The 255,244-nt window shown below is 35.6% G+C and overlaps 13 protein-coding genes across 15 annotated transcripts; 3 read left to right on the plus strand and 10 right to left on the minus strand.

Moving 5' to 3' along the window:
* Positions 1–2,682: 2,682 nt before the first annotated feature.
* Positions 2,683–16,466, minus strand: LOC102809355 (uncharacterized). Its single transcript, XM_006812155.3, has 12 exons — positions 16,199–16,466; positions 15,474–15,530; positions 14,493–14,633; positions 12,460–12,761; positions 9,303–10,165; positions 8,722–8,854; positions 8,129–8,194; positions 7,677–7,773; positions 7,227–7,269; positions 6,760–6,839; positions 4,897–5,052; positions 2,683–3,887 (listed from the first exon to the last, which is right to left on the minus strand). The coding sequence occupies exons 1-12, from the start codon at positions 16,337–16,339 to the stop codon at positions 3,777–3,779; spliced, it is 2,190 nt and encodes a 729-aa protein (XP_006812218.1). The 5' UTR covers positions 16,340–16,466; the 3' UTR covers positions 2,683–3,776.
* Positions 16,467–16,717: 251 nt separating this feature from the next.
* Positions 16,718–42,639, plus strand: LOC100372504 (cleavage and polyadenylation specificity factor subunit 2-like). Its single transcript, XM_006812140.3, has 19 exons — positions 16,718–16,813; positions 18,459–18,653; positions 22,724–22,883; positions 23,697–23,802; positions 24,026–24,271; positions 24,522–24,610; positions 24,873–25,094; positions 26,116–26,280; positions 26,582–26,682; positions 26,799–26,901; positions 27,324–27,482; positions 27,819–27,861; positions 28,048–28,102; positions 28,488–28,575; positions 28,723–28,857; positions 29,013–29,202; positions 34,280–34,353; positions 35,083–35,217; positions 41,202–42,639. Exons 2-19 carry the CDS (start codon positions 18,502–18,504, stop codon positions 41,292–41,294), a joined length of 2,316 nt encoding a protein of 771 aa, XP_006812203.2. The 5' UTR covers positions 16,718–16,813; positions 18,459–18,501; the 3' UTR covers positions 41,295–42,639.
* Positions 42,640–43,594: 955 nt separating this feature from the next.
* Positions 43,595–67,339, plus strand: LOC102809464 (dimethyladenosine transferase 2, mitochondrial-like). 2 transcript variants are annotated; one of them, XM_085490934.1, is made up of 9 exons: positions 43,595–43,724; positions 46,374–46,823; positions 47,236–47,481; positions 48,283–48,434; positions 48,864–48,959; positions 50,944–51,015; positions 52,731–52,867; positions 53,104–53,337; positions 66,418–67,339. In XM_085490934.1, exons 2-8 carry the CDS (start codon positions 46,394–46,396, stop codon positions 53,333–53,335), a joined length of 1,365 nt encoding a protein of 454 aa, XP_085347060.1. In that variant the 5' UTR covers positions 43,595–43,724; positions 46,374–46,393; the 3' UTR covers positions 53,336–53,337; positions 66,418–67,339. The 2 variants fall into 2 exon arrangements, with proteins under 2 accessions (XP_085347060.1, XP_085347061.1); XM_085490935.1 differs by lacking the exon at positions 43,595–43,724 and adding an exon at positions 43,733–44,151.
* LOC102809577 (uncharacterized) lies at positions 53,584–69,035 on the minus strand. Its single transcript, XM_085504656.1, has 12 exons — positions 68,984–69,035; positions 67,153–67,308; positions 66,444–66,611; positions 65,227–65,483; positions 64,909–65,095; positions 64,511–64,735; positions 63,401–63,631; positions 62,481–62,668; positions 61,426–61,664; positions 60,056–60,369; positions 57,049–58,614; positions 53,584–56,235 (listed from the first exon to the last, which is right to left on the minus strand). Exons 1-12 carry the CDS (start codon positions 69,033–69,035, stop codon positions 55,910–55,912), a joined length of 3,909 nt encoding a protein of 1,302 aa, XP_085360782.1. The 3' UTR covers positions 53,584–55,909.
* Positions 69,036–72,875: 3,840 nt separating this feature from the next.
* LOC100370002 (mediator of RNA polymerase II transcription subunit 6-like) lies at positions 72,876–79,129 on the plus strand. 2 transcript variants are annotated; one of them, XM_002731256.4, is made up of 6 exons: positions 72,876–72,982; positions 74,069–74,228; positions 75,333–75,507; positions 75,926–76,034; positions 77,673–77,788; positions 78,848–79,129. In XM_002731256.4, the coding sequence occupies exons 1-6, from the start codon at positions 72,919–72,921 to the stop codon at positions 79,049–79,051; spliced, it is 828 nt and encodes a 275-aa protein (XP_002731302.1). In that variant the 5' UTR covers positions 72,876–72,918; the 3' UTR covers positions 79,052–79,129. The 2 variants fall into 2 exon arrangements, with proteins under 2 accessions (XP_002731302.1, XP_077868481.1); XM_078012355.2 differs by lacking the exon at positions 72,876–72,982 and adding an exon at positions 73,150–73,289.
* A 3,010-nt stretch (positions 79,130–82,139) lies between these two features.
* Positions 82,140–86,282, minus strand: LOC102809817 (uncharacterized). The gene is made up of 4 exons (XM_006812158.3): positions 85,893–86,282; positions 85,139–85,340; positions 84,642–84,772; positions 82,140–82,940 (listed from the first exon to the last, which is right to left on the minus strand). The coding sequence occupies exons 1-4, from the start codon at positions 85,942–85,944 to the stop codon at positions 82,726–82,728; spliced, it is 600 nt and encodes a 199-aa protein (XP_006812221.1). The 5' UTR covers positions 85,945–86,282; the 3' UTR covers positions 82,140–82,725.
* Positions 86,283–86,976: 694 nt separating this feature from the next.
* LOC100372652 (uncharacterized) lies at positions 86,977–89,085 on the minus strand. The gene is made up of 4 exons (XM_002731273.3): positions 88,963–89,085; positions 88,020–88,311; positions 87,786–87,919; positions 86,977–87,557 (listed from the first exon to the last, which is right to left on the minus strand). Exons 1-4 carry the CDS (start codon positions 89,024–89,026, stop codon positions 87,235–87,237), a joined length of 813 nt encoding a protein of 270 aa, XP_002731319.3. The 5' UTR covers positions 89,027–89,085; the 3' UTR covers positions 86,977–87,234.
* Positions 89,086–91,110: 2,025 nt separating this feature from the next.
* LOC100370146 (uncharacterized) lies at positions 91,111–95,726 on the minus strand. The gene is made up of 5 exons (XM_002731257.3): positions 95,654–95,726; positions 93,369–93,407; positions 92,832–93,090; positions 92,307–92,434; positions 91,111–91,955 (listed from the first exon to the last, which is right to left on the minus strand). The coding sequence occupies exons 1-5, from the start codon at positions 95,709–95,711 to the stop codon at positions 91,768–91,770; spliced, it is 672 nt and encodes a 223-aa protein (XP_002731303.2). The 5' UTR covers positions 95,712–95,726; the 3' UTR covers positions 91,111–91,767.
* Positions 95,727–98,295: 2,569 nt separating this feature from the next.
* On the minus strand, positions 98,296–100,674 carry LOC100372802 (uncharacterized). The gene is made up of 4 exons (XM_002731274.3): positions 100,534–100,674; positions 99,486–99,681; positions 99,000–99,142; positions 98,296–98,884 (listed from the first exon to the last, which is right to left on the minus strand). Exons 1-4 carry the CDS (start codon positions 100,592–100,594, stop codon positions 98,763–98,765), a joined length of 522 nt encoding a protein of 173 aa, XP_002731320.1. The 5' UTR covers positions 100,595–100,674; the 3' UTR covers positions 98,296–98,762.
* Positions 100,675–104,354: 3,680 nt separating this feature from the next.
* LOC144359013 (uncharacterized) lies at positions 104,355–113,804 on the minus strand. The gene is made up of 4 exons (XM_078012295.2): positions 113,668–113,804; positions 106,791–106,971; positions 104,717–104,859; positions 104,355–104,622 (listed from the first exon to the last, which is right to left on the minus strand). Exons 1-4 carry the CDS (start codon positions 113,726–113,728, stop codon positions 104,501–104,503), a joined length of 507 nt encoding a protein of 168 aa, XP_077868421.1. The 5' UTR covers positions 113,729–113,804; the 3' UTR covers positions 104,355–104,500.
* A 4,451-nt stretch (positions 113,805–118,255) lies between these two features.
* On the minus strand, positions 118,256–132,110 carry LOC102807589 (uncharacterized). Its single transcript, XM_085504660.1, has 8 exons — positions 132,034–132,110; positions 131,364–131,547; positions 129,748–129,875; positions 129,005–129,131; positions 120,102–120,211; positions 119,163–119,361; positions 118,670–118,797; positions 118,256–118,495 (listed from the first exon to the last, which is right to left on the minus strand). Exons 1-8 carry the CDS (start codon positions 132,092–132,094, stop codon positions 118,281–118,283), a joined length of 1,152 nt encoding a protein of 383 aa, XP_085360786.1. The 5' UTR covers positions 132,095–132,110; the 3' UTR covers positions 118,256–118,280.
* LOC100373098 (uncharacterized) lies at positions 123,877–126,191 on the minus strand. The gene is made up of 4 exons (XM_006812141.3): positions 126,038–126,191; positions 124,632–124,827; positions 124,314–124,450; positions 123,877–124,208 (listed from the first exon to the last, which is right to left on the minus strand). The coding sequence occupies exons 1-4, from the start codon at positions 126,093–126,095 to the stop codon at positions 124,126–124,128; spliced, it is 474 nt and encodes a 157-aa protein (XP_006812204.1). The 5' UTR covers positions 126,096–126,191; the 3' UTR covers positions 123,877–124,125.
* A 22,124-nt stretch (positions 132,111–154,234) lies between the features above and the next one.
* Positions 154,235–233,426, minus strand: LOC144359168 (uncharacterized). Its single transcript, XM_085490967.1, has 4 exons — positions 233,300–233,426; positions 221,558–221,747; positions 157,862–157,998; positions 154,235–156,106 (listed from the first exon to the last, which is right to left on the minus strand). The coding sequence occupies exons 1-4, from the start codon at positions 233,358–233,360 to the stop codon at positions 155,940–155,942; spliced, it is 555 nt and encodes a 184-aa protein (XP_085347093.1). The 5' UTR covers positions 233,361–233,426; the 3' UTR covers positions 154,235–155,939.
* Positions 233,427–255,244: the final 21,818 nt, after the last annotated feature.

Below are 255,244 nucleotides of genomic sequence, written 5' to 3' on the forward strand. Positions count from 1 at the left end.
TCAATTCAGTCAGTAAACTCACAAGTCAGTAATTTAACTCATGCCATTGATTCAGTCAGTAAACTCACAAGTCAGTAATTTAACTCATGTCATCAAATCAGTCAGTAAACTCACAAGTCAGTAATTTAACTCGTGCTATCAATTCAGTCAGTAAACTCACAAGTCAGTAATTTAACTCATGTCATCGATTCAGTCAGTAAACTCACAAGTCAGTTATTTAACTCGTGCCATCAATTCAGTCAATAAACTCAAGTCAGTAATTTAACTCGTGCTATCAATTCAGTCAGTAAACTCACAAGTCAGTAATTTAACTCATGCCATTGATTCAGTCAGTAAACTCACAAGTCAGTAATTTAACTCATGTCATCAAATCAGTCAGTAAGCTCACAAGTCAGTAATTTAACTCGTGCCATCAATTCAGTCAGTAAACTCACAAGTCAGTAATTTATCTCGTGCTATCAATTCAGTCAGTAAACTCACAAGTCAGTAATTTAACTCATGCCATCAATTCAGTCAATAAACTCAAGTCAGTAATTTAACTCGTGCTATCAATTCAGTCAGTAAACTCACAAGTCAGTAATTTAACTCATGCCATTGATTCAGTCAGTAGACTCACAAGTCAGTAATTTATCTCGTGCTATCAATTCAGTCAGTAAACTCACAAGTCAGTAATTTAACTCATGCCATCAATTCAGTCAATAAACTCAAGTCAGTAATTTAACTCGTGCTATCAATTCAGTCAGTAAGCTCACAAGTCAGTAATTTAACTCATGTCATCGATTCAGTCAGTAAACTCACAAATCAGTAATTTAACTCGTGCCATCAATTCAGTCAATAAACTCACAAGTCAGTAATTTAACTCATGCCATTGATTCAGTCAGTAGACTCGTAAGTCAGTAATTTAACTCGTGCCATCAATTCAGTCAGTAAACTCACAAGTCAGTAATTTAACTCATGCCATTGATTCAGTCAGTAAACTCACAAGTCAGTAATTTAACTCATGTCATCGATTCAGTCAGTAAACTCACAAGTTAGTAATTTAACTCGTGCCATCAATTCAGTCAATAAACTCAAGTCAGTAATTTAACTCGTGCTATCAATTCAGTCAGTAAACTCACAAGTCAGTAATTTAACTCATGTCATCGATTCAGTCAGTAAACTCACAAGTCAGTAATTTAACTCGTGCCATCAATTCAGTCAATAAACTCAAGTCAGTGATTTAACTCGTGCTATCAATTCAGTCAGTAAACTCACAAGTCAGTAATTTAACTCATGCCATTGATTCAGTCAGTAAACTCACAAGTCAGTAATTTAACTCATGTCATCAAATCAGTCAGTAAGCTCACAAGTCAGTAATTTAACTCGTGCTATCAATTCCGTCAGTAAACTCACAAGTCAGTAATTTAACTCGTGCCATCAATTCAGTCAGTAAACTCACAAGTCAGTAATTTAACTCGTGCTATCAATTCAGTCAGTAAACTCACAAGTCAGTAATTTAACTCATGCCATCAATTCAGTCAATAAACTCAAGTCAGTAATTTAACTCGTGCTATCAATTCAGTCAGTAAACTCACAAGTCAGTAATTTAACTCATGCCATTGATTCAGTCAGTAGACTCACAAGTCAGTAATTTAACTCATGTCATCGATTCAGTCAGTAAACTCACAAGTCAGTAATTTAACTCATGTCATCGATTCAGTCAGTAAACTCACAAGTCAGTAATTTAACTCGTGCCATCAATTCAGTCAGTAAACTCACAAGTCAGTAATTTAACTCGTGCTATCAATTCAGTCAGTAAACTCACAAGTCAGTAATTTAACTCATGTCATCGATTCAGTCAGTAAACTCACAAGTCAGTAATTTAACTCGTGCCATCAATTCAGTCAATAAACTCAAGTCAGTGATTTAACTCGTGCTATCAATTCAGTCAGTAAACTCACAAGTCAGTAATTTAACTCATGCCATTGATTCAGTCAGTAAACTCACAAGTCAGTAATTTAACTCATGTCATCAAATCAGTCAGTAAGCTCACAAGTCAGTAATTTAACTCGTGCTATCAATTCCGTCAGTAAACTCACAAGTCAGTAATTTAACTCGTGCCATCAATTCAGTCAGTAAACTCACAAGTCAGTAATTTAACTCGTGCTATCAATTCAGTCAGTAAACTCACAAGTCAGTAATTTAACTCATGCCATCAATTCAGTCAATAAACTCAAGTCAGTAATTTAACTCGTGCTATCAATTCAGTCAGTAAACTCACAAGTCAGTAATTTAACTCATGCCATTGATTCAGTCAGTAGACTCACAAGTCAGTAATTTAACTCATGTCATCGATTCAGTCAGTAAACTCACAAGTCAGTAATTTAACTCGTGCCATCAATTCAGTCAATAAACTCACAAGTCAGTAATTTAACTCGTGCCATTAATTCAGTCAGTAAACTCAAGTCAATTATTTAACTCATGCCATCAATTCAGTCAGTAAGCTCACAAGTCAGTAATTTAACTCATGCCATCAATTCAGTCAGTAAGCTCACAAGTCAGTAATTTAACGCATGCCATCAATTCAGTTAATAGGCTCACAAGTCAATAATTTAGCTCATGCCATCAATTCAGTCAGTAAGCTCACAGGTCAGTAATTTAATGCATGCCATCCATTCAATAAGAATTCATCAAACCAATAAAAACAACTTTGATGATTATATTTTAGTAGAAACTAAATCAGATATAATCAGTCAACAAATAGTTTTCTACTGTGAAAATCGGACAACCTGTCAAAACACTTTCATTGAAAATATAATTGCACAAATGTCATATTCACTATTACTGTAAAACATGATATATGAAAGAAACAAGTGATTGTAATCTTTATACATACATAGCTATCACTATCAGTATATTTGAACATATCAATTTGAGAACCTTTGAGGTTTAATACGATTCATTTGATATTATATTTTCATAACCAACATATTCAAACTAGATCAAGCACACTTGCTGGTATGAAAATACATAGTGCATGATACATGCATCTCTACACTGTTCTCAAATACATTTTCATTTATAATATTTCAAATTATTACTTTATAAAATTTAAATGACCCATTAATCAGTGATATTGAATCACATAATACCAATTATAACTTTGAAAAATGTTTTCAACAGCATAATTGCTAATAAGTCTACAGTACATACAAATGAATGAAGAAAAGTTTAAATATGCACATTCTTGGAAGACTTGTATCAAAGCATACTGCAGTATTTTATCAAGTGTATATGTATATATTTGGTAAAATAAACATGCATAAAACTATATTGCAGCGTATTATTGGAATTCATAGTGTTATAACGAAATAACTGATTAGCTGGTGTCAAGAACATAAATCCTGTTTTCCTGACTGTCGTCAAATTAATCTTCATAAATTTATGAAGTCATTCATAAACATAGTTATAAACCTGAAAATTAAATATTTACCCCAAAAATGACAATGTTTGATTTCATAATTGCATTCAAGGAGAAGGTAGTATCATGTGTAAATGGAATATTTATTAGTGTTTAGTGACAATACATTGCAGTAATTTTCATAAAAATAATAGTGTCAGTAGACAGCTGTCAACAATTTAATTTATACATCAAATCAATTTAGAATGTTTTTATATTTGTTCAATAAAAGTGCTCAAATATACATGAATACAAAAACAGAATAAATAGAATGGAAGACCAAATATTTTATTGTAAACCAGAAAATGAATAAAATAATGTATTATTGCACAGTGACTCAAGGCAGACCAGACTGTAAATACTGACGCAGATATGCTATACTCAGCGGGATTCTTTTGGAGAGGAAATTAAAGAAACTTGTTGGTACATCTTTACCTCCAATGTCAATCTGGAAAAGATACAAAGACGATATGAAATGTTCGAGATTACACGATGACTGGTAGTAAATTGAGATATGCTAATGTGTCTCAAAAGTCGTAATCTCATGATTTGTTTTGTTTTGTTTTCTATACTGTTTATTCGTATATTTTGTTTATTGAAATTAAAGCCAACTTGTGTGCATCCCATATATGGGAATTCATCGACACTGAGACATGGATGTCTGCACACCAATGGTAGTGGTATTCATTATGTCTAATAAAAAATCATAAAGATGCTGCGCTGCGATTTCAATTTTTAAACAAGCAGCCTCTCGGCTGAGATAGCTCCACTGTTAGCAATGCACATTTCAATTAAAGAACAAAAGATATCATCAGAAAATGAACAATATGTATAGTATCAAAGCAATCAGACTTGCTGTTTTCAACAAGAAGTCGAAAATATCACTTTTTACCAAAAATGACAAAAATATTCACCAAAATTAGAGAATTAAAGATATCATTACAAAAGGAACAAATCTGAGAGAGGGCCACATGTAGTACCTATATATGTAATATCAAAGCAATTGGACTTGCGGTTTTTAACAAGAAGTCAAAAATATCACTTTTTACCAAAAATGACAAAAATATTCACCAAAATTAGAGAATTAAAGATATGATCACGAAATGAACAAATCTGAGAGAGGTCTACCCAAGGTACATATACACCAAGTATCAAATCATTCAGGCTTGTAGTTTTCAAGAAGAAGTCGAAAAAGTAAAACATTGACACGGACGACGACAGCGGACAACGACGGACAATCACTCATATGATAAGCTCCGCTTGACAAAGTCGACAGCGAAGCTAAAAAAGGAATGTCACTGTTGTCCTCTCCTGTAATGTGTAAATTGTAAGCGCAGGCACATAGTGCGATGTGACACAGAAACAATATACTATGTTTGAGAGTATGACAGCATGACAATTTAATGTTCTACGATGTCTGACATTTCGAACACAGCAGCAAACTGTACTGTACTTACCTGTACCATATATGTGACCATAGACTGTACTTTTCGATTCCTAAATGCTGGTTCTATCACCCACCCACTGGGTTGAATAGAAGAACGAAAGCAACCCTCCTGAGTTTGATAGTCCTCACAATCAACAGAGGTCAAAGCAACAATGTACAGATCACCCTATTGACAAACAAATAAAAAATATATTTGTATGCATTACTATTAATATACTTAATTGCAAATCAGAGGAATTGCAAATCAAAGCATTCAGATCTAATTTCTGTCATATTCGTTATGTAGTTGCTATTACTCAATGAAACCAGAGTCGTATCTGGTATGAAGTACAACCGAAAACCTGACATGTACTTCCCGGTCATGATATTAGTTGTAGTGTATATTTCAGTGTTATTGGTAGGTTCAGCAAACCAATACAAATGTATAATTCATAATAATTCATTCATAATTGAAGATATCATCGAGAAATGAACAAATCTGAGAGAGGCCTACCTGAGGTACCTATATGTATAGTGTATTACCAGTAGCTATCATGCAATGGGGGGGTCTATATATTTTAGTAAAAACTCAAACAAGCAGCCTGTCGGCTGAGATAACTCCGCTGTTAGCAATGCACATTTCAATTAAAGAACTAAAGATATCATTAGAAAATGAACAATATGTATAGTATCAAAGCAATTGGACTTGCTGTTTTCAACAAGAATTCAAAAATATAACTTTTTACTAAAAATATTCATCAAAATTACATAATTGAAGATATCATCGAGAAATGAACAAATCTGAGAGAGGCCTACCTGAGGTACCTATATGTATAGTATCAAAGCAATCAGACTTGCGGTTTTTTACAAGAAGTCGAAAATATCACTTTTTACCAAAAAAGACAAACAATCAGCCTCTTGGCTGAGATAGCTCCGCAGTTAGCAATGCACATTTCAATTAAAAAACAGAAGATATCATTAGAAAATGAACAATATGCATAGTATCAATGCAATGGGACTTGCTGTTTTTAACAAGAAGTCGAAAATATCACTTTTTACCAAAAATGACAAAAATATTCACCAAAATTAGAGAATTAAAGATATGATCACGAAATGAACAAATCTGAGAGAGGTCTACCCAAGGTACATATACACCAAGTATCAAATCATTCAGGCTTGTAGTTTTCAAGAAGAAGTCGAAAAAGTAAAACATTGACACAGACGACGACGACAGACAATCACTCATATGATAAGCTTCGCTTGACAAAGTTGACAGCGGAGCTAAAAGTATTCATTAAAATTAGAGAATTGAAGATATCATCACGAAATGAACAAATCTGAGAGGTCTACCTGTAGTACATATTATATACATGTATAATATCAAAGCAATCAGACTTGCGGTTCTCAACAAGAAGTAGAAAATATCACTTTTTACCAAAAATTACAAAAATGTTCACCAAAATAGAATTAAAGATATCATCACAAAATGAACAAATCTGAGAGAGGTCCATATGTAGTACCTATATATGTAATTTAAAAGAAAAATGACTTGCGGTTTTTAACAAGAAGTCGAAAATATTACTTTTTACCAAAAAAATATTCACCAAACAGAATTTGAGATTTTGACATGAAATTAACAAATCTGAGAAAGAACCATCCAAGGTACTTTCGAGGTTCTGCAGTTTCGAAGAAGAAGTTTAAATTGTAAAGTTGGCGACGATGATGACAGACGACGACAGACGATCCGTAATATGAACAGCTGCGTTGACTTTGACGACTAAAAAAGGGTTCATGTTCATTGCTAAGGATTTAGATGAACTCAAGTTTGCCTAGAGTGGAAAGTCAGGATCTGGTGGGGCAACCTGACTGATTTTTTATATCACTAAATACTCACATCAATTCTACTCGTCTGCAGTACAAAAAAATCTCTGGAATCTTTACGAAATAATTGAGTAGTTTCATGAACCATGTGTACTAGTAAGAAAAGAACACAGAACAATTACATTTAGGATAATTTAAAGAAATTTATATATCAGTGTATATATCAACTTTAAAATCGTGATGCCCTGAGCAAATTTCCTGGTACAAAAAATGGATTTTTTAAGAGGGTACTTGTGCACAAAGTGAGGTGTTAAATACGCTTAGGGGCAAAAAACTGTATTCATAGACCACAACAGCACATGAATATGATTAATTGAACTAGAACACAATAAACATGACAAGTGGGATTTCATTGAAAGCAGATAAACAGGAATTAAATCTCAGTTATATGTAACAGAATACTATGCACATGAACAGTAAATCAAATCAACATATGGTGGAAAAGAAAACATTATTGCAAACAATGAAATAAAAACTTACAAATCTGTAATCCAGTACCAAGGTTAGATACAACATCCAGTTTCTTTAAAAAGACAAAAATGACATTATTAAAATAGATGACAGGTTTCTAGCCTTCATGAATTAACATGTCAGAGTTTGTATAGAACAATTAAATGACAGGTAGAGTATATATGCAAACAAAGCATGACAGACTTTCACAATACTGTGAAGGGGTTAATTATTCACTGGGTTTTAATTTTGTTTATTTCGCTGACTGGAAAATGCGCTAAAGCAAGACCCAGTGAATATGTAAAATTTAGCATAGAACACAGTATCTAAATGATAAAACTGAATATGTGAATTTTAAACCCAGTGAAAATTTATAATAGTCATTTTACAGTAACATATCTTCAAGCATTTTTTGATTCAGTAGAAATAAATGAAAAATAGAATCAGAATTCACGCCACAATATTGAATAGTAATATTACCTTAAGCATGTTGTCATATGTAAATCTCGTTAATGGGTTCTTAACAGCCTCATAGACAGCTTTAGGTGAAGCTTTGATTAAACCTTTACCAAGGAAACTAAAATAAAACAAAATTTATTGTTACTATCATACTCTTCACCTTTGTGTTAACATTAGGTCGTGAATTAATTGGAAGATTTCTTCTACTGTAATTACAACCATAATGTACCTTGGTGAATTCATTAGGTCGTGAATTAATTGGAAGATTCCTTCTACTGAAGTTACAACCATAATGTACCTTGGTGAATTCTAATAAAATTGGATTTGAAAAGTGAAGTAAAATAAAAATCATGAATGTTGAGAAAATCATTGTTTTCCTCAGGTCTGGATTTTCGGTATGTTAATTTTGATGTATTATCGGTAGCATTGTATATACTGTGCATGTCATCAGGGATTGAGTTGCGTGTACTTACCAATGATATGGTGTGGAATCAGCATGTTTTCTTAAAATAACCACCTCTTTTTCAAGTCCTTGGAATCTACAATATAATATGAGGTTATTATGAGAATATTGCAGAATGTGCACGAACACAGTACAGGGAGGTTGGTGCAATCCGGTACTGCCTGAGTGCATACTTTACAGCATTCGATAGGGTAAATTGGAGTGGACCAAAAGGAGAAAAACAAAATGGTCAACCTAGTTTACCCTACCTCAAATGTTTGCTTCTACACACAGCTTTAGCTATTGTATAAAGCACATAATAATGTGTATATGGACATACAGGTACTAACAAACAATAAAAATACATTATTCCAATTATTTCATTAGACCAATAGATTTTCCAAAACAAAAACCATGTTTGAAGTTGTTATATGAAATGGTACAAATATACAAGTATTTTTAATCAGAATATTAAAATTGAACAAAAATATAATATTTGTCTACAGTATATTTTATTCATAGAAAAATAAAATTGTGCAACTATCACAGCATCAAATTACTCTGACCAGCTAGGCTGCAATCCAGCTTAGTAATCAGATCCTGCATTGATTTTTTTTTACTTACTGCCATCCTCCGGTTTGTCTTCGTTGGTCTGCTTCACTACTAGAGACATCGATAGCCGCTGCTTTCAATGCTTCCGCTAACACCTCAGCAGCTGATTGGTTAGCTAATGTTCTGTAATATTTCACCTCTACGGCTGAACATAAATTAAATGTAAAATAATGCACAGATTATCACATGACCATGGTAAATAACATTTAAAGATGTAATGTTTTGCTGAACACGATATTCGCAATATGTGTTATTCAAACAGTATGTGACGTGTATATGAAATTTTTATCATAGTGAAAAGATTTTCAGATTACTCATATTATATAACCCTATTATTAATAATATTGACTACCAAATGTTTATTCGAAAATTTTTTTGTAAGATAGCATAATTGTCTACAGAATATAGAGACTATAGCTCAGTACGATAATTGGTTAGTGGTTAATACAAGTTTATCATTTATATCACCAGACCTGAACACGCGATATGAATCGTTTACCTCTTATAAGTATATAGAATAAGAATACTGTCAAAACCATAGTGACATGGTGACAAGGGTAAATAGGTTGGTAGCTGAGAATAAGACAGCTTACCTGGAGATAATGTAGAACTAGTATCTCTTGAAAGTGGCTCATCTAAACTTTGCGTTTTTCTTAGCTGTGCAGCCTTAATGCTCTGTGTATCACTTGCTGTACAGTCACTGTTACTTCTAACAGTACGAATATTTGTAGACTCGGCCTTTTCCATTGATGACCTCCGATTTTTAAACCTCTCTGCAAACTCTCGGAATTTATTCCCAGTACTTTCTTTTTTGGGTTCTTCTTTCTCTACAATTTTAGTTTCTTTCTCCTGACTTTTGTTGATTTCGTGTTCTGAATCTTGACTGTTTTCCTCTTCTATTGTCTGGACAAGGGAACTCTCCCCACTGTCAGTTTCCAACAAGATCTCTGCTGCTTTATTGGCAGCTCTTTCTTTTGTCATGGATTTGTAGAAATCAAAACTGATCTTTCTGCCAAACTTCTTTGGTTCATCCGGCTTCTTACCAGTATCCTGCGTCTGTTCCTGTTTTGATTCAACATTTGTGGCCTTTGACTCAACATGTGCAGCCTGCAAATCAGACACATCAATCTGATCCTTTTTAAAACTGAAAGTTTGTGCTTTCTTTCTCAGTGATCCAGCAAATGCTTTTAGTTTGTTCCCGATATTTTCTTGCTGAGGAGGTTGGACTTTCACTTTCTGCATCATAAAATAATCTCTCAAAGTAGCTAACTGTGTAACTGCCATTTGTGCGGTGTGATTATCAATTATCTCTGGGCAAACAATAATAGTGAGAAGACTCCCGGGACTATCCTGCAAGGGTCTGGCTTGTACATAAGTCCATGATATATTGCTGAGAACTGTACTCGGGCATTCAGAGAACATCCAAATAGATTCATCATGTTCTAGTTGCCAGCATCTAGTAAAAAATTAGCAGTATACTATATTATTATTGGTTAGAAGATTACATGTGACTTCATACAATGCATCATGGGAATGCCTTTAAATAATTCCTACACCGTATTTGCTCTATTATAAGTGCATCTTCAATAGAAGTACATATAAACCAAAGATTATATTTCTTGTAGACTGAATCATTAAAAATATGACTTCATTTTGACGATAGAAACACCTCTGTAATTTGTGTAAGCACATGCACTATTAGTTGAGCAAATACAGTGCATGGTATCTTTATCAAAGTAATGCTTTTGCTGTCAAAATTATCATACAAGAAATTATAAATTTGTCTATATTAGGTCTTATGAAATTACGCATTTGACACAGAATTGAGCATGTGAATGTAAAACTGATTGTTCAAAACAAATGAAATCAACAGGTGTCCAAAAATTTGACATATTAGTTTTCATTTTGTATTTAGATGTTAACAAGTCTGAATGAATTAATAATTAAAATAATGAGGGTATATTCATAATTAGTGAGCATAGATTTTTGTTTGTTTTATCTTTGTTTTTAAATTATTTTTTCTTTATTGTGATGTATCGCCAAGTTAACCTTACCAAACGTGTATATTTACTATACATGTACAATGTATGTATATCTATATGTACATCAGATTTCTGTGTCAATATAGGAATCTTTTCATTATTTTTATCATTACAATGAGTCACACACACAGCCACTCATATATTACTCTAGGTCAGTTAATAGTTAATTCAAAGCTATTTTTATATGTTAATATCACATTGTGACAATAAAATAATAAATATATATATATTCATTTTTTGATATATTGTTTAGCATTTAATGGTATATTGAATTGTAAGTAAATTTAAAACATAATATGTATGCAAAAACTAAATCAATTAAATGATATTACAGATAACTAATAATAAATTATATACAGTCTAACATAAATTAATCTATAAGAGGGGTTTCAAGGTAATTAAAACATTAGGTGACAGTTTAATATAATTTTTACAAATTACAAAATGGTGACTTGTGTATTCTAAATCGATTAACAAACACCATGTGTGCTTATATCCTGCAATCAACATATGTGATGGTTATTATTACATGACCTACCCCCTGCACCCAATCTCATTATCTGGTTATTGTCTGTCTTTGTACATAATGCTGTTGAACAGATCCAAACAATGTGCTCATTCAACCCAAATCTGGTACATTGGGCAGGCAGGATAAGGAATATCATGACAGTTTCCAAACCAACAAATAACTCAGTACATGCACTGAACATTTTTATAATGTTTTACCATTTGTGTATTGGTACTTTTTGTAGAGGTGAATTTTAATTTATATTAATTGCTATCATTCCATGGGGAGTGTAATAAATGAACCACTACAAGAAAGATTTTTTCTGAAAATTACAAGTAATTGCAAAATACATAGTCCCTGTGAGTTATCAAGTTTAAAGCTTATATAAAGCTTGAACAAAGTGCAGGAAGGTAACATTATGTTCAATATACGTGAGAAATGTGTCCATGCACATCCTGCTTCAAAATGGCAGAACTGCTTGATTTGGATGCATTTTTAACATTAAAATGGCTGCCATTCGGCCATCTTGAATCAAATCATCAAACAAATTTACAGTATGATGTATGTATAAAATTTAAATGTGGTAAAGGCAAGTCAGATAAGGTTCTGGAATAGCATTCACAACATGGCCACCAGTCAGACATTTTGAATGAAGTCTGATAAACAAAATCAAGCTCCCATGATGCCTAATGTATATACCAAGTTTAAATGAAATGCATCTATAGATGGAAAAAGATCCAGTCCCGAAATAGCAGAACAACAGTATTGCAAATACCGTATTTCATGTTCACCCTTATACTCGGGATATAATTGTTGAGCAAATCTAGAAGTACTGTCGGTAACCAAAAACAGTTTAGTTAGAATGACAATCAATTTGCATGTGTAAACAGTTTTCCTGTGTATAACTAAGTTTGAGTCTCAAGTTTTTCAGTTCCACATTTCAACAGCTTAGGACAAGTAAAAATTATGCCTACTAATAATAAACCTTATATCCAGCAAAATATACCCTGGTAAACTATATTGTTAGAATATTTTGACAAACTGTAACATCACCCTTGTAGGCAAATTCAGTATTTAGCAGTAGTGTAGGTACTTGAATTAATGTCATATCAAAACAGTTGACAGTCTTAAGATGGCACATTACATATATTTTATGAGAATTAAATAATAAAATTAACATGAAATCATGATGATAATTACCTCATTACATTGATTGACAGGTTTTCATGTTCAATCACTTTAACTCCTGGGATACAATTTGACAGTTTAACTATCATCTTTCTCCACTGGTATTTAGCATTGTATTTAGGAACCACACATATAGTATCAAACATCATAATATGTTGCATTTGCTGAAGTTGATGTTGTGATGTCTGACCCTGAATATCAGATAATTCCAGTCCACCATTACTACTACAAGGACTTAACACATTCTCACTGTGTTCAATGTATGGGTTCCATTCCTTCATTTGTTTCACATCTTTCAATGTATTAAGAATCTCCTACCAAAAGAAACAAATATCAGCAAAATTGACTTCTAACAAGTGATTCACTATTACTTCAACATGATTATTTACTTGTCATAAAATAAAGTTGTTACCAGTTACCATTATCACTATTGTGTATCTCTAAAAGAAGTTCACATAAACCCAAAATTGCATTTATTGTATATTGTATCATTAAAATATAATTATTTTGACCATAGCTACCCTTCTGTTATTTACACAAGTACATATGCTACTGGAGGAATATGGTATTAGTAATTCAAGATACATAATTTTCTATCCATTCTAATTTTAGCGAAAATCAGCTAGTCTTGAAATGGCAGACTGTTACAGGTACAGTGAGTAGTCAGCTGAGTCAACTTTTCAAATATTACCAATACTAATGTACATTTAGTTGAATCAGCTTCATTTTTAGCATTTACTATTTCATTTTAAAAACTAGACAACTCACTCTTTAATTTTTTTAAATTGTAGGTGTGTTAAATAGGCCTGTTTTGAATCTATTTAAATTGTCATATGGGTGGTTTAATTATAGTAAGAGACCTACAAGTCACAACTTAATATATGCTTCGCTATAAATAATGGCATATTGAAATATGAGCATAAACAAATAGTGTACAATTTATTCAATTACTTGAATTGATATTTTAAATAAAAATTAACATTATGTTGTGTAACGAGACAGTAACTCACAATGAAATGCAAGTCCTAAAATGACAATAACAAATTAACAAAATAAAATGGCATTGCCAACAAAAATACTCAAACTGAATTGTAATTCCTAAATACAATTAGTTATTTCCAAAGAACTGTAATTTTCAATGAATTTAAAAAATCTAATAGTGTAATATTTTCGCTTGGAATTAATTTTCGCTGAAGGAATGATTCAGTAAAAATACAATCCAGCGAATATACCCTTTTTCCTATATTTTACATTCAACTTCAGTAAAAATAAATTTTATACAAAACACCCCAAAAGTCTTTTCAGCGAAAATTAATACCAGCTAAAATAAAGTATTCTACAGTATTGATTGGTACATTATACAATTTTTAAATAAAAATATTAATTATTATTGATCACTAAATTGTCATACTTGTTTTTGACAAGAAAAAATATTTGCCAATGAATTGGCTATAAATTGAAAAAAAATATTAACCAACATATTAAACTATATCAGTTTTAAATTATCACATCTATAAAAGAAAAAGAATTTAAGTTTGAAGAATGTTAGACTATGTTCTATCAATAACAAAGATAACCCAGGGCAGTGTTTGAAGTTAGAAAAATTAATACAAATACTTATCAAAATGGAATTTAATAATAAACTGTTTTATGATCACTTATTTTTAAGGTAAATAATGTAAAATGGACTGATCTGATTTGTGTGTGTGTCAACTCCCAAATGAGAATAGAAATACTGTAAAAGGGTTAATTATTCACTGGGTTTTAATTTTGCTGACTGGAAAATGCGCTAAATTAAAACCCAGTGAATAGGTAAAATTTAGCATAGAACACATTATCTAAATGATAAAACCGTGAATTTAAAACCCACTGAATATGCCTGAAATGGTAAATCAGCGAAATTTAAACCCAGTGAAAATTGAAAATACAGTTGGGAATATATACATCCCTCTCAAATTATTTCATTACAGCTGTGTACAATTATTAAGTAATTGTCTTTAATCAGTGTTATGAAACATAATGACTAGACAATATTATTATTTTACCTGTGTTGTTGCCTGGACAACAGTATTGCATCCATATATGAAATGATCAACTGATAATATTACAAAATTATGTTTCCATAAACGTATTCCATGTTGGATACCTTCCAGCGTCCATCCAGTGTCAGAACTGATGGGGAAAACCTGTATGGCAAAAAGTCATATTTTTATTAGCTATAATTCAAAAGTACCATACATTAAAAAAAAATCACACTATGTGTGTGGTTTTGAGGTTCAGAAAAATGATTTCAAGATTTTTAATCCAACTCTTTGTATTCTATGAATACAATTTACATATCTATAAATCTAATGTTTCTGTCAACATTTGCAACATGGCTGCATTCCACAATTACCATAAGCCTCTATCTATCATACCACAGTGGAGTAATGAACAACAGACAATTCTCCAATATATTATTTTCTCAGACACACATACATTTAATTTCATATAGTTTTACTTGATTTGTGAAAAAACGTCTGTTATTTTTACACCTGAAAAATTAGAATAGTGTAAACCCTGCTGATACACTCAGCATTTGACAAAATTGAAAAATAGAATATGTATCGATTGACTTGCACCTGTCTTATGAAAAAGAGAATGAAATGATTGAAGTGTTGCACTTCTTACCTGACTGAGAAGATTATACAGTTATTGGCCTTGTCTGATGCAAAGTTTTAATAATTATTGTCCCCAAGTGGCTGTTATTGGTCAAGAACAATAACTGCCAAAACACAAACTTTTAAAATCAAAATAAAAATTTCAGGAGAGAATTCATTCGAAAATGCCATTCATGCATTCTTTTATCATCTGCAACAATGTACTAAAAGTGTTCTGAATGTTCCAACATCCAAGGAGAATAAAACATAAAGTGACTTCAGATGCAAAAAATATGATGGGAGATTTAAATATCAATATTTATCAAATGATTATGTGATAGCTTTTGAACAATAATATTGACTTAAATATTGATAAAAATCACCAACCTTATCCTGTTGAAGGACTTGATGAAGAGCTGATCCTGATGTCCTACCCCTCTTTCTCTGCAATAAAAAGTAAACATCGATTTAAAGCTCATACCTTATGGTTTATGTTCAATAAAAATAACTGTCATGACTCAGTTCATATAAAAACATAAACATGTTCATGAACCTATTCTCTTCGGGCAAATTCACGCTAGATCTTGCAACCATTTCCTGGGGCCTACTTGATGTTAGTGCACACTTGGTTAAAACTATACATTATTAATACAAAAATTGAAAGATTGTAGATAAGACTAGTTCTGGGTTTATTGCTGTAATATATGCTTGTTCGAATACCAGCATATTTCGTAGTTACTCTGTGTGTACATTCTTAAAATAGCAATGACATCACCGTTTAGTATAATAATTAATGCTGAGGTTTTCAGGAATATTTATTTGAATAAAATGCATAAAAAAAGAGGATGAATTGAGAAGCTGATCAACTAGTGGCAACAGTAAACACGGATATACCATGTCGTGATCAAAAGCATCCAGCTACTTGTGTCACGGTGCTTCAATGTATGTCCCCGCCCATAAACGTAATCTGTCGCGTACGTGATCTCGCAATTTATTTTCAACCAGGAAGTCGATATAAAAATGAAACAAAAAAGTGCTTTTATACTAATAGTACGAGTTCTGTCTTGCAGTTGAAGCGAATGTGAACATCACATTTATTGCCCTTCACCTACCTTCCCTCGTATGAGGCTTGTGAACAGAAACAATAATGCAACTGTCGATGCGAAAACTAGGCATATTACGGACCATAAATACGACATGATAACATGGCATGTTACCATCGAATTTCGCCTGGTTTTAGTGATGGCCGTCATTCATTTAACCAATCTTACGTACAGCATTGTGCAAAATGGCATGAATACTTCTAATACAAGGCACAGTCACAAAAGCTGTTCCGTGGCAACATATGGTACGCAGTTATCTTTAGGAGCAAAAACTGTATGCAAATTTTCAAACAGTGAAAGCAAATCGTAAAACGTTCTGCAACAAATCAGGTGACTTGAGGTCATACAAAGGTCGTGTGGTACGAAACGTTTGCTTATACGTAAATGATTTTGTAGCACATTTTTCATAATTTGTGTTATCATATACATGTATCTTGACAAGTTTGATGACTTTAGAATATTTGCTTGTAAAATCACATGAAACTTAGTAAATATACATATTTTTACGAACACATTTCCCATGAGACTTTGCGAATATAAGATGGCGACTATGTGCAGAAAAGTCTTGAAGTAAATTATCATTGATGATTTGGTCTGTCATTCACACATTTTAATAATGAAAAGGTAATGTTACTTTTTGTATCTAAAATGTCTACATTTATTAAAATGAGAAGAGCGACTAACTTTCTTTTAACAGTTTACTGTTATGTAAAAGCTTGTGAAAAGTGTTCGCATCATTCACCAAATATCAACAACTGGCTCTGTCACACATGTCTATTGTTATGCCGGTAACATGGCCGTGAACACAGTCGACTGGCGGTGCATAGAGTTAGTGCGAAGTTGTGAAATCAGTTGTATGAAACAAAACACAACGATCGTACACAATTATAAAAAGAAAGAACAACAATTCTGTCAACAGTCGTGTCACACAGGGCACTGCTCTAATCACATTTACCAGCAGTCATCATTGCATATTTTGGCGCATTTTTCGCTGATCGGTGATTATCAGCGAACTGGGGGCACTTTGTAAACAAACATTTACAAATATGACACACCCCCTCCTTAAGCTTGAGCTTGTAATTGCATAAAGAAACTGCTTCGTTGGAACATGAAGCTCTATTCTTAGCTCCATGGTTAGGAGATGTACCAATGCCAGAAGTTAGAACAGACATCTCGACCCAAAAAAATCTCGACCCATTTTTTATTGGACAACTCGACCCAGGACCCCTAGACATCTCGACCCACCTATTTCAGACGACCCGCTGCCTTGACCCGATCCCAATAGTCGTACTTTTCCCAATAGCGTTGTACTTTTCCCAGTGCGCGTAGACCACAGTGTTTATTTCACTGATTTGTTATTTTTTGCTGCTTTCGCTGTTCATTTCACAAAGATGCATACGGTACTGATGTACGCTGTATATCCTTTCAATTGGAAAAGTACTATGCCGTACTGTGTAAGGAGACATGGCGTACTTATATATATTTTTGCTGTACAAAATAAAAAATGCCGTACTGAGGAAATGTATTCGTGCCGTGTCGACGTGTGTCACATCGATGTTACGTTATATACACCTACCCACCGCGTTAAATGGTAGAACCAAAAATGGCGGTCAATTTGCGTTTAAGGTTCGGTTCGATCATGTTCCCTGTTTTCAATGTTTCGAATCAATAGATGTCGTTCATTCAAACACAGCATTCATATACAGCACGAAACGCAATATCGCGAGAATTTTAAGTTATCAAAGGGCAACATTATCAACGTTGAACTAGATAGAGGTTTGCGTCGCCACACTTAGATAGGGTCGGATCGGGTCGGGTTGATGCGGTGGGTCAAGATGCCCAGGGTGTCTGGGTCGAGATGTCCAATTTGGGTCGAGAAATTTTTGGGTCGAGATGTCTAGAAATCGAACAGAGGTTATCACAGTTCATTAGTAAAAGCTTTGAAGTCAGGAAGCAGGGATTTACTTGACATCTTAATGCCTGCTGTCAATTTAGTAATTTTATATAGTTAGTATTTTAGAGATATTGTATTATTTAGTAATTTAGTGATTGTATTTGTTATTTAGTATATTGTTTTTTTATATATATATTTTTTTCTCCTTGTACTTTGTGACCATTTGTTTTCCTCTGGGGATTGTGTAAGAGTCAATAAGTAAATAAATAAATAAAAAAATCAAGTTTTTTTGACCACATTGCTTTTACTTGTAAAAATAACTTGTCTCTCAAACATCAGGGAGAGGCCATAAAATCAACTATTATTTTTTTTTAGGATTTGATGACTTTTACCTGATATCTGTCCATCACTAGCCAGAATGACGTCCATTATAAAGTTAACAGCCTTGTCTGGGGCATATAGTGAAGGTCCACTGTGCTATCTACTACAGGTTGATGAATTCAAATTCTTATTGGACTGTGGTTGGGATGAAAATTTCACCATGGGTGAATATATGGAAAGCTTAAAGAAGTAAGATTTGTTTTTCAAAATTTGTTAATTCTTCTTATGTCTTCATACAACTGTAGATAGCCGCCAGCTATTATAGAACCATATGTCATGCTAACATATCTGGTTAGCTCCAGTATGTGCGAATATGTTTGTACTGGTAATGTAACAATATTCTTTGTCTCTTTCTGAGTGAAAACACCACAAGTGTATTTGGATGCAATTAAATTCTGTTCAAATAAAGAAAATGTATTCTCAAAGTATGGGGAGATAATAGGCACTAATATCTATACCTTGCTTGTGTCATCAGATATCTTTACTGACTGTTATAGATTTAAATTTTTAAAGATTGCATAATTCTGTATTCACTCACGGTGTATGAAACATGTACGCTGTGAGAGGCTTTGGGTTTACTTCGTATGTATGTGTATGTGCGTGTGTTGTGTGTGTGTCTCAAGACCTGCAAAAAGAGTTCTATGAAACTAAAGCTTATATAGTGTCAGGGTAGAGACTATAAGTTTACTTGTATGTGGGATGGTTCCTCACCTCTGTTGATATGACCTATACTGAATATCCTATTTACTTAAACCATTTAATTTTTGTGATATGACAACTTGATGACATTCTTTGGGACAAAATTACAATTGTCCCTGACTTGTTCACTGCTACAAAATTCACTGTAACTCACTTTTTTAAAAGATCCAAACTAAATGTTAAGTGCTACAAAAGTTACTGTAACTCACTTTTTTAAAAGATCCAAACTGAATGTTAAGTGCTACAAAAGTTACTGTAACTCACTGTTTTAAAAGATCCAAACTGAATGTTAAGTGCTACAAAAGTTACTGTGACTCGCTGTTTTAAAAGATCCAAACTAAATATTCACTGCTACAAAAGTTACTGTGACTCACTGTTTTAAAAGATCCAAACTAAATGTTAAGTGCTACAAAAGTTACTGTGACTCGCTGTTTTAAAAGATCCAAACTGAATGTTAAGTGCTACAAAAGTTACTGTGACTCGCTGTTTTAAAAGATCCAAACTAAATATTCACTGCTACAAAAGTTACTGTAACTCACTGTTTTAAAAGATCCAAACTAAATGTTAAGTGCTACAAAAGTTACTGTGACTCGCTGTTTTAAAATATCCAAACTAAATATTCACTGCTACAAAAGTTACTGTGACTCACTGTTTTAAAAGATCCAAACTAAATGTTAAGTGCTACAAAAGTTACTGTGACTCGCTGTTTTAAAAGATCCAAACTAAATATTCACTGCTACAAAAGTTACTGTAACTCACTGTTTTAAAAGATCCAAACTGAATGTTAAGTGCTACAAAAGTTACTGTGACTCGCTGTTTTAAAAGATCCAAACTAAATATTCACTGCTACAAAAGTTACTGTAACTCACTGTTTTAAAAGATCCAAACTAAATGTTAAGTGCTACAAAAGTTACTGTAACTCACTGTTTTAAAAGATCCAAACTAAATATTCACTGCTACAAAAGTTACTGTAACTCACTGTTTTAAAAGATCCAAACTAAATGTTAAGTGCTACAAAAGTTACTGTGACTCGCTGTTTTAAAAGATCCAAACTAAATATTCACTGCTACAAAAGTTACTGTGACTCACTGTTTTAAAAGATCCAAACTAAATGTTAAGTGCTACAAAAGTTACTGTGACTCGCTGTTTTAAAAGATCCAAACTAAATATTCACTGCTACAAAAGTTACTGTAACTCACTGTTTTAAAAGATCCAAACTGAATGTTAAGTGCTACAAAAGTTACTGTGACTCGCTGTTTTAAAAGATCCAAACTAAATATTCACTGCTACAAAAGTTACTGTAACTCACTGTTTTAAAAGATCCAAACTAAATGTTAAGTGCTACAAAAGTTACTGTAACTCACTGTTTTAAAAGATCCAAACTGAATGTTAAGTGCTACAAAAGTTACTGTAACTCGCTGTTTTAAAAGATCCAAACTGAATGTTAAGTGCTACAAAAGTTACTGTGACTCGCTGTTTTAAAAGATCCAAACTGAATGTTAAGTGCTACAAAAGTTACTGTAACTCACTGTTTTAAAAGATCCAAACTGAATGTTAAGTGCTACAAAAGTTACTGTAACTCACTGTTTTAAAAGATCCAAACTGAATGTTAAGTGCTACAAAAGTTACTGTGACTCGCTGTTTTAAAAGATCCAAACTAAATATTCACTGCTACAAAAGTTACTGTAACTCACTGTTTTAAAAGATCCAAACTAAATGTTAAGTGCTACAAAAGTTACTGTGACTCGCTGTTTTAAAAGATCCAAACTAAATATTCACTGCTACAAAAGTTACTGTGACTCACTGTTTTAAAAGATCCAAACTGAATGTTAAGTGCTACAAAAGTTACTGTGACTCGCTGTTTTAAAAGATCCAAACTGAATGTTAAGTGCTACAAAAGTTACTGTAACTCACTGTTTTAAAAGATCCAAACTGAATGTTAAGTGCTACAAAAGTTACTGTGACTCGCTGTTTTAAAAGATCCAAACTAAATATTCACTGCTACAAAAGTTACTGTAATTCACTGTTTTAAAAGATCCAAACTGAATGTTAAGTGCTACAAAAGTTACTGTGACTCGCTGTTTTAAAAGATCCAAACTAAATATTCACTGCTACAAAAGTTACTGTAACTCACTGTTTTAAAAGATCCAAACTAAATGTTAAGTGCTACAAAAGTTACTGTAACTCACTGTTTTAAAAGATCCAAACTGAATGTTAAGTGCTACAAAAGTTACTGTAACTCGCTGTTTTAAAAGATCCAAACTGAATGTTAAGTGCTACAAAAGTTACTGTGACTCGCTGTTTTAAAAGATCCAAACTGAATGTTAAGTGCTACAAAAGTTACTGTAACTCACTGTTTTAAAAGATCCAAACTGAATGTTAAGTGCTACAAAAGTTACTGTGACTCGCTGTTTTAAAAGATCCAAACTGAATGTTAAGTGCTACAAAAGTTACTGTAACTCACTGTTTTAAATGATCCAAACTGAATGTTAAGTGCTACAAAAGATACTGTGACTCGCTGTTTTAAAAGATCCAAACTGAATGTTAAGTGCTACAAAAGTTACTGTAACTCACTGTTTTAAAAGATCCAAACTGAATGTTAAGTGCTACAAAAGTTACTGTAACTCGCTGTTTTAAAAGATCCAAACTGAATGTTCACTGCTACAAAAGTTACTGTAACTCACTGTTTTAAAAGATCCAAACTAAATATTCACTGCTACAAAAGTTACTATGACTCGCTGTTTTAAAAGATCCAAACTAAATATTCACTGCTACAAAAGTTACTGTGACTCGCTGTTTTAAAAGATCCAAATTAAATGTTAAGTGCTACAAAAGTTACTGTAACTCACTGTTTTAAAAGATCCAAACTAAATATTCACTGCTACAAAAGTTACTGTAACTCACTGTTTTAAAAGATCCAAACTAAATATTCACTGCTACAAAAGTTACTGTAACTCACTGTTTTAAAAGATCCAAACTGAATGTTAAGTGCTACAAAAGTTACTGTGACTCGCTGTTTTAAAAGATCCAAACTAAATGTTAAGTGCTACAAAAGTTACTGTAACTCACTGTTTTAAAAGATTCAAACTAAATATTCACTGCTACAAAAGTTACTGTAACTCACTGTTTTAAAAGATCCAAACTAAATATTCACTGCTACAAAAGTTACTGTAACTCGCTGTTTTAAAAGATCCAAACTGAATGTTAAGTGCTACAAAAGTTACTGTGACTCGCTGTTTTAAAAGATCCAAACTAAATGTTAAGTGCTACAAAAGTTACTATGACTCGCTGTTTTAAAAGATCCAAACTAAATATTCACTGCTACAAAAGTTACTGTAACTCACTGTTTTAAAAGATCCAAACTAAATATTAAGTGCTACAAAAGTTACTGTAACTCGCTGTTTTAAACATCCCAATTTTCACTGCTACAAAAGTTACTATGACTCGCTGGTTTAAACATCCCAATGTTCACTGCTACATAATTTTGTGGTTTCCTGCTTCGTTGAAATGTGTCTGTAGTGAAAATACCTCATTGTGTTTTGTTTTATTACATATTTCAGACATATCGGCCAGATTGATGCAGTCCTGTTATCCTATCCAGATGGCTACCACATAGGAGCATTACCATACATAGTTGGTAAATGTGCTTTAAACTGCCCAATCTATGCTACCATTCCTGTATATAAAATGGGACAGATGTTTATGTATGATTTATTTCAGGTAATGTAGTGCATTATATATGTATCATAGTTTTTACCTGTGCATATGAAATCAGTTGGTTGTTGTATTTGCTCTAATGCCTAAAAACTGACATATTTATGCATACTCTATTTGCTCTAGATATTAAAAGCACATTTCAAATAGCTCACATACACCAAAAATTACATTATGTATGTTGGATCATTAAAATCTGACTTATTTTTGCCTCTGTCATTTATTGATAAAGTAAATGTGCTTCCAGTGGTACTACAGTATCAATAGTTCCTGAGACATGCATGTACTTGTATTGCTGTATTTGCTATATTTGTAGAATATCCACTTTGTATGCTTGATATGACAAATAAGCAAGTGACTAAGATTGGGTAGATAAACTTGCTTGTGTCTAAAACACATCAATGCATCAGTGCAATCTATTATTAGCCAAATTTTTATCAATTTATAAAATATCAACCAAATATCGATGCGACTTTCCAAGATATACATGACAATTTGGCTAAAATAAAACATTTTTCAAGACAAAGGAATAAGTGCAGAGAACGAAAACATTATAACTGCTGATCAGAAGAGATCTGTTACTTAGTATAGTCACTGAACATGTTGTTTCTTATTATGTCGTATGAATCAAAACAATTTGTATAGATATCTATACAAATTAATTTGTATTATTAATGGTATAAAATGTCATAATCACCAGTGTGATAAAAACATACCATTCAGTCTATCTTGTATCTATCTTGAAATCTGTTGTTATTCAATAATCTAGATTCTCAATAAGAAAGGTCGTAATAGTGGTGTTATATTATTTGTTTTCAGTCCCGACACAACACAGAAGAGTTTGATTTGTTTACACTTGATGACGTGGATGCAGCATTTGATAAAATTATTCAATTAAAATATTCCCAGATTATAGAAATGAAAGGTCAGTAATAACTTATTTCAGCTTTACATCCTGTTGTGGTGAGATAAATGTGAAACATCATGGAATGTCTTGTTTGCAGGATGAATATGGGATATCAACAACTGTGTTTTGTTGTGAAGTTGTTTGGCTAATTATAATAAAACAGTGAGGTATATGGGTATATGGTACCTTTCAATAATTGTAATTGTAATTGCCAATTTATTTATCGTGATTATATTTGTAGGGAAAGGTCATGGTTTGACAATCATGCCCGTACCAGCGGGTCATATGATAGGAGGAACGATATGGAGGATACTGAAAGAAGGAGAAGAAGATATTATATATGCTGTTGATTATAATCATAAAAAGGAAAGACATTTAAATGGTGGTATCTTAGAATCTATTAATAGACCAGCACTTCTCATTACTGATGCATTTAATAGTACATACTTTCAAGCAAAACGGAAAACCAGAGATGAACAACTCATGAGTAAGTTTACATTGATACTCTACTGTTGTCATATTATGTATCAGCGAGTTTAGTCCCACCTGTTGATCTTGTAAATTAACTAAAGTACCATTATGTGATCTTCAGAAATACGTTACATATGAAAAAAAGAAACAGGCACATTAAGTGTTAGGAGAAATTTCATGAGTTATAAAAAAAAAAAGTAAACCAAAATAAGTAATGTTTGTATTGACATCATTTGATTGTTTTTGTTTTTGTTTTTTTCACTCAGCAAATATTTTACGTACAATGAGGAAAGGTGGTAATGTTTTGGTTGCCGTGGATACAGCTGGTCGAGTGTTAGAGTTGTGTCAACTCTTGGTATGTCATTGCAGTAAAAATTGTAGTAATGTCTGTCATTTTATAGAATGTTGTTATTCGCTAAAAATGAAAATGATCACATCTCAATGCATGAGAGCGCTTTATCAGTGTGGTGGGAGTGTTTCATTTTTTGGTTACTTGCTAGTGAATAGTATTCGACTTGCTGTTTGTTTGAAAGATAAAATTCATTATTACTGTGTCTTTTAATTTTGAATTATGATATACATATGGAATAATACTGATATTTATTCTGGTTTCATAGGACCAAATGTGGAGAACTCAGGAATCTGGTTTAGGCACCTACTCTCTAGCATTGCTAAACAATGTCAGTTACAATGTGGTAGAGTTTGCAAAGTCTCAAGTAGAGTGGATGAGTGAGAAAATTATGCGATCTTTTGAAGATCGACGGAATAATCCATTTCAGTTCAAACATCTACAGTTATGTCACAGTTTGAAAGAACTCAGTAAAATACCTGATCCAAAGGTAAGATTGCTCACAGAGAACTCAGTAAGATGCCTGATCCAAAAGTAAGATTGCTCACAGAGAACTCAGTAAAATACCTGATCCAATGGTAAGATTGCTCACAGAGAACTCAGTAAAATACCTGATCCAAAAGTAAGATTGCTCACAGAGAACTCAGTAAAATACCTGATCCAATGGGAAGATTGCTCACAGAGAACTTAGTAAAATACCTGATCCAATGGTAAGATTGCTCACAGAGAACTCAGTAAAATACCTGATTCAATGGTAAGATTGCTCACAGAGAACTCAGTAAAATACCTGATCCAATGGTAAGATTGCTCACAGAGAACTCAGTAAAATCCCTGATCCAATGGTAAGATTGCTCACAGAGAACTCAGTAAAATACCTGATCCAAAAGTAAGATTGTTCACAGAGAACTCAGTAAAATACCTGATCCAAAAGTAAGATTGCTCACAGAGAACTCAGTAAAATACCTGATCCAATGGTAAGATTGCTCACAGAGAACTTAGTAAAATACCTGATCCAATGGTAAGATTGCTCACAGAGAACTTAGTAAAATACCTGATCCAATGGTAAGATTGCTCACAGAGAACTCAGTAAAATACCTGATCCAATGGTAAGATTGCTCACAGAGAACTCAGTAAAATACCTGATCCAATGGTAAGATTGCTCACAGAGAACTCAGTAAAATACCTGATCCAATGGTAAGATTGCTCACAGAGAACTCAGTAAAATACCTGATCCAATGATAAGATTGCTCAGAGAACTCAACTGATCCAAAGCATAATCATACCTAGTGTATAACATAACATAAGCCTACCTAGTGTACTTGAAAAACAACTGAAACATAATATAAGCCTACCTAGTGTACTTGAAAAACAACCGAAACATAATATAAACCTACCTAGTGTACTTGAAAAATACCTGATCCTAAGACTGGGTGTACTTGATCCAAATGGTAACTGCATTTACCGGTACAGAGGGAATTATGTCATTGACTTGTGTTTATGTTGATTTGCAGACTGTGTTAGCCAGTGTACCAGATTTAGAATGTGGTTATTCAAGAAGTCTGTTTCTAGATTGGTGTGGTAATCCTAATAATTGTATCATACTTACAACGAGATCATCACCAGGTACATTAGCGAGAAATCTTATTGAACAATCCCCAAAGGCAGTATCTTTAACAGTAAGTATTCTTCAATTTTATGATGCAAGATAACATTTCATAGACACATTATTATAGGTCTCTATTTTTGTTGACATAACAATTGCATTTTTTTAAGCTCCACTGTCTTTGAAGATGACACAGTGAAGTTGTCTCCTCATAGCTTTCAGTTTAGCAGAGCTGCCTGACAGATTTACGTTTATCAGTGTCACTCCTTAGATCCCAGTTTAGCAGCGTCTCCTTATAGCTTTCAGTGTAATAGTGTTGTCGCTTCTTTTCTATTTAGCAGTACACATCCTTATTCTATGTATTATGTCTACAGGTGAGGAAGAGAGTCAGGCTAGAAGGAAGTGAATTAGAAGAATATTTGAAAAAAGAAAAAGAAAAGGAACATGAAGCCAAAATGAAAGACAGAGAAGCAGGGTAATTTCTGTTATTGTTTAAGTGACAAACTACTGTGTATATTTCAGATTGAATGCTTGGTCAGATTCCTTGTAATTAAGCTTCATAATGTAAATAATAATATGTGTTAATTTTAGTTTGTTGTCGGGTGAGTCAAGTGATGAGAGTGAAGATGAGATGGAAGTGGATGGAGTCTCTTTAGGTGCCAAGGCTAAACATGATCTCATGATGAAAAGTGAAGTAAGTAGTCATGTAATATTATGAAATTGATAAGCTGTTTTAACTATGAGTACATTCCATATTGGTTGTATGTTTGAAGTGCATCTCCCCTGTGAAGCTGCTGTGTACTCTACAGAAGCTTGTGTTGCAACCTGCACTGTCGCACGTTATGCAAATAAATATGTAAAAGCTGTTATAGTAAAGTCATTAAGTTTATGTATCCCTCCCAAATTTGACATAAACATTTGGTACACCTGTGTTGAATTCAGAACAACCATGTTAGATGCGCCAATACACATGTACAGTAATTTTGCACTACATAAAATTCATATAATGTTCAATGTAATAACAATATTCATATAAACTTTGTTATTAAAGTGACAATCTGATTTTAACATGTTCTTAACACTATAAAGCTTATTGTAATTGTTTCATCATTTCAGGGAAGTAGAAAGGCTGGTTTCTTCAAGCAAGCCAAAAAAGCTTATCCAATGTTTCCTACCCACGAAGAAAGAATAAAGTGGGATGATTATGGTGAGATTATAAAAGCAGAAGATTACATGGTATCCGATTTAATGGCAGTAGATGATGACAAGAAACTGGTATGAATAATAATATTTATAATATTATGTTATTGTCAGTGGTATATAAGCCACACCCACTGTCGTCGTGATGTTTTAGTGACACCCACTGACTTAGTGATGTTTTAGCCACACCCACTGACTTAGTGATATTTTAGCCACACCCACTGACTTAGTGATATTTTAGCCACACCCACTGACTTAGTGATGTCTTAGCCACACCCACTGACTTAGTGATGTCTTAGCCACACCCACTGACTTAGTGATATTTTAGCCACACTCACTGATTGTCTGTTGATAATGGTAAAATTATAAGATTAATGTAGTGGATTTACTATTTTTAAAATGTATCCACAGGATAAAGAGCTTGGATTGAATGGAGATGCTGAAATGGAACCTGGTAACGTATTATGATTTATTTATTCGATTTTATGATTTCATTTTTGTTATCAAGTGTACATGTGTTCGTATTTACTGTATTGAAATGATGCAAATTAAATACGAAATTAAAATGACACTATTAAAATACAGTGACATCACTATTAATATTATAATGTGTTATGTTAATTATTGATTAATCTTTCAGATATCAGTGATGTACCTACAAAGTGTATCTCAAAAGATGTTACCCTGGACATCTTGTGAGTTTAAAACTTGTCTGTTCTTTATAAAAGATATTTTATTTGGAGGTCCACAGTGAATAACATAATGCCTTCAATAATATCATATAAAAAATTTATATTGTTAGAAATGAAAAAAGCATCAAATATAAAAGCATGTTCCTGTTGTTGTGGATGTTGTACTGGATTTATCGCTTTGCATTTTTACCATAAGTTGTGATTTCATGTTTTAAATCTTACTGATTTGGGGAAAAAAATCAATTTCAATAAATAAATATTTCACAGACAAGGAAGGCATTGTTAGTTGTGTGTCACGAAAAATCTTAAAACATTGTACTTGGTAAATAGGTACCCAACCATCATGCAATGATGCTGTTTAACTGTATACACTCTACTGTTCTATTAGGTGTCCTGTTATTTTTATTGATTTTGAAGGCCGTTCAGATGGAGAGTCTATCAGAAAGATTATTTCAATTATGAAACCAAAACAAGTGGTAAGTCAATATTAATACACCATATATATTTGACTTGTCACTCACATGTGGTAAGTTGATATACCGTATATCTTTGATTACAATTTAGTAGTTTAATTTGAGTTCAATTAAAAAAAATAATTACAGCAATTGATTTCTCTTCTCCAGATTATTGTTCATGGTACAGAGGAAGCTACTGAATCATTTGGTGAATACTGCCGTGTTACTGCTGGTATTAGTAAAGTATTACTGCCACGTGTTGATGAAACTGTTGATGCTACCATGGAAAGTCACATATTCCAGGCAAGTTGCTGTTGCTGTTGTCATATTGCAAACACACATACCATGATAGGTGTCATGTGACAAACACACATATCATAGCTAATGTCATGTGGCAAACAAACCCATATCACAGTCCATTTTGTCATAGTCAGTTTAAATTGTCTTTACATTTTTAGGTGAAGCTTAAAGATGCCCTTGTCAGTTCATTAGAGTTTGCTAAGGCTAAGGATGCTGAGTTAGCTTGGGTCGATGGTCAGTTAGATCTTATGGTAAGTGCAACTGATACTGGTATTTTGTTGGAAGAAGGAGAACTCACAGAAGAAAATGAAGATACCGTTATTACTACTGGGCCAAAACCTATCACAGGTAATAACTCACTTCATACTTTATTAGTCCCCGTTCGGACGAAGTCCGAAAACGGGGACTTATAATTCGGTCTCCGTCCATGCGTTCATCCGGAGTCATATCTCAGAATCCCTCGGACCAATTCCGTTCATTCTTTGCATGTGCCTAGTACTTTATGTGGGACATATGCACATGCAGTGGTTTAGCGATTTGATTCAAAATGGCCAACTGGCAGCCATCTTGTTTTTTGAAAATGTTGTATTTTGGACAGGATTTGTCAGTTGTCATTCAAACTTGGTACATAAATTATACATGTTAGGATACATGTCAATGGCGATTTATTTCGCAATTGGATCAAAGATGGTCGACTGGCAGGCATCTTGTTTTTGTTTTTTTATGCAGTATCTTGGACGTGCTCTGTCAGTTTTCATTCAAATTTGGCACATACATGTACTTTATACATGTTAGGATGCATGTCCATGACAATTTGTTTCAAAATTTGGTCAAGGATGGCCGATTGCCAGCCATCTGACTTTTTGGCCTTACTACTATATTTCCACAATTTATGTACCATTTTCATTCGTATTTGGCACATACATCATACAGTGTGTTTCATAATCAGATCAAAGATGGCTGAATAACGGCTGTTTTTATTTTTGGCTATATTACTACTACACGGAACACGTGTTTTGATGTAAATGAACAATCTGTTGTATACGCCACTTTGAACTCAAGTTTCAAGGACACGCTCGCGACAACCCCTCCGCTTTAATATGACGAGCACAAAGAGAACTTTCAAAAATTTAAGGGGGAGGGGGTCGTGCATTGAAAACACATAAAAAGCACATATAAACCCCTGGTTTAGTTAATTGAAAGATTAGAAACATATTTACAAATTGTGTGTCAGGCAGTATTCAAATAAGATCATGATTATGTTTGCTGTAAACATTGCAGTGATACGTTGTTTATTTTGTTTGTGTCCAATATTATATGGGTCGTATGCTGTTGCTTGCGACTTCGACAGTAACAGCTTCCAAAATTATAAACTTGTTCGTCGGAATAACTACCTTCATAGATAATTTCTCTCAGTTTTCGGAAAAAGTTCTGACAGCGTCCATGTTCGCAGATCGAGCTTCGCTTTGGATTGAGACTTTGTTTATAGCGTGTCTTCTTCCATCACAAGAACCACCCTGAACTGGCCCCAAATTCAAAGTCGTCATATCTGAGTTCTGCGCTTTGCATTGGGTGATGGGACCAGAGAGTGGAGTTCCGGCAGACCGTTCTTCAAGAAACGTAAACAGCTTTATCGATGTCAACATTGTCGGACAATTTCACACGTTTTTCTGTTCAGTCCCGCCTCTTGGTCAACTTTGAAAACAAATTCCCTCTTCACTTTTTACCCACCCACGAATAGTGGGCTCACCCACTGCTAGATCACATGCAACCCTTCACTTGGTTTCACCTCTTCTTGACACAGTCGATCGCTGTGAGTTTATGGCGTACGAACAGGCTGGATAGCTTTCACTTTGACATACTGCTCAGTTGAGAAATAGAGATCAGGTAATGAATTTAACTCATTGTAGCGAGTTTTATAGAGGTATACCAAAATGGGACCGGCCGAGAAGCACGTACGATCACTACTCGACACCTCTGTTGACACCTTGAGTAAGGCCTCTGTCGCCCATTGCATCTCAGCAATTGACGGACAGTAGGTGTTAAGTTGTCTCTTTAACGGTTAGTTAAAAACACTATGCCTCGAAACATTAGTCTTTGTACTTCAGAACTGCTGTTAAATAACAATAGAAATTTTAGGAGCCATCCATGTACCCGCGACTTAGCCGTATCACAACTTACCGAGGCGCGACTTAGCAAGGGGTCACTGTACTATGTCTTGTATGTAAAGTGTTGCTGTCCACTCATTTTTGACTCCCATGTGCGAAGCACAAAATGGGAGTCTTTGCAGTTAGTGTGTCTGTATGTGTGTATGTGTGTATGTGTGTATGTGGGTATGTGGGTATGTGTGTATGTGTGTATGTGTGTATGTGTGTGTGTATGTGTGTATGTGTGTCCGACTGTTCCACTGCTATCTCAAGAACCATACATCGGTTTTTGATGAAACTTGGTGCATAGATGCTCTGGGCCAATGCGCAGATTTGATTAGGTTTTGGTAAAAATCCATGCTCGTTAATTACCTAATTTGCATGATAATTAGCTAATTTTTAGCTGTTCTATGACTGTTCCACTGATATCTAAAGAACCACTCATTGGATTCTGATGAAACTTGGTACATAGATGCTCTGAACATATGCGCAGATTTGATTAATTTTTGGTAAAAATCCGTGCATATTAATTACCTAATTTGCATGATAATTAGCTATTTTTTAGTGGTTCCATGACTGTTCCACTGATATCTAAACAACCACTCATTGGATTTTGATGAAACTTGGTACATAGATGCTCTGAACTAATGCTAGGTTTTGATTAGTTTTTGGTAATAATCTGTGGATACTAATTACCTAATTTGCATAATGATTAGTCAATTTTCGGTTTTTCCACTGATATCTCAAGTACTAATCATCACATTTTAATGAAACTTGGTACATAGATGTCATACGACACTGCACAGACCTGATAGTTTTTATGGTAATATCAGTACATATTAATTACCTAATTTGCATAATTAATTAATTTTCAGCATTTGATATAAGTAGTTAGCATTACATTTCAATGAAACTTGGTACTTACATACTCAAGGACTATGCAGAGATTGATTGTTTTCGATAAATATTTGTGCATATTAATCACCTAATTTGCATAATTAGTTAATTTTCAGCTTTTCCATGGGTATCTCAAGTACTAATCATCGCATTTCAATGAAACTTGGTACATAGATCCTTTAGGACTATGCAGAGACCTGATTAGTTTTAGGGTAAATAATTGTGCATATTAATTACCTAATTTGCATAATTAATTTTCAGCTTTTCTACTGATATCTAAAGTATTAATCATCACATTTCAATGAATCTAGAATTATGCAGACCCAATTAGTTTCCGGTAAATATTTGTGCATATTGATCACCTAATTTGCATAATTAACCAACTTTCACACTGATATCTCAGGTACTATACATCACATATCAATGAATGTACATGGATGCTGTAGGACAATAGACAGACCTGAATAATTGTGGGTTACAATCTGTACATATTAATTACCTAATTTGCATAATTAACCAATTTTAAGCTTTCACACTGATATCTAAAGTACCGTAAAAACTCCAAAATTTCGACCGGTTTTAAATAATTGGTGTTAGAAATGTGACGTGTTTTTAGAGTCAAAATTAAGGTGCATTTTCGGACGGTCGAATTTTTCAGAATAGAAATCAGCAAATGAAAAAATGGGGATGATAGACAGTGTGCTTCATTAGTTTTTAAAAAATGCAATGTCCGTCAATTGACGTAAACTTCCTCATGTTTCACGGTAAAAGCAAAGGTCGTGGCCGAGTTGTAACTCAAAATCTAAACAAAGTCATCAATCAGTGAGTATTATGACAAGCAAAACAAAACATCAAGGCGGAGAAGAGGTCAGCACAAAACTAATAGGTCAAAAGACAAAGCTGTCTCGCACTACCTAGGAAAACTTGCGAATGTTTGAAGTACAGGTACCCATTGGACAAAAGATACATGGAAGTTTAGCAAACTATCTCCCCGACCCAGTGCACTGTATCCGGTTAGAATCAAAGCTCACGTGTCCCTTATTTGAGGGACCAAATTCTGCGGTAAATTCGCCCTTGGATTAAAAAATAAAATGGGATTTAAGAAAATAAAATGGGACTTTTAAGGTGTATTTTGGCGTCATTTTTCGGACATTTCAATCAATCCTGCCGGCTAAAATAGAGTAAGTTTTACCGTAGTCATTGACGTCTGTCTATTCAAGAGTACACGTGTATGATTTTTATCGTGACTAGCGTGAGCGGGTAAGCTTCCTTTCGAGAATGAGCTGTTATCACTGTGAACAATGTTAAATTATTCTTCAGATGACCAGTTTATTTTTTAAAAACAACTAATTTTTTGATTTAAAAAAAATCATGCCGTTTTCGCATCAAAATCCAAGCCAAAATATCGTACTACAACATCAATCTCTTCCACATTGCGTTCAATAACATTAACATATTTAAATAAGCTATGGTAATTTGAACACGTTGGCATCATCCAGCTTTTTGATTGGTTAATTAGCGATTTGACCTATTTGACCTAAGAGAACATGGCGGATATCCTACAGCATCAAACGTTTATACGAGACCGGAATCATTCGCTTACGATGAAACTAAGTTGACTTTTATTTGTATTTCATAACCATTCAACAAATTTATTTTGTGTACATTATTATAATCACTACTGAGTACAGTAATAATCAACAATTCAGAAACGCAGCATGCCGAGATTTTTGTGTTCGTTTTTATTTGAAACTTCGTTTATTTAGAATATATTTTCGTTACCAATAAAATAAAAATCTCTCAGTCAATCAGAAACCCGGATTCATGCCTTCGAGGAAGGTCCCGTTTGAATGCTCACATCGGGTTTTTTTTTTCGTTTGGGGGAAAACTAAAACTGGTCGCAATTTTCGAATAAGAATGAGTCGGCAATTTTTAGTGGAGTCGAAAATTTGGAGGTAAATAAAACACCGAAACCCGGCAAACAAATAGGCGATCGAATTTTTAGAGGGGTCGAAATTTTGGAGTTTTCACGGTACTAATTATTCCATTTCAATGATACTTAGTACAAAGATGCTCTAGGACAATGTACAAACCTAATTAGTTTGGGGTAAAAATCTGTTCATATTAATTCCCTAATAAGCATAATAATTCATAATTTTTTGGTTCTAATCACATTTCAATTAAACTTGGAGACATAGATTTTCTGTTACATTGCGCAGACCTCATTAGTTTTACACTCAAATCTGGTCATATTAATTTTCTGATTTGTATAATTAGTTTTCAGCTAAGTAATTTCGAATTATATTTAATGTGTCTCCAATACTCTCAGCACATGGGAGTTCTTTCTAAGCTTTCTTTGATTTCTTTGTTTGTGTTAATAGAAACTGCTGCCAAAAGAAGAGAAACTAAAAGTGGTGAGGGTGTACCTATATTGGAAGGATTACCACCAAATGAGGTAAGTGAAATACACATTGTTATCAATACCTCTGTACATTCTGGCATAGTTCAGACTCAATGATATTTCATGCTGTTCACTTTACCCCTGATTTTGAAAGTGATTTGTCCACTGGCATCAAATCTGTAATTAAACAACAGATTGCCATTTCAAAAGTTTTATATTTTTAGTCAATAATTTGTTAAAACAATGTAATTATATATAATCCCAGGATATTTGCTTTTACTTTCATGTCAACAGACACAAGTGATTACTGCTGGAGTTTTGTATTAATTCAAGCTGCTTTTGCCACATTTTGCTTGAATTTCTTTACAATTTCAACCAATTTTTGGAGAGACTGAATAATTCAGAAAATACAAACATGAGCTCACGGAAATTAACCATTGTTACCACAATCCATAGTTATTGTATTACATCCATAAGTTACAGCATGCAATATCTGCATCCTACTTTAAGCGAGTTCCAAATATGTGACGATTATTCAATATTTTCAAGTTAGATGTTTTTGAAACAAAGTTCATAACAAGAAAGTTCCAATAATTTACACTGTTTTCATTGGAGTGTGTAATAATAAGGTTATTATGAAGATATCACATATCAGATATCGCCCCCATTGATTGATAATCGCACTGTGCTGTGCTTGTTCATATTTTGTGGTATCTTCCTAATAACCTTATAATATTTATTGTATAAAGAAAGATAAATAAATTACATAATTGTAATATTCAGGCACCAGGTCATCAAGAAGTTTTCATCAATGAACCAAGACTGATGGAGTTTAAACAGATACTGCTACGAAATGGAATACAGGCAGAGTTTGTTGGTGGAGTTATTATATGTAATAATATGGTGGCAGTTAAGAGAGTAAGTATATCTTCTAGAGTTGAACATTATTTTGTTGTGTAGCCCATCTCAATAGATCCAAACAGTTTTGTCACTGTGAGTAACGTGCCTCACCCATTTATAATTTATAGAAATGTTTAAAAAAGTTTATTTTCACTATTAATAAAATGTACTGAGAATACTTGGTTCTTGTGGTTTACATGTAAGTTCTCCAATAGAATTGTGCATGTGTACAATCACCGTACTGTTCTATCATTGTACCATTCACTGGTTTGTATATACCAAGACTTTTTTTTTTTTTTTGTGTTTACAACATTTTTTTATTGGGCTTCTTTAATGAAGTTACATAGCATATAAAACTTATGAAACCTTAGTATTTTCTAAGTGTACATTATGTGATACAAGGAATCAAGGGGGACCACTTCTTGTAATGTGCCTCTTGTTTATCATTTTGTCTTGCAATTTGTCTTTCAATTTCAAAATATCTTTTCAGCAAATGCTTGAAATTTAGGTAGTTTGGCACTGTTTTTTTGAATTTTGAGAAATAGATATGTTTTCTAGCAAGTAGACTTATAAAGTTCACTTGCCAACTATATTCAGGATTCCCCAATAACAAACAAAGTTTATTTGGCACACTACTGAGCTGAAGTGCTTCCCCTAGATTTACAAAGATATCTTGCCATAGGGACACCACATACTTACATAACATAAAGAGGTGTTCAAGCGTTTCTGGGTGATAATTGCAAAAGGTACATTTTTCTTCTGTGAAGCGTTGTGGGTTAATTTTGTGCAGTTGATAATTAGTGTACAGAATATTGTGTAACAGTTTGAATTGAAATTCTCTGGTTTTCGTGTCTGTTGTTAACTTGATGACCATTTTATACATTTGGTTCCATTCTATTACATCAGTGAATCTATTTTCAATTATTGACTGACTTCTGGGTTTCATAAAAATTCTGTTGATTAGCTCTCCTTTTAAAGATTTTCTTGTTATATTTTCTAGGTGAATTTGTTTATTTTCAACTCTAATTGTTATTTCTTTACGTTCCAGATTACTTGCCAGTTTTAATTCTTCTGGGATAGTGTTACACAATCCAATCCATTTTAGTTTGTCAATCATTGTTAGACCTCTCCTCTGAAAATCAACCCAAGGTTTCATTCTTTTACCACTGTATAGATCAGATATGTATCTAATTCCTAGTTCATCAAACTTGCGGTAATATATTGATTTTCCCCCAATTTTGATTAATTTATTGTTCCATAAAATCTGATCTATTCCTCTATGCTCGTTTATTTCTTGCCATATGTTTAAACAATCTAAAATAAATTCCGTAAATTTCACTGAGAGCAGTCTGGCTGAGAAGTTGCATTTTAATAATATGTACCCTCCAATTTTATTAATTTTGTCTTGTACAAAGAATTTCCAGGGATGGTGTATTTCGTCATTTATTAAACATTTTATCCAAAGAATCCTTTGAGTTTTCTTTGTGATGAATATATCTAACATTCCTATGCCCCCACTGCCCACCTCCCCTATCATAGTTTTTCTTGCTATTCGGTCTGTACCTTCCCATATAAAATTGTATATTAGTTTTTGAACTTGTTTCAAAACATTATTTTGCACGTATGTATTAGATAGAATATATGTAAATTGAGATAACCCAAATGTTTTGATTATTTGAATCTTCCCAAACAGGGAGAGTTTTCTACACTTCCATAGATTAAGGATTGTTTTCAGATTTCTTAGGGGTTTTTCTATATTTTTTTCTCTCATTTCCACTCTATCGTATGAATAGTATACTCCTACAATCTTAATAGGCGAGGTGGGCCACTTTACCCCGAATTTCTCATCTTTTTTGTTTCTCCATTTTCCCAGCCAGACCGCTTCCGTTTTTTCTTTGTTTATTTTCAACCCAGAGCATGTCTGAAATTTTTTCATCTTGCATAATAGAACTTCCACAGATTTACAGTCAGAGAGACAGCATGTCATATCATCCGCAAATGCGGATTCCTTAACATGCTGCCCTGCCACTGAAATACCAATAATATTTTTGTCTTCCCTTATTGCAATAAGTAATGTTTCCAGTACCAATATAAATAAAGCTGGCGACAAAGGGTCCCCTTGTCTCACCCCTCTTTGGACTTCAAAATATCCCGTGCTATAACCATTATTCATTATGCTGCTTTGAATGTTTGTGTACATTACTTTGACCCATCTACAGAAATTTTCCCCAAATCCAAATTTTTCTAAAACATGTAAAAGAAATTTCCAATTGACAAAGTCTATTGCCAACAAGATGCCAGGCAAACCCTGCTCCAGTGTATAGTTGTAAATTTCGTCTATCAGTCTTATATAATCTCCTGCAATTCTTCCCTTCACAAAAGCAACCTGAGATAAACCAATTATCTCCGGCAAGATTTGTTCAACTCTTTTTGCTAAACATTTTGATGCAAGTTTCATGTCCACGTTTAAAAGTGTGATTGGCCGCCAGTTTTTAAGTTGCTGTTGGTCTCTCCCTTGTTTTTCGATTAAAGTTATTATACCTTGACGTTGTGAGACTGAGAATTCCCCTTTATGGTACCCAGAATTTAGGGAATCAACAACCATTTTTCCCACTATGGGCCAAAAGGTCTTGTAGAACTCTGAAGTCAATCCATCATTTCCCGGGCTCTTATTTTTTGGAAGTGATTTCAACACATTGAATACCTCCCCAATGGATAGTAGTCCCTCACAAACATTTTTTGATTTTTCCTCCAGTTTGGGTATTTTGTCATTTAAAAATTCCTGCAGGTTTGGGTTCTCTTTAGTGATTGCCCTATAGAGATCTTCATAAAATGATTTTATTTCCAGAAGTACCTCTTTATGATTTTCTATAGTTCTATTGTTCTTTTTAAGTCGCGTTATAACCGATCTACTTTTTTTTGTTTTTAATAAACCCAGGAAGTATTTATTATTCTTTTCGCCTTTTTCATACCAGCTTGCTCTAGATCTAATTATTTGCCCTTCTGTGATGTAGTTGTATTCTTTTTCTAGTTCATGTCTGGCTTCCTCTAAATTATTTAAATTATTTTCAGTTGGGGTGTTGCAACATAATTTTTCCAGGAGTATAATTTCCTTTTCACATTCTCTAATTTTATCTTTACGGCTTTTGGCCTTTTTTTTACAGTATTTTATAGAGAATTCTCTTGTTTTATATTTTATGTAGTCCCAAATAAGTCCCTTGTCCTTGTTTTCTACTTCCATTTTCCACACTGAAATTTTTTCTGTTAAACTTTTTACAAAGACTTCGTCATTTACAAGGCTAGCATTGAATTTCCAGTGTGATGGACCTCGATTTAATTCGACTAAGTTAAGTATAAGTTGAACTGCAGAATGGTCTGATTGCACTCCTGGAATAATCTCAACTTTATTCACCAGGCTTTGCAGGTCATTCGATATGAAAATGTAATCTAGCCTACTTTGTATTACATAAGGTTTACCTCTCCGCCATGTGAATCGCTGTACCTCTGGGTTCAATAGACGCCAGATATCTACTACATTGTATTTTTCCATAATGTCGTTCATTTGGTTTGCTGATTTTTGCCAAAATTTGGGGTTACCTCCTCCTCTATCTAATTTTAAGTTCATTGCAAAATTTAGATCCCCTCCCCAAATTATCTCGCTTTGTGGTTCAAAGGGATTGTCCAACAGCAACTGGTCAATTTGTGACAAAAAGTGGTTATGTTCTATTTCTCTGTTAGGAGCATATGTGTTTAAAATTATAAAGGATCTTCCACCACATACAGCATGGAGCAGAACATACCTACCATCCTCCCGGTCAATAATGCATTTTTTAATGGATAAATTCAAATCTTTAGCTATCACCATCACCCCCCTGCTAGCGCTTGTACCATGGGCGAACCAGCACTGGCCTTTGAATTGTAATGACCAAAACTGTTCATCTGATGGGGTGCTATGTGTTTCTTGTAACAAAATTAGGTTAGCTTTTTTCTTGTTCAGCCAGATTGAAATCTTTTTCCTTTTCTTGTAATCCCGCAACCCCCTGGCATTGAAGGTTAAAATACTAAGTTCCATCAATCACATAATTATACATATAATCAGGTTTCAAGTTGAAATATTTTGCCCATTTTTGAAGTATAACAACAACATAACTTAAATAAAAACATATAAAAGCTAAAACAAATAATCCACACATAAATACATAACAAGAGATTGAGTTAACCAAAAGGTGGAGTGCAGGTGATACCATGTCGGTAGAAACAAATTACTTACAAAAAAACACCTATCTTACCTCCGGCCCCAAAATGACAGTTACTCACATGTAAACCTCATCGAAGCTCAAATCAATTTTAGTTCCATTTAATGTAGTATTACTCATTTAATGTCCTTAACTGTCATCTGCTTCATCTTGCCGTCGTCCCCTTCGACCATTAATGTAGCGGGTACACGCCAAGCCACAAAACATCGTTTTTGGGGTTGTTCAGCCTTCAACTGCTTCTTGTACTCGAGTAGACGTCTTCGTTCGGCTTGCACTGTTAAGCTGACGTCATCAGTGATAAATATATGATTACCTTTATATGGGTGATTTCTCAGAATGCGTGGTGCCGACATAAGTATATTTCTGGCCTCGCCTGCATTTACAAATGCCACTTTTATTGGTCTGTTGTTTGTTGTTTTTCCTTTCGACGGGTTCAAAAATGGCGGGTCTCTGTGCGCCCTCTGTAGCGCTATGTTCTTTACTGATTCTAACCCCATGTGTTGTTCCATAAATGTTCGTATAAATTCTATACATCCCTTGCTTCCTTGTTCTGACCCCTCTGGTATGTTTCTGAAATTAATATTCATCCGTCTTCCTCTATTTTCTTGATCGTCTTGTTTCCATTTTAGTCTTTCTATTTCTTTTTCGGCTTCTCGTAGTTTTTCTTCTAATTCAGTCAATTCATGTTTGGTGGCTGTGTCTTTCGTAATTTCTTCCATTTTCTCGTAGACATTTTCGATCGATGTTTCTATATCTTTCACTCTTCCTTCCATCTCTTCTATTTTCTTAGTTAATGGTGCGATCTGCTCGACATCAGACTTTATTTCGAAGATTTTCTTTAGGATTATCGTTATTTTTTGTTCTGTAGGCAGGTTCACGAGTGTTTTAAGATCTTGCTGGCTATTGCCGCTTTCCGTACCGCCATCTTGTTCCTCTCCTCGGTCCGGTGTTGTTCGCCTTGTATTTCTGGTCGATCCTGATATCATTTGGTCTACTCTTCTATCTTTGTTCTTGTAGCTGGTCTTATTACTTGCCATGGTGTATTACATTTTTCTGGTTGATGAGGTTTTCGATAGATTTTTTCTTATTTTGGTGGAGCAGATCGGTACCGATGTTTCTACTACTCACGCATGCGCACTCTCTCCATATACCAAGACTTAACACACCTCTGCATTATAAATTGTACACATTTCAAAACATAAAAAACCTACAACCAAGCACAACGCGTAATTGTTAGAATTTACAGCTCGCTTTTAAATGCCGACTGGCTATACAAGATCTCTAAAAACTGTTCACCATCAACATTGGTTGTGTGAGCCCTCCCTGTGCACATGTGAAGTTCTGACAACAGTAGTGATTTAAAATATTTTTAGAGAAAATTACTTGCAGCTATAATGAAGCAATTCTCTGTAATATCTTTTATAACTAAATAAAGTAAATGATTTCTATCTAGTGGTTATTATCTAAATGCTATGTTTAAAGCATCATTTTCAATAACATAGTGTTTCACATGCTCACTGGACATCAGTGATTTAATTGTATTTTTTCAAAATGTCCTAAATATGTTAAATAAGTTTTTCTGTTAAATTTAATGTTTTGCACCTAAAATATTGCAAATAATTCTCATGACGCTAGGTGCCACTTGAGACAACTTAATGCGATATTGGACACATTCATCATGTACATGGTGAAAAGATTTTTGCTTTTCTACAATGGAGACCTCAATTAATCTTCTTTTTTTTTCAGAGCGAAGCTGGACTAATTTTATTGGAAGGCTCCCTTTGTGAAGACTATTTTAAAATACGAGAACTTTTGTATGAACAGTATGCAGTTGTGTAATTTATGCAAGTGTGAATCAGAATATTGTGTTTCTTTGATTTGATCACAAACCAATAGTTTAGATTTGTTAAAGAGTCAATATTATATATCTGGCTGTATAAACTCTATACACGTGTTTGGGACCGAGGATTTATAAGATTCATTCTGTGTGATTTTGATTTTTGTGCGCGACAGTCAAACACATTTTCAGAGAGATTTCAGTGAATGCTTGGAAAGGTTTGATTGAGTAACTATAAATAAGTGTGATTATTGCTGTATTAAAAATGCAATACATCACAAATTCATGCTTTGTGAATATGCAAAACAGCCTGAGATGAACACAAGTACAGATGTTTTTCATGCAATTTTGTGATCATCTGTCAATATGCGTGACTCTTCAATTCATGTGATATCTTCATTGCATATCATTCCACTAGCATATATCTATCTTATAAATTGTTGTCGAGTCGTGTATGAATGTGTTGACGAGGTCTTCCTTATTTGGAAAATTTGCATCACATTTATGCCGCAACAGTGTAGCATGCTATTGCAATTGTTCAAATCATGTAAAATGTGATTTTGCTTGTAAAATTAAGACTACAAGGAGGAAAAAAATCAGGATATCACTGAGGGTGTTCAGTATACATTAAATATACTACCTGTCTGTCGATATGATAAACATCTTCATGTGTATTTTGTGTTATTCTTGAAATAAATTCATAGTATCAGGAGTATACACAGTAATTTTGTAATAATTTTTATACAGTTACCTGCAATTGTTTTGTTAACTTTTTGTTGAAAGCATGTGCGGGGTGGAGTACATGTAGAGGTGGAAGTTATGGGATGGTTCACCATAAAGATGGTGGATGTAGTTATGTACAGTAGGGTGTAGGATACATGTAGAGGTTGGGGTAGGGTGGAATACACATTTCAGTGTTGTGTACATTTAAATATACTTACACCAGTAATTATTAGGATTCAACACATTTATGTTTAATTTTTATGTGCCGAAATTTATTCTAAAGCAATTAATGCTTAAATCAGATTATTTGATTGGCTTAGAGGCATGAACACACTACTGTTGTCACCATTATATACCATTCATATTAGCTACTCTTGGAGGCTTTTAGTAGGTGATGTGTTAATCAGACAGCCTGTGACAATTTGTGATAGAGCGATACTTCCATCTCGCATACTGTTTTCAATTCAACACAGCTATCATATAAATATTTCGGTTTATAAATAATTTATATCATATTTAGCTTGTTTGAATCCATTGTATTGAAGCTATCTTCACTTTGTTACATTTTAAGTTTCAAAACTGTTGTCTTGTATTTCTTATTAATAAAAACATAAATAAACTTAATACTGCTGTTTTTTTTGTTCTTTTTATGTCGCCAAAGTATTTTCAACAATACTAGGCTTTGCAATACCAGGCACTTTAATAATAATATTTTCTTTTAATAAGAGGACAAGAATCTAGATTTGACACGTGTTCTGAACATTAGCACACATGTATACAACAGAGAATCAATAAAAATGTCTTATTGTCAAGCTATTGAGAAGTCGCGTCTGCTGTCTGGTGTAAAACAACTTTCTATGCAGGCAACAAAAGAGAAAATTTCAGACTTGTATAAATTGTACCGTGTAACCTATAATTTTTTGTGTGACGCGTAGTCTTCAATGATAAAACCGTTGCAATACATGTACTAACAGAATGACTTCCATTTACTAATATACACATCAAAAATAAGCTAGTGGCTCCTAACCTTTTTCCCCCAAGTAATACCTTTGCATTGGCTGAAATACAATTTATTCCAAAATGAATAATTTCTGGAGTTTTTTTTCCTTCTCGTATAAACCAAGCAAGGTATGTCCTCATTGTTGACTGCAGTTAGTTTATATCCAATCTATTTTTAAGGCCTAGGTCAATTTTGGCATATCTTGCAAGATATTTGTAAAAATTAACTAATTAATTGTTCTCTTCATGTGATTACAGCAAGTCAATTTTTATCTTTGCACACTTTGCAAACTTATCAATCACCATAAAATATCCAAGTTCAATTTTGGTGTAACTAGCATGTTCATGTATATCGGGGGGTAATTTTAAGATATGTACGAAAATTTGAAAAAGAAATTACTTCAGAGAATTAATTTTACACTGCTGATCCCAAAAACTAGATGTTGGTAAATATACTAAGTATGTGTCAAATAATAATTTATCCAAAAACTCTCTGCAAATCTAATTGGTGGTTTGAGGCCTGACACTAGCCTGTTAGGACTCCCTAGAATTGTCTAAAAGCAGTCCTTCAACTCTCGCGAGATTAATATAGAGCAACGAGATAATGGCTACATGTGTTCGTAATCGTGTGCATATCGTAAAGATGCACATTTTGATTTGTTAAAGATTATTACGACAGGATACATGCTACTGTCCCATCACTTTATTTGGTGAGTTATTATTTCATTTCACGTTGGTATAACGAAGTGCATTACGATCGAGAATCGCCCTTCGTCTCGCTGATCGCTCGAGTCCCGAATTTAAATCACCGTCACGATCGTGACGATCTCCTGTAATGTACGTACTCAAAGTTTCATGTATCACAACCTCCAAATTACAAGCCGTCAGCGTCTGTGTGTGCCGAAATTACCCGTTGTGAGACAAAACAAACGTCTTCTGTAAATGGGCAGCTATATTACGTAACAGTAACTATGAAGACCGAACTCTGAGTATGAAGACTCGTGCTAGTGTTTGCGGTGCCGCTATAAACATCAAAGAGTTCATGTCCGGAAAGTGGAACAAGTTGTTGACACTGCTTGAAAGTTACTAGTGTTGCCCAAAATAAAAATATACTGAATTCAACAACAAATTCAAATGGTAAGACAGATCTTGGCTTTTGATAATGACCTAAAACAAGTTGGTTGCTATGAAATGCAAGTCGTATCGAACAATCAACTAGTAATGCTTTACTTTACATAATATGACATTCAGTTTTGTTTGGATTAAGATAAAATTATGTCATACTACTCAATTCAATAATGTACAAAATATGTTTTGTCGGTTTTAGAGCCTATTAGTATTATGTTTTCTAATATGCTAGGATATGCATTTATTTCAGTATCTCAAAAATTGATGACATGTGTTCATGTGTAATCTTAAAGGGGAAACTTCCAATCCCAGGGATTGCACCAAAGAATCATGGGACACTATTGTTTATGTTGTTTACAAAGTTAATCTATCTTTTGTTATCCATTGTCATTTTAATCCAAAAAGTAAATTTTTTGTGAGATTAGGCTTAACTTAAAGTGTCCCTTTAAACTCAAAATTGATATTTGGTGGGTTTTTAATGACAATATGTGTTTTCATTGGAGTCTATGGAAACCGCTGATAAATTGTCATTTTATGTATATATAATATTTAAAGAAGAGATGCAGTTTACCTGACAGGTATTTTAATTAGCTAATTAGGAAACCAAGATGACCTCCCTTGTCCACAAAACTATATATTTTCGGAAAGCTTATTGTATGAATTTTAATATTTTGTTTTGTATTTTTTTTATGGACACTGTAGTTTGAAATATGCACAAAAATGTGCTTTTTTGGTCAAAAGTGATTTAAAAAAAATTAGCTTCTAAACCATGCTTCTGTTTCCTGTCAAAATTGGTATATGGGTACATCTGTTTACTATGAAAAAAGTGCCGTCTTGAAAACTTTTTTTTAAAGTTCTGGGATGTGCACTAAAAAGAAGCTGAGATAACTGCTAATTTGCATAACAATTCACTCAGTAAGAAGTTTGCTAATGCTCATAATTAAAATGACTGTAACAGTTCCAAATTTAAATGTATTATCATTTTGTATAAAGTTAAATATAGTGCATAATATGGAGATCCCGTAATTTCTTTTTTTCACCATGTTTCTTTTTTATTATTTATGTACAGCCTTGCTAAATCTTGCAAAGCATTCAAAAGAGAGAATGTTTGCACCTGTTATCTATATTTTAAAATCGTTTTTTGAGTATGTTCACTATTCACAATTCTACACAATTTTAACAGTCTATAGCCAAGACTGTTTGAATAATAAAAAGCAAAAAAAAAAAATTCACTCCCAAGTGACCACGAACCTGCATCTCTACCGAAAGAGTTTTCTCGAAAACAGATTGACAGAGAATTTAGTTATAGACAGATTTTGACACAAAATATTGTTACTGCCATATGCGTTGAATAGTCCTGTGTAGTTTTTTTGGCAGATCCAACTGTGCGAGTGCTACACTGAGTCATCCCAGGACATCGCAAAATATTGAACAACAAAAGTTTGCGCAGAAAATAGTAATTAATGACAGAAGCATCAATTTTATGTTATCTGCATATTATGCAAAATTAGGACCTATAGATTCTGAATGGCTTAATCTGATTGTTCCAGGAATACATGTAGTATACGTCACTTGTTAGAAATTTCAGTGGTGATGGTGCATGCAAGGGCCATAAGTTATTTGTTTTTTTCCACATTATTCCTTTATTTAACATTTTTTTTGATTTCCAAAACATTTGAACACCTGATGCAAAATATTCCTATGTTTGAATATACCAAGATAAGTTATACCACTCACACATAAACTCCAAGTTATTGTTAATATTTTTCATTGTGCAAAGGGGTTGTAGGCTAATGATTATCGACCTTGATTCCATATAGTCTCGTGCTCTTCCTCATCCAGTTTCAATGTTTATCTAGCTATGTTTCTTGATACTAAACAATTGTAGTATTTCTATGTTCTCATCATGTATTCAGTTATTTTTATCACCTATGGTGTCTTTGACATTGTATCTTGGATGGTTTTTAACACATTTAAGATTTTAAAGGGTGGTGCATGTAAACAAATGTATTTTACACATGACATGTTCTGTACATCTCTATGAGTCCCATATTGAGCAGAACACTGCACGATGACCACTGCCCTTTAACTTTTGGTGGGTTGGCTTTTTAGAAAATCTACATGTACATGGATTGCAAATGCATAGCACACAAGTAAAAAAAAATTACTTCATACATGTTATAATGTATCCTACTAGTATTATTCTGGTTCTTTTTTTTTGCTTTCTTTAGGCTCCATCTCAACTGTAACTATGAGTGGTGTTTTGTGTCAGATGTCACTGAGGACAATACATGCAAACCAAAGTGTGTGCAGATGTGGAAAATATTCAGGCTTGCGTTTCTTATCTCTACAATTGCCAAGTAGACATTTGAGGACAGTTATTCTAAATGGTGGATTAATCAACAAATATGTATTGAACAGTGTTACACAACATTATGCCATTCCACAAAGGTGTATGGCTTCTTATGCACGGAAAAAGAAGCAAATTGAGTTTGTATTTGAGGATAGAGAAGACACTGAAAAATTATTCAAAAAATATTCATTACTACGGCCAAAAAAAAGCCCACTTGCCAAACAAATTTATGTGTTGGACAGGGAATTAGCAAGGACACTTGTTGACAAGATGTGGCCAAATGGATCCTTGGCTCATGAAAAATCATTCATTCTTGACTGCTGTCCGGGTAAGTCTTATTTTCATACCTTGCTAAGTTATTATTCAGGGATTAATAGTCATGTCCATAATTGTGGGATACTGTAAAATACTTTATTTTAGCTGGAATTAATTTTCGCTGAAATACTTTTTGCGTATTTTGTATGGAATTTATTTTCACTGATTTTTGACAAGTTTAATGCAAAATAGGAAACAAATTATATTTACTGGATTTTATTTTCACAATCATTCCTTCAGCGAAAATGGCAAAAATGAATTCCAAGTGAAAATAAAGTATTCTACAGTAGCTAAGCAATCTAGAATAAGACGATTCAGATTATTATGTAACATTACGCCATGTAGTTAAATCAAAAATAAGATAAATTGCTCTGATGACAATTTACCATACTTGATGGAAACCTTTTTTTTTGTTGAATTTTTAGGTCCAGGGATTTTAACTGAAGAGTTATTGAAATCTGGTGCTCCACGTGTTGTAGCTCTTGAAAATCAAGAATATTTTCTGCCATTTATTGGAAAACTAAGTCAGCAATATCCTAATAGATTACAGTGTGTTTATGCTGATGTTAATAGATTAGATCCTGTTGGAGATGGTGATGTTTTTCCTCCTGCTAGAACATCTATAGATTTATTTCAAATAATTGGTGCTAAACCGACTGAATGGGAGTCAGGTATGTTTATATTATGCATTCCAAGCTTTTACAAGCTATTAAAGTGTGTGAGAATTATTTTTGAACAACCTTCATGGGAGATCTTGTTCAACTCCCACAAGCTTTAATAACAGTCATGGAAGGCTTTATATACATCCATGGTTGGACTTTGCCACTTTCCCACAAATGGCATAATCACTGTATACAAGGCCTTCTCTGATTGGTTGACTAATATAATTATCACACAAACAATATCTCCTATAGAGTTTGTTAAGATCTTTGAGCATTTGCAGTCAGAAAATTAAAAAATAGTGAGAAAGTAAATTTAAAAATGAACAATTAGAAGAATATTAAAGAATGAAAGAAAGCCCAATAAAATTCAATTTTAATCAGATTGGACCAGAACCTGGCAGAAGATTGGATCTTTATGCAAACGTAACTGATTTTGATAGTGATTCTTTGTAATCATTTTGAAATAAAATCTGATACACAAGTGTTATGAATCAGTTTATAATTAAATACTTCAGAAACTAATTAATATAATGCAAAATTATCTTGAAAAATTGTCTATGAATTTGAATTTTGTTTCTGTTACAACAAATATTATATTGCCTGTGTAAATTTGTTGAGCTTTCATGTGAATTTCTTCAATTAGATTCACATTCAAAAGTAATAGTTAAAATAGAAAGTATGTGCAATGAATCCCCATGAATAGGACCAAACCTTTTGATCTCTGTACTCATTTTAAACCAATTCACATTGTGCAGGTCATATGGATTGTGAATGTGCATCGTCTTACACTAATCATGCATCTGTTTGTAGATCCTGTGGTGAAAGTGATACATATGGTAGCTAATAAATACAATGAAAGAGCCTTACTCTTGAGGAATATATTCAACTTAGTCAATAGATTTTCATGGTTTCAATATGGAAGGATAGAGAATTATTTTCTTATCAGTCACAAAGATTACAAGGTAAGAACATAATGTCAGTAATATTTAATACCGGTAGGTGTGTACAGTATGCATTGGTTTGCCACTCTTATTATCGTATATATATTATTATAGTTGAAATATACTGTATAAACTGTTTTTTTGAAATGAAATTTTTGTGGCTTTCGGTTTTTATGACACTTGTGAAGACAACGTTTTGCACTACTCACTGACACTCCATGCCAGAGAACACCAGAAAAATAAGTGTTTTGGAAATGGTTTAAATCTTAATCTAGTAATATTTCATTACCTCGTCAGGTTTATGTGAATGTCTGTGGGGACTCTATAAGCATCTCAATGGCCAGTTTTAAATGAATGAATGGCATACAATAGACAGTTACTGCAGTGTGGAGTGGTACATAACTAGTGACTAAAATGAAGGTGACATTTGTATTTCTTTTTGGTCTGTAGGCTATAACACACACACCAAAACAGAAGTATCGCAGTCAATATTTACCTCTAGCAGTATTACATGATATGGCGTGTCATGTTGAGTTATTACATACAGTAAGTATTTTTACCTCTAGCAGTAATACATGATATGACGTGTCATGTTGAGTTATTACATACAGTAAGTATTTTTACCTCTAGCAGTATTACATGATATGACATGTCATGTTGAGTTGTTACATACAGTAAGTATTTTTACCTCTAGCAGTAATACATGATATGACGTGTCATGTTGAGTTATTACATATAGTAAGTATTTTTACCTCTAGCAGTATTACATGATATGACGTGTTATGTTGAGTTGTTACATACAGTAAGTATTTTTACCTCTAGCAGTATTACATGATATGACATGTCATGTTGAGTTATTACATACAGTAAGTATTTTTACCTCTAGCAGTTTTACATGATATGACGTGTTATGTTGAGTTGTTACATACAGTAAGTATTTTTACCTCTAGCAGTTTTACATGATATGACGTGTCATGTTGAGTTGTTACATACAGTAAGTATTTTTACCTCTAGCAGTTTTACATGATATGACGTGTTATGTTGAGTTGTTACATACAGTAAGTATTTTTACCTCTAGCAGTAATATATGATATGACGTGTCATGTTGAGTTATTACATATAGTAAGTATTTTTACCTCTAGCAGTATTACATGATATGACGTGTTATGTTGAGTTGTTACATACAGTAAGTATTTTTACCTCTAGCAGTATTACATGATATGACATGTCATGTTGAGTTATTACACACAGTACCGGTAAGTATTTTTACCTCTAGCAGTATTACATGATATGACGTGTCATGTTGAGTTATTACATACATGTACAGTAAGTATTTTTACCTTTAGTAGTATTACATGATATGACGTGTCATGTTGAGTTGTTACATACAGTAAGTATTTTTACCTCTAGTAGTATTACATGATATGACGTGTCATGTTGAGTTATTACATACAGTAAGTATTTTTACCTCTAGCAGTATTACATGATATGACATGTCATGTTGAGTTATTACATACAGTAAGTATTTTTACCTCTAGCAGTTTTACATGATATGACGTGTTATGTTGAGTTGTTACATACAGTAAGTATTTTTACCTCTAGCAGTAATATATGATATGACGTGTCATGTTGAGTTATTACATATAGTAAGTATTTTTACCTCTAGCAGTATTACATGATATGACGTGTTATGTTGAGTTGTTACATACAGTAAGTATTTTTACCTCTAGCAGTATTACATGATATGACATGTCATGTTGAGTTATTACACACAGTACCGGTAAGTATTTTTACCTCTAGCAGTATTACATGATATGACGTGTCATGTTGAGTTATTACATACATGTACAGTAAGTATTTTTACCTTTAGTAGTATTACATGATATGACGTGTCATGTTGAGTTGTTACATACAGTAAGTATTTTTACCTCTAGTAGTATTACATGATATGACGTGTCATGTTGAGTTATTACATACAGTAAGTATTTTTACCTCTAGCAGTTTTACATGATATGACGTGTCATGTTGAGTTGTTACATACAGTAAGTATTTTTACCTCTAGCAGTATTACATGATATGACGTGTCATGTTGAGTTGTTACATACAGTAAGTATTTTTACCTCTAGCAGTATTACATGATATGACGTGTCATGTTGAGTTATTACATACAGTAAGTATTTTTACCTCTAGCAGTAATACATGATATGACGTGTCATGTTGAGTTATTACATACAGTAAGTATTTTTACCTCTAGTAGTATTACATGATGTGACGTGTCATGTTGAGGTATTACAATGTTGGTTTTATTTTTATGTGACTTTAAGCATATCTCAAACATGCCTTAACAGATTTGGTTCAAAATTACAAATACACAACATAATTTTGTGTTCTCAGTTCTTAATTTAGCCAAATACTTACACAGTGACTTCATATGATTTCAAAATGTCAGGCACTTAAAATATTGACAGGGATTATGTCAATTACAATGACATGCTCATTTATGGATTTTTAATAACTATGCTTCTTTCAGGAACCAAGGACTTCATTTCATCCTTTCCCCAAAATGAGTATGGACCCCCCAACACAGCCTTCCCAAATACCTGTAAGTTTATCTCTGATTGCTTCATGTGTCAACTGTTTATCTTCTGTATTACAGTTACCTTTTTTGGGTGACATAATAGCTGACTGCTTATCATGGCTGACCACCAGATGACATAATAGCTGACTGCTTATCATGGCTGGTCACCAGATGACATGATAGCTGACTGCTTATCATGGCTGACCACCAGATGACATATTAGCTGACTGCTTATCATGGCTGACCACCAGATGACACAATAGCTGACTGCTTATCATGGCTGGTCACCGGGTATCATGGCTGGTCACCGGGTAACATAATAGCTGAATGCGTATCATGGCTGGTCACCAGGTGACATAATAGTTGACTGCTTTATATGGCTGGTCACCAGGTGACATAATAGCTGTATGCTTATCATGGCTGGTCACCAGGTGACATAATAGTTGACTGTTTATCATGGCTGGTCACCAGGTGACATAATAGCTGAATGCTTATCATGGCTGGTCACCAGGTGACATAATAGCTGAATGCTTATCATGGCTGGTCACCAGGTGACATAATAGTTGACTGTTTATCATGGCTGGTCACCAGGTGACATAATAGCTGAATGCTTATCATTGCTGGTCACCAGGTGACATAATAGCTGAATGCTTATCATGGCTGGTCACCAGGTGACATAATAGCTGAATGCTTATCATGGCTGGTCACCAGGTGACATAATAGCTGAATGCTTATCATGGCTGGTCACCAGGTGACAAAATAGCTGAATGCTTATCATGGCTGGTCACCAGGTGTCATATTAGCTGACTGCTTATCATGGCTGGTCACCTAGTGTCATGGCTTGTGACCAAGTGACATAATAGCTGACTGCTTATCATGGCTGGTCACCTAGTGTCATGGCTTGTGACCATGTGACATAATAGTTGACTGTTTATCATGGCTGGTCACCAGGTGACATAATAGCTGAATGCTTATCATGGCTGGTCACCAGGTGACATAATAGTTGACTGTTTATCATGGCTGGTCACCAGGTGACATAATAGTTGACTGTTTATCATGGCTGGTCACCAGGTGACATAATAGCTGAATGCTTATCATTGCTGGTCACCAGGTGACATAATAGCTGAATGCTTATCATGGCTGGTCACCAGGTGACATAATAGCTGAATGCTTATCATGGCTGGTCACCAGGTGACATAATAGCTGAATGCTTATCATGGCTGGTCACCAGGTGTCATATTAGCTGACTGCTTATCATGGCTGGTCACCTAGTGTCGTGGCTTGTGACCAAGTGACATAATAGCTGACTGCTTATCATGGCTGGTCACCTAGTGTCATGGCTTGTGACCATGTGACATAATAGCTGACTGCTTATCATAGCTTGTGACCATGTGACATAATAGCTGACTGCTTATCATAGCTTGTGACCACGTGACATAATAGCTGACTGCTTATCATGGCTGGCCATCATCATACACAAATCAAGTGACATTTTCATCTTTGAATTTGTGCAAAAGGTAAATTTTGACTTATGTTAGTCAGATTTTAATGCAGTTGCAGTGACACTGAATCTATGTCATTGTTGTTTACCAGCGTGCAATTTCAGTTCCACACTGGATTGATTGATAGGAATCACCCATTGAGTGTCACCAACCTAACTTGCTATGTTATGTACTGACTGCAGTGTATAGTTGTATGCTACTATTCTGATAATGTCATCAATAATTCTGTAATTTCAGGATGTTCATTTGATCAAAGTTACACCAAGGAGGGATTTCTTCAGCTACAATCTATGTAGAACTGACTATGGTCTGTTGTGTTTTATGGTAAAGCAGTTTATGAGTAAGAAATCTACCCATTTGATGACTGCTGTTGAGTAAGTTTATTGCCTAAAGCTACTTAAGATTTCTGAAAAGAATTTAAAAAACCTAAAATTTGATAAAAGTGGTCATTAACTTTTTTACCACCAGTTCCCTCTTTTCATCACAAATTCACAAAATAGTCCTGTTACAGTGTGCACTTTCCTTCAGAATATTCCACCAATAACTCTCTTAGTTATTAAGTCGCTGGCTCTTTATAATCTGATCTAACATGTGCCCGTTTTTGCTGTAGAAATTGGGCACCTGGATGTGGACATGTGGTGACCTCCCTTGGCTTGGATTCAAAGACTTTAACTGGGGACATTACTGGTAAACAGTACTTTCAGCTTTTTCTGGAAATCTGTAAGAACAATGGATTTGATGGATCATGGTTAAAAGAGGAAGCCCTCGATTTTGTAGATGGTGGTTTACTTTTATCAGATCATCCTTCAAGTTCACGCTCAAGATATCGATATGCATTTTGAAGGTATAAACACAATCTGTTCTTACAGGGAAACTATTGAAATTATGGTTATTACATTCCAATGGTGCATGACTTCCCCCAGCACATTGTCTGAGTGCTGTGTTAGTGGAATGAAATCGGTTTGAGATCAAATAAACAACAGTGTTCCATGATTTGTTTTGTGTTTCTGCTCACTCACACACAATTGTGATAAAATGAACCAATTATTGTTTTGTTCAGTATAAACTTTGAGTTTAAAAAAACACTAGATTTTCATGTTGTAATAAAAGTAAACTTTAATCAAACAAGATGTTTAAATGATGTTTAAATGCTAGTACTCAATTGTGAGATCATAGAATATTACTGAAATACCTACGGGTAGATCAATAACACTTCATGAAATGAATAACAATCATTGAACGCGTCAAAGAATGCCCATGTGCTATATGAAAGGTGTTAGAGGCTTATGGAGTAGAAGTAAGATTAACCTTTTGAACAAGACGTAATATCAGGTATAGCTCCACTCTGCTTTTGAGATGCCCAATGTGAAATGTCACAGTGTTGGAATTTATAATACTAACAGAAAACTATTAAAGAAATGTTAACACAAAAATAAATTTGATTGTATGTCATAATAAACAGTTTGGTTTATTCCAGAGTGCTTGTGAACCAAGTTTAATTTTAATCTGATAAATGGTTATTTTGATGTCAGAAAATTGTGAATTGGGTAATTAATATGCATAGCTTTCAGCCCTAAACCAATCAGGTCTGTGGATTATCCCAGAGCATTTCATGTGCTATTAAAGTTTCATTGAAATCTGATGAGTGTTTTTTTTTTAGATATCAAAAAAAAGACAGGCAGGCAGGGAAATGTAACTTGGCACAAATCCTTTGATTCCCGCAATGAAAAATATATAATGGTAACTAAATTGGAAGTACTTTATTGGAATAACATCTTGGGCTCTGTTTTCAGGAAGCCTACTACAGTATTATTGTAAAGTTACTAAAACATTGACATGAATAACAACTTATTGACCCATAACAAGTGGCCTAAAATTCACACAACAGTTGGCTATATAAGGTATACTGAATTACAATGCAAACATTGCCTCATATATTCTCTATAAGAACTTTGTAAAAAAGTTGGTGGTTGGTAGAAACTAGATAAATCAATGTATACTATCTATAAAATTTTAATTCGAAGCACGGGTAATAATTGAATATAACATGTTTCAATATCAAAAAAATAAAGGATTTCTAAAAATAAAAAAATAATTCTATAGAAAACTAAACACTAAAAAAAAAATTTTTTTGTGAAACTAAACATAATATTTGTATTTAGTTTGGGAGAGTTTTCTTTCATATCTTACCATCAGATGAGTCAGGTATGTAGTAGTTACAAATGTTATAACCATTAATTGTTACTAACAAATTGCATTGTAAACTGCCACAAAGTTAAATGTTAACTGCCACTGAGGTTAAATAATTTTGTAATCAAAATGAATTGACATGCATTTGTGTCACATATAATGCACCAACTCATGTCAATATATCAGTAGTAGCAGTATATTTGCGGCAAATTACAAAACATAATAGACATTTCTAGCATTTTTCTGTGATTATTATTACAAAATGAGAAGCACATAATTACATAACTGGGTAGGCTTTACATAGTATAGACAATTGTCTGAAACTAGTATGTAGCATACTATGATAAATATTATCCTTTAATGGGTGTCTAACCAAATATCTGTATGCAAGACATACATCATTTTATTATGAAACTGATACAGTTATCAATACAACATTTGGTCATAATCTCTTGGTTATATCTATGACATTCCTATTCAACCAAATGCTTGTTCCGAATCTTTGACAACTGACAAAATTTGGGAGATGCGCCCTTGATTGTTTAAGGTAGTTTACATGAACCAAGGTTGAGCTGAACTTACACAGCAAGATTCAGACTATCGTTATACACTTAAACCTTGCAATAAAAACCACCCACCCATTCAGACGCATCTGTAATATATGAGCTAAAATACCCCTCACATAGTGAGAATCAAATCACCATTATGGTGCCAAGCCAAGATATAAAAATAGTTAAATCTGCATTAATACATATGTTATTTTAAATGCTGTATCTCCTATGCAACATCCAGTGTGGATATCCATCTAGCGGTAACACCGGTAATACTGGGCCACTCGGGTATGAGTTGGGTACCTTGAAAAATGGGGTTTTTAATTAACTCATGCATTCAAATGAAAGTATATCTATAATATTCGTTATTGCATGCAGCATGAAAGTAAATTATATACTAAACAACGTGCTCCGCAGATTTTAAGAAGCAAAATCCCGGGGTGCCAAAGCTAAAAGCTAATCTATTATGAACAACAAACAAATTTGTGCAAGTGGCAATCTGCAGAGTAAAAAGTTAGATTTTGTTTTCTGAGGAGATTTCTGGTTTGATTGCAAATTTTACTCCTAAATGTACAAATTACCAAATGTGCTAGGTCATATTATGTTCTACTTATTCAAGCATGCATACCCAATGTTTACCCGAGTGGTCTACTTGGCTATTTAATATTCAATATTTCAATAATTCTCGTCTGTTTTTACATGACTCTTGATGAAATCTGATGATTTGAATTGTAGTACCCCCTCTTTGATCTGATTCTCACTGCATATGAGATAAAACTCTCCCACCACAATGCTCACTGATTTTTTCAGTGGCAGTACTATTTTTATACTGGCCGCTGTCTCACTTTGAACAGTTTTATTAGTCAAATTCACAATGCTTTGAGTGTCAAAGGTAATGTTGATGTTCAGGTCCTTCCCTTCTTCACACTTTTTCTCCACTTTGCCCCATATTAGTGTTGTCCATTTGGGAATGATGTTAGGCCCAGACGCTGGACACGAATCTAAAAACAAGACAATATGAATAAAAAAAATAGTGTAAATATATTGGTATTTAAGGAGGTGATAATGTTTTAATTACTCTGTGTGGTGTCTAGTATGCATTTTATTTTGTTGTACGAGAAGTTTTTAGCATGTCTGAAGTCAGTTTCAAATTTATTTTTGAAAGCATACAGATTTTCGCAACAGTAGTTGCACGGCTATTTGCCATATAACATTAATATGTTTATATGAACGCTACTTTCTAAGTTATCAAGCCGTTTTCAAAAGGCAATTCTCAAATTAATAAAATACTGAAATCCGTATTTTGGATTACTGGTTGATACTAAACATGTAAGTCCTGCTCTGTTATAGCGAATGCAAATTCTATTAATCCCCTCATTGTAGTGTAATAGTTGTATAAAAAGGTGCATATATGTTGATCTTTAACCTGTTAATGTTATATGAAACTTTTGTTAGCATTTAATTGCTTATTCTGTCACACAATAATATACAATTAAATTATCACTTAGAGGTTTAATAAATTGATCAGTCCTACAGACAAAACCTTCTAAGTGCTTGCATTGCAAATGTAGTTGTGCAGACTAGACGTTCTACCAAGTAATTGCATTGCAAATGCAGACAGACTCGTACTCAGATTGAGGTAACCAGTATTTGAGCTAGACAGTAAAAGAAAGCAGTAGATACTAGTAGTAAACCCATGTGCTGCACAGTGTGAGCAAAAAAAATGCATCATTCTGACACTGGAACCAAAGAAAATGTGATGTTGGTGATAAAGTATGAATCGAATTGAAAGAAAGATGACTACTACAAATTACTTTTATCAATTGGCACCTTCTCTGGGCGACTGTCACATCCACCAGTCATTTTATTGTACTTCTCATCATCTCCACAACACTTCTCATTAATATTGATGTCCTTGCCCTTGCAGCAGGTTTCTCTGGTAGGATCATATATGCCTCTTCCACAACATCTCATTTTGTGGTCTTCTCTGGACATTAATCGATTTAGCTTTTGATTGCAGCAAACATATTTTGTGGTGTTGTAAAGTTTGTCTCCACAGCATCCTATATTCTCTGTTTTCAACTTAAGTCTGTTTCTGCAGCAGATATGAGTTTCTGGGTTGTAGCTGCTTCTCTTGCAGCACTCAGTCATACCATCCTTTATACGAGTTAATTTGTTACTGCAACAAATCTTGCGTTTGGGATTGTACACTCTGCCTGAACAACATGCATGGGTTGAGTCATTCAAATTAAGGATGGTCTTGTCGCAGCATGTCTGACTCCTTGAATCGAATATAGTGTTTGAACAGCACTGTGAATTGTTCTTTGGGTGAAGTTCCATACCACAACAGAGATGTGTATTAATCCAAAACAGAGTACCATTGCATTGCTTGACTTCCTTCTTTGGTACAACTTGATTCTGTAGACAGGTATCAATGTGTATATTAAATTGCTTTTCATTGTTACAGCATCCCATTGTTTCGTCATCTAGTTTATAGATCTTTCCACCACAGCATCCTTCTTTGGAGGTATCATATGGTTGCTGATTACATAACTGCATAGTCAGGCGTTCATACAGCATACTGTTGCGACACTGATGTACATCAGGATCATAAAGCACATCATTACAGCACATTTGGTTGTAGTCCTTGATACAGAGTCTACTATTGTTGCAGCATTTGTACTCATCCTTATGAATTCTTTGACCATCACAGCATTCTTCGTAATTGTTGTCAATTATTATATCCCCATTGCAGCAAGATTTTCTGCTAGAATCAATCACTTGAAAACCACAACACTGAGAGGCTTCACCGAACCGCTTCCATCTTTTTTCCATGTCACAACACATGTAGTTATCATGATCAGTTATCATGTGTGAACCACAACATGTATGCTTGTCAGGATCATGATAGATGTGGTTGCAACATTTGTGTCCATGTTTTCGTGGATAAGCATGTGCCCAATCTGGATCATCTTGTGGCATACAGCATTCTTGCATCGTGGAGTTGATTAGAAAATTACCACAACATTTTAACTCTTGAGAGCCAATATTGAGTCTGTTATTGCAGCAATGCTGCGTTGGATCTGAAGGGCGATACACTAGATTTCCACAACACTCTCCATCATTTTTCTTTTGGTAAACCTGTCCTTCACAGCACAGTTCTTTATCAGGGTTATACATCTGACTAGCACAACAATTGGCATATGGGTATGGATATATCTGACCATCACATATTGTTTGTTGATTTGGTGTGTATGCCATAGTACCCTGGCAAACTTGGTTAGTGCCATACTTCCTACCATGCAGCACACCATCACAGCAAATCATGTAGTTTTCATCATATACTCGATAGGAGTATTGACCTTCACAACATGAAAGCTCTGTAATAGGAAGAAACAAGAATTAGGTACTGTTTTCACAATTTCGGAATCTACTGAATCTAATCTATTGCACACTGTCAACTTATATGTATTCACATTTGTCTAAATTTGTACAATCAACAGAACATTACCAGGAGTTCATGTTTTTTTTTTGTTTTGTTTTTTTGTTTTTTTTATATTTTATTTTATTTTTACATTAACCACATATATAAATATATAAAATCATCCCATCAAAAGAGTACAATTTCCACACGAAAACCATGGTAATGAGATAATTATAAGAATACGAGTATAAAGTAAAGAGAGAAAAGAAAAGGGGGTACCGGTATGTCAATGTCACAGCATATTAAAGGACTCCCATTTGTCAGTGTGCTTCGCTAATTTGCCTCTCCCTATTGCTATCTCTTTTTCTATATTATAAATTTGCCTGGAGATATAGACATCCATGGAAAAAAGGTTTTTTATTTCTCATTTTAGAAAAGTAGATATGGCGTTTAGCTAGAAGAATAATATGATTTGTTATATTCGAAAAATCCTTATTTCCAATAATAATATTTTGGTTGGACATATTACTAAGGGCGGGCAGATGAGCGAAACGCCCCGAAATAGTTTGCCAGAAAGTCTTCACAACTATACACTCACAGAATAGATGAATCAGTAAATCAATAGATGAATCACAGAAACTGCATTTTGGTGATGTAACCAGGCTACAGGAGTTGATGTTGCTCTAATACAAACGTTTTCCTGCAGACACTTAGTATTATGTCAAAGAAATACTCAGGGGAAGATTTAGTTGCATCCTAACAACCAATTACAAACAAGGATGACAAAATGATGGACACTTATGATGTATTCAAACAAAAATACCACATGATATGAAACCCCGCAAATGGTCTATTTCAAATTATACAATTTGTGTAACACTGGGATAATTTAGACTGATGGGCACCAATATAATTCAATACAATTACTGGTATAAATTCATATATAAATATAAACAAGAATGCATACTGGTCAATCTTACACATGTAAAGTAAATGTATACATGAAACTATAGAGGTACAACATTGCACCCCACACATCATTACTTAAATTATTCTGTTGATTGATATCTTAATGATTCAAATATACCGGTACCTGGTATCATCTCTGTGTACATGTACAATTCTACCCATCCTAAATTTCTGTTTTATTAGTAAGCATCATTTTCCATATGTCAGATTTATTTAGTTAAAATCTAGTTAGTAGCATGTTAATAGATATGTCGCTTAAAAATAGTTGGCCATATAATCATCAAGTTATGTAAGTCTTGCACCTACGCCCTGCCCGCTTTGCTCTTAACTTAGTTGCCACATCCCATGACAACAAAATCGACATATTTCAAGTGATAAATGTCTGTATGTCAATTCTGCATGGATTAATTAATTGTTATTAGACATACCTGTTCCATTTTTAGGAAACACCTCTCTACCACAGCAAATATGAGTATTGGGATTGTAACCAATATTATTGATTCCACAACATTCACCACTGTCTATGGTTGTTCCTGGTGTAGTGTAGACACGGCGATGACAACAAGTTTGTCCGTCTCCATAAATCTCTCCATTTTTACAGCATTTCTGAGTCCGTGTATCATAGAAATTATTATTTCCACACACATCTAAAAACGAATGATATTTATCTTTGGCTATCAAACCAGTTCTTCTTACACAAATGTGAGTACGCGTGTCAAAGCCATCCCTTCCATTACAACAACTGTCAAAGAAAATAATCAATTAGAGTGTTTGGATATATGTAAGCTAACTGAAGAAAAGACTAGAGGTTGGTTTCAACAGATTTCCAGTTTATATAATATTGTTAGAACAGTTTAGACAAATTTCCAGTTTATATATTGTTAGGCTAGTTTAGACAGACTTCCAGTTTATATATTGTTAGGCCAGTTTAGACAGATTTCCAGTTTATATATTGTTTGGCCAGTTTAGACAGATTTCCAGTTTATATATTGTTTGGCCAGTTTAGACAAATTTCCAGTTTATATATTGTTGGACCAGTTTAGACAGATTTCCAGTTTATATATTGTTTGGCCAGTTTAGACAGATTTCCAGTTTATATATTGTTTGGCCAGTTTAGACAGATTTCCAGTTTATATACTGTTAGGCCAGTTTAGACAGACTTCCAGTTTATATATTGTTAGGCCAGTTTAGACAGATTTCCAGTTTATATATTGTTTGGCCAGTTTAGAAAGATTTCCAGTTTATATATTGTTAGGCTAGTTTAGACAGACTTCCAGTTTATATATTGTTAGGCCAGTTTAGACAGATTTCCAGTTTATATATATTGTTAGGCTAGTTTAGACAGATTTCCAGTTTATATATTGTTAGGCCAGTTTAGACAGATGTCCAGTTTATATATTGTTGGACCAGTTTAGACAGATTTCCAGTTTATATATTGTTAGGCCAGTTTAGACAGATTTCCAGTTTATATATTGTTAGGCCAGTTTAGACAGATTTCCAGTTTATATATTGTTAGGCCAGTTAGTTTATATATTGTTGGACCAGTTTAGACAGATTTCCAGTTTATATATTGTTAGGCCAGTTTAGACAGATTTACAGGTTATAAAGATTCTAGTTTGTTTTGAGATGATGCTTATTAGCAGAGAAATCAACATTATTTGAAAATGATAAAAAACTAAGCAGGTCAATGTTCATATATGGTAAAATAGATTTCTTGATAACAACAAATCCTAACAATTGAACAACTTCAAGATGTCAATATCAATAATGTACTTTCAAACTAATTTATCTGATTTACCTGCCGTGTTGATTAGCTTGTTCAATCGGACCAGTTACTTTGCCATGACAGCAGACTTCATGCTCTGGCGTAAATACTTGATTTGGACTACAACAAACCCTTTCATGCTTATCATCATCAAATCTATCATGAATCGTCAAACTTTCATGGCAGCAGATTTTATTTTTTGGGTTGTAGACATCTGCTCCACATCTCTTATCTTCTGGTTGTATGTTTCTGAGAGCACCATCACGGCAGACCTGAATAAAATTTATTACCAACTTTAATATCATATTGACTTCGCTAATGTAGCAATACATATATATTTTATAAATTTATAAGACTTTATAAATACTTCTACAAAACTGGTGTAAAATGCAATAAAGGTGATCAGATCAATAAGAATGCAAGTTTTTCTCTTGTTTGGATTTATTTTCACTCAAACACAAATAAAATATTAAAATTTACTCTAATAGAAGAGTATTTATATAAATTATGCAATTACCAAATTTTATTATATATTTAAATTTAGCTATCTATTTAGCTAAGGAAACACAGATAATGTAGCAATTATAAATAAACTATTATCTGATGTAATATATCAGTAAAAATAGAAGTAGCAATCCAGGCAGTCAAAATAACAAGCGATGCGCTCTGGTTGTCAAAGCAGTTTGTGCCCATGCTTGACTACTGGCTCTTCCCCAACTTTGGGACATTTCTGTTTTTGTGATCCCATTCCCCCTGGTATGTTCCAAATATGACTGGCTGGGGCATAAAACCTGGTATTTGGACTTTGTTTGATTTTTCTGATTATAAATGATAAAATTACTACGATATCGATTGCGGTTTGCCAATGACATGTTAAATATTTCTTTACACATTCAATTTACACTATGTGCAGTATTCCCCGTAACCTGGCATGTGGTGAACTATAATTTTTGTTTGTATAATTTTTCGAGGGGGATATTAACCAACCCCCTTAAGTAGCTGTGTATAAAATTGAACATGGTAATCTCCTTTGCCCAAAACAGAACAGTGTGATATTGAAAGGCATACAGATGCCTGTATTTTCTTACCTGAAATCTATCGTTATAGGTCTGTGCATTCTCATACTGGCCATATCTTACAGGACACACCCTATTATCTTTGGTATGTATTTTCACAATAGGATATGCATTGTCCATACATATTGTCCTATGATTGTCAATTACGTATGAACCACAGCATTTTTTGGGTTTATCTATTTCTTGACTCTCTAGTGTGCCTGTAATCAAAATATAGTCTGTATTTCAGCGATGGCCTTGAATTTCAACTTATGTTTCCACGTTTACCATGACAGGTGTATAAAATCAGTTTGTTAACACTGGTCTCATTTACATGGTACTTATTTTTTTGTACCATGATAGGCACAGATTGGTTTACGTATTATCAGATCACATTATGTAATATCAGGTGATTTACTGTAAAATACTTTATTTTAGCTGGAATTAATTTTTCACTGATTTTTAACAAGTTCAATGTAAAATATAGAAAAAACAGTATATTCCCTTCAGCGAAAATAGCAAAAATAAATTCCAAGCGAAAATAAAGTATTTTACATTATATTGTCCAAGGTTTATAATGCATCTGTCAATGCATTTTTTGTAAGTTACAACATGGAGTAAGGTTGTATGTATTGTTTGCATCCTAGTAAATTTTGTGTTTTTCATGCAGTAACATTTTATTACTAATAAAACTTGACATGGGTTGCAACTGGTTTTATTTTGATCTTGATGACAATTGCAATGTACAACTATTTTTTACAATTGCATCAATAGATTTCTATTCCACAGAATTACAAACCTTGTTTCCAGTTGTAATTTCGCTTTGTGTGTGTCTACCTGTTTCAATTTCAAACAATGGTTCCCTAATGGAATTTTGTTCATATAGTTCAACATTTTCTAGTGTTTTCAGATAGTATTGAATTTCTAGTTCTATGTCATAAAACACTACTTACCATCACAGCATATTTCCTGATCAGAATGATAAGGTTTAATAATTATTCCATGACTGCTGTTAACTTGACAACAAGCATCACCATCATTCAATGAAAACGGTTGTTGTGAATGACCACAGCAGAACGTTTCATTCATGTTGTAAGGGGTATTTCCACAACACCCCAGAAAATCCAATGTCTTTGTATACTTTGTTCCATTGCAACAGATTTCTGTGCTGATGTTGTATGTATCTGTAAGAATCATTATGTTACATAGTTTAGTAAATTACTTCAATCAATTGATTGTTTGACCTAATTAGTAAAAATCTTAATCTCAGGTTTGTAGCTCATTAGGGAATGACCATTTATTATTCCTGAGGGGATCGGGCAAAACAGGAGGGGTCAGCATATTTTTGAAAGCCATATTTTCTTTTAAAGATTGAGACACAATTTTTTTTTTTACATTACGCCTTTTTTGAACAAAAAAAATATATATAGAGGGGGTAACAAATTTTTCATTTTTTCTAAAGGGGTGCACCCTCTTTTACGAAATGAATAAAAGGGGTCCATTAATTTTTTTGAAAAAGCACAGAGAATTGCCCCCCTAGGAATAATAAATGGTCATTCCCTTAGTACCAGTCAGATTAAGTCTGAAACGAGACTTATGTTTTGTTTATATTCTATATAAAAACAGGAAAAATTGAGATATAATATAAAAACAATAGCAATAATTTAATAATGGCGAGTGAAACTACAAATGGTCATAAACAAGAATAACAATAAAAAAAATTATATAAAAAAAATTATGTTCTATACCTACATCTGATTTTAATCAGATTGACTGATGACCATTTTGGTTTTATCATTTTTCAGATGTACTTTGATCAATTTTGTTCAAGAAAGTTGTCTGTAGTCTTTAAGTCAGTGGTTAGCATGTTTTCATGCTGTGAATACATTTAATTATAATTTATATTTTTCTCCATCCTCTGTGAATACACAGTAACTTGTTATTGACAACGACTTGTTGACAAAATGTTTTTTCTGGTTCTGGTATTTCTAACTTGATAAATTGACTTAACATATATCATTTATAAATATGCCACTAATCTTAGAAGTTGATATTGTTCTTACCTTCACCGCAACATTGTATAAATGGAGCTTTGTTGTGAAGCTTTGTAGCAGCACAACATAGTTGTTCATTGTTGAGATAAGACTCTAAACCACAGCATCGTGTAGTGCCATCTATTGATGGTAAGTAGTGATTGATATGAGACGATAGTGATGACTTTGTTGATGCAACACAACATGACGCCTGTCTAGGATTATATGCTTCACCACGGCAACATTCACCATCAGCTAAAGAAATACAAGATTTGCTATAATTACTCCTATAATATTCCTTTTAGTATATATAAAAACTTAACGTGTAGTAAAATGATAATGCGTGCCCAGCATTATGGAGATTGCCGATTGTGAATTATTGTGTGTCCAGGATCCAAGAGATTGTGAATTTTTGTATGCTTACTTACGTATGGAAAAAATTTGATTGCCACAGCAAGTTTCAGTCTGTTGGTTGTAAGACATTTTACCACAGCATGCAGTTCTACCATTTGAGTTTGATACAATCTTGTCTTCACAGCATATTTGTAGGTTTTCATTGTATTTGCTTGATCCACAACATCCTTCTCTTGAGTTTCGATCTTTCTGAATTACTATCTGAAATGTGGATAATAATATTATAACAGTTTTTGAATACATACTATAATAATACTGTATTTATTATTGGTTTGGCTTGAAATATAGCAGCAGCTTTCATTAGTTATAGTACAGTGGAAACATACACATACCCCATTGCAGCAGAGCTCATCATCCATATTGTACTCTTCCAAATAGCAACATTGTCTATGTATTTGTTCTTGTTTTGGAACTGTATGTAATCTTGTATTGTTATTGGGATCAGAACAACACATCTGGTCGGCTGGATTGTAAGAAATATTGCCACAGCAGCTTCCACCAGGGCCCTCCACTGCCTTGAGTTTACTGCCAATTCTACAGCAAGTTTGCAATTTTGTGTTGTATGTAGAAACCCCACAGCATTCAAAATCTGTGTATTGCAAAATGAAATCTCATTTTTTGTTGTTAATCTTTTGAGTGCCATCATTTTTTCCACCCAAATTTTTGTACGACATTTTGCTCATTACCGTATGTATTTTTCTACAATTTTTCACTTAAGTTTAGACCAAAGGCATATCATTTCCCATTGCTGCAGATCTTGATCATCATCATATATGTTTTGTATTTTAATAAATTTTAATATTTAGTAGTTCAACAATGTTAAACATTCATTAAATACATGTTTGAGGTATGTGTGAGGCTCGAAATTGGTACTCTGCGCCACCGGAATGCGCCAGCGCATTTCCCAAAATAAGCATTGTGCGCCACCATTCTGCGTCGTATTCTGCACCAACGAGAAAATTCATACTGTGCACCATTCTGAGTTCAAGCTTTTTAAAAATGTAAAATCATAGACGGCAATGATTTTCAAGCCATTCTAGTGGCTTGATAGTACCGATTTTGATCCCCTCACATACCTCCATGTTTTGAATACATGCATAAAAGAATTAACATATCTACTGGGATTTGCAAAGTACCGGTATTGCTCAAGAAGAACACATGTTTTCTGAATACATGCCCTATAAACATTTGCTCATTGTACCGCCCACGTGTGGTGCAAATTGTTGGACATACGTGATGACGAAAAGAAAAACTGATGACATTGTGTTTCATCTCATTATATGCCTGCTTATTGAATAGTGACATAAGCCAGGGACAAAACAAAATGTTTCATAGAAATAAATGTTATCTGCTAATTGCAAGATCTGACCATGTCCAAAGTCAGAAGTAAATGTAATCTGTAATTGCCAGGAAAATGTGATCATTATTCACATGACACATGTGTCTTTCTGTACTGCCAGTTGATTATCAAATGTAACAGGGGATGAATGTAAATATTAAAACATTTTTCTGTTCATTTTCAGAACTGTTTGAAGAATGAAGAAAATACCTTTTTGTTTTTCCACTACTATGTTGGCACAACATTGGTGTGTGTTAGGATTGTAAAAAGAACCAGTATCACCATAGTAATCAAAACAACACTCATCAACAGAATTGACATCTTGTAGTTGTCCTCCACAGCATTTGTGGGTAGTAACATCATAGGTTGAGTTGTTGCCTGCAATAGAGATTATACTAAGGTTTACTGTCAGAATAAATTTACCTTGCTCAGCATGCAGTTCGAGTTTCATTTTGTCTATATTAATGCTAGCAGGTGGTTGTAAACAATTTTACTGAATTGTCAGAAAAAGCGTGTATCAGCAGCTGTTTTTTTTTCAAGTTAGTTTCCAGGAATGGTTGTTGATTTTCTGTCCATGAATCTGGTGTGACCATTTCATACATGTATTTAAGAGATATTTGCGTCAAATTATCAGGATTGTGTGCTAATGTGCATATGAGATAATTGGTGATTTACATATTAGTAATCCTTATTCATTATTGTAGAAGTAATAAAACATGCTAACACGTCAGATCAGTGTTGTTTGTGTAATACTTGAACAGAACAATATATTAGTATACTATGCATGTTTAACAAATTATGCAAAAATGGATGTCCATATTGTAGTGAGTACCAATTTTAGAATTAAGCTAATTAATGTTACTTTGGAATGCACTCAAAATAAAGTGAAATGAATGTATACAGAGACTCTTGTACTTACAGCATTCAATGTTGCTTTCTGCAACATATAGTACACCACAACAGCACAACTCATCATTAGGGTTATAGCACACTAGTGTTTCAATTGGTAAACATGTGCCTGGCCTTGTTTTATAGCACCTTCTCTCATTATTACTGCAGGAAGTAGCCAAGGAACCTTTAAGAAAAATAAATGTGAAATACAAGTCCTCCTTTGTGTATTTACTTTATTTGTTAGGAAATTGTTAAGATTGATAATACAGAATGTAGGTGGGTTTATGGAAGACGCTTTGTCACCCATGGATTGGTATACAGTAAAGTATATTACTGAAGATACAAAGAGGTCATCTCATGAGTGACCCTACAATATCAGATTTATTAAACTCTTGCATACATAGTAAATTTCAAAATGACCACAAAAGACTTTATTAATTCTGATATTGTAGAATCACAAATTTTACATCCCATGTATACCCATATTGTAGTTAGCAAAAGCTAAAAACAAGGATTTGTTAGCGTGTATTTAATACATTGTGGTGCAACCTGGCTCATTTGCAGGAAAGATCATCATTTATAAACGCTGGTTTCTCCGATTGCCCTATTGTGATTAAGAAGGTTTTTTTTAGAGCCATCACTATATTGAGGGATTTGGGGATGCATTGTTAACATAATTACTAATTTTGGAATAAATTCAAACAAGCAGGAAAGTAAAGGTAAAGATTTCTCAAATGTATACATCTTGTTATCACATATGTGTAGCTGACATCTGAAACTACCAAATATAATATTTAATAATTATCTAAGAAATATTTTGTAAAACCACCAACATATTGAAATAATGCTGTATTTTGCAATAGTCGGCTATAATGTCTAAAGTTCAATCTGCATGAACCAATCAGACGACTAGGATTTTCATTACACAATATGAATATAGAACTTTATTACTCTGAGCTTACATATATGGGATGAAAAATGTAAGTATACAAGTATTAATAGAAACCCTTGGCATATCTCCTGACAGGAGCAGCAACCAGTCTGTTTTGTGTTAATCAAAAATCCATGCTTGTTACTTTACATACTGGGTAAGGTTGTAATAGTTAAACTATGTTATTTTTGTTTCAAATATACAAAGTTGTATGGTTCGACATAATTAAAATGATAATAATAATTAGAATAATAATGCACATTGGCTGAGTTATAGTACAGTGATTTTGTCATGTGACGAAAGTGCAAAGAACCCTGGGACAAAGAATGAGTCTAATGTCGTCAGTTTGTATTGTGTTGTGAAACTGGTTGTAACTAGTCCTAACAAAATACAACAAATTGAAACGCACTACGTATTAAAATTACGATTGTTTGTTTCCTCCACTTAATAGTGCGTTTAAAACCTAGTGAATATTCCTCTAACATCAAATCTGTTAAAATAAACCAGTGAGTATTTCTACTTTTACATTGCTGAATATCTGAGCAACCAATACTATTGTATATTATTGACCTTTGACACGGAAATGGTCAAACGAGCCGCAAAATTTCCCAATGACGGCATCGTGGACTATTTCCGGAACGTCGTTACCTTAGTAACTGGTAATGAATGCAACAATTGCCGTTAATGTTCGCTTTAAATGGCCGTATATACATTTGCATCTTATTCAAAGTAAAAAAAAAGTCACTTTCGTGGTAATCGAATATTTGTATCTTACAATCGCGGATTTACTATCGTATCGGGATCAAAGTGGAAATCAGGTTATTAGGGGATGAAGTTGGTACAAAGTTGATATCGTGTTGTGTAACAAACAAAAGACACCTGTTGTATCACAATATTTAGTAAAAAAATACGACTGGAGTATACTAACCTTGGAAAACAGTGACTACTAATGCTACCAGTGCAATGAAACATTTTTCCATCTTTGAGATAAATAGTGAGATATAATTAAAGTCCCTAAAACTACGGGAGTTTAGAGTCTGCGCGAATCAACGAATGAAGCTGTCCTACGTACGGCGCAATTAGAAACTCTGCAGTAAAGTGTCATTTACTAGTATATCAGGCTCTGATTTATATATAGCATAAGGAAATAACATTTGGGATTCCCATGACAAGGCATTCGACATCGTCATATTCATAACAACTACGATGACGACATTGTAAACAACTTTCACTTTGAAATGGTACATTCTGAGGCACCATGTCAAGGTCAACGTATGGGTCACCTACGATTGTGCCACTCATAGAAATAATTATCGTAATTTGTTGCGTCTCGTCACGTATTGTATTACATTACTAGCGCGTTTCAGTCATTGTATGCCCGTGGCTCTGTGATAATTGCGGTTTGTGGTTACAGTTATAATTAAGTCTTTAAAGCACAAACACCCACATTCAAATGCCCATAATGGTGAAATGATCGCCGTTAACGTTTAACTCTTTTAAACGCATCACCCAGAAGTATATTTGTATTGTGTAGAAATTGATAAATTAAAAAGGGTTCTTGCTTGTATCAGGTGCTCTAGTCATAGGCTAGAAATAGAACAGGGTAGATTTGTGAGACTGGAGGTAGAAGAGAGAATATGTAAAATATGTGAATCCCTTGAAATAGAGAATGAATTCCACCTCGTTTTAAAATGCCCTATGTATGAAAACATTAGAAAAACATGATTACCCTCATGATCATATACTTATCCAACATTAGAATTGTTTTTCAATTATGTCAAATAAATCTGACCAAATAATCACAAAACTAGCAATGTTTGTACATAAAAGAATGTATTAACATGAGGTGACTTTTGACCTCAGAAAAGAATTGTTATGTATTTATTTTGTGAAATGGGCCGGTGGCCATTAAGAACAAATAAAGATTCATACTGTTTAAACGCTTCAGTTGGCACTAGAGACAAAATAGAAATGATTCTATTCTATTCTATTCTATTCTATTCTATTCTATTCTATTCTATTCTATTCTATTCTATTCTATTCTATTCTATTCTATTCTATTCTATTCTATTCTATTGAAATAAATGTTGCTCTATAAAAATATGCCATGCACACCTTTCCAACCTACTTCAAGTTCCGTCTATTTCGTAAAACTGAATAAGTAAATTTATTGTATTTTATTTTATTTTGTTTAGTTTAATTTCTGTTTAATTTCTGTTTAGTTTTATGTATGTTTTTTTTAATTAAATTCTGTATTAGTGGGCAGTTAAACGGTGTCGCTTGTGAGTATAGATCATATGAATAATTTCATTTGCTCCAAACTAACATAAAAAATCTACACGTTTGGGTACTACTAGTTATAGTAGTTTTCCTTGAGTCAAATGCTACGCAACAATATACAATTGGCATTCTCTCCGTATCAGATATTTGCAAATACAACAAAACAATTAACTGGCATGAACTTGTCACTTGTTGGGCGGCTCGTTTATTATGTAGAAAGAAGTACAAGCCATGTAAGTCATAAACACATCAGAATAGTCTATATGCTAGTACAATGTCGGGTACATTTGTTTAATACACATATACTGCAGTTAAATTATTTTTTATACATATAGTAAGTGAGCACCCCAGTTCATCGAGCTACTCCGACCACATACTAGTACAGTATTTTATGTTCACCTCCTTGTGTTCTCAAATGGGAAATCCGTTACGAACGTATTTGTTTCTAGTACGCCCACCAGCCTATTTTTATCCATGTTTACTGCTCTGTCCTATCATATAGTGACGTTGAGTTATACAATCGTCTTTGCAATTGATTTTCGGTTTCTTTTTACTGTTGTCACAGTATTCTCCGTGAGTCAGTGATTGTTTACAATACCGCATGACAGTGTACTCTTATATACACTTATAACGTGACTAGTGGTAGTGGTAATATTATTACAAAACCTTATTCCCGAAAATCTGGATTACATTAGCAGAATATAAAAGCAATTAAATTATGAAAACTGATCAAGGGTTGACCATTTGAAATTGAGAGGGCTATTTTTTTCATCAAATTCACATATATCCAAAACTGTTTGTTTACATTTTATTTTTTCAGTACAAAGTGGGCAGACACGTGGGTACGTTATAACAGCTTTATAAGTTTATATAAATCAAAATGGCTGCTATATTTTAAATTGACCAATCCAGAAATAGTATTGAAATATCATCGTGATATTTACGAGATAGTTAAAATACATCCAATCAGCAATATTTGTACGAGGAGCTAGCAAAGGAAAAGCCCTATGAATATTGCAATATAGCGAGGGCCTTTATTTATTGGCGCTATCAAATGATCTATGTTATGAAAACGATTTGCTACATTTTGTGACAGTCTTACTTGCAATTAATGTTTGTCTAGGTACTTACTATAGCTAAGCTGGTGTCTGTTTTGTATATATATTGCTATGGAGGTAAGACTATAGTAGGTTATTGTAAGTTATCCGTACGAATCTTATTTGCGGTATGGGGGAAGTTGGTAAGGTTATTGGAACATGAAGTCTTTCCAAGGTAATTTACATGTTACCCGTACGAATCTCGTTTGCGTCCGCTGTAAATATCAGCTGGCTCTTACTACCCACCCCTTTATGCTATACACAAATGAAGCTTGTGCCACATCCCCTCCACCCGTTGCATTAAATATTAACAATGTATACCTTGTCATGAATAAAATAAAATGTTGAATATTAAAATCCTTTAAGTTTATAACGTGAGTCGTCCAATTGTAACTGCCGAAGAATGTTACTTACATTCAAGTTGAATACTAGTAACGAGTACTAATCCTAACGTGGTAACCAGTATCTTCATCGCTTCAGTTCAGCCTGGGTATAGCTGGGGTAGTTTGGAGATGAGCTGGCATCGATGTCTCAGGTTTAAATGAGGTTCTACACTGTTATAAAGACTTTAGTAATATATGTTTGGGAATTCCACGCCTACGCCGGGCCGCTGGACCCCGGACCATGTGTCGTGATCGTATAAGTCACGTGGTTTATTTTATGTTCAATTCTATGTAAATAGTAATCATTGCTTTATGCCAATGTTTCAGTATCTGCGAACTCGTGCACTTGTCACATAAAATCAACTTTTTATATCCGCCACGAATCTGCAAGTATTTCCGTTGCGATGATTGCATCCGGGCAATGCATTTTATTCAGCCTTTTCCAGCATCTGGCTTTGAATATAAGGATCTGTGAAAAAGTAAATAAATGCTACACATTTCTAAACCAAACCATTGATAAACGGCTACCCACTTCTAAACTAAATAACGTGAAATGACACCCCAGTCGGGCGGCACATACCCGTATTGCACTTCTATGGAAGTAGCCCCCCCCCCCCGGGGGAGGGTTCTAGCTGTCGACAATCTATATTCTATGCGTTTATAAAGTGCAAAAATGGAAACCAACGTATTTTTTATTGAATTTCCGTGTATTCTCAGCAAATATTGGATATCCCCGAGCAGACAAGTCTTCATGTTATCGGTTTGCATATTTTTACAGGTACAGACAATACACTTTTCACTTTGATGAATCATTTATTTCAAATGGATTCCGAGGAATTATAACTCTTGAATAAAAAATATGTTCACACTATTACACATTCCACGAAACATGTAATACATTACAGTTAACAGCTATCAATTAGACCCTAGACGCAGCCTGCAGCCCTCTTGGATGGGCCGTGGAGCTAAGTTTTTAGCTCCATGTATGGACTTATTTATGATGTCACAGTGTCACAGGCGTTGACGTGTAGGGAATTCCTAAAGTGACGTCATAGCTCCGGGGGAAACCCCTAACAATTATAGAGTGTTGTCGTAAATTCAAAATGGCGTCGGCGAGTAATACAACAACAGGACAAGGACAGGCTTCAATACAGAACCAAGACAAGGGTTGGTTATTTTTATATACACGCATATTATGCAATTTTAAGGATTTTCTGGACGACCATAGTTAACTTACAATTATTCGAATGGCACCAATGCCATAGGATAACCAGAGCAAATTTGTTTGCCATCAATTGTCTTTGATTCACAGCCTTGCGTAGTCAGCGCCTGTATGGACAATGTGTCGGGGGGGGGGGGGTAGTATCTAAATACGGCCAGGCGATGTGTCTGGAGGCATTATCCAGTAGTTCGCCCGATCAGCACATCGCTACATGGATACGTAGGGCATGTGATCGACGAGTGCTACCATACGGTACCGCATGACTGTCTTCTTACCGCCTTGGCAATGATGGTTTAATCACTATAGTTTTGTATCCACGCCATTATTTGCATTGATTATTCACTTAGTTTTAATACATTTAATACAATGTATTCAACGTCCATTTGAAGATTTACTAGTACCGGGGTACTATTATACATTTGTATTCATAATCTGTTATTTCGATATGCCAGATTCATTAGTCTTGAAAAAAGTGGACTGATTCACGTTTTTTTTTTATCCCAATAGCAGTAATAGTAGTGCATTCGTTTTCATGATAACTTGACATTGATTGCAGCCTCTATGTGGTTTACAGAAGTGTGATGTGGGAGGTCAGTTCTGACACACTGTTGGTACTTAGGTCCATGGTTCTGATATAAATCTCATGGACATTCGTGGGCTGACAATGAGTTCAACATTAATGGCTTTACTTGCCCCTGTGTTTAAACATGGTGAAATTTACTCAAATTTACTTTGAAATCTTGTGAATTTTTTTCTTGTTTGACTACAAAAATTTTAAGGTAGGCAATAAACACATATTTTCTTAGTTGGCCTAATCTAGAAAGATCCATTTGAAGATTGACAAGCACATGTTTGTGTCCAATGAATTACCGGTATATGTATTTTACTTGTAAAGTTTCATTCATTGTTTTGTTTAATGTGATGATTTCTCATATTCCACATATTATGAGCATTCATTTATCTACACCTCTGTCATCGTCATGGTGAATCCTTATTATGGGTGTCTAAATACAAACAATGTTTTATTTCAGATAATCCACTACATTTATCGTGGTATGATAGTGCCTGGATTCCAGTATTGAATCCAAGTAATGTCATGGATTATTTCTCAGAGCGTAGTAATCCTTTTTATGACAGAACATGTAATAATGAAGTAGTAAAAATGCAGAGGTTAAATCCAGAGCAGCTAAAGTGAGTATTATCAGAGATATATCGCTAAATAAATTGACATTTCTAATGTGGGTGGGTATAAAAAAACAAAAAAAAACACATTTGATTTCTATGTTGTAATTTGCTGTAGCCTCCTGTGTGTGAGCAAGGTGACCAGCTAAAAATGTGTTTTTTTTTTTTTTTAGCTAATAGACACCTGTTTGCATTTTAAACACATGTGGTAGTTTGTCATATTGTAAACAAATTTATCAGAATGATTCACAACTGGTGTTCATGCTACATTTTAGTATATCTTGTATGTTTGCATATCGGATAGACCGAATTGCGTCCATGCACGGGAAGGAACAGTACTTAGCATGGGCTAAGGAACGCCCAAACTTATTAAAAATATACAAAATCTTCAGTTTTTTATTTTTTCTCAAGAATTATGTCCGTAGATGTGCTCGCGTTGATTGTCATGTCGGGAATGGCATGCCAAAATCAATAGTTAATCATCCAAATGGACATTGAATATAATGGCGTTTTTGGTGCTTAGCCCGAGCTAAGTGTTCACACACACTTTGTAGCCCATGCTAAGGGTCTGGACTGGGTCTTAAAAACATGCCAGATTTAATCCGTACATTTCTTGGCCTGTGCTAAGCGTTCACGCACGTTTTCTTATCACGGGTTAGGGTATTTGACCTCTTAGCCCATGCTAAGGAGCTGTATGTGAACGCTACTAATGAAGTAAAATTAGGATTATCCTTTGTAAGTCTGTAAATCATTTCATTGTGCCGTGAGCAGTCCATAATGTAATGAGTTTTTATCGCATCTTGTACAAATTCTGTGTTCAACTATATTTCCTATAATTTGAATTACTCACATCCATCAAATAGTTTTTCATTGTAAAATTTGTTTTAAATTTCCTGTGTGGAGTTTATTAATCTCTCCTAAGAGGAATATTCTGCTTGATAATTTAGTGTGGTTTTCATCATGTTTACCTTATTCAGCTTCACTAGTTATCTCTTTACTGCTATGCAATTGTTTCCTTGTATTATACATTTGACCTTGTACATGTAATTGTTTAGAACTGTGACAATGTGTCATTTTGTTGTATACTCAAACTGTGTATTGTTTCATTTTCAGTCAGATGACAGGTATAGAGTACATATTACTCCATGTTCAAGAACCGATATTATATGTCATCCGTAAACAACTTAGACATTCACCTCAAAATGTGACACCATTAGCCAATTATTATATTATAGCAGGTATTGTGCATCAAGCACCAGATTTGTGTTCAGTATTAAATGCTAGAATGGTAAGATTTCTATCAATTATTATCATATTACGTCATATTATTGACTGTTATTGGTATGGTAAAATGCCTAATTTAGACTGCAGTCTGAAGTAGCCACTATATTTGAAAGTTGAGTAGAGATATAACAAACAACTGCACATTACCATGAACTTTTGCTTTTGAGCATTCTCAATTCAATCAAAGTTGGCCATTTTGAAAAAGTGTGAATATAAAACCTGCTGGTTTCTGAAGATAAATGTTTTTGTTGGTCTTTTTTTTGAGATGCTTTGAAAAAAAACAGGCTTACAAGTTTTATTCTGAAACAATGTTCAATAAAACCGTTATGTCCACTCTCAAAAACATTAAAAAGTCATGTCATTTCATGATCTTATTTTGTCGCTATGATTGATAGTATAGTCTATGTTATATTTGTTTTCAGTTGACTGCCACTCACAACATCCAGTCATCATTCAATGAAGCACGGTCATACTCCAGGTACTATCCCTCAAAAGGTTATTGGTGGGAATTTAAAGAATCAGAACAAGCAGGTTGGTATTTATTGTTTTTTTTCACTGTGAATATAGCAGTATAGTATTACAAAGAAGCATTGAAATACACAACTATTAATTAATCTAAATTCAATAGGGATTTCAACAAAGTTATGTATAAAATATACAAGTTATCAGTGAAGAAAATGTCTATTTCCACAGGTGATCTGCAACATTTGACAATATGTAAACTAGTGTGTGACATAATCTGTCATACATATATCTGCCCATGAGCAGTTCCTGATCATGTCAGTTTACAAAGCTAGTTGGTCTGTTAACTACTACAGTATTACATACTAGTTCAAAAACACCAATATAATACCATCACATATATCACATACTAGTTCAAAAACACCAATATATCGACCCTTAGATATATCACATTGTAGTTCCGAACACCAATATATCTACCTTTATATATAAAACATACTAGTCCCAAAACACTAATATATCTAGTTATATATATATATCACATAGTAGTTCCAAAACACCAATATATCTCCCTTCACATATATCACAATTTATTGTCAAAACAACAATATATCTACCTTTAGATATATCACAAAGCAGTTCCAAAACACCAAGATATCTACCTTTACATATATTACATAGTAGTTCCAAAACACCAATATAATACCATCAAATATATCACATACTAGTTCAAAAACACCAATATATCGACCCTTAGATATATCACATTGTAGTTCCGAACACCAATATATCTACCTTTAGATATATCACAAAGCAGTTCCAAAACACCAAGATATCTACCTTTACATATATTACATAGTAGTTCCAAAACACCAAGATATCTAGCTTCCCGTATATCACATAGTAGTTCCAAAACACTACCGTAATATATCTAGTTATATATATATATCACATAGTAGTTCCAAAACACCAAGATATCTAGCTTCCCGTATATCACATAGTAGTTCCAAAACACCAAGATATCTAGCTTCCCGTATATCACATAGTAGTTCCAAAACACTAATATATCTAGTTATATATATATATCACATAGTAGTTCCAAAACACCAAGATATCTAGCTTCTGGTATATCACATAGTAGTTCCAAAACACCAATATATCTACACTTAGATATATCACATTGTAGTTCCAAAACACCAATATATCTACACTTAGATATATCACATTGTAGTTCCAAAACACCAATATATCTACTTAGATATATCACATTGTAGTTCCAAAACACCAATATATCTACACTTAGATATATCACATAGTAGTTCCAAAACACCAATATATCTACCTTCAAATATATCACATAGTAGTTCCAAAACACCAATATATCTACACTTAGATATATCACATAGTACATAGTTCCAAAACACCAATATATCTGTGCTTACATATATCACATAGTAGTTCCAAAACACCAATATATCTACACTTAGATATATCACAAAGTAGTTCCAAAACACCAATATATCGACCATCACATATATACTAGTGCAATTTTTGATTTGCAAACCTGTGTAATGTCACCTGCTAAGTTCATTGTCACTGTCAATATTACTTAGTATGCCTGCATCATGTAAAAAAATATATACACCATGCATGCAAACTCATTAAATTGCATAGTTTCATTATATGAATTTATTTTTCATTTCACAGACAAAGCAAAGAAAAAAAATAAAACTAAGGAAGAACCCAGTTCGTTTTTTCAAAGACAAAGAGTAGATGTTTTACTTGGTGAACTTGCCAAGAAATACCCACCCAAAGTAGTACAGGTAATGTTTTAATATTTTTTTTATTTTCCACATGATAATATCATAATAGTTCACAGATACAAAATCGTACACAAACTGAAAAGAAAACCTGGCTGTGATGTGGGAATTTGTGGCGATTTTTATTTTGAACCCTTTGATGCCAGCTGTCATGTTTTGTTTGTACTATATAAACTCAAACATTTTTTATCAGTTTAATACTTTAACATTTTCAACACCAGACTTTCTGTCCCAAATTTCTCCACAGATTTTTCTTATATCCTTCAATATTTCGGGAAATGAACCTCAATTTTGGAGGCAACAGACACAATTGGGGCAATTTTTAAGTTTTCACTCAAAAAATTTGGCAAGGAAAGAGCAGATTATAAACAGGACTATTTGGTGAATTTGTGATGACAAGAGGGAGCTGGTGGTGAAACGATTGATATTTATAAAAAATGAGCAGCCTTGACTGCTGGCATTAAATGGGTTGCAGCTTCACCTTATCATGAACAGACATATCTGACAAAAAATGTCATGAAAAGAACACCATAAAGGACAAAGAACATTTTCTGTTAACATGTGATCTTTACGTGGGAGAAAGAAAAACAATTTATCAGCTGTTATCACCCCCACATTAACAAAAAATAAAGAAAAACTAAAATATGTTTTAAATAATAAAAATGAGAAGACAATAATACAAATAGCAAAATACATAAAGAACTGTTTCAAAACAAGAAAGGAAAAACTGAAAACATTATAGTCAGCTATCTCAAGATAAGGTCATGTACATGCATTAGTAAACCAAACATTCACCAACACAACTATGGAAAACATTCCAATTTACTTTTAAATTACCATTTTTTTTCCCCTACTTTTATTCGCTTGTCATTTTTATTCTCACTTTAATTGTTTGTTTGTCTTTATTCACATCTGTATTGCATTTTATTCAAAATCCTAATAGGGATACAAATGCAATAAAGATAATTATTATTATAACAATTAAATTATTAGTATAGTTTTTCTGGTCTTTCAGATCACCAACATGATTTTTCAATTAGTTTTAAAATTATTGATTTATAGATGAAGCCAGGTGAGAAGCCAGTTTCGTTGGAGAACAAAGAAAGCACAGAACAAATCGCTGAAGCTGTGAGAGAAGAAAAGAATGGAGAAAGTCAGTCATCTCAGTCGAATACTTCTACCAGTATTCGTAGTTCACTTTCAATTCCACGCAGTGCTTTCCCATCAAGTATGCAACCTCCTGGCAAGAAGAGAAAACTCAAATGAAATAATAGTTAATAATATCGTTTATTTGTTATTTTATATATTTTTGAGTTTGAAGAATACATTTTTTTGAAACTATAATTTTGTGAAGGTGTCTTCTTATTATGGCAGTTAACAATACAAATATATACATCTTGTATAAACCACAGCATTGTTAGCACAATATAGTTGCGTTCACGCACAGCTCCTTAGCACGGGCTAAGAGGTCAAATTCCTTAGCCCGTGCTAAGAAAACGTGCGTGAACGCTTAGCACGGGCTAAGGAATGCTAAGTACGGGTTAAATCTGATCCGAATTTAAGACGCGGTCTAGACCTTAGCACGGGCTAACGAAGTATGCGCGAACGCTTAGCCCAGGGCTAAGCGCCCTCTGCGGCGACCTTTGGGTGTGAAAATTGTCCCATGTTCGTATAATGACACTATTCCACCAGTCATTACTCCTCGCTCACTTCCACACTAATTGGGTCACTGTAGTAGAGCGTACAGCAGCTCCAATCGTAGACAAAATAAATTTGGTTCGCTGTCTACGACATGCATTAATAAAACGCTGTATTCTGTTACGCCCGTTGTATACTGTTTATGTGCATCCAAATAAGTGGTCCATCTTCTCTCACGTTCCTGTGCCTGTCGCTTCAAAATTAGAATGAAACATGCCAGCAGCAGAAATAGAACCTCGCGTGTGTCATCCATTTTTCGTTCGTAAATAGCGGCTTACCAAAGGTCACCGACTAATGGCACCCCTTAGCCCGTGCTAACGACTGGCCCTCCCTGTGCGTGGACGCAATTGGGTCTAGCCGAAATGCAAATATGCTAGATAAGCCTAAATCAGCTTAAATCTTAGCCCGTACTTTGTGTAACGTGAACACAACTTATCTGTAGTCCGTATTATGTACAACATTGCAACCCTGGTTTTTCGACATATCAAATATTATGAATACGAGGTTAGTACGAGGATACTGCAAAGTATTCACCAAGACAGTACAGAGTATCAACCGACACGCACCATTTCCTAATATGGTTGAATGCAAATACCCAGTGCAATACCACAAAATTACGGCATGCTGTAACTTATGGCGTTACGCTGACAGATGTATATTAATAATAAATACTTAATATAAGCAAACATTCATTGCTGATTATCAAATAATTGAATCCCAGTGTTTTTGTTGTCAAACTATACTGTGATGGCATCTACCTAAGTGTGCAACTATTTACTCGTCATATATGCAACAATTATTTCCAAAAATTGCTTTCCATTATAGAGAAATAAATAATATGTTGATAATAATTATTCTGACCAGCTATGTTAGTATAAAAATAACAAATAATTTTGTTTTCACATAATGGCGGAATAATATCAAAATCTTGTTTTTACCGAAGTATGAATAAAAAAACATGCAATTTCAATCAATGGTCAGGAAAACAAACAAAAAATAGATTAGTTACAGTGTTCCTCATTATATTATTGCAGTGAAAGGTGTATCAGATATATAGAGAGACAGAGAAATCGGTTGTCAGATTGTACCATATTTTACCCAATTTCAAGTTGATTATTGTTGTGCGTACAATACTTAGCGATAAAATTAATTGTCCCAAGCAATTGACAATGAGGCAATATTTAGTGCCTGGAAAACACTCAAGAAATTCATGAATTACTAATTCAGCTTGATGTACCGTAGTTGTCCGAGTATAAACCCCTCCGAGAAAATGGCAAATTGACGAAAAAAATTTTTTTTTCTTATAAAAGGATAAAAGGTAAAACTTCTCCGGAGCGATAATTTGTTCTAATTTATTCATAAACACATAGTCTTGTGTAAAATACTTTAGTGTCTTCATCAAATTTATAGTATGGCCTTGTACATACTGACTATTTTTTTACATGCAATAAAACATGATAGAAATAGTTTGTTCATTACATAGAAAACAAAACCTTTGCTCTGTAGGTACACGTATGACAATGAGAAGAAATGCAAACTTTAATGAAGCCGACTCTGTTGCACATTTTTGATGTTCCAAAATATGAAATTTAGTTTATATTTATAACCATGGCTACGAGTGCATAGCTTGTTATCTTGTTTAAAAACCGCTGGCAACCTGACTTTATTTTGAATTCTATAGTTAGATTTACATTAGTTAATGTGAATAATCTTAACAAATGCTGTCAATAAAAACATTTTTATTGTCAGAATGGAAAGCGTAGTCCAGAAAATGACCATTTTAGATTGATTTTAGGCTTTCATAATTCTCGCTATCGCTAATACGTAAAGGTTACATAGATGGCGCTATCACATTTAATGAGTGCTACTAAGTTCAGCTCTAGTCATTGCATTGCACGCCTTATCAACACATAAAATCTGTTTGCAAATTTTAGTGTGGAGTTATTCAAAGTGTGTTTTGTCATTAAACAAGTTTTGGATTAAATCTTCTTCAGTTACTATTTATTTTGTTTTACCAAGTTTGAAGGTGAAAGCTCTCACATTCGATCCATCACAGTATTAAAATGGGTAAGATTGTAATGCACACAGTAGTCTGGTCTTGTACTGACAGGCTCTGAATTCTTGTATCACTGATGTATTATGCTGAACCTACAACACGATCACTCAAGATTTTTCAGGAATGTACCCATATACTAGTATCTTTGTTCTCAACGCAATGCCTGTTTACTAGCAAGTACCACAGTCTATGATAGAGGGACTGTGGAATTACCCTTTCTTTGTTCCAACCTGTAACGGCTGTTTACGAGGAAAAGATTGTTATTCAGAACGAATTTGTTCTCTCAGCTCAGATAGCAAAAGATTTATACACACTCTTATCATGTCATACTCTGTGATATGCAACTAAAATTCAGTTTTTTCTGGGTTGAATACGTAGACGAATCGGACGCGATTTTCATTTCCAAGGCCATTGTCCTTCTATACAAAAGACATAACACGTACACAAAACCAGTGATGGGGCTGCAGAAAAACTACCCACAATTCCCCAAATTCGCAATACAACTTTGTTACAGTTTTCCTACTATGTCGCTATCGATGGACGGCTGTGGCTTAACGTTGAAGTATCCAGCCAACATATTGAATCACATGTACTCAAAACTGAATTGTGCTGTTGAAGGTCGTATTTCACAGATGTACTTGTACATCGTCTGTATCATTCTTTGACAAATATTCGACTAAATTTACAGTTCTCTTCTTCAAATACATGTACATGTATATGTATATGTATATGTACATGTATTTTAATTAACATATACTAGGAGCGTACATAAACTAACAAGACACTATAGTACGAATAATCTGGTGGTGTTCAACATTTCATAATGATATAATGTTCACATCTCCACAATTGTGTATACGCTTTGTCTTGTTGGTACGCACCGATAATTCAACTCAATTCAAATTATGTATTATATTGTCATGCTCACACTTTTAGTTGGCGATCACAATAAACTGTCGTACAGTGTGTCTTATCCTGACAAGGTCGCGTGAGTTGCGCCCTCCGCGGTGCTCAAAAGCCAACATAGTGGGGACTGATGCCGGCCGGCGAGGGCGCCACTTACGCCAACATGTCAGGCTAAGTATGTCTTTGTTCAAATGTTTATATGCCATTATATAAAGTACATTATCAAATCTAAGTCTGTTATACGTATACGATGTCCATCTTCCTTCACACATTGCCGACTTTAATTCATCTCCTCAATAATTATGTCCGACTGCCCCGGATATGACGTATCGTTGGAGCTGGTCTGGTTCGTGAAGTATGAATGTCTCGTGGTACGCTTTGGTTGTATGTATGCTGCATTACAAGGTTGTTTACACGGGGAATAACTAGGTGGTTCGGGTTGTGATACTGGTGTATACGTAATGGTAGCAGTGTATGCTGGTGGCTTGGCTGAAGCTGAAATTAACCATAAATACCAGTTAGAAAAACTTGTATGCACTGAATAAATAAACTGGAGAACATTATTCTTCCAAGATGGTTGATAAATTTATGATATGAAATATGATCCAATTTCCTAGCCAACACTTTTATTAACACACGTATACATAATATACGCAGTATTGTATTGTATTGTATTCTAATTACTGTATTCTAATATAATAATAATTTCACTGCAACTTAGAAATACAATGTTTCTATCAGTTAGTAGCAATACATCTAACTGAAAAAGAAACAATTTGAAAGCGCCAAGTTATTGTACATGTTAGCACAGGGAGTTGTACAAACTTATGTATTTTAATAAATTATTAAATAATAAAATGTTATATAACTTTTCTTTTACCCCCCCCCCTCCTGGCCTTTTACCCCCCTTGTTTATACCACTCTTTCCTTTATCACAACTTTAAAAAAAATTGTTACGCGCTAATATTATATGCAAATTTTAACGCGCGTTGTAGACACGCCCTAATCTAAAATAGGGTGTGTCTACATCGCGCGTTAAAATTTACATATAAAATTAGCGCGTAACAAAATTGTGATGAAGGAAAGAGTGGTATAAACAAAGATCAGTGATTACTTGAAATCGATACCAGGAAAGGGGTAAAAAAAAAGTTATATAACATTTTATTATTTAATAATTTATTAAAATACACAAGTTTGTTCAACTCCCTGTGATGTTAGATAAGATTTTCATTCATTCATTTATGTATTGACCGAAACACCAAAGTTTGTAGTATGACTTCAATCGGGAACCGCTCAATCCCATGGATTGCACCAAAGAATCATGGGACACTATTGTTTATGTTGTTTACAAAGTTAATCTATCTTTTGTTATCCATGGTAATTTTAATCTAGGAAGTAAATTTGTTGTGAGAATAGGCTTAACTGAAAGTGCCCCTTTAAGTGTATGTACCGTTACGTGTATTAAATACGCATTATCATCCACAAGATGTATACTCGTAACGTACATTGAATACGGTTTTGTAACCTTACGTGATGTATACTCGTTACGTGTATTAAATACGCATTATCCCCCACGAGATGAATACTCGTAACGTATATTGAATACGGTTTTGTAACCTTACGTGATGTATACTCGTGACGTGTATTAAATACGCATTATCCCCCACGAGATGAATACTCGTAACGTATATTGAATACGGTTTTGTAACCTTACGTGATGTATACTCGTGACGTGTATTAAATACGCATTATCCCCCACGAGATGTATACTCGTAACGTATATTGAATACGGTTTTGTAACCTTACGTGATGTATACTCGTTACGTGTATTAAATACGCATTATCCCCCACGAGATGAATACTCGTAACGTATATTGAATACGGTTTTGTAACCTTACGTGATGTATACTCGTTACGTGTATTAAATACGCATTATCCCCCACGAGATGAATACTCGTAACGTATATTGAATACGGATGTGTAACCTTACATGATGTATACTCGTTACGTGTATTAAATACGCATTATCCCCCACGAGATGTATACTCGTAACGTATATTGAATACGGTTTTGTAACCTTACGTGATGTATACTCGCAACAATACGTATTGTTACCTTACGCGATGTATACTCGTAACAATACGTATTGTAACCTTACGTGATGTATACTCGTAACAATACATATTGTAAACTTACGTGAAGTTATAATATCAACTCTTTTTCTCTTCTGCGACCTTTTTGTGCTGCTAGCACACATGATGATAACAATAATAACCACGACAACAATTATTAACACACCAATCAGTATTCCAACCATTATACTGGACCTTCAAATATAAATATTAAGCATATTGAGTTAATTTTGCCATATTTAATGTTATTTTTTTGTTCGTAAGAGAACGCGTATTTTGTCCAGTATTTGTGTTCATTTCAGCTTGTTTTGACAAGCACAAATAAAGTAATTTACAATATACAAGTGGCTTTAACAAATAAAATCACAATTTATATAGTCAAGTGAACTTTAACCCCTCCAAATATTAAATAAGCTACTGATTTGACATGTCCAGCAGACACTATCAAAAGTACGCACCAAAAGCTTTCAAAAGATAACGTCTTGTTGGTGCCAGTATGTTGCACGGCTCATTTACAAGTGACAGCGACACCAAGCCATATCTTATGTTTGCCATACTTACATTGGCGATGGCAATATCACGTCGTCATCTTGGAATTTGGCAGTTAGCCAAGTAATGTAATCACAACAATATTTATAATTATAAGTACCACAGCAGTATTTATCATCGTCCCAATCATCCTGAATAATGCTGGGACAGTCAAAGCCATTCTTTTGGTTTCCCAAGATATCAACGTAACCAGTACAGCGGTCGTTTTTTGCCTCTGTTGAATAGACAATTGTACGAGTAAATAGTTCATTTATGAATTTAAAGTGAAACTGTAGATCACGTGGGGTCCCTGAAAGTATATTATGATGGCGTAATAACAAACCGCACTATTCGTAAATAGATTCGAAATTATAGCCAAACAGTGTGACCAACCTCGTAAACATGTTTAAAAAGCTACATGCAATTTTGGCGAATTTGACTCGTGCATGAATTAACCAAATTTTGATTTAGATAAAGTGTCAACAATCTCATTGTGAGAATATACTTTATTTTAAATTAGTGACATCTTGAATTAGCGAAATTACAGATTAGCTAAATTAACATGTTTTACAGTATACTGTCCTTATTTAGACTGTAAAATTGTAAATTTAAAAATTAGGAGATATCTACCCACTAGGTATTTATTCAGTAACTACTACAATAAAGCAGCATCAAGCGAATGATTATATTAGGGAGTAGCTGACCTATTCATTGCAATCTACTACTGTAACGGGTTAAATATATTCGCTCTGAGCGAAGTTGGACCTAAATTCGATGTATGACTTACCTTTTACGACAACTAAGATGCAGACCATCGCCACAAACAATATATTAGTCATCTTTTGGACTTGACTGTGTCGTTGCCTCCGAAGAGAGACCACCAAAACAACAGTTTTTCTACGCACAAAATACGCCAATCAACATCTGTGTCACGACATGTAATTGGCTAACAACTTGCATTCACGTGCGTATAGACCAATTACTGGAACTGTATTCACACCGCTGCAAACCCACCTGGTTTACAAAGGAACATTTTATGTTGGTATCCAATGTCGCTTGAGAATACTTAACCATAAAAATAACCGTCAATAAAATCACCTTAATGAGTGCATATATTGGACAAACTGAGAAAGACGTGATCAAAGTTGCTATCAGTCCGAGACACTTGAATCATTCGTTCCCGTTATGTAGAATGATATGCCAAACATAAATACAATCCAGATTGTTCTATTTTATCTATGGGTAAGTATGTATTTTAATTTACCGAAATGTACTGAAGTTGACCCAGGTTTCAAACCTTTTTTATGCTTAAACCGATCGGGCAATTGTTAGGTCATATTTAATATATTTTACTTCTTATAGACATGATGTACATTTAAAAAAAATGTGGGATGAACATCAGATTATATAATGGTGAATGAGTTGCCCCACCTCTTCCAAAATGGAGCTGTCTAGAATATTTGTATTGATTATAGCTGGTCGGAATTTATAGGCGGTCACCGTGACTGTAAGTGTGAATTATTTAACGAACAGCCGTTATTTGGTTTAAATTGTTTTTATTTTGTACAAAAATGTAAATGAGTCAGCGTGTAACAGTAATTATATGGTTACATGAATACAAATGTATAAATAAGTTCGTTAAATATGCAAAATAGTCCGCGTTTTATTTACGCTTAAAGCAGAGATATATATTTCATAGTCTAGTATTTTGACGAACCAGCATATTTGTGTGAAATTGAGCACATCGCAACAATGCAAGAAGAAACGCCGCAATGTTTTTATGCAAGTCCATTTATATTCCCCCCCTGTCCATTATATTCACTACAGTGGAACCGGGCGGCATTGTGTCTAGTTATCATATTCCAGTAGCCTTTGCAACTAATAATAGTTATATTAATGATGAAATTACCATGTCAAAACGACAGAAGGCTGAACAACGTCAATCAATTAATTCGGTTCAAGTGAAAATAATACTGTAAATGTGCTGATTATTGCGTCACACCTTGAATAATAAGCTTTTATATTGATGAAATATCGAAGCAGTATAAAAGGGGTTCATGTCCATACTTAATTTACAATGTTTAGACAAGTGCATCGACACAGCGTGAACACTATACCCCGGATGTGGACTAAACAATACGCATTGGTCTGGTTGTATATGGCGGAGGTAATTGCGCATGGAAAAAGTCGGTTTGTAGTTGTTCTTCTTGCTGTTGCCTTTCATGTTGTTGTTGCAATGGCGGTGGTGACGGCAATGGCGCAGTTGGTGGAATCGGTGACGTATGTTGCTGATGTTGTTGTTGCTGTGGCGACGGGGATATATGTTTCTCTTGTTGCTGTTCACACATTGGTGAACTTAAAGTTGACACATGCAGTTGTCGGTAAGGAGATCCTTGTAGCTGTTCCATCGTGATGTTGGCCGTACAACCAGATGCTGGTGAGGCTTCATGTTCTAGGGAAAAAACATCACGAACGTGAAATGATGGCTAGAATGTAACTAACGAACGAAACAGTTGTTTACAGTTGCATTGTGGTCATCAGAAATTAACATCTATTGTGATAATAAATTAAATGAATTTTCAAAGAATTCAAAATCGTTATGAAATAACAGGCTTGTCCCAAGATGTTTTGAAACGAATCGTAGAGGATGTAGAAACAATATTCTATTTTTTTTACTTACGGATAATTGCAGACGTGTCGGACGAGGATGAAGAACAGCAGATCCCGGTGTAGATAAGGACACCCGCAATTGTAATAGTAATGACAACGATGAATCCAAAAACACCACATATTATACCAATTATAACTCCAACGCTATACAATATAAAACATACAAAAAATTACAGACTGTAATAAAATAGATTATAATAGTATGTAATTCATCATTAAACATTGGAGTAATTAGAATACATACTCAACAACCCCTTCTTCTTCCTCTGTAGAACCATGGAAGCCATTAAACATGTGCGTGGAAGTTATGTTATCAGCGATATTGTTCCCCGTCAGACCGTTGCCATAGATCCCCTGTGTCGCTTTATTGCTTGTATCTTGTTCACGTTGATGGTCATCGTAATCACAGCAGTACCGAGTATATGTTTGTCCGCAACAATACATATAATTGGGAGAGTTGTACTCTAGAGGACAAAAGAAACCACTCCGCCATACTCCCGCGTTGTCAAGGAAACCAGGACAGTAATACGCATGTACTATGTGAAAAAAACATGGTATGTAGTTGATATATCTCATCGTTATATACATACTACACAATCCGATACTAGTATTCTCAAAACACTCGTATAGCGTATTTCTTCTTCTAATGTGTCACATTTTGCTGGCGTTCGGTCCCCGAATCTATAATGTCGTCAAATAGTTTTGTGATTTGAAACTTGTACTTTAATTATAATTAAGCTTACGGTGTAACTGAGCTGTGAGTACCATTGTACACATCAACCGTACCGTACCGGATAGAGAAGCTCACGCAAACAAACAAAACAATACATCACCGTGGATAGAATACACCTCATTAGATTTGCGACGTTTGACCTCATTTCAACTCCATATATTTGAGGTAAATTGTGACTCTTCCCGCCCCGCACATTTCGCCATATTTTACAGACATGCCATGTACTATTAAAAATTTTGAGGGGATCATGTATGGGATTAATTGCCATGATCAATCCCCGAAATAACTACAATCCACACTAGTAAAGCCGATAGTTCCATACACGCATGTTAAGCGTCAGTCTTGTCGTTACTAATAGACCACAATCATCGGCCTCCGCCATTGTTGGTATTTTTTATGTGATCAACCTAAAGTCTCAGATCGGAAGAAAAATAAAAACACGTTGTTTACTTACCCGTCACAGCAAAAAATAATAGTATGCAAACGATCGACATGTTGCCTGAAACCTCAGTGGCCATTTTGGGAAAATGCGTTACAGCACTGGCAGCTTATTTATATATACATGTATTACTCTCACTTCTATACATTCACCGACCATTGGACAATCAGCATCACGTGACATATGTCACCTGGACTTCCTTCTTGTTTTATTCGCTCTAAATCACCTGCATTTATGGCAAGGTTCGTTTTATTCAAAAGAACAAGACTGATTGTGTACCGATACTAGTAATTATCAAATACGTGAAGTACATTAAAATACGGAAACAAATTCGCGATGAATGTTTTTATGTTTGTGTTTTACTCGCCAACGTATGGCAGGGAGAAGAATGCGCCAGTCTCTTCCATTCAATTCAGGCTTTGGTGGAGACGATTTATAACCTTTCCCAGCATGCACTTATTCCCCAGGGAAAAATAAGTGACAGATAGTGTTTAAATTTAAGTATACATTTTATTTAACGGCTTGGGTTGACATACATTTGATGTACAGGCTCTGGATTTCAACACCAGCACAGAAGTACGAAACGAGCTGATAGACAGACGTATTTATTGTCAGGAAAACAAACGAGTAATATCAATCTTAATTTTAAAACCCATTTAAAAAGACATATATTAAGTAAAACATTTCAATGACACATTTGATGTTACCATGACGATGTGTTAAACTTACAACTGTAATAATACACAACTAACTGTAGATTTGAATTATTTGACATTCAGTCGTGTAGCTGTGCGTTCGTGTTCGTGTGAACCCTTTCCATCCACACGTGTATTATTGTAGTTTTGCCTGGATATCGCCCTCTCGTGGCAATATAAGTCAACCCTTGAAATCATCCCCAACTGGCGACATTGAAGATATGAGTTAGCTACACATCCATATCATGCAGAATGGAGCAAGATTGACGATTATAGAACTCTTAACTGTAATTATAGCGGTGCTCCCCTGCGAGACAGGAGAGGGCGCCAAAACTCACATACTGCTAATTAATTTGCATATATGACATATTCTAACATACACACCGAAATAGAACATGTCCTATATGCAATACAAACTCATTAGAAGACGAGGAGCATTTTCTTATCAGATGCAAACAATAAAAATAAAGGCTGGATTTATTTAATGAGCCAAGTATGCAAAATTATCAGACAAAATGATTATCTTACCAACAAACTAAAATAATAAGCTAATCAGAGAAATCTGTAAATTGATAACTGATATCATATACGAAAATGTGTCAATTCTTATTCTGTTGAGATTTTCCTTTATCTTTCTGTCGTTCTGTATTGTCATGTAATCAAAATCCCACTGAGGATACGAGTTCAATTAACAATATATTATTACGTGTGCTGTACAATATATATATACCTTATACTGTACAATATACCTTATACTGTACAATATACCTTATACTGTACAATATACCTTATACTGTACAATATACCTTATAATGTACAATATACCTTATACTGTACAATATACATTATACTGTACAATATACCTTATAATGTACAATATACCTTATACTGTACAATATACCTTATACTGTACAATATACCTTATAATGTACAATATACCTTATACTGTACAATATACCTTATAATGTACAATATATCTTATAATGCACCTGAAATTTCACTCATGATTCATCGACTCAAATCCAGACCTCTAAAAACCTGGTACTTTTATTGGGGGTATTATTAGAATCGCATTCTAATTTGCGGGTGACTCTGATAATACGCAGTTGCTAAGATACTCACTATGCAATGCAGGCCCACAAAACATATCTCTCTGTGTGATCTCGCGAGAATCCAACAATCATGAGAATACGCTGCGAGAACAAAGAGTTAGATGATTTTGCTTCATGGTTTTAGATCACGGGCAGTGCTATACATATTTATAGAAAATACCAAATGTTGATATGTTCCGAAAAGTAACGCCTCTGGCATCTTGTCATTTGATCTACCAGGAATTCAATGTCAGTTACCATGTACTCGTGTTTGTGGTCTCATATTGGCCAATATCCGAACGAACACTACTCAGTCGGACATTATGGTATACATACTACACAAGCGTTAATAAAGATCACAAATACAAACATTGGAATAGACATAAAACAGATTTACAAGAACAGAATGAGATTTTGTAAGTAATAAAAATAATAAAATGCAACTGATAAGTATCTTAGATTACCTGACGACATGAACAGTATCACTACATTGAAACACTAAACAACTTGTCTATGAAATAGTAAATACAACAACGTCATGAAGCCTTGTGTACGAAAGAGGTATGAACACACACAGAACTGCCAAAAGTCTCGTAATATATCGGACCATATCATTTACATGAATTATTCATAGGAAATAAAAATATTTCATGCTATACAATCAAATATAACGTTCATAATCCACATCTCTGTAAAGTTCCACGATACCGCAGACATTGGTAGTTCTCATTCAGGGACTATATTGTGTTATGTCAACAAGAAAGTTCAAATGCAAGCAGAGCTAGTAATGTTAATATGAAAATATGGTCAAGAACACGGCATATCGATAAATGAAATAAAAAATCAGCGTTTTCAGCAACTTATTATATATATACATATATATATAGGCCAGTCATTAAACGACATAATTTCATTCATTAATATAGAAAACAGTCTTTTACTACATCAAATCCGCCTCCCGAGAGGAGGGTTGTCACCACATCAACCCTGCCTCCCAGGGGAAGGATTGTCACTGCAGCAATATGACAGCTTATCTAAACTTTTACAGTGTAAGCAGTCGATGAGGGCGCCTGTGAATACGAAGTATAAACCATATGTTGTTGCTGTGGTGGATAATATGCTGGTAGTGGTTGTTGATACACCATAGTTTGAGCCTGAGGCGTCCCCGCTGCGTACATTTGAGATGATGTTACAACTGCCGTCGGTGGTGGAGCTGAATTACCTGCAGCGTAAAACACAATATACTGATTCAAATACCGTTTGTAATTGACAAACATTTATTCTATGAATAAATAATTTACTCTAATACTTATAACAAGGTACTGAAATAGTACTTTAATAATTTATTCCAATATTATAATAATGTGCTCTAATACTGTAACAATAACAAGTTGTAAAACACTGTTTTGAAAAAGGTTACGTAACTACCAATCAAGCCACAAACAAGTTTGCAGAACTACTCATCAAGCCACAAAGGTTATGTAACCAATAGCCAAGCCAGCTACCGAGCAATGAAGTTGCATGACCACCAAAGAGAATATTTATACTACAAACACATGAATTATATACTTACGTATAATTGTGGTATCATGGGTTGATGTTCGACAACATACGCCAGTGCAGATCAATACTCCCACGATCACGACAATTATAATAATAATAGCAATTATGCCACATATTACACCCACGATAGTCAATATGCTACAAAAAAAAGAAATAACAATATATTGGCATATACATTACCGCCATATAACGAAGAACGGAATTGATTGATTGATTGATTTATTGGTTTATTTATTTATTTATTTATTTATTTATTTATTTATTTATTTATTTATTTATTTATTTATTTATTTATTTATTTATTTATTTATTTATTTATTTATCTACGTATTTATTTACAACAGCGATTTCAGCAACATTTCAGTAGATATATTTGGATGACAATTCCACGACATGAATTATTTTTAGTCACGAGATAGATTAAAATCAGATTAAGATCGATTTAACATGGTCTTACCGCCAGAAGTTGCAAAGATGTAAAAACAGTACATTCAGAATGTGTGGCGATATTTGTATTGGGAAATTGTCTACATACCTTGTAGCCATCACATTTCCCATTTCAGTGAAATCATTGACCAAATCATTCAATGAATTATTGTTATTGTTCCAATTGAAATCCAAGTTGACTTTGCTGCTTGATTGATAAGTATCATAGTCACAGCAATATCGGAAACCTTCTCCACAACAATACGTTTCAGATGGCAGGTCGTATTCCTGTGGGCAATAGAAACCCTGCTGCTCTACACCGTAAATGTTGTAATAACTCTCACAATAGCCTTGATCTGAACTTGACACTGAAATACATACGTGGTAAGTATAACATATACATAACATAGAACAATGGATAGTTGAAATAGTAGTACAGAAGAGCTATGGTTCCTCCCCTAGACTTGCGTATAAACACAAATGCCATGGGAGGGACCATAGCTCTTTTGTGTCGATACAAATTCTGCCTGAAAATAGTAGTGTATGAGAAATGAGTAAAATACCAACACAAGAAGAGTTATGGACCCACAGCTGAATGACTTCATGACGGATAATCGTGACACGTGACATTTATTATGATACGTACCTGAAACGTTCCTTTGTCCATTGCTGATTTGAAGATGACCTAAAGCAAGATGAAATGATTGCTTGATTTGAGGATCATTTTACAAATATTTATATTACATATATTCCAAGTGCTATATTACACATCATCTTCAACGAACATACACCTTCCCCAGCTCTCATCCTGGCCATGGTGATCCAGTATTATGATGAGTTATTAAATTTCTGAATACACCTTTTTTATGCATCTTATTTCTGTCATGGGGATCGATTATTACAATTTGTGAGTAAACATGTCCAAACCTATTCACGATGTCGCCCATGTAGATATGCAATTTGTGAACACACACATCCTCTACCCCACTATGATCTCGATCATAAGGATAATAAAATTCAGTTGTTTCAGTTTGTGAACACACACATCTTCTACCCCACTATGATCTCGATCATAACGATATTAAAATTCAGTTGTTTCAATTTGCGAGCACACACATCCTCTACCCCACTATGATCTCTATCATAACGATATTAAAATTCAGTTGTTTCAATTTGAGAACACACACATCCTCTACCCCACTATGATCTCGATCATAACGATATTAAAATTAAGTTGTTGCAATCTGTGAACACACACATCCTCTACCCCACTATGATCTCGATCATAAGGATAATAAAATTCAGTTGTTTCAATTTGTGAACACACACATCTTCTACCCCACTATGATCTCGATCATAACGATATTAAAATTCAGTTGTTTCAATTTGCGAACACACACATCCTCTACCCCACTATGATCACGATCACAACGATATTAAAATTCAGTTGTTTCAATTAGCGAACACACACATCCTCTACCTCACTATGATCTCGATCATAACGATATTAAAATTAAGTTGTTTTAATTTGTGAACACACACATCCTCTACCCCACTATGATCTCGATCACAAGGGTAATAAAATTCAGTTGTTTCAATTTGTGAACACACACATCCTGTACCCCACTATGATCTCGATCATAAGGATAATAAAATTCAGTTGTTTCAATTTGTGAACACACACATCCTGTACCCCACTATGATCTCGATCATAAGGATAATAAAATTCAGTTGTTTCAATTTGTGAACACACACATCCTCTACCCCACTATGATCTCGATCATAAGGATAATAAAATTCAGTTGTTTCAATTTGTGAACACACACATCCTCTACCCCACTATGATCTCGATCATAACGATATTAAAATTCAGTTGTTTCAATTTGCGAACACACATCCTCTACCCCATTATGATCTCGATCATAACGATATTAAAATTCAGTTGTTTCAATTTGTGAACACACACATCCTCTACCCCACTATGATCTCGATCAAAACGATATTAAAATTCAGTTGTTTCAATTTGTGAACACACCCATCCTCTACCCCCACTATGATCTCGATCATAACGATATTAAAATTCAGTTGTTTCAATTTGTGAACACACACATCCTCTACCCCACTATGATCTCGATCGTAACGATATTAAAATTCAGTTGTTTCAATTTGTGAACACACCCACCCTCTACCCCCACTATGATCTCGATCATAACAATATTAAAATTCAGTTGTTTCAATTTGTGAACACACACATCCTCTACCCCACTATGATCTCGATCGTAACGATATTAAAATTCAGTTTTGCAATTTGCGAACACACACGTACTCTACCCCACTATGATCTCGATCATAAGGATATTAAAATTCAGTTGTTGCAATTTGTGAACACACCCATCCACTACCCCCACTATGATCTCGATCATAACGATATTAAAATTCAGTTGTTTCAATTTGTGAACACACACATCCTCTACCCCACTATGATCTCGATCGTAACGATATTAAAATTCAGTTGTTTCAATTTGTGAACACACCCATCCTCTACCCCCACTATGATCTCGATCATAACAATATTAAAATTCAGTTGTTTCAATTTGTGAACACACACATCCTCTACCCCACTATGATCTCGATCATAAGGATATTAAAATTCAGTTGTTGCAATTTGTTAATACACACCCTTCCCCAATCCATGATATAGAATGATCAGTGTATGGTAGTTTGTTCTCTCTCTCTCGTAGAACATACCTTGCTGTCATAGTCGCTCATTAGAAAGTCAACCAGTGAGTGACTCTCCGACGCCACTGCTAATAGGTAACGATTTTCGCGTTGTATCGCCGTTAGAGATGCGACGTATTATTTGGCTATACTAGTATTCTATTTGTGGCAATGTTAAAAACATGTTTTTAGCTATGAACAAGCAATACTCACCTAAAAAGAAAATAACCACACAACCAAGCTGCATGGCAACCATTTTTGCTGCCGCCATCTTGTATGTTTGACCTCAATTGTATTGTGAGAGTTATTATTATTCAGTACGTGTATTGAACGTGCAATTTCAAAAGCGTTTTCTATACAAATGACGTATGACGTCAATCTACCTGTCTACGCATGCCCACAATCGACAAAGACAGACGACCATAGCAAGTCATTGTCGTATAATGAAGGGTATTCAGATACGGGTTTCAATTACCGTCATTTAATAAGCACTGAAAAAAACATTCCACTTACAATCTACAACACATTCTACGTAGGTAAAGGGAGCGTTATGCTTATTTACATCAACATTCTTGGTATCCACGGAAAGTCTTTCATGTTTTCATGTATTTAAATGGCCTTTACGGAACAGTTTCGAGTCGCACCCAGTTCGGCCAAGTTTAAAATGACCGCATTCATGTTAATTGACAATATAAGGTTATTCGATCATCTTTATATGAAAATTTGTGTACCGAAAACTCTGTATAATGTTGTGTACGACGAAGAACCAGTAAACATGTTGACACTCATATTCAAATAAATATAAATAGATTTATTTATTATATATTTGGAGAAAAAACAACATTTTTTCGATGCAGTTGGCGTAATATTTTTATTTTGTCTTTTTTATATTGAAAATGCTTTCTCACTCAATATTAGTGTCGTGTTGTCTTTAGTTGTCAAAATCAGGTTCTTCAAATATGTAATTCATACACAATAAATTTTGAAACTGTTTTTTTGTTTATATGATATATTTACACTGAATTAGGATTGAGTATACTTCACCCTGCCCCAGTCTAAGCCTAATATGAGCTTGTTTAGTCTTAGTTTAACATTCACGTTATCATATCTCCGTGTACCAACTGTTTTTAATAATCTAGCATAAAATATTTAAAGAAATGTCGGCGGTATTATTAGCAACGATTTTTGTTCTTTTGCATACAGATTGTTAATTTCTAAAGTTAATCACCACATTCTAAGGCAAACAAGCTAATGTTTATTTTTTTATTTTGAGAAGATACGTACAAAGACATTGTCATTGTGCGTTTTCCATTTGGGATACTGAAGACGTGAACTTGATCAGATTGATTTCATTAAGCAACAACAACAACAACAAAAATAAAATATATTTATACTTTAAAAATTTTTTTTAATGAAATTTATATATAAATTACACATCTCCTCACATCATTAACAAATACGACTCTACTTTGCCGCGCCCTTTTTGGTTTTGTGTTTGCTACGGCGATGGGAAAGTAATTCAACAGAAGTCTTTGTGATTTACCCAATAGAATAAAATAGAATAGAATACAATAAAGTAGAATATAATACAATATACTACAATAGAGTAGAATCTGATATATACGGAATATAGCATTTGCGATCAATTGCATAAAAAGACAAAAATACTAGACACAAAATTAAGAAGGAAAGATAAAACTCTCTTTTGAGAACACATTTTTGTTAGGGGTTCAGACCACTTTATAGGTCCGATGGTGGGTATGACATTTTAATGACTAAAATATGTTTTATAGATTCAAGTTAATTATTTCATCTCTAATGTGCTGCGCTGGAAAAGATGCACAGTGAGGGAGGGTCACGTGACGTCCACTGCTAAAGCACCAAACTGTAAGTAGAACCTTGAAGCTTGTGTTTTAGCTCCATCGTGGGAAGATGACACAATTTACCAATGATTGATGATCAGCAGGATCAACTTTGTTTACACTACAGGGCGTAATACACACCCCGTACAATGCATTTGTGTTCAGTCAAAACGTTGAGACAACAATGTCATTGCATTCAGCCATTGGGTTGGGCGATAAAGGTAAACGAACTATCAAGGTACTGCAGTACTCAGAATTACCTAAGTTATATATACCTTGGTATATGTTTCTGGCCGAATGTTCTCGAGGACGAGAAGAACCTGTTCGAGTATTTAGCCCGGGGTACTTAGTTACTTTACGTAGAATTTTCTCTTCAAATCAAACACTGAAATCAACGCGGTTAGGCGAAAATTAACGATGAACTCACACTCTGTCTATGATACAAGTGCCAACGGTACGTACACTCAAACACACAGGTGTCCCATGAATTGTGGAGCCACCATTGGATTAACTTTTAATATCGTTGAATTAACTTTTAATATAGTTGCGATATGAACTCGATTAAAACGCGTTCCTATATAGGGTTGCGTTTTAATTGGAGTTTAATTAAACTCAATTACAATGCAATACAATGGAGAATTGCACTTTAATTAAGTTTAATTAAACTAGAGTTGAAGATCCCGTCGCTGAACATAGAAATGTTTGCGAAGCTTAGGTTTAGTATCGGGGTAAGGTATGGTACAATTATATTAATAGTATATATAAACTGTACCATACTTTCCCCGATACTAAACCTAAGCTTCGCAAACCTGACTTAAATTCGATTAAATATTACTATAAATTATGAAACATTGTGGAGCCCCATGTTTGGGGCTCCACTTGTACAAAGTGCTCCACTTCTACGTCTATAATTACAAGTGGCAACGGTACGTACACTCACACACTCTATAATACAAGTGGCAACGGTACGTACACTCACACACTACAGCACAGTTTTTCATGAAAAATAATAAAAGATATATATTCTTTAATATGTGAATTCAAACCATATACAAAAACTATTTTACACAACCACATGTAAATCTTTTTATAATTAATGTATGCTAAACAAGCAATGATTGTCATTGTAGAATATGAAATCCTTTCTTCAAACATGACATCGGTGATCAAGAGACATTGACACGTCGTTATTCTCGGATGTACGCGGAATTACTGGATTCCAGGTTAGGTTACATGGCGTCATGGCTAAATAAAGTAAATGTGGCCACCGTAACGTCAACATTTTGAAAATCGGATCATGCTATTGACTTGACAATAATCAATCATTTTTTAAAAATCGAACGTACAATCATCCGTGCGTTAAAAGTGAGCTGCCAATTGTATGTGATTAAAAAAAGATATACTAGAAACTAAAGAAGAGTTGGACGGAATCGCTACGTGGTTCAACCCCGTTCATCCGATCACACCGGGGAGGTCTCAGTTGCCGGAGGTTGTTGATATGCCGGTTGAGCTGGCGGTGGTTGTTGATATGTTGGGGGCGGCGCCTCGCTATACACAGGAGTTGGTTGAACTGCGTTTCCTTCTGCAACGTACAAAAAGAATAATTTTAATAATTACGTTATTTTTGATAAATTCAACATTATTTGTTCGATAAAAAAAACAAGAATTAATATGAACACACAAAGTCTTGAACTTACGGACGACGGTTGTAGTAGTGGCACTTTTGCTGCCTGCAGATGCAGCTGCTCCAACACAACAGCAACAACATATTACAATGCACACAATAATGAGAACAATGAGTCCAATTACACCACAGACGATACCAATGATAATACTAGTACTATAATAAAACAACGTAAATTGGTCAGTAAATGCACGATATACTTTCATACATACTTATATAGAAATATATTCACTAAAAAAATAAATATCAGTTTATAAAACATTTTCTCGCCCATTGGCTATTATGATACGTATACAGGTGAATATAACAACCCGAAGTGTCAAGTTTGCGAGAATCTACTTTGAAGTAAGTCAAATTGTGGCATTCAAGCTCAGTTCAAAACGCTAATGCAATTCAACACGACAGTACAACAATGCTGATCATTCCACATGTCAGATCTTTTACCTTCGCATAAAGAAACACACAAAAGTAATGTGAACACTAATAAGTAAATACTCACGCTAATCCTGCCGCTTCCTCCAAATCGTCCCCCCAATCGACCCAATCCTGGGCATCATAAGAAGCCTGGTCACAGCAATAGTAGTACGTAGTACCAGTGTTGCAACAGTAAGTTAATGTTAGGGTATTACACTCCTGCGCAGGCTGAGTTGTTCCCCAGGCGTCGACATAAGAATCACAAGATCCGCCATATGCTCCTAAAATTTAAAAATACAATCATAAGTTAATATGCGCTGGTGTATGGAGACTGTGAAAGATATGAGAATTACAATTTCATTTTGATGGTCATGTTACGGCTCAGAATAATAAGCAGCTTACGGCGTGACCTTGAATCTTCGGTTACCGCAACGACCTTCGTTTGGGGAATCCTTACCTATCATCACGCGTAAATTTATATATGAGATGTATCAAGTTGCCATAGCAACGGTAAAATATCTATTTTTATTGAGTCCACCACTCGTAAAATAATTGGTGGCCACTTTTTTTCAGTGCCAAAGATTTGTATATAGTAAAACATCGTCGAGAAAAAGTGAGGAATTTCATGACACGGATTGGTTAAATGGTATGACCACAATTGCCAGCGACTAATAAACGTACACGATGCAAGCATAGATAGGGAGAAAGGCTTTATAGTTAACTATATGAGATTAAGATTATTAACTGAATCTAACTGACAGGCAATCACTCATATTTCTTACACATAGAATGATTAATAAGCGTTACTAATATACGCTACATTTCCAGCGTTGGACTTGTACTATGTTTAGCGTAGGCTGCGACCATGTGTCTCAGTGGTACGTCGTTACAGACTATATTTTACAACATCCAACCATCGCGGTAACCGACCCATGAAAAATAATTTATATAAATAACTGATAGTTGAGACTGGTATCTGAAATATAGTACTTTCTCATTTACAGTATATTTGTTTTTGTTTTTTCGTAATCCCACCTAGCAACGGCACAACTTTACACACACATACCTAATACGGTGAGAGCTATTTTTAAGGTGATATTTAATTTAGAGGATAAAACCCAAAGAATACTTGCCTCCAATATAGATGAGCATAAGACAGCATAAACTGGAACCTAGCATCTTAGCAGCACTCATTTTACCTGTTGCGCCTTGTGTACCTTGCGTAGGTCTGTCAACAAACCTGAGCTCGGTGAAACCCCCAAGGTGAAAAACCCAAAGTGAAAACGAGGTTTAGCCATTGTTTTCTTTCAATACCAGTCACAATACTCCTCTCGTTCCTACTGGGCAATCACAACCAAACAAATAGTCGTTTCCATGCAAGAGTTATAGTCATGCGCATAGCCCCTAAATTTTTTCATGTAAAATTGTTCCTATATACTCTCTTGTTAGTCTTGCATATTTTATGTTCATGTAGCTTACATTCTCCTCTTTAAAACCAGGTTACTTGTTCTTATTGAGGTTTTATGAATGTACATGAAACACTTCCACTTAGATTTGGTTGGTTTACGTTCATTTTTCAAGCTAGGACGAAGCGGCATTGGCGACGAAACAGCCTGGGACGAAATGACATTAGAACGAAACTTCGTTGAGACGACAGATCATTGGGACGAATCACCATTGGCACGAGATAGCGCTGGGACAAAACGGCATTGGGACGAAACAGCGTTGGGTTGACACCGAATCTTTCTAATCAATATAAATGTATTAGACGAATACGATTCGATCTACTTTGTTAAGCTATAGACAGATACGAGACATTACACAGAGTATGACATTATTAGTATGCTAGACCAACAGGCGATGAATGTGCGACAGAATACCCGGTGTGATTGGTAACTTGCGACAATGCTGATGCGAAGTTATCCGCTGTATCTCCTGAGACCAAGGCGTAGCTCGCAGATGAAAAGATGAGCAAGCGGATACCATTGAGGTGGTTGCGAATAGATATCGTGCATGTGAATGAGTGACCGAGAAATTTAGTGTAGCAAACAGTAGTTTGTGTTGTAGCTAGAACTGGCTGAATGCAAAAGAAACGCCAGAAAAGGAGGATTTCAGAAGCAAAGGATGAGCGAAGTGAGCAAGAAGCAAACCAAAACAGTAAGCGGAGCTGACCTACCTGCAGCAGTGAAAAAGAAAAATACCACGAATAAGAAAGAATGAGTGAACTGGAACACATCCTTAGATACATATTTTCTTAAATGCCGAAATGTGGATGGACAGCTCAGAGATTGAATTCGAAGCGTGTTTGTAGTACTGAGTCACTTAAGTGTAATAATGTGTAATTGTAATAGTTTAATTCATTAAATTCAAGTTTAAGTATATTTTTTCCTCATTTGTAGTTCATTTTTTTAATTTTCGTTTATTGTCATATATCGATTTTTATCCATTCCAATGGATGTTAAGTGATTAAATATTATTATTATTATAGCATTATTATAGAGATTATTTGTATGCGGAGACATTGCCAATTATGGGACAATTGTTTGAGTGCAACAAAGACTACAAGTAGTTCCAAAGCATTAACCCATGTTGGTAATGTGACACCCCACAGCGTGAGAGGCTTGCATCTGTATAGACAACAGTGTCTTGCGTGACCTTGATTGTGTGTGTACGAACGAAACACCTTTATAGTCCAGTAGAAAGGTCCTTAGCCATAAGAGGTCTTTAAGAATATCTGAATGTTCAAAACGTGCAGAACACACAGAAATAAACAATTAGCCCAGACGAAAAAAAATTATGACAACAGACCAATGTGTTTCTGTTTTTCTGCGTGAGAACAAGTTGACCTATTCACCCAGTTAGATAGCTCTTGATGAATTTGTGAGTCTCAACTTTAGTTTATTTTTTTCTCATGATCAAAGGCCGTAGATGTTCTCGCGTTGATTGTAATGTCGGAAATGGCATGCCGAAATGGATATAGCCGGGTCTTAAAAACAGCCCAGATTTAATCCGTACATAGCATCATTTCTTAGCTGTGCGTGAACGCTACTAATAGGGGAAATAGGGAAACTACTTCCATATACTCTCATTACACAATCAACCCCTAAATAAATAAAGGTAATTGTTTTTGAGAACTGAATAACCGTGGTGACTACAACTATAAACCATTTACCACATACTATATTCGTTTTATTTCATTTCTGCTGACTATGGTGCAGTTACCCGGAGAAAACATTTACTACATTTAGGAGAAAACATTCAGGAGAAAACATACTGCACAAACAATTCATACATGAAAACTTACACCAGAAAAATGTAAACGGAACCCGTAAACATATTATGAAAGGAAATAATTCAATCTGCTGGGAAAAATTATCTCGGATCACTAATTTTATTAAACGTTAATACACGAAAGCACTACCAACTAGTCGTACTCAGTTCCATACATGACGGCATTCAATATATATACTATTGTTGTGATTTTCGTTAGTGAGTTTATGCGTATGTATGCAACATTTTTAATCACTTCCTCGGCGAGGAGTTTTAAGCGTTTTTAAAATAAAACTAAACAGTACAACAATCATTCCAAAACACTTCTTGACAGCTTTACACAATTGGAGACTGAAACCATCCAATAATACAGACAGAATGAAATACTGAGTACTCAATATTGTCATAATTTGTAAATTGATTGTATAAGTATTAGTCACCTTCATACGTCATAGCACACCACATTTTGAGGTGTATAATTCTCAAATAAACGTGGGCATGTAGGATAGTTGAGTTGGACCTAACTCGATGTTCACGCAATGCTAACTACACCAAAACTCTATTCACAATACGTTGCGTTGTTTGGGCTGTAAAGTGTCATCAAACGAATTTTGTCTCAAAGTATATCAAAACCAAATATTCACACAATTTATCAAAATACGTCCATTCACTAATAAACTGTCAACTTTTCAATACACAAAACAAACGGAAACAAATAATAAATAACGAACTTATTTGCTAGATTATGCGTTCTAAAACAGGGGTGATCGACGTATAATCTGAGTTTATTATCCGATTTAAGACACTGCGTGATTGGTTAAGGAAGAAATATTTGCAACATTTTGTCAAAATTCCCCAACGACAACTTCAGAGTCTAATTCAGAAAATCATTGTTGTCTGTGTGCCAATGCAACCGTTATTCTCCACTCCAATCTTTAAGAGCACATAATAAAACATTTTTTATTATTTTAACAACTATCTACAAACTACACGCCTTCTTGAATAAAGACGTTTTTCAATGAATTTTAAATAAAGAAAAGTTAGAACTGTTTGTAACATTATTTGGCAACTCTATCCAAAAACGCAGTGCACAGAAAGCAATGTCTCCACATGTAGTTAATCTCGATCTAGGAATAACCAGTCTGAAAATGACATAAATTCAACTCTATATCTACCAGGAAATCTCATCAAATATTGCGTAATACGGTCATACTTCCTGCAATGTGTAGTCTGGCTGCAAAATTGTGTACTTTTTGAAGTTTTGACTTTTGTGAATTTGTTATACCAAAAAATAATTTCAATAATTTATTTGGACAAATATTTCCTGATCTCAGACCCTGAGCAGTCATGAAATGACAATATTCGCTAAAATGGTTAATCATAATAACAATCATACGAAATTCAAAATTAAAAAGTGAATTTAAATTCAATACAGAGTCTATGATACAAGCGGTAACGTGTCAATAACAAAGCCTTTACGGAATCGCAAAATTGAATATTCAAAATGTCTCTATTCTAAACAACGTAAACTATTAAAATTTTGAACAGATTCTATACTTATAGAATGAACTGCGGTAATATGTATCATCTGCTCAATTGGATATCATATCTCACAACTATAAACTTATTTTTAGTCATCTGAGTGCAAACTAAATGAAGGATTATTTGAACAATTACTGGCAATTTGTCCAAACAAGCAATGATTCTTATTGATAAATACGGTTTGGCCGTAACATATTATCATCTGCTGGACTATGTCTATATGTACGGACTATATCATATTACATTGAATGTAATACACCTTGAACAGAAATGCAACGTGGTTCAACCCTAAACTGGGGAGGTCTCGATTGCTGGGGATTGTTCATATGCCGGTTGAGGTGATGGTGGTTGTTGATATGTTGGGGGTGTAGCGTTGCTATACACAGGAGTTGGTTGAACTGCATTTCCGTCTGCAAAGTACAAAAAGAACATTGTTTTGAATAATTACGATATTACATTATTACATACAGGAATTATTATGAACACACAAAGTCTTAGACTTACGGACGACGGTTGTAGTAGTGGCACTTTTTCTGCCTGCAGATGCAGCTGCTCCAACACAGCAACAACGCCATATTACAACGCACACAATAATAAGAACAGTCAGTCCAATGACACCAAAGACGATACCAATGATACTACCGGTACTGTAACACAACAACACACATTGTCAGTAAATGATTCACATGTCTCCTTATTGCTCTACACTCACTGGACAGTATTGCTCTCTGTATACAACACGTTTAGGAAATGCACTTCCTTATCCTAATAGCTACGTAGTTTTAGCTCTCTGTTCTATACGAAAAGACAATGGTTAGTCACCGACACAGTCACTTTAGAAGATCGCCATCAATAAATGACAGTCACATGTACCTAAATATAATTACACCCATTCCACTATTGTGTATGTATAGAAATAAATAATTACTCGACATAAAATTCGCAACTCAGAATTAAACATGAATCATATAAACATTAATTGGAAACAAATGTATAGCTTTATGATAAAAATGACAACAGACACTAAAACAAGGGAATTCCAAGTTTTAAATTCTTCACAATATTTTATACAAAAATCTTTTATGAGTGTCGTTATACAATATCATACTGGAATGACTTGTTATTTTGTTAGGGGCATCCAAGCAAGCTCTCTATGGTTATTTCTGATCCAGAGGAATCACTGCTAGTGAACTTCATTTGTTTGATGGTAAGGAAACATGTATACATCAATGATGGATGGTGGAAAGCCAAATTTAATGTTTTTTGTTTTATCTTTTATTTAAATCAATTTATCAGTGTAAAAATATCAATACAGGAAACAATAACAAGTAGGAACTGTACTTTAAAAAAATGGGTTCCTATAATAACATATGTGTGATAAATCTTTGTATTTAACATGGCAACTACGGGTTTGTACTTTCAGGTTTTGTTTAATTTCTGTACGATAAACTTTATACAGAACATGTAATTTCCCAGATAATCTGTAATGTACTTATCAGAAATTATCGAAATTTACCCAATAAAACTTCTCTAAAAACAAAAAAGTACAACTAGAAATCAAGACACATGGTGAATTAAGTACCTCGTGGCCTGACGGATTTTGATAATCCGCATTTAATGAACGGTAGTAGTATTTCCAATCACATCTGAGCACTTTCATATGTAATTTAAACAATTTTCAGAAGACTGTTTTGAAACACTTCAGAAAGCAAAGTCATCGACGATGTTTCAACCCAAACCACCAGACTATAAGTGTTTTGCAAAGTGTTAATATATAAGGCACATTTGTGTTCATAAAAGTAACTAAAATACTTTTCTTCTAAATTGTTTTATCTTGAAGTACTTCCTAAAAAAACAAACAAACAAACAAACATACAATGTATCAAGGTAAAACACCCAACTATGCATGTTTTATAAGTGTTTATGTATAGGACATGTAAAAAGTTCATAAGAGTAACCAAAACACTTTTCTTCCAAACTGTTATATTTTGAAGCAATTCTAAACACACATATAACATTTCAATGTTCGAGTTAGTAAGCTGGATGACGCAGCGCTAAACTGGCGTTAATTCCATGTGATCTAATCATTATATCCATTTACTTTACAGCACAGCTCTTATTCTATTGGTGGAGCCTTAGTGTCTCTGTTACAAGCACTTGTCAATATTCAGTCTGTGTTTTGCGGAAAGTACTTTTCAAAATGTTGCGATGATAAACACATATTTCAATACATATTTCTGGTGGGAACTCTTTTCAAAATGTGTGTCTAGTGAAATCACTTTTCAAAGACTTGTGATAGTAAACACCTCATTAAAACATGTCTTCGGTTGAGACACTTTTCTACGTGTCGTGGGGACAAAAATGTGTCATATTTTAAAACACCTAGATTTACAGTGTAGAGTTAGTCAATCGAGGTGACTGGTTTCGCATATCGTAGTCTAGAGTTAATAACTCGAAGTGAGTGGTTTCGTAACCTAGAGTTAATAACTCGAAGTTAGTGTTTTCGCGTATTGTTTTAGGAGTGTTTTTAGGAGTTTTTCCACATTATGAACACCTATTATGAATTAAATTTACTTACGCTAAACCTGTATCAGCTTCAAGACTGGTGCCCTGGGCATCATAAGTTGCTTGTGAACAGCAATAGTAGAATGTGGTACCAGTGTTACAGCAGTATGTTAAAGTTTCGATATTGCAATCAAATCCAGCCACAGTATTTCCAAAGCCATCCGTATAAGAGCTACATGACCCGCCATATGCTCCTGAAAATACAAACAAAATATAAGTTGGTATTTGAGGATGTTGAGATATGCTAGAATTATAATTCTATTATGATTAAATCATGTCTTGTATCGTTTCAGACTACTAATACTGCAAATTATCAACGCGACATTATTTTTCATATAATATGTACCACGTTTGTTTATGTGATTACGATTAACAGCCGCACAAATTAACGCTATTATTATGGGATGTTCACAAAGAAAGATCAACGGTGCACAATATTATAGGCATACTCTAGGCACTCTAGGCTATGCACTGTTTCTCGTGTTTGGGTGAAATATCCCTAGAAATGCAGAAAATGCCCAAGAAAAACACGCATCCCCATACTAGAAAAAGGTATAAAATGTCTGGCAAAATTCAGGTTAAATATATTACTTTACTTTAGTTAATTATGTATTTATACTCGCCGAGTACGAGCATTGGCAGACACCAATAGCGACGTAACTCACACAAATCATACAAATTCAGTGATTTGCGATCAAAGGTTTGATAAACACATGATAGAAATTCCAGAATGTAAACGAATATTATACAAGTAATTGATATGTTCGGCAATATTCGACTGAGCTTGAAATAATGGGACGAAAAAAAGTGCAAGGGTGACACGCATTTGACCTATGTAAGCCAGACTAACCTTTATAAGATAAGTAGTCTGAGCTCTAAGATAAGCCAGACTAACCTTTATAAGATAAGTAGTCTGAGCTCTAAGATAAGTCAGACTTACCTTTATAAGTAGTCTGAGCTCTAAGATAAGCCAGACTTACCTTTATAAGATAAGTAGTCTGAGCTCTAAGATAAGCCAGATTAACCTTTATAAGTAGTCTGAGCTCTAAGATAAGTCAGACTTACCTTTATAAGTAGTCTGAGCTCTAAGATAAGCCAGACTTACCTTTATAAGATAAGTAGTCTGAGCTCTAAGATAAGCCAGATTAACCTTTATAAGTAGTCTGAGCTCTAAGATAAGCCAGACTAACCTTTATAAGTAGTCTGAGCTCTAAGATAAGCCAGACTTACCTTTATAAGATAAGTAGTCTGAGCTCTAAGATAAGCCAGATTAACCTTTATAAGTAGTCTGAGCTCTAAGATAAGCCAGACTAACCTTTATAAGTAGTCTGAGCTCTAAGATAAGCCAGACTTACCTTTATAAGATAAGTAGTCTGAGCTCTAAGATAAGCCAGATTAACCTTTATAAGTAGTCTGAGCTCTAAGATAAGCCAGACTTACCTTTATAAGATAAGTAGTCTGAGCTCTAAGATAAGCCAGATTAACCTTTATAAGTAGTCTGAGCTCTAAGATAAGCCAGACTAACCTTTATAAGTAGTCTGAGCTCTAAGATAAGCCAGACTTACCTTTATAAGATAAGTAGTCTGAGCTCTAAGATAAGCCAGATTAACCTTTATAAGTAGTCTGAGCTCTAAGATAAGCCAGACTTACCTTTATAAGATAAGTAGTCTGAGCTCTAAGATAAGCCAGATTAACCTTTATAAGTAGTCTGAGCTCTAAGATAAGCCAGACTAACCTTTATAAGTAGTCTGAGCTCTAAGATAAGCCAGACTTACCTTTATAAGATAAGTAGTCTGAGCTCTAAGATAAGCCAGATTAACCTTTATAAGTAGTCTGAGCTCTAAGATAAGCCAGATTAACCTTTATAAGTAGTCTGAGCTCTAAGATAAGCCAGACTAACCTTTATAAGTAGTCTGAGCTCTAAGATAAGCCAGACTTACCTTTATAAGATAAGTAGTCTGAGCTCTAAGATAAGCCAGATTAACCTTTATAAGTAGTCTGAGCTCTAAGATAAGCCAGACTAACCTTTATAAGTAGTCTGAGCTCTAAGATAAGCCAGACTAACCTTTATAAGTAGTCTGAGCTCTAAGATAAGCCAGACTTACCTTTATAAGATAAGTAGTCTGAGCTCTAAGATAAGCCAGATTAACCTTTATAAGTAGTCTGAGCTCTAAGATAAGCCAGACTTACCTTTATAAGATAAGTAGTCTGAGCTCTAAGATAAGCCAGATTAACCTTTATAAGTAGTCTGAGCTCTAAGATAAGCCAGACTAACCTTTATAAGTAGTCTGAGCTCTAAGATAAGCCAGACTTACCTTTATAAGATAAGTAGTCTGAGCTCTAAGATAAGCCAGATTAACCTTTATAAGTAGTCTGAGCTCTAAGATAAGCCAGACTTACCTTTATAAGTAGTCTGAGCTCTAAGATAAGCCAGACTTACCTTTATAAGATAAGTAGTCTGAGCTCTAAGATAAGCCAGATTAACCTTTATAAGTAGTCTGAGCTCTAAGATAAGCCAGACTTACCTTTATAAGATAAGTAGTCTGAGCTCTAAGATAAGCCAGATTAACCTTTATAAGTAGTCTGAGCTCTAAGATAAGCCAGACTAACCTTTATAAGTAGTCTGAGCTCTAAGATAAGCCAGACTTACCTTTATAAGATAAGTAGTCTGAGCTCTAAGATAAGCCAGATTAACCTTTATAAGTAGTCTGAGCTCTAAGATAAGCCAGACTAACCTTTATAAGTAGTCTGAGCTCTAAGATAAGCCAGACTTACCTTTATAAGTAGTCTGAGCTCTAAGATAAGCCAGACTAACCTTTATAAGATAAGTAGTCTGAGCTCTAAGATAAGTCAGACTTACCTTTATAAGTAGTCTGAGCTCTAAGATAAGCCAGACTAACCTTTATAAGTAGTCTGAGCTCTAAGATAAGCCAGACTTACCTTTATAAGATAAGTAGTCTGAGCTCTAAGATAAGCCAGATTAACCTTTATAAGTAGTCTGATCTCTAAGATAAGCCAGACTAACCTTTATAAGTAGTCTGAGCTCTAAGATAAGCCAGACTTACCTTTATAAGATAAGTAGTCTGAGCTCTAAGATAAGCCAGATTAACCTTTATAAGTAGTCTGAGCTCTAAGATAAGCCAGACTTACCTTTATAAGATAAGTAGTCTGAGCTCTAAGATAAGCCAGATTAACCTTTATAAGTAGTCTGAGCTCTAAGATAAGCCAGACTAACCATTATAAGTAGTCTGAGCTCTAAGATAAGCCAGACTTACCTTTATAAGATAAGTAGTCTGAGCTCTAAGATAAGCCAGATTAACCTTTATAAGTAGTCTGAGCTCTAAGATAAGTCAGACTTACCTTTATAAGTAGTCTGAGCTCTAAGCTAAGCCAGACTAACCTTTATAAGTAGTCTGAGCTCTAAGATAAGTCAGACTTACCTTTATAAGTAGTCTGAGCTCTAAGATAAGCCAGATTAACCTTTATAAGTAGTCTGAGCTCTAAGATAAGCCAGACTTACCTTTATAAGATAAGTAGTCTGAGCTCTAAGATAAGCCAGATTAACCTTTATAAGTAGTCTGAGCTCTAAGATAAGCCAGATTAACCTTTATAAGTAGTCTGAGCTCTAAAATAAGCCAGATTAACCTTTATAAGTAGTCTGAGCTCTAAGATAAGCCAGACTAACCTTTATAAGTAGTCTGAGCTCTAAGATAAGCCAGACTAACCTTTATAAGTAGTCTGAGCTCTAAGATAAGCCAGACTAACCTTTATAAGTAGTCTGAGCTCTAAGATAAGCCAGATTAACCTTTATAAGTAGTCTGAGCTCTAAAATAAGCCAGACTAACCTTTATAAGTAGTCTGAGCTCTAAGATAAGCCAGACTAACCTTTATAAGATAAGTAGTCTGAGCTCTAAGCTAAGCCAGACTAACCTTTATAAGCAGTCTGAGCTCTAAGATAAGCCAGACTAACCTTTATAAGATAAGTAGTCTGAGCTCTAAGATAAGCCAGACTAACCTTTATAAGTAGTCTGAGCTCTAAGATAAGCCAGACTAACCTTTATAAGATAAGTAGTCTGAGCTCTAAGATAAGCCAGACTAACCTTTATAAGTAGGCTGAGCTCTAAGATAAGCCAGACTAACCTTTATAAGATAAGTAGTCTGAGCTCTAAGATAAGCCAGACTAACCTTTATAAGTAGTCTGAGCTCTAAGATAAGTCAGACTTACCTTTATAAGTAGTCTGAGCTCTAAGATAAGCCAGATTAACCTTTATAAGTAGTCTGAGCTCTAACATAGGCCAGACTAACCTTTATAAGTAGTCTGAGCTCTAAGATAAGCCAGACTAACCTTTATAAGTAGTCTGAGCTCTAAGATAAGTCAGACTTACCTTTATAAGTAGTCTGAGCTCTAAGATAAGCCAGATTAACCTTTATAAGTAGTCTGAGCTCTAACATAGGCCAGACTAACCTTTATAAGTAGTCTGAGCTCTAAGATAAGCCAGATTAACCTTTATAAGTAGTCTGAGCTCTAAGATAAGCCAGACTAACCTTTATAAGTAGTCTGAGCTCTAAGATAAGCCAGACTTACCTTTATAAGATAAGTAGTCTGAGCTCTAAGCTAAGCCAGACTAACCTTTATAAGTAGTCTGAGCTCTAAGATAAGTCAGACTTACCTTTATAAGTAGTCTGAGCTCTAAGATAAGCCAGATTAACCTTTATAAGTAGTCTGAGCTCTAACATAGGCCAGACTAACCTTTATAAGTAGTCTGAGCTCTAAGATAAGCCAGATTAACCTTTATAAGTAGTCTGAGCTCTAAGATAAGCCAGACTTACCTTTATAAGATAAGTAGTCTGAGCTCTAAGCTAAGCCAGACTAACCTTTATAAGTAGTCTGAGCTCTAAGATAAGTCAGACTTACCTTTATAATATAAGTAGTCTGAGCTCTAAGCTAAGCCAGACTAACCTTTATAAGTAGTCTGGGCTCTAAGATAAGTCAGACTTACCTTTATAAGTAGTCTGAGCTCTAAGATAAGCCAGATTAACCTTTATAAGTAGTCTGAGCTCTAACATAGGCCAGACTAACCTTTATAAGTAGTCTGAGCTCTAAGATAAGCCAGATTAACCTTTATAAGTAGTCTGAGCTCTAAGATAAGCCAGACTAACCTTTATAAGTAGTCTGAGCTATCACCTTTTTCGTATCATGACTCTGTTACGGTGTGACCTCGAATTTCATGTTACCGTAATGACCATTGTTTGGGGAGAAGGACACTCGTGCATATTAAAGCGGCACCGTCGTAGGAACTGCGCATGACTATCCACGGTTCTATTAGAGATGGACCACTAAATTTTGAAAGGGAGGTCAAATCTTCAACCAAATGCTGTATTAAAGTTGGCACCACGAATTGAGTTCAAAGCGTCACAGTTGTCACATCTTTGTATGATTTTTGTATGAACAATGCATTGTACACACAATTTGTAACACGAATGTGACTCCTTGCGTTGGATCCATGTTGAACTTAACACAATGCAACGATTGTTGTGTTGATTGAAGGTACTTTAACCATAGCTTCCTCATAAATTCATATTAGAAATAATGTACCATTTTGGAACCAAATTGTTTGATTGGCTCCTATAGTAAATTATTTATTAAGACTTGATATATCATTATGTTAAGACTACTAGTATTACATGAAGTAATAATAATATTGGCTCATCATACATGCTATATAGTGACTATAATGATGACGACGTTACAGACCAGAAAAAGCAATAAAAAATTCAAATAATAAGATAAGGTAAAACAAATCGAAATGCAAGATCAGAAAGTAAATATATAATAGTTATAAATATTGATCTGCCATGTGAAATATGGTCAGTAGGCAGTGCGAGAATAAAGTCATACAATTTTCTGAATTCGCACAATGAGTTCTTCAGTGTTTTGAAACATAATGCTATACCGTGTGAAGAAATATATATTGACCATTTCAAGTTACATAGTTACCTTATTTATGTCACGGCATTAAAAGCAAATTTTTAAAAAGCAGTGAAGTATAACATATAAGAATGCTCAAAAATGTTATAATCCGATTGCACGTGTATATCGCAATCAATAGTTATGTCACAATTTGTTCACTGTGATAATCTTTAAGGTGATAAATACATTCAGAATTGTCCTAAATCGTGATGATTAACAATAATACTTTGACCATTTTTGCAAAATATTGACCATAATATATAAACACAAGTCACGTCATGAGTCCCCGTTGATTCAGTAGTAAACTAAACTGAAATTGGTCAGCCATTTTGAGTCAGGCCATCGAACAAATGACATGATGTCTAATGTAGTTGTAAATTTTGGTTACGATAGTTGTCCATAGAAATATCTCAAACTGTAAGAATGTCCACTTTCTAATATTCAGTGTCTGTACAACTACCCGAGTATACTAGACAACGCTGAACTATTTGAACGACTGAGCAAATTTCAATCAGGCAACCATTGTTTTGAAATAGGAACAGACAAATGAAAAATGAAAGACATGGGTGAGAGCAAGGCTAAATTATTATTTTTGTTATTATTTGACATGTTTATATTCTTATACATTTTTATGTCATTGAGTAATATTTTATATTTTGTTTTTTTAATGAATCTTTTTTCATGTTTACATGTTTATACTTTTATACTACTTTACTTAATTCATTCTTAAGCATTTTCAAAGTAGGTCAAAGATCACCCCGATGAACATGAAATGAAAGACACTGTAAGCGAAATACTATAACACAAAGTCATGCAACTGAAAAGATATAATTCAATAAATCATCAGAGTCACTGTCACCCCTGTCGGCGTTTACAGCAGCACGTTTTTACAGAGAAGAATAAAAACCCAAATACTTGCCTCTAATGCAGATGAGCAGAAGACAGTATAAACTGGAACTTAATATCTTAGCAGTACCCATCGTTTCTGTTGCGCAGGGTTTATCTTGCGTAAGTTTATCAACAAACCCAATCCTGGTATAACACCCAAGGTTAAAACAGTGTAAAGCTATTGATACCGTTTAACGGTATTAACAATACCTTTCTAATCTAAACGGACAATACCAAACAAATAGGCATACAACAGTTTTAGTTACGCTTAATCAAAATAAATATTATAAAGATTATTACAATGCTTTCTCATAAGCAATTAAAATGTTTATTTATTTCATATTTTGTTATTGAAAATATATCGTGGGTTTCATAATGTCAAAATGGCAATATTTCTGACAGTGTAGGGCACGGTAAGCTAAAGGTTGGTAATCTTTCCTATAGAGTACAATGATAATACCAACAATGGGTGAGCGCTTGATTGGCCTAGAATATAATCGTCGGACGGCACGCCCGTTAAATATAATAAAGTGTTGATGAATTAGCAGAAATAAAACGTATACGTAGAATTTTTCTATCCCAAAACAGTTCGATCAAATAACCCCCTTGCCTAAATAACATCATAATATTAAGTAATTGTATATATATATGCCTTTGCTGTGACACATATCTGATTCATTTGCAAATGGATCTCATTACAAGGACAATGACAAAGAAAGGCGGTTGACAGGGTCCAATATCATTCTTAATGGACAGCACTGAAAACATGGTAAACAGATTGCTATGACAACAATTGTTATATGGAAATCAATTGACATCGCCGCTCGTATAAGGTGCGTTCTGTTTATACCATCAAACACACTGCTCAATTGAAAGAATATCCTCTTGTAGAAATGTCCTTATTCATGTACGCAATGTCCAGTGAGTAGTGTATAGCAAATTGCAGTACTTAATTTTAGTCCTTGGTAATTAATCAATCAGTACAACCTGAGTAGATTCGGTCAGATTCCTTACACGTTGATAGTAAACCCAAGCAAAGAATACATACGATGGTTGATACATATGATTAATATGCAGTTTTTGAAAAAAATATTAAATTTGTGTCGCGTTTTTGTTGTTAAATAAATCTACAAATGTAGTCTGCCAAAGTGATCTTATTAATACTAAGCAATCTATGGACGATATTAAGTCATAATATATATAAATTGTCGTGCATGTGTGTGAGTGAGTTAATGTTTTTTCTAGGTTCTAGCATCTATGCAAGTCGATTTTTAAGAAAAGAAACCCCAACCGCATCGACATTGTTAAACACGTTACATGTTTGGTAATTTCCTTCATCTGCATTCAGTCATACTTCAAATATAATGCAAAGATATTGAGAATGTACCAAATTATGTTTTGCTGGCATTATTCAAGTATAATCGGCGATTCTGAAAATTATTAATGGTGTGCATACGGAATACATTTCGTTATAAAATATTTTTGATTTTAATTTTTTTCAAAACAATGAAAGAATTCGCAATTCCACAACGTCGAAAACGGAAAGTCTTTATCATAGTGCTGCACAGTTGTCCAAGCGAGAACAGTCAAATAATATTCGTTACAGATGCTTAAATTGTAAGCGAATATATATACTAACTATAATATAACTATACTATATATATACTAACTATAATTATACCTCATAGCCTATTGGCCAATCGGATTCGCGCATTTAGCTGGGAATGTATTTGCATATTGACTTCTCGTTGGCCACTTGCAACGAGTTATGTTCTATGTGAATATTTGTAACCGGGAGATAATCATCAAACAACACGACTACATCTGTCGGTCACTCCGACCGTAGTCGCCGCACCGTGTACCTATGTATAGCTGACAACCTGAACTTTGCACGGTATTCCTGGATTTGTTGACGTCGTATACTGACGTATAGTGCTCCTATTTATTTCATCAAGGTAATTTGATTACATACATCTGTGTTTCATTAAACTGTTCATTTAACTGGAAATGTGTTGTTATATTTCGTTTTAATTATGTCCGAGTGGGCCGAGTGCAGTGTGATGTTTTGTCTATGTGTATTTGAGTTATGTGTAAAGATCGCAGTTTCTGAAATATCAGAAGCCGCTCATAGCAAGTTGATGCCTACAAAAATCTTAAATGTGACAGTAATTTCGGAAGGGGTTATGGAATATAAATAAATACGAACTATTGGAAGTGTAGTGAAACAAGTACTTGTGAATGGAGAACATTCTGGATATTGTCATTGAAAACCTGATCAGAAGAGACACAGTCTAATACTAACAAATTGTTTGTTTTGTTCGGTATAATAAAACAAATATTGATCCAACCCTCGGTCGATATTTACGTGTGTCGATGAGGTATTGGTATTACGCATTGCAAACTCAGCTCAAAAACTGTTTAGGGCTACTGATCGGCAACTGTATATGCTATGTAGTTGGCATGGTAACGAGTAATCAAACAGAAAACAACAGTTTGCGGAGCTTTAAAATTTATCAGTGCAAACTTGCATCTACTTTCACCCATACATAAATCGACATGAGAGTTACTTTATTTCAGATAAAATTTAGCACAACTTTTCAAAATCGTTACTAAAATAATTTAATTGAGCGTATGTAGTACATCACGGTTGCCAGGTTTATCAAGTTTTCACAACCTTCGACCAAGAGCTTGAGTATCTGCATGTGTGTCATTCACAGTACGCTTTCTGTGCATCTAGTTCCAAAGGAAATAACAAAATCTGATTGAAATAATCTGCATTTGTTCCACAACACATATCGTAAAACCAAGTATGATAACACGACCGTGATATCGCAAGTCTCGTCGCGTCTCGTTAATATAACAAGATTGCTCGTAAATACCACAATGGCATCGCGATACCGGCGAAAATAGTTTTGGCAATGAACTCTAAGTACACTCATTCATAGGTTACCCGTATGCACGCCATACTTGAGTAATACAAATATGCCTTAGACCGGGTCATCGGTAAAGCGATCTGTCAGACTGCAATGATAAGCACAGATAGAAATCTCAACAATTTTGAAAAAGAGATTAGAAAGTTTAAGATTTAGTCAATAAGTTTGCATTAGAATTATGGCGAAGAGTTAGGTAGGTATACTGCGTATCATTTTAAACCCCAACTTAAATCATGCTAATACACGTATTTTTTATAATAATTTATTTTAAGAATTGCCCAAAACTATTTTTTTTAAGAATTGCTGGTGTATAGTGAATATGAGCCCAATGAGCCGAACCTTCAACATTAACGTTCGTGGGCCGGTTATAACTGGCCGGCTTTAGCGAAACCGTGCGATTCAGACGATGCATTTTAATGGATAAAGGGTTGTTGAAAACGATTGTCGCACACCCATATCGGTTAAACATTAAACAGTGTGATCAATTTCGTTTATCAATCTTTTGTGGCTTACATCATTATCTTCCTAGTTTTACCTTGGATTTATTTTTGTTCGAATAAATATTTGAACAAATTCGAACAAGTTTATTTCTAGATCATCAAATACCCAACACATGTATACAGAAGATACCAACAAACTATAAATACTAGTATACAATTGTTGTACGGTTGTTGTTATTTTTGTTGTTGTTGTTGTTGGGAGGGGTCTCAATAACAAATAACAGGTATATATATAATAATCGAAAAGAAAAATATATATTTATATGTAAGTAAATAACACCAAATAAACGGCATGGTAATCTCTGTTATTCGGAGTTATTATACTTGCTTTACTTTCTATGTCAGAAACTTCTGATTTTACAGGAGTTTCCAATGGTCCGCCTCTTATTTGCGTCGGTCCTCCGAAAACGTTTTACTCAAGTGTGCAAAGAATAACACCCAAAACTGGAAAACATCATCTGACTGTGCTTTTCAAGGTATACATGACACATATGTGCCGGTATTGTACATGTAAATAAATGGGACTAGTATCCAGAAAAAACGAGAAACAATCTCTCCGATCCAATCACACATTATCATTATCACACAGATCTTTCATTTTATGCCCCGCCAGTCACAGTGTGGAGATAGTTGAGAGGGTATACAATGCTTACAATGCACTATAGATATTGATATATGCGTTTTGAGGGCACACAAACTACACTAAACTGGTTTAAAGCGGTTTTTATTTCTGTGTATATGTGGAATGTGCAGGTAAATGTAAATGTAAAATACGTCCTGTATTTATCGAAACTAAAATAATTCTCTACAATCTAAGTACACACACATTCTGAAAGACGCGTTGTCTCTTCAACTATTGTTAGAACTCAGACAACCAATTTACTAGTATTAGTTAATTATAAATAATTCGATGCGATATTTACATATGCTGGTCTAACGGTTGTACTGGTTCAAAACTGTTTATTTATTCTGTGTTTTTGCTTATTGTTATCATTTCTGCCCCAATAAAGAGGAGTCTGTATTGCTATTTGCCGTCGCATTGTAGCGACTTTGTTTACATTTTTGCAAATAAGCAATCTGTGACAACGTTGCCCGAACGTTGTTTTATATCAGCGAACAACGTTATTATTTTATCTTCGGTTATGACGCAAAATGAAAATAAGTGCGACGGTCATGGCTATTTTACAGGTTTTAAGGTGAAAGTGTCCTTCTCATACAGGGCATGAAGTAGGGGGTGGGTACGCAGGGTCGTTTATTGGTGCTGGTTGTGTTTGGTCTGGTTGAAATCCATATGCTGGTTGACCATACATTGGTGGTGGTTGACCATACATTGGAGGAGGTCCTGTCTGCATGTAAACAGGGGAAGCAACAGGCGCTGCATTGTAGGAGACGACCGCTGCCTGAGGACTCTGAGCAACTTGGTTGTCTAGGAGAAAGCACATGTTCACAGAGTTTAGTTTTGCCTAATATGTATATGTTATAATGCACGAGTGAGGGAAATGAGATTGAAGATAGGCGACGAAGACATATATATCTTACCACCGAGTTATTGTGGTATATTGGGTACACGGGCAAACACGCAATAAATGAACACACTTACGAACAACGGTCCTACTACTTGGAGATGATGACGATGAAATACAGCATACACATGCTACGACGGCGATAATAACGATTAGTACAATCAAACCAATTATACCACAAACAACACCAATGATTATCTTGGTTCTATGAAATAAAAAAAAATAAAAAAAAAGTTCAAATGAATGTATATACTGTACAATACATTTTTATAAATGTAGTAACATAAGATTTGAATTGGAGGTCAATCATTTGAGACTCCGACAACCAGTTTGAAATAAGGCTGGAGTTGCTGGAAGAATATGAGTGCAATTTTTGTCGCAGTGTCTTTTCTGTATATTTATATTTATTTTAATTTTTCGTGAATGTGTTATCCATTTTTTTTATCTTATCCTGATGTCTTGCCTAAATATTTTTCTTTCGGCCATCCCCCATGATTTCAAATGATCGACCTGTAACGTGTTGTTTCGCGAATCACAGTTTTCACGTATTTACGGACACAAATTGCTTACATGTGTTCTGCGGTATCTCCGATGTCTTCATTCAGGTTGTTCCAATCACTATTGAATAGGTCATCAATACCGTCTGGGTCAATGCTACAACAATATTTGTCTGTATCTGAACCGCAACAGTATGAATCACACAAAAATCCGAACTGGTATGTATTGTAGTCGTCCCAATAACCGCTACAATAATCACTGACCGAAACACCTGAAATACAGCATAGTTAGTATTATAATGATGACGTCAACTGACCATACACTTAACATCACATCACATCACGTGACCGGTCATGTCGCGTCTGCTTGCACCTCATTCACTGCTTCACGAACGTCACACTCATTGTTCCCGTTCATTATACGACGTCGAAAACATTGTTTACACAATGAAATGTAGTTAGGCCCGAAAAAAAGTATACCGACTGATAACGAATAATAGCGACAAATATATAACTTTATATAGCGTTACATTGCGGTATTCCAGTGCGAGGAGCGGGTAATAACAGCGACGGTGCTGTATTTCAACATTATTTGTGATCAGTGAACTATAACATGCAATAGTTTGTTAAACTCCCCCTTTGTCAGGTCGACCACTAGTTTGCAAAGGACGTCAATTCTACACGTATAGTAGGTGGACGATGCAAAGACAAACAATAGGCGTGAACACAGAGGCGTTGAAGTTTATTATATGTGACCTTTATTATTGTATGTCGAAATTTGAATTAAAACGGCTATAGACAAGTAGCTTGTGATGCAAGCGACTCACTAAATTAATTTTCTCATATGAGCCAATCAAAGTGCTTGTAGGCCATTCTATTTATAACTTGTATAACTATGTGAGAATCCAAACGAATAAGTTTGAAACGTAGTTTCTATTAAGTTTAATTTGACGAGTCGAGTGTCTTGAGGAATGAACAGAAGGAAATCGATTCGAAGAAAACAAATTCTCACCTGCTAATAGCAGTAAAAGTAGAAAACACGTCAACTGGGCAGGTGAACTGTGTACAGGCGCCATGTTTACAAGATTATGTTTGCTTGCATACCATGGAAACAGCTGTAGTCTTTAGAAATGAAAGCGAGGCCAGCAAGCAAGTTACCTGCAAGTGGTTTTACACACGTTTTGATTCAATCAAAGTTGTTTGGCCAATCAGATGGAATGTAGTTGGGCCAAGTATGGGGTCACAGTTAAACTAAGAAAGTCGTCCACGGCAGAATTTGCTATAGATGCTTTAGTTACAATTCTTCAAGATCAGTTAATATTAGACACATTCACAGTGTTATACCCATTAATGACTGGCCCCACGCGCTCCCAACTAAAACAACACTTGTAACGTCATACTATTACATTGTGCGGTCGTTATCTTGGGGGCGCCTGTACTCCCGGAGAGGAGAACTCCTCTTACAATTCAAACAGGGATCACCTATTATGAAGGTTTGAGTGCAACTTCCTCCTCCATATTGAAGGAGAATTATTCAGCGGAGAGTAAGACCAGGAACTGGAACCAAACAAAGATACGGAGGAGATTAGTAAATAATCTGAATAAAAACAAAGCGGGCACAGATATGATTATACATGTACGTATTAATTTTGAAACAACGTATTGCGTCTTTGGGGCTGTATCGTGAAAAATATGTGGGTTTAATTTTGCCAAGTAAATGTTCATGGCCATTAATAATAAAAAAAACTTGGCTACTAACTGAAAGCCAGCAAAAAACTAGATATTTATTTTAAGACCTTTGACAGAATTATGTTATATATCATGTCATATGGATATGAAATTTGGGATTACGAACCTCATCCCCAACTAAAAAGTATACATTCACGATATATAGGCTTTGATTCGATTATGAGACAACTACAGCGTGGAGATCACGAACCTGTTTTTCTGCTGGAATTTACAAATCGGTCTAATAATAAAAACGATTGGGGAATGGTACTCAAAGGTATGTTTTCTAGAGAAAACCGCCTGTTATAGTAAGTTTAAACTTGGTTTTGGGCGGGAAAATTACCAGAATAAATAGGTAGACACAATGACACTGGCATATATTCAAAACTATTGAGCCAGACTGAAGTGAAGTTCGTTTGCTGTTAAAATGCCCTGGTTATGATCATCTGAGATTTGTACGGGAAACAAGTGTGAGAATTTCATTCATATTATGGTATCATTAGAGTATAGAAATTAAATCACTTGCATTATTCAGTTATCATGCTTTATTACTCAGAGAGCAACTTTAATATAATTGGTGTTTATTGGCAAACTTACAATTATTTATATAAATTGTACATGTGTATTATTTATGTATATAGGCGGGTGTCTAAATACGAAGAAAATATAAAGTTGACTGAACCAAGGTGTTTGTTGAGAGATTGTAAACGAGTGACCCGTGATTAATAAATGAGTGTATCTGGTGTGCCAGATATGTACATCCGGGTAATTTTTGTTCCACTCTTCCTTACATCTACACACACAAAAAATGCACAACACATAACATGAGTTTTATATGTGTATATATCTGTGTTTGTTTGTTTGTTTGTTTGTGGGGGCTGCGTGTGTGTGTGTGTATGTGGGAGGATGTTAAGTTAGAACCCTTTTCTGACTTCATAATTACAGTGGGCCACTAAACTAGAGGTTTACCTGTTTCGTGGTTTCCCCTGTTACTTAGATCAAGATGTACACATGACAGTGGACGCAAAGGAATTAAAAGTGCAACTATCTTCCACATTGCCCATTGAAATTAATACACCATGGCTGGACGGCGTGAATAAAAGGTCAATATTTGGATCAAAATGTCTATCTTATATACGACGTTATTCAATACACATACTTATTTAATATTCCGGGTGTGATTTAATTTTTAGATTTCGAAAGGTCTTCGACAGTAGAACACAGCGTTTTTGTACACTCACTCAATAAGTTTAACTTTATTGAACAGTTCATAAAATACACCTTAACGATATACAATGACGATTGGGTTACAATTAATATACGGAGAGATATACGTTAAGCCTGCCCTCTATCGGCATTGCTATTTCATCCTGGTAATTACAACGAACGACCGTATAAACCCAGCAATGTTTTAATTAGGTGCCTCAAGTGGACACAACCGGCTTTTAATTTTCTACAAATAATGAAATTCGTTAAACGATTGACCTAATCAACGAATTTAGAAGACATGTGCTAAAAAACAAAACAGAACATGTCTGTTGCTCTCGGCGTCTGGAACGATGGGAACGAAAAAGGAAACAAATTCAGTCCTCAGCTGACAAGACAAACCAATCAAAGCACATGTATAGGTTTGTTCTGCTACAATCAGCTTATACCATAAAACTATTAAAAATATTAAAACCTTGCTGTAATATGAAAGGTAGTAAATTAACTCAACACGGAAAGGCACGGAATACCGATGAGTGATGTATACATACACAATTAAGATTAAAAGAGATATGTTATTTGGTATGTACACATCGTATAAGCTGTGGGTCCATAGCTCTTGTGTCGGTATTCAGTCTTTGTGATGGTATTTAAGTCATTTCTGATATATTTTGTGTCATTACATTTGTTATTATCAGATAATAGGGTTTTTATCGACACAGAAGATCCATGGCGTAACACAAACGCGTGACGCCAAATGACCAAGGCTTTTCTTCACAAGTTAGCAACGCCGCCATACGGACATCCCAACTATTGGCTTCATCAATCTGAGACTCGCCTATAAAAATCTGAATGAATACTTGATGATCTTAAGTTTTTGACATTTGACATCAAAATATCCACAGTACCTTCGATATTTTGGTCCATGTAATATTCAGAAGTATTTAGAGCAAATCTGGTCAAAAAAACCTTAGATTTGCACTTTTCAAAGAAAACTTTCAATTATATGGAGAAATAACAAAAAATGTGAATACAAAAAAAAAAAAAAAAACTCGCGGGAAATATGCAGATATCGGTTTAAACGGTTCATGTGGGAAATGTTCAATTACAAAATTTACTTGAAAATATTTGTTAGGCCATTGTCCCTCTCATACGAGGCCTCACCTTTCAAAGTTTACTGATTATTTTGTACGATAATTTGACAAAATCTTGATTTTCAGTTGACATCGAGATTGAACGCCTGTATAACGTACACTTTCCGAAAAGACCCTCAAAATGACCAAAAATGATTGGTCTGGCACATTTCTTTACTGGACGATCCCTTTCTCCCTTTTACATGGGATTGACTGAATTGAGATTGAACGCACCTGTAAACGTCTTTATAACATTTTCGGAATAGACACCCTCGAATTGACTTACAAAAGTCGGTCTGGCACATTTCTTTACCAAGTGACCCCTTCCCTCTTTCATAGGAGATGTTTGACATTGTGTAACCAGTATTTCCAAAATCATCACCCTAAGACTGGCCTGGCAAACCTAACGTACCTATAACAGTTGTCATTTTAAAGAAAAATAGGTATGTAGTATGCAAATCGAGAACAGTAAACACGGCTCAGACTTAGACGGCGGATTTTTGCTCCCATGCTGGTATATTCAATAATTAAAAATTCATGTCATGGGAATTGACTATGTGTTATATTTTGGGCTATTGTTTATTACACGTGAACAAAAGTCGTGTTAATTTGCTTACTTAATTTCTTTCCACTTTGTTTTTGGTAATCGTAGTGAATTAGTATCATCGTGCGACTAAATATGGGGGGGGGGGTGTAGGTTAGTATCACATTGCAGTATGATGCAGTTTGGTGAGTGCAAGTTTATTATTCTAGCAATTAAAACAAACAATACATTTATGAATTCTTGGGTAAATATGAATCTGAATTTTCATGTATTAATACAGCTTTCCACATTAAATTTCAAATAATATTTGAAGTTGATAATATAATGTGTATAATTCATGCATGGTTTAGACGATACACTGTTAGGATGCATTCAATACGAAAAACGTTTTTGCTGATTAACACCTGTCCACTTGTATAGTTTAGTTAGACGGCATACGACGGACCTTTTCCTGGCTCTGAATAGTTAGGCGGAGGCGCGTTGCTGTAGGCCGGTGCAGGGGCAGTTTCTGAAAGAAAAAAAAACAGAAACATAACAATAACATCATTCTAGTTGCGTTATCCCATCTAATAAATTTGCAATAAAGTAATATTTTCCATCAAAATTAACTTACGATGTACCACGGTGGTTGTAGCCTGGCTGCTTGATGTAGCCCCCTTGATACAGCAATACACACATACAACTATGCATACTATTATGAGGACCACAAGTGCAATGACACCACATATTATTCCAATAATGACCGCCGTACTGAAAAATAAATATTTGTTAATTATTATTACACGAGTCCCTTGAATAACTGATACCATGTCAGACAATGCGTGTACAAAGAAACCTTCCGATGTACTCGTACTTTCAATTAATTACTTATGTATTCGACAACAAGTAAAGATAACACATTGAGAAAGATGTACAAAATAATTATACATACGCTAATCCGACAGCCGTGTCGACAGCATCGTCTAAATCGTTACCGAAATCAAAAGCTGATTGATCACAGCAGTATCTGTATGAATCATCTCCACAGCAGTAGGTCTCGTCCTCAGTGTAAAGCAAGGTTGGACATTCGAATCCTTCATAATATATACCGTAACTGGTATAGCCTTCGCATGTATCACTCGATACACCTGGAAAAGACGCAAACATTCACTGTTGAAACATTCACTGATGAAAACGCAGTGCGTATACGCATCTAGTGCAATTCGAATAATTCATTATCTAAATGTATGAACAATAATTAAGTGGAAACAGAAGTGAAATTAATATCTTAATTACAATTTTAATTAAAGTGGAAGTTTTAGTTGAAGTCAAAATGGGACCATGACAGAACGGAGCCATATAAGTAACTAATTATGGTACGTTCTATCGGTTCTGGTCGTGTCCGAAAAACTGGGTGGCCTGGGTGCGTTGTTTAGACAGCGCTTGTTCCGCCCAGAGAACTACTTCATCAATAATGTAACTTGTACAGCGCGAAATGACTGTCTTCATGATTTTGGCAATAGTTTAGCTTTTTAGAGCAACTATCCAATTGTTCCCGGGAAGTCACCATGACGGTTCTCACAACCCTGGCTGACCAAGTTACAGGATAGACTCTCGCTAGTAACACTTTAACAGATCGGACACGGCTGTGAACAGTTCTTATAAAACGGAGAAAGAATTCCTTGACTACAAAGTTCTCCATTCAGTACATATTTACATTTATTTATTGACACAGTAATGACGTTGCACTAAAAAAACACAAAACAATAAAAAGAATTTAACAACAGGAGTGTAAACAAGCATTGGGAAAGAGTTTCTGTCATACCACCACCACCCCTAACACTAATCCTACCCCTACCCTCCAGCTCTCCCCAATTTAATTTTGTATTCTCTTTCTAAAAAAATTTACTAAACTAAAATCATGGAGATCCCAGGTCGTATTTTCACTGTCACTTCTATATAAAATAGCATGAGCCATACACAGCACAGCAAAACCGTTCTAATCTGAGTTATTCTGAGTTCTAATGTGACCATTCCCACGTTATAAATTGATAACCATTACTGAATACAGCTCTCATCGATTGTGACGACCTTTCTGTCGACGATTATTGAAATTTCACTCGTATAACAATTTGGGAAGCTTCACTTTTACCCCTGTTAAATTATGGGCAAAGAATTGTGAAATGTGATTTGGTGCGTTTATCTTATCCCAATCTTTGCTGTAATTTTAGCTGCACCGTCGCGTATTTAAGAACAGTAGCCTAGTAGGTCACTTATAGCTGCCTACACTTTTGAAAAACTCAGCCAATGTTTAAAAGTTTTACATTTTTGAAACTCACGTTGAATACGGGGTCTTACCTGCAATACTGATACACACCAAACACCAAATGATTGCGTACATGTTTGTGGCTGCCATTCTTCACTCGACGCAAGCTTCAATTGATTGGGGCACGGCTGTCAGCAGTTCCAATGAAAGCGAAGCCGAATTCCTTAGACTTGACAAATAGTCCACAAAGTTCACTACTCCGTCAGGCATCATTTAGAGTGACAGGTGCGTACATACCTTGTTCATTGTAATGTGCATTGTAATGTAAAATACCAAAGCAATTGACCTTCCATCAATAACAATCACCATAATTTGAAGATTCAAAGCAACAATCACCATAATTTGAAGATCCAAATCAACAATCACCATAATTTGAAGATTCAAATCAACAATCACCATAATTTGTAGATTCAAATCAACAATCATCAGGAATTAATATTAACCAATCACCAACAAATAAAACCTATACAAAAATAACCACAACTCTCCAATTTTGTTTAAAATATTAGTACACACAGACCATTTTCTACCAGTACAAAGTAAGTTTACTTCAGGTAAGGTGTGGTTCATTTGAACTCCTTAAAGGGGTTATCATTTTTGGAAAACAATTTCAATTTATGGATAGTTAAGTACAAATTATCAGTAAGTAGTATCTTCCGTCGTCCTAAAGATGGTTCATTCCATGGCAGATCTCAAACAATTTAGGTCAAATGAAAACCCTCAAATAGGAGAAAATATATGGGCGAACAGCACCATAAATATAAAATGTATTTTTTTGAAGTGATCCACAGACCAAAAGATATTTGTTGGAATATAATACAAACGTAGAAGAATTCAATCGACAGGTTTACGGTACAGTCACAAAGATTACATTTATGAGCTTTCGTGTACGGTGAGATGTAAATGTGTCACTTGTTTCCTGGTTTGTTCAGTCAAATTTATAACTATTAGCAAACCGATTCTCATATCGAACAAAATTGTATAACCCACATGTAAGCCAGTTGGACATTTTGACATAACATGTGTGCTGTTCGAATCAAGTTTAAATTCAATCATACTAATCCACAGCTGACGTAATTGAAGTTCTCCCTCAAACATCGCGTTTTAGATAAAATGTGGTGGAGGGAAACAAATAATGGCTAAAGAACGCTGATAGGCTAATTGGTGGTGTGAACCCTGTAAGCAAATTCTCATGGAATAAGGCACGAACCTAGATCATTGGGCAACTACATTAGATGGACAGCCACGGTGTATTATTATAGTGTGCCCTTCAACGTCCGATAGGCAGCAATATAACATCGATACCCGGTGTATCCAAGCCACAGTGCTGTATACTATGCATGTAATAATTCAGGGTTAAATATATACAGCACACTTAATGGGTTACTATTGTACATTATGCTTTCTGTTAACTATTTAATTTACCAATAATACTTCGTGATTTTGCAACACGTATCATTAGAAAACGGTATTTCGTTATTTTTGTGCAAACTAATTTACATACTGTCCTTAAATGTCACATTTCTGTCAGATGAACTCGTCCCTAACAAATATAATTATGTCCATACAGGTAACAACATTATCACATGGATTCAACATGGTTGGACTATAAAAGGTAATAGATTATCATTGTGAGCAACAAAATATTTCAAAACTGTACAGCGCCATCAGCGGCGGCTGTCCCAGACGCTCTGCATCAGGACATGGTAGTGTTTGTTTCACGTACTAGTGTATAATATTAATGTACACTTCCAGATAGCGAATAAGAAACTCATTGTAGGCAGCCATTTTTAATTGTTATTAGTATTCACTCGGTGCGAAATACCTGTATGGTATGAAGTATCTTGGAGTGCAGCAACAACATGGTACGAAGCTACCATATGAATGCACGAAGCTCTGAAGGTTGTCATGACATGAATGCAGTATACTGACCTCATGGATTCAGAACTGACAAAGTGTTACATATTTGATTCCACCAAGAATGAAGGATGTAAATTTACTCATGTTCACATTGCAAGATGTGGGATTAGTATGAACTGACTAGAGGTTATTCGGGTTCTGCTAAATCAGTCACAATAATAGCATATAATGTCAGCTGGACAAGGAACTGATAATTAGGTCAATGACTGTCAAAAAACAATGATCGTATCGAACATAGAGTTACATGAAACCGTTATTTATTTAGAATATATTGCTCTTATACAAGATTCTAGTATACTGACATTGACCAAGGGCGTAGGCAAAAGTACCCGGGTCAATACAATATTTTCTTCTTGGCTAAAATGAGTTATATTAGTAACATTGCGTCTTGCTCAGACCCAGAGTTTTAGAAAACGTACGCTTAGTGCGTACAAGATATGACCGCGATTTTTTTGAAAACGTTCGAATGTATGACGCTTTGAGTGACCTTATTAAAGTCATCACCCTCAATGATAATATACCTCACCATAACTAAAAACCTTCGCTGTCATTTCATGCAACCAGGTTGCAAGTAACTGCATATATGATAACGGTTGTTTTGATGAAAGCCGCCAAATACTTCCACTCCACTTAGTCCACACAGATTCAATCACTGACTGAAAAGCTGACACAATCTCAAGAGTGGCCATAACAGAGCGTTACTGTCATTTCACGCTATCACCGACATCTATGGTCATAGTAATTAATAGCTTTCAAAGTAGAGATGTGCCTGTGGAAATCGATCAATGTAGAATGATACAATTTATTTGACCTCTGAGGTCATCATTAATGTCATATTTACAATTACAAAACAATTGAAAGCAGTAATCAGGAGTAAAATACAATTACATCTCACGTTTATAATCATGTCATTTTTTAAAATGAAAAAATTAAAAGTACATTTTTCATTATCTGTAAAATTGTCTGTGTAATGTAGTCTTTAAATCGTGTTATAATTATAATGCACTCTTCTTGGTTAAATGTGCTTGTTGTTTTGGTTCAGTATTTGTCCAACAACAGTTCCTTACGGATGTACTTATTTGCCATATACCTGCGCTACTGGGTCGTATGTCGGTGGCAGCTTAGCGTACGGTGGTTGTAGTCCATACGCTGGCGGTGATTGTACAGTCCATAGCGCGCCATCTGGTGGTGGATTAAATTGGGTATCTGTAAAGTTGTAACAAATCTAGTCAATGAAGTGGAATAATCCTTGCAAGAACAAATGTAATGTCTAAGTGTTACAATTATGGCCCAAAACGGTGTGAATATTGTAACATTTGCATCATTACATAACAAATATTAATATACATCTTTCACTGTAACGCCATGAGTTACAGCGTGCCGTAATTTTGCGGTATTTTAAGGGTTTTGTTCATCCTACCATATAAGGAAATGCGAATTCCAAATATGAAATGATTACACGCGTAAACGTCCTCTAATAATAAAAACAAACACGGCTGCCACCAAGGTTTGACCGGACTCCACACAAAAAAGTTCGCTGATTCTGTTCTAAACTTTTTGGATTTCGGCATTCACATGATGTATCCTTGAAAGGCAAAGATGTATAATAATAAGGTTATTACGAGGATACCTCAAAGTATGCACTCAGACAGTACGTCTCGCATAGTGTCGCTGTACTCAGGCTGTATTCGTGCAAACTTCCTCGTAATAACCTCATAGTCAGTCTAATGGTATTTGTGAGTAACCAAAGCGGTCCTTGAAACCATTAATCACACGCCCACACGAAGTGATTCTTTAGTAGATGTTTGTTTCTTATACTTACGAATTACGTGGGTTCGTGTACTTTTGTTACTTCCTGCTTTGATACAACAACACACACATGCGGCTATACCAGCAATGGTTCCAACAATGATAAGTACAGTAATAACAATTCCAAAGATTGCAGCTGTCCTGTTTACAATGTACGAAATAGTGCCTTATTGATATATTGTAACATACAAAGGCTGTACTACACAACAGCAAAAACATGCTTCTTTGTTAAGTTTCAGGAGAAAAGACAAGACAGTTTATAGGTACCATCTCGAGGTGTAATTAATACCAATGATTGTCTGTCTTGATTGCAAAATATTATTATACAAATCTCAACTTTTCATGTAACTCCGTGGTGTGAACATGCCCTTTGAATATACCGGTGATAAATTCCATGATTAGTAGAGTCATGTACTTCATTAGCTACTATTGGATTTATGTAATAACGAAAATGGCTCGGAGTACATTTTCTCCACCCGTCATTTTCTCCACCCGTCAACGCGAATACTCATTGGTTGCCAATCATCTAATATTGTATTAAATAGACGAGTTTCGAGTTCCCGGTGTTGTTAAGTTAGTAAACGCGTGTGCCTCTGTTTTGTTCATTTGTTGATATCTCACGAAAAATTGTATTTGCATCAACTATATTGTATATAGATACAACATTCTCCAAGCTGTTATAATACGGTATCTTATAAGTTATTGTTGACCAAAAGTGAACGTCGAACGAGCCCCTCGTGATGGAATAGCAACAAAACAAGATGTGAATTCAAAAAATTATCTTATTTAAATTGTATATAATAATATTTTGTAAAGGTTATTCGGATGATCGGAAAACGTCACTGTTACCACATGTAATGATGAAAAGTTGAGTATAATATAATTGACAATCGTAATCAAAATTAAAAATAATACAAGGAAATCCCTGGCAGCTCTTTCGAGACTGTACTGAGTATGCCACCTGCCATATTGACGATTTAGCGCCCCATTACAATGAAGAGCAATGTCACCAAAATATCAATAAGATGACATAGTAATGGATTTTAGTTATTTTAGTTATAATTACAGTGAGACGTAACACATCTTTAATTTGACATGATAGTGCAAAACGTTGGGAACAATATAATATATAACAATTTTAACGTGCCGTGCTTTATTAGTCGTTTTTTGCTGCCAATAGCACAAATATCCGTCAGATGTTAATGAATATATGCTTATATGTTTAAACGATTATAGCCCCCCCCCATTCAGGCATTCTCTCGCTTTGAATTGTTATCGTGTTGCTGTGTTACAGTTACCATGCCAAGAGTAATATTTACTCATGAACGGTACTTGTGTATTTTGAGTCGGTACAAGCGGGATGTTATATGTCCTGTTCAACTACTTTTGTTAACTACGTATACTGGTACCATTGGGGTCAAGTATTTCTATGACGTGCGTAAAGTTATGACCAATTGTAGTTTTTATGTAATTTTCAACCCTCACTTGTACAGTGGCACGCCGGCTATTCGACCTTCTAGAGTAGCTTTTAACTGTGGGCGAGTCTTCCTAGGTTGCCTGCCCAGAACAAGTACGACTATTACATTATTGTGGTAGTTAAGTGAAATTAGATTGCGGACATTAACTCACCCGAGACCAGTGGGTGCACTTAATCCATAAGACAACCAGTCATCGTAACCACAACAGTATTTGTAGGTACTTGAACCACAGCAGTATGTCTCAGAACTGGAGTCAAACCATTTGGGACAGGTGAAACCTTCTGTAAAATCACCCTCGAAATCGTAATAACCGTAGCAATATTCGCTTCTTACCTCTATAGTGAAGGAACGCACACTTTCAGTGAGACTGTTCATATATATATATATATATATATAGTAATACTATAGTTTAATACTACCGGTAAACCCATGAAATAGTAAATATTTGAGCAAATTAAAAAAAATGATCGGACACATTTGTTAATGACGATGTCCTTGTTGCAGTTTGTTGTTTTTAGTGAATATGTAAAAACATTGGTACTGTGCACCTGAGATATCCGTCATACACGTCCTACGTATGCAGTACAAGCATGTACGCGCCAAAATCGATTGTGTCTGACAATTTAAAAAAAGGTTGGTTCAAGAACACGTAATTTGCTGTTATAAATTGCTTTAATTTCGACAATGCTAGTGGATGAAAGTCTTTTTTAAAAGTAAAACAATTACGTCACCAGAAGACAGTTTGACCGATACCATAAACACCTAATAAAAAATAGAAACTTAGCAATATAATCCGACGACACATTCTCCTGGATACATACCTGTGATAGTGAGTGCAAGATAACACAACGTTAACATCAGTAACTGGCGAAGAGTTTCCATATTTAACACAGTTTTGCCGTCGGGGCGTAATACTAGTGAAGTTAGAACACTGGTCGTATGACGACTACACAAACAAAGCTACAGTCAACCTTCAGGTGATTTATGTGCATAGATAAATCTGGTTAATAGTTAACAAATCCGGTTTTTGACACACTCGCAATCTAACACGATTGGATTCAGTAGAAATAGTGAAATGCACATGATTTGATCTTCCTTCCTTTCCAGCTATAAATGATACTGGAAAAGTCGGCTTACAATATTAATAGCCGCTGCAGTAACACTTCGATTTTTTTGACATTTCTTCGTTTTTATAGAGGAAAATACAGTATTTTTACCAAGTAAAACTATATTTATTAAAGTTCATACGTGAATTGTTGAACAAACTACACACTTTGTATTTTCTTTCAGCTGCCTTCAGTCATAACAAATGAAATGCAAAAATATCAAGAATATGTTTTGTATTAAATATTCACGCGTAACCGTCAATTATGAAAATTATTGTGAGCGTATTAAATACATTTTGTTATGAAATATTCTTAATATATTACCTATTTCACTTGTTAAAATCAGTTGTTTTAATTTTTCAATTTAACCCCGATGACTTGATATTCATCCACACTTTGCCAATAGTGCGTGAAAACACGGATCAAAGATTTGCTACTGGCAAGTTATCTATATCTGTAGTTTAGTGGAATTATTTGATTTTTTGATAAGATATTGATATTGTTTCATACCATGTCACCTTTTTTGTGCTGCTATTGCTTAGAAATTATTAAGACTATATATATATATATATATATATATATATATATATATATATATATATATATATATATATATATATATATATATATATATATATATATATATATATATATATATATATATATATATATATATATATATATATATATATATATATATATATATATATATATATATATATATATATATAATATTCACGAATTTTCGGTATTTAAGTTTCGAAGGATCATCTCAAATACATTTATGAGTTGGTGGCCTCAGACACACAGCAGTTATTGTTAAAATCCACAGTTAATGGCAATATAGTTGCGTAGTGGTCCGATAAATAGTTCATGACATTAACTTTGGAGAAACCTATTTGTTTGAAACACTCCATACAAGAGTCAACTTGGTACTGATGAATAAATTATATTTCTGCCCCTTGCAATTATTAAAACATTATTACTACTCAACTCTATCAGTCGTGTATCTTGGATATACCCTTTTTTAGTAATTCTAGTTTGTAAAAAATAAACACAGACACATGTAAAATGCAACCAAATCTTTTGAATGAACAGTCTCACTATTGTTCGGCCAAATTAGCACTTATAATAACTGGAATTAATTAACAAGGTTTCAAATTTGAACTTACTATTTGAATTACAAACAGTTCTAGGCTCATCGAACTGATTTAGGGTAGATTTAAGGGTCATTATAGAGGCTACAAAACACACATCTGATGGAATACGCTCATCAAGAACCCGATCGATGACCATCACCACATCCACTGTCCTTGACTGTACTTTATGATGACCATCACCACATCCACTGTCCTGGAATGTACTATATGATGACCATCACCACATCCACTGTCCTGGACTGTACTTTATGATGACCATCACCACATCCACTGTCCTGGAATGTACTATATGATGACCACCACCACACCCACTGTCCTGGACTGTACTATATGCTGGCCATCACCACATCCATTGTCCTGGACTGTACTATATGATGACCACCACCACATCCACTGTCCTGGATTGTACTATATGATGACCATCACCACATCCATTGTCCTGGACTGTACTATATGATGGCCATCACCACATCTTATGTTTTTGACTGTACTATATGATGACCATCATCACATCCAATGTCCTGGACTGTACTATATGATGACCATCACCACATCCACTGTATGGACTGTACTATATGATGACCATCACCACATCCACTGTCCTGGACTATACTATATGATGGCCATCGCCACATCCACTGTCCTGGACTGTACTATATGATGACCATCACCACATCCACTGTCCTGGACTGTACTATATGATGACCATCACCACATCCACTGTCCTGGACTATACTATATGATGGCCATCGCCACATCCACTGTCCTGGACTGTACTATATGATGACCATCATCACATCCAATGTCCTGGACTGTACTAAATGATGACCATCACCACATCCACTGTATGGACTGTACTATATGATGACCATCACCACATCCACTGTCCTGGACTATACTATATGATGGCCATCGCCACATCCAGTGTTCTGGACTATACTATATGATGACCATCACCACATCCACTGTCCTGGACTGTACTATATGATGACCATCATCACACCCACTGTCCTGGACTATACTATATGATGACCATCACCACATCCAATGTCCTGGACTGTACTATATGATGACCATCACCACATCCACTGTCCTGGACTGTACTATATGATGACCATCACCACATCCACTGTCCTGGACTGTATTATATGATGGCCATCACCACATCCACTGTCCTGGACTGTACTATATGATGACCATCATCACATCCACTGTCCTGGACTGTACTATATGATGACCACCACCACATCCACTGTCCTGGATTGTACTATATGATGACCATCACCACATCCATTGTCCTGGACTGTACTATATGATGGCCATCACCACATCCACTATCCTTGACTGTACTATATGATGACCATCACCACATCCACTGTCCTGGACTGTACTATATGATGACCATCACCACATCTTATGTTTTTGACTGTACTATATGATGACCATCATCACATCCAATGTCCTGGACTGTACTATATGATGACCATCACCACATCCACTGTCCTGGACTGTACTATATGATGACCATCACCACATCCACTGTCCTGGACTGTACTATATGATGACCATCACCACATCCACTGTCCTGGACTATACTATATGATGGCCATCGCCACATCCAGTGTTCTGGATTATACTATATGATGACCATCACCACATCCACTGTCCTGGACTGTACTATATGATGACCATCATCACACCCACTGTCCTGGACTATACTATATGATGGCCATCGCCACATCCAGTGTTCTGGACTATACTATATGATGACCATCACCACATCCAGTGTTCTGGACTGTACGATATGATGACCATCATCACATCCAATGTCCCGGACTGTACTATATGATGACCATCACCACATCCACTGTCCTGGACTGTACTATATGATGACCATCACCACATCCACTGTCCTGGACTATACTATATGATGACCATCACCACATCTTATGTTTTTGACTGTACTATATGATGACCATCATCACATCCAATGTCCTGGACTGTACTATATGATGACCATCACCACATCCACTGTCCTGGACTGTACTATATGATGACCATCACCACATCCACTGTCCTGGACTGTACTATATGATGACCATCACCACATCCACTGTCCTGGACTATACTATATGATGGCCATCGCCACATCCAGTGTTCTGGATTATACTATATGATGATAATCACCACATCCACTGTCCTGGACTGTACTATATGATGACCATCATCACACCCACTGATCTGGACTATACTATATGATGACCATCACCACATCCAATGTCCTGGACTGTACTATATGATGACCATCACCACATCCACTGTCCTGGACTGTACTATATGATGACCATCACAACATCCACTGTCCTGGACTGTATTATATGATGGCCATCACCACATCAACTGTCCTGGACTGTACTATATGATGACCATCATCACATCCACTGTCCTGGACTATACTACATGATGGCCATCACCACATCCACTGTCCTGGACTATACTATATGATGGCCATCGCCACATCCAGTGTTCTGGACTATACTATATGATGACCATCACCACATCCACTGTCCTGGACTGTACTATATGATGACCATCATCACACCCACTGTCCTGGACTATACTATATGATGACCATCACCACATCCACTGTCCTGGACTGTACTATATGATGACCATCATCACACCCACTGTCCTGGACTATACTATATGATGACCATCACCACATCCAATGTCCTGGACTGTACTATATGATGACCATCACCACATCCACTGTCCTGGACTGTACTATATGATGACCATCATCACATCCACTGTCCTTGACTGTACTATATGATGGCCATCGCCACATCCAGTGTTCTGAACTATACTATATGATGACCATCACCGCATCCACTGTCCTGGACTGTACTATATGATGACCATCATCACACCCACTTTCCTGGACTATACTATATGATGACCATCACCACATCTACTGTCCTGGACTGTACTATATGATGACCATCACCACATCCACTGTCCTTGACTGTACTATATGATGACCATCATCACATCCACTGTCCTGGACTGTACTATATGATGACCATCACCACATGCAATGTCCTGGATTGTACTATATGATGACCATCACCACATCCACTGTCCTGGACTGTACTATATGATGACCATCATCACTTCGACTGTCCTGGACTGTACTATATGATGGCCATCACCACATCCAATGTCCTGGACTGTACTATATGATAACCATCACCACATCCACTGTCCTTGACTGTACTATATGATGACCATCATCACATCCACTGTCCTGGACTGTACTATATGATGACCATCACCACATCCAGTGTTCTGGACTGTACTATATGATGACCATCACCACATCCAGTGTTCTGAACTGTACTATATGATGACCATCACCACATCCACTGTCCTGGACTGTACTATATGATGACCATCACCACACCCATTGTCCTGGACTGTACTATATGATGGCCATCACCACATCCAATGTCCTGGACTGTACTATATGATGACCATCACCACATCCACTGTCCTTGACTGTACTATATGATGACCATCATCACATCCACTGTCCTGGACTGTACTATATGATGACCATCACCACATCTACTGTCCTTGACTGTTCTATATAATGACCATCATCACATCCACTGTCCTGGACTGTACTATATGATGACCATCACCACATCCAGTGTTCTGGACTGTACTATATGATGACCATTACCACATCCAGTGTTCTGAACTGTACTATATGATGACCATCACCACACCCACTGTCCTGGACTGTACTATATGATGACCATCACCACATCCACTGTCCTGGACTGTACTATATGATGACCATCACCACATTCAATGTCCTGGACTATATTATATGATGACCACCACCACATCCACTGTCCTGGACTGTACTATATGATGACCGCCACCACACCCACTGTCCTGGACTATACTATATGATGACCATCACCACATCCAGTGTTCTGGACTGTACGATATGATGACCATCATCACATCCAATGTCCCGGACTGTACTATATGATGACCATCATCACATCCACTGTCCTGGACTGTACTATATGATGGCCATCACCACATCCACTGTCCTTGACTGTACTATATGATGACCATCATCACATCCACTGTCCTGGACTATACTATATGATGGCCATCGCCACATCCAGTGTTCTGGACTTTACTATATGATGACCATCACCACATCCAGTGTTCTGGACTGTACGATATGATGACCATCATCACATCCAATGTCCCGGACTGTACTATATGATGACCATCATCACATCCACTGTCCTGGACTGTACTATATGATGGCCATCACCACATCCACTGTCCTTGACTGTACTATATGATGACCATCATCACATCCACTGTCCTGGACTATACTATATGATGACCATCACCACATCCACTGTCCTGGACTGTACTATATGATGGCCATCACCACATCCAATGTCCTGGACTGTACTATATGATGACCATCACCACATCCACTGTCCTTGACTGTACTATATGATGACCATCATCACATCCACTGTCCTTGCCTGTACTATATGATGACCATCATCACATCCACTGTCCTGAACTGTACTATATGATGACCATCACCACATCTACTATCCTTGACTGTACTATATGATGACCATTATCACATCCACTGTCCTGGACTGTACTATATGATGACCATCACCACATCCAGTGTTCTGGACTGTACTATATGATGACCATCACCACATCCAGTGTTCTGAACTGTACTATATGATGACCATCACCACATCCAATGTCCTGGACTGTACTATATGATGACCATCACCACATCGACTGTCCTGGACTGTACTATATGATGACCATCACCACATTCAATGTCCTGGACTGTATTATATGATGACCACCACCACATCCACTGTCCTGGACTGTACTATATGATGACCATCACCACATCCACTGTCCTGGACTATACTATATGATGGCCATCGCCACATCCAGTGTTCTGGACTATACTATATGATGACCATCACCACATCCACTGTCCTGGACTGTACTATATGATGACCATCATCACACCCACTGTCCTGGACTATACTATATGATGACCATCACCACATCTACTGTCCTGGACTGTACTATATGATGACCATCACCACATCCACTGTCCTTGACTGTACTATATGATGACCATCATCACATCCACTGTCCTGGACTGTACTATATGATGACCATCACCACATGCAATGTCCTGGATTGTACTATATGATGACCATCATCACATCCACTGTCCTGGACTGTGCTATATGATGGCCATCACCACATCCACTGTCCTTGACTGTACTATATGATGACGATCATCACATCCACACTCCTGGACTGTACTATATGATGACCATCATCGCATCCACTGTCCTGGACTGTACTATATGATGGCCATCACCACATCCACTGTCCTTGACTGTACTATATGATGACCATCATCACATCCACTGTCCTTGACTGTACTATATGATGGCCATCACCACATCCAATGTCCTCGACTGTACTATATGATGACCACCACCACATCCATTGTCCTGGACTGTACTATATGATGACCATCACCACATCTACTGTCCTTGACTGTACTATATGATGACCATCACCACATCCACTGTCCTGGACTGTACTATATGATGACCATCATCACACCCACTGTCCTGGACTATACTATATGATGACCATCACCACATCCAATGTCCTGGACTGTACTATATGATGACCATCACCACATCCACTGTCCTGGACTGTACTATATGATGACCATCATCACATCCACTGTCCTTGACTGTACTATATGATGGCCATCGCCACATCCAGTGTTCTGAACTATACTATATGATGACCATCACCGCATCCACTGTCCTGGACTGTACTATATGATGACCATCATCACACCCACTTTCCTGGACTATACTATATGATGACCATCACCACATCTACTGTCCTGGACTGTACTATATGATGACCATCACCACATCCACTGTCCTTGACTGTACTATATGATGACCATCATCACATCCACTGTCCTGGACTGCACTATATGATGACCATCACCACATGCAATGTCCTGGATTGTACTATATGATGACCATCATCACATCCACTGTCCTGGACTGTGCTATATGATGACCATCACCACATCCACTGTCCTTGACTGTACTATATGATGACCATCATCACATCCACACTCATGGACTGTACTATATGATGACCATCATCGCATCCACTGTCCTGGACTGTACTATATGATGGCCATCACCACATCCACTGTCCTTGACTGTACTATATGATGACCACCACCACATCCATTGTCCTGGACTGTACTATATGATGACCATGACCACATCTACTGTCCTTGACTGTACTATATGATGACCATCATCACATCCACTGTCCTGGACTGTACTATATGATGACCATCACCACATCCAGTGTTCTGGACTGTACTATATGATGACCATCACCACATCCAGTGTTCTGAACTGTACTATATGATGACCATCACCACATCCACTGTCCTGGACTGTACTATATGATGACCATCATCACTTCGACTGTCCTGGACTGTACTATATGATGGCCATCACCACATCCAATGTCCTGGACTGTACTATATGATAACCATCACCACATCCACTGTCCTTGACTGTACTATATGATGACCATCATCACATCCACTGTCCTGGACTGTACTATATGATGACCATCACCACATCCAGTGTTCTGGACTGTACTATATGATGACCATCACCACATCCAGTGTTCTGAACTGTACTATATGATGACCATCACCACATCCACTGTCCTGGACTGTACTATATGATGACCATCACCACACCCATTGTCCTGGACTGTACTATATGATGGCCATCACCACATCCAATGTCCTGGACTGTACTATATGATGACCATCACCACATCCACTGTCCTTGACTGTACTATATGATGACCATCATCACATCCACTGTCCTGGACTGTACTATATGATGACCATCACCACATCTACTGTCCTTGACTGTTCTATATAATGACCATCATCACATCCACTGTCCTGGACTGTACTATATGATGACCATCACCACATCCAGTGTTCTGGACTGTACTATATGATGACCATTACCACATCCAGTGTTCTGAACTGTACTATATGATGACCATCACCACACCCACTGTCCTGGACTGTACTATATGATGACCATCACCACATCCACTGTCCTGGACTGTACTATATGATGACCATCACCACATTCAATGTCCTGGACTATATTATATGATGACCACCACCACATCCACTGTCCTGGACTGTACTATATGATGACCGCCACCACACCCACTGTCCTGGACTATACTATATGATGACCATCACCACATCCAGTGTTCTGGACTGTACGATATGATGACCATCATCACATCCAATGTCCCGGACTGTACTATATGATGACCATCATCACATCCACTGTCCTGGACTGTACTATATGATGGCCATCACCACATCCACTGTCCTTGACTGTACTATATGATGACCATCATCACATCCACTGTCCTGGACTATACTATATGATGGCCATCGCCACATCCAGTGTTCTGGACTATACTATATGATGACCATCACCACATCCAGTGTTCTGGACTGTACGATATGATGACCATCATCACATCCAATGTCCCGGACTGTACTATATGATGACCATCATCACATCCACTGTCCTGGACTGTACTATATGATGGCCATCACCACATCCACTGTCCTTGACTGTACTATATGATGACCATCATCACATCCACTGTCCTGGACTATACTATATGATGACCATCACCACATCCACTGTCCTGGACTGTACTATATGATGGCCATCACCACATCCAATGTCCTGGACTGTACTATATGATGACCATCACCACATCCACTGTCCTTGACTGTACTATATGATGACCATCATCACATCCACTGTCCTTGCCTGTACTATATGATGACCATCATCACATCCACTGTCCTGAACTGTACTATATGATGACCATCACCACATCTACTATCCTTGACTGTACTATATGATGACCATTATCACATCCACTGTCCTGGACTGTACTATATGATGACCATCACCACATCCAGTGTTCTGGACTGTACTATATGATGACCATCACCACATCCAGTGTTCTGAACTGTACTATATGATGACCATCACCACATCCAATGTCCTGGACTGTACTATATGATGACCATCACCACATCGACTGTCCTGGACTGTACTATATGATGACCATCACCACATTCAATGTCCTGGACTGTATTATATGATGACCACCACCACATCCACTGTCCTGGACTGTACTATATGATGACCATCACCACATCCACTGTCCTGGACTATACTATATGATGGCCATCGCCACATCCAGTGTTCTGGACTATACTATATGATGACCATCACCACATCCACTGTCCTGGACTGTACTATATGATGACCATCATCACACCCACTGTCCTGGACTATACTATATGATGACCATCACCACATCTACTGTCCTGGACTGTACTATATGATGACCATCACCACATCCACTGTCCTTGACTGTACTATATGATGACCATCATCACATCCACTGTCCTGGACTGTACTATATGATGACCATCACCACATGCAATGTCCTGGATTGTACTATATGATGACCATCATCACATCCACTGTCCTGGACTGTGCTATATGATGACCATCACCACATCCACTGTCCTTGACTGTACTATATGATGACGATCATCACATCCACACTCCTGGACTGTACTATATGATGACCATCATCGCATCCACTGTCCTGGACTGTACTATATGATGGCCATCACCACATCCACTGTCCTTGACTGTACTATATGATGACCATCATCACATCCACTGTCCTTGACTGTACTATATGATGGCCATCACCACATCCAATGTCCTCGACTGTACTATATGATGACCACCACCACATCCATTGTCCTGGACTGTACTATATGATGACCATCACCACATCTACTGTCCTTGACTGTACTATATGATGACCATCATCACATCCACTGTCCTGGACTGTACTATATGATGACCATCACCACATCCAGTGTTCTGGACTGTACTATATGATGACCATCACCACATCCAGTGTTCTGAACTGTACTATATGATGACCATCACCACATCCACTGTCCTGGACTGTACTATATGATGACCATCATCACTTCGACTGTCCTGGACTGTACTATATGATGGCCATCACCACATCCAATGTCCTGGACTGGTCTATATGATAACCATCACCACATCCACTGTCCTTGACTGTACTATATGATGACCATCATCACATCCACTGTCATGGACTGTACTATATGATGACCATCACCACATCCAGCGTTCTGGACTGTACTATATGATGACCATCACCACATCCAGTGTTCTGAACTGTACTATATGATGACCATCACCACATCCACTGTCCTGGACTGTACTATATGATGACCATCATCACACCCATTGTCCTGGACTGTACTATATGATGGCCATCACCACATCCAATGTCCTGGACTGTACTATATGATGACCATCACCACATCCACTGTCCTTGACTGTACTATATGATGACCATCATCACATCCACTGTCCTGGACTGTACTATATGATGACCATCACCACATCCAGTGTTCTGGACTGTACTATATGATGACCATTACCACATCCAGTGTTCTGAACTGTACTATATGATGACCATCACCACACCCACTGTCCTGGACTGTACTATATGATGAGCATCACCACATCCACTGTCCTGGACTGTACTATATGATGACCATCACCACATTCAATGTCCTGGACTATATTATATGATGACCACCACCACATCCACTGTCCTGGACTCTACTATATGATGACCGTCACCACACCCACTGTCCTGGACTATACTATATGATGACCATCACCACATCCAGTGTTCTGGACTGTACGATATGATGACCATCATCACATCCAATGTCCCGGACTGTACTATATGATGACCATCATCACATCCACTGTCCTGGACTGTACTATATGATGGCTATCACCACATCCACTGTCCTTGACTGTACTATATGATGACCATCATCACATCCACTGTCCTGGACTGTACTATATGATGGCCATCACCACATCCAATGTCCTGGACTGTACTATATGATGACCATCACCACATCCACTGTCCTTGACTGTACTATATGATGACCATCATCACATCCACTGTCCTTGCCTGTACTATATGATGACCATCATCACATCCACTGTCCTGGACTGTACTATATGATGACCATCACCACATCTACTATCCTTGACTGTACTATATGATGACCATTATCACATCCACTGTCCTGGACTGTACTATATGATGACCATCACCACATCCAGTGTTCTGGACTGTACTATATGATGACCATCACCACATCCAGTGTTCTGAACTGTACTATATGATGACCAGCACCACATCCAATGTCCTGGACTGTACTATATGATGACCATCACCACATCGACTGTCCTGGACTGTACTATATGATGACCATCACCACATTCAATGTCCTGGACTGTATTATATGATGACCACCACCACATCCACTGTCCTGGACTGTACTATATGATGACCATCACCACATCCACTGTCCTGGACTATACTATATGATGGCCATCGCCACATCCAGTGTTCTGGACTATACTATATGATGACCATCACCACATCCATTGTCCTGGACTGTACTATATGATGACCATCATCACACCCACTGTCCTGGACTATACTATATGATGACCATCACCACATCCAATGTCCTGGACTGTACTATATGATGACCATCACCACATCCACTGTCATGGACTGTACTATATGATGACCATCACCACATCCACTGTCCTGGACTGTATTATATGATGGCCATCACCACATCCACTGTCCTGGACTGTACTATATGATGACCATCATCACATCCACTGTCCTGGACTGTACTATATGATGACCACCACCACATCCACTGTCCTGGATTGTACTATATGATGACCATCACCACATCCATTGTCCTGGACTGTACTATATGATGGCCATCACCACATCCATTGTCCTTGACTGTACTATATGATGACCATCACCACATCCACTGTCCTGGACTGTACTATATGATGACCATCACCACATCTTATGTTTTTGACTGTACTATATGATGACCATCATCACATCCAATGTCCTGGACTGTACTATATGATGACCATCACCACATCCACTGTCCTGGACTGTACTATATGATGACCATCACCACATCCACTGTCCTGGACTGTACTATATGATGACCATCACCACATCCACTGTCCTGGACTATACTATATGATGGCCATCGCCACATCCAGTGTTCTGGACTATACTATATGATGACCATCACCACATCCACTGTCCTGGACTGTACTATATGATGACCATCATCTCACCCACTGTCCTGGACTAAACTATATGATGACCATCACCACATCCAATGTCCTGGACTGTACTATATGATGACCATCACCACATCCACTGTCCTGGACTGTACTATATGATGACCATCACCACATCCACTGTCCTGGACTGTATTATATGATGGCCATCACCACATCCACTGTCCTGGACTGTACTATATGATGACCATCATCACATCCACTGTCCTGGACTATACTATATGATGGCCATCACCACATCCACTGTCCTGGACTATACTATATGATGGCCATCGCCACATCCAGTGTTCTGGACTATACTATATGATGACCATCACCACATCCACTGTCCTGGACTGTACTATATGATGACCATCATCACACCCACTGTCCTGGACTATACTATATGATGACCATCACCACATCCACTGTCCTGGACTGTACTATATGATGACCATCATCACACCCACTGTCCTGGACTATACTATATGATGACCATCACCACATCCAATGTCCTGGACTGTACTATATGATGACCATCACCACATCCACTGTCCTGGACTGTACTATATGATGACCATCATCACATCCACTGTCCTTGACTGTACTATATGATGGCCATCGCCACATCCAGTGTTCTGGACTATACTATATGATGACCATCACCACATCCACTGTCCTGGACTGTACTATATGATGACCATCATCACACCCACTGTCCTGGACTATACTATATGATGACCATCACCACATCTACTGTCCTGGACTGTACTATATGATGACCATCACCACATCCACTGTCCTTGACTGTACTATATGATGACCATCATCACATCCACTGTCCTGGACTGTACTATATGATGACCATCACCACATGCAATGTCCTGGATTGTACTATATGATGACCATCATCACATCCACTGTCCTGGACTGTGCTATATGATGACCATAACCACATCCACTGTCCTTGACTGTACTATATGATGACCATCATCACATCCACACTCCTGGACTGTACTATATGATGACCATCATCGCATCCACTGTCCTGGACTGTACTATATGATGGCCATCACCACATCCACTGTCCTTGACTGTACTATATAATGACCATCATCACATCCACTGTCCTTGACTGTACTATATGATGGCCATCACCACATCCAATGTCCTCGACTGTACTATATGATGACCACCACCACATCCATTGTCCTGGACTGTACTATATGATGACCATCACCACATCTACTGTCCTTGACTGTACTATATGATGACCATCATCACATCCACTGTCCTGGACTGTACTATATGATGGCCATCACCACATCCATTGTCCTTGACTGTACTATATGATGACCATCACCACATCCACTGTCCTGGACTGTACTATATGATGACCATCACCACATCTTATGTTTTTGACTGTACTATATGATGACCATCATCACATCCACAGTCCTGGACTGTACTATATGATGACCATCACCACATCCACTGTCCTGGACTGTATTATATGATGGCCATCACCACATCCACTGTCCTGGACTGTACTATATGATGACCATCATCACATCCACTGTCCTGGACTATACTATATGATGGCCATCACCACATCCACTGTCCTGGACTATACTATATGATGGCCATCGCCACATCCAGTGTTCTGGACTATACTATATGATGACCATCACCACATCCACTGTCCTGGACTGTACTATATGATGACCATCATCACACCCACTGTCCTGGACTATACTATATGATGACCATCACCACATCCACTGTCCTGGACTGTACTATATGATGACCATCATCACACCCACTGTCCTGGACTATACTATATGATGACCATCACCACATCCAATGTCCTGGACTGTACTATATGATGACCATCACCACATCCACTGTCCTGGACTGTACTATATGATGACCATCATCACATCCACTGTCCTTGACTGTACTATATGATGGCCATCGCCACATCCAGTGTTCTGGACTATACTATATGATGACCATCACCACATCCACTGTCCTGGACTGTACTATATGATGACCATCATCACACCCACTGTCCTGGACTATACTATATGATGACCATCACCACATCCACTGTCCTGGACTGTACTATATGATGACCATCATCACACCCACTGTCCTGGACTATACTATATGATGACCATCACCACATCCAATGTCCTGGACTGTACTATATGATGACCATCACCACATCCACTGTCCTTGACTGTACTATATGATGGCCATCACCACATCCAATGTCCTCGACTGTACTATATGATGACCACCACCACATCCATTGTCCTGGACTGTACTATATGATGACCATCACCACATCTACTGTCCTTGACTGTACTATATGATGACCATCATCACATCCACTGTCCTGGACTGTACTATATGATGGCCATCACCACATCCATTGTCCTTGACTGTACTATATGATGACCATCACCACATCCACTGTCCTGGACTGTACTATATGATGACCATCACCACATCTTATGTTTTTGACTGTACTATATGATGACCATCATCACATCCAATGTCCTGGACTGTACTATATGATGATCATCACCACATCCACTGTCCTGGACTGTACTATATGATGACCATCACCACATCCACTGTCCTGGACTATACTATATGATGGCCATCGCCACTTCCAGTGTTCTGGACTATACTATATGATGACCATCACCACATCCACTGTCCTGGACTGTACTATATGATGACCATCATCACACCCACTGTCCTGGACTATACTATATGATGACCATCACCACATCCAATGTCCTGGACTGTACTATGTGATGACCATCACCACATCCACTGTCCTGGACTATACTATATGATGACCATCACCACATCCACTGTTCTGGACTGTATTATATGATGGCCATCACCACATCCACTGTCCTGGACTGTACTATATGATGACCATCATCACATCCACTGTCCTGGACTGTACTATATGATGACCACCACCACATCCACTGTCCTGGATTGTACTATATGATGACCATCACCACATCCATTGTCCTGGACTGTACTATATGATGGCCATCACCACATCCATTGTCCTTGACTGTACTATATGATGACCATCACCACATCCACTGTCCTGGACTGTACTATATGATGACCATCACCACATCTTATGTTTTTGACTGTACTATATGATGACCATCATCACATCCAATGTCCTGGACTGTACTATATGATGACCATCACCACATCCACTGTCCTGGACTGTACTATATGATGACCATCACCACATCCACTGTCCTGGACTGTACTATATGATGACCATCACCACATCCACTGTCCAGGACTATACTATATGATGGCCATCGCCACATCCAGTGTTCTGGACTATACTATATGATGACCATCACCACATCCACTGTCCTGGACTGTACTATATGATGACCATCATCACACCCACTGTCCTGGACTATACTATATGATGACCATCACCACATCCACTGTCCTGGACTGTACTATATGATGACCATCATCACACCCACTGTCCTGGACTATACTATATGATGACCATCACTACATCCAATGTCCTGGACTGTACTATATGATGACCATCACCACATCCACTGTCCTGGACTGTACTATGTGATGACCATCATCACATCCACTGTCCTTGACTGTACTATATGATGGCCATCGCCACATCCAGTGTTCTGGACTATACTATATGATGACCATCACCACATCCACTGTCCTGGACTGTACTATATGATGACCATCATCACACCCACTGTCCTGGACTATACTATATGATGACCATCACCACATCTACTGTCCTGGACTGTACTATATGATGACCATCACCACATCCACTGTCCTTGACTGTACTATATGATGACCATCATCACATCCACTGTCCTGGACTGTACTATATGATGACCATCACCACATGTAATGTCCTGGATTGTACTATATGATGACCATCATCACATCCACTGTCCTGGACTGTGCTATATGATGACCATCACCACATCCACTGTCCTTGACTGTACTATATGATGACCATCATCACATCCACACTCCTGGACTGTACTATATGATGACCATCATCGCATCCACTGTCCTGGACTGTACTATATGATGGCCATCACCACATCCACTGTCCTTGACTGTACTATATGATGACCATCACCACATCCAATGTCCTCGACTGTACTATATGATGACCACCACCACATCCATTGTCCTGGACTGTACTATATGATGACCATCACCACATCTACTGTCCTTGGCTGTACTATATGATGACCATCATCACATCCACTGTCCTGGACTGTACTATATGATGACCATCACCACATCCAGTGTTCTGGACTGTACTATATGATGACCATCACCACATCCAGTGTTCTGAACTGTACTATATGATGACCATCACCACATCCACTGTCCTGGACTGTACTATATGATGACCATCATCACTTCGACTGTCCTGGACTGTACTATATGATGGCCATCACCACATCCAATGTCCTGCACTGTACTATATGATAACCATCACCACATCCACTGTCCTTGACTGTACTATATGATGACCATCATCACATCCACTGTCCTGGACTGTACTATATGATGACCATCACCACATCCAGTGTTCTGGACTGTACTATATGATGACCATCACCACATCCAGTGTTCTGAACTGTACTATATGATGACCATCACCACATCCACTGTCCTGGACTGTACTAAATGATGACCATCACCACACCCATTGTCCTGGACTGTACTATATGATGGCCATCACCACATCCAATGTCCTGGACTGTACTATATGATGACCATCACCACATCCACTGTCCTTGACTGTACTATATGATGACCATCATCACATCCACTGTCCTGGACTGTACTATATGATGACCATCACCACATCTACTGTCCTTGACTGTTCTATATAATGACCATCATCACATCCACTGTCCTGGACTGTACTATATGATGACCATCACCACATCCAGTGTTCTGGACTGTACTATATGATGACCATTACCACATCCAGTGTTCTGAACTGTACTATATGATGACCATCACCACACCCACTGTCCTGGACTGTACTATATGATGACCATCACCACATCCACTGTCCTGGACTGTACTATATGATGACCATCACCACATTCAATGTCCTGGACTATATTATATGATGACCACCACCACATCCACTGTCCTGGACTGTACTATATGATGACCGCCACCACACCCACTGTCCTGGACTATACTATATGATGACCATCACCACATCCAGTGTTCTGGACTGTACGATATGATGACCATCATCACATCCAATGTCCCGGACTGTACTATATGATGACCATCATCACATCCACTGTCCTGGACTGTACTATATGATGGCCATCACCACATCCACTGTCCTTGACTGTACTATATGATGACCATCATCACATCCACTGTCCTGGACTGTATTATATGATGGCCATCACCACATCCACTGTCCTTGACTGTACTATAAGATGACCATCACCACATCCACTGTCCTTGACTGTACTATATGATGACCATCATCACATCCACTGTCCTTGACTGTACTATATGATGACCATCATCACATCCACTGTCCTGGACTGTACTATATGATGACCATCACCACATCTACTATCCTTGACTGTACTATATGATGACCATTATCACATCCACTGTCCTGGACTGTACTATATGATGACCATCACCACATCCAGTGTTCTGGACTGTACTATATGATGACCATCACCACATCCAGTGTTCTGAACTGTACTATACGATGACCATCACCACATCCAATGTCCTGGACTGTACTATATGATGACCATCACCACATCGACTGTCCTGGACTGTACTATATGATGACCATCACCACATTCAATGTCCTGGACTGTATTATATGATGACCACCACCACATCCACTGTCCTGGACTGTACTATATGATGACCACCACCACACCCACTGTCCTGGTCTATACTATATGATGACCATCACCACATCCAGTGTTCTGGACTGTACTATATGATGAACATCACCACATCCAGTGTTCTGGACTGTACTATATGATGACCATCACCACATCCAGTGTCCTGGACTGTACTATATGATGACCATCACCACATCCAGTGTTCTGGACTGTACTATATGATGACCATCACCACATCGACTGTCCTGGACTGTACTATATGATGACCATCACCACATTCAATGTCCTGGACTGTATTATATGATGACCACCACCACATCCACTGTTCTGGACTGTACTATATGATGACCACCACCACACCCATTGTCCTGGACTATACTATATGATGACCATCACCACACCCATTGTCCTGGACTGTACTATATGATGACCATCACCACATCCAATGTCCTGGACTGTACTATATGATGACCATCACCAGATCCATTGTCCTGGACTGTACTATATAATGACCATCACCACATCCAGTGTTCCGGACTGTACTATATGATGGCCATCACCACATCCAGTGTTCTGGACTGTACTATATGATGACCATCACCACATCCAGTGTTCTGGACTGTACTATATGATGACCATCACCACATCCACTGTCCTGGACTATATACTATATGATGACCATCACCACATCTATTGTCCTGGACTGTACTATATGATGGCCATCACCACATCCAATGTCCTGGACTGTACTATATGATGACCATCACCACATCCACTGTCCTTGACTGTACTATATGATGACCATCATCACATCCACTGTCCTGCACTGTACTATATGATGACCATCACCACATCTACTGTCCTTGACTGTACTATATGATGACCATTATCACATCCACTGTCCTGGACTGTACTATATGATGACCATCACCACATCCAGTGTTCTGGACTGTACTATATGATGACCATCACCACATCCAGTGTTCTGAACTGTACTATATGATGACCATCACCACATCCAATGTCCTGGACTGTACTATATGATGACCATCACCACATCGACTGTCCTGGACTGTACTATATGATGACCATCACCACATTCAATGTCCTGGACTGTATTATATGATGACCACCACCACATCCACTGTCCTGGACTGTACTATATGATGACCACCACCACACCCACTGTCCTGGTCTATACTATATGATGACCATCACCACATCCAGTGTTCTGGACTGTACTATATGATGACCATCACCACATCCAGTGTTCTGGACTGTACTATGTGATGACCATCACCACATCCACTGTCCTGGACTGTACTATATGATGACCATCACCACATCCAGTGTTCTGGACTGTACTATATGATGACCATCACCACATCGACTGTCCTGGACTGTACTATATGATGACCATCACCACATTCAATGTCCTGGACTGTATTATATGATGACCACCACTACATCCACTGTTCTGGACTGTACTGTATGATGACCACCACTACACCCATTGTCCTGGACTATACTATATGATGACCATCACCACACCCATTGTCCTGGACTGTACTATATGATGACCATCACCACATCCAATGTCCTGGACTGTACTATATGATGACCATCACCAGATCCATTGTCCTGGACTGTACTATATAATGACCATCACCACATCCAGTGTTCCGGACTGTACTATATGATGACCATCACCACATCGACTGTCCTGGACTATATACTATATGATGACCATCACCACATCTATTGTCCTGGACTGTACTATATGATGGCCATCACCACATCCACTGTCCTGGACTGAACTATATGATGACCATCACCACATCGACTGCCCTGGACTGTATTATATGATTACCACCACCACACCCACTGTCCTGGACTATATACTATATGATGACCATCACCACATCTATTGTCCTGGATTGTACTATATGATGGCCATCACCACATCCACTGTCCTGGACTGTACTATATGATGACCATCACCACATCTTATGTTTTTGACTGTACTATATGATGGCCATCGCTACATCCAATGTCCTGGACTGTACTATATGATGACCATCACCACATCCACTGTCCTGGACTGTACTATATGATGACCATCACCACATCCAGTGTTCTGGACTGTACTATATGATGACCATCACCACATTCAATGTCCTGGACTGTATTATATGATGACCACCACCACATCCACTGTCCTGGACTGTATTATATGATGGCCATCACCACATCCATTGTCCTGGACTGTACTATATGATGACCACCACCACACCCACTGTCCTGGACTGTACTATATGATGACCATCATCACATCCAGTGTTCTGGACTGTACTATTTGATGACCATCACCACATCGACTGTCCTGGACTGTACTATATGATGACCATCACCACATCCAGTGTTCTGGACTGTACTATATGATGACCATCACCACATTCAATGTCCTGGACTGTATTATATGATGACCACCACCACATCCACTGTCCTGGACTGTATTATATGATGGCCATCACCACATCCATTGTCCTGGACTGTGCTATATGATAACCACCAGCACACCCACTGTCCTGGACTGTACTATATGATGACCATCATCACATCCAGTGTTCTGGACTGTACTATATGATGACCATCACCACATCGACTGTCCTGGACTGTAATATATGATGACCATCACCACATTCAATGTCCTGGACTATATTATATGATGACCATCACCACACCCATTGTCTTGGACTGTACTATATGATGACCATCACCACATCCAATGTCCTGGACTGTACTATATGATGACCATCACCACATCGACTGTCCTGGACTGTACTATATGATGACCATCACCACATTCAATGTCCTGGACTGTACTATATGATGACCATCACCACATTCAATGTCCTGGACTGTATTATATGATGACCACCACCAGATCCACTGTCCTGGACTGTACTATATGATGACCACCACCACATCCACTGTCCTGGACTGTATTATATGATGGCCATCACCACATCCATTGTCCTGGACTGTACTATATGATGACCATCACCACATCCAGTGTTCCGGACTGTACTATATAATGACCATCACCACATCCAGTGTTCCGGACTGTACTATATGATGACCATCACCACATCCAGTGTTCCGGACTGTACTATATGATGACCATCACCACATCCACTGTCCTGTACTACTACTATGCTACTATGATGACAATTAACAAAGAATAAAAACTGAGAAAGGATGAGCGAAAACATATAAACCGTTTTTATTTTGCCTTACATCAGAATTACACTCTGCACAGATGCTAATACATAGTTTATCTTATATACTAGAGAAATAACTTGTATATATAACACCGACAAATGTTATGAAATGTTTACTCTCAGACAGTATGTTAACTCGCTGATTTTAAAAATGTATACACAAAAATTACACTCTAAGAGAGATGAATAGTTATTGTTGTCTGGGTTAATACAAAATATACAAGCAATATTCTATGTAAAATTAATAATAAAATCAAAACGTGTTTCTAATCTTAATTAGAATGAAATAAAGATTACTACGAGTTTATTAAGTCATGAATTCTATAGCCTGTTTGTCGCTCCATCTAATTTGCATATAACAATGTAGTTTAAAAGTAAACACGAAGACAATATTCGTTATCACAACAGAGATACTCGCCATTTTGTTTCCCAGAAAATTTCATTAATATGAATATGCAAATCATTATCCTTTAAAATGTGCCGAGCAAGTCCGAATATTGCGCTAGATTAGTTAATTTGGTAGCTTTACATTCCATTCATGGGCACGCAGTCAAAACCCGTCCATTGCAGTTCTCTGTAAACGCTAAATACTCAAACTTATCACGTATACAACACACAAAACACACTGCCACTTGTGTTCTCGAACTCGTCCACATGCTATATAGAATAAATGTAAATTTCTAATAGTGTCTTTAACGGGTGCCATCAACGACTGATGTACTTTTAAAATGTTCTTCTCATGACAAAATACATTGTACAGGTATCCAATGTGTTTTGAAAAAAAAAGATTTAGGAAAGTAATCACTAAGATTTTACAATGCCTCAACAAATGTCAAAATGTTCCTCCACCCTCAATAGTTTGTACTCAATTTCCCCTGTCCTTAGAATTTATTTAAAGGTAATGTCCAGCATTATAATACCATGAACAAACAAACAAGCCACCAAAGAACACAACTTTTTGTACACGTACGGACTAGGTGATATGTTCATGGATATTTGGCAGGCAAAAATATCAGCGAGGTACTCAAAAAAAACAAGGTGAATTGTGAAATTCTTTGTTTCTCTGTCTGTCCTCGCACATGGCGTTAAGTTCAAACATAAACAAAGTTCACATTCTAATAGTGACAAAAAAATAACCCAAACTATAAGATTTTGCATTAAAATACTTAATCAGAATTGCGAATGAATATATGTACTTTGTATTATGTGTGTTATAAATTGTAAAAGTCTATGCTGAAGTTAATTATAGAGAATACCTATGATGCTCTGCTTCATTTTATGTATTGTTATTTTCTCAATTAGGAATGCTATAATGCTAATATTTTTTAATGTAAAATGTCTGTGCGCATATTCCCCTCTATTACATGTGTCCAGAGCCCTGTTGGTTGGTTCATTAAGTTACTAGTATTTCGGGGGTTGTGTAGTTCACTGACTTCGCAGTGAATGACTTTTGTTCATGGTATTATCATGCTGAAAATTGTCTTTAAAAAGGAAGAAATGTCTGCCCTCAAAGAAAAACAAAAAACAAAAAACAGATTTTTGGATGAAAATTAATCTCCATTGACAACACCTTACGGAGCCACACAATCAAAACATTAATTTGAACAATTATTAAAAGTTGCATAGTTGCAAGATTAGTTTAATCAATCATTAAAAGTTCAATGTTTGTCGTTCTATCTGTACTTATACAGGTGCATTCAATTTCACTTCTGGTTCAGAGTAGCCGCCCGGCACAGCTTGTTGTCCATAAGGTGGTGCTGCCGCTTGGTATACGGGTTGTTGTCCATACACTGGTGGTGGGTTTTGAGAATATGATGCGGAAGCAAATGTAGTCGGCTGTGGTTGGTTGGCTGTAATAAGAATAATTATAGTGACTAGGTATTTATGAATCAAAAATCGTTAAGTAGAGAGGAGACTAAGACGAGATGCGTGTAGTTTCAACGCAATGCAACAATGCAACGATTGTACCTAGTAGTGAGAACATTGCGTTGTATGACTTCACCATTGTGTTCAGTAGTGAGAACATTGTGTTGTATGACTTCACCATTGTGTTCAGTAGTGAGAACATTGTGTTGTATGACCTCACCATTGTGTTCAGTAGTGAGAACATTGTGTTGTATGACTTCACCATTGTGTTCAGTAGTGAGAACATTGTGTTGTATGACCTCACCGTTGTGTTCAGTAGTGAGAACATTGTGTTGTATGACTTCACCATTGTGTTCAGTAGTGAGAACATTGTGTTGTATGACCTCACCGTTGTGTTCAGTAGTGAGAACATTGTGTTGTATGACTTCACCATTGTGTCCATTGTGTAATAGAAAGCTTCATTATAACACGCCGGAATCATGTATATTCGGTTCCGACCCCCACTCTGTCTATTGTGATTATTTAAAGACCGTACATGCATGTATTTATTTGCTAATAACTCGTATGTAAATAGACCGGCATTTTTGTATTTATTTGCTAATAACTCGTATATGAAAAACGGCATATTTATATTTATTTGCTAATAACTCGTATGTAAAAAATGGCATATTTATATTTATTTGCTAATAACTCGTATGTAAAAAAAACGGCATATTTATATTTATTTGCTAATCACTCGTATGTAAAAAACGGCATATTTATATTTATTTGCTAATAACTCGTATATAAAAAACGGCATATTTATATTTATTTGCTATTAACTCGTATGTAAAAAACGGCATATTTATATTTATTTGCTAATAACTCGTATATAAAAAACGGCATATTTATATTTATTTGCTAATAACTCGTATGTAAAAAACGGCATATTTATATTTATTTGCTAATAACTCGTATGTAAAATACGGCATATTTATATTTATTTGCTAATAACTCGTATATAAAAAACGGCATATTTATATTTATTTGCTAATAACTCGTATGTAAAAAACGGCATATTTATATTTATTTGCTAATAACTCGTATGTAAAATACGGCATATTTATATTTATTTGCTAATAACTCGTATATAAAAAACGGCATATTTATATTTATTTGCTAATAACTCGTAGATAAAAACGGCACTTTTATATTTATTTGCTAATAACTCGTATATAAAAACGGCACTTTTATATTTATTTGCTAATAACTCGTATATAAAAACGGTATTTTTATATTTATTTGCTAATAACTCGTATGTAAAAAACGGCATATTTATATTTATTTGCTAATAACTCGTAGATAAAAACGGTATTTTTATATTTATTTGCTAATAACTCGTATGTAAAAAAACGGTATTGTTATATTTATTTGCCATACTAAATAAATGTAATCACCAACGACTATATCTTCATTCTGAGTGAGTGCAAATATGTTAATGATATGCTAATCATGGCTTACGTCATTAGTTTTATTTGTACGGATTGAATGTTTTGTCTGTAAATTAAACTTTCGTCCTGTGATTTTGAGGTCATGTCCCGTAAATTCAAGTTATGTAATGTGAATTTAAAATTATGTCCTATGATTTGAAAATTATGTGATGTGAATTAAAGTTATGTCATCTAAATTTAAACTTATGTCCTGCGAATTTAAAGTTGGCCCGACACTTGTGGTCTGCCGTGGATTACAACGTTCATTACCTTGTATCTGATGGACGGTGGTAGTACGTTGATTATTTCCCGCCTTCGCACAAGCATACACACAGATGGCAATCCCGCCAACGACGAGAATAATAAATCCTATAACTCCACAAACAATACCAATAATAATGCTGGCTCTGAAAGCATGGAAAGTTAGACAACTCATAAACACTCAAATTTGGAAGTGAATTTCTAAGACAAAACATTGCATAATATCTTATCAGTTTATACTTCGTATAAGCAATTATAAACGTTTCCGTTCCGGCGTGACAATTTACTCAAATTTAAATTTTGAAATAAATCAATTCGTTTTGGTGTAATAACAGAATACAGAATGTGCATGGTCGATTACGCTAATAAAGCTTACCCAGGTGGAAACATAACATATTCTTATTATTATATTAAGATATATATAGTTTACGTACACAGAGGTACAGCCAAATTGTGAGTGTTGAGGTGGTTGATGTAAAAAATAGCCAGGTAAATTGATGACGTTGTGTTGTTTAACGTAGAGGACAGCCAAATTAAAGATGTTCGAAGGCAGATAAATTGTTCCGTGCAAAAAAATTGACGACATTGGGGTGTTCAACATGAAGAGCAGACACATTAAGAATGGTGCGGTGTTTGCTAAACAGGGAAACCATATTGATATGTTGAATGTAAGGACATTAAGTTGCTTAACGTGGAGGACAGCCAAATTGGATTGGCCACATTTTGGTGTAAAAAGTGAAGGTCATCCATCATATTGGGTGTTTTATGTGGAGACAGTTTGTCGGGGTGTTTGACGTGGAGGCCAGTCAAATTGAGAACGTTGCAGTGTTTGATGAAGAGGGGACCCAGATTAGTATTTTGAGGTAGTTAACATAGAGGGAAGCCACAATAAGCACGTTGAGTTGTTGGGCAGCCACAGAGAGGATGTTGGGTGTTCGATTTGGAGACAGCTACAGCTTCTTTCATATGTTGAGGTATTTATGATGGGGTGGATGATGGGGTATTTTATTGTAGAGTGCTGCCAAATTGAGGTTAGCGTGATGTTTGAAATTGAAGATGCTGAGACGATTGACGCTGAGTACTGTCGAAAGTTTATGAGAGTTTTGAGGATTTCGATGTGAAGTCAGCCAAATTGAAGATGTTGTGGTATTTTATTTCCAGGATGTTGAAAGAAGCCAAGTTGAAGTATTTGATATGGAGAGTGACCAGAGAGAGTGGAAGTTGATATTATATTGGACGTTGTGGTATTTAACGTGGAGGGCAGCCAAATCAGGGATGTAGAGGCATTTGACATGGGGGACAGTCAAATGCTGAGCTATTTGATAAATATCTTCAGGTGTTTGATGTGTTGGGCAGCTAAATTGAGAATGTTGAGATGATTGACGTGGAGTGTGTGAAGGCTAAATTGAATTATTTGACGTGAAATGCAGCCAAATTGGTGATGTTGAGGTGTTTGATGTGTGTGGCTGCTAAATCGAATTATTGAAGTAATTGATGAGAAATGCAACCAAAATGGTGATGTTGAGGTGTTTGATGTGTGTAGCAGATAAATTGAATTATTGAAGTAATTGATGAGAAATGCAACCAAATTGGTGATGTTGAGGTGTTTGATGTGTGAAGCAGTTAAATTAAATTATTGAAGTAATTGATGAGAAATGCAACCAAATTGGTGATGTTGAGGTGTTTGATGTGTGTAGCAGTTAAATTGAATTATTGAAGTAATTGATGAGAAATGCAACCAAATTGGTGATGTTGAGGTGTTTGATTAGCAGTTAAATTAAATTATTGAAGTAATTGATGAGAAATGCAACCAAATTGGTGATGTTGAGGTGTTTGATGTGTGTAGCAGTTAAATTGAATTATTGAAGTAATTGATGAGAAATGCAGCCAAATTGGTGATGTTGAGGTGTTTGATGTGTGTGGCAGTTAAATTGAATTATTGAAGTAATTGATGAGAAATGCAACCAAATTGGTGATTTTGAGGTGTTTGATGTGTGTAGCAGTTAAATTGAATTATTGAAGTAATTGATGATGAGAAATGCAACCAAATTGGTGATGTTGAGGTGTTTGATGTGTGTAGCAGTTAAATTGAATTATTGAAGTAATTGATGATGAGAAATGCAACCAAATTGGCGATGTTGAGGTGTTTGATGTGTGTAGCAGTTAAATTGAATTATTGAAGTAATTGATGATGAGAAATGCAACCAAATTGGTGATGTTGAGGTGTTTGATGTGTGTAGCAGTTAAATTGAATTATTGAAGTAATTGATGAGAAATGCAACCAAATTGGTGATGTTGAGGTGTTTGATGTGTGTAGCAGTTAAATTGAATTATTGAAGTAATTGATGAGAAATGCAACCAAATTGGTGATGTTGAGGTGTTTGATGTGTGTGGCAGTTAAATTAAATTATTGAAGTAATTCATGAGAAATGCAACCAAATTGGTGATGTTGAGGTGTTTGATGTGTGTAGCAGTTAAATTGAATTATTGAAGTAATTGATGATGAGAAATGCAACCAAATTGGTGATGTTGAGGTGTTTGATGTGTGTGGCAGTTAAATTGAATTATTGAAGTAATTGATGATGAGAAATGCAACCAAATTGGTGATGTTGAGGTGTTTGATGTGTGTGGCAGTTAAATTGAATTATTGAAGTAATTGATGATGAGAAATGCAACCAAATTGGTGATGTTGAGGTGTTTGATGTGTGTGGCAGTTACATTGAATTATTGAAGTAATTTATGAAAAATGCAACCAAATTGGTGATGTTGAGGTGTTTGATGTGTGTAGCAGTTAAATTGAATTATTGAAGTAATTGATGAGAAATGCAACCAAATTGGTGATGTTGAGGTGTTTGATGTGTGTGGCAGTTAAATTAAATTATTGAAGTAATTTATGAGAAATGCAACCAAATTGGTGATGTTGAGGTGTCTGATGTGTGTGGCAGTTAAATTGAATTATTGAAGTAATTGATGAGAAATGCAACCAAATTGGTGATGTTGAGGTGTTTGATGTGTGTGGCAGTTAAATTGAATTATTGAAGTAATTGATGATGAGAAATGCAACCAAATTGGTGATGTTGAGGTGTTTGATGTGTGTGGCAGTTAAATTTAATTATTGAAGTAATTTATGAAAAATGCAACCAAATTGGTGATGTTGAGGTGTTTGATGTGTGTGGCAGTTAAATTGAATTATTGAAGTAATTGATGATGAGAAATGCAACCAAATTGGTGATGTTGAGGTGTTTGATGTGTGTAGCAGTTAAATTGAATTATTGAAGTAATTGATGATGAGAAATGCAACCAAATTGGCGATGTTGAGGTGTTTGATGTGTGTAGCAGTTAAATTGAATTATTGAAGTAATTGATGAGAAATGCAACCAAATTGGTGATGTTGAGGTGTTTGATGTGTGTAGCAGTTAAATTGAATTATTGAAGTAATTGATGAGAAATGCAACCAAATTGGTGATGTTGAGGTGTTTGATGTGTGTAGCAGTTAAATTGAATTATTGAAGTAATTGATGAGAAATGCAACCAAATTGGTGATGTTGAGGTGTTTGATGTGTGTGGCAGTTAAATTAAATTATTGAAGTAATTCATGAGAAATGCAACCAAATTGGTGATGTTGAGGTGTTTGATGTGTGTAGCAGTTAAATTGAATTATTGAAGTAATTGATGATGAGAAATGCAACCAAATTGGTGATGTTGAGGTGTTTGATGTGTGTGGCAGTTAAATTGAATTATTGAAGTAATTGATGATGAGAAATGCAACCAAATTGGTGATGTTGAGGTGTTTGATGTGTGTGGCAGTTAAATTGAATTATTGAAGTAATTGATGATGAGAAATGCAACCAAATTGGTGATGTTGAGGTGTTTGATGTGTGTGGCAGTTACATTGAATTATTGAAGTAATTTATGAAAAATGCAACCAAATTGGTGATGTTGAGGTGTTTGATGTGTGTAGCAGTTAAATTGAATTATTGAAGTAATTGATGAGAAATGCAACCAAATTGGTGATGTTGAGGTGTTTGATGTGTGTGGCAGTTAAATTAAATTATTGAAGTAATTTATGAGAAATGCAACCAAATTGGTGATGTTGAGGTGTCTGATGTGTGTGGCAGTTAAATTGAATTATTGAAGTAATTGATGAGAAATGCAACCAAATTGGTGATGTTGAGGTGTTTGATGTGTGTGGCAGTTAAATTGAATTATTGAAGTAATTGATGATGAGAAATGCAACCAAATTGGTGATGTTGAGGTGTTTGATGTGTGTGGCAGTTAAATTTAATTATTGAAGTAATTTATGAAAAATGCAACCAAATTGGTGATGTTGAGGTGTTTGATGTGTGTGGCAGTTAAATTGAATTATTGAAGTAATTGATGATGAGAAATGCAACCAAATTGGTGATGTTGAGGTGTTTGATGTGTGTAGCAGTTAAATTGAATTATTGAAGTAATTGATGATGAGAAATGCAACCAAATTGGCGATGTTGAGGTGTTTGATGTGTGTAGCAGTTAAATTGAATTATTGAAGTAATTGATGAGAAATGCAACCAAATTGGTGATGTTGAGGTGTTTGATGTGTGTAGCAGTTAAATTGAATTATTGAAGTAATTGATGAGAAATGCAACCAAATTGGTGATGTTGAGGTGTTTGATGTGTGTAGCAGTTAAATTGAATTATTGAAGTAATTGATGAGAAATGCAACCAAATTGGTGATGTTGAGGTGTTTGATGTGTGTGGCAGTTAAATTGAATTATTGAAGTAATTGATGATGAGAAATGCAACCAAATTGGTGATGTTGAGGTGTTTGATGTGTGTGGCAGTTACATTGAATTATTGAAGTAATTTATGAAAAATGCAACCAAATTGGTGATGTTGAGGTGTTTGATGTGTGTAGCAGTTAAATTGAATTATTGAAGTAATTGATGAGAAATGCAACCAAATTGGTGATGTTGAGGTGTTTGATGTGTGTGGCAGTTAAATTAAATTATTGAAGTAATTTAAGAGAAATGAAACCAAATTGGTGATGTTGAGGTGTCTGATGTGTGTGGCAGTTAAATTGAATTATTGAAGTAATTGATGAGAAATGCAACCAAATTGGTGATGTTGAGGTGTTTGATGTGTGTGGCAGTTAAATTGAATTATTGAAGTAATTGATGATGAGAAATGCAACCAAATTGGTGATGTTGAGGTGTTTGATGTGTGTGGCAGTTAAATTTAATTATTGAAGTAATTTATGAAAAATGCAACCAAATTGGTGATGTTGAGGTGTTTGATGTGTGTAGCAGTTAAATGGAATTATTGAAGTAATTGATGAGAAATGCAACCAAATTGGTGATGTTGAGGTGTTTGATGTGTGTGGCAGTTAAATTAAATTATTGAAGTAATTTATGAGAAATGCAACCAAATTGGTGATGTTGAGGTGTCTGATGTGTGTGGCAGTTAAATTGAATTATTGAAGTAATTGATGAGAAATGCAACCACATTGGTGATGTTGAGGTGTTTGATGTGTGTGGCAGTTAAATTGAATTATTGAAGTAATTGATGATGAGAAATGCAACCAAATTGGTGATGTTGAGGTGTTTGATGTGTGTGGCAGTTAAATTTAATTATTGAAGTAATTTATGAAAAATGCAACCAAATTGGTGATGTTGAGGTGTTTGATGTGTGTGGCAGTTAAATTGAATTATTGAAGTAATTGATGATGAGAAATGCAACCAAATTGGTGATGTTGAGGTGTTTGATGTGTGTAGCAGTTAAATTGAATTATTGAAGTAATTGATGAGAAATGCAACCAAATTGGTGATGTTGAGGTGTTTGATGTGTGTAGCAGTTAAATTGAATTATTGAAGTAATTGATGAGAAATGCAACCAAATTGGTGATGTTGAGGTGTTTGATGTGTGTGGCAGTTAAATTAAGTTATTGAAGTAATTGATGAGAAATGCAACCAAATTGGTGATTTTGAGGTGTTTGTTGTGTGTGGCAGTTAAATTAAATTATTGAAGTAATTGATGAGAAATGCAACCAAATTGGTGATGTTGAGGTGTTTGATGTGTGTGGCAGTTAAATTGAATTATTGAAGTAATTGATGAGAATTGCAACCAAATTGGTGATTTTGAGGTGTTTGATGTGTGTAGCAGTTAAATTGAATTATTGAAGTAATTGATGAGAAATGCAACCAAATTGGTGATGTTGAGGTGTTTGATGTGTGTAGCAGTTAAATTAAATTATTGAAGTAATTGATGAGAAATGCAACCAAATTGGTGATGTTGAGGTGTTTGATGTGTGTGGCAGTTACATTGAATTATTGAAGTAATTTATGAAAAATGCAACCAAATTGGTGATGTTGAGGTGTTTGATGTGTGTAGCAGTTAAATTGAATTATTGAAGTAATTGATGAGAAATGCAACCAAATTGGTGATGTTGAGGTGTTTGATGTGTGTGGCAGTTAAATTAAATTATTGAAGTAATTTATGAGAAATGCAACCAAATTGGTGATGTTGAGGTGTCTGATGTGTGTGGCAGTTAAATTGAATTATTGAAGTAATTGATGAGAAATGCAACCAAATTGGTGATGTTGAGGTGTTTGATGTGTGTGGCAGTTAAATTGAATTATTGAAGTAATTGATGATGAGAAATGCAACCAAATTGGTGATGTTGAGGTGTTTGATGTGTGTGGCAGTTAAATTTAATTATTGAAGTAATTTATGAAAAATGCAACCAAATTGGTGATGTTGAGGTGTTTTATGTGTGTGGCAGTTAAATTGAATTATTGAAGTAATTGATGATGAGAAACGCAACCAAATTGGTGATGTTGAGGTGTTTGATGTGTGTAGCAGTTAAATTGAATTATTGAAGTAATTGATGATGAGAAATGCAACCAAATTGGCGATGTTGAGGTGTTTGATGTGTGTAGCAGTTAAATTGAATTATTGAAGTAATTGATGAGAAATGCAACCAAATTGGTGATGTTGAGGTGTTTGATGTGTGTAGCAGTTAAATTGAATTATTGAAGTAATTGATGAGAAATGCAACCAAATTGGTGATGTTGAGGTGTTTGATGTGTGTAGCAGTTAAATTGAATTATTGAAGTAATTGATGAGAAATGCAACCAAATTGGTGATGTTGAGGTGTTTGATGTGTGTGGCAGTTAAATTGAATTATTGATGTAATTGATGATGAGAAATGCAACCAAATTGGTGATGTTGAGGTGTTTGATGTGTGTAGCAGTTAAATTGAATTATTGAAGTAAATTGATGATGAGAAATGCAACCAAATTGGCGATGTTGAGGTGTTTGATGTGTGTAGCAGTTAAATTGAATTATTGAAGTAATTGATGAGAAATGCAACCAAATTGGTGATGTTGAGGTGTTTGATGTGTGTAGCAGTTAAATTGAATTATTGAAGTAATTGATGAGAAATGCAACCAAATTGGTGATGTTGAGGTGTTTGATGTGTGTAGCAGTTAAATTGAATTATTGAAGTAATTGATGAGAAATGCAACCAAATTGGTGATGTTGAGGTGTTTGATGTGTGTGGCAGTTAAATTAAATTATTGAAGTAATTGATGAGAAATGCAACCAAATTGGTGATGTTGAGGTGTTTGATGTGTGTGGCAGTTAAATTGAATTATTGAAGTAATTGATGATGAGAAATGCAACCAAATTGGTGATGTTGAGGTGTTTAATGTGTGTGGCAGTTAAATTGAATTATTGAAGTAATTGATGATGAGAAATGCAACCAAATTGGTGATGTTGAGGTGTTTGATGTGTGTGGCAGTTAAATTGAATTATTGAAGTAATTTATGAAAAATGCAACCAAATTGGTGATGTTGAGGTGTTTGATGTGTGTGGCAGTTAAATTGAATTATTGAAGTAATTGATGAGAAATGCAACCAAATTGGTGATGTTGAGGTGTTTAATGTGTGTGGCAGTTAAATTGAATTATTGAAGTAATTGATGATGAGAAATGCAACCAAATTGGTGATGTTGAGGTGTTTGATGTGTGTGGCAGTTAAATTGATTAATTGAAGTAATTGATGAGAAATGCAACCAAATTGGTGATGTTGAGGTGTTTAATGTGTGTGGCAGTTAAATTGAATTATTGAAGTAATTGATGATGAGAAATGCAACCAAATTGGTGATGTTGAGGTGTTTGATGTGTGTAGCAGTTAAATTGAATTATTGAAGTAATTGATGAGAAATGCAACCAAATTGGTGATGTTGAGGTGTTTGATGTGTGTAGCAGTTAAATTGAATTATTGAAGTAATTTATGAGAAATGCAACCAAATTGGTGATGTTGAGGTGTTTGATATGAGTAGCAGTTAAATTGAATTATTGAAGTAATTGATGAGAAATGCAACCAAATTGGTGATGTTGAGGTGTTTGATGTGTGTAGCAGTTAAATTAAATTATTGAAGTAATTGATGAGAAATGCAACCAAATTGGTGATGTTGAGGTGTTTGATGTGTGTGGCAGTTACATTGAATTATTGAAGTAATTGATGATGAGAAATGCAACCAAATTGGCGATGTTGAGGTGTTTGATGTGTGTAGCAGTTAAATTGAATTATTGAAGTAATTGATGAGAAATGCAACCAAATTGGTGATGTTGAGGTGTCTGATGTGTGTGGCAGTTAAATTGAATTATTGAAGTAATTGATGAGAAATGCAACCAAATTGGTGATGTTGAGGTGTTTGATGTGTGTGGCAGTTAAATTGAATTATTGAAGTAATTGATGATGAGAAATGCAACCAAATTGGTGATGTTGAGGTGTTTGATGTGTGTGGCAGTTAAATTTAATTATTGAAGTAATTGATGATGAGAAATGCAACCAAATTGGCGATGTTGAGGTGTTTGATGTGTGTAGCAGTTAAATTGAATTATTGAAGTAATTGATGAGAAATGCAACCAAATTGGTGATGTTGAGGTGTTTGATGTGTGTAGCAGTTAAATTGAATTATTGAAGTAATTGATGAGAAATGCAACCAAATTGGTGATGTTGAGGTGTTTGATGTGTGTAGCAGTTAAATTGAATTATTGAAGTAATTGATGAGAAATGCAACCAAATTGGTGATGTTGAGGTGTTTGATGTGTGTGGCAGTTAAATTGAATTATTGATGTAATTGATGATGAGAAATGCAACCAAATTGGTGATGTTGAGGTGTTTGATGTGTGTAGCAGTTAAATTGAATTATTGAAGTAAATTGATGATGAGAAATGCAACCAAATTGGCGATGTTGAGGTGTTTGATGTGTGTAGCAGTTAAATTGAATTATTGAAGTAATTGATGAGAAATGCAACCAAATTGGTGATGTTGAGGTGTTTGATGTGTGTAGCAGTTAAATTGAATTATTGAAGTAATTGATGAGAAATGCAACCAAATTGGTGATGTTGAGGTGTTTGATGTGTGTAGCAGTTAAATTGAATTATTGAAGTAATTGATGAGAAATGCAACCAAATTGGTGATGTTGAGGTGTTTGATGTGTGTGGCAGTTAAATTGAATTATTGATGTAATTGATGATGAGAAATGCAACCAAATTGGTGATGTTGAGGTGTTTGATGTGTGTAGCAGTTAAATTGAATTATTGAAGTAAATTGATGATGAGAAATGCAACCAAATTGGCGATGTTGAGGTGTTTGATGTGTGTAGCAGTTAAATTGAATTATTGAAGTAATTGATGAGAAATGCAACCAAATTGGTGATGTTGAGGTGTTTGATGTGTGTAGCAGTTAAATTGAATTATTGAAGTAATTGATGAGAAATGCAACCAAATTGGTGATGTTGAGGTGTTTGATGTGTGTAGCAGTTAAATTGAATTATTGAAGTAATTGATGAGAAATGCAACCAAATTGGTGATGTTGAGGTGTTTGATGTGTGTGGCAGTTAAATTAAATTATTGAAGTAATTGATGAGAAATGCAACCAAATTGGTGATGTTGAGGTGTTTGATGTGTGTGGCAGTTAAATTGAATTATTGAAGTAATTGATGATGAGAAATGCAACCAAATTGGTGATGTTGAGGTGTTTAATGTGTGTGGCAGTTAAATTGAATTATTGAAGTAATTGATGATGAGAAATGCAACCAAATTGGTGATGTTGAGGTGTTTGATGTGTGTGGCAGTTAAATTGAATTATTGAAGTAATTTATGAAAAATGCAACCAAATTGGTGATGTTGAGGTGTTTGATGTGTGTGGCAGTTAAATTGAATTATTGAAGTAATTGATGAGAAATGCAACCAAATTGGTGATGTTGAGGTGTTTAATGTGTGTGGCAGTTAAATTGAATTATTGAAGTAATTGATGATGAGAAATGCAACCAAATTGGTGATGTTGAGGTGTTTGATGTGTGTGGCAGTTAAATTGATTAATTGAAGTAATTGATGAGAAATGCAACCAAATTGGTGATGTTGAGGTGTTTAATGTGTGTGGCAGTTAAATTGAATTATTGAAGTAATTGATGATGAGAAATGCAACCAAATTGGTGATGTTGAGGTGTTTGATGTGTTTAGCAGTTAAATTGAATTATTGAAGTAATTGATGAGAAATGCAACCAAATTGGTGATGTTGAGGTGTTTGATGTGTGTAGCAGTTAAATTGAATTATTGAAGTAATTTATGAGAAATGCAACCAAATTGGTGATGTTGAGGTGTTTGATATGAGTAGCAGTTAAATTGAATTATTGAAGTAATTGATGAGAAATGCAACCAAATTGGTGATGTTGAGGTGTTTGATGTGTGTAGCAGTTAAATTAAATTATTGAAGTAATTGATGAGAAATGCAACCAAATTGGTGATGTTGAGGTGTTTGATGTGTGTGGCAGTTACATTGAATTATTGAAGTAATTGATGATGAGAAATGCAACCAAATTGGCGATGTTGAGGTGTTTGATGTGTGTAGCAGTTAAATTGAATTATTGAAGTAATTGATGAGAAATGCAACCAAATTGGTGATGTTGAGGTGTCTGATGTGTGTGGCAGTTAAATTGAATTATTGAAGTAATTGATGAGAAATGCAACCAAATTGGTGATGTTGAGGTGTTTGATGTGTGTGGCAGTTAAATTGAATTATTGAAGTAATTGATGATGAGAAATGCAACCAAATTGGTGATGTTGAGGTGTTTGATGTGTGTGGCAGTTAAATTTAATTATTGAAGTAATTTATGAAAAATGCAACCAAATTGGTGATGTTGAGGTGTTTGATGTGTGTGGCAGTTAAATTGAATTATTGAAGTAATTGATGATGAGAAATGCAACCAAATTGGTGATGTTGAGGTGTTTGATGTGTGTAGCAGTTAAATTGAATTATTGAAGTAATTGATGATGAGAAATGCAACCAAATTGGCGATGTTGAGGTGTTTGATGTGTGTAGCAGTTAAATTGAATTATTGAAGTAATTGATGAGAAATGCAACCAAATTGGTGATGTTGAGGTGTTTGATGTGTGTAGCAGTTAAATTGAATTATTGAAGTAATTGATGAGAAATGCAACCAAATTGGTGATGTTGAGGTGTTTGATGTGTGTAGCAGTTAAATTGAATTATTGAAGTAATTGATGAGAAATGCAACCAAATTGGTGATGTTGAGGTGTTTGATGTGTGTGGCAGTTAAATTGAATTATTGAAGTAATTGATGATGAGAAATGCAACCAAATTGGTGATGTTGAGGTGTTTGATGTGTGTGGCAGTTACATTGAATTATTGAAGTAATTTATGAAAAATGCAACCAAATTGGTGATGTTGAGGTGTTTGATGTGTGTAGCAGTTAAATTGAATTATTGAAGTAATTGATGAGAAATGCAACCAAATTGGTGATGTTGAGGTGTTTGATGTGTGTGGCAGTTAAATTAAATTATTGAAGTAATTTAAGAGAAATGAAACCAAATTGGTGATGTTGAGGTGTCTGATGTGTGTGGCAGTTAAATTGAATTATTGAAGTAATTGATGAGAAATGCAACCAAATTGGTGATGTTGAGGTGTTTGATGTGTGTGGCAGTTAAATTGAATTATTGAAGTAATTGATGATGAGAAATGCAACCAAATTGGTGATGTTGAGGTGTTTGATGTGTGTGGCAGTTAAATTTAATTATTGAAGTAATTTATGAAAAATGCAACCAAATTGGTGATGTTGAGGTGTTTGATGTGTGTAGCAGTTAAATGGAATTATTGAAGTAATTGATGAGAAATGCAACCAAATTGGTGATGTTGAGGTGTTTGATGTGTGTGGCAGTTAAATTAAATTATTGAAGTAATTTATGAGAAATGCAACCAAATTGGTGATGTTGAGGTGTCTGATGTGTGTGGCAGTTAAATTGAATTATTGAAGTAATTGATGAGAAATGCAACCACATTGGTGATGTTGAGGTGTTTGATGTGTGTGGCAGTTAAATTGAATTATTGAAGTAATTGATGATGAGAAATGCAACCAAATTGGTGATGTTGAGGTGTTTGATGTGTGTGGCAGTTAAATTTAATTATTGAAGTAATTTATGAAAAATGCAACCAAATTGGTGATGTTGAGGTGTTTGATGTGTGTGGCAGTTAAATTGAATTATTGAAGTAATTGATGATGAGAAATGCAACCAAATTGGTGATGTTGAGGTGTTTGATGTGTGTAGCAGTTAAATTGAATTATTGAAGTAATTGATGAGAAATGCAACCAAATTGGTGATGTTGAGGTGTTTGATGTGTGTAGCAGTTAAATTGAATTATTGAAGTAATTGATGAGAAATGCAACCAAATTGGTGATGTTGAGGTGTTTGATGTGTGTGGCAGTTAAATTAAGTTATTGAAGTAATTGATGAGAAATGCAACCAAATTGGTGATTTTGAGGTGTTTGTTGTGTGTGGCAGTTAAATTAAATTATTGAAGTAATTGATGAGAAATGCAACCAAATTGGTGATGTTGAGGTGTTTGATGTGTGTGGCAGTTAAATTGAATTATTGAAGTAATTGATGAGAATTGCAACCAAATTGGTGATTTTGAGGTGTTTGATGTGTGTAGCAGTTAAATTGAATTATTGAAGTAATTGATGAGAAATGCAACCAAATTGGTGATGTTGAGGTGTTTGATGTGTGTAGCAGTTAAATTAAATTATTGAAGTAATTGATGAGAAATGCAACCAAATTGGTGATGTTGAGGTGTTTGATGTGTGTGGCAGTTACATTGAATTATTGAAGTAATTTATGAAAAATGCAACCAAATTGGTGATGTTGAGGTGTTTGATGTGTGTAGCAGTTAAATTGAATTATTGAAGTAATTGATGAGAAATGCAACCAAATTGGTGATGTTGAGGTGTTTGATGTGTGTGGCAGTTAAATTAAATTATTGAAGTAATTTATGAGAAATGCAACCAAATTGGTGATGTTGAGGTGTCTGATGTGTGTGGCAGTTAAATTGAATTATTGAAGTAATTGATGAGAAATGCAACCAAATTGGTGATGTTGAGGTGTTTGATGTGTGTGGCAGTTAAATTGAATTATTGAAGTAATTGATGATGAGAAATGCAACCAAATTGGTGATGTTGAGGTGTTTGATGTGTGTGGCAGTTAAATTTCATTATTGAAGTAATTTATGAAAAATGCAACCAAATTGGTGATGTTGAGGTGTTTTATGTGTGTGGCAGTTAAATTGAATTATTGAAGTAATTGATGATGAGAAACGCAACCAAATTGGTGATGTTGAGGTGTTTGATGTGTGTAGCAGTTAAATTGAATTATTGAAGTAATTGATGATGAGAAATGCAACCAAATTGGCGATGTGAGGTGTTTGATGTGTGTAGCAGTTAAATTGAATTATTGAAGTAATTGATGAGAAATGCAACCAAATTGGTGATGTTGAGGTGTTTGATGTGTGTAGCAGTTAAATTGAATTATTGAAGTAATTGATGAGAAATGCAACCAAATTGGTGATGTTGAGGTGTTTGATGTGTGTAGCAGTTAAATTGAATTATTGAAGTAATTGATGAGAAATGCAACCAAATTGGTGATGTTGAGGTGTTTGATGTGTGTGGCAGTTAAATTGAATTATTGATGTAATTGATGATGAGAAATGCAACCAAATTGGTGATGTTGAGGTGTTTGATGTGTGTAGCAGTTAAATTGAATTATTGAAGTAAATTGATGATGAGAAATGCAACCAAATTGGCGATGTTGAGGTGTTTGATGTGTGTAGCAGTTAAATTGAATTATTGAAGTAATTGATGAGAAATGCAACCAAATTGGTGATGTTGAGGTGTTTGATGTGTGTAGCAGTTAAATTGAATTATTGAAGTAATTGATGAGAAATGCAACCAAATTGGTGATGTTGAGGTGTTTGATGTGTAGCAGTTAAATTGAATTATTGAAGTAATTGATGAGAAATGCAACCAAATTGGTGATGTTGAGGTGTTTGATGTGTGTGGCAGTTAAATTAAATTATTGAAGTAATTGATGGAGAAATGCAACCAAATTGGTGATGTTGAGGTGTTTGATGTGTGTGGCAGTTAAATTGAATTATTGAAGTAATTGATGATGAGAAATGCAACCAAATTGGTGATGTTGAGGTGTTTAATGTGTGTGGCAGTTAAATTGAATTATTGAAGTAATTGATGATGAGAAATGCAACCAAATTGGTGATGTTGAGGTGTTTGATGTGTGTGGCAGTTAAATTGAATTATTGAAGTAATTTATGAAAAATGCAACCAAATTGGTGATGTTGAGGTGTTTGATGTGTGTGGCAGTTAAATTGAATTATTGAAGTAATTGATGAGAAATGCAACCAAATTGGTGATGTTGAGGTGTTTAATGTGTGTGGCAGTTAAATTGAATTATTGAAGTAATTGATGATGAGAAATGCAACCAAATTGGTGATGTTGAGGTGTTTGATGTGTGTGGCAGTTAAATTGATTAATTGAAGTAATTGATGAGAAATGCAACCAAATTGGTGATGTTGAGGTGTTTAATGTGTGTGGCAGTTAAATTGAATTATTGAAGTAATTGATGATGAGAAATGCAACCAAATTGGTGATGTTGAGGTGTTTGATGTGTGTAGCAGTTAAATTGAATTATTGAAGTAATTGATGAGAAATGCAACCAAATTGGTGATGTTGAGGTGTTTGATGTGTGTAGCAGTTAAATTGAATTATTGAAGTAATTTATGAGAAATGCAACCAAATTGGTGATGTTGAGGTGTTTGATATGAGTAGCAGTTAAATTGAATTATTGAAGTAATTGATGAGAAATGCAACCAAATTGGTGATGTTGAGGTGTTTGATGTGTGTAGCAGTTAAATTAAATTATTGAAGTAATTGATGAGAAATGCAACCAAATTGGTGATGTTGAGGTGTTTGATGTGTGTAGCAGTTAAATTGAATTATTGAAGTAATTGATGATGAGAAATGCAACCAAATTGGCGATGTTGAGGTGTTTGATATGAGTAGCAGTTAAATTAAATTATTGAAGTAATTGATGAGAAATGCAACCAAATTGGTGATGTTGAGGTGTTTGATGTGTGTGGCAGTTAAATTAAGTTATTGAAGTAATTGATGAGAAATGCAACCAAATTGGTGATGTTGAGGTGTTTGATGTGTGTGGCAGTTAAATTAAGTTATTGAAGTAATTGATGAGAAATGCAACCAAATTGGTGATTTTGAGGTGTTTGATGTGTGTAGCAGTTAAATTGAATTATTGAAGTAATTGATGAGAAATGCAACCAAATTGGTGATGTTGAGGTGTTTGATGTGTGTGGCAGTTAAATTAAGTTATTGAAGTAATTGATGAGAAATGCAACCAAATTGGTGATGTTGAGGTGTTTGATGTGTGTAGCAGTTAAATTGAATTATTGAAGTAATTGATGAGAAATGCAACCAAATTGGTGATGTTGAGGTGTTTGATGTGTGTGGCAGTTAAATTAAGTTATTGAAGTAATTGATGAGAAATGCAACCAAATTGGTGATTTTGAGGTGTTTGATGTGTGTGGCAGTTAAATTAAATTATTGAAGTAATTGATGAGAAATGCAACCAAATTGGTGATTTTGAGGTGTTTGATGTGTATGGCAGTTAAATTGAATTATTGAAGTAATTGATGAGAAATGCAACCAAATTGGTGATGTTGAGGTGTTTGATGTGTGTGGCAGTTAAATTAAGTTATTGAAGTAATTGATGAGAAATGCAACCAAATTGGTGATTTTGAGGTGTTTGATGTGTGTGGCAGTTAAATTATATTATTGAAGTAATTGATGAGAAATGCAACCAAATTGGTGATGTTGAGGTGTTTGATGTGTGTGGCAGTTAAATTGAATTATTGAAGTAATTGATGAGAAATGCAACCAAATTGGTGATGTTGAGGTGTTTGATATGTGTGGCAGTTAAATTGATTAATTGAAGTAATTGATGAGAAACGCAACCAAATTGGTGATGTTGAGGTGTTTAATGTGTGTGGCAGTTAAATTGAATTATTGAAGTAATTGATGATGAGAAATGCAACCAAATTGGTGATGTTGAGGTGTTTGATGTGTGTAGCAGTTAAATTGAATTATTGAAGTAATTGATGATGAGAAATGCAACCAAATTGGCGATGTTGAGGTGTTTGATGTGTGTAGCAGTTAAATTGAATTATTGAAGTAATTGATGATGAGAAATGCAACCAAATTGGTGATGTTGAGGTGTTTGATGTGTGTAGCAGTTAAATTGAATTATTGAAGTAATTGATGAGAAATGCAACCAAATTGGTGATGTTGAGGTGTTTGATGTGTGTAGCAGTTAAATTGAATTATTGAAGTAATTGATGAGAAATGCAACCAAATTGGTGATGTTGAGGTGTTTGATGTGTGTGGCAGTTAAATTAAATTATTGAAGTAATTCATGAGAAATGCAACCAAATTGGTGATGTTGAGGTGTTTGATGTGTGTGGCAGTTAAATTGAATTATTGCAATAATTGATGAGAAATGCAACCAAATTGGTGATGTTGAGGTGTTTGATGTGTGTGGCAGTTAAATTGAATTATTGAAGTAATTGATGATGAGAAATGCAACCAAATTGGTGATGTTGAGGTGTTTGATGTGTGTGGCAGTTAAATTGAATTATTGAAGTAATTGATGATGAGAGATGCAACCAAATTGGTGATGTTGAGGTGTTTGATGTGTGTGGCAGTTACATTGAATTATTGAAGTAATTTATGAAAAATGCAACCAAATTGGTGATGTTGAGGTGTTTGATGTGTGTAGCAGTTAAATGGAATTATTGAAGTAATTGATGAGAAATGCAACCAAATTGGTGATGTTGAGGTGTTTGATGTGTGTGGCAGTTAAATTAAATTATTGAAGTAATTGATGAGAAATGCAACCAAATTGGTGATGTTGAGGTGTCTGATGTGTGTGGCAGTTAAATTGAATTATTGAAGTAATTGATGAGAAATGCAACCAAATTGGTGATGTTGAGGTGTTTGATGTGTGTGGCAGTTAAATTGAATTATTGAAGTAATTGATGATGAGAAATGCAACCAAATTGGTGATGTTGAGGTGTTTGATGTGTGTGGCAGTTAAATTTAATTATTGAAGTAATTTATGAAAAATGCAACCAAATTGGTGATGTTGAGGTGTTTGATGTGTGTGGCAGTTAAATTGAATTATTGAAGTAATTGATGATGAGAAATGCAACCAAATTGGTGATGTTGAGGTGTTTGATGTGTGTAGCAGTTAAATTGAATTATTGAAGTAATTGATGAGAAATGCAACCAAATTGGTGATGTTGAGGTGTTTGATGTGTGTGGCAGTTAAATTAAGTTATTGAAGTAATTGATGAGAAATGCAACCAAATTGGTGATGTTGAGGTGTTTGATGTGTGTAGCAGTTAAATTGAATTATTGAAGTAATTGATGAGAAATGCAACCAAATTGGTGATGTTGAGGTGTTTGATGTGTGTGGCAGTTAAATTAAGTTATTGAAGTAATTGATGAGAAATGCAACCAAATTGGTGATTTTGAGGTGTTTGATGTGTGTGGCAGTTAAATTAAATTATTGAAGTAATTGATGAGAAATGCAACCAAATTGGTGATTTTGAGGTGTTTGATGTGTATGGCAGTTAAATTGAATTATTGAAGTAATTGATGAGAAATGCAACCAAATTGGTGATGTTGAGGTGTTTGATGTGTGTGGCAGTTAAATTAAGTTATTGAAGTAATTGATGAGAAATGCAACCAAATTGGTGATTTTGAGGTGTTTGATGTGTGTGGCAGTTAAATTATATTATTGAAGTAATTGATGAGAAATGCAACCAAATTGGTGATGTTGAGGTGTTTGATGTGTGTGGCAGTTAAATTGAATTATTGAAGTAATTGATGAGAAATGCAACCAAATTGGTGATGTTGAGGTGTTTGATATGTGTGGCAGTTAAATTGATTAATTGAAGTAATTGATGAGAAACGCAACCAAATTGGTGATGTTGAGGTGTTTAATGTGTGTGGCAGTTAAATTGAATTATTGAAGTAATTGATGATGAGAAATGCAACCAAATTGGTGATGTTGAGGTGTTTGATGTGTGTAGCAGTTAAATTGAATTATTGAAGTAATTGATGATGAGAAATGCAACCAAATTGGCGATGTTGAGGTGTTTGATGTGTGTAGCAGTTAAATTGAATTATTGAAGTAATTGATGATGAGAAATGCAACCAAATTGGTGATGTTGAGGTGTTTGATGTGTGTAGCAGTTAAATTGAATTATTGAAGTAATTGATGAGAAATGCAACCAAATTGGTGATGTTGAGGTGTTTGATGTGTGTAGCAGTTAAATTGAATTATTGAAGTAATTGATGAGAAATGCAACCAAATTGGTGATGTTGAGGTGTTTGATGTGTGTGGCAGTTAAATTAAATTATTGAAGTAATTCATGAGAAATGCAACCAAATTGGTGATGTTGAGGTGTTTGATGTGTGTGGCAGTTAAATTGAATTATTGAAATAATTGATGAGAAATGCAACCAAATTGGTGATGTTGAGGTGTTTGATGTGTGTGGCAGTTAAATTGAATTATTGAAGTAATTGATGATGAGAAATGCAACCAAATTGGTGATGTTGAGGTGTTTGATGTGTGTGGCAGTTAAATTGAATTATTGAAGTAATTGATGATGAGAGATGCAACCAAATTGGTGATGTTGAGGTGTTTGATGTGTGTGGCAGTTACATTGAATTATTGAAGTAATTTATGAAAAATGCAACCAAATTGGTGATGTTGAGGTGTTTGATGTGTGTAGCAGTTAAATGGAATTATTGAAGTAATTGATGAGAAATGCAACCAAATTGGTGATGTTGAGGTGTTTGATGTGTGTGGCAGTTAAATTAAATTATTGAAGTAATTTATGAGAAATGCAACCAAATTGGTGATGTTGAGGTGTCTGATGTGTGTGGCAGTTAAATTGAATTATTGAAGTAATTGATGAGAAATGCAACCAAATTGGTGATGTTGAGGTGTTTGATGTGTGTGGCAGTTAAATTGAATTATTGAAGTAATTGATGATGAGAAATGCAACCAAATTGGTGATGTTGAGGTGTTTGATGTGTGTGGCAGTTAAATTTAATTATTGAAGTAATTTATGAAAAATGCAACCAAATTGGTGATGTTGAGGTGTTTGATGTGTGTGGCAGTTAAATTGAATTATTGAAGTAATTGATGATGAGAAATGCAACCAAATTGGTGATGTTGAGGTGTTTGATGTGTGTAGCAGTTAAATTGAATTATTGAAGTAATTGATGATGAGAAATGCAACCAAATTGGCGATGTTGAGGTGTTTGATGTGTGTAGCAGTTAAATTGAATTATTGAAGTAATTGATGAGAAATGCAACCAAATTGGTGATGTTGAGGTGTTTGATGTGTGTAGCAGTTAAATTGAATTATTGAAGTAATTGATGAGAAATGCAACCAAATTGGTGATGTTGAGGTGTTTGATGTGTGTAGCAGTTAAATTGAATTATTGAAGTAATTGATGAGAAATGCAACCAAATTGGTGATGTTGAGGTGTTTGATGTGTGTGGCAGTTAAATTAAATTATTGAAGTAATTTATGAGAAATGCAACCAAATTGGTGATGTTGAGGTGTTTGATGTGTGTGGCAGTTAAATTGAATTATTGAAGTAATTGATGATGAGAAATGCAACCAAATTGGTGATGTTGAGGTGTTTAATGTGTGTGGCAGTTAAATTGAATTATTGAAGTAATTGATGATGAGAAATGCAACCAAATTGGTGATGTTGAGGTGTTTGATGTGTGTGGCAGTTAAATTGAATTATTGAAGTAATTGATGATGAGAAATGCAACCAAATTGGTGATGTTGAGGTGTTTGATGTGTGTGGCAGTTAAATTGAATTATTGAAGTAATTTATGAAAAATGCAACCAAATTGGTGATGTTGAGGTGTTTGATGTGTATGGCAGTTAAATTGAATTATTGAAGTAATTGATGAGAAATGCAACCAAATTGGTGATGTTGAGGTGTTTGATGTGTGTGGCAGTTAAATTGAATTATTGAAGTAATTGATGAGAAATGCAACCAAATTGGTGATGTTGAGGTGTTTGATATGTGTGGCAGTTAAATTGATTAATTGAAGTAATTGATGAGAAATGCAACCAAATTGGTGATGTTGAGGTGTTTAATGTGTGTGGCAGTTAAATTGAATTATTGAAGTAATTGATGATGAGAAATGCAACCAAATTGGTGATGTTGAGGTGTTTGATGTGTGTAGCAGTTAAATTGAATTATTGAAGTAATTGATGATGAGAAATGCAACCAAATTGGTGATGTTGAGGTGTTTGATGTGTGTGGCAGTTAAATTGAATTATTGAAGTAATTGATGATGAGAAATGCAACCAAATTGGTGATGTTGAGGTGTTTGATGTGTGTGGCAGTTACATTGAATTATTGAAGTAATTTATGAAAAATGCAACCAAATTGGTGATGTTGAGGTGTTTGATGTGTGTAGCAGTTAAATTGAATTATTGAAGTAATTGATGAGAAATGCAACCAAATTGGTGATGTTGAGGTGTTTGATGTGTGTGGCAGTTAAATTAAATTATTGAAGTAATTTATGAGAAATGCAACCAAATTGGTGATGTTGAGGTGTCTGATGTGTGTGGCAGTTAAATTGAATTATTGAAGTAATTGATGAGAAATGCAACCAAATTGGTGATGTTGAGGTGTTTGATGTGTGTGGCAGTTAAATTGAATTATTGAAGTAATTGATGATGAGAAATGCAACCAAATTGGTGATGTTGAGGTGTTTGATGTGTGTGGCAGTTAAATTTAATTATTGAAGTAATTTATGAAAAATGCAACCAAATTGGTGATGTTGAGGTGTTTGATGTGTGTGGCAGTTAAATTGAATTATTGAAGTAATTGATGATGAGAAATGCAACCAAATTGGTGATGTTGAGGTGTTTGATGTGTGTAGCAGTTAAATTGAATTATTGAAGTAATTGATGATGAGAAATGCAACCAAATTGGCGATGTTGAGGTGTTTGATGTGTGTAGCAGTTAAATTGAATTATTGAAGTAATTGATGAGAAATGCAACCAAATTGGTGATGTTGAGGTGTTTGATGTGTGTAGCAGTTAAATTGAATTATTGAAGTAATTGATGAGAAATGCAACCAAATTGGTGATGTTGAGGTGTTTGATGTGTGTAGCAGTTAAATTGAATTATTGAAGTAATTGATGAGAAATGCAACCAAATTGGTGATGTTGAGGTGTTTGATGTGTGTGGCAGTTAAATTAAATTATTGAAGTAATTTATGAGAAATGCAACCAAATTGGTGATGTTGAGGTGTTTGATGTGTGTGGCAGTTAAATTGAATTATTGAAGTAATTGATGATGAGAAATGCAACCAAATTGGTGATGTTGAGGTGTTTAATGTGTGTGGCAGTTAAATTGAATTATTGAAGTAATTGATGATGAGAAATGCAACCAAATTGGTGATGTTGAGGTGTTTGATGTGTGTGGCAGTTAAATTGAATTATTGAAGTAATTGATGATGAGAAATGCAACCAAATTGGTGATGTTGAGGTGTTTGATGTGTGTGGCAGTTAAATTGAATTATTGAAGTAATTTATGAAAAATGCAACCAAATTGGTGATGTTGAGGTGTTTGATGTGTGTGGCAGTTAAATTGAATTATTGAAGTAATTGATGAGAAATGCAACCAAATTGGTGATGTTGAGGTGTTTAATGTGTGTGGCAGTTAAATTGAATTATTGAAGTAATTGATGATGAGAAATGCAACCAAATTGGTGATGTTGAGGTGTTTGATGTGTGTAGCAGTTAAATTGAATTATTGAAGTAATTGATGATGAGAAATGCAACCAAATTGGTGATGTTGAGGTGTTTGATATGTGTGGCAGTTAAATTAAATTATTGAAGTAATTTATGAGAAATGCAACCAAATTGGTGATGTTGAGGTGTCTGATGTGTGTGGCAGTTAAATTGAATTATTGAAGTAATTGATGAGAAATGCAACCAAATTGGTGATGTTGAGGTGTTTGATGTGTGTGGCAGTTAAATTGAATTATTGAAGTAATTGATGATGAGAAATGCAACCAAATTGGTGATGTTGAGGTGTTTGATGTGTGTGGCAGTTAAATTTAATTATTGAAGTAATTTATGAAAAATGCAACCAAATTGGTGATGTTGAGGTGTTTGATGTGTGTGGCAGTTAAATTGAATTATTGAAGTAATTGATGATGAGAAATGCAACCAAATTGGTGATGTTGAGGTGTTTGATGTGTGTAGCAGTTAAATTGAATTATTGAAGTAATTGATGATGAGAAATGCAACCAAATTGGCGATGTTGAGGTGTTTGATGTGTGTAGCAGTTAAATTGAATTATTGAAGTAATTGATGAGAAATGCAACCAAATTGGTGATGTTGAGGTGTTTGATGTGTGTAGCAGTTAAATTGAATTATTGAAGTAATTGATGAGAAATGCAACCAAATTGGTGATGTTGAGGTGTTTGATGTGTGTAGCAGTTAAATTGAATTATTGAAGTAATTGATGAGAAATGCAACCAAATTGGTGATGTTGAGGTGTTTGATGTGTGTGGCAGTTAAATTAAATTATTGAAGTAATTTATGAGAAATGCAACCAAATTGGTGATGTTGAGGTGTTTGATGTGTGTGGCAGTTAAATTGAATTATTGAAGTAATTGATGATGAGAAATGCAACCAAATTGGTGATGTTGAGGTGTTTGATGTGTGTAGCAGTTAAATTGAATTATTGAAGTAATTGATGATGAGAAATGCAACCAAATTGGCGATGTTGAGGTGTTTGATGTGTGTAGCAGTTAAATTGAATTATTGAAGTAATTGATGAGAAATGCAACCAAATTGGTGATGTTGAGGTGTTTGATGTGTGTAGCAGTTAAATTGAATTATTGAAGTAATTGATGAGAAATGCAACCAAATTGGTGATGTTGAGGTGTTTGATGTGTGTAGCAGTTAAATTGAATTATTGAAGTAATTGATGAGAAATGCAACCAAATTGGTGATGTTGAGGTGTTTGATGTGTGTGGCAGTTAAATTAAATTATTGAAGTAATTTATGAGAAATGCAACCAAATTGGTGATGTTGAGGTGTTTGATGTGTGTGGCAGTTAAATTGAATTATTGAAGTAATTGATGATGAGAAATGCAACCAAATTGGTGATGTTGAGGTGTTTAATGTGTGTGGCAGTTAAATTGAATTATTGAAGTAATTGATGATGAGAAATGCAACCAAATTGGTGATGTTGAGGTGTTTGATGTGTGTGGCAGTTAAATTGAATTATTGAAGTAATTGATGATGAGAAATGCAACCAAATTGGTGATGTTGAGGTGTTTGATGTGTGTGGCAGTTAAATTGAATTATTGAAGTAATTTATGAAAAATGCAACCAAATTGGTGATGTTGAGGTGTTTGATGTGTGTGGCAGTTAAATTGAATTATTGAAGTAATTGATGAGAAATGCAACCAAATTGGTGATGTTGAGGTGTTTAATGTGTGTGGCAGTTAAATTGAATTATTGAAGTAATTGATGATGAGAAATGCAACCAAATTGGTGATGTTGAGGTGTTTGATGTGTGTAGCAGTTAAATTGAATTATTGAAGTAATTGATGATGAGAAATGCAACCAAATTGGTGATGTTGAGGTGTTTGATATGTGTGGCAGTTAAATTAAATTATTGAAGTAATTTATGAGAAATGCAACCAAATTGGTGATGTTGAGGTGTCTGATGTGTGTGGCAGTTAAATTGAATTATTGAAGTAATTGATGAGAAATGCAACCAAATTGGTGATGTTGAGGTGTTTGATGTGTGTGGCAGTTAAATTGAATTATTGAAGTAATTGATGATGAGAAATGCAACCAAATTGGTGATGTTGAGGTGTTTGATGTGTGTGGCAGTTAAATTTAATTATTGAAGTAATTTATGAAAAATGCAACCAAATTGGTGATGTTGAGGTGTTTGATGTGTGTGGCAGTTAAATTGAATTATTGAAGTAATTGATGATGAGAAATGCAACCAAATTGGTGATGTTGAGGTGTTTGATGTGTGTAGCAGTTAAATTGAATTATTGAAGTAATTGATGATGAGAAATGCAACCAAATTGGCGATGTTGAGGTGTTTGATGTGTGTAGCAGTTAAATTGAATTATTGAAGTAATTGATGAGAAATGCAACCAAATTGGTGATGTTGAGGTGTTTGATGTGTGTAGCAGTTAAATTGAATTATTGAAGTAATTGATGAGAAATGCAACCAAATTGGTGATGTTGAGGTGTTTGATGTGTGTAGCAGTTAAATTGAATTATTGAAGTAATTGATGAGAAATGCAACCAAATTGGTGATGTTGAGGTGTTTGATGTGTGTGGCAGTTAAATTAAATTATTGAAGTAATTTATGAGAAATGCAACCAAATTGGTGATGTTGAGGTGTTTGATGTGTGTGGCAGTTAAATTGAATTATTGAAGTAATTGATGATGAGAAATGCAACCAAATTGGTGATGTTGAGGTGTTTAATGTGTGTGGCAGTTAAATTGAATTATTGAAGTAATTGATGATGAGAAATGCAACCAAATTGGTGATGTTGAGGTGTTTGATGTGTGTGGCAGTTAAATTGAATTATTGAAGTAATTGATGATGAGAAATGCAACCAAATTGGTGATGTTGAGGTGTTTGATGTGTGTGGCAGTTAAATTGAATTATTGAAGTAATTTATGAAAAATGCAACCAAATTGGTGATGTTGAGGTGTTTGATGTGTGTGGCAGTTAAATTGAATTATTGAAGTAATTGATGAGAAATGCAACCAAATTGGTGATGTTGAGGTGTTTAATGTGTGTGGCAGTTAAATTGAATTATTGAAGTAATTGATGATGAGAAATGCAACCAAATTGGTGATGTTGAGGTGTTTGATGTGTGTAGCAGTTAAATTGAATTATTGAAGTAATTGATGATGAGAAATGCAACCAAATTGGTGATGTTGAGGTGTTTGATATGTGTGGCAGTTAAATTGATTAATTGAAGTAATTGATGAGAAATGCAACCAAATTGGTGATGTTGAGGTGTTTAATGTGTGTGGCAGTTAAATTGAATTATTGAAGTAATTGATGATGAGAAATGCAACCAAATTGGTGATGTTGAGGTGTTTGATGTGTGTAGCAGTTAAATTGCATTATTGAAGTAATTGATGATGAGAAATGCAACCAAATTGGTGATGTTGAGGTGTTTGATATGTGTAGCAGTTAAATTGAATTATTGAAGTAATTGATGAGAAATGCAACCAAATTGGTGATGTTGAGGTGTTTGATGTGTGTGGCAGTTAAATTGAATTATTGAAGTAATTGATGAGAAATGCAACCAAATTGGTGATGTTGAGGTGTTTGATGTGTGTAGCAGTTAAATTAAATTATTGAAGTAATTGATGAGAAATGCAACCAAATTGGTGATGTTGAGGTGTTTGATGTGTGTGGCAGTTAAATTAAGTTATTGAAGTAATTGATGAGAAATGCAACCAAATTGGTGATTTTGAGGTGTTTGATGTGTCTGGCAGTTAAATTAAATTATTGAAGTAATTGATGAGAAATGCAACCAAATTGGTGATTTTGAGGTGTTTGATGTGTGTGGCAGTTAAATTGAATTATTGAAGTAATTGATGAGAAATGCAACCAAATTGGTGATGTTGAGGTGTTTGATGTGTGTGGCAGTTAAATTAAGTTATTGAAGTAATTGATGAGAAATGCAACCAAATTGGTGATTTTGAGGTGTTTGATGTGTGTGGCAGTTAAATTAAATTATTGAAGTAATTGATGAGAAATGCAACCAAATTGGTGATGTTGAGGTGTTTGATGTGTGTGGCAGTTAAATTAAGTTATTGAAGTAATTGATGAGAAATGCAACCAAATTGGTGATTTTGAGGTGTTTGATGTGTGTGGCAGTTAAATTGAATTATTGAAGTAATTGATGAGAAATGCAACCAAATTGGTGATGTTGAGGTGTTTGATGTGTGTGGCAGTTAAATTAAGTTATTGAAGTAATTGATGAGAAATGCAGCCAAATTGGTGATGTTGATGTGTTTGATGTGTGTGGCAGTTAAATTGAATTATTGAAGTAATTGATGAGAAATGCAACCAAATTGGTGATGTTGAGGTGTTTGATGTGTGTGGCAGTTAAATTAAGTTATTGAAGTAATTGATGAGAAATGCAACCAAATTGGTGATTTTGAGGTGTTTGATGTGTGTGGCAGTTAAATTAAATTATTGAAGTAATTGATGAGAAATGCAACCAAATTGGTGATGTTGAGGTGTTTGATGTGTGTGGCAGTTAAATTGAATTATTGAAGTAATTGATGAGAAATGCAACCAAATTGGTGATGTTGAGGTGTTTGATGTGTGTGGCAGTTAAATTGAATTATTGAAGTAATTGATGAGAAATGCAACCAAATTGGTGATGTTGAGGTGTTTGATGTGTGTGGCAGTTAAATTAAATTATTGAAGTAATTGATGAGAAATGCAACCAAATTGGTGATGTTGAGGTGTTTGATGTGTGTGGCAGTTAAATTAAGTTATTGAAGTAATTGATGAGAAATGCAGCCAAATTGGTGATGTTGAGGTGTTTGATGTGTGTGGCAGTTAAATTGAATTATTGAAGTAATTGATGAGAAATGCAACCAAATTGGTGATGTTGAGGTGTTTGATGTGTGTGGCAGTTAAATTAAGTTATTGAAGTAATTGATGAGAAATGCAACCAAATTGGTGATTTTGAGGTGTTTGATGTGTGTGGCAGTTAAATTGAATTATTGAAGTAATTGATGAGAAATGCAACCAAATTGGTGATGTTGAGGTGTTTGATGTGTGTGGCAGTTAAATTGAATTATTGAAGTAATTGATGAGAAATGCAACCAAATTGGTGATGTTGAGGTGTTTGATGTGTGTGGCAGTTAAATTGAATTATTGAAGTAATTGATGAGAAATGCAACCAAATTGGTGATGTTGAGGTGTTTGATGTGTGTGGCAGTTAAATTGAATTATTGAAGTAATTGATGAGAAATGCAACCAAATTGGTGATTTTGAGGTGTTTGATGTGTGTGGCAGTTAAATTAAATTATTGAAGTAATTGATGAGAAATGCAACCAAATTGGTGATGTTGAGGTGTTTGATGTGTGTAGCAGTTAAATTAAATTATTGAAGTAATTGATGAGAAATGCAACCAAATTGGTGATGTTGAGGTGTTTGATATGTGTAGCAGTTAAATTAAGTTATTGAAGTAATTGATGAGAAATGCAACCAAATTGGTGATTTTGAGGTGTTTGATGTGTGTGGCAGTTAAATTAAATTATTGAAGTAATTGATGAGAAATGCAACCAAATTGGTGATGTTGAGGTGTTTGATGTGTGTGGCAGTTAAATTGAATTATTGAAGTAATTGATGAGAAATGCAACCAAATTGGTGATGTTGAGGTGTTTGATGTGTGTGGCAGTTAAATTAAGTTATTGAAGTAATTGTGATGAGAAATGCAACCAAATTGGTGATTTTGAGGTGTTTGATGTGTGTGGCAGTTAAATTAAATTATTGAAGTAATTGATGAGAAATGCAACCAAATTGGTGATGTTGAGGTGTTTGATGTGTGTGGCAGTTAAATTGAATTATTGAAGTAATTGATGAGAAATGCAACCAAATTGGTGATGTTGAGGTGTTTGATATGTGTGGCAGTTAAATTGATTAATTGAAGTAATTGATGAGAAATGCAACCAAATTGGTGATGTTGAGGTGTTTAATGTGTGTGGCAGTTAAATTGAATTATTGAAGTAATTGATGATGAGAAATGCAACCAAATTGGTGATGTTGAGGTGTTTGATGTGTGTAGCAGTTAAATTGAATTATTGAAGTAATTGATGATGAGAAATACAACCAAATTGGTGATGTTGAGGTGTTTGATATGTGTAGCAGTTAAATTAAGTTATTGAAGTAATTGATGAGAAATGCAACCAAATTGGTGATTTTGAGGTGTTTGATGTGTGTGGCAGTTAAATTAAATTATTGAAGTAATTGATGAGAAATGCAACCAAATTGGTGATGTTGAGGTGTTTGATGTGTGTGGCAGTTAAATTGAATTATTGAAGTAATTGATGAGAAATGCAACCAAATTGGTGATGTTGAGGTGTTTGATGTGTGTGGCAGTTAAATTGAATTATTGAAGTAATTGATGAGAAATGCAACCAAATTGGTGATTTTGAGGTGTTTGATGTGTGTGGCAGTTAAATTAAATTATTGAAGTAATTGATGAGAAATGCAACCAAATTGGTGATGTTGAGGTGTTTGATGTGTGTAGCAGTTAAATTAAATTATTGAAGTAATTGATGAGAAATGCAACCAAATTGGTGATGTTGAGGTGTTTGATATGTGTAGCAGTTAAATTAAGTTATTGAAGTAATTGATGAGAAATGCAACCAAATTGGTGATTTTGAGGTGTTTGATGTGTGTGGCAGTTAAATTAAATTATTGAAGTAATTGATGAGAAATGCAACCAAATTGGTGATGTTGAGGTGTTTGATGTGTGTGGCAGTTAAATTAAGTTATTGAAGTAATTGTGATGAGAAATGCAACCAAATTGGTGATTTTGAGGTGTTTGATGTGTGTGGCAGTTAAATTAAATTATTGAAGTAATTGATGAGAAATGCAACCAAATTGGTGATGTTGAGGTGTTTGATGTGTGTGGCAGTTAAATTGAATTATTGAAGTAATTGATGAGAAATGCAACCAAATTGGTGATGTTGAGGTGTTTGATATGTGTGGCAGTTAAATTGATTAATTGAAGTAATTGATGAGAAATGCAACCAAATTGGTGATGTTGAGGTGTTTAATGTGTGTGGCAGTTAAATTGAATTATTGAAGTAATTGATGATGAGAAATGCAACCAAATTGGTGATGTTGAGGTGTTTGATGTGTGTAGCAGTTAAATTGAATTATTGAAGTAATTGATGATGAGAAATACAACCAAATTGGTGATGTTGAGGTGTTTGATATGTGTAGCCGTTAAATTAAGTTATTGAAGTAATTGATGAGAAATGCAACCAAATTGGTGATTTTGAGGTGTTTGATGTGTGTGGCAGTTAAATTAAATTATTGAAGTAATTGATGAGAAATGCAACCAAATTGGTGATGTTGAGGTGTTTGATGTGTGTGGCAGTTAAATTGAATTATTGAAGTAATTGATGAGAAATGCAACCAAATTGGTGATGTTGAGGTGTTTGATGTGTGTGGCAGTTAAATTAAGTTATTGAAGTAATTGATGAGAAATGCAACCAAATTGGTGATTTTGAGGTGTTTGTTGTGTGTGGCAGTTAAATTAAATTATTGAAGTAATTGATGAGAAATGCAACCAAATTGGTGATGTTGAGGTGTTTGATGTGTGTGGCAGTTAAATTGAATTATTGAAGTAATTGATGAGAATTGCAACCAAATTGGTGATTTTGAGGTGTTTGATGTGTGTAGCAGTTAAATTGAATTATTGAAGTAATTGATGAGAAATGCAACCAAATTGGTGATGTTGAGGTGTTTGATGTGTGTAGCAGTTAAATTAAATTATTGAAGTAATTGATGAGAAATGCAACCAAATTGGTGATGTTGAGGTGTTTGATGTGTGTAGCAGTTAAATTGAATTATTGAAGTAATTGATGAGAAATGCAACCAAATTGGTGATGTTGAGGTGTTTGATGTGTGTGGCAGTTAAATTAAATTATTGAAGTAATTGATGAGAAATGCAACCAAATTGGTGATTTTGAGGTGTTTGATGTGTGTGGCAGTTAAATTAAATTATTGAAGTAATTGATGAGAAATGCAACCAAATTGGTGATGTTGAGGTGTTTGATGTGTGTAGCAGTTAAATTAAATTATTGAAGTAATTGATGAGAAATGCAACCAAATTGGTGATGTTGAGGTGTTTAATGTGTGTGGCAGTTAAATTGAATTATTGACGTAATTGATGATGAGAAATGCAACCAAATTGGTGATGTTGAGGTGTTTGATGTGTGTGGCAGTTAAATTGAATTATTGACGTAATTGATGATGAGAAATGCAACCAAATTGGTGATGTTGAGGTGTTTGATGTGTGTGGCAGTTAAATTGAATTATTGAAGTAATTGATGATGAGAAATGCAACCAAATTGGTGATGTTGAGGTGTTTGATGTGTGTGGCAGTTAAATTGAATTATTGAAGTAATTGATGATGAGTAATGCAATCAAATTGGTGATGTTGAGGTGTTTGATGTGTGTGGCAGTTAAATTGAATTATTGAAGTAATTGATGAGAAATGCAACCAAATTGGTGATGTTGAGGTGTTTAATGTGTGTGGCAGTTAAATTGAATCATTGAAGTAATTGATGATGAGAAATGCAACCAAATTGGTGATGTTGAGGTGTTTGATATGAGTAGCAGTTAAATTGAATTATTGAAGTAATTGATGAGAAATGCAACCAAATTGGTGATTTTGAGGTGTTTGATGTGTGTGGCAGTTAAATTAAATTATTGAAGTAATTGATGAGAAATGCAACCAACTTGGTGATGTTGAGGTGTTTGATGTGTGTGGCAGTTAAATTAAATTATTGAAGTAATTTATGAGAAATGCAACCAAATTGGTGATGTTGAGGTGTTTGATGTGTGTGGCAGTTAAATTAAATTATTGAAGTAATTGATGAGAAATGCAACCAAATTGGTGATGTTGAGGTGTTTGATGTGTGTGGCAGTTAAATTCAATGATTGAAGTTATTGATGAGAAATAATCCGTGGTACATCGTGGCCATTCCAGGATGTAAACTCGTTCTTACAATTAAATAAATACAACATTAGTATATTAGGCCCATTTTATATGTTATTTCAATCGTGTACATGCGACGCAAAACTTAATATATTGCCAAATATTTTGATTTCAATTATTTCCATGGGATAGCAAATTTAGTATTTTTTGGCGAATTAATTAATTACTAAGGACCTGGCGTAGAATTGGAAATTAATTCAAATAAACAAATGTCCAATTCGGGAACAGGATAATAGTATATTTGGTTATTGATGAAATAGTAGGGCGCCACCAGGCGGTCTGGCTTAGTAAGTGCGTCGTGTTTCTCTCACGAAGTTGACGTTGATTGTGCACAAAGGAAGCCGTTCATCCCGCCATTGGATGGCGGCACATCGAGTATGTGGTGTTTACAAAGGACGTAGAGATTATCCGTGGTACATCGTGACCAATAATAAAATGATGGGTTGTCCAGCCTTGGGCGTGTCTTTGTTTGTGCAACACCAAAGTCCCGCCACTTATTTTTCATGGCTGTTCGACCATAGTCGTCTGCACCAGTATCGCGACTTCTAAGTTTAGTTTACTATGTTGGTCTCTCGACACCATATTCACCGCCTCCTTTTCGGTACCGACGCCCAACTCAGCGTCCAGAGGAGGAAATCTACTCACCACGCCACGCCACCTCGATACCTCTCCTTCCCGGAAACATTCTTTCCAAGACGAGACTGGTTTTTCTATGAGTTCGGCCGTTTAAAATCATATTCTGGACAAGATTTTTATCAATTAAATGGTTGGCTTCCATTGCTACTCCGAATCATTCAGAAAATGGCAACGCAAAAAACGCACAAATTCATTTTACCGCTACTTTACAGCGGTTTTCACACGGACACCAGTTAATTCCGTTACACAATGACTGAAGCAATTTCACATCGACCAGACTGCCCCAAAACAGATGACGAGAATTGATAGGATCGGTCATTGCGCATGCGTCTAAAACAGCTTGTACTAATATTCTAATTCCCTAATAACTTATTTTGCACTCGTACAATGAAAAATACATATTTGATTAGATTGGTTGGCCGTCAAGTACCATCCTATGACACCCAATTCATATATCACCGTACCAATACCATAGTACAGAGTTATGTTAACATAGAATAAAAAATATGACTAATATACTATTTTTTTATTTAATTAATTGTAAGGATGAGATTACATTGTGAAATGGCCATGATGTACCACGGATCGAAATGCAACCAAATTGGTGATGTTGAGGTGTTTGATGTGTGTGGCAGTTAAATTAAGTTATTGAAGTAATTGATGAGAAATGCAACCAAATTGGTGATTTTGAGGTGTTTGATGTGTGTGGCAGTTAAATTAAATTATTGAAGTAATTGATGAGAAATGCAACCAAATTGGTGATTTTGAGGTGTTTGATGTGTGTGGCAGTTAAATTGAATTATTGAAGTAATTGATGAGAAATGCAACCAAATTGGTGATGTTGAGGTGTTTGATGTGTGTGGCAGTTAAATTAAGTTATTGAAGTAATTGATGAGAAATGCAACCAAATTGGTGATTTTGAGGTGTTTGATGTGTGTGGCAGTTAAATTAAATTATTGAAGTAATTGATGAGAAATGCAACCAAATTGGTGATGTTGAGGTGTTTGATGTGTGTTACAGTTAAATTGAATTATTGAAGTAATTGATGAGAAATGCAACCAAATTGGTGATGTTGAGGTGTTTGATATGTGTGGCAGTTAAATTGATTAATTGAAGTAATTGATGAGAAATGCAACCAAATTGGTGATGTTGAGGTGTTTAATGTGTGTGGCAGTTAAATTGAATTATTGAAGTAATTGATGATGAGAAATGCAACCAAATTGGTGATGTTGAGGTGTTTGATGTGTGTAGCAGTTAAATTGAATTATTGAAGTAATTGATGTTGAGAAATACAACCAAATTGGTGATGTTGAGGTGTTTGATATGTGTAGCAGTTAAATTAAGTTATTGAAGTAATTGATGAGAAATGCAACCAAATTGGTGATTTTGAGGTGTTTGATGTGTGTGGCAGTTAAATTAAATTATTGAAGTAATTGATGAGAAATGCAACCAAATTGGTGATGTTGAGGTGTTTGATGTGTGTGGCAGTTAAATTGAATTATTGAAGTAATTGATGAGAAATGCAACCAAATTGGTGATGTTGAGGTGTTTGATGTGTGTGGCAGTTAAATTAAGTTATTGAAGTAATTGATGAGAAATGCAGCCAAATTGGTGATGTTGAGGTGTTTGATGTGTGTGGCAGTTAAATTGAATTATTGAAGTAATTGATGAGAAATGCAACCAAATTGGTGATGTTGAGGTGTTTGATGTGTGTGGCAGTTAAATTAAGTTATTGAAGTAATTGATGAGAAATGCAACCAAATTGGTGATTTTGAGGTGTTTGATGTGTGTGGCAGTTAAATTGAATTATTGAAGTAATTGATGAGAAATGCAACCAAATTGGTGATGTTGAGGTGTTTGATGTGTGTGGCAGTTAAATTGAATTATTGAAGTAATTGATGAGAAATGCAACCAAATTGGTGATGTTGAGGTGTTTGATGTGTGTGGCAGTTAAATTGAATTATTGAAGTAATTGATGAGAAATGCAACCAAATTGGTGATGTTGAGGTGTTTGATGTGTGTGGCAGTTAAATTGAATTATTGAAGTAATTGATGAGAAATGCAACCAAATTGGTGATTTTGAGGTGTTTGATGTGTGTGGCAGTTAAATTAAATTATTGAAGTAATTGATGAGAAATGCAACCAAATTGGTGATGTTGAGGTGTTTGATGTGTGTAGCAGTTAAATTAAATTATTGAAGTAATTGATGAGAAATGCAACCAAATTGGTGATGTTGAGGTGTTTGATATGTGTAGCAGTTAAATTAAGTTATTGAAGTAATTGATGAGAAATGCAACCAAATTGGTGATTTTGAGGTGTTTGATGTGTGTGGCAGTTAAATTAAATTATTGAAGTAATTGATGAGAAATGCAACCAAATTGGTGATGTTGAGGTGTTTGATGTGTGTGGCAGTTAAATTGAATTATTGAAGTAATTGATGAGAAATGCAACCAAATTGGTGATGTTGAGGTGTTTGATGTGTGTGGCAGTTAAATTAAGTTATTGAAGTAATTGTGATGAGAAATGCAACCAAATTGGTGATTTTGAGGTGTTTGATGTGTGTGGCAGTTAAATTAAATTATTGAAGTAATTGATGAGAAATGCAACCAAATTGGTGATGTTGAGGTGTTTGATGTGTGTGGCAGTTAAATTGAATTATTGAAGTAATTGATGAGAAATGCAACCAAATTGGTGATGTTGAGGTGTTTGATATGTGTGGCAGTTAAATTGAATAATTGAAGTAATTGATGAGAAATGCAACCAAATTGGTGATGTTGAGGTGTTTAATGTGTGTGGCAGTTAAATTGAATTATTGAAGTAATTGATGATGAGAAATGCAACCAAATTGGTGATGTTGAGGTGTTTGATGTGTGTAGCAGTTAAATTGAATTATTGAAGTAATTGATGATGAGAAATACAACCAAATTGGTGATGTTGAGGTGTTTGATATGTGTAGCAGTTAAATTAAGTTATTGAAGTAATTGATGAGAAATGCAACCAAATTGGTGATTTTGAGGTGTTTGATGTGTGTGGCAGTTAAATTAAATTATTGAAGTAATTGATGAGAAATGCAACCAAATTGGTGATGTTGAGGTGTTTGATGTGTGTGGCAGTTAAATTGAATTATTGAAGTAATTGATGAGAAATGCAACCAAATTGGTGATGTTGAGGTGTTTGATGTGTGTGGCAGTTAAATTAAGTTATTGAAGTAATTGATGAGAAATGCAACCAAATTGGTGATTTTGAGGTGTTTGTTGTGTGTGGCAGTTAAATTAAATTATTGAAGTAATTGATGAGAAATGCAACCAAATTGGTGATGTTGAGGTGTTTGATGTGTGTGGCAGTTAAATTGAATTATTGAAGTAATTGATGAGAATTGCAACCAAATTGGTGATTTTGAGGTGTTTGATGTGTGTAGCAGTTAAATTGAATTATTGAAGTAATTGATGAGAAATGCAACCAAATTGGTGATGTTGAGGTGTTTGATGTGTGTAGCAGTTAAATTAAATTATTGAAGTAATTGATGAGAAATGCAACCAAATTGGTGATGTTGAGGTGTTTGATGTGTGTAGCAGTTAAATTAAATTATTGAAGTAATTGATGAGAAATGCAACCAAATTGGTGATGTTGAGGTGTTTAATGTGTGTGGCAGTTAAATTGAATTATTGACGTAATTGATGATGAGAAATGCAACCAAATTGGTGATGTTGAGGTGTTTGATGTGTGTGGCAGTTAAATTGAATTATTGACGTAATTGATGATGAGAAATGCAACCAAATTGGTGATGTTGAGGTGTTTGATGTGTGTGGCAGTTAAATTGAATTATTGAAGTAATTGATGATGAGAAATGCAACCAAATTGGTGATGTTGAGGTGTTTGATGTGTGTGGCAGTTAAATTGAATTATTGAAGTAATTGATGATGAGTAATGCAATCAAATTGGTGATGTTGAGGTGTTTGATGTGTGTGGCAGTTAAATTGAATTATTGAAGTAATTGATGAGAAATGCAACCAAATTGGTGATGTTGAGGTGTTTAATGTGTGTGGCAGTTAAATTGAATCATTGAAGTAATTGATGATGAGAAATGCAACCAAATTGGTGATGTTGAGGTGTTTGATATGAGTAGCAGTTAAATTGAATTATTGAAGTAATTGATGAGAAATGCAACCAAATTGGTGATTTTGAGGTGTTTGATGTGTGTGGCAGTTAAATTAAATTATTGAAGTAATTGATGAGAAATGCAACCAACTTGGTGATGTTGAGGTGTTTGATGTGTGTGGCAGTTAAATTAAATTATTGAAGTAATTTATGAGAAATGCAACCAAATTGGTGATGTTGAGGTGTTTGATGTGTGTGGCAGTTAAATTGAATTATTGAAGTAATTGATGAGAAATGCAACCAAATTGGTGATGTTGAGGTGTTTGATGTGTGTGGCAGTTAAATTAAGTTATTGAAGTAATTGATGAGAAATGCAACCAAATTGGTGATTTTGAGGTGTTTGTTGTGTGTGGCAGTTAAATTAAATTATTGAAGTAATTGATGAGAAATGCAACCAAATTGGTGATGTTGAGGTGTTTGATGTGTGTGGCAGTTAAATTGAATTATTGAAGTAATTGATGAGAATTGCAACCAAATTGGTGATTTTGAGGTGTTTGATGTGTGTAGCAGTTAAATTGAATTATTGAAGTAATTGATGAGAAATGCAACCAAATTGGTGATGTTGAGGTGTTTGATGTGTGTAGCAGTTAAATTAAATTATTGAAGTAATTGATGAGAAATGCAACCAAATTGGTGATGTTGAGGTGTTTGATGTGTGTGGCAGTTAAATTGAATTATTGACGTAATTGATGATGAGAAATGCAACCAAATTGGTGATGTTGAGGTGTTTGATGTGTGTGGCAGTTAAATTGAATTATTGAAGTAATTGATGAGAAATGCAACCAAATTGGTGATGTTGAGGTGTTTGATATGTGTGGCAGTTAAATTGATTAATTGAAGTAATTGATGAGAAATGCAACCAAATTGGTGATGTTGAGGTGTTTAATGTGTGTGGCAGTTAAATTGAATTATTGAAGTAATTGATGATGAGAAATGCAACCAAATTGGTGATGTTGAGGTGTTTGATGTGTGTAGCAGTTAAATTGAATTATTGAAGTAATTGATGATGAGAAATGCAACCAAATTGGTGATGTTGAGGTGTTTGATGTGTGTGGCAGTTAAATTGAATTATTGAAGTAATTGATGATGAGAAATGCAACCAAATTGGTGATGTTGAGGTGTTTGATGTGTGTGGCAGTTACATTGAATTATTGAAGTAATTTATGAAAAATGCAACCAAATTGGTGATGTTGAGGTGTTTGATGTGTGTAGCAGTTAAATTGAATTATTGAAGTAATTGATGAGAAATGCAACCAAATTGGTGATGTTGAGGTGTTTGATGTGTGTGGCAGTTAAATTAAATTATTGAAGTAATTTATGAGAAATGCAACCAAATTGGTGATGTTGAGGTGTCTGATGTGTGTGGCAGTTAAATTGAATTATTGAAGTAATTGATGAGAAATGCAACCAAATTGGTGATGTTGAGGTGTTTGATGTGTGTGGCAGTTAAATTGAATTATTGAAGTAATTGATGATGAGAAATGCAACCAAATTGGTGATGTTGAGGTGTTTGATGTGTGTGGCAGTTAAATTTAATTATTGAAGTAATTTATGAAAAATGCAACCAAATTGGTGATGTTGAGGTGTTTGATGTGTGTGGCAGTTAAATTGAATTATTGAAGTAATTGATGATGAGAAATGCAACCAAACTGGTGATGTTGAGGTGTTTGATGTGTGTAGCAGTTAAATTGAATTATTGAAGTAATTGATGATGAGAAATGCAACCAAATTGGCGATGTTGAGGTGTTTGATGTGTGTAGCAGTTAAATTGAATTATTGAAGTAATTGATGAGAAATGCAACCAAATTGGTGATGTTGAGGTGTTTGATGTGTGTAGCAGTTAAATTGAATTATTGAAGTAATTGATGAGAAATGCAACCAAATTGGTGATGTTGAGGTGTTTGATGTGTGTAGCAGTTAAATTGAATTATTGAAGTAATTGATGAGAAATGCAACCAAATTGGTGATGTTGAGGTGTTTGATGTGTGTGGCAGTTAAATTAAATTATTGAAGTAATTTATGAGAAATGCAACCAAATTGGTGATGTTGAGGTGTTTGATGTGAGTGGCAGTTAAATTGAATTATTGAAGTAATTGATGATGAGAAATGCAACCAAATTGGTGATGTTGAGGTGTTTAATGTGTGTGGCAGTTAAATTGAATTATTGAAGTAATTGATGATGAGAAATGCAACCAAATTGGTGATGTTGAGGTGTTTGATGTGTGTGGCAGTTAAATTGAATTATTGAAGTAATTGATGATGAGAAATGCAACCAAATTGGTGATGTTGAGGTGTTTGATGTGTGTGGCAGTTAAATTGAATTATTGAAGTAATTTATGAAAAATGCAACCAAATTGGTGATGTTGAGGTGTTTGATGTGTGTGGCAGTTAAATTGAATTATTGAAGTAATTGATGAGAAATGCAACCAAATTGGTGATGTTGAGGTGTTTAATGTGTGTGGCAGTTAAATTGAATTATTGAAGTAATTGATGATGAGAAATGCAACCAAATTGGTGATGTTGAGGTGTTTGATGTGTGTAGCAGTTAAATTGAATTATTGAAGTAATTGATGATGAGAAATGCAACCAAATTGGTGATGTTGAGGTGTTTGATATGTGTGGCAGTTAAATTAAATTATTGAAGTAATTTATGAGAAATGCAACCAAATTGGTGATGTTGAGGTGTCTGATGTGTGTGGCAGTTAAATTGAATTATTGAAGTAATTGATGAGAAATGCAACCAAATTGGTGATGTTGAGGTGTTTGATGTGTGTGGCAGTTAAATTGAATTATTGAAGTAATTGATGATGAGAAATGCAACCAAATTGGTGATGTTGAGGTGTTTGATGTGTGTGGCAGTTAAATTTAATTATTGAAGTAATTTATGAAAAATGCAACCAAATTGGTGATGTTGAGGTGTTTGATGTGTGTGGCAGTTAAATTGAATTATTGAAGTAATTGATGATGAGAAATGCAACCAAATTGGTGATGTTGAGGTGTTTGATGTGTGTAGCAGTTAAATTGAATTATTGAAGTAATTGATGATGAGAAATGCAACCAAATTGGCGATGTTGAGGTGTTTGATGTGTGTAGCAGTTAAATTGAATTATTGAAGTAATTGATGAGAAATGCAACCAAATTGGTGATGTTGAGGTGTTTGATATGAGTAGCAGTTAAATTGAATTATTGAAGTAATTGATGAGAAATGCAACCAAATTGGTGATTTTGAGGTGTTTGATGTGTGTGGCAGTTAAATTAAATTATTGAAGTAATTGATGAGAAATGCAACCAACTTGGTGATGTTGAGGTGTTTGATGTGTGTGGCAGTTAAATTAAATTATTGAAGTAATTTATGAGAAATGCAACCAAATTGGTGATGTTGAGGTGTTTGATGTGTGTGGCAGTTAAATTGAATTATTGAAGTAATTGATGAGAAATGCAACCAAATTGGTGATGTTGAGGTGTTTGATGTGTGTGGCAGTTAAATTAAGTTATTGAAGTAATTGATGAGAAATGCAACCAAATTGGTGATTTTGAGGTGTTTGTTGTGTGTGGCAGTTAAATTAAATTATTGAAGTAATTGATGAGAAATGCAACCAAATTGGTGATGTTGAGGTGTTTGATGTGTGTGGCAGTTAAATTGAATTATTGAAGTAATTGATGAGAATTGCAACCAAATTGGTGATTTTGAGGTGTTTGATGTGTGTAGCAGTTAAATTGAATTATTGAAGTAATTGATGAGAAATGCAACCAAATTGGTGATGTTGAGGTGTTTGATGTGTGTAGCAGTTAAATTAAATTATTGAAGTAATTGATGAGAAATGCAACCAAATTGGTGATGTTGAGGTGTTTGATGTGTGTGGCAGTTAAATTGAATTATTGACGTAATTGATGATGAGAAATGCAACCAAATTGGTGATGTTGAGGTGTTTGATGTGTGTGGCAGTTAAATTGAATTATTGAAGTAATTGATGAGAAATGCAACCAAATTGGTGATGTTGAGGTGTTTGATATGTGTGGCAGTTAAATTGATTAATTGAAGTAATTGATGAGAAATGCAACCAAATTGGTGATGTTGAGGTGTTTAATGTGTGTGGCAGTTAAATTGAATTATTGAAGTAATTGATGATGAGAAATGCAACCAAATTGGTGATGTTGAGGTGTTTGATGTGTGTAGCAGTTAAATTGAATTATTGAAGTAATTGATGATGAGAAATGCAACCAAATTGGTGATGTTGAGGTGTTTGATGTGTGTGGCAGTTAAATTGAATTATTGAAGTAATTGATGATGAGAAATGCAACCAAATTGGTGATGTTGAGGTGTTTGATGTGTGTGGCAGTTACATTGAATTATTGAAGTAATTTATGAAAAATGCAACCAAATTGGTGATGTTGAGGTGTTTGATGTGTGTAGCAGTTAAATTGAATTATTGAAGTAATTGATGAGAAATGCAACCAAATTGGTGATGTTGAGGTGTTTGATGTGTGTGGCAGTTAAATTAAATTATTGAAGTAATTTATGAGAAATGCAACCAAATTGGTGATGTTGAGGTGTCTGATGTGTGTGGCAGTTAAATTGAATTATTGAAGTAATTGATGAGAAATGCAACCAAATTGGTGATGTTGAGGTGTTTGATGTGTGTGGCAGTTAAATTGAATTATTGAAGTAATTGATGATGAGAAATGCAACCAAATTGGTGATGTTGAGGTGTTTGATGTGTGTGGCAGTTAAATTTAATTATTGAAGTAATTTATGAAAAATGCAACCAAATTGGTGATGTTGAGGTGTTTGATGTGTGTGGCAGTTAAATTGAATTATTGAAGTAATTGATGATGAGAAATGCAACCAAATTGGTGATGTTGAGGTGTTTGATGTGTGTAGCAGTTAAATTGAATTATTGAAGTAATTGATGATGAGAAATGCAACCAAATTGGCGATGTTGAGGTGTTTGATGTGTGTAGCAGTTAAATTGAATTATTGAAGTAATTGATGAGAAATGCAACCAAATTGGTGATGTTGAGGTGTTTGATGTGTGTAGCAGTTAAATTGAATTATTGAAGTAATTGATGAGAAATGCAACCAAATTGGTGATGTTGAGGTGTTTGATGTGTGTAGCAGTTAAATTGAATTATTGAAGTAATTGATGAGAAATGCAACCAAATTGGTGATGTTGAGGTGTTTGATGTGTGTGGCAGTTAAATTAAATTATTGAAGTAATTTATGAGAAATGCAACCAAATTGGTGATGTTGAGGTGTTTGATGTGTGTGGCAGTTAAATTGAATTATTGAAGTAATTGATGATGAGAAATGCAACCAAATTGGTGATGTTGAGGTGTTTAATGTGTGTGGCAGTTAAATTGAATTATTGAAGTAATTGATGATGAGAAATGCAACCAAATTGGTGATGTTGAGGTGTTTGATGTGTGTGGCAGTTAAATTGAATTATTGAAGTAATTGATGATGAGAAATGCAACCAAATTGGTGATGTTGAGGTGTTTGATGTGTGTGGCAGTTAAATTGAATTATTGAAGTAATTTATGAAAAATGCAACCAAATTGGTGATGTTGAGGTGTTTGATGTGTGTGGCAGTTAAATTGAATTATTGAAGTAATTGATGAGAAATGCAACCAAATTGGTGATGTTGAGGTGTTTAATGTGTGTGGCAGTTAAATTGAATTATTGAAGTAATTGATGATGAGAAATGCAACCAAATTGGTGATGTTGAGGTGTTTGATGTGTGTAGCAGTTAAATTGAATTATTGAAGTAATTGATGATGAGAAATGCAACCAAATTGGTGATGTTGAGGTGTTTGATATGTGTGGCAGTTAAATTAAATTATTGAAGTAATTTATGAGAAATGCAACCAAATTGGTGATGTTGAGGTGTCTGATGTGTGTGGCAGTTAAATTGAATTATTGAAGTAATTGATGAGAAATGCAACCAAATTGGTGATGTTGAGGTGTTTGATGTGTGTGGCAGTTAAATTGAATTATTGAAGTAATTGATGATGAGAAATGCAACCAAATTGGTGATGTTGAGGTGTTTGATGTGTGTGGCAGTTAAATTTAATTATTGAAGTAATTTATGAAAAATGCAACCAAATTGGTGATGTTGAGGTGTTTGATGTGTGTGGCAGTTAAATTGAATTATTGAAGTAATTGATGATGAGAAATGCAACCAAATTGGTGATGTTGAGGTGTTTGATGTGTGTAGCAGTTAAATTGAATTATTGAAGTAATTGATGATGAGAAATGCAACCAAATTGGCGATGTTGAGGTGTTTGATGTGTGTAGCAGTTAAATTGAATTATTGAAGTAATTGATGAGAAATGCAACCAAATTGGTGATGTTGAGGTGTTTGATGTGTGTAGCAGTTAAATTGAATTATTGAAGTAATTGATGAGAAATGCAACCAAATTGGTGATGTTGAGGTGTTTGATGTGTGTAGCAGTTAAATTGAATTATTGAAGTAATTGATGAGAAATGCAACCAAATTGGTGATGTTGAGGTGTTTGATGTGTGTGGCAGTTAAATTAAATTATTGAAGTAATTTATGAGAAATGCAACCAAATTGGTGATGTTGAGGTGTTTGATGTGTGTGGCAGTTAAATTGAATTATTGAAGTAATTGATGATGAGAAATGCAACCAAATTGGTGATGTTGAGGTGTTTGATGTGTGTAGCAGTTAAATTGAATTATTGAAGTAATTGATGATGAGAAATGCAACCAAATTGGCGATGTTGAGGTGTTTGATGTGTGTAGCAGTTAAATTGAATTATTGAAGTAATTGATGAGAAATGCAACCAAATTGGTGATGTTGAGGTGTTTGATGTGTGTAGCAGTTAAATTGAATTATTGAAGTAATTGATGAGAAATGCAACCAAATTGGTGATGTTGAGGTGTTTGATGTGTGTAGCAGTTAAATTGAATTATTGAAGTAATTGATGAGAAATGCAACCAAATTGGTGATGTTGAGGTGTTTGATGTGTGTGGCAGTTAAATTAAATTATTGAAGTAATTTATGAGAAATGCAACCAAATTGGTGATGTTGAGGTGTTTGATGTGTGTGGCAGTTAAATTGAATTATTGAAGTAATTGATGATGAGAAATGCAACCAAATTGGTGATGTTGAGGTGTTTAATGTGTGTGGCAGTTAAATTGAATTATTGAAGTAATTGATGATGAGAAATGCAACCAAATTGGTGATGTTGAGGTGTTTGATGTGTGTGGCAGTTAAATTGAATTATTGAAGTAATTGATGATGAGAAATGCAACCAAATTGGTGATGTTGAGGTGTTTGATGTGTGTGGCAGTTAAATTGAATTATTGAAGTAATTTATGAAAAATGCAACCAAATTGGTGATGTTGAGGTGTTTGATGTGTGTGGCAGTTAAATTGAATTATTGAAGTAATTGATGAGAAATGCAACCAAATTGGTGATGTTGAGGTGTTTAATGTGTGTGGCAGTTAAATTGAATTATTGAAGTAATTGATGATGAGAAATGCAACCAAATTGGTGATGTTGAGGTGTTTGATGTGTGTAGCAGTTAAATTGAATTATTGAAGTAATTGATGATGAGAAATGCAACCAAATTGGTGATGTTGAGGTGTTTGATATGTGTGGCAGTTAAATTAAATTATTGAAGTAATTTATGAGAAATGCAACCAAATTGGTGATGTTGAGGTGTCTGATGTGTGTGGCAGTTAAATTGAATTATTGAAGTAATTGATGAGAAATGCAACCAAATTGGTGATGTTGAGGTGTTTGATGTGTGTGGCAGTTAAATTGAATTATTGAAGTAATTTATGAAAAATGCAACCAAATTGGTGATGTTGAGGTGTTTGATGTGTGTGGCAGTTAAATTGAATTATTGAAGTAATTGATGATGAGAAATGCAACCAAATTGGTGATGTTGAGGTGTTTGATGTGTGTAGCAGTTAAATTGAATTATTGAAGTAATTGATGATGAGAAATGCAACCAAATTGGCGATGTTGAGGTGTTTGATGTGTGTAGCAGTTAAATTGAATTATTGAAGTAATTGATGAGAAATGCAACCAAATTGGTGATGTTGAGGTGTTTGATGTGTGTAGCAGTTAAATTGAATTATTGAAGTAATTGATGAGAAATGCAACCAAATTGGTGATGTTGAGGTGTTTGATGTGTGTAGCAGTTAAATTGAATTATTGAAGTAATTGATGAGAAATGCAACCAAATTGGTGATGTTGAGGTGTTTGATGTGTGTGGCAGTTAAATTAAATTATTGAAGTAATTTATGAGAAATGCAACCAAATTGGTGATGTTGAGGTGTTTGATGTGTGTGGCAGTTAAATTGAATTATTGAAGTAATTGATGATGAGAAATGCAACCAAATTGGTGATGTTGAGGTGTTTAATGTGTGTGGCAGTTAAATTGAATTATTGAAGTAATTGATGATGAGAAATGCAACCAAATTGGTGATGTTGAGGTGTTTGATGTGTGTGGCAGTTAAATTGAATTATTGAAGTAATTGATGATGAGAAATGCAACCAAATTGGTGATTTTGAGGTGTTTGATGTGTGTGGCAGTTAAATTGAATTATTGAAGTAATTGATGAGAAATGCAACCAAATTGGTGATGTTGAGGTGTTTGATGTGTGTGGCAGTTAAATTAAGTTATTGAAGTAATTGATGAGAAATGCAACCAAATTGGTGATTTTGAGGTGTTTGATGTGTGTGGCAGTTAAATTAAATTATTGAAGTAATTGATGAGAAATGCAACCAAATTGGTGATGTTGAGGTGTTTGATGTGTGTGGCAGTTAAATTAAGTTATTGAAGTAATTGATGAGAAATGCAACCAAATTGGTGATTTTGAGGTGTTTGATGTGTGTGGCAGTTAAATTGAATTATTGAAGTAATTGATGAGAAATGCAACCAAATTGGTGATGTTGAGGTGTTTGATGTGTGTGGCAGTTAAATTAAGTTATTGAAGTAATTGATGAGAAATGCAGCCAAATTGGTGATTTTGAGGTGTTTGATGTGTGTGGCAGTTAAATTGAATTATTGAAGTAATTGATGAGAAATGCAACCAAATTGGTGATGTTGAGGTGTTTGATGTGTGTGGCAGTTAAATTAAGTTATTGAAGTAATTGATGAGAAATGCAGCCAAATTGGTGATGTTGATGTGTTTGATGTGTGTGGCAGTTAAATTGAATTATTGAAGTAATTGATGAGAAATGCAACCAAATTGGTGATGTTGAGGTGTTTGATGTGTGTGGCAGTTAAATTAAGTTATTGAAGTAATTGATGAGAAATGCAACCAAATTGGTGATTTTGAGGTGTTTGATGTGTGTGGCAGTTAAATTAAATTATTGAAGTAATTGATGAGAAATGCAACCAAATTGGTGATGTTGAGGTGTTTGATGTGTGTGGCAGTTAAATTGAATTATTGAAGTAATTGATGAGAAATGCAACCAAATTGGTGATGTTGAGGTGTTTGATGTGTGTGGCAGTTAAATTGAATTATTGAAGTAATTGATGAGAAATGCAACCAAATTGGTGATGTTGAGGTGTTTGATGTGTGTGGCAGTTAAATTAAATTATTGAAGTAATTGATGAGAAATGCAACCAAATTGGTGATGTTGAGGTGTTTGATGTGTGTGGCAGTTAAATTAAGTTATTGAAGTAATTGATGAGAAATGCAGCCAAATTGGTGATGTTGAGGTGTTTGATGTGTGTGGCAGTTAAATTGAATTATTGAAGTAATTGATGAGAAATGCAACCAAATTGGTGATGTTGAGGTGTTTGATGTGTGTGGCAGTTAAATTAAGTTATTGAAGTAATTGATGAGAAATGCAACCAAATTGGTGATTTTGAGGTGTTTGATGTGTGTGGCAGTTAAATTGAATTATTGAAGTAATTGATGAGAAATGCAACCAAATTGGTGATGTTGAGGTGTTTGATGTGTGTGGCAGTTAAATTGAATTATTGAAGTAATTGATGAGAAATGCAACCAAATTGGTGATGTTGAGGTGTTTGATGTGTGTGGCAGTTAAATTGAATTATTGAAGTAATTGATGAGAAATGCAACCAAATTGGTGATTTTGAGGTGTTTGATGTGTGTGGCAGTTAAATTAAATTATTGAAGTAATTGATGAGAAATGCAACCAAATTGGTGATGTTGAGGTGTTTGATGTGTGTAGCAGTTAAATTAAATTATTGAAGTAATTGATGAGAAATGCAACCAAATTGGTGATGTTGAGGTGTTTGATATGTGTAGCAGTTAAATTAAGTTATTGAAGTAATTGATGAGAAATGCAACCAAATTGGTGATTTTGAGGTGTTTGATTTGTGTGGCAGTTAAATTAAATTATTGAAGTAATTGATGAGAAATGCAACCAAATTGGTGATGTTGAGGTGTTTGATGTGTGTGGCAGTTAAATTAAATTATTGAAGTAATTTATGAGAAATGCAACCAAATTGGTGATGTTGAGGTGTTTGATGTGTGTGGCAGTTAAATTGAATTATTGAAGTAATTGATGATGAGAAATGCAACCAAATTGGTGATGTTGAGGTGTTTAATGTGTGTGGCAGTTAAATTGAATTATTGAAGTAATTGATGATGAGAAATGCAACCAAATTGGTGATGTTGAGGTGTTTGATGTGTGTGGCAGTTAAATTGAATTATTGAAGTAATTGATGATGAGAAATGCAACCAAATTGGTGATGTTGAGGTGTTTGATGTGTGTGGCAGTTAAATTGAATTATTGAAGTAATTTATGAAAAATGCAACCAAATTGGTGATGTTGAGGTGTTTGATGTGTGTGGCAGTTAAATTGAATTATTGAAGTAATTGATGAGAAATGCAACCAAATTGGTGATGTTGAGGTGTTTAATGTGTGTGGCAGTTAAATTGAATTATTGAAGTAATTGATGATGAGAAATGCAACCAAATTGGTGATGTTGAGGTGTTTGATGTGTGTAGCAGTTAAATTGAATTATTGAAGTAATTGATGATGAGAAATGCAACCAAATTGGTGATGTTGAGGTGTTTGATATGTGTGGCAGTTAAATTGATTAATTGAAGTAATTGATGAGAAATGCAACCAAATTGGTGATGTTGAGGTGTTTAATGTGTGTGGCAGTTAAATTGAATTATTGAAGTAATTGATGATGAGAAATGCAACCAAATTGGTGATGTTGAGGTGTTTGATGTGTGTAGCAGTTAAATTGCATTATTGAAGTAATTGATGATGAGAAATGCAACCAAATTGGTGATGTTGAGGTGTTTGATATGTGTAGCAGTTAAATTGAATTATTGAAGTAATTGATGAGAAATGCAACCAAATTGGTGATGTTGAGGTGTTTGATGTGTGTGGCAGTTAAATTGAATTATTGAAGTAATTGATGAGAAATGCAACCAAATTGGTGATGTTGAGGTGTTTGATGTGTGTAGCAGTTAAATTAAATTATTGAAGTAATTGATGAGAAATGCAACCAAATTGGTGATGTTGAGGTGTTTGATGTGTGTGGCAGTTAAATTAAGTTATTGAAGTAATTGATGAGAAATGCAACCAAATTGGTGATTTTGAGGTGTTTGATGTGTGTGGCAGTTAAATTAAATTATTGAAGTAATTGATGAGAAATGCAACCAAATTGGTGATTTTGAGGTGTTTGATGTGTGTGGCAGTTAAATTGAATTATTGAAGTAATTGATGAGAAATGCAACCAAATTGGTGATGTTGAGGTGTTTGATGTGTGTGGCAGTTAAATTAAGTTATTGAAGTAATTGATGAGAAATGCAACCAAATTGGTGATTTTGAGGTGTTTGATGTGTGTGGCAGTTAAATTAAATTATTGAAGTAATTGATGAGAAATGCAACCAAATTGGTGATGTTGAGGTGTTTGATGTGTGTGGCAGTTAAATTAAGTTATTGAAGTAATTGATGAGAAATGCAACCAAATTGGTGATTTTGAGGTGTTTGATGTGTGTGGCAGTTAAATTGAATTATTGAAGTAATTGATGAGAAATGCAACCAAATTGGTGATGTTGAGGTGTTTGATGTGTGTGGCAGTTAAATTAAGTTATTGAAGTAATTGATGAGAAATGCAGCCAAATTGGTGATTTTGAGGTGTTTGATGTGTGTGGCAGTTAAATTGAATTATTGAAGTAATTGATGAGAAATGCAACCAAATTGGTGATGTTGAGGTGTTTGATGTGTGTGGCAGTTAAATTAAGTTATTGAAGTAATTGATGAGAAATGCAGCCAAATTGGTGATGTTGATGTGTTTGATGTGTGTGGCAGTTAAATTGAATTATTGAAGTAATTGATGAGAAATGCAACCAAATTGGTGATGTTGAGGTGTTTGATGTGTGTGGCAGTTAAATTAAGTTATTGAAGTAATTGATGAGAAATGCAACCAAATTGGTGATTTTGAGGTGTTTGATGTGTGTGGCAGTTAAATTAAATTATTGAAGTAATTGATGAGAAATGCAACCAAATTGGTGATGTTGAGGTGTTTGATGTGTGTGGCAGTTAAATTGAATTATTGAAGTAATTGATGAGAAATGCAACCAAATTGGTGATGTTGAGGTGTTTGATGTGTGTGGCAGTTAAATTGAATTATTGAAGTAATTGATGAGAAATGCAACCAAATTGGTGATGTTGAGGTGTTTGATGTGTGTGGCAGTTAAATTAAGTTATTGAAGTAATTGATGAGAAATGCAACCAAATTGGTGATTTTGAGGTGTTTGATGTGTGTGGCAGTTAAATTAAATTATTGAAGTAATTGATGAGAAATGCAACCAAATTGGTGATTTTGAGGTGTTTGATGTGTGTGGCAGTTAAATTGAATTATTGAAGTAATTGATGAGAAATGCAACCAAATTGGTGATGTTGAGGTGTTTGATGTGTGTGGCAGTTAAATTAAGTTATTGAAGTAATTGATGAGAAATGCAACCAAATTGGTGATTTTGAGGTGTTTGATGTGTGTGGCAGTTAAATTAAATTATTGAAGTAATTGATGAGAAATGCAACCAAATTGGTGATGTTGAGGTGTTTGATGTGTGTGGCAGTTAAATTAAGTTATTGAAGTAATTGATGAGAAATGCAACCAAATTGGTGATTTTGAGGTGTTTGATGTGTGTGGCAGTTAAATTGAATTATTGAAGTAATTGATGAGAAATGCAACCAAATTGGTGATGTTGAGGTGTTTGATGTGTGTGGCAGTTAAATTAAGTTATTGAAGTAATTGATGAGAAATGCAGCCAAATTGGTGATTTTGAGGTGTTTGATGTGTGTGGCAGTTAAATTGAATTATTGAAGTAATTGATGAGAAATGCAACCAAATTGGTGATGTTGAGGTGTTTGATGTGTGTGGCAGTTAAATTAAGTTATTGAAGTAATTGATGAGAAATGCAGCCAAATTGGTGATGTTGATGTGTTTGATGTGTGTGGCAGTTAAATTGAATTATTGAAGTAATTGATGAGAAATGCAACCAAATTGGTGATGTTGAGGTGTTTGATGTGTGTGGCAGTTAAATTAAGTTATTGAAGTAATTGATGAGAAATGCAACCAAATTGGTGATTTTGAGGTGTTTGATGTGTGTGGCAGTTAAATTAAATTATTGAAGTAATTGATGAGAAATGCAACCAAATTGGTGATGTTGAGGTGTTTGATGTGTGTGGCAGTTAAATTGAATTATTGAAGTAATTGATGAGAAATGCAACCAAATTGGTGATGTTGAGGTGTTTGATGTGTGTGGCAGTTAAATTGAATTATTGAAGTAATTGATGAGAAATGCAACCAAATTGGTGATGTTGAGGTGTTTGATGTGTGTGGCAGTTAAATTAAATTATTGAAGTAATTGATGAGAAATGCAACCAAATTGGTGATGTTGAGGTGTTTGATGTGTGTGGCAGTTAAATTAAGTTATTGAAGTAATTGATGAGAAATGCAGCCAAATTGGTGATGTTGAGGTGTTTGATGTGTGTGGCAGTTAAATTGAATTATTGAAGTAATTGATGAGAAATGCAACCAAATTGGTGATGTTGAGGTGTTTGATGTGTGTGGCAGTTAAATTAAGTTATTGAAGTAATTGATGAGAAATGCAACCAAATTGGTGATTTTGAGGTGTTTGATGTGTGTGGCAGTTAAATTGAATTATTGAAGTAATTGATGAGAAATGCAACCAAATTGGTGATGTTGAGGTGTTTGATGTGTGTGGCAGTTAAATTGAATTATTGAAGTAATTGATGAGAAATGCAACCAAATTGGTGATGTTGAGGTGTTTGATGTGTGTGGCAGTTAAATTGAATTATTGAAGTAATTGATGAGAAATGCAACCAAATTGGTGATTTTGAGGTGTTTGATGTGTGTGGCAGTTAAATTAAATTATTGAAGTAATTGATGAGAAATGCAACCAAATTGGTGATGTTGAGGTGTTTGATGTGTGTAGCAGTTAAATTAAATTATTGAAGTAATTGATGAGAAATGCAACCAAATTGGTGATGTTGAGGTGTTTGATATGTGTAGCAGTTAAATTAAGTTATTGAAGTAATTGATGAGAAATGCAACCAAATTGGTGATTTTGAGGTGTTTGATTTGTGTGGCAGTTAAATTAAATTATTGAAGTAATTGATGAGAAATGCAACCAAATTGGTGATGTTGAGGTGTTTGATGTGTGTGGCAGTTAAATTGAATTATTGAAGTAATTGATGAGAAATGCAACCAAATTGGTGATGTTGAGGTGTTTGATGTGTGTGGCAGTTAAATTAAGTTATTGAAGTAATTGTGATGAGAAATGCAACCAAATTGGTGATTTTGAGGTGTTTAATGTGTGTGGCAGTTAAATTAAATTATTGAAGTAATTGATGAGAAATGCAACCAAATTGGTGATGTTGAGGTGTTTGATGTGTGTGGCAGTTAAATTGAATTATTGAAGTAATTGATGAGAAATGCAACCAAATTGGTGATGTTGAGGTGTTTGATATGTGTGGCAGTTAAATTGATTAATTGAAGTAATTGATGAGAAATGCAACCAAATTGGTGATGTTGAGGTGTTTAATGTGTGTGGCAGTTAAATTGAATTATTGAAGTAATTGATGATGAGAAATGCAACCAAATTGGTGATGTTGAGGTGTTTGATGTGTGTAGCAGTTAAATTGAATTATTGAAGTAATTGATGATGAGAAATACAACCAAATTGGTGATGTTGAGGTGTTTGATATGTGTAGCAGTTAAATTAAGTTATTGAAGTAATTGATGAGAAATGCAACCAAATTGGTGATTTTGAGGTGTTTGATGTGTGTGGCAGTTAAATTAAATTATTGAAGTAATTGATGAGAAATGCAACCAAATTGGTGATGTTGAGGTGTTTGATGTGTGTGGCAGTTAAATTGAATTATTGAAGTAATTGATGAGAAATGCAACCAAATTGGTGATGTTGAGGTGTTTGATGTGTGTGGCAGTTAAATTGAATTATTGAAGTAATTGATGAGAAATGCAACCAAATTGGTGATTTTGAGGTGTTTGATGTGTGTGGCAGTTAAATTAAATTATTGAAGTAATTGATGAGAAATGCAACCAAATTGGTGATGTTGAGGTGTTTGATGTGTGTAGCAGTTAAATTAAATTATTGAAGTAATTGATGAGAAATGCAACCAAATTGGTGATGTTGAGGTGTTTGATATGTGTAGCAGTTAAATTAAGTTATTGAAGTAATTGATGAGAAATGCAACCAAATTGGTGATTTTGAGGTGTTTGATGTGTGTGGCAGTTAAATTAAATTATTGAAGTAATTGATGAGAAATGCAACCAAATTGGTGATGTTGAGGTGTTTGATGTGTGTGGCAGTTAAATTAAGTTATTGAAGTAATTGTGATGAGAAATGCAACCAAATTGGTGATTTTGAGGTGTTTGATGTGTGTGGCAGTTAAATTAAATTATTGAAGTAATTGATGAGAAATGCAACCAAATTGGTGATGTTGAGGTGTTTGATGTGTGTGGCAGTTAAATTGAATTATTGAAGTAATTGATGAGAAATGCAACCAAATTGGTGATGTTGAGGTGTTTGATATGTGTGGCAGTTAAATTGATTAATTGAAGTAATTGATGAGAAATGCAACCAAATTGGTGATGTTGAGGTGTTTAATGTGTGTGGCAGTTAAATTGAATTATTGAAGTAATTGATGATGAGAAATGCAACCAAATTGGTGATGTTGAGGTGTTTGATGTGTGTAGCAGTTAAATTGAATTATTGAAGTAATTGATGATGAGAAATACAACCAAATTGGTGATGTTGAGGTGTTTGATATGTGTAGCAGTTAAATTAAGTTATTGAAGTAATTGATGAGAAATGCAACCAAATTGGTGATTTTGAGGTGTTTGATGTGTGTGGCAGTTAAATTAAATTATTGAAGTAATTGATGAGAAATGCAACCAAATTGGTGATGTTGAGGTGTTTGATGTGTGTGGCAGTTAAATTGAATTATTGAAGTAATTGATGAGAAATGCAACCAAATTGGTGATGTTGAGGTGTTTGATGTGTGTGGCAGTTAAATTAAGTTATTGAAGTAATTGATGAGAAATGCAACCAAATTGGTGATTTTGAGGTGTTTGTTGTGTGTGGCAGTTAAATTAAATTATTGAAGTAATTGATGAGAAATGCAACCAAATTGGTGATGTTGAGGTGTTTGATGTGTGTGGCAGTTAAATTGAATTATTGAAGTAATTGATGAGAATTGCAACCAAATTGGTGATTTTGAGGTGTTTGATGTGTGTAGCAGTTAAATTGAATTATTGAAGTAATTGATGAGAAATGCAACCAAATTGGTGATGTTGAGGTGTTTGATGTGTGTAGCAGTTAAATTAAATTATTGAAGTAATTGATGAGAAATGCAACCAAATTGGTGATGTTGAGGTGTTTGATGTGTGTAGCAGTTAAATTGAATTATTGAAGTAATTGATGAGAAATGCAACCAAATTGGTGATGTTGAGGTGTTTGATGTGTGTGGCAGTTAAATTAAATTATTGAAGTAATTGATGAGAAATGCAACCAAATTGGTGATTTTGAGGTGTTTGATGTGTGTGGCAGTTAAATTAAATTATTGAAGTAATTGATGAGAAATGCAACCAAATTGGTGATGTTGAGGTGTTTGATGTGTGTAGCAGTTAAATTAAATTATTGAAGTAATTGATGAGAAATGCAACCAAATTGGTGATGTTGAGGTGTTTAATGTGTGTGGCAGTTAAATTGAATTATTGACGTAATTGATGATGAGAAATGCAACCAAATTGGTGATGTTGAGGTGTTTGATGTGTGTGGCAGTTAAATTGAATTATTGACGTAATTGATGATGAGAAATGCAACCAAATTGGTGATGTTGAGGTGTTTGATGTGTGTGGCAGTTAAATTGAATTATTGAAGTAATTGATGATGAGAAATGCAACCAAATTGGTGATGTTGAGGTGTTTGATGTGTGTGGCAGTTAAATTGAATTATTGAAGTAATTGATGATGAGTAATGCAATCAAATTGGTGATGTTGAGGTGTTTGATGTGTGTGGCAGTTAAATTGAATTATTGAAGTAATTGATGAGAAATGCAACCAAATTGGTGATGTTGAGGTGTTTAATGTGTGTGGCAGTTAAATTGAATCATTGAAGTAATTGATGATGAGAAATGCAACCAAATTGGTGATGTTGAGGTGTTTGATATGAGTAGCAGTTAAATTGAATTATTGAAGTAATTGATGAGAAATGCAACCAAATTGGTGATTTTGAGGTGTTTGATGTGTGTGGCAGTTAAATTAAATTATTGAAGTAATTGATGAGAAATGCAACCAACTTGGTGATGTTGAGGTGTTTGATGTGTGTGGCAGTTAAATTAAATTATTGAAGTAATTTATGAGAAATGCAACCAAATTGGTGATGTTGAGGTGTTTGATGTGTGTGGCAGTTAAATTAAATTATTGAAGTAATTGATGAGAAATGCAACCAAATTGGTGATGTTGAGGTGTTTGATGTGTGTGGCAGTTAAATTCAATGATTGAAGTTATTGATGAGAAATAATCCGTGGTACATCGTGGCCATTCCAGGATGTAAACTCGTTCTTACAATTAAATAAATACAACATTAGTATATTAGGCCCATTTTATATGTTATTTCAATCGTGTACATGCGACGCAAAACTTAATATATTGCCAAATATTTTGATTTCAATTATTTCCATGGGATAGCAAATTTAGTATTTTTTGGCGAATTAATTAATTACTAAGGACCTGGCGTAGAATTGGAAATTAATTCAAATAAACAAATGTCCAATTCGGGAACAGGATAATAGTATATTTGGTTATTGATGAAATAGTAGGGCGCCACCAGGCGGTCTGGCTTAGTAAGTGCGTCGTGTTTCTCTCACGAAGTTGACGTTGATTGTGCACAAAGGAAGCCGTTCATCCCGCCATTGGATGGCGGCACATCGAGTATGTGGTGTTTACAAAGGACGTAGAGATTATCCGTGGTACATCGTGACCAATAATAAAATGATGGGTTGTCCAGCCTTGGGCGTGTCTTTTTTTGTGCAACACCAAAGTCCCGCCACTTATTTTTCATGGCTGTTCGACCATAGTCGTCTGCACCAGTATCGCGACTTCTAAGTTTAGTTTACTATGTTGGTCTCTCGACACCATATTCACCGCCTCCTTTTCGGTACCGACGCCCAACTCAGCGTCCAGAGGAGGAAATCTACTCACCACGCCACGCCACCTCGATACCTCTCCTTCCCGGAAACATTCTTTCCAAGACGAGACTGGTTTTTCTATGAGTTCGGCCGTTTAAAATCATATTCTGGACAAGATTTTTATCAATTAAATGGTTGGCTTCCATTGCTACTCCGAATCATTCAGAAAATGGCAACGCAAAAAACGCACAAATTCATTTTACCGCTACTTTACAGCGGTTTTCACACGGACACCAGTTAATTCCGTTACACAATGACTGAAGCAATTTCACATCGACCAGACTGCCCCAAAACAGATGACGAGAATTGATAGGATCGGTCATTGCGCATGCGTCTAAAACAGCTTGTACTAATATTCTAATTCCCTAATAACTTATTTTGCACTCGTACAATGAAAAATACATATTTGATTAGATTGGTTGGCCGTCAAGTACCATCCTATGACACCCAATTCATATATCACCGTACCAATACCATAGTACAGAGTTATGTTAACATAGAATAAAAAATATGACTAATATACTATTTTTTTATTTAATTAATTGTAAGGATGAGATTACATTGTGAAATGGCCATGATGTACCACGGATCGAAATGCAACCAAATTGGTGATGTTGAGGTGTTTGATGTGTGTGGCAGTTAAATTAAGTTATTGAAGTAATTGATGAGAAATGCAACCAAATTGGTGATTTTGAGGTGTTTGATGTGTGTGGCAGTTAAATTAAATTATTGAAGTAATTGATGAGAAATGCAACCAAATTGGTGATTTTGAGGTGTTTGATGTGTGTGGCAGTTAAATTGAATTATTGAAGTAATTGATGAGAAATGCAACCAAATTGGTGATGTTGAGGTGTTTGATGTGTGTGGCAGTTAAATTAAGTTATTGAAGTAATTGATGAGAAATGCAACCAAATTGGTGATTTTGAGGTGTTTGATGTGTGTGGCAGTTAAATTAAATTATTGAAGTAATTGATGAGAAATGCAACCAAATTGGTGATGTTGAGGTGTTTGATGTGTGTTACAGTTAAATTGAATTATTGAAGTAATTGATGAGAAATGCAACCAAATTGGTGATGTTGAGGTGTTTGATATGTGTGGCAGTTAAATTGATTAATTGAAGTAATTGATGAGAAATGCAACCAAATTGGTGATGTTGAGGTGTTTAATGTGTGTGGCAGTTAAATTGAATTATTGAAGTAATTGATGATGAGAAATGCAACCAAATTGGTGATGTTGAGGTGTTTGATGTGTGTAGCAGTTAAATTGAATTATTGAAGTAATTGATGTTGAGAAATACAACCAAATTGGTGATGTTGAGGTGTTTGATATGTGTAGCAGTTAAATTAAGTTATTGAAGTAATTGATGAGAAATGCAACCAAATTGGTGATTTTGAGGTGTTTGATGTGTGTGGCAGTTAAATTAAATTATTGAAGTAATTGATGAGAAATGCAACCAAATTGGTGATGTTGAGGTGTTTGATGTGTGTGGCAGTTAAATTGAATTATTGAAGTAATTGATGAGAAATGCAACCAAATTGGTGATGTTGAGGTGTTTGATGTGTGTGGCAGTTAAATTAAGTTATTGAAGTAATTGATGAGAAATGCAGCCAAATTGGTGATGTTGAGGTGTTTGATGTGTGTGGCAGTTAAATTGAATTATTGAAGTAATTGATGAGAAATGCAACCAAATTGGTGATGTTGAGGTGTTTGATGTGTGTGGCAGTTAAATTAAGTTATTGAAGTAATTGATGAGAAATGCAACCAAATTGGTGATTTTGAGGTGTTTGATGTGTGTGGCAGTTAAATTGAATTATTGAAGTAATTGATGAGAAATGCAACCAAATTGGTGATGTTGAGGTGTTTGATGTGTGTGGCAGTTAAATTGAATTATTGAAGTAATTGATGAGAAATGCAACCAAATTGGTGATGTTGAGGTGTTTGATGTGTGTGGCAGTTAAATTGAATTATTGAAGTAATTGATGAGAAATGCAACCAAATTGGTGATGTTGAGGTGTTTGATGTGTGTGGCAGTTAAATTGAATTATTGAAGTAATTGATGAGAAATGCAACCAAATTGGTGATTTTGAGGTGTTTGATGTGTGTGGCAGTTAAATTAAATTATTGAAGTAATTGATGAGAAATGCAACCAAATTGGTGATGTTGAGGTGTTTGATGTGTGTAGCAGTTAAATTAAATTATTGAAGTAATTGATGAGAAATGCAACCAAATTGGTGATGTTGAGGTGTTTGATATGTGTAGCAGTTAAATTAAGTTATTGAAGTAATTGATGAGAAATGCAACCAAATTGGTGATTTTGAGGTGTTTGATGTGTGTGGCAGTTAAATTAAATTATTGAAGTAATTGATGAGAAATGCAACCAAATTGGTGATGTTGAGGTGTTTGATGTGTGTGGCAGTTAAATTGAATTATTGAAGTAATTGATGAGAAATGCAACCAAATTGGTGATGTTGAGGTGTTTGATGTGTGTGGCAGTTAAATTAAGTTATTGAAGTAATTGTGATGAGAAATGCAACCAAATTGGTGATTTTGAGGAGTTTGATGTGTGTGGCAGTTAAATTAAATTATTGAAGTAATTGATGAGAAATGCAACCAAATTGGTGATGTTGAGGTGTTTGATGTGTGTGGCAGTTAAATTGAATTATTGAAGTAATTGATGAGAAATGCAACCAAATTGGTGATGTTGAGGTGTTTGATATGTGTGGCAGTTAAATTGAATAATTGAAGTAATTGATGAGAAATGCAACCAAATTGGTGATGTTGAGGTGTTTAATGTGTGTGGCAGTTAAATTGAATTATTGAAGTAATTGATGATGAGAAATGCAACCAAATTGGTGATGTTGAGGTGTTTGATGTGTGTAGCAGTTAAATTGAATTATTGAAGTAATTGATGATGAGAAATACAACCAAATTGGTGATGTTGAGGTGTTTGATATGTGTAGCAGTTAAATTAAGTTATTGAAGTAATTGATGAGAAATGCAACCAAATTGGTGATTTTGAGGTGTTTGATGTGTGTGGCAGTTAAATTAAATTATTGAAGTAATTGATGAGAAATGCAACCAAATTGGTGATGTTGAGGTGTTTGATGTGTGTGGCAGTTAAATTGAATTATTGAAGTAATTGATGAGAAATGCAACCAAATTGGTGATGTTGAGGTGTTTGATGTGTGTGGCAGTTAAATTAAGTTATTGAAGTAATTGATGAGAAATGCAACCAAATTGGTGATTTTGAGGTGTTTGTTGTGTGTGGCAGTTAAATTAAATTATTGAAGTAATTGATGAGAAATGCAACCAAATTGGTGATGTTGAGGTGTTTGATGTGTGTGGCAGTTAAATTGAATTATTGAAGTAATTGATGAGAAATGCAACCAAATTGGTGATGTTGAGGTGTTTGATGTGTGTAGCAGTTAAATTAAATTATTGAAGTAATTGATGAGAAATGCAACCAAATTGGTGATTTTGAGGTGTTTGATGTGTGTAGCAGTTAAATTGAATTATTGAAGTAATTGATGAGAAATGCAACCAAATTGGTGATGTTGAGGTGTTTGATGTGTGTGGCAGTTAAATTAAATTATTGAAGTAATTGATGAGAAATGCAACCAAATTGGTGATTTTGAGGTGTTTGATGTGTGTGGCAGTTAAATTAAATTATTGAAGTAATTGATGAGAAATGCAACCAAATTGGTGATGTTGAGGTGTTTGATGTGTGTAGCAGTTAAATTAAATTATTGAAGTAATTGATGAGAAATGCAACCAAATTGGTGATGTTGAGGTGTTTAATGTGTGTGGCAGTTAAATTGAATTATTGACGTAATTGATGATGAGAAATGCAACCAAATTGGTGATGTTGAGGTGTTTGATGTGTGTGGCAGTTAAATTGAATTATTGACGTAATTGATGATGAGAAATGCAACCAAATTGGTGATGTTGAGGTGTTTGATGTGTGTGGCAGTTAAATTGAATTATTGAAGTAATTGATGATGAGAAATGCAACCAAATTGGTGATGTTGAGGTGTTTGATGTGTGTGGCAGTTAAATTGAATTATTGAAGTAATTGATGATGAGTAATGCAATCAAATTGGTGATGTTGAGGTGTTTGATGTGTGTGGCAGTTAAATTGAATTATTGAAGTAATTGATGAGAAATGCAACCAAATTGGTGATGTTGAGGTGTTTAATGTGTGTGGCAGTTAAATTGAATCATTGAAGTAATTGATGATGAGAAATGCAACCAAATTGGTGATGTTGAGGTGTTTGATATGAGTAGCAGTTAAATTGAATTATTGAAGTAATTGATGAGAAATGCAACCAAATTGGTGATTTTGAGGTGTTTGATGTGTGTGGCAGTTAAATTAAATTATTGAAGTAATTGATGAGAAATGCAACCAACTTGGTGATGTTGAGGTGTTTGATGTGTGTGGCAGTTAAATTAAATTATTGAAGTAATTTATGAGAAATGCAACCAAATTGGTGATGTTGAGGTGTTTGATGTGTGTGGCAGTTAAATTGAATTATTGAAGTAATTGATGAGAAATGCAACCAAATTGGTGATGTTGAGGTGTTTGATGTGTGTGGCAGTTAAATTAAGTTATTGAAGTAATTGATGAGAAATGCAACCAAATTGGTGATTTTGAGGTGTTTGTTGTGTGTGGCAGTTAAATTAAATTATTGAAGTAATTGATGAGAAATGCAACCAAATTGGTGATGTTGAGGTGTTTGATGTGTGTGGCAGTTAAATTGAATTATTGAAGTAATTGATGAGAATTGCAACCAAATTGGTGATTTTGAGGTGTTTGATGTGTGTAGCAGTTAAATTGAATTATTGAAGTAATTGATGAGAAATGCAACCAAATTGGTGATGTTGAGGTGTTTGATGTGTGTAGCAGTTAAATTAAATTATTGAAGTAATTGATGAGAAATGCAACCAAATTGGTGATGTTGAGGTGTTTGATGTGTGTGGCAGTTAAATTGAATTATTGACGTAATTGATGATGAGAAATGCAACCAAATTGGTGATGTTGAGGTGTTTGATGTGTGTGGCAGTTAAATTGAATTATTGACGTAATTGATGATGAGAAATGCAACCAAATTGGTGATGTTGAGGTGTTTGATGTGTGTGGCAGTTAAATTGAATTATTGAAGTAATTGATGATGAGAAATGCAACCAAATTGGTGATGTTGAGGTGTTTGATGTGTGTGGCAGTTAAATTGAATTATTGAAGTAATTGATGATGAGTAATGCAATCAAATTGGTGATGTTGAGGTGTTTGATGTGTGTGGCAGTTAAATTGAATTATTGAAGTAATTGATGAGAAATGCAACCAAATTGGTGATGTTGAGGTGTTTAATGTGTGTGGCAGTTAAATTGAATCATTGAAGTAATTGATGATGAGAAATGCAACCAAATTGGTGATGTTGAGGTGTTTGATATGAGTAGCAGTTAAATTGAATTATTGAAGTAATTGATGAGAAATGCAACCAAATTGGTGATTTTGAGGTGTTTGATGTGTGTGGCAGTTAAATTAAATTATTGAAGTAATTGATGAGAAATGCAACCAACTTGGTGATGTTGAGGTGTTTGATGTGTGTGGCAGTTAAATTAAATTATTGAAGTAATTTATGAGAAATGCAACCAAATTGGTGATGTTGAGGTGTTTGATGTGTGTGGCAGTTAAATTGAATTATTGAAGTAATTGATGAGAAATGCAACCAAATTGGTGATGTTGAGGTGTTTGATGTGTGTGGCAGTTAAATTAAGTTATTGAAGTAATTGATGAGAAATGCAACCAAATTGGTGATTTTGAGGTGTTTGTTGTGTGTGGCAGTTAAATTAAATTATTGAAGTAATTGATGAGAAATGCAACCAAATTGGTGATGTTGAGGTGTTTGATGTGTGTGGCAGTTAAATTGAATTATTGAAGTAATTGATGAGAATTGCAACCAAATTGGTGATTTTGAGGTGTTTGATGTGTGTAGCAGTTAAATTGAATTATTGAAGTAATTGATGAGAAATGCAACCAAATTGGTGATGTTGAGGTGTTTGATGTGTGTAGCAGTTAAATTAAATTATTGAAGTAATTGATGAGAAATGCAACCAAATTGGTGATGTTGAGGTGTTTGATGTGTGTGGCAGTTAAATTAAATTATTGAAGTAATTGATGAGAAATGCAACCAAATTGGTGATTTTGAGGTGTTTGATGTGTGTGGCAGTTAAATTAAATTATTGAAGTAATTGATGAGAAATGCAACCATATTGGTGATGTTGAGGTGTTTGATGTGTGTAGCAGTTAAATTAAATTATTGAAGTAATTGATGAGAAATGCAACCAAATTGGTGATGTTGAGGTGTTTAATGTGTGTGGCAGTTAAATTGAATTATTGACGTAATTGATGATGAGAAATGCAACCAAATTGGTGATGTTGAGGTGTTTGATGTGTGTGGCAGTTAAATTGAATTATTGACGTAATTGATGATGAGAAATGCAACCAAATTGGTGATGTTGAGGTGTTTGATGTGTGTGGCAGTTAAATTGAATTATTGAAGTAATTGATGATGAGAAATGCAACCAAATTGGTGATGTTGAGGTGTTTGATGTGTGTGGCAGTTAAATTGAATTATTGAAGTAATTGATGATGAGTAATGCAATCAAATTGGTGATGTTGAGGTGTTTGATGTGTGTGGCAGTTAAATTGAATTATTGAAGTAATTGATGAGAAATGCAACCAAATTGGTGATTTTGAGGTGTTTGATGTGTGTGGCAGTTAAATTAAATTATTGAAGTAATTGATGAGAAATGCAACCAACTTGGTGATGTTGAGGTGTTTGATGTGTGTGGCAGTTAAATTAAATTATTGAAGTAATTTATGAGAAATGCAACCAAATTGGTGATGTTGAGGTGTTTGATGTGTGTGGCAGTTAAATTAAATTATTGAAGTAATTGATGAGAAATGCAACCAAATTGGTGATGTTGAGGTGTTTGATGTGTGTGGCAGTTAAATTCAATGATTGAAGTTATTGATGAGGAATAATCCGTGGTACATCGTGGCCATTCCAGGATGTAAACTCGTTCTTACAATTAAATAAATACAACATTAGTATATTAGGCCCATTTTATATGTTATTTTAATCGTGTACATGCGACGCAAAACTTAATATATTGCCAAATATTTTGATTTCAATTATTTCCATGGGATAGCAAATTTAGTATTTTTTGGCGAATTAATTAATTACTAAGGACCTGGCGTAGAATTGGAAATTAATTCAAATAAACAAATGTCCAATTCGGGAACAGGATAATAGTATATTTGGTTATTGATGAAATAGTAGGGCGCCACCAGGCGGTCTGGCTTAGTAAGTGCGTCGTGTTTCTCTCACGAAGTTGACGTTGATTGTGCACAAAGGAAGCCGTTCATCCCGCCATTGGATGGCGGCACATCGAGTATGTGGTGTTTACAAAGGACGTAGAGATTATCCGTGGTACATCGTGACCAATAATAAAATGATGGGTTGTCCAGCCTTGGGCGTGTCTTTTTTTGTGCAACACCAAAGTCCCGCCACTTATTTTTCATGGCTGTTCGACCATAGTCGTCTGCACCAGTATCGCGACTTCTAAGTTTAGTTTACTATGTTGGTCTCTCGACACCATATTCACCGCCTCCTTTTCGGTACCGACGCCCAACTCAGCGTCCAGAGGAGGAAATCTACTCACCACGCCACGCCACCTCGATACCTCTCCTTCCCGGAAACATTCTTTCCAAGACGAGACTGGTTTTTCTATGAGTTCGGCCGTTTAAAATCATATTCTGGACAAGATTTTTATCAATTAAATGGTTGGCTTCCATTGCTACTCCGAATCATTCAGAAAATGGCAACGCAAAAAACGCACAAATTCATTTTACCGCTACTTTACAGCGGTTTTCACACGGACACCAGTTAATTCCGTTACACAATGACTGAAGCAATTTCACATCGACCAGACTGCCCCAAAACAGATGACGAGAATTGATAGGATCGGTCATTGCGCATGCGTCTAAAACAGCTTGTACTAATATTCTAATTCCCTAATAACTTATTTTGCACTCGTACAATGAAAAATACATATTTGATTAGATTGGTTGGCCGTCAAGTACCATCCTATGACACCCAATTCATATATCACCGTACCAATACCATAGTACAGAGTTATGTTAACATAGAATAAAAAATATGACTAATATACTATTTTTTTATTTAATTAATTGTAAGGATGAGATTACATTGTGAAATGGCCATGATGTACCACGGATCGAAATGCAACCAAATTGGTGATGTTGAGGTGTTTGATGTGTGTGGCAGTTAAATTAAATTATTGAAGTTATTGACATGAAATACAACCAAATTGCAATTTGGTGATGTTGAGGTGTTTGATTTGGAGGGAAAAACGATTGGCATTGTTATGGTATTCGAGGGCAGCAAAACTGAAGATGGTGTGATGTTGACATGTAAGAAAGCCAAATTAAAAGAGTTTTGATGTGAAGTACAGTCAAATTTAGAATGTTGATTTGATTGGCAAGGGTAGTTCTGTTTAGTGGATTGTGGTGTTCGATGTGGGAGACAGCTAAAATTGAGGATCGTAATGTCCTTCTTGTACAGGACAAAAACATTTGGAGAATGCTGGGGTGTTTCATGTTGTGGTTGGACAAATAGAGGATGTTTAGGGTTGATGTGAAGGGCAGTCGAACATGATGTTGAGGTTTTTGATAATGAGGGTGGCCAAATTGAGGATGTTCAAGTGTTTAACATGGAGGGCGGCCTAGCGCTATTGGAAATTGTAACAGTGCCGATAAACGATGCTGTAATTCACAAAGTAGAATAATGTTTAAGCTTTGATAACACTTACCCCAATGTCAAAGATTCTCCGTAATAATAACTATACTCGCTATCTTCCTCGCTAGTACTGTAATAAGTTGAGAAATCACAACAGTACTGGTAACTGCCGCTTCCACAGCAATAAGTCTCATCATAGTCATCATAATATCCCGGACATGTGAATGAACTGTAATAACTGGTACATGTATCACTACTCACTTCTATTTCAGAAGAGATTTAAAATGTGAAATTGTTTTTTTTTTATTTTCAGAAGATATGTGGATAAATCAGGGAACAAGCAAAATTGGTCAATAAAGGTCTCGTGATATTGAATAATACTTATGATATGAATAAGATAATAATATAACACAATCTCCAAAATTGTGTTACTAATGCAAATAAAAAACTGTTGGTAAAGGATGGTATTTGAATATAATTTTTAAAAGTACACTCCTATTGATTTTGGCCTTCACCAAACATACACTACCCCTGCACAATCAATGGTATAAATCATAATTTACATTTACAATTAATTTACAATTACAACGGTTACCCATTTTATAACACTAAAAGGCGCTATAATACATTCAATGTATTTCTTCATTTGTGTTCCCGATATATAATAAGAATATATATACTCCACATTTTCCGAAAATAACCCGATTTAATTTAACCCATCCGCAATAGAGAACCGGGACAGAATTTCGTTCAATCTGCATCTCAACTGCAGTTTTAAAAAGTATGCAGCCGGACTGAACGCAAAAAATTAAACAAGTTTTATTTCTACTGACAGACAAACACGACCGATTAAAATTAGCCAACGCTTTGTCAGCTGACTGGTCAATTAATTTCACCTTTAAAAGCGAACCTAAATGCGGCCTTAATTTATAGTTGTGTATATTCTAGACTGTATTCGAAATAATATTGCAGTGGTTTAATTTTGTTTTAATTGTAACTGAAGCTTGGATAAGGATTTGAAGTGCTTGCAATTAGACACCATGGAGGCCATTCATGGAGAGGAATAAATAACGAACGAACATATTTAACATCCGGCTACTTTTCAAAGCTATGACGTTTTACAATCTGATTAAAATCTGATGTAGTGTACAGGCTTTAATTATTTTGGCTATAAACTTATTTTAATTTTATTCTTTATTACTTTTGTTATTAATGCCTTTTTATTTTATTATTTTACTTTGATTTTGATTTTGTGATTTTTTTTAATTCTGCCCTACATACATCTGACCCGATGTAACGAGATTTCAACGAGACCCACTATCGACGATTTTAGTCAACGAATCACATACCTCCTTCTATATCGCACATGGTGACGTCACCGGGCAGAGTCAGGTGGCTAACATAGTCAAATAAAATGGCGGATTATACCGACGTTAGCGACCGAGAAAAACACGGCTTTTCGGTAAGTTTATCATTGTAAAATTCAATGAAAGTCATTTTTTTATGTTTATTGTGGCTCGAATGGTTCGAGTTTAGATCGTTATTTTGCGTAGTTATTCTGGGAGTGACGATTTTGTTTCCACCGTTTCGACCGAACACCGGTGTCTTTTTCCAGTTGCTTGCCCTGGAGACGGGTGATGTTTTGTTGACGGTCGGGCCAAAATCTTCTACGGTATTGAAGTCGTAGCTGTAAATATTCATCAAAATGTATCAACATTTTGTACATTATACAATGGCTTTTTATTAAAGTAATTGAGCTGATTCGGACTGGAATAAAATATTTTTTATTTCGAACACATCGCAATATTGATCAGGAAATATTTGTTTGCTCCAATTTTCTGCGTCAATGCCGTGGAACGGTGACCATTATACAATTTAAAGTTGGTTTGCATTGTTTACTATAGCTGTTTACAGTGTTCTAATCATTACGATTTACTTATTTGTTCGCCTCCATTCTAGATAATTATGCTCAGTGTTTGATGTAAATATCAGGGGGAAATTCTCTTTCTCTCGGGTTCTCCACACTTGTCAGGGGGGGGGGGAACTCGTCTCGTCTCTATATCTCGTCCCCTTGAGGTACGGGATCGGGAAAGTCACTTTAACTTTACAGTCAAATAAGGCACACACAACGAAATACGTTTCAGCTCTCGTCTTAGTCGGTCTGTCGAGCACTCTATAAGACACAGCGCCCTGGGGAAAAGTCCCCAAGACTCTCACAAGGCTGAACCAAGACTCGCCCAAGACTGGACTCTCTCAAGGCTCGCCCCTGGACTGGACTCTCGGACTGCCCAGGACTGCTCTCTCTCTCTACTGCGTCTATCGTGCTGTACTCGCCAAGACCAACTCAAACTCTCTTTATTCATTTTCAAAACTCTAACCAATTACAAAGCAGTAAAAAGACTCTAGGGCGTAACCTTCAATCATAAAGCCAATCACACTAAGTACTGAATACGTCATATCTTTTGATTAATCGTTCACTACATTAATAACTATGAATATAAACTGTCAGAATGAGTAATCTAAAAAGCGGTGGTTATCTGGTAATTAGTTCCAAATCAGTGAGCCAAGTTCCGTCCAAAACTTCAAATAGGCCTACACGATGACAGACATAACACAGCAATTCGGCTAATAATCAGCTAATTAAGTCGGTCAACAGATAGCAAAAACAAATTCATGACACATCCCTTCACCCAAACTGAGATATGCCTCTCGGCATTGCACGTTCACAAATCAAAGATACCGTCCTCTACTCATCGTCATACGGGTTAAATACAATACTAATAATAAAAGGTATAAATCAAAAGAGTAAAACACTAATTAAGTACAATGATTCTAAAGTCTAAATACAATGGTTATAAAGTCTCAAATATCAACGGTTATAAATCAAAAACAAGGGAAAGGCTACCAATCGACTCACTTTTCTCAAAACGGTTCGCTGAGATAACCATTCGCTGCACTGTCTCCGTTACTAAAGGTTACAAACTCTATATCAAAAGGTCAAAAAAACTAAGGCGTGGCAGTGTAACCAAGCGATCAGCCAATCGCTGCAGTCGACAGCATGATCACGTGATTACCAGGGATGCGTCTCTCGGTTAAAGCATTGCAAAGCGGTAACTAATAAACAATGAATAAAAAGCTATTAATCAAACTCCTGTCATATACGCTTATAAACTTCAACTGAACTCACAATTCGTTAATCTAAACAAAAGTCATACGGCGTGGTAACAGAATGCAAAGACAAAACCGCTATATAAAACATTACTCCTCTGGCAAATAAGACGGGGAAAAGTGAAACGATAGAAACTACTAAGTTACATATAAACCTGTCAATCGTGAACAAAAGCTTGCGATATCAAACAATACGTATATAAGCGCACCAAACTCTCACCTCAAAAAGACATTAAAAAACGTTACAAAAGTGCTATCAACTCAAAAAAGCGTCAGAAGTATTCCGGAAACAACACATAAACAAAAACAACTCTTAAAACGTCGATATCTCTGTATTCGACAAATCTCAAAACTCTTTAAAAAACACGTGGGGCATCATTCCTCCCATCATAATCCGTACTCACAAACTCATTAAAACTCCATAAAACTTCACAAAACTCCAAATCACTGTGTTGCAAATACTTGTCCACTGAGGCGCGCTTAAATCGTTATAAAGGACCTCGCACGTCACCAAATATCAGTTCAAAACAAAGATCTGGGCGCTTACATACGTACAATTCGACATCACAAAAAAAAACGGTAAAAACAATAGAAAAAAACAGCAATACATTACATTACTGAGCAATAGGATTGGGGTTCTGGAAAAGAGTTCAACGTCCTTGAGTTATACAGTGTCAGTTACAGTGTCCAACGAGCGGTTCTCTAAGCAATACACAGATAGCTAAAGTCAAAGTCTATAAGCATCTCTTCTCTTGTCGCGTTATTCTGGGTCGTTCTTTCATCTTCTTCTTGTCTTTAATGTCGCTCAATTCTTAATTATACAGTCCTATCCGGTACTCATCCTTCATAAGGGGTTCAGAGGTCTTCATCTCTTCAGCGTCGTTCATCGGTGCCATACTGTTAACGATGTTAGTCGTCAAGCGCGGTTTCGTCTCTGCCATCGAGCCAGTTAGTTCGGTTCGCAAGAAAGACACATCTTCGCCATTTCACTTTTCTTCACAGGATGTCAATGTGTGTTAAACACCTGCCCGGGATCTCCACTCACGTATCAGGGGGAAATCTTCTTCTTCCACGGGTTCTCCACACTTGTCAGGGGGGGGGGAACTCGTCTCGTCTCTATATCTCGTCCCCTTGAGGTACGGGATCGGGAAAGTCACTTTAACTTTACAGTCAAATAAGGCACACACAACGAAATACGTTTCAGCTCTCGTCTTAGTCAGTCTGTCGAGCACTCTATAAGACACAGCGCCCTGGGGAAAAGTCCCCAAGACTCTCACAAGGCTGAACCAAGACTCGCCCAAGACTGGACTCTCTCAAGGCTCGCCCCTGGACTGGACTCTCGGACTGCCCAGGACTGCTCTCTCTCTCTACTGCGTCTATCGTGCTGTACTCGCCAAGACCAACTCAAACTCTCTTTATTCATTTTCAAAACTCTAACCAATTACAAAGCAGTAAAAAGACTCTAGGGCGTAACCTTCAATCATAAAGCCAATCACACTAAGTACTGAATACGTCATATCTTTTGATTAATCGTTCACTACATTAATAACTATGAATATAAACTGTCAGAATGAGTAATCTAAAAAGCGGTGGTTATCTGGTAATTAGTTCCAAATCAGTGAGCCAAGTTCCGTCCAAAACTTCAAATAGGCCTACACGATGACAGACATAACACAGCAATTCGGCTAATAATCAGCTAATTAAGTCGGTCAACAGATAGCAAAAACAAATTCATGACACATCCCTTCACCCAAACTGAGATATGCCTCTCGGCATTGCACGTTCACAAATCAAAGATACCGTCCTCTACTCATCGTCATACGGGTTAAATACAATACTAATAATAAAAGGTATAAATCAAAAGAGTAAAACACTAATTAAGTACAATGATTCTAAAGTCTAAATACAATGGTTATAAAGTCTCAAATATCAACGGTTATAAATCAAAAACAAGGGAAAGGCTACCAATCGACTCACTTTTCTCAAAACGGTTCGCTGAGATAACCATTCGCTGCACTGTCTCCGTTACTAAAGGTTACAAACTCTATATCAAAAGGTCAAAAAAACTAAGGCGTGGCAGTGTAACCAAGCGATCAGCCAATCGCTGCAGTCGACAGCATGATCACGTGATTACCAGGGATGCGTCTCTCGGTTAAAGCATTGCAAAGCGGTAACTAATAAACAATGAATAAAAAGCTATTAATCAAACTCCTGTCATATACGCTTATAAACTTCAACTGAACTCACAATTCGTTAATCTAAACAAAAGTCATACGGCGTGGTAACAGAATGCAAAGACAAAACCGCTATATAAAACATTACTCCTCTGGCAAATAAGACGGGGAAAAGTGAAACGATAGAAACTACTAAGTTACATATAAACCTGTCAATCGTGAACAAAAGCTTGCGATATCAAACAATACGTATATAAGCGCACCAAACTCTCACCTCAAAAAGACATTAAAAAACGTTACAAAAGTGCTATCAACTCAAAAAAGCGTCAGAAGTATTCCGGAAACAACACATAAACAAAAACAACTCTTAAAACGTCGATATCTCTGTATTCGACAAATCTCAAAACTCTTTAAAAAACACGTGGGGCATCATTCCTCCCATCATAATCCGTACTCACAAACTCATTAAAACTCCATAAAACTTCACAAAACTCCAAATCACTGTGTTGCAAATACTTGTCCACTGAGGCGCGCTTAAATCGTTATAAAGGACCTCGCACGTCACCAAATATCAGTTCAAAACAAAGATCTGGGCGCTTACATACGTACAATTCGACATCACAAAAAAAAACGGTAAAAACAATAGAAAAAAACAGCAATACATTACATTACTGAGCAATAGGATTGGGGTTCTGGAAAAGAGTTCAACGTCCTTGAGTTATACAGTGTCAGTTACAGTGTCCAACGAGCGGTTCTCTAAGCAATACACAGATAGCTAAAGTCAAAGTCTATAAGCATCTCTTCTCTTGTCGCGTTATTCTGGGTCGTTCTTTCATCTTCTTCTTGTCTTTAATGTCGCTCAATTCTTAATTATACAGTCCTATCCGGTACTCATCCTTCATAAGGGGTTCAGAGGTCTTCATCTCTTCAGCGTCGTTCATCGGTGCCATACTGTTAACGATGTTAGTCGTCAAGCGCGGTTTCGTCTCTGCCATCGAGCCAGTTAGTTCGGTTCGCAAGAAAGACACATCTTCGCCATTTCACTTTTCTTCACAGGATGTCAATGTGTGTTAAACACCTGCCCGGGATCTCCACTCACGTATCAGGGGGAAATCTTCTTCTTCCACGGGTTCTCCACACTTGTCAGGGGGGGGGGAACTCGTCTCGTCTCTATATCTCGTCCCCTTGAGGTACGGGATCGGGAAAGTCACTTTAACTTTACAGTCAAATAAGGCACACACAACGAAATACGTTTCAGCTCTCGTCTTAGTCAGTCTGTCGAGCACTCTATAAGACACAGCGCCCTGGGGAAAAGTCCCCAAGACTCTCACAAGGCTGAACCAAGACTCGCCCAAGACTGGACTCTCTCAAGGCTCGCCCCTGGACTGGACTCTCGGACTGCCCAGGACTGCTCTCTCTCTCTACTGCGTCTATCGTGCTGTACTCGCCAAGACCAACTCAAACTCTCTTTATTCATTTTCAAAACTCTAACCAATTACAAAGCAGTAAAAAGACTCTAGGGCGTAACCTTCAATCATAAAGCCAATCACACTAAGTACTGAATACGTCATATCTTTTGATTAATCGTTCACTACATTAATAACTATGAATATAAACTGTCAGAATGAGTAATCTAAAAAGCGGTGGTTATCTGGTAATTAGTTCCAAATCAGTGAGCCAAGTTCCGTCCAAAACTTCAAATAGGCCTACACGATGACAGACATAACACAGCAATTCGGCTAATAATCAGCTAATTAAGTCGGTCAACAGATAGCAAAAACAAATTCATGACATAAAATTGAAGCGATGACTGAATAAACGAACCTTGGCTGGCGAAAGACGTCTACACATTTGTTGGAAGTGAAAAAAATATTCAATGTAATGACAAAGTTGTAAAATGCTGTGGAATTTCTTTTGTAAATAAAAATATACTAGCAATTTTCCATTAATGGTTTATTCAAGTGGGCAAAATATAATGTACAAAAAGATTGCCCGTAGAGTATCGCTACACTGAAAAGTAAGCAGCCGACAGCCTGTATAAAAGGGGGGCTGTGATTGGCTGTTACTTTCGCGAGATTTGAACGGGACTTACATGCGTCGGATCAGATGTATGTAGGGCGGAATTAAAAAAAATCAAAGTAAAATAAAAAGGCATAAATAACAAAAGTAATAACAAAATAAAAATACACTACATCAGATTTTAATCAGATTGTGACGTTTTAGTATCTGATCGCATTCGTATACGCCATTGTACATAAACGTTCATGCTGCCAAGCATTGTGTACTACTAGTATAAACTCAACTTTTATATGCACAATGTGCTTTTTAGAACTTGGGTTTGAGCATTGTGAGTTTGAACCAATTGCGTTAAAGTACCGTACTTCCCCGATCGTAAGCCCCTCCCGAGTATGAAGGCCATTCCTCTATTTACCAAACGCTTCAGCGTGGTATTAAGAGTTTATTTTCAGGGGTGGGTGATACCAAGGTGGGAAATGGATGCACATATGGGGTTAATTCCTTGAATTGTAATATAGAGGGTTCAGGCTGAAATACAATATATAGTGTTTTCATGTTTCGTCTGATATTTCTGTGGTATTCTGCTGCTGTAAGTAATGCACGATTTGTTCCGAAATTCAGTATATTGTGTGTATTCCAGGGTTATTCGTTTTTTGCTGAAAACACCCCTATTTTTTAGTGGCAGAGTCGAATAGTCTCACTCCCTCTGGGAAATCTGCATTGTTGCTTGAATGTGAGCTAATTAAACACATTTTCCAGACCGGCAAAAGAGTATGCAACAGCCAATTTGAACAGCATGTCACATGATTTTACTCTGAATGTCAACATGAAAAGAGGCTAGTCCATTTTACGCAGGAGTAATTGGGAGTAGAGTCTGTGAGGGATAGTATCAACAGAGATGTGTATAGTGAAAAGTAATATCTATCCTTCATTTGCATCTCTGAGCATTTCTGTTTTAGTATATTGGTTTGAAAATGTTGAACTTGCATGATTTGCAATGTGTTTTTTTTACTGGGACTCCCCTATTGATCGAATCCCGGATTTGAACGAGAACGGCACACCACGTGATTCGTTTAAATACAATGCTGATGGCAAACATGCCGTGTTACTGCGGTACTCCACTGACGGGATGACTTACTAGTACTGCATGCTACAACTTCGTTTGTGATGTACACCTAATATGCCAAAAATGTTGCTGAACGATTTGAACTGAATAAAAATAGCAGACGAAAATTTGTTTACAAAATACAAATACTTCGGTTGCCAATGAAAACCGGTAAAAAAACAAGCAATATGTTTTCGGCTGTTATCATGAACGTGAAGCTAACGTCTGTTTATAACTAAAACCGGGCACCTTATACGAGGTTCGCAAAATAACATGGCAGTCATTAGAAGTCACTTTATTTTATTGTTAGGACGTATTCAGCCGTTAAATGTATTATTTCCAACCGTTTTGCAATAGTATTTTCTAGATTGGAGGCAGCATTTACATTTTATTCAAAGTTCAAAGCTGCGTTGGGTTTACGTTGACAGTGGTAACAATGTCGGCGCCGGTGATCTCTTACCAGTGCGCAACGTAGCCAAAATAAAAGGCATGATCATTTGGGCACTGCTATTACAAGACTGGTAGGAAGCAATAAATTTGGCGAAAGTATTCAAAAAACAGATTTTGGCTGTTGCCATGGTAGCGGTGGGTCAGGATTGTTTTTGACTCCCGTGTGCGAAGCACAAAAGGGAGTCTTTGCAGTTACCCTGTCTGTATGTCTGTATGTCTGTATGTCTGTCTGTATGTATGTATGTATGTATGTATGTATGTATGTATGTATGTATGTATGTCACTTTTTTTGTTCCACCGTTTCAAGAACCACTAATCAAATTTTGGTGAAACTTGGTACATAGATGCTCTGGGATAATGCGCAGAGTTGATTAGGTTTTGGTAAAAATCTATGAATATTAATTACCTAATTTGCATGATAATTAACTGATTTTAAGTTGTTCTATGACTGTTCCACTGATTTTTGAAGAACCACTCATTGGATTTCAATGAAACTTGGCACATGGATGCTCTGAACGAATGCGCAGATTTGATTAGTTTTGGGTAAAAATCTGTTAATATTATTAATTACCTAATTTACATAATGATTAATCAATTTTCGGCTTTTCCACTGATATTTCAAGTACTAATCATAACATTTCAATAAAACTTAGTACATAGGTGTCATATGACACTGCACAGACCTGATAGTTTTTAGGGTAATATCAGTATATATTAATTACCTAATTTGCATAATTAATTAATTTTCAGCTTTTGATATTTCGAGTAGTAATGATCATGTTTCAATGAAACTTGGTACATAGTTACTTGAGGACTGTGCAGAGACCTAATTAGTTTTTGGGTAAATATTTGTGCACATTAATCATCTTATTAGCATAATTAGTTGATTTTCAGCTTTTCACCTGATATCTCAAGTACTAATCATCACATTTCAATGAGACTTGCGACATAGATATTCTAGGACTATGCAGAGACCTGATTAATTTTGGGATAAATAATTGTGCCTATTAATTACCTAATTTGCATAATTAGTTAATTTTTTTGCTGTTCTATGGCTGTTGCACTGTCTAAAAACCACTCATTGGATTTCAATGAAACTTTTAAAGAGTACCCATCGCATTTCAATGAACCTAAGACTATGCACCATATTAGTTTTTGGTAAATATTTATGCTTCTTAATCACCTAATTAACATAATTAATTAATACTGATATCTCAAGTATTGATCATCACATTTGAATAAAACTTGGTCCATAAATGTTCTAGGACAATAGACAGCCTGATTAATTTTGGGTTAAAATCTGTTCATATTAATTCTCTAATTAGCATAATAACTAATATTTTTTGGTTCTAATCACATTTCAATGAAACTTGGTACATTGTGCAGACCTTATTAGTTTTACACTTAAATCTGTTCATATTAGTTACCTTATTTGCATAATTAGTTTTCAGCTATTCCATCAATATCTCAAGTATAAGTAATTTTGAATTAATTTTTGCATCGTGACAACAGTGGCCGTGCAGGACCGGTAGGTTAGGTAATTGTTACTAGTCGCACCGTGCATGTGTACACTACACAAATTATATGAGTTCACAGGCCATAGGCCTAATAAATCGCTGTCATCATTTATTTTTGGCCATTAGATTCCATGATTCTTGCCATCATGTGCCAATCTTTGTTAAGCGAGTCGTTTAGTTCAAAGCACTGAATAATCATAGCATGGTGTGCAGAGTTTTATAGGTAAAGCAATTGTTAAGAATATATTTAAATTTGTGGAAAAGGGCAAGAGCGCTTACCTATAGTACAATGTCTGTACGGCGTCCGCGGCTGGCTGGTAAAATAATCTACACCATCAAAAGGTGCGTGTACGTGTACTGTAGACAATTTCCATGACACTATAGTACTGCATTGCATGCGTGTCGACGTCACGAGTTTTGCGTGTCAATTTACCTTTTTCAACAAATAATTCACTTTTTTTCTCCCGGGAAAACGTCTTCAATCTTATTGATTTCAGGGTAATTTATAGTACTGTCTTATCTCACAGGCATCTGTATAGGTTGAGGTCGCAACTATCTGATTTGCATATCATTACACTGGTTTATGCGTTTGCTTTATGTAGATTTCATTGTATGTTGTTTAAAGCATGAAGGTAAAAATTATTGAAGCGAAACGCGAAACTCAACTCTAAATTCGTTATGTTTAAATAGAAAATGGAACAGATAGGAGCAGAAATTGCGATATTTATAATTCTGAATATTCAAGTCTCCAGATCACAACTGCTGTTGTAAATTGTCCCGCTTCTGGTCGATTTGTATTCTGACAGAAGTAGTCCCGAGTACCAGTACTCTGTACTAGGAACTAAGCTCATGGTAATCAAAATTCCAGACACGTAACTATAAGTCATTTGCCAACATACGACACTACACTGCTAATTAATTACGGCACTCAACACAAAGGAAAAATGAGAAGAAAAAACATATATAACATTATAATGCCTTATTTTCTGAAAATATATTTACAGTTACACACAAATTAAAGCAATCGAATTAAAGACATTTCTCGGCCCATGTATTCATGCTTCATTACTGTGTTTAAATTCAAATTTACTTTCTGAGACAAGTCGTCTATAGTAGTAATAATGTCTGCGTCACAGTCGCCTGTGTTTCTCTGTTATAGCGGCATAGGTACGACGGCGTACGTGTGTACGATCGGATTTGGAGTATTTACAACACAATTGAAGCAATTGAGCTAAACAATAGTTCCATGGTTCCAGACGAAATGTGAAGTTCTCAAGTCACACACACAAACATGTGAAAAATATTTATAAATAATGTGGTCGTATTAGCGAGTGACAACAAACCAATGTTTTTTTTTACTTATATGAGTATAGTTAGTTACTTACCTAAAGCAACCATAATCAACAAGATACTCAAACGAAAAGCAACATTTGTTTTGTTGCCCATGTTTGTACAGAATTTGTTCAAATGGGTTTTCGATAAATGCGGCGCACAACTAAATGGTGAACTGTTGTTTTCACAAACAACAATGGCAACATATCCAGGCAACGGCACAAAAGGAAATCACAAATAAAATAAACTTAACTGCACTTCCTCATTGGAGGAGAAATTCAATGCAATGTAATGTAACCAATGTAAAAGTAATGTTTTTAATAATTTCCACGAGAGATTTGGAGAGATATATGACTATAGTTATGTACACATAATACTAATTTATCATCGTTCAAGTTCAGCTAACATCCGGGAAACACGAGTTTAAACATAGACCTTCTAAGGTCTATGGTTTAAACTACTCACTCATAAATAAACATGAACATAAACTACTCATTATGTTTCCTATAGTAATTATATTTTGTAAAGTCACGTTAGTAAATGCATATGGGTTGTGTAACGTAATATAATACGAAGCAACAGAACAATAGAATACCTCAATGCATTCGTTGCTGATACTGTATATGTATTAATTATTGAGTGGGGTTTAAACATGAACATAAACATAAACTACTCATTATGGTTTCTTATGGTAATTATACTTTGAAAGTCATGTGAGTACATGCATATGGTTTATTTAATATATTATAATACGATATTGTAAATATAGTGAAATTAAATAAATGGTTTTACAATAAATTGACTTAATGCACGGGACATAGGATCCGGGATAAAAACGTTCGTACTATTATACAGTGTTCGACCAAGGAAGTGGACGATTTTATCCGAATAATATGCGTCAATGTGGGGGGTCCGATTGGTAAATAAACTGCAGGGATGGGGAAATGTCTGTGATTACGTAAACTCCGAATGCAATACTAATTGTCTGCGTGATAATAAGATAATTTATGTCACGAGTTATTTTGCACGGTATACATACGTTTCGAGTGAAATGCCGAGAAACGTTTCCTCTTCAAAACACACCCACAAAACGTGTGTCATTTAAAACTGGTAGCATGATCAGGAGGTATATTAGTTTAGGATGTTATGTCTAAGTGCGGGACCTTGCATTTGCTTTTGCTACAGTCAGTTTATGTTACCTTTTTGTCAAGCTATCAGAAATACAAAACAAATTCAGCATCGTTTTCAACCGCCATATTGGATTTCAAAATGAATGTTATATGTTGCTTTTAAAGTCTTATATGCTGACTCTTGATTCAATTGATATATTGTTTTAGAACATATACAGGATTATTTAGTAAGGTTTAATATTTTGTGTATTCACCACTTATACACTAAAAATGGCTCCCGAATTAGCTTGAATCCAAAATGGCTAATAATGCATTTGACATGAAAATGTGGGGGAATATAAATGGTGTTCACTCCACAGTCGCTGAAAAAGAAAAACCAAGCCAGTCTACACGCCCCGGCATCGATCTAAATTTAATCATTGGCGGATGTGACACATCTAGTTGACTCTGTGGTAGTCATGGCATTTGTCAGCATCCTTTATTTTATGTTTTTGCCATATTACCTCAAACCCTGCAAATAGAAGTGTGCATGGAATCATGGGAAGAAACGGCGTGCATTGCCGTGTGATAACTGTCATAAAGTTGATTGACAGGTCATACTCGTTTTCAACTCTGGAAGGACAATTAGAATCTACCAGGTGTGCTTGTGATTTACATAACAAATGATGTGAGACAGCAGCTGGCGAGACCACATTCTCATTGGCTCATGTGGAAACCCATGTTGTGTCCCTTAATCTGGACCATTTATGCCTATAAATAGACTAGACTGGGGACAGTTGACGTCCATCAGTTTTACTGTGTACCCCGTGTGTTGCTGCTGCGATATTGTGAGACAAGTGATACAGGCTTCAATCATTGTTCTGTGAGATTTGTATGAACTGCTCAGCGATCTCCTGCTATCAGCGGTTCCATCCAGAATAATAGCGTTCCTCTGCAAGCAAGACTCCTGTAATTCTTCATCGTTGTGTTGCAGAAGCCATTGATTGCCATCACATTTCACACCCTGGAACTGTCAGTTATCACCAATGCACACGTAGCTAAGCAATCCTCTATTTTAGTGAATTAATTCATTATATTTTTCTGTGCTTTTGTTTCTTGTAATTATTTTGAGAGGTATTGAAGCCAGGATCTTTAACTTTATATGTTGGTGTATGTGTATTTCATTTACAGTACTATTGCCCTGTCCGGTGTGAGTTCTGTGAGTGCCCTTTCTCAATAGCAATAAGCAGGCCTTATACTGTGACAACATTCTTGACAAATTTGACCTGTCGTATCTGACCATGTTATAGCATGTACACCTTTTAATGTCAAGGTATTTACCCACCTGCGATCTGTGCTCGTACCTGTATCTATTCCAGTTATAAGAATATACAGAGTATCAATACCTACCAGTCAGGTTCTTGGATAAAAAAGTCAACCTCATATCTTGCCATAACAAATTCAAGTCCATAGATCATCATCAAGGCATCGGCCACCTCATGTATACTCGCATCGTCGGTAGGTTGACATTCTATACTATTTGTTAAAACATCTTCACGTGTTGCTGTAACAATTGGTTTTGTGCAAAGATGAACTAATGTATCTGCCAAGATTAATCTGAAACCATACCAGGATTTTCTTCATACCAGGACAATCATAGACTACTTTTTTTATATACTAACAATTTTGTAGTTAGTAATATTCTATTAATTAGTATTACTCTATGGTTGATTTTGTTATTAGCTCCCCTTTTCATTTCTTTTTGCAATTTATGTAACTTAAATTTTTTCCCTATATCGAGTAAATTTTCATTTCATGGTCATGGTGTTCTGTTATTATTACATATAGTTCAAACATTGAGATATGTGTCCTCACAAATGCAGTGTGTTTGTAAATGCTCAGTATATGTACATGTTATGTATATGTTATTATAATTGCCATACATACACATGATATAATACTAAATAGTTCAAATAATGAGAATATATGTCCTCACAAGGGTAGTGTGTGTGTGTGTGTGTGTGTGTGTGTGTGTGTGTGTGTGTGTGTTAGTCCTCTGTACAATAAGATCCTAGTTTGGGCTTTATTTTTTTAATATGTCTATATGTATTTATTTTTAATATAAATTTTCTTTCGCTTTATTTTATTTTATTTTAATTTATTATCTATTTGCTGGCAGTTTTTTTAAGAGTTTGGTAATCTTGAGAGCCCACACATATCTGATCCAATGCCCATATAAATAACATTCAAATCGCGGGAACTGCCAGTCCGTTATTCACTACTGCTAGGAAAATTTAATTTAATTTTCTTGATAATATTTTCTTGTAAGTTGCACAGACATGTACCATCTAGATCATCATTGTTTTGGCGATCTAAATATGCAGTTGATTGCTGTTGCCAAAGACGTGTCCATCATTTATTTTGGGGAATGGGGAGGGGGGGAGTATTGTTACCGGCGTGCTCGCGAGACTGTGTGGTTGCAAAAGGTGATGGATCCCTACGGGTCTCTGCGTTCACGTGGCTAAGTTTCTAATAATATCACTAGCTCCGGTTTATGGCCTTTACTACCAGTGCATTCCAATTGTGTAGCAGTTGTCGTTATCGCTGTTATGATTGAAAAAAATATCTGAAGACAGTTCATCAATTTTCGTAACTTTATTGTCTCCTTTACCAAAATATTGTTATTGTTTATTTGTTACAAGTTGTCAATCTGTCTGAGTAGCACTGGCGTATTCGTAAAAACGTATATCCCTTTGCTTGGTGTCCATCCAAATACATGTGTTTTCTGGGGTGTATGGAAAACGAAGACCCTGGAAAACGAAGACCTAAGACCCTGGAAAACTAAGACCCTGGAAAACTAAGACCCTGGAAAACTAAGACCCTGGAAAACTAAGACCCTGGAAAACTAAGACCCTGGAAAACTAAGACCCTGGAAAACTAAGACCCTGGAAAACTAAGACCCTGGAAAACTAAGACCCTGGAAAACTAAGACCCTGGAAAACTAAGACCCTGGAAAACTAAGACCCTGGAAAACTAAGACCCTGGAAAACTAAGACCCTGGAAAACTAAGACCCTGGAAAACGAAGACCCTGGAAAACGAAGACCCTGGAAAACGAAGACCCTGGAAAACGAAGACCCTGGAAAACGAAGACCCTGGAAAACGAAGACCCTGGAAAACGAAGACCCTGGAAAACGAAGACCCTGGAAAACGAAGACCCTGGAAAACGAAGACCCTGGAAAACGAAGACCCTGGAAAACGAAGACCCTGGAAAACGAAGACCCTGGAAAACGAAGACCCTGGAAAACGAAGACCCTGGAAAACGAAGACCCTGGAAAACGAAGACCCTGGAAAACGAAGACCCTGGAAAACGAAGACCCTGGAAAACGAAGACCCTGGAAAACGAAGACCCTGGAAAACGAAGACCCTGGAAAACGAAGACCCTGGAAAACGAAAACCCCGGAATGTTCCTATGACGCCAATGATACACGAATTCGCCCAATATCAGGCATTTACTTTCATTGTGAACTCGTTAACTAACTTCCCCGTACGAATTTCATTGCGAATTCTTCATAATAAATTATTTTCATACACATTTGCGGATATAATCAATGTAAAACCCAGTAGTATGCCAAATTTCATCTTGGTTTCGTTTAATATATAGCGGTGTCTGAACGAACCGACCCCGTTTTGATGTTCAAAGTACTAACAACACTGTGTGAAATTTTAGAACTATCCCACATGCGGTTCAGACGCTATTTCAAATTGAAGTTTCAAAAAAGTGCTTCGAAAGAAACTGAGATAATGGCCGGTTTGCATAATCGGCACGTCGTTGTGGGAACATGCCAAATTGCGGTCACTTTCACAGTCGCTGTTACAATATTTACCAGCTCACATGATAACTATGACATTATGAAGGATAACTGACAAATTAGATAAATGTACGGATAATATGAGAATAGTCGCACTTGAAAGTGCGTTCCGAGAAGTATCATTCAGTGACACTCAGAATGTTCCCGTTATATTGACGTAATCAATGCATGAACAAACAGGGGGCGGTTCTTGCATACATTATATGTTGTGCGAAAGTGACCTTGAAGCCAGGGTACAACGCATTTACATTCTCATCCATAATATCGAAGACACTGCTCCAAATCGGAAAATTTATTAGGTTATTTATATTACAACTAGTGTTACAAAACCGCGGTAAACTGTGCACAAAATCACAACACGCGACCCCTACCACCGGAAATAGTACTGTTATGAAACTTTGGACTCTTATTTAATTTACATATCATCTGTTAATCAGGAACCGCTAAGTGGCGTGAATATGCAAATCATCCCTCAAACATAAATAAAACGTAAACAGCGCTTCATAATAATAATTTAACTATTGGTTTTAATGATTATTTTTAACAAAATATAGATATGAAACCCATCGTACAGGAAAGCCAAAAAAGCAAAAACGGTCAAAAATGAGAAAAAAACTGCATCTTATCCTTAAATGTCCTTGGTTGTCTGTATGAAATTGTAATCTATAAATAAAGTGCGTGATTAAACTTTGTAACCATACATACTTCTAATAAGCACCAAATACCAGTATACGTATTGGAACCGGGAAGGTATTTCTATTGTCTTCGAGGGGCTACAATTGAATTACATCCTCGTGTTGGATTAAATATGTTTGTAGTGAAATTAAGTATATCACGTTAATGAACGAGTTCGCAATTAAATTAAGTACATCACGCTATTATATGAGTTCGCAGTAGAATTATGCATGTCGTTATTATACGAGTACGTAAATAAATCATTACGTATTCACCATAATTAAATGAGGTCGGGACGGAATTGCAAATTCAATCATGTGTCAGTAAAGTTAACTTCGTAGTTCCATTGGACACATTTTAATCAGTAACGTGACAATATACATTTTTATTCTGACATAATTTAATCAATAATCGACTGTCCGACTAACTAAGACGAGAGTTGAAACGTATTTCGTTGTGTGTGTCTTATTTGACTGTAAAGCTTAAGTGACTTCCCCGATCCCGCACCTCAAGGGGACGCCATAGAGAGACGAGACGAGATTCCCCTCTGACAAGTGTGGAGAACCCCGAGGAGAGAGAATTTCCCCCTGAAAGTAATTTCATTTGGTAAATATTTAATAACGTCACGCAATTTATTTAAGAACTCATTTAATAATATGACGTGATTGATTTTTACATATGTTACATATGTTTAGTAAAATGCAATTATACATATACGTATTATTTCGCATTCAATATTACGCACGTTGTGAGTTCACAGCGAAAATAAGTACTTCACGTTGTAATTTCACAATTAAAAGTAGTTAGTTTAATTTATTATGAAGAATTTCGTACGGGAAGTTAGTTCACAATGAAAGTAAATGCCCGATATTGGGCGAATTCGTGTATCATTGGCGTCATAGGAACATTCCAGGGTCTTCGTTTTCCAGGGTCTTCGTTTTCCAGGGTCTTCGTTTTCCATGGTCTTCGTTTTCCAGAGTCTTCGTTTTCCAGGGTCTTCGTTTTCCATACGTTGTAATTTCACAATTACAAGTAGTTAGTTTAATTAATTATGAAGAGTTTCGTACGGGAAGTTAGTTCACAATGAAAGTAAATGCCCGATATTGGGCGAATTCGTGTATCATTGGCGTCATAGGAACATTCCAGGGTCTTCGTTTTCCATGGTCTTCGTTTTCCAGGGTCTTCATTTTCCAGGGTCTTCGTTTTCCATGGTCTTCGTTTTCCATGGTCTTAGGTCTTCGGTCTTCGTTTTAAGTTCCAGGGTCTTCGTTTTCCAGGGTCTTCGTTTTCCATGGTCTTCGTTTTCCAGGGTCTTAGGTCTTCGGTCTTCGTTTTCCAGGGTCTTCGTTTTCCATACACCCGTGTTTTCTGGTTGCCTGCTTGTGTTTTTAAAACTGACCTAATTATGCTACAACTTAGTTGTTAAGCAACGGTGACTGTTGCTGGGCAGACATTCTATTTTGCCCTATATGTAAATTAGTTGGGTTTCGTGGTCAGTGACCTAATGGATGTACTAAATATAATCAGCTCACAATATTTTAGTCCGTGCTGGTCTTTGGACGGCATCAACAGGTATGCTATGATTGACGCAATGTTACACAACTGCAAATTTGAAATTTCTTCGGTACATAGAATTTATTTATTTTAATTATTGCATACTTGATTTGCATTATGCTAACAATTAGATTAACTGCAGTATTAGTACTTTCACTAGCACCTCAAATTGGTAAACTGTGAAAATCGAACAACTTTGGCAGTTCTCATTGTTGGTATTGATATTTTGTTTTTGCCATGTAGATACATTTTCTCTCTGTGATGACCTTTGATAATTCTCACCATTTATTAATGGGATTTTGGATTCTCGTCATTAAACTGTTTTACTTTCACAGGTTTTATTTAAAAATGTCACGCCACCACCATTATATACAGAAATAGAAAACAATGTGATGTCCCACTAGCGAAGTAACTGTGCTTGTTAAAGCGTCACTAAATTGTGAATGTTTTTTGACTAGCCTGGTGCAGTAAATGTGTCTTAGATATAGTGAACATACAGCAAATATGTGAAATTTATATTCAATGTAGCATTTCTTGCAAATTAGATCAAAATGTACACACTGTCCATCACTCATGTTGCCAAATACACATCTAATTCTCACCCCTTGGTTTAAGCCAGGCATGGTGAACACCATGTTTATTCAGATTAAAGAAAATATGGATAATTTGGGCTGACAAGAGAAGTATGAGAAAATATTTAACAAACGGACGCACAGTGCTAACCGGTGTCTGTATTTTTTTTGAATGTTGATTGGGACTATTAAACATATATCAAAGTTTCCCCTAACTAGAAACTAGTCGAATAAATCCTGCAACCCCGAAATGAGGGCTCGAATTCGCTTCACCGCCCGATGTATTTTTGATCGCTGTATGCTAGTTCCAGGTTTATTCAGAATAATCTTTGTAATAACGTTGGTATACTTATAATAGGAAAGCCGCTCGAGAGGCGAGTACACCACTTGATTTGGAATAGTGCACGAACCTATTATGGGTAATAATACACCTGTGCGGAGCGGAAAGACTACTCGACTACTCGGCATTGTCGCCAATGACGGCTACAGTGAGTGTCAAGTGACAATGTTATAATTGTTTCGTACATAAATACTGCATATTTATAATAGTTCAACAATGTTTCTGTTTATATAACATGTTAGAACTCAGCTGTTATTGGTACCCCTTCATTGCAGTAGTAAACACTACTTTAATATCATAGTAAAAAGGGCACTAATATAAACATAATATATAGGCTCCCTGGGTGCCCCCCAGGATCAGTACAAACAGAGGGTGACCAGCTCAGTGGTTATACCATGTATATATATATATATATATATTACTATAGAAGATAGAAGTGGGACAGGGCACTACTCACCGCTCACCGCTCAAGAAGCTCCTTCAAATATAACGTCCAGGTCACGTACACTCTGAAATCCACTATGAAACAACATGATACTATTTGACAATGACTGGAGGTAGAAACCAGAGTGTATGCATGATCATTATTAATGTAAGTGCTGTTTTTTTCGAAACCATAGCTGTAACTTAGCGAGCCTCAGACCAAACATGCCCGGCCCCGTGCCTGGCTGACATATGACAACAGCTTTCAAATTGAAAAAAGCAAACATCGTTACACTATTGTAAACATCACGCAGTGCCTTGTGGGAAACAATATACTATTATTCCTATCACCGTCCCTCAACACCGAGGGACGGTGTTCCTATACACTCACTGCAATCGTCTCTACGCTACTACGAAGAGCAGTCGTTTCAGCGCTCTGCTCACGTGTTACCGGTAGTAATAGGATGACATCATGCACGTAGCTTTGTATAGCCAATTTGATTATTTCTCCCGAAAATGAAATATCGTGCCGTATAACTGGATAGTGTGAATTCGCCTTATAGAGAACACTAGAGAAAACAAATTTGCATTTTGTAGCGTGTTGCACCCCATCTGTTACTCCACCTCGAAAATTCGAGTTGCCACAATTCTTAATAATCACGATATTGCGATTTCCTCTTCTCATTTTCTCTTGCTACTCATATATTCATTCGCACTTTCCAGAATGATATGCCAGTTGATGATGCTCTAGTGATCTGGTTTAGTAATGTTGCAGTTGATTTGTGCCAAACATTACTACTGAAAACTACAATGTCATGATATAATAATAGGGTACAACAACCACCAAAACAAAACCTTGTTGTCAGTGTCATATTTGGGTAGCTGAATGTTTCTTGATAGGTTAGTTGGTGGTCAAATATCACGCATTGTCCAGTGTCACAAGGTTCCAAAATACATATGTCATTTCAGATCATAGTAATGTAATTATTATAAAATTAATTCCATGAAGCATGCAAATTTACAATGATAAATATAACCTGGGCAGAATAATCCCAGCAACGAATTGTGTTGAGTATGTGGGACGTCGATTCCCCACTCAAAGTGAAATGCACGTACGTCTGCTAAATTTAAGTGGAGTAATAAGGGCACCACCAATGTCAACGAACCAACTAATTGCTTACTAAAGAGGATCTACATGCTAATTGTCTGTTATGCTAATTAATGCATGGTATTTAATGAATGGAAAGGCTATTGTCAACGTCTTTCCTGCCACGCAGTTGCTGAGGGAACACATCATTTGGGCTTCGGCCCGGCCCGCTCTTTTATTCTTTGTTAAGAAGTCGCCATAGATGCAGTTTTCTAGTGGATGTCGCCAATGGTTTTGCGAGCTGAGTAAATTTCCTGGGAACTATCAGGGGGAAAATCTTCTCCTCTGAGTTCTCCACACGTGTAAGGGGGGAATATCGTCGTGTCTCTCTATCGCGTCCCCTCGAGATACGGGATCGGGAATGTCAATTAAACTTTACAGTCAAATAGACACACACAACGAAATACGTTTCAACTCTCATCTTAGTCGGTCAGTCGACTCAAGACTCTCCTAGACTGCGTATGTCCTCGTGTACTCGCCAAGACCAACTAAAACAACTTTATTCACTTTCAAAACTTTAACCAATTACAAAGCAGTATTAAGACTCTAAGGCGTGGCCTTCACACATTCGACTTGCACATAGCCAATAACACTAAGTACTGAACACGTCATATCTTTTGATTAATCGTCACTATAATAGTAACTGCGAATACCAACTAGTAGTAGTCCGAATAGCGATGGTTATATCGTAATTAGTTCTAAATCACTGAACCAAGTTCCGTCCAGAACCTCGCATGAACCTAAACTATGACAGATATAACACAGCCATTCACTAGTAATCAACTAATTAAGTCGATTAACAGATACGTGCAAATAATTTTATCATAGAACTGACACATTATTCTAAATCACCTTGCCAAGAAGCCTTTGGTACGTCGAGTGTAACCGGTTCAATGCTCCGTTGCCAGCTGGAATAGGGCATGTCCATCTCCACTTCGACAGCGTGTACAGCAGGTCTACGCTTCCACATGAACTGTCCCGTCGACATGTTATGCATGATAATTATTCCAGAATTATTTTAGAGTCGTAGTGTGTTATTTTGTTCAATGCTCTGTTGGGTTTAATACTTTGCCAACTTTGGTATGAACGGTTCACTTGGTTGAAACACCAAATAGTTAAGACGTTTATAGTTGGAATAGATCAATACTTTTGTTAAACTTTACATATTTTCCTTACTTTTGGCTCTACATACTCCAGTCACTTGTCACTCGTGACTGGAGCTTGAAGCCGTGTGTATATATCAGTTGTTCCGTATATGCCCTCTTTGTATTATTCCCCCCTTTCTTTATAGTTGTGTTATTAAATATTGAGTTGAAAGTTAATGCATCTTCGTGTTGTCATTGCAAGCGTGTGTGTCGAATTCGTGTAACATTTACAAACCTGTCACCCCAATAATGGGTAAAGAACCCACAACACAAGGCAAGGTCTTTTGGTCCTCCTTTGGCTACCATTATTAATTAACTAAAAACAAGCCTTGTGACATTTGGTGGCAGCGGTGGGATAGATTAGCAACAAAAACTTTGCATAAAAAAGTGGCAAATGTGCAACAATATTTGGAAACAAATACTTAAAATATTGAGTTCACCACTTTTCGTATTGAGTATCACGAATTGGCACTACACGAGCAGTGACTAACATTACGGCGGCTCTGTTGGTTCCTAACCCTAATATGCAGTTTAGTTTAGTTCAATTTTGTACGGTTTAGTTGACTCCTAGTCCTAATATCCTGTTTATTTCTGGCCTTGGAGGTATTAGTCGTTGTCCCACAGGCATTATTCCCAGTTTTGCACTAATATGGCCTATGAATTGGAATTGGCGGAAGTTATGAGGAAGTTGAGGAAAATAGCGTACAGTGCTGTGTGTACAGGGACGCGTTCGGTTGATAGATGTCCCCACCACAGCCCTGCGTACCTCCATAGACAAAGTCCGGGAGCGCACCGTAATTGGTGCACAAGTTAAAAATAAGTAGTTTCCCAGCCGAAATCGGTTGAAATGACGATAGTTATCCGTAAAAACCATTACAAAGTTATATGAAACTGAAATGTCTTTAAAAAGCGACTAGTAAAGACGGACAAAATGTAAACGCGTTGGTACCGGAGGAATTATCCACCAAACGCCGCCATTTTTAATTTCATTCACGCAAGAGAATGTGTTTGTTTTTAGGGCAAAGTAGCCGATTCCATCCACAATTGGACTCCGAACTGGGAGTTCTGGATATATCTGGTAATCGATCATCATTTTTGGTACCTGGGCATGTTATTTCATTAAAAATTTATATTTTTCAAAGTCCCAGACTTTGTCTATGAAGGTACGCAGGGCTGTGGTGGGGACATCTATCAACCGAATTCGTCCCCGTACACACAGCACTGTACGCAGGGCTAGGATCGAGTTAGTACAGACCGTAGAAACTAGAGCCCAAATTGAGTCTAAGAAAAGACTAGCCCATCCCATGACTGTTCCCGAATGATACGAATCAAGTTACAGTAGCGGTGCTTAAAGCAGCACAAGACGGGGATCCTAGTTTAAAATCTGTTTGTAACTTGGCTGAGTCTGGTAAGCAGAAAACCACAGATAAAAACAATGTAGCTTATTTCATAATCAAAAATGGATTAATCTATAGCAAATATAGGTCCCCTAGGATTGAATTAGGTCAAGAATTTACGCAGTTCGTAGTACTTTCAGAATTTTGTTTACAAATAATGAGATTAGGTCACGACTCCGTCCTGGCAGGTCACCTTGGCACTCGTAAAACTGTCGATAAAATACTTAGTTAGTTTTATTGGCCTGGCATGCACAATGACGTCAAACGTTATTGTCAGTCATGTGATGCATGTCAACGTACTTCCACTAAGGGAAAGGTGGGTAAGGTGCCCCTGGGCACTATGCCCTTAATCGATGTCCCCTTTAAACTGCCCAAAGATTGGGATAGGTATATCAGCCCATTATTATTTGCATAACGGGAGGCTCCCCAAGAAAGTCTTGGATTTTCCCCATTTGCACTTTTATATGGTAGGACCGTGAGAGGCCCTATGGCCATATTGAGGGAGGTGTGGACATCGGACTCTAGGATAAATAACTCTGACTCTCTCCCTACAGGGTTAATTCAGGTAGTCCCCATTGAAGGGGTGGAAACTATTGAGGACGTACATATTTGTCCTGATTTAGATATCGATCAGATTAATGCAGTTAAACGTATTTTGAGAAAATATAGTGCTACTTTAACGGATATTCCGTGCAGGTAAAGGGTAGGAAGTCATGATATTAAACTGGTATCTGAGCAGCCGGTAAGATTAAAGTCTTACCCAACTCCTTTTTCCACTCGAGAATCAATCATTAAATTGGTTAAAACTATGTCGGACATGGGGGTTATATAACCATCAGATTCGCCATATGCCTCCCCCATAGTTTTAATAAAAAAGAAGGATGGCACAATCAGGTTCTGCACCGATTTTCGGAAATTGAACCAAATTACTGTGTTTGATGCTGAACTGATGCCCAACCCGGAATAATTATTTGCACAATTAACTGGCGGACGGTATTTCACAAAATTGGATTTAACCAAAGGGTTTTGGCAAATACCCTTAACTGTCGAGTCAAAAGCAAAAACTGCTTTTTAAACTCCATTTGGCCAGTACCAATATAGATATATGCCCTTTGGATTGGTCAATAGTCCAGCCACATTTTCAAGAATAATGCGAATAGTCCTCCGTGGTATGGAAGGAAGGGTGGTAAACTTGGTGGATGACATTCTTATCTATACAGAGTCATGGGTAATTCACCTGCGCACATTTTCAGATGTTTTGACTAAACCGAGTAAATGCTATGTGGGGTTCAGGGAATTAGAGTTCGTAGGTCATCGGGTGGGTCAAGGTACGCTTCAAACAATGCCTGGGAAAATTAAGGCATTACTTTATACAGAGCGGTATCAGGGGGGAATTCTTCTTCACGGGGTTCTCCACACGTGTCAGGGGGGAATCTCGTCTCGTCTCTATATCTCGTTCCCTTGAGGTGCGGGATCGGGAAAGTCACTTAAGCTTTACAGTCAAATAAGACACACACAGCGAAATACGTTTCAACTCTCGTCTTAGTCGGACTGTCGAGCACTCTATAAGCCACAGCGCCCTGGGGAAAAATCCCCAAGACTATCGCAAGGCTGACCCAAGACTCACCCAAGACTGGAATGCCTCAAGGCTCGCCCCAGGACTGGACTCTCGACTGCGTCTGTCGTGCTGTACTCGCCAAGACCAACTCAAACTCTCTTTATTCATTTTCAAAACACTAACCAATTACAAAACAGTAAAAAGACTCTAGGGCGTAACCTTCAATCATAAAGCCAATCACACTAAGCACTGAATACGTCATATCTTTTGATTAATCGTTCACTACATTAATAACTACGGATACCAACTGTCAGAAATCGTAGTCTGAATAGCGACGGTTATCTCGTAATTACTTCCAAATCACTGAGCCAAGTTCCGTCCAAAACTTCAAATAGGCCTAAACGATGACAGACATAATACAGCAATTCGCTCGAAATCAGCTAATTAAGTCGATTAACAGATACGCAAAAACTAATTCATGACAGCGGCCACATACAATCACGCAGGTTTGTTCATTCATTGGTGTTGCGAGTTACTATCGAAAGTTTGTTCAAAATGTTGCGGCAATTGCCCCCTTACATGACCTAACCAGGAAAGGCCAATCAAAGAAGGTTAATTGGGAAGAACCACATCAAAAAGCATTCGAAGGGCTAAAAAGCGCCCTCAGTAATCCATCCATTTTGAAACTCCCAGATTTCAATATACCATTTATTTTACGTAGTGACGCTTCTGATACCGGCCTGGGCGCGGTTTTAATGCAAATTCACGATGACCATCATTTTCCTGTAGCTTTTGCAAGTAGAAAGCTTTCTGTACAAGAAGCTAAATATTCAGTCATTGAGAAGGAATGTCTAGCACTAATTTGGGGTCTACGTAAATTCCAGCAGTACTTGTATGGTTGAGAATTTGTTATTGAAACTGACCACCAGCCGTTGATTTACTTGAATCGTGCTAGAATGGCAAATGGAAGAACGGCAAGGTGGGCTTTATACCTACAGTCATTCAGGTATAGAATCGTGGCGATTAAAGGCTCCCAAAATGTAGGAGCAGATTATCTTAGCCGAAGCACTATTCAAGAAACTGATATTTGAAAATATTTAGTGCAATATTTGGTATTATAATTACTGTATTTTGTCGCTTGTATTGTGGATAGACAAAATCACCACCTAGTAGTTGTGACACGAAAATTGGTGTATTTTGCTTTCCTGCCACGCAGTTGATGAGGGTTCACATCATTTGAGCGTCGGAAGGCCCGGCTCTTTTATCCTTTGTTAAGAAGTCGCCGTGGATGCAGTATTCTAGTGGATGTCACCAATGGTTTTGCGAGCTGAGTAAATTTCCTAGGAACTAACACATTAATCCAAACCACCTTGCCAAGAAGCCTTTGGTTCGTCGAGTGTAACCGGTTCAATGCTCCGTTGCCAGCTGGAATAGGGCGTGTATAGACAGCGTGTACAGCAGGTCTACGCTTCCACATGAACTGTAGACGATAGTTAAGACGTTTACAGTTGGAATAGATCAATACCTTTGTTAAACTTTACATATTTTCCTTACTTTTGACTCTATATACTCCAGTCACTTGTCACTCGTGCCGTGTGTATATATCAGTTGCTCCGTATATGTATATGATAGAGAATAATGTCTTTATTACAAAAATGCTAAAAAACCGTTTTTGCCTTAGTTATTTTTTTATTGGCGGAAAACTGCGAACTCGGCAAATTTTGTTGCACAACTTTCCTTTATCATATACACCCGTACCCAGCGACACCGATGCCAGCTGACTGTGGTAAATGCCTACCACGTTGTGGTAAATGCCTATCACGTTGTGGTAAATGCCTATCACGTTGTGGTAAATGCCTATCACGTTGTGATGAATGCCTATCACGTTGTGATGAATGCCTATCACGTTGTGGTAAATGCCTATCACGTTGTGATGAATGCCTATCACGTTGTGGCGAATGCCTATCACGTTGTGGCGAATGCCTATCACGTTGTGATGAATGCCTATCACGTTGTGGTAAATGCCTATCACGTTGTGGCGAATGCCTATCACGTTGTGGTAAATGCCTACCACGTTGTGGTAAATGCCTATCACGTTGTGGTAAATGCCTATCACGTTGCGGTAAATGCCTATCACGTTGTGGCGAATGCCTATCACGTTGTGGTAAATGCCTATCACGTTGTGGTGAATGCCTATCACGTTGTGGTAAATGCCTATCACGTTGTGGTAAATGCCTATCACGTTGTGGCGAATGCCTATCACGTTGTGGTAGATGCCTATCACGTTGTGGTAAATGCCTACCACGTTGTGGTAAATGCCTATCACGTTGTGGTAAATGCCTATCACGTTGTGGCAAATGCCTATCACGTTGTGGTAAATGCCTATCACATTGTGGTAAATGCCTCCCACGTTGTGGTAAATGCCTATCTTGTTGTGGCAAATGCCTATCACGTTGTGGTAAATGCCTATCACGTTGTGGTAAATGTCTATCACCTTGTGGTAAATGCCTATCACCTTGTGGTAAATGCCTATCACGTTGTGGTAAATGCCTACCACGTTGTGGTAAATGCCTACCACGTTGTGGTAAATGCCTATCACGTTGTGGTAAATGCCTATCACGTTGTGGTGAATGCCTATCACGTTGTGGCGAATGCGTATCACGTTGTGGTAAATGCCTTTCGCGTTGTGGCGAATGCCTATCACGTTGTGGCGAATGCCTATCATGTACTGGTGAATGCCTATCACGTGGTAAATGCCTATCACGTTGTGGCGAATGCCTATCACGTTGTGGTAAATGCCTATCACGTTGTGATAAATGCCTATCACGTTGTGGCGAATGCCTATCATGTAATGGTGAATGCCTATTATGTAATGGTGAATGCCTATCATGTAATGGTGAATGCCTATCATGTAATGTAAATGAGTAGGATAAGACAGTCATGGCTTTCCATAGTTTCGCGTGTAGCAAATTTGGTCATTTGGCGTAATGGCTTTAACGACTTCCCAGCCAGTTTCAAAATTAAGTTATGCAACTTTTTGCGTAGTGATTGTCCTTTATGAGATAACATTTCTAATTTATGGGGCGTTAATTGGCCCGGAAATATGTATTGTGCTTCTGATTGCATAAGGTTGTAGGATGTGAGTGTGAGTCACGAGTAACTCCGGCGACAGACACTTGAGTGCTGCACGTGACTGTTAATGGGTATCAATTGTCGTTGATGAGGACTCCTCCGCTGTATTTCTCAGGCTCACAAGCTCTGTGTTTGGGTCAGTAATTAAGAATTTACTGTATTGAAGAGGTAGCTGTTGCTCCTCAAGTTATGGGTCTATTGACTGTGCCTGTAAATAAGGTAGGTGGACACCGGCTGGTGATCGTTTATAGGCACGTTTATTCTTTTCTGTTCAATTTAGTTGTGAATTTATTGCCAGTGCCTTTTATTTACTTTTGATATTAAAAGCCCACGAACATCACATCAAAATAATCGGTGAACATCAGAGTAATCGGGATTCTGGTCACTGTCATTGTGTGTTTAAGGTATTAGCTTTGAAATTCGACTTTTCTACTGCGCCATATTTATTCACAAAAATTGGCAAAACAATGGTGAGTGATACAATGGTATTAAAATTGGTATGTACTTTGACGCACGCATTGGATAATACGCACACTGAAAATATATTAAATTGGATATTGGATTGTACATAGGATAATGCTCACACTGGCTAATGCCTACTGTGGATGTAGATAATGCTCACACTGGCTTATGCATACTGTGGATAATGCTCACACTTGCTAATGCCTACTGTGGATAATGCTCACACTGGCTAATGCCTACTGTGGATAATGCTCACACTGGCTAATGCCTACTGTGGATAATGCTCACACTGGCTAATGCCTACTGTGGATAATGCTCACACTGGCTAATGCCTACTGTGGATGTGGACAATGCTCACACTGGCTTATGCATACTGTGGACAATGCTCACACTTGCTAATGCCTACTGTGGATGTGGACGATGTTCACACTGGCTAATGCCTACTGTGGATAATGCTCACACTGGCTAATGCCTACTGTGGATAATGCTCACACTGGCTAATACCTACTGTGGATGTGGACAATGATCACACTGGCCAATGCCTACTGTGGATAATGCTCACACTGGCTAATGCCTACTGTGGACAATGCTCACACTGGCTAATGTCTACTGTGGATAATGCTCACACTGGCTAATGCCTACTGTGGACAATGCTCACACTGGCTTATGCATACTGTGGACAATGCTCACACTGGCTAATGCCTACTGTGGATAATGCTCACACTGGCTAATGCCGACTGTGGACAATGCTCACACTGGCTAATGCCTACTGTGGATAATGCACACACTGGCTAATGCCTACTGTGGATAGTGATCACACTGGCTAATGCCTAGTGTAGATGTGGATAATGCTCACACTGGCTAATGCCTACTGTGGATGTGGATAATGCTCACACTGGCTAATGCCTACTGTGGATAATGCTCACACTGGCTAATGCCTACTGTGGATGTGGATAATGCTCACACTGGCTAATGCCTACTGTGGATAATGCTCACACTGGTTAATGCCTACTGTGGATGTGGACAATGCACACACTGGCTAATGCCTACTGTGGATAATGCTCACACTGGCTAATGCCTACTGTGGATAATGCTCACACTGGCTTATGCCTACTGTGGATAATGCTCACACTGGCTAATGCCTACTGTGGATAATGCTCACACTGGCTAATGCCCACTGTGGATGTGGACAATGCTCACACTGGCTTATGCATACTGTGGACAATGCTCATCCTGGCTAATGCCTACTGTGGATAATGCTCACACTGGCCAATGCCTACTGTGGATAATGCTCACACTGGCTAATGCCTACTGTGGACAATGCTCACACTGGCTAATGTCTACTGTGGATAATGCTCACACTGGCTAATGCCTACTGTGGACAATGCTCACACTGGCTTATGCATACTGTGGACAATGCTCACACTGGCTAATGCCTACTGTGGATAATGCTCACACTGGCTAATGCCGACTGTGGACAATGCTCACACTGGCTAATGCCTACTGTGGATAATGCACACACTGGCTAATGCCTACTGTGGATAGTGCTCACACTGGCTAATGCCTACTGTAGATGTGGATAATGCTCACACTGGCTAATGCCTACTGTGGATGTGGATAATGCTCACACTGGCTAATGCCTACTGTGGATAATGCTTACACTGGCTAATGCCAACTGTGGATGTGGATAATGCTCACACTGGCTAATGCCTACTGTGGATAATGCTCACACTGGCTTATGCATACTGTGGATATGGATAATGCAAACACTGGCTAATGCCTACTGTGGATAATGCTCACACTGGCTAATGCCTACTGTGGATAATGCTCACACTGACTAAAGCCGACTGTGGATGTAGATAATGCACACACAGGCTAGTGCCTACTGTGGATAATGCTCACACTGGCTAATGCCTACTGTGGATAATGCTCACACTGGCTTATGCATACTGTGGATGTGGATAATGCACACACTGGCTAATGCCTACTGTGGATAATGCTCACAGTGGCTAATGCCTACTGTGGATAATGCTCACACTGGCTAATGCCTACTGTGGATAATTCTCACACTTGCTAATGCCTACTGTGGATAATGCTCACACTGGCTAATGCCTACTGTGGATAATGCTCACACTGGCTAATGCCCACTGTGGATGTGGATAATGCTCACACTGGCTAATGCATACTGTGGATAATGCTCACACTGGCTAATGCCTATTGTGGATGTGGATAATGCTCACACTGGCTAATGCCTACTGTGGATAATGCTCACACTGGCTAATGCCTACTGTGGATAATGCTCACACTGGCTAATGCCTACTGTGGATGTGGATAATGCTCACACTGGCTAATGCCTACTGTGGATAATGCTCACACTGGCTAATGCCTACTGTGGATGTGGACAATGCTCACACTGGCTTAAGCATACTGTGGACAATGCTCACACTGGCTAATGCCTACTGTGGATGTGGACAATGCTCACACTGGCTAATGCCTACTGTGGATGTGGACAATGCTCACACTGGCTAATGCCTACTGCGGGCAATGCTCACACTGGCTAATGCCTACTGTGGATAATTGTCACACTGGCTAATGTCTACTGTGGACAATGCTCACACTGGCTAATGCCTACTGTGGACAATGCTCACATTGGCTAATGCCTACTGTGGATAATGCTCACACTGGCTAATGCCTACTGTGGACAATGCTCACACTGGCTAATGCCTACTGTGGACAATGCTCACACTGGCTAATGCCTACTGTGGATAATGCTCACACTGGCTAATGCCTACTGTGGATAATGCTCACACTGGCTAATGCCTACTGTGGATAATGCTCACACTGGCTAATGCCTACTGTGGATAATGCTCACACTTGCTAATGCCTACTGTGGATAATGCTCACACTTGCTAATGCCTACTGTGGATAATGCTCACACTTGCTAATGCCTACTGTGGATAATGCTCACACTGGCTAATTCCTACTGTGGATAATGCTCACACTGGCTAATGCCGACTGTGGACAATGCTCACACTGGCTAATGCCTACTGTGGATAATGCTCACACTGGCTAATGCCTACTGTGGATAATGCACACACTGGCTAATGCCTACTGTGGATAGTGCTCACACTGGCTAATGCCTACTGTGGATGTGGATAATGCTCACACTGGCTAATGCCTACTGTGGATGTGGATAATGCTCACACTGGCTAATGCCTACTGTGGATAATGCTCACACTGGCTAATGCCTACTGTGGATGTGGATAATGCTCACACTGGCTAATGCCTACTGTGGATAATGCTCACACTGGCTAATGCCTACTGTGGATGTGGACAATGCACACACTGGCTAATGCCTACTGTGGATAATGCTCACACTGGCTAATGCCTACTGTGGATGATGCTCACACTGGCTTATGCATACTGTGGATATGGATAATGCACACACTGGCTAATGCGTACTGTGGATAATGCTCACACTGGCTAATGCCTACTGTTGATAATGCTCACACTGGCTAATGCCGACTGTGGATGTGGATAATGCACACACTGGCTAGTGCCTACTGTGGATAATGCTCACACTGGCTTATGCATACTGTGGATGTGGATAATGCACACACTGGCTAATGCCTACTGTGGATGTGAATAATGCACACACTGGCTAATGCCTACTGTGGATAATGCTCACACTGGCTAATGCCTACTGTGGATAATCTCACACTTGCTAATGCTTACTGTGGATAATGCTCACACTGGCTAATGCCTACTGTGGATAATGCTCACACTGGCTAATGCCTACTGTGGATAATGCTCACACTGGCTAATGCCCACTGTGGTGTGGATAATGCTCACTCTGGCTAATACCTACTGTGGATAATGCTCACACTGGCTAATGCCTACTGTGGATGTGGATAATGCTCACACTGGCTAATGCCTACTGTGGATAATGCTCACACTGGCTAATGCCTACTGTGGATGTGGACAATGCACACACTGGCTAATGCCTATTGTGGATTATGCTCACACTGGCTAATGCCTACTGTGGATAATGCTCACACTGGCTTATGCATACTGTGGATAATGCTCACACTGGCTAATGCCGACTGTGGACAATGCTCACACTGGCTAATGCCTACTGTGGATAATGCTCACACTGGCTAATGCCTACTGTGGATAATGCACACACTGGCTAATGCCTACTGTGGATAGTGCTCACACTGGCTAATGCCTACTGTGGATGTGGATAATGCTCACACTGGCTAATGCCTACTGTGGATGTGGATAATGCTCACACTGGCTAATGCCTACTGTGGATAATGCTCACACTGGCTAATGCCTACTGTGGATGTGGATAATGCTCACACTGGCTAATGCCTACTGTGGATAATGCTCACACTGGCTAATGCCTACTGTGGAGGTGGACAATGCACACACTGGCTAATGCCTACTGTGGATAATGCTCACACTGGCTAATGCCTACTGTGGATAATGCTCACACTGGCTTATGCATACTGTGGATATGGATAATGCACACACTGGCTAATGCGTACTGTGGATAATGCTCACACTGGCTAATGCCTACTGTTGATAATGCTCACACTGGCTAATGCCGAC

The sequence above is a fragment of the Saccoglossus kowalevskii genome, chromosome 2 (genome assembly GCF_978046115.1).
Source record: "Saccoglossus kowalevskii chromosome 2, keSacKowa6.1, whole genome shotgun sequence".
Classification (NCBI taxonomy): domain Eukaryota; kingdom Metazoa; phylum Hemichordata; class Enteropneusta; family Harrimaniidae; genus Saccoglossus; species Saccoglossus kowalevskii.

Bases quoted from the DNA above. Each gene is read 5' to 3' on its own strand.
- LOC102809355 (XM_006812155.3), bottom strand. From the start codon at position 16,339: ATGACGGCCATCACTAAAACCAGGCGAAATTCGATGGTAACATGCCAT. The intron at 12,762-14,492 runs GTAAAATAATAA...TTCTTTTGGTAG, and splicing joins TTGTCCAGGCAACAACACAG to GAGATTCTTAATACATTGAA. The intron at 3,888-4,896 runs GTAAGTACAGTA...TATCTTTTCCAG, and splicing joins TGGTCACATATATGGTACAG to ATTGACATTGGAGGTAAAGA.
- LOC100372504 (XM_006812140.3), top strand. From the start codon at position 18,502: ATGACGTCCATTATAAAGTTAACAGCCTTGTCTGGGGCATATAGTGAA. The intron at 24,272-24,521 runs GTAAGTTTACAT...TTTTTCACTCAG, and splicing joins CAGAGATGAACAACTCATGA to CAAATATTTTACGTACAATG. The intron at 25,095-26,115 runs GTAAGATTGCTC...GTTGATTTGCAG, and splicing joins GTAAAATACCTGATCCAAAG to ACTGTGTTAGCCAGTGTACC.
- LOC102809464 (XM_085490934.1), top strand. From the start codon at position 46,394: ATGAGTGGTGTTTTGTGTCAGATGTCACTGAGGACAATACATGCAAAC. The intron at 46,824-47,235 runs GTAAGTCTTATT...TTGAATTTTTAG, and splicing joins CATTCTTGACTGCTGTCCGG to GTCCAGGGATTTTAACTGAA. The intron at 52,868-53,103 runs GTAAGTTTATTG...TTTTTGCTGTAG, and splicing joins CATTTGATGACTGCTGTTGA to AAATTGGGCACCTGGATGTG.
- LOC102809577 (XM_085504656.1), bottom strand. From the start codon at position 69,035: ATGGAAAAATGTTTCATTGCACTGGTAGCATTAGTAGTCACTGTTTTC. The intron at 63,632-64,510 runs GTAAGAACAATA...TGATTCTTACAG, and splicing joins TATACAATGTTGCGGTGAAG to ATACATACAACATCAGCACA. The intron at 61,665-62,480 runs GTAAGAAAATAC...AATTTTATTCAG, and splicing joins CCTATAACGATAGATTTCAG to GTCTGCCGTGATGGTGCTCT.
- LOC100370002 (XM_078012355.2), top strand. From the start codon at position 73,199: ATGTGTCTGGAGGCATTATCCAGTAGTTCGCCCGATCAGCACATCGCT. The intron at 75,508-75,925 runs GTAAGATTTCTA...ATTTGTTTTCAG, and splicing joins CAGTATTAAATGCTAGAATG to TTGACTGCCACTCACAACAT. The intron at 76,035-77,672 runs GTTGGTATTTAT...TTCATTTCACAG, and splicing joins TAAAGAATCAGAACAAGCAG to ACAAAGCAAAGAAAAAAAAT.
- LOC102809817 (XM_006812158.3), bottom strand. From the start codon at position 85,944: ATGACTAATATATTGTTTGTGGCGATGGTCTGCATCTTAGTTGTCGTA. The intron at 84,773-85,138 runs GTAAGTATGGCA...TTATATTTGAAG, and splicing joins GTGATATTGCCATCGCCAAT to GTCCAGTATAATGGTTGGAA. The intron at 82,941-84,641 runs GTAAGTTTACAA...GGTTAATTTCAG, and splicing joins AGTTGATATTATAACTTCAC to CTTCAGCCAAGCCACCAGCA.
- LOC100372652 (XM_002731273.3), bottom strand. From the start codon at position 89,026: ATGGCCACTGAGGTTTCAGGCAACATGTCGATCGTTTGCATACTATTA. The intron at 87,920-88,019 runs GTATGTATTCTA...TATATTGTATAG, and splicing joins GAAGAAGAAGGGGTTGTTGA to CGTTGGAGTTATAATTGGTA. The intron at 87,558-87,785 runs GTAAGTAAAAAA...TTTTTTCCCTAG, and splicing joins CGACACGTCTGCAATTATCC to AACATGAAGCCTCACCAGCA.
- LOC100370146 (XM_002731257.3), bottom strand. From the start codon at position 95,711: ATGGCGGCAGCAAAAATGGTTGCCATGCAGCTTGGTTGTGTGGTTATT. The intron at 93,408-95,653 runs GTGAGTATTGCT...ATCTTGCTTTAG, and splicing joins TGTGGTTATTTTCTTTTTAG to GTCATCTTCAAATCAGCAAT. The intron at 93,091-93,368 runs GTACGTATCATA...TATGTATTTCAG, and splicing joins TGGACAAAGGAACGTTTCAG to TGTCAAGTTCAGATCAAGGC.
- LOC100372802 (XM_002731274.3), bottom strand. From the start codon at position 100,594: ATGAGTGCTGCTAAGATGCTAGGTTCCAGTTTATGCTGTCTTATGCTC. The intron at 99,682-100,533 runs GCAAGTATTCTT...TTTAAATTTTAG, and splicing joins TATGCTCATCTATATTGGAG to GAGCATATGGCGGATCTTGT. The intron at 98,885-98,999 runs GTAAGTTCAAGA...TGTACGTTGCAG, and splicing joins CACTACTACAACCGTCGTCC to AAGGAAACGCAGTTCAACCA.
- LOC144359013 (XM_078012295.2), bottom strand. From the start codon at position 113,728: ATGGGTACTGCTAAGATATTAAGTTCCAGTTTATACTGTCTTCTGCTC. The intron at 104,860-106,790 runs GTAAGTAAATTT...GTTGTGTTACAG, and splicing joins GAAGCTGATACAGGTTTAGC to TACCGGTAGTATCATTGGTA. The intron at 104,623-104,716 runs GTAAGTCTAAGA...TGTACTTTGCAG, and splicing joins CACTACTACAACCGTCGTCC to ACGGAAATGCAGTTCAACCA.
- LOC100373098 (XM_006812141.3), bottom strand. From the start codon at position 126,095: ATGGCAGCCACAAACATGTACGCAATCATTTGGTGTTTGGTGTGTATC. The intron at 124,828-126,037 runs GTAAGACCCCGT...CGTCTTTTCCAG, and splicing joins GGTGTGTATCAGTATTGCAG to GTGTATCGAGTGATACATGC. The intron at 124,451-124,631 runs GTATGTATAATT...TTTATTTTTCAG, and splicing joins GACACGGCTGTCGGATTAGC to TACGGCGGTCATTATTGGAA.
- LOC102807589 (XM_085504660.1), bottom strand. From the start codon at position 132,094: ATGGAAACTCTTCGCCAGTTACTGATGTTAACGTTGTGTTATCTTGCA. The intron at 129,132-129,747 runs GTAAGTATAAGA...ACAACTTTACAG, and splicing joins TACACGAACCCACGTAATTC to ATACCCAATTTAATCCACCA. The intron at 120,212-129,004 runs ATAAGTACATCC...TCATTTCTAAAG, and splicing joins GTAGCGCAGGTATATGGCAA to ACTACAGCTGTTTCCATGGT.
- LOC144359168 (XM_085490967.1), bottom strand. From the start codon at position 233,360: ATGGGCAACAAAACAAATGTTGCTTTTCGTTTGAGTATCTTGTTGATT. The intron at 221,748-233,299 runs GTAAGTAACTAA...CTTCTGAAATAG, and splicing joins GTTGATTATGGTTGCTTTAG to AAGTGAGTAGTGATACATGT. The intron at 156,107-157,861 runs GTAATGAACGTT...TTCTTATTACAG, and splicing joins CACCGTCCATCAGATACAAG to CCAACCAACCACAGCCGACT.